The following is a 288,358-nucleotide window of genomic DNA, read 5'->3' as shown; positions in this document are numbered from 1 at the left end:
GTATAAATGTCTCAAGAAGAATGCTGTAGTCATCAACTAATAAAGTTAAGTATAAAGCAGCTACGTACTTTTCTTGCTACCATTCAATAGTTATCCTGTTCCAGAATTGACGCCAGTCGGCGTATGTGTACGCGTGCCTTTAAATCGGCTACCTCAAGTGGCGTAACAGTCTTGTTACGTCACTACACTATGGTCGTTGGAACGGCATATCCGAGGCTCAATGAAACCACGTCTTCCAGGAGAGCCTCCTCGATCCAGAATGTGTTGCTCAGACCAATGCCCAACTCCGACGACTACTGCTGAGCCCGTTATGCCATGCAGTGTCCGTGTGCATTTTCCCGCGCTCACCTGCCATCCACCTTTTACCGCTCCCCTACAGACAGGGTATTCACCCGAGGTTTTGCATTCTACATATCCTAATACATTGCCTATGTATGGACCAGACGCACAATTACAATTTTAACATCTTACAATAGTTTCAACGTTTCTTACATTTCAATTCTGTTATAATATTGCTTGAAATTTGACATAAACATTAATATTCACATCGAAAATTGTTTATAGTTTCTTTAACATAATGGCATGAAACAAAAAAGAAATGAAATCAGAACATCGATTACACTAATTTATCGAAAATCAGAAGAAAAAATTATTATATGTACAATAGCACAGCGTTGTTGTTGTTACAAACTGAGTCTTCTGGACGTCTCAGGTGTTGACAGTAATGACGTCTCAGGTGTTGACAGTAAATGTCAACAGTGATGGTTACACCTCGGAGAAGCAGTTCTTAGAACACTGCACCGTCGCTGTTCCACCAGATGCGTAACGCTCCTTTCTTGTGGATGCGCGCACGTCATTGCATGGGGAGTTGCTGCTTTGTTTGGGCTCAACTATTCCTTTCTTTTCTTTATATCAGCATAAAGACACCATTTCGCGTCACCAGTAACGATACAGGGTAGGGACGATCAATGCTGTTCACGAGCGAATTGATTACTAGCAAGCAGAGATGCACGCATGGATACCCACAGATTTTTTATGATTTTGGTTTAGAGCAGGGTTTCCCAACGTGTGGTCCGCGGACCCCTTAGGGGTCCGCCGGCTCTTTCACCAAATCGTGTAAAACAATGAGTAACATTATTGAATAAAAATGTGAAAATCAAATTCATCACTTTTTTTCGTGTGAAAAACATGTGTACTTTTACTTCAGGTCGTATTCCCAAGCAGCCTTTGCGGTTCCTAAGTACCGGAGAATGCGGCTTCTCTGATCGACTGTTTCGCAACAATACGGGAGTCGTTTGAGCGCCGGCTCACGGCGGTAGATGTGCCGATACCTTTTACGCATGCGCGGAGCGAGCTTTGTCGACCAGTCACATAGCGCTCACTGGCACGTATGCGGCCCCAGGCATCACTAAATGTTAAACTTGCTTTGTCAGTGCACTACCTATTTCATAAGTCGATTTTTGGCCTTCAAATTGTTTTCATTCATCTCTAAACCAAAGGCTATTGATACTTTGGTGGGGGGGGGGGGGGGGTGTCATTGGGAACATGGAACTTGCATTAAGAAGCTTTCAGTTACCACGGGTTTCGCTCTGAAATTTATAGTTACTGTGCTCTTGACTGACTAGGGGTCAGCCATGGATTTTCGGCTGAAGAGGGGGTCCACCAGCTGAAAAGGTTGGGATGCCCTGGTTTAGAGTATACGGTACCCATACAGCCGAATTTTGAATCTTCCCCATTGCACGCAAATATCACACGATGTTGGAATGATCACAGTTCATCACATTTGTCAGTTCTCGAGTACACTGGCGTGGATAATTGTGAATTAATGCATTTAAACGATCTTCGTCAAAGCCCGAAGGTCTTTCTGAAAGTGGAGTCACACTAATGTCAAAACGATCCTCCTTAAAACGAGAAAACCATTTTCTTACTGAGATCTGTCCAACGGCGTAACACCCGTACACGACGCCAATGTTTCTGGCTGCCTCCTTTGCTGTCACCCCTTTACATAGCTCAAGCGGAAGAACATGTCACTGAAATTACACAGACGTCAGTGGAGTTCGCGTGCTCCTGATACCACATTTTCTTACATTGAATTGTTCATTGATGTCTTGCAAGTGTAACACATATATAGACGAAGTATTCCAAGCATCGCAACACATTGCATAACAGATGGGTATATGACAAACAGTCATTTACTGCCAGGATGTCTCAGAGTAAGCAGGCCACAAGAGATAGCAACCGGGTACCTGTCCAGTATGACCATTTCAGTGCATGTGAAGCATCAGCCAGGTGCGCCGCCGAACCTCACTGTGCCCAGAAGTGGATAAAGTGGTGACGCAAGACAGGGGCTTCGAGGCTCGGGCATAGGAAAGATCTCGACGCCTTATCAAGGTCATGTGTTACTTCATATCTGTATGGAACGTCCGGCCTCAAATGCCGTCCAGCTCAAGAATGGTACCAGTTTCTATGGGTACTTGCAAACCATTCGCAATGGCTTACGGTGCGTTGGCTTTAGAGTCCATTGGGCTGCTAATAGAGAAACGTTCTCTGACGATCACAGTCTTTATAGGCTTCCCTTCGCTGAATTGGATGTAGGCCGTGACTAGCACCACGTCATATTTTCAGGTGGGTCAAAATTAGCTCAGTCAAACAGGCCATAGGGAACACGTTGCGGTCCACAATATCTGGCGCAACATTCGCTTGATGGCCGCACAACGGTCTTTTGCTGGGAGTGAATGTCATCATATGGGGCAAGGATTCCACTTCGTAGTCATGGTCATTTTAGTATGTGCACATCATGAAAAACTTCTAAGGAGCAGAGTCAGAGTGTGCCACCCCCTATGCAGTAATCCATTTCCTATAGGATCACTCAGCTGTTCACTCGAGTCCAATCGTTCAGCAATGGTTTTCGCAACAGGACGACACCGACCTGATCGGCTGGCCTGTTCGAGAGCCTGACTGGTTCACACTGAAAATTTGTGAGCCAGAATGAAGTGTCACGTGTACTTACGTTGACCGTCACCGGCCCCACGAAAACCTGACCAACTGTGCGACGTACTACTGGAAACATGAGAGAGTCTCCCCATACACTTGCGAAAAAAAATCGCAACATAAAAAAATTCATTTGTCTAGGTAATATTTTTAATCGATTAACATTGCAAGATCACAAGTTAATGTAAGGGCAAGCTATGCCATTTCAAATGTGAAATGTTGGTACATTAAATAACCGGTGTAACCGTCAGAACGTCGAATGCAAGAAGGTAAAACTGCATACATTGTGTTGTACAGGTGCGGAAGTCAGTTAATGGGATAACGTTCCATGCCTGCTGCACTTAGTCGGTGAAAACAGGGACGGCTAACATTGTTTGTGGATGACGCTGGAACTGTTGACCGATGACGTCCAGTATGTGCGCGACTGGAAACAGATCTGGTGCTGGAGCAGGGCAAGGCAACACGTCGACACTCTGTTATCGAGTTACAACAGCGTCATGTCGTCGAGTGTTATCTTGTCGGATAGCAGCCCCACGAATGCTGTTCATGAATGGCAGTACAGCAAGTCGAATTAACAGACTGACCTACAAATTTGTGGAGTAACCACAAGAGTGCTCCTGCTGTCAAACGAAATCGCACTCCAGACCATATCTTGAGGTGTAGGTTCAGTGTCTATCACGCAGATGAGCTGGTTGCAGGCCCTCAGTGGCTATCACTGACACCGAGGCAGAACCAGCTTTCATCAGGAAACACCGCCGATCCCCACCCCGCCCTCTAATGAACTCTCGCTTGACTCCTCTGAAGTCTCAAATGGCGGTAGTTTGGGGTCAGTGGATTGCACACTACAGGGCGTCTGGCTCGGAGTTGTCATTCAAGTAAACGATTTGCAACAGTTCAGTGACTCACTGTGGTGCCAACTGCTGCTCAGATTGCTGCTGCGGATGCAATATAATGCGCCAGAGCCTTTCGCTGAACACGACGGTCTTCCATCTCGGAAGTGGACGTGGCCGTCTGAAGCTCGGTCTTCTTACGACTGTACTGTCTCGTGACCACCACTGCCTGCATTCATCCTCAGTATCTCTGTTCCTGCCAAGGATTTCTGTAGTATCGCAAAGGAACATTCAGCTTCTCGCAGCCCTATTACACGACACGACTCTCAGTGAGATGCTCCTAATGGGTCTTTATCGCCTTAAAGGCATTCTTGACTGACATCAATTCACCACGTCCAATATCAAAGATAACTACCGCTCACGACAGTTACAGATGTATTTAATGCAAACCTGAATCGCATTCTCACAGTGGCGCTACAAGCGCCACTTTATGCGACTGGCGCGATATTTGAATAGATGTCATCTTTTACGTGTAGGAACACGTCGTCATTGTATTTCCAGAAACTATCCGCCTCCATGCCTCGTAAAATTTGTTAACTAATGTCAGTGGTGGGTGGACCTCCTACTAGCCTCATTCCTTATGTAAAACTTCACCCTCCTCCCCTCACATTACTTTATATTACAAAAATTGATATAACTGTTTTTTAACTGAAAATCTATGTGAACTCATTGTATTTTAAATTTTACTTACTTAATTTGTGGTACTAAACACTTAAAACACGTAAATTTGAAAAAACCAAGAACAAGTCAATTTGAATCGAAATAGAAATAGTGTCCTAATATAGGACAGTCAGAGAAAACATTTAATATCGACCAATATAAGAACAGATAAACCCTAAGATAATAATATCCTCTCATTTACTGGCTCTCCAACAATTTTTTGAGTTAATTGTAGCAAAAAAGTGCTATCGAGGAATAAAAAGGCTCTTTTTCAAGTTAACATTCTTCGAAAACCCAAGTATTCCATGGACTCTGCCCACTTCTCTATATCAGTCTTCAGACGAACGACCACTTCAGAATAAGCATTCAGTATCTTTTCCCTGAGATTGCACATCTGAAGCAATATCTTCAACTAAATTTGTATTGGACTTCGAATGACTGCAGGAGTATGTTTCCTGCGTTTTCCTCTTTTTCTTTTTCGAAAACAAAACTCTCGCGTCTGTTTCCTTAGATTTCTCTCTTTAAACTGTTTCAAACATTCCCTGAGTGCAGACGATGTTAGCTGCTTATCAGATTCACAACATGCTGAGTTTACTTGGGCTGGTGGCTCTTTATGAGGCTGGCTATTGGTGGGAACTGACTGGATGTCATACTGACTCATATTTACTTCGTTGTTTACATTTGTAAGTCAAACTCCTGGTGTATTGCAAAATCATTGTCTCTAAGCATATGCCTGTTATATGAGATGAGTCCTGTTTTGCAGAGACCGTTTATAACATTTTCTACTGTTATTGCCCTAGAGTAGGCTGCTTCAATCAAAAATGTTGTTTCTGCTTGACCTGGATTATTTGCCCGCCAAGTTCGTATTTCTTGGGAACATTGTATTTTAAACGGTCCCATGAATTCCACACAAGAGGCTTCATTTTAAACGTGGAATTAGGTGATAAACAAATGATGTGAACCCAATTTTCTCTTGCTTTGTCTATCACAAAATATAATATCTAGCTCGTCAAGTATTACCATAACTAGATGGCTTCACACGGTTCACCACTTCGCAAAAATGTGAGCCTAAATTCAGCTATTAGGGTGGCAAGCTTCAGTTATCCTGAGACAGCATATCCTAATATGCTATACTGTCACGTTTTGGATACCCGCTGTATCGCATATTAGGTAATAAGCCATATTGCAACATTTTTAAAATCAAGGATTCTAGCCAATGTCTACTTCCCTAATGGTCGTTCTGTCACTGCTCTGCACCTCAGGCACTGTGAAAAATGAGTTCTGATACTTTCCAACACAGCTGAGAAATTACCTAAGTCGGAATCTAGCTGTATCCCAGTGGTTAACTGTCTAAAAATAGGAACCATCCCTCTCTATTTAAAATCATTACAGCGATGACAGTCTCATTTGGGTAAATTAAAAACAATGTAAAATCAGAACTTAAACAGTCATTTTCTCAAATTAAATTGTAATTGCAGGGACAAAGCGCAGTGCATTCCGCCAGCTGGCGTTTGTAGTTTCTTACCCACAGTCCACAGAAATTACTGAGTCTTATATTCTTTGAAAAATTACGTTAGAAATACATATTCTTCGCTTATTCTGTCAATAGGAAGCTCGTGCATTTTCGTACCTACTTATCTCTCTCGGATTACACACGTTCTTCTGCATTTTAATAAGAATTGTCTGAAAGAATTTAGAAGTCTTATTCAGATACATTAAGCTGAATAGTTGAACTTCTTTTAAAGAGTGTATTTGTAATTTTACTCAGAGATCAAAATTTATGAGCTCATCTTAAACATTTATCTTCTGTTATTCAATTTAATCTTAATGATTCTTTGTACTGCATCTGCCTTCTAGACACGACTGGTTTCGAAACTGAGATTGTAGTGAATTTTAGTGTTCCTCAAAAATAGGGCAAAAGGATTACTGTTGGGCTTGAGGCTTACATTTGAGTGTGTAACATTAAAAAAAGTATATCATGACCAGTTTCATGCGTCCCAAAGAACTGAATAATGATTCGATTACTGTGTCCACATTTGAGATACAAGCTTTGAAATATAAAACTTTGTTAGATGCCTGATCCAAAATCACTTACTCCTCAAAAAATGTTATTATTCTCTCACTCCTCTGAAACGAATACGTTAAAATAACTTGGATTGATTTTGTTTCGAATTTAGCGGGTTTTGTGATACAGTTTTCGTTAGCTCTTACTATAATAGTCCTCTTAAAGACCACAAATAATATGCACTAGTGTAGTACTCATCAAGACAAGGAAACCTACCACAGAAGGCCATTGGCACCTATCATGATGGGGACATAAAAAATATCGCCTACATCGCGGCACGGAACTCAGATTCAATGACTGAGCACCAGGTACTTTCATCGTGATCTACTTTTATAGTGACACTAATACTTGCCTCGTGATGACTGGGTGTTGTGTGATGTCCTTAGGTTAGTTAGGTTTAAGTAGTTCTAATTTCTAGGGGACTGATGACCACAGATGTTGTCCCATAGTGCTCAGAGCCCACTAATACTTCCCTCGGACCACATCTAGCAGTGCCATATGCTAGCGTGTGATAATACAGTGTGGTATTGGACTCTTAATATTAAAATTGTTTTGTTTATTCAGCCTCAGTGCGATAAAATCGCCGCTTTTTAGCTGAGAACATTTTGAGTAGACACCCAGAGGAGCGATAAGTAGAAAGGTCGCATTATGTTATTTTAAAAATACAAGAATGCTGTTTTAAATGGAGTTTAACAATGATAAAATAATATAACATAATAATATTATGTTATAATTATATTTTAATTTAATAACAATAGTAATATTTGTTAAGACAAATAGTGCCAGCACCTTACATAAACTATTCCTTACATCAAATATTTGTTTATATGAAGAAAAACTGTAAATCAGAATTTGTGACAGGTAAGCATATAAGCACATAAGGGAAATGGATAGGTCAAAGTTAGATGTAGTGAGAATTAGTAAAGTTCGGTGGCATGAGGAACAAGACTTTTGGTTAGGTGAATACAGGCTATAAATACAAACTCAAATAACAGTAATGCAGGAGTAGGTTTCATAATGAATAAAAAAATAGGAACGCGGAGAGCATAGTGAAAGCATTACTGTAGCGCAGGCCTACCACGGTAGTACAAGTTTATATGCCATCTAGCTCCGCAGATGATGAAGATAATGAAGAAATGTATGATGCGATAAAAGAAGTTATTCAGATAGTTCAAGGAGACGAAGATTTAATAGTCGTGGAGGACTGGAATTCGATTGCAGGAAAAGAAAGAGAAGGAAAAGTATTAGGTGAATTTGGACTGGGGGTAAGGAGTGAAAGAGGAAGCCATCTGGTTGAATTTTACATAGAGCATAACTTAATCATAGTAACTTGGTTTTAGAATCATGAAAGAAGGCTGTATACGTGGAAGAGGCCTAGAGACACTGGAAGGTTTCAAATAGATTACATAATGGTAAGACAGAGATTTAGGAACCAGGTTTTAAGCTGTAAGACATTTCCGAGGGCAAATGTGGACTCTGACCGCAATTTATTGGCTAATAAATGTAGATTAAAACTGAAGAAATTGCAAAAAGGTTGGCATTTAAGGAGATGGAACCTGAATAAACTGAAACAACCAGTGGTTGTCGAGAGTTTCAGAGAGAGCATTATGGAACGATTGACAAGACCAGAGGAAAGAAATACAGCAGAAGAAGAATGGGTAACTTTGAGAGACGAAATAGTGAAGGCAGCAGACGGTCAAGTAGGTAAAACGACGAGGGCTAGTAGAAATCCTTGGGTAACAGAAGAGATAATGAATTTAATTGATGAAAGAAGAAAATATAAAAATGCAGTAAATGAAGCAGGTGAAAAGGAATGCAAACGTCTGAAATTGAGATCGACAGGAAGTGCAAAATGGCTAAATAGGGACGGCTAGAGGACAAATGTAAGTATGTAGAAGCATATATAACTTGAAGTAAGATAGATACAGGAAAGTTAAACAGACCTTTGGACAAAAAAGAACCACCTGTGTGAATACCAAGAATTCAGATGGAAAACCAGTTCTAAGCAAAGAAGGGAAAGAAGAAAGGTGGAAGGAGTATATAAAGGGTCTATACAAGGGCAATGTACTCGAGGGCAATATTATGGAAATGGAAGAGGAGGTAGATGAAGATGAAATGGGAGATGTGATACTGCGTGAAGAATTTGACAGAGTACTGAAAGATTTAAGTCGAAAAAAAAGACCATAGGAGTAGACAACATTCCATTGGTGCTACTGATAGCCTTGGGAGAGCTAGCCACGACTAAACTCTTCCATCTGATGAGCAAGATGAATGAGACAGGTGAAATACCTTCAGACTTCAGGAAGAATGTAATATTTCCAATTCCAAAAAAAGCAGGACCTGACATGTGTGAAAATTACCGAACTATCACTTTAATAATTCATAGTTGCGAAAAACTAACACGAATTCTTAACAGGCGAATGGGAAAACTGGCAGAAGCCGAGCTCGGGGAAGATCTGTTTGGATTCCGTAGATATGTTGGAACACGCGAGGCAATACTGACCCTTATCTTAGAAGACAGGTTAAGAAAAGGCCAACCCACATTTCTAGCATTTGTAGACCTAGAAAAAGCTCTTGACAATGTTGCCTGGGATACTCTCTTTCAAATTCTGAAGGTGGCAGGGGTAAAATATAGGGAGCGAAAGGCTATTTACAATTTGTAAACTAAATGGCAGTTCGAAGAGTCGAGGGGCGTGAAAGGGATGCAGTGATTGAGAAGGGAGTGAGACAGGGTTGTAGACTACCCCCGAAGTTATTCAGTCTGTATACTGAGCAGGCAGTAAAGCAAACAAATTTAATAAAATCCATGGAGAAGAAATAAAAACTTTGAGTTTTGCCAGTGACATTGTAATTCTGTCAGAGACAGCAAAGGACCTGGAAGAGCAGCTGAACGGAATGGGCAGTGTCTCGAAAGAAGGATACAAAATGGACATCAACAAATGCAAATCGACGATAATGGAATGTAGTCGAATTAAATCAGGTGATGATGAGGGAATTAGATTGGGAAATGAGACACTAAAAGTAGTAAATGAGTTTTGCTAATTTGGAAGCAAAATAACTGATGATGGTGCAACGTTGTTGCTTTAATTTTCTATGAAAGCGGTGCTGATAGACAATAAAAGCGGTTTAAAAGCTGTGAGCTGCCTGGGGAAGTTAACCTTGTATTACTGAGCAAATGTTTCACCAGGTATCCAGTCTAGCTTACCAAATTCCCAACCAGACTAACATTAATTATAATCTTTTAATAGTCATACGACAACCGGTGATATATATATATATATATATATATATAAAAGAGAATTTAAATAAAAAGAAATAAATCTGCTTATATTTGGAAATTTATTTTAACATTGATCATTGAAATTTCAGCATATTAAACTTGAGTCATAACTAAGCTGGTGCCTTATTTAGGATTGCGTAAATGTGAGTTTGTAATATTACGGAACACATCAAATAGGGAGCCAAGATTGGGAGACTACATACAACACTGCATTCATAAAATAACACACGAAGAACGTTGAAACATATGCAAGAGGAAATTAACCATAACCAACCGATTCAATTTTCACCCAAAGAAGCTACGTTCGTAGCGCAATCCTGTCTGTCATGTAATTACCACACACTGGTATACTAAATTCATACTAACTCTCTGTGAAATCTTCCTGAAAAGAATAGCTGAGGGCTACTTTGATGATTACACCACATGTTTCACGTGGTCAACTTGGTTTACACAAAGAGTGTAACTCCACAATAATTTTGGTAATTAAAATGAATTAGATCGAAAAGCAATTTACAAAAGAAAAACCTCGAACTATTAACCTGATTGGTCAAACAATTGTATAAGCACGTGGTACTGGTCTCACAAAGTACACCCCACGTGGGTTGAACATAAAGAAAAGTTGCTATATTGAAAAATATTATCAAAACGAGACGTTATAATCTCACGCACATTCGCATTTAAGATTGATGATCTTAGTTAGAGTTAGTGATCAACACGTGGTTCCACTTTACTCACAAAGTAGTGACAAAGTAACTACTGGAAGAGAATCTGAACTTCACACTTGAAATACACTGCGTTGCAATTTAAGATAACATTAGATATTTTAGAGCTAAACCTGAAATAAAGGTGATTAAATTTTCAGTTAGGCTGAACTTAAGAAATCCATTGTCCTACGGACTTAGCAGACACGAGCTTAGCCAGAGATCTTACCACTTCAGACGCTCGCCGTGGACAGACTGACCTGCGCTCCTACCGAGTGTGCTTCCCAAATACAAACGAAAGTGACCAGAGAGGCAGCTTCCTATACCAACATGACAAGGGACGGACACGACCATACTAATCATAGAAACCTCTCTGCTTTTAGAAAGCGTAGCTACCTGTTCCGACGTTGGTCCTACTGTTCTCTAGCAGACAGGCTTGTCTGCTACCCTCAAGCATGCAACTAGAAATACATTTGCTCATTCATCCTCTCACACAGAAGGGAAGGGGGATGACAGTATCTCATCATATACAGCATACAAAAGAAAGCGGATGTAGGTTCCGTATGAGACTGTGTGACATGAATTACATATAAACTGTGTTTTAAAGTGTAGTAGTGTGACAGATCGTTCTTGTTTATGTGTAAAAGTAACACGTTCCACTACTCAGTCTCCTCCCAGATAGTCAGAAACGCCACAGTAAATTTAGAAGATGAATTTATGCCATAAATGACAACAGATTTAAGAAATTAACATGAAAGGAATCCAACAGAGACCTTTCATGACCCCAACGCTCCGGGAAAAGACTGTGCAGGGAATTTTCTGGCCATGCTAGGACATTCCCAAGCAGGCTTCTCACACCCAACTTAAACCAAAAATGTAAAGAAAAGGCAAAAATTCACCAGCTGCTTGGTAAAACACAATAATTTCAACACATCTTTAGAATCTACCAATTTCAAAGAGAAAAAACAATCTGTGACACCTATTTAAAAGATAGTGTAGACCTAGTTCGGTCAGCAAGTAAAAACAATGGTTCCTGTGTCATTAATATCAAAACAATTTCTGGTTGTTACCCTTATGGAGTTCACCAGTATTTGCTCATTGCAAGAGCCAACTGATCACAGGACAATTTATGACTGTTTATTAACAAGTAAAATTTATGAAAATAGCAAAGGTGCCACAGCAATTAAAAAAAAAACATGAAAATAACATCAGTATTGTAAAGCAGAACATTACAATGCACAATCCGCAAAAGCAAAAAAAAAAAAAAGATAAGAGAAAGAAACATGTTTTACAAAGTGATTATCGCAAAAAAATTCTGTATCTTATAAAACTAATAATTTGTAGAATAAAATAACTTTGTGGCACTAATTTAATCACTCTACTATATTTCAGTTAGTTAGCAAACAATGATCACTGTGTCATTATACTGACACTACAATGAATTATGTGATTGTTACCCTTAAGGGGTTCCTCACTATAAATATGCCCCTAATCGATCACAGTCCAATGAGAATGAATAGCTATCTGACTGATAAACGAAGCAATGCCACAGGAATGAATTTATGAAACAAAATATCACAAATCTAATACATCACACAAAAACAAACATTGATCAATAAAACAGCTCTGAAAGTACAATAGTCAATGTCTAAAAAAAATCCCAATAAATAAAACACCTGCAAAATACAAGAGTCAAAGTCTAAAAAAAAAAACAATAAATCGAGCCCCTGCAAAACACACGAGTCAAAGTTTCTCTGACAGAAACACACGTATATGCATTGAACTAAGAACCGTATAATCACTGTTCACTGACACACTCAGTAGTTCCACTGTTCCGAGGCACAATATAAGGGGGGGGGGGGGGGGGGGGTTCGTCGCCGCAGCTGTCAGTAGGGATTTTTGTCCATCCGTTGCGTGCAATCCCGTTGTCTCTGCCCTCTCATGAAGTTTCTCTTGGTGGCCCGTGTCATGTACATCTCGATTTGGTTCCATGTTTGTGTTGTCAAATTCGTGCGGTATCCTCGTTCGACACGCCAGGTTGATATTCTTGGGCAAGGATGACACTTAATGGCTCTTCTTTGTGCCACCCTTAGCTACCAGAGAACATCGAACTATGATTTACTGTCGCTTGACAGTGGGCATCCGCCAGGAAATGTTGATAGGCGTCGTTGAAGTCTGCCAATTTCTCTGGACAGTACGTGTCAAAAGGCTCCACGCCCCTTTATCCCCTGTCTTCTGTCGTTTCGCCGTGGCCGTCTCGTCACGGTCGCGTGCGTGTGGTGCGTTGCCAGCAGATGGATTTCCGCGCGGTGGACCGCTCGGCCATCTCAGGTCATCGCCTCCATGAAGGGTCGCACTGGTGCGGCCGGCCATTAGCTCCGGGAGCAAGGGAAAGTGTTTGTCCCGTCCCCTTCTTTTGTTGGCGAGCGTGCTCCAGAAGTGGCCCGGCTGACAGTGTGTCCTGCTGGGAAACCCGCCTGTTAACACCTAGTCCTCCTCCTCGCTGCTCCCGCTGTCTCGTAAGAGTTTAGCCGGTTCGCTTTCACGTTCTCAACTGCATTCACAGAAATTGTTCATCATAGTTATGTGATTACAAAATGTCATACATAATACCACTTAGTATTGTCTTTCACAATTTTTAAGAAAAAAAGTGAGACTTAATTTTTTTTAAACAAAAAAGTTAGATGAATCGACAATATAAAAGTAAAAGTTAAATGACTTGACAATATAAAAAATAAAAGTGAAATGACTTGACAGTATGAAAATAAAAATTAAATGAACTGACAATATAATATCTAAATCCACATCACTAATGTGGTTCACTTGCGTTTTAAAAAATCAAATGCTTCTTATTAATTCTCTAAAATGAATAGGATTATGCCTTGTGGAAGTATAGGTCAGGACAGCATAGGGTTCACATGTTATTTACACACACACACACACACATGCACACCTGTTGTCTATACTACAAACTAACTACCCATAAACATGTATTACTCAAAAATTCTACTTCAATCCACTACTAGTTAATCCAACTAGCTACTTCAATGCTACTTCAACACAGTGTTTATACCACTACAACATTGTTCTAATTCGTCCTCTTCTTGACACTCGTGGCACATGCCTTGTCACATGATAAATATGGAGAAGCTTTCCTTAAACATACACAGTAAAAAGAACAATGGTTATTTGCACGCCAAAACATTTATACCAGTTGACACACCTGATAAGAGACTCGCAATTATACGTTTATCATACTCATATATTCACACATAAAACAGTAAGACAATTTCATCTAAAATTACGTTATCACAAGAATTAATCACACAGATGACTCTGAGAAGGGTAAATATTTTCCTCATACAGGTTATACTACATTTTCTTATCCATTTCGTTTCTTCTTTAAGTTACCTTTCGCTTCCAAATCAGTTATTTCGCCTGTGGTGGTCATTCTGGATTCATTTCTCATGAATGGCAAAATTGTGGTCACCTCTATTCTGTGAAACAGTTTCATCTTAACATATTGAACTTACAACAGACACAAAAGATCCGAATCCTCCTGCAGTTTAAATGACAAATGTTTTGCTTCATCCTTATTACATTAAACCAAGCTTTCCTTCGGTCCCATAATGAAAATTATTTAATCTTCCTCTACCTTCAAGAGGGAAATTTCCTCAGTACAAATCATATAGGCTGCAGTGCATCCCTCACCAGCGAAAACAGTAAGCTGTGATGCTCACAGCATCAGCAAAACACATAAACGTCGCTTTTCTAGGACAAGTATTAACGCAAAATAATTTCTCATGCTTTGGCTCAACATCAGTCAAGACTACAGAAAGGATCCATATTTCTGTTCCATTCTCCATTTGCTGAAAAACTGCTCGTATTTGACTACCACAGTAATATTTCAGGGCTACGTAAATTACACAAACCACAATTCTTCTTTCACCTTGAAGGGAATCAATATACTTACGAAATCCACGGACAGCACTTTACGTATTCAGCTATAAAGAACAAAAAAGACATATATCATCAATATTAACATATCATCGCATATTGGGAAGCCAATGGTTAAACAATCGTATTATCGCATCCCGTTTTCAAGATTCTAAACTTACTCATTCCTTTTTCAGAGTTCTCCTATCTTAAAATATTCATACAGCACGCATACTATAGTAAGAGATCCTCATTTATACTGACAGATATAGAATAGTAATAGATAGATAGTAGCACTGAAAGCAGAAAATCGGAAACAAGGCTACTAACAGCTGGGGACCTGGGTTTGCCAGACCCATAATACCCACAGATCGGATATTCCCCTGAGTTTTGCATTAATTCAACACAGATCTTGCTTCTCTCAGGAGCGACTCGTTTCAATGTACACAAAAAAAAAACAGAATCAGCATTTCACTGGTTCAGAAAGAAACCTTTTATCTTCACCTTTGAACCAACCTAAATCCTAATTGCACAAGGAAAGAAAAAATATTTAAAAACATCACTTCAATCAATCACATAAAAACATCTTTATCATTATTTTTACCAACATATTATTCAAAATGCATACGTCACAAATTTAAACTAATCAATTCTTTCTCCTCACCGTCCTCTCTACTTCTCACTGTCCTTTCTACTCATTTGCCATGTCGCTCATTTGTTCCGATTGGGCGCCTTCTGCGCTGATCGTTTGTCATTGCCGGTTTTGTTCATATCCATTTGCTGGATTATGTCTAGGGTTAGCTGGCCGAATTTCAACATCATGAGGTGCTCCGCCTACAGTCCTATTCCCACCGTATTCATCGTAGTATCGATTCTGGTTGCCGTACCTGTAGCGTTCACGATCTTGTCCACGTCCTCGATCATTTCCGTTGTTCCACCTCAGTTCGCGACTGTTACCCCAGTTTCTATACGGCCGGTCCCGATTATTGTTCCGTTCGCGCCGCGACGACCGGTCACGCCGTTGATTAGTACTACAGCCACGACTGCGATCGCGCTGCTGTGCCCCGTAATAACTTTGTGCCTGATTAGGCGGACATTCTCCTGTTTTGTATCCCAACTCTTGGAGAAGTGTCTTAAACGTTTCCACGTCCTCTTTGCATCGTACCCCAAGAATGATGTGGCGCAAGTTCATCGGGAATTTGGTGATGCATATCGTAATGAGTTCCGCAGGCCCATATGGGTCGTATAAAAATTGATTTGCCTGCAGCATGTGGTCGAATAGGCGTGCTGGGCTGCCGAAACCAGACTGGTTCAAATTTGGCAGCATAATTATGCCATGCTTGACCCTATCTTGTGCCGCTTCCAACCAATAGGCGGATAGAAAGGCTTGTCAAAACTCCCGAGTGGAGTTGCAGTGACGCGCTGCCGACCTCATGTGAATTGCCGGTTCGCCTTCCAAATAGCCACACATATATTCTATCTCATGTGAACTTGCCCAGTCGGGGGGAAGGCAGAATTCAAATTGCTCGAGCCATGCTCGTGGATGTATTCCTTTTTGCGAATTTCGACATATCTCACACTTTCTCACCGTAAGGAAATGTTTGAAATCAAATCCCCGCATTTCCTCCCGGTGAGGCCCTTGAATGTTTCTATTTTTCTCATGTCTGCCCCTCAGAATACATTCTTCCCTGTCCTCAAAATCTCCCTCGTGGCCGGAGTCCCTCTCTGCACTGTTCGTAAGGCTATTTTTAGTGCTATTGGCGAGTTCGGAATCACACCCAATGCGGCTTTCCAGATGCGCCACGTGTTCTTGTAATTCGCCTGTTACAGCTTTGTGCTGCCTGTTCACTTCGAACTGTCCCTTCTGAAAACTAAGAAGCGAACGCACTTCTTCAGTCTCTGCGGCCGCTACGGGTGTAGTATTGTTCTCGCTTTCCGTCACCTTGATCGTGCCTACGATGTCCGCTAATGCCGCAATCTTATCATGTATTTGTCTGTTGTCTTCCGCCCCAGTCTGCTTCAATTGTTCTACTTGCTGTTCCAGTGCGTGAATCGCTTGACTGTTGTCCGCTACTGTGTTGCTAACGGACGTGCGACAATGCGTTTCCGCCTCTTGGACCCTGGAGAGTACCTGCTGGTATTCCCTTTGGCATTCTTCTCTCAGAGCTTGGAAATTCCTAAGTAGCTGTTCCTCACTCTCTTTCGATTCCGCATCGTGACTCCGCTTACCCTGTTCTAAGGCTTGCAGACGGTCATCGATTTGTTCAAATGTACGGCCTAATTCTTTCATAATATCACTTTTTATTTCACTTGCCAGATTGTTTATTCTTTGTGAGATATCATCGGACACTCTCTGCATCGACTTGTCGACGTTATTTGTCTGCTGGATTAGTTTTTCGTCTATTTGTTGGCGTAGGTCGCAGATCGATTTTTCAGATTTCTGCGTCATTTGTTTGCCTAGCTCACGGATCGATTTTTCAGATTTCTCTGTCATTTGTTCGCCTATCTCGCGGATCGATTTTTCAGATTTCTGCGTCATTTGTTCGCCTAGCTCACGGATCGATTTTTCAGATTTCTCTGCGTTTTCTTTATTTTGTTGCAATAAGGCTTTCATGAGTGCTGCCAAATCAATTTGGTTAGTTGGAGGCAAATTAATTTCTGGCTCTGATATGAGCCCATTCGTCCTGTTTTGCATTTCCTCTGAAGTATTCCCCAATGCATTTTCGGAACCGTCCGATGCGTTAATATTCGAAATCAGATTAACCCCTTTGGTCCACGATGCTTAAGTTATTGGACCGCCTACTTTTAGCTTGGTTACGTGTCTGCATTAGTTCAATTTATACCCGGTACGCAACACACTAATCAGAACAAATGTATCCCCCAAAAATTACGACAGTCACACGAAAGGTACCCAACCTAGTACGCACTTTTTCACACGCAAAAAAAATTTATATCTTTGATCGAAGTCAGTGCAATTTACAAGCGAGAAGAAAAACACATACATATAAAACACACAAATATAGAAAACAAAACAAGACAAACAACACAACGCCGCTCAACAACGCCGTGAATCTTTTGAAAGTCTGCTCAGAAACAACGCAGAAGTTGTTTGAGCGCTGCAGGGAAAAATTTAAGATTATACAACGCTCGCAATCTAACGTTTCAGAGATTCCAGAGTCTAGCGGAATCACATAACAGGGGCGCCATGTGTAACTTTGTTGCTTTAATTTTCTATGAAAGCGGTGCTGATAGACAATAAAAGCGGTTTAAAAGCTGTGAGCTGCCTGGGGAAGTTAACCTGGTATTACTGAGCAACTGTTTCACCAGGTATCCAGTCTAGCTTACCAAATTCCCAACCAGACTAACATTAATTATAATCTTTTAATAGTCATACGACAACCGGTGATATAAGAGAATTTAAATAAAAAGAAATAAATCAGTTTATATTTGGAAATTTATTTTAACATTGATCACTGAAATTTCAGCATATTAAACTTGAGTCATAACTAAGCTGGTGCCTTATTTAGGATTGCGTAAATGTGAGTTTGTAATCTTACGGAACACATCAAATAGGGAGCCAAGATTGGGAGACTACATACAACACTGCATTCATAAAATAACACACGAAGAACGTTGAAACATGTGCAAGAGGAAATTAACCACAACCAACCGATTCAATTTTCACCCAAAGAAGTTACGTTCGTAGCGCAATCCTGTCCGTCATGTAATTACCACACACTGGTATACTAAATTCATACTAACTCTCTGTGAAATCTTCCCGAAAAGAATAGCTGAGGGCTACTTTGATGATTACACCACATGCTTCACGTGGTCAACTTGGTTTACACAAAGAGTGTAACTCCACAATAATTTTGATAATTAAAATAAATTAGATCGAAAAGCAATTTACAAAAGAAAAACCTCGAACTGGTTACTAACGTCTTACTATTAACCTGATGGGTCAAACAATTGTATAAGCACGTGGTACTGTTCTCACAAAGTACACCCCACGTGGGTTGAACATAAAGAAAAGTTGCTATATTGAAAAATATTGTCAAAACGAGACGTTATAATCTCACGCACATTCGTATTTAAGATTGATGATCTTAGTTAGAGTTACTGATCAACACGTGGTTCCACTTTACTCACAAAGTAGTGACAAAGTAACTACTGGAAGAGATTCTGAACTTCACACTCGAAATACACTGCGTTGCAATTTAAGATAACATTAGATATATTAGAGCTAAACCTGAAATAAAGGTGATTAAATTTTCAGTTAGGCTGAACTTAAGAAATCCATTGTCCTACAGACTTAGCAGACACGCGCTTAGCCAGAGATCTTACCACTTCAGACGCTCGCCGTGGACAGACTGACCTGTGCTCCTACCGAGCGTGCTTCCCAAATACAAACGGAAGTGACCAGAGAGGCAGCTTCCTATACCAACATGACAAGGGACGTACACGACCATACTAATCATAGAAACCTCTCTGCTTTTAGAAAGCGTAGCTACCTGTTCCGACGTTGGTCCTACTGTTCTCTAGGAGACAGGCTTGTCTGCTACCCTCAAGCATGCAACTAGAAATACATTTGTTCATTCATCCTCTCACACAGAAGGGAAGGGGGATGACAGTATCTCATCATATACAGCATACAAAAGAAAGCGGATGTAGGTTCCGTATGAGACTGTGTGACATGAATTACATATAAACTGTGTTTTAAAGTGTAGTAGTGTGACAGATCGTTCTTGTTTATGTGTAAAAGTAACACGTTCCACTACTCAGTCTCCTCCCAGATAGTCAGAAACGCCACAGTAAATTTAGAAGATGAATTTATGCCATAAATGACAACAGATTTAAGAAATTAACATGAAAGGAATCCAACAGAGACCTTTCAATGGTCGGAGAGGATATAAAAGGTAGCCAAGCTATGGCAAGGAAAGCGTTTTTGAAGAGGAGAAATTTGTCAACATCGAGTATAGATTTAAGTGTCAGGAAGTCTTTTCTGGAAGTATTTGTATGGAGTGCAGCCATGTATGGAAGTGAAACATGGGTGATAAACAGTGTAGAGAAGAAGAGAATAGAAGCTATCGAAATGTGGTGCGACTGACTTTGGGATTGCGTAAATACTACACTCTAAAAGGAAAAATTAAAACACATCTTACTTGTCACCAAGGTGCATACCATGTGGTTGAGATGACTTCACAGCTGCCTTCTCGTTACATCTACGATAAGTGTAATTGACCATTCAAGTCCCCTCTTCCCCCCCCCCCCACCCCTCGGATGGCTTAATCACGATTATCAGCATCTGCCCCAAAAACGGGAGGGACGAGTAAGAATGGAAAAGTGGCACAAAAAGTGACGAAGCCACTCTCACAAAGTCTGCGAAAACATCGCCTATGCACTAAGAGCAAGAGATAGGCCAACATAGAGAAGGGAGGAGGGTGATCGGAGTAATGTCACCAACGGGGATGGCCCGATGGAGGGTCGCGCTGAGTGTGCTGCAGCCACAGGGCAGTGGACGACGTGTAGGTGCGACCACTACTCGCTGGGATCATGTTCGCCTAGCAAGAAGACATCGTTATGACAAATCGCTGGTGAGAAGTGAAGCTGACTTGCTACGCCTGGCTTTAAGAAATGAGGTTCGGAGACTAGAGGCACCCCTGCACTCGATATGAGGAAATTGAACGACAGGTTAATGAATATGTAAGCTGAAACAGAGGACAGCAGTATACGAGCCAGCTGGGTAATTCAGAACAGGGAACGATTACAACGAGGGCCAACTGCAGTGCTGACAAGCTACTTTAAAAGGCGTCCAAAACTGTGCATCAGGGTTTGAGTACTGTAGAAGGAAGACCAAAGCTGTTAGACACACAGCGGAAAGTGACGAGATTTTTGCGCTCCATCAGCGGTAGTCTGAAAAACTCTCAAATAAAAGCAGCAGAATTACAGGAAGCTTTGCACCACGTAGTGCGAGGGTGAGTAACTGCAACTCTACTACCGCTTGATCAGCTTCTGGAGGGGCTACACTAGGCACAGCAAGAGCTATCAACACCGCAGGAATTGACTGGGCCCTCCAAGGAAAACAAATGGACAATGTACTGTCGTCTCGCAGCAGTCGAGGTAAGCACCAACCACAGTTCATGTACTCGAAGACTAACCGTATCAGGTCCTATAAAGGGTGATTCCGTGATAATGTTACAGAATTTCAGGGATGATGGAGAAGGGTAAATGTATAAGTTTGAAGTGAGGAACCCTGACCCGCAAAACGACTGAGTCGAATATCATACTCACAAATCGTTCTCATACGTCTGACAGTGGACATCTTCTACTGCAAGGTTTTTTCTTTCCATATTTTGGGAGGGGGTAGTTTTGACCAAAAGAAGAAAAAATTGTCCAGTAAACTTGGGTTCGAGAGTGCATACTTTAACAGCTATGAGCACTTGTGCATCTTCTCTGCTGAGAAATACATCTCTTGTACTGAATAAGTGCTCATAGCTCTTAAGGTATGCACTCTAGACCCCATGTTTACGACAGAATATTTTCTTTTTTTGCTCCTTACTACCTCCTCCAAAAATATAGAAAGCAAAGAGCTTGCAGTGCAGGAAGTCTATTGTCAGAGGTATCACAACCATTTTCGCTTATTACTTTTGTCTTGGCCGTTTCCTCAAATTGATACATTTGCCTTTCTGCATCATCCCTGAAAATTTGTAACATCAGTACAGAATACTCCGTACGTCGATGATAATAGCAATGTCACAGAGGTTTCCGCTAGCCGAATAGTAGAGGCCGGATGACAGCCAGTCGCACTTCTTCCTCGAGTGTTATGTGTTTGCCTGCTTTTTAGGTACATGCAGAGTCTAGTCAAGCACGGCTAGCTACTTCGATCTGTCAATAACCAAGTTATTTTACTCGAGGTATAACGGTAGATACGAATGCAATGTGATACATCCTTATCCGAACAAATTGGTGACTTTAGGGAGCAAAGGAGATTCTGTTAGTTACACCACATCCGCTAACTCACTCACTGATGGAGCGTAAAAGTCTCGTCACTTTCAGCTGTGTGTCTAACAGCTTTAGTCTTCCTTTTACAATACCCAAACCCTGATGCACAGTGTTGGACCCTTTTTAAAGTAGCTTGTCAGCACCGCAGTTAGCCCTCGTTGTAATCTACTGTTATTTAACACTCTCTGTTCTGAATTACCCAGCTGGCTCGTATAACTGTTGTCCTCTGTTTCAGCTTACATATGCGTTAACCTATCGTTCAGTTTCCTCATATCGATTGTAGGCAGCGAAAACCTGACAACTACATCTGCCTATGAAGACCTCGTAATTCCAGTAACTAGTAACTCCTTCATCAAAGAGAGATTTGAAAGTGCATGGAATTCGCTAGTCTGCCAATAACTAGGCTCCTGGTATATAGTTACATATGTAGCAACATTATTGTATCACTTTATATATTTTTAAGAACCATTTTTTCTTCTCCTGTGAAATATAAGAAAATGGAGTTACGAGAGGCCACCTGGCAGCCAATCGCACTTCTTCCTCGAGTGCTACATGTTTGCCTGCTTTGTAGGTACATGCAGAGTCTTTTCAAGCACGGCTAGCTACTTCAATCTGTCAATAACCAAGTTATTTTACTCGAGGTATAACGGTAGATATGAATGCAATGTGATATATCCCTATCCGAACAAATGAGTGACTTTATGGAACAAAGGAGATTATGTCAGTTACACCACATCTGCTAACTCACACTGATGGCAACAGATTAACTGTACCAATGCCAGAGGGAGTAGGTTAGGTATGCCCCTCCATGGCAGTCCAAACTATCGGAGGGACATGGGAAGTTGAACTATTCCTCTGGGAAACAGGCGTTAATGGACGCGCACGGTAGAACCTTACAACCAACGCACATTTTTAGAAAGTAGGACCTCGCTGCGTGTACTCAGCATACGACTGTCGCAGGTGTCCTCACCTGCTACGACCAGGAAAGTTCAAGGATGACAGAACAATTGGAACTACGGAGCGGTGAGATACTGTCAAATGAGACACAATGTGACACCTAGAGACCGAATTTTCAACTACCAGCGACAATAACACGGACTACGTCTCTGAACCTAACGTCTCCTCTGCCGAATCTACCTGACGATGCTCTGCGTTATAATCCTCTGCCTCAACGCTACCCGTGATGTCACCGTACATAGTTCCCTCGACAAGCTGTTAACAGTACAGGATGGGCGCATTAGCGCAGAACAGTTGTTGCAGCATTTTCAATAATACTTGAGTGGATACCAATATTGAGCCATGGTAATAAGTATTTCTGGCTAGGATACTTCTTAATCTTGGTCACTGCTTGTGTGGCCTGTGCCCACCATCAGCGGAGAATCAAAGACCCACCCAGTCTGAGCCCATTATCCCAGCGAATCGACTACAATATTTAACCGAGGAGACGGAACATTGTGGGAGTACCATTTTCATACAATGTGTGGGGGATGTGTAGGGAAGAGGATCAGATAACGCATAAAGAGTAAATTGCTGTGTCCTTCCAAGAAGGCAGCAAACTGGAAACCTGCAACACCTTCGCGTCCTGAGGTGACCTCACTCATTCCACACATTGATAAACAAGTTTAGCGCCCGCTGCTTCGCTCGCGTAGACTCTATGGTTTTTTTAATCGAATTTTCATGTAGTTAACAAATTTCTTCATCCTCTAAACTTGTCGCAGTTATTAAGTCGATAGATTTACTTCTAACCAAACAACGATTCTGGTAATTGGAGAGAAAGGTTTCTGTTAATCATGTCTTTTTCATTGTTGTGGTCACATACCTAAAGAAACTTTCATCCACTAACACATTTCTTTATACCTAAACGATATTTGAAATACCAGTTGTCGTAGATTTAGTGTTAAATCGATAAATTAATATTTTTTTAATATAACGAAAAATTTTCTTCACCCCCTTAGGTGCTGAATTTCCAAAAACGGTGAAACACGTATTCTTTAATTTCTAACAAAGAAGCTAAATATGAATTTTCAAAGATTTAGCATTCAAAATGTTTCCCAATGAAATAATTTCATAAAACCTTTCATCCCCTATTTCAGTCCCTTGGGATACTGAACATCCAAAAACAATGAAATAAGTATTTTTTATTTGCAACTAAAAGGTCAAATATCAATTTTCATTGACGTAGCTTTAAAAATAATGATTTACTTTCAGAAAAAAAAGGTTCCACCCATTATTTTACCCTTTAGTGGTTGAATTTCGAAAAATACGGATACGTGTATTTTTTTTTATTTCTCACTCAGAAACCAAAAACAAGTTTTCGTAGTTCTAGCTTCAAAATTGCCTTAATAGCGACGTATTTACAAAGAACATTTCATTCCCTGTTTTACACCCTTTGCAGTGGAATTTCGAGCAATCATTTCTTAAACGATGCTTACATTATAAGAGCCAGGCCAGCTCCAAATTTCAAATTACTATTCCTTAAACGGTTTGAGCTAGGCGATGATGAGTCAGTAAATCAGTGAATCAGCCCCATTACGGGCTGACTTTCCAAAAACAGTGGAACGTATTTTTTCATTTCTGAGAAGGCAAATAACAATTTTTATTAAAAATGATTTCACAATGTAATATTTTCATAATATTTCACCCGCTATTGCACCTCCCTAGTGGTTGAATTTCCAGAAAAAATAAAAGAAATGTTCATAGATTTAACTTCTAGCCAGCTTGCATAATTTAATATTTTCATAAAAATTTTCATCCCCTACTTCACCCTCATAGGGGCTGAACTTCCAAAAATATTAAAATCCGTATTTATTTAATTTATAATAGAGAATTCAAATTCAAATTATCATAGATTTAGCTTTAAAAATGCTGTCATAATGAAAAAAGTTCATAAAACATTGTATCTCCTACTTCGCACCCATAGGCGTTAAATTTCAAAAATTTCTGAAATAATTACTTCTTTATTTCTGATCGAAAAATCAAATACCAATTTTTGTACGTCCAGCTATAAAACTGTGACTTTTTTCATACAACTTTATCATCCGTTATTTCACCCCATGAGGAGTGGAATTTCGAGAAACCCCTTCTTAAACGACGCCTAGAATATGAGATGAACACCCTGTTCAAGTTTCAAATTTCTATCCTTAACGGTTTAGGCTGGACGATGATGAGTCAGTCAGCCAGAATATTGCCTTTCATACACTGATGACCCAAAACATTATGACCACCTGCTTAATAGCTTTCTCCGTTTCTGGAACGAAATACATCACTGATTCTGCGTATCAGGGATCCGACAGTTTGTTGGTGGGTTTGTGGATGTATGTGACATTAGACGCCTACCCACAGGTCACGTAATTAGCGTAAATAATGGGCCGCTGATTTGCGTACGTGTTGATGGCTCCCGATACCGATCCAGATGGGTCCTATAGGATTTACATTATGTGCATTTGGTCGCCGAGATATCAACGTGATTAAAATGGTCCTCAACCCACTGTAACACGGTTCTGGCCCCGAGACACCACCGTCGGGGAAGACAGCAGGCATGAAGGGATGCAGGTGGTTTGCAGCTGCCAGAGTGTCTTCGATTACTACCACATGTACTGCACAAGCGCAGGAGAATGTCTCTCATAGAATACTACTGCTCCCAGCAGCCTGCGTCCGTGGCGCGCTGCAGGTTCGAGCCGCCGTTCACCTCTATGACGGTGTCTGTGCGGACGACCGTCGACCTAGTATTTTAAAAAATGTGATTCACTCTAGGAGCCGACACGTTCCCATTGATCGACGGTCGAGTCCAGATGGTTCCGTGTCCACTGCAATCGTTATTGATGATGTCGTTGGGTCAACATGTGAACACCTAGGAGTGGTCTGCTGCGGAGCTCCATGTTCAACAATGTACAATGAACGGTGTGCTGCGAACACTTCTGCGCATACCATCATTCGGCAAAGACACCACAGATCACCATTTATCCAACTTTACAGGGCAGACAAATGTCCGAACCCATCGTTCTGTGAAGAGTCGTGGACTTCCAACCATTTATCGCCTAGTGATAGTTTCCTTCCACCTCTTTCCTCCTATATGTTCACGACAGTAGCAAGTCAACATTCTCCCAAATGGTTCAAATGGCTCTGAGCAATATGGGACTTAACATCTGAGGTCATCAGTCCCCTAGAACTTAGAACTACTTAAACCCAACTAACCTAAGGACAACACACACATCCATGCCCGATGCAGGATTCGAACCTGCGACCGTAGCGGTTGCGCGGTTCCAGAGTGAAGCGCCTAGAAACGCTCGGCCACACCTGCCGGCCAACATTCTCCCACCTTCGCCGTTTTCGACATACTTGTTCAGAGGCGCTCTGTAACAATAATCTGTCATTTGTCAAAATCACTTATCTCAATGGATTTCCCCATTTGCAGCCCATATTTTCGCTAGGGTGATCTCCCATAAGTGTCTGTTCCACTTCCATACTTTTGTTACCCCGTCAGGTGCCCGCAGTGCCACCAGGAGACATCCACGTCTACATCTACATCTACATTTATACTCCGCAAGCCACCCAACGGTGTGTGGCGGAGGGCACTTTACGTGCCACTGTCATTACCTCCCTTTCCTGTTCCAGTAGCGTATGGTTCGCGGGAAGAACGACTGTCTGAAAGCCTCCGTGCGCGCTCTAATCTCTCTAATTTTACATTCGTGATCTCCTCGGGAGGTATAAGTAGGGGGAAGCAATATATTCGATACCTCATCCAGTAGCGCACCCTCTCGAAACCTGGCGAGTAAGCCATACCGCGATGCAGAGCGCCTCTCTTGCAGAGTCTGTCACTTGAGTTTGTTAAACATCTCCGTAACGCTATCACGGTTACCAAATAACCCTGTGACGAAAAGCGCCGCTCTTCTTTGGATCTTCTGTATCTTCTCCGTCAACCCGATCTGGTACTGATCCCACACTGATGAGCAATACTCAAGTATAGGTCGAACGAGTGTTTTGTAAGCCACCTCCTTTGTTGATGGACTACATTTTCTAAGGACTCTCCCAATGAATCTCAACGTGGTACCCGCCTTACCAACAATTAATTTTATATGATCATTCCACTTCAAATCGTTCCGCACGCATACTCCCAGATATTTTACAGAAGTAACTGCTACCAGTGTTTGTTCCGCTATCATATAATCATACAATAAAGGATCCTTCTTTCTATGTATTCGCAATACATTACATTTGTCTATGTTAAGGGTCAGTTGCCACTCCCTGCAACAAGTGCCTATTCGCTGTAGAGCTTCCTGCATTTCGCTACAATTTTCTAATGCTGCAACTTCTCTGTATACTACAGCATCATCCGCGAAAAGCCGCATGGAACTTCCGACACTATCTACTAGGTCATTTATATATATTGTGAAAAGCAATGGTCCCAAACACTCCCCTGTGGCTCGCCAGAGGTTACTTTAACGTCTGTAGACGTCTCTCCATTGATAACAACATGCTGTGTTCTGTTTGCTAAAAACTCTTCAATCCAGTCACACAGCTGGTCTGATATTCCGTAGGCTCTTACTTCGTTTATCAGGTGACAGTGCGGAACTGTATCGAACGCCTTCCGGAAGTCAAGAAAAATAGCATCTACCTGGGAGCCTGTATCTAATATTTTCTGGGCCTCATGGACAAATAAAGCGAGTTGGGTCTCACACGATCGCTGTTTCCGGAATCCATGTTGATTCCTACATAGTAGATTCTGGGTTTCCAAAAACGACATGATGCTCGAGAAAAAAACATGTTCTAAAATTCTACAACAGATCGACGTCAGAGATATAGGTCTATAGTTTTGCGCATCTGCTCGACGACCCTTCTTGAAAACTGGGGCTACCTGTGCTCTTTTCCAATCATTTGGAACCTTCCGTTCCTCTAGAGACTTGCGGTACACGGCTGTTAGAAGGGGTGCAAGTTCTTTCGTGTATTCTGCGTAGAATCGAATTGGTATCCCGTCAGGTCCAGTGGACTTTCCTCTGTTGAGTGATTCCAGTTGCTTTTCTATTCCGTGGTGGGCAGTGGTCACACTGTTTTGGCTTATCAGTGTATAAATAAAACATAAGTTCCAGAGAACAACATTAAAACAACAACAATAAGACACCGGTTTGTTTTCCCCAGAGTTTCCGGCAGCCACCACAACAGGCCTCAAGTCTGCTGCCAGCACAGCACACTTCCACAACCACAGCGCTGCGAACTCGGTCACTATTTACCTACTACACTGAAGCGCCAAAGAAACTGGTATATGCATGCGCATAAAAATACAGATATATGTTAACAGGCAGTACACGGCACTGCGGTCGGCAACGCCTGTGTAAGACAAGTGTCTAGTGCAGTTGTTAGATCGGTAACTGCTGTTACAATGGCAGGTTATCAAGATTTAAGTGACTTTGAACGTGGTGTTATAGTCGGCGCACGAGCGATGGGACTCAGCATCTCCGAAGTAGCGATGAAATCGGAATTATCCCGTACAACCATTTCAGGAGCGTACTGTGAATATCGGGAATCTCGTAAAACATCAAATCTTCGACATCTCTGCGGCCAGAAAAAGGTTCTGGAAGAACGGGACGAATGACGACTGAAGAGAATCGTTCAACGTGACAGAAGTGCAACCCTTCCGCAAACTGCTGCAAATTTCAATGCTGGGCCATCAACAGTGTCAGTGTGCGAACGATTCAACGAAACGTCATCGATATGGGCTTTCGAAGCCGAAGGCCCACTCGTGTTCCCTTGATGACTGCACTACCCAAAGCTTTACGCCTCGCCTGGGCCCGTCAACACCGACAATGGGTTGTTGATGACTGGAAACACGTTGCGTGGTCAGACGAGTCTCGTTTCATATTGTATCAAGCGGATGGACGTGTACGTATATGACGACAAGCTCATGAATCCAGGGACACTGCACGTCAACAGAGGACTGTTCAAGCTGCTGGAGGCTCTGTAATGGTGTAGGGCGTGTTCATTTGGGGTGATATGGGACGGGTAATACGTCTAGATGAGACTCGGACAGGTGACGCGTACGTAAGCATCCTGTCTGATCACCTGCATCTATTCACGTCCATTGTGGGTTCAGACGGATTTGGGAAATTCTAGCAGGCCAATGCGACACTCCACACGTCCAGAATTGCTACATAGTGGCTCCAGGAACACTCATCTGAGTTTAAACACATACGAGGGCGACTGAACTCCCCATACAGGAACATTATTGAGCACATGTGGGATGCCTTACAACGCGCTGTTCAGAACACATCTCCACTTCTCGTACTCTTACGGATTTATGGACATCCCTGCACGATTTATGGTGTCAGTTCCCTCCAGCACTGCTTCAGACATTAGTTGAGAGCATGCCACGTCGTGCTGTGGTATTTGTGGGTGCTCGCGGAGGCCTTGCACGATATACCAGTTTCTTTGGCTCTTCATTGAATATGTCACATACACTTCAGCAGCTCGTGCCATTTCTGTGCGCAGCAATAGTAATTAGGCCAGTGCTTCACCACGGATCGGTATTTCGGCTCAAAAATGGCTGTGATCACTATGGGACTTAACATCTGAGATCATCAGTACCCCAGACTTAGAACTACTTAAACCTAACTAACCTAAGGACATCACGCACATCTATTCCCGAGGCAGGATTCGAACCTGCGACCGTAGCAGTGGCGCGGTTCCGGACTGAAGCGCCTAGAACCACTCGGCCACCGCGGCCGGCCTCGGTATTTCGGTCTCAGCTATTTAATCAGTCATTCCTTCTAGTTCTCTGGGCCAGGCGCCGGCTGGATCCGCGAGAGTCTTTCGAAGCAATCATCCTCAGACACTTACCGTGCAGCGTTCGCCTTCTGACCTCTACCCAGCTTAATGAAGTGACATTCCTCTCTTCGGACTTTGGCCTTACGTCAGCAAAGTATTACTAGATTTGAAACTTTGTTACTCATTGTGACCTTTGGCCACTAAATATTTCTTTGGTGTCCTTGCATGTAACTCAAAACTCAACGAAGGAGACACGTTCTTTAGCATTCACATAAAACTGTTCTATATTGTTTGCCTTGACAATGTTCTCATTGCGTATCCAGCGGCACACGTCGTAAGATAAATAGTGGTGTGCGAAAGAGTGCTCCGTGGGGGCAGGGGAAAACTGTAGACACACTACTGCCATGATGTTTTAACAGTTTACAGGCTCGTCAGCAGCCGGAAATTTGGGGGACCGAATTTTCACAAGGGGATAGGAAATACTGTGGGCCGAGCTTCAGGGTCGCCGACGCAATGTGCCATGCCGGCACTGGTGCCGCCTGTTTTCTGTCTTCTTCCTTCTGTAAGATTGGAGTTAGTGGTCTACGGCGCCCGATGGCGCGGCGAGGTCAAGTGGCGCTGGTGTAGCATGGAGTGACAGCAGGACAGAGGTAGACAGTTATGCGACAGCGATCTTCGGAGAACTCTGGGTTATTCGGTGTGCCTTTACTGCTGGTCTCAGGAATCACGTGTCCAAGCTGTCTACCAGTCCTTGTGATTTGTTGGAACACCACCGAGAACTGTGTGTGACGGTTGCACTCAGAGGCATGCACTAGTCCTGGCTGAAATGATATCGTTTAGATGGTAGGGCACTCCGTCGCCCTTCAAACTTGTAAGTGGTGTAAGAACGTCATATTGGAAAAACAAGATATGTCGAGAGCTATGTAACTTCCGTGAGACCGGACTGGTGTGGATTTGTTGTGACTGTGACCTCTCAACTTGGCCTCTTATCACCACGCAGAAAATAAGAGAAGATATGTCCTCTCGCTTAAACTTTAGGGTATATTTTTAGTGTATGCTTATTCTGAGAAGTCTAATTCATGAAGTACTCAAGGTGAGGATGTATTTGACGCAATCGTTTTAATGCAACGATACTATTTGCCTTTCACGGAATCTTGAAGGCGGTGCATTTTGAAGTGATGGTCGCAATGTACAACTATTTGGCAAAGACTAATTTGCTGAGTGCTTGACAGGATGAGTTTCGTAACAGTTTTTCTAATGCATTGATGTTAATTATTAGTTTTCCAGTTTGCTGATTTCAAAGGTTTCGTTAAATTCATTTATCATGCTTTGACATTAATGCAAAGATGAGCACTGAATAATTTTGTGGCCTGTTGGATAATTTCTTGTTGATGTCAGTTAGTGATTAATATTCTGCTGCATGTTTGTCTGTAAAGTTATCTGTGCGTTTCTGAGAAAATTTGTGCTTGATATATTGATGGATCCTTTTGATCTGCTATATCAATGGCTATTAGTTTAAATATTTTTATATCGGTTCGGATATTCATTTGGATGCATCAGTCTGTTCGAGTCTAGTCTTTATTTACAAAATTTGGTATTCTGTTACCGTGTTTTTAAGATTTTCTCTACTTGGTATATCTTAATAAATGTACTTCAAGATTGCAACCCAACCCACGCTCACTCTATCGTTCTGAGCCTTTACATCCACCTTCCTCTTTCATACCTGGTAGAAGAGGGAGCTCGACTGATTGAGCGGTAGGGGGGGGGGGGCTGATGTAAAGTTGTGGTTTCTCATTTTTTGTCCTTTCCGGAATGCCTGTCAGTGTTAAGGTTCTGACTCGACCGAGGCGCACTGAGCGACGGGGGCTTGAATCCAAGGGTACAATACAGGAATTGACTGAGCAAGTATGTCAGCACAATCATCTGCCGATGGTATGTAAAGTGACACTACCCAATGAAATAAGCCTGGCCGCTGCTGCTATTTGTGACGTGTAGCCAGAGAACGTAGAAATTACCAAGGAGTCGGAGGATTGTGGGGTAAGTACGGTTCGCAGGTTACAGGCCCGATTCGATCATTATCCCGATAGAATGAAAGACTTGATTGGTGTTGATCCGGGACAGGCCAAGGAGCTACAGAATTATAGTGAAAATATTCGGGTGCGATTGTGCGGGAGTGATACGGGCACTGATGTGCAGGATGCATACCCTGTCAGTAGTTTAGGGACCCATAGTGGGGACATGGTGGGGACGGTCCTGAATATTATGTTTACCTAGTTGCAAAATCCGTTGCAAGATATTTTAAAGCACTGCGCTAACACGTCACTTGAGTCGGTGGATTCAAATGCGATGTTTTTGTAATTGTCATTATAATTTCAGCAGAAGGCTTTGGCCATGGAAATTGAAAATGAGGCCTTACTATTAATTGCCGTAACTGAGAAAGATAGGTAATGCGAGGAGATTTCGCAAGCTATACAACACAAGGATACTTGGCAAGAGTGTATGCAACGAATCATTAATTAATTTAATTAACTGATTGATTAAAGAGCTTTGAGAGAAATTGTTAACTGACAGTATGAAAACGAGAAGAGTTCTAATGAACCATTGGTGGAATATGTTTGAAAAAATGGTTCAAATGGCTCTGAGCACTATGGGACTTAACTTCTAAGATCATCAGTGCCCTAGAACTTAGAACTACTCAAACCTAACTAACCTAAGGACACCACACGCATCCATGCCCCAGGCGGAATTCGAACCTGCGACCGTAGCGGTCGCGCGGTTCCAGACGAATATGTTTCCAGAGTTATTGAAAGCATATTGGCACTGGATCTGGATCACTTGGAAGAATAGTTCCTAACACACTTGTTAGAAGAGTTGAACCCTGAAAGTAAGCAGAGGGCTGTATTCCGTCAGGTTTCTAGGATTTTCTACAATTAGAAGATCTGATCAGACAGATGCAAGCGAGGGAGTACCTTGACTACAACAGGGAGAAACGGGTAGGGAAGCACTTTGTGAGCAAGAAAGTGAATGCGGAGGGCAATACCGTCAGGATCGAGATACAGTCAGCAGATACTGAGGAACGAAATTCCGTGAGAGGAAAAACTCGAAACTGATTTGGAACTGTAATAGCCCGGGTTATATGAAGAAGGGTTGTATGGGGAAGACGTTGCTGTTACGGCGTAAAGTCAACCGCCGGCACGCCAGTCGGGGGCGATAGAGAAGAGATGGCTGTGAGAAGACGTCAGCCGATCGCACGCTCACCGACCCCTCTCCAGGACTCAAACGTGACAGCAGCGGCCCCTACGCAAAAACGACGTAAGCACCGCGTCCTACTGGTCGCGGCCGAGTCGAAGAGTAGCTTCAAGACTAGCGAGTTGGATACAAGCGTCAACGCTCGTTATTTTGCATGTACTGTTTATGTAACATGGACTTAGTATTATTTACACTGAAGAACATTGCTTATTTTGCAGGTCGCCCTTTGATTTCGACACTTCTGCGTTATCGTCAAAGTTAAGCATTGCAATCTTTTCCTTTTGTAATAAAACTCATTAATACGATATGTTTGAATGTCGTCTAGGGATCCGAAAAAGCAGGTTTCCTAGACACCCCATATTTGACGACTAGGATGGATTTAACGTTTGCAACCTGAGTTATGGGAATTATTGTATCACGGACAGGATAAACTAATATGTGCGATTAGGGATACGTCGAATAAACTACTGCTGTTTATATGTCCTGCGTGAATAACGAACCAGTTTGTGCGTTCTTGGATGTAGGGAGTACCATCTCGGTAACTGTTAATCACTGGCTCACTCAACATCGAGGTGAATGTAAGTGAGAAGGATTGTTGTTGGAAAAGCAGCTGTTTATGATGGCGGCTAGACAAGTTTAACGGTTAAAAATAGCTTTCTGGTTAAGGTGGCGTTGGAAGATTTTTCGTGGAAAATTAATACGAAAATGTTAAAAATCTGTTCACATATTGCATACTCGGAGCTGACTTCGTTCGGAAGGTGGGCTTACTTGGAGCTGACTTTATTTGGAAGGTGGGCTACATTCTGGATTGGGCTGCAAGGAGCTTTTACTTCAAAATTAAATCGGAAACTCTGTTCAAGTTGTCCGTGTAGTCGGGAAGGAGCAATCCTAGGAAAGCAGGACGCTTGCATGGTAGTCGGGTACATGTAATAAACCATTAAACCATTTTACTGCGCTTCTTAAGAACAAAATCGAAGCTATTTGTTCCCAGTTTCCGGATGTGTGAACTGAGGAACTGGGGATCACCCACATGCTCGAGTATGGCATGAAGCTAATGGGCCAGGTGCCGGTTAAGGCGTTACTGCGTAGGTTATCTCCGCCTACGATGAAGGTATTAAGACATAAAATTATGAAAATGTTGGATCAAGGTGTCATTCGTGCATCTATGTCACCTTACGCGACACCAGTATTTCTGGTGCCTAAATCAAGTGGGGAATATCGGCCGTTAGTGGTTTATCTGTAATTAAATAAAAAAGTGGTGGTAAGGCCGTACCTTTGTCGGACCTTCACTCATGCTCTAGGTGGTTTCGAAAGGTCCGGGTTTTTACCACATTAACTCTTAACCAAGCTGACAACCAGATATCTTTAAACTAACAATCAATGCCAGGCACTACGTGTGCCACGGATTGGAATTTATTTGAATTTAATGGAGTTCCTTTTGGTTTGGCAAATTGATGGAGGTTGTATTTTCTGATGCGAAGTTCAAGTTTGTGTACAAATATTTAGACGACTTAGTGGTGTACAACAACTCGATTCGAGAGCACCTGGTACGTTTGGGGAAGTGTTTGAGGGATAACGAAAGGCTGGCCTCATGGTAATTTCTGAGAAAGTGGTTTTTGACCCTTCTTAGATGAAATTCGTGGGGAATATTGAGCGCGGAGGGTGGGTCCACATCGATCCTGACCACGTAATGTAAAACAGATTGCTCGGTTCGTGCGGATGGCGAATTTCTTCATTGAGAGGTTTGCTGAGATGAATGAATTACACCGGAAGAGGTGTGAATTTGCTTGAGGTCCTTTTCAGGAAAACTGCATCCTTGGCGCTTATACAGGCATTACAGTGTTAGCTCTACTGGATTTTAACGAAGAATTTATTTTACAAACTGATGTCTCGGGAAAAGGACTTGGTGGGGTTCTATTACAAGAAATAGAAGAGGACCGGAGGGCTATTTCTTATGTCTCAAGGGAGTTAAATGACTTGGAGAGGAAGTATTCCACATACGAGCTAGAAGTCCTTGGTGTTCCGTTTGGGATGGAGAAATTTAAATAATACCTGGAACACCAGAAAATTTTCCTGGAAACAAATATTCAAGCCCTGAGCTGGGTACTCACTAGGCCCCGTAAGACAGGATGAAATGTGATGTGGCTATCAGGATTCTTACATTAAAGTTTGATGTCCGCAGTTGTGAGGGCTCTGAGATTTTGTTGGCTGGTGGTTCAAGCCACATGTATGAACAGGTGGATGACAGACGAACGCATCATGCTCTAGAGGGTGAACAGAATGGTGTGGGCTGTGTTTATATGGAACGGGCTTGGCCCTCTGGTCAAACTGAATCAATAATTGACGTGCAATGATTACATTTACCTACTTGGAAAACTAAAAAACGATGGAAATTTTATGGATGACGGGACATATTCTAGAGCTCAGTTCGTGCACAAAACCCTGTACCGGTAACACTTCCGCAATGCTGCAGAAGCAGCATAGGTCAATATTTCTGCAGGGAACTTCCAACGACTTGTTGAGTCCGTGCCATGTCGAGTCTTGCACAAACCTGGGAAAAAGTAGGTCCGACACGACATCATGAGGTATCCGATGACTTTTGTCATCTCAACGTAAATGCTCCCAGCAATACTGGTCGCAGATTTGTTCAGCGTCATGCTTTCGACTGGTTCAGTCTCTGTGCCAGTCACCGGTCAACTGCACAGCTAAGCAGCTACACCCTCAAGCAGCAGTGTCAAGAAGTGGGCAACGCCGCTGATCCACAGCCCCTGGCGGTTTCCAGCTTCAAAGTGGATCCGCCGAGGCGAAGCAGTCTCGTGGATGCCATCTCCTAGCACTGCACTTTCCAAGGGTCCTGTGTTCGACAGGGGGCCTCCGTGCTTCCCAACGAGAACACTGCCGTTTGGCCTGCCTTACAGCACCAAAATGCGAGGAAGAACTGGCGAGGTCACTGTCCCTGCCAGCCGCGCTGCCTCTGTTTACCACTGGGAAAGTTACGAGCTGCCTACAAGCTATAGCCCTCTTCTGAACTGCTGGCACTGAAGTGAAGGTGTTATTACAAGTCAAATCACCTAATTTCGCACCATTTTCCTGCCCGATTGTCTCGAATCTAGATAACATTTTATGGGAATATTCGCACATGTACTCAATGAAGCAATACTAGATGAGATAGTCACTTGTTTTGTTTCCATTTCTGAGTCTTAGAGCTGTTACATCGGGGAAATATTTTGCTGAAGGAAACGAAGTTTGCCAGTCTTGTACAACTTCATGCTTTTTCTAAAGAATAACAATGAAAAGAGTTTTACCAGCGATATACAGTCAGAAAACGTTAGGCAAAATCGCCAGAAAAAATAGGTACCCGAAAAGCTTTCAAAGTTTGCCTTCTGATATCATAGAGACTAAAGGTATGACGAATGTGAAACTTAGCATGTAGTAACCAAACACCACGAGTTTCTCAAATATAAAGTTCGATTTACATACCCCTTTCCAATACTGAATGGATTAAGTACAAAGTTGAAGATTTTGTAAACAGGAAAGAAATCCAGTATATTAGACCTGATTTTTTTTTAAAACTGTGTATTACAAACCACTCCAAACTGGGCTCATTAGAAAGACAATGGTATGAAACGCAGAACAACTTTTATTTGATTATCTAACGCTAAATAACAATCCTAGATAATCTGAGGTGAAATTGGGTGCAAAAATTGCGGCACGATAGAAATATAAATTTCTCATTCCTACATACTGCAGAGTACATACATACTGAACATGAAACGTAATATGCAACTGCCCGCTAGTACAAGGATACGGAACACAAAATATCATTCACCTACTATTTTTCAATAACCCACAATTTCGTCGGAAAGATAATTTTTGTGACAAGGTGAAAATAGTGTATTTTCGACACTTCGTTTATAAATACCGATTTCTATTAAAGCTTCAAAACCAGTCTCATTCGAAACAAAATATTTTAAGCCCCTCAGAACTGTAGGTTTCGTTTCGAACATGGGCTAACAGTGTTGCACAAATTGACGGAAAGTAAGGATACAAAACTTAGTTTTCCAATACAGCATATCATTTACGTACTGCTTTCCAAATTTCTACAAATTCAATTCAGCCTTCACTATCGTAAAATTTACAGAGAAAGCTCACTTTCAATTTGCTTTTAGGAAGTTTGTTTCCTTAATTTATTTCGAACTAATCACAATTAGAATGAGTACGTTTTCACGCATCCAGAATTGCATTAGTCCGTGGTGACATTGCCGCTACCGGTTCAAGAACATGAACCCGAATTCCCATCACCATAGGGGTCATACAATACCAGCCACGGCGGGGTTCTTCATCCAGCCTATAATTTGGTTCCTTAACTTAGGTTCCACAGCCTTGTGGTGGTACTTGTCTTCTTACTAAGCATTTGATAAATGCCTTATCTGCGAGTCTCAAATCTGTATGAATGACTTACATAGATGGACAGGTAGCTAGCAAAGAGGAGAATTAATTTTTATTTTAAACTTCTCAATGTTGTAATTTACATGTTAAAGCTTCCTGCATTTCGAGCCAATAAAATGGTTGAACCGCGCCTTGAAGATGCATAAATTTTATCAGATCATCATTATTTTCCGTTGACATGTCACTAATGTTGACGATCCGCTACTCATTATCATACATGTAGGTAGTGTAACGGCCAGGTAATCACTCCATCATTTCAGACTTAGCTTGGGCGCACTAGATACTACGGCAGCAAAGATTATTGGCTCATTAGGAACATTGCTAATTTGAACCGAGCTCGAATCTAGTGGTACAAACAATGGTGTTGTTTCATTCCAGCAACCGTGTTTCGTTCTCGCCATTTTATTTCTTGATTTTTTTTTTTTTTTTGCTTTCTTAGATTTCTTGTTTAGCAATACTCGCATTTGATGCCGTGCATACTTTGGTCGCAGAAATCTAACAGATATTTCGGCATCAATATATGGTCTGTTAATGGTCTTTGTAGGGTTGCGCGAGTAGCTCACGCAATACCAAGAACTGGTGGGTTTCATAATCCAGGTTCCGAAGCCTGTAATTTGGTTTCTTAATTTAGGTTCTAAAGACTTTGCTGAAAATTTTTAGTTTATCGTTCAAGTTGCAGCTCAGGGGTTTCATTGGGGAAATTCGCAACTACACACATGAAAAAAAGTTTTGCATCACCACAGTTCAGAGAGTTCCGGAACCTGTACAGAAAATTGGAATAGAGATCATCATAAACATCGTTTCCGCCCTTTTTATTGCTCATGAAAACCACACATTGTATGTTGTACCACCACACAGCGAGACCTTCAGAGTTGGTGCTCCAGATTGCTGTACACCCCTAATGCCCAGTAGGACGTCCTCTTGCATTGATCTATGCCTGTGTTCGTAGTGTTATACTATCCACAAGTTCATAAAGGCAGTGTTGGTCCAGATTGTCCCACCCCTCAACGGCGATTCGGCATAGATCCCTCAGAGTGATTGGTGGGTCACTTCGTCTATAAACTGCCCTTTCCAATCTATCCCAGGCATGTTCGATAGTGTTCATGTTTGGAGAACATGCTGGCCGATCTAGTCGAGCTATGTCGTTGTCCTGAAGGAAGTCATTCACAAGATGTGCACGATTAGGGCGCGAATTGTCGTCCATGAAGACGAATGCTTCACAAATATGCTGCCGGTGTGGTTGCACTATCGGTCAGAGGGTGGCATTCACGTATCGTACAGCCGTTACGGCGCCTTCCATGACCACCAGCGGTGTACGTCGGCCCCACATAATGCCACTCCAAAACAGCAGGGAACCTCCACCTTGCTGCACTCGCCGGACCGTGCGCCTACGGCATTCAGCCGGCCAGGCTGGCCGAGCGGTTCTAGGCGCTACAGTCTGGAACCGAGCGACCGCTACGGTCGCAGTTTCGAATCCTGCCTCGGGCATGGATGTGTGTGATGTCCTTAGGTTAGTTAGGTTTAAGTAGTTCTAAGTTCTAGGGGACTGATGACCTTAGAAGCTAAGTCCCATAGTGCTGAGAGCCATTTGAACCATTTTACGGCGTTCAGCCTGACCGGGTTGCCTGCAGACACGTCTCCGACGATTGTCTGGTTGAAGGAATATGCGACTCTCATCGGTGAAGTGAACGTGATTCCAATTCTGAGCGGTCCATTCGGCATGTTGTTGGGCCCATCCGTATCGCGCTGCATGGTGTCGTTGTTGCAAAGATGGACCTTGCCATGGACGTCGGGAGTGAAGTTGCACATCATGCAGCCTATTGCACACAGTTTGAGTCGTAACACCACGTCCTGTGGCTGCACGAAAAGCATTATTCAACATGGTGGTGTTGCTGTCAGGGTTCCTCCGAGCCGTAATCCGTAGGTACCGGTCACTCACTGCAGTAGTAGTCCTTGGGCGGCCTGAGCGAGGCAAGTCATCGACAGTTCCTGTCTCACTGTCTCCTCCATGTCCGAACAACTCGCTTTGGTTCACTCCGAGATACCTGAACACTTCCCTTGTCGAGAGCCCATCCTGATACAAGTAACAATGCGGACGCGATCGATCCGAGCTATTGACCGTCTAGGCACAGTTGACTACAGACAACACGAGCCGTGTACCTCCTTCCTGGTGGAATGACTGGAACTGATCGGCTGTCGGACCCCCTTCGTCCATGCTCATGCATGGTTGTTTACATCTTTGGGCGGGTTTAGTGACATCTCTGAACAGTCAAAGGGACTGTGTCTGTGATACAATATTTACAGTCAACGTCTGTCTTCAGGAGTTCTGGGAGCCGGGGTGATGCAAAACTTTTTTTTATGTGTTTACATTATATCTTTTTATAGGCTATACTGTCAACGAGGGCATGTTGCAAACTGTTAGTGTTGCATTATTCCAGATCACTTGCACCATGATGCCGCACAAGAGTTTATTTCCAAAATTGATCGACATACCATCTCCAAAATATGTTATTTCAGTGACGTCTTAGTTGCACGATATAAAAACTATAATAATTTTATGAATCTGTGTAGCTACATAAATGATTTCAACATCGACACGGAATGAACTTCTTTGGTAACGACCGCGGAGAGTCTCCGTATGATGCGTCGGTAGCACAACCAAGCGACTGGCTGCTCGCGCAAGCTTGAAAAGGCATCAACAAATTAAATATTGACACTGAAAGATCTATTCAGTTTCTGCGACCTGAACATGCGTGGCATCAAATATGAGTGTATAATACAAAACAATAAATCTAAGAAAGCAAAAATCCCGGTTGCCGGAATGAAACATCACCAATTTGTACCATTCCACTCGAGTTAGGTTCGTCAGCAAAGTTTCTAATGACACAATAAATTTTGCTGACATAGTATCTAGAGCGACCATGCTAAGCCTGAAATGATGGAGCTGTTACTCGGTCGTTACATTGCCTGTAATTATGATAATGAATAGCGGGTCGTCAACATTACTGATATGTCCACGCAAAATAATGATACTCTGATAAAATTTATGCATCTTCAAGGCCATGTCCAGTTATTTTATTGTCCCGATAGACAGGATTCCTGATGGGTACCAGAAAATCACCTCATTACCACGCTCTCCATTCCTTCAATATCATTATCTGGCCGACAGTATCAGTTTATAGAAAATGGGCTGTAGAAAGTGGCTGAACAATTTCGATAAATTGCAATGTTGAGAAGTTGATTTCGCTTGCCACCCATGTAACATATTCAAACAGATTTGAGACTCTCAAATGCACTTCGCAAATGGCTTTGTAAGCACACAAATACCACCACTAGGCTTTGGAACCTAAATTAACAAACCAATCAAAATGGTTGAAAACCTGGATGAAGAACCCCACCGTGCCTGGTATTGCGTAACTCCTTTGGCGATGGGGATGAAGGTAGTGACAATGTCACCATACACAAGGCAATATAGTCAGTTATCATTTGTCAGTTTAAAAATAAAAACCACATGCAACGATACACGGACTACAGGTTGCTGCATAGTAGCCTGTTGCCGTGGTACACGCCCTGAGATTTGTCCGTCATTGGTAGTGCGCATTTGAAAATCAAACGTGATTTTCTTGATGTGTGGAATCATGCTATTTCCAATTGAGATAAGTTCAAAATCAAGTATGGCAAAAATTTTCTCAAAGCAAATTAGTTGTCACGCTTTGTTGAAATTTTTGCGAAAATTAGTTCTGAACGTATTCTTAGACACTCGGAAAGCAGTTGTGAATGATGTGCTATATTGGAAAACCTTGTGTTGCTAAGTAGTTGTGCCCTAAGTTTCATGTTTGTCATGCTTTTAATCACTAGATACGTGAAACAAAACTTAAAACTTTATTCACTCACGATTTTTTCTGATACCTTGCGTCAGTTTGTGCATCATTGTTAGCCCTTGTTGGAAATTAAACCCATTATTTCGTGGGCAGCTTAAAGCATGTTGCTTCGAATGAGACTGGTTTGAAGCTTTAATAGAAAACGGTATTTATAAACGAAGTGTGAACATGCCCTATTTTTGCCTTTTCACTAAAATCATCATTTTTCCTACGAATTTGTAGGTTATTAGAAAACAGTAGGTGAATAGAATTTTATGTTCCACACCATTATGCTACCGAGCTATTGGATATTAGGTTTCATGTGTTTACTCTGCAAGATCTAAGAGTGCGAAGCTTATATCTTTTTCATGCCGCGATTTTCGCCCCCAATTTCGACTCAAATTATTTAGAATTGCTAGCCCGCGTTGGGTAATCAAATACACTTTGTTTTGCCTTTAATACCGTGGTCTTTCTAATGAGCCCAGTTTGGACGATTTTATAGAACATGGTTTATTTGCAAACTCAGGTCGAAAATACCGCATTTTTTTACCTTTTTACAGACTCTTTAGCTTTGTACTTAAATAATTCAGAATTGGATAGTGGTACGGAAATGAAACTCTATATTTGAGAATCGGTTAGTATGCTCTAAGTCTCATGTTAGTCATATCTTTAGTCCCTGACATATAAGAAGTCAATCTACACTCCTGGAAATGGAAAAAAGAACACATTGACACCGGCGTGTCAGACCCACCATACTTGCTCCGGACACTGCGAGAGGGCTGTACAAGCAATGATCACACGCACGGCACAGCGGACACACCAGGAACCGCGATGTTGGCCGGCGAATGGCGCTAGCTGCGCAGCATTTGTGCACCGCCGCCGTCAGTGTCAGCCAGTTTGCCGTGGCATACGGAGCTCCATCGCAGTCTTTAACACTGGTAGCATGCCGCGACAGCGTGGACGTGAACCGTATGTGCACTTGACGGACTTTGAGCGAGGGCGTATAGTGGGCATGCGGGAGGCCGGGTGGACGTACCGCCGAATTGCTCAACACGTGGGGCGTGAGGTCTCCACAGTACATCGATGTTGTCGCCAGTGGTCGGCGGAAGGTGCACGTGCCCGTCGACCTGGGACCGGACCGCAGCGACGCACGGATGCACGCCAAGACCATAGGATCCTACGCAGTGCCGTAGGGGACCGCACCGCCACTTCCCAGCAAATTAGGGACACTGTTGCTCCTGGGGTATCGGCGAGGACCATTCGCAACCGTCTCCATGAAGCTGGGCTCCGGTCCCGCACACCGTTAGGCCGTCTTCCGCTCACGCCCCAACATCGTGCAGCCCGCCTCCAGTGGTGTCGCGACAGGCGTGAATGGAGGGACGAATGGAGACGTGTCGTCTTCAGCGATGAGAGTCGCTTCTGCCTTGGTGCCAATGATGGTCGTATGCGTCTTTGGCGCCGTGCAGGTGAGCGCCACAATCAGGACTGCATACGACCGAGACACACAGGGCCAACACCCGGCATTATGGTGTGGGGAGCGATCTCCTACACTGGCCGTACACCACTGGCGATCGTCGAGGGGACACTGAATGGTGCACGGTACATCCAAACCGTCATCGAACCCATCATTCTACCATTCCTAGACCGGCAAGGGAACTTGCTGTTCCAACAGGACGAAGCACGTCCGCATGTATCCCGTGCCACCCAACGTGCTCTAGAAGGTGTAAGTCAACTACCCTGGCCAACAAGATCTCCGGATCTGTCCCCCATTGAGCATGTTTGGGACTGGATGAAGCGTCGTCTCGCGCGGTCTGCACGTCCAGCACGAACGCTGGTCCAACTGAGGCGCCAGGTGGAAATGGCATGGCAAGCCGTTCCACAGGACTACATCCAGCATCTCTACGATCGTCTCCATGGGAGAATAGCAGCCTGCATTGCTGCGAAAGGTGGATATACACTGTACTAGTGCCGACATTGTGCATGCTCTGTTGCCTGTGTCTATGTGCCTGTGGTTCTGTCAGTGTGATCATGTGATGTATCTGACCCCAGGAATGTGTCAATAAAGTTTCCCCTTCCTGGGACAATGAATTCACGGTGTTCTTATTTCAATTTCCAGGAGTGTATTAAAGTTTTTCGGTCGCCTATTTTCTCGAGCGATTTTGTATTACGTTTTCGGCTGAATATCGCTAGTGAAACTCTTTTCATTACATTTCTTTACAGAAATTATAGAATTGTGCAAGACTGGCAAAGTTTATTTCTTTCAAAAACATAGCGTCCTACGTACAACAGTTCAAAGTCGCTAGAAATTAACGCTCGCTCTACATAAAGTCGCTCATCGACACAAGCAAGTGACTATATTTCAGCCAGTTTTGCTTCGATGAACATTAGCCTTGACCAACGTTCATTGTGGACATGTGCAAATGTTCCATGTGCAAATGACCCATAGAGCAATAACGAATAATCCTGTTAAGTATACATTGTTGCTTCCCCATGAACCATGGACTTTGCCGTTGGTGGGGAGGCTTGCGTGCCTCAGCGATACAGATGGCCGTACCGCAGGTGCAACCACAACGGAGGGGTATCTGTCGAGAGGCCAGACAAACGTGTGATTCCTGAAGAGGGGCAGCAGCCTTTTCAGTAGTTGCAGGGGCAACAGTCTGGATGATTGACTGACCTGGCCTTGCAACATTAACCAAAACGGCCTTGCTGTGCTTGTACTGCGAACGGCTGAAAGCAAGGGGAAACGACGGCCGTAATTTTTCCCGAGGGCATGTAGCTTTACTGTATGGATAAATGACGATGGCGTCCTCTTGGGTAAAATATTCTGGAGGTAAAATAGTCCCCCATTCGGATCTCCGGGCGGGGACTACTCAAGAGGATGTCGTTATCAGGAGAAAGAAAACTGGCGTTCTACAGATCGGAGCGTGGAATGTCAGATTCCTTAACCGGGCAGGTAGATTAGAACATTTAAAAAGGGAAATGGATAGGTTAAAGTTAGATATAGTGGGAATTAGTGAAATTCGGTGGCAGGAGGAACAAGACTCTTTGTCAGGTGAATACAGGGTTATAAACACAAAATCAAGTAGGGGTAATGCAGGAGTAGGTTTAATAATGAATAAAAAAATAGGAGTGCGGGTAAGCTACTACAAACAGCACAGTGAACGCATTATTGTGGCCAAGATACACACGAAGCCCACGCCTACTACAGTTGTACACGTTTATATGCCAACTAGCTCTGCAGATGACGAAGAAATTGAAGAACTGTATAATGAGATAGAAGAAATTATTCAGGTAGTGAAGGGAGACGAAAATTTAATATTCATGGGTGACTGGAATTCGAGAGTACGAAAAGGGAGAGAAGGAAACATAGTAGGTGAATATGGATTGGGGCTAAGAAATGAAAGAGGAACCGCCTGGTAGAGTTTTGCACAGAGCATAACTTAATCATAGCTAACACTTGGTTCAAGAATCATGAAAGAAGGTTGTATACATGGAAGAATCCTGGAGATACTAGAAGGTATCAGATAGATTATATAATGGTAAGACAGAGATTTAGGAACCAGGTTTTAAATTGTAAGACTTTTCCAGGGTCAGATGTGGACTCTGACCACAATCTATTGGTTATGAACTGTAGATTAAAACTGAAGAAACTGCAAAAAGGTGGGAATTTAACGAGATGGGACCTGGATAAACTGAAAGAACCAGAGGTTGTACAGAGTTTCAGGGAGAGCATAAGGGAACAATTGACAGGAATGGGGGAAAGAAGTACATTAGAAGAAGAATGGGTAGCTCTGAGGGATGAAATAGTGAAGGCAGCAGAGGATCAAGTAGGTAAAAAGACGAGGGCTAGTAGAACTCCTTGGCTAACAGAAGAAATATTGAACTTAATTGACGAAAGAAGAAAATATAAAAGTGCAGTAAATGAAGCAGGCAAAAAGGAATACAAACGTCTCAAAAATGAGATCGACAGGAAGTGCAAAATGGCTAAGCAGGGATGGCTAGAGGACAAATGTAAGGATGTAGAGGCTTATCTCACTAGGGGTAAGATAGATACTGCCTACAGGAAAATTAAAGAGACCTTTGGAGAAAAGAGAACCACTTGTATGAATATCAAGAGCTCAAATGGAAACCCAGTTCTAAGAAAAGAAGGGAAAGCAGAAAGGTGGAAGGAGTATATAGAGCGTCTATACAAGGGCGATGTACTTGAGGACAATGTTCTGGAAATAGAAGAGGATGTAGATGAAGATGAAATGGGAGATACGATACTGCGTGAAGAGTTTGACAGAGCACTGAAAGACCTGAGTCGAAAGAAGGCCCCGGGAGTAGACAACGAATGTACCGATGGCCTTGGGAGAGCCAGTCCTGACAAAACTCTACCATCTGGTGAGCAAGATGTATGAGACAGGCGAAATAACCTCAGACTTCAAGAAGAATATAATAATTCCAATCCCAAAGAAAGCAGGTGTTGACAGATGTGAAAATTACCGAACTATCAGTTTAATAAGTCACAGCTGCAAAATACTAACGCGAATTCTTTACAGACGAATGGAAAAATTAGTAGAAGCCGATCTCGGGGAAGATCAGTTTGGATTCCGTAGAAATATTGGAACACGTGAGGCAATACTGACCTTACGACTTATCTTAGAAGAAAGATTAAGGAAGGGCAAACCTACGTTTCTAGCATTTGTAGACTTGGAGAAGGCTTTTGACTATGTTGACTAGAATACTCTCTTTCAAATTCTAAAGGTGGCAGGGGTAAAATACAGGGAGCGAAAGGCTATTTACAATTTGTACGGAAACCAGATGGCAGTTATAAGAGTCGAGGGGCATGAAAGGGAAGCAGTGGTTGAGAAGGGAGTGAGACAGGGTTGTAGCCTCTCCCCGATGTTATTCAATCTGTATATTGAGCAAGCAGTAAAGGAAACAAAAGAAAAATTCGGAGTAGGTATTAAAATCCATGGAGAAGAAATAAAAACTTTCAGGTTCGCCGATGACATTGTAACTCTATCAGACACAGCAAAGGACTTGGAAGAGCAGTTGAACGGAATGGACAGTGTCTTGAAAGGAGGATATAAGATGAACATCAACAAAAGCAAAACGAGGATAATGGAATGTAGTCGAATTAAGTCGGGTGATGCTGAGGGAATTGGATTAGGAAATGAGGCACTTAAAGTAGTAAAGTGGTTTTGCTATTTGGGGAGCAAAATAACTGATGATGGTCGAAGTAGAGAAGATATAAAATGTAGACTGGCAATGGCAAGGAAGGCGTTTCTGAAGAAGAGAAATTTGTTAGCATCGGGTATAGATTTAGGTGTCAGGAAGTCGTTTCTAATAGTATTTGTATGGAGTGTAGACATGTATGGAAGTGAAACATGGACGATAAATAGTTTGAACAAGAAGAGAATAGAAGCTTTCGAAATGTGGTGCTACAGAAGAATGCTAAAGATTAGATGGGTTGACCACATAACTAATGATGAACTATTGAAGAGAATTGGGGAGAAGAGGAGTATGTGGCACAACTTGACAAAAAGAAGGGACCGGTTAGTAGGACATGTTCTGAGGCATCAAGGGATCACAAATTTAGCATTGGAGGGCAGCGTGGAGGGTAAAATTCATAGAGGGAGACCAAGGGATGAATACACTAAGCAGATTCGGAAGGATGTGGGTTGCAGTAAGTACTGGGTGATGAAGAAGCTTGCACAGGATAGGGTAGCATGGAGAGCTGCATCAAACCAGTCTCAGGACTGAAGACCACAACAACAACATACATTGTTGACAACGCTCGCTGTAGTATTGGAGAACCCATACAACAGCTTCCCACACAAGCTACTCTGTAGACAGAACAAGCCAGCACGTAACATAGGATACATAAACGGCTATGCCGCAATTATTCAACAAAATACTGTCTGAAATAAGTTTCACGGTTTTCCACCTGGAATCAAACTTTCACAAATATTAAGTTGACCTGGATGAGTAATCACTGTTGCACAAAGATATGCAATTTGCATTAAATATACTAAGTTCAAAAGATACTATGAGAGGTGGTAGTACTCATCGAAACAAGAAAAGTAAGTCCAGTAAACATGGGTCCGGAAATGCATACTTTTTGAGCTAGACAAGTGTTTACAGAAAGTGTTCAACGTGGCGTCCATTTATGACAATGCACAGCTCTGTCCTCCGGCGTAAGGAATGACGTCCCTTCGAAGTACATCTGTTTATTGTTGTACCTGCTGGCACGCACTGAAGAAGCGGCCCCGTATTGTCCGCACGTCTTTGATTGGCGTGGTGAAGACCAATTCCTTCAAGTTCCCCATAACCAAAAGTGAAGGGGATTGGGGTATGGGGAACGAGCAGGCCAAGGTGTGCCCCCCCCCCCCCCCCCAAGTAATCGAGCGGCCCTGAAATGTCAGCGTCAGATGTTCTGCGCCATTACGCATGAACCACATTTGTACTCGTTGCTGCAGGGGCACAACTTCCAGCAAGATAAGCATTACATTAATGAGAAAGTCGAGATAATGACACCCAGTTAACCCTTGTGGTAGCACGTATGGCCATATTAATCTATTGCCATGTACACCTGCCCATAAGCTGACTGAGAATCGCTGTTGATGCCCTCTTTTTGAACTGCTTGGGGATTTACATCTGCCCATACATGCTGCTTATGGGAATTCACAAGACAGTCTCTTGTGAACCTTGCCTCATCGGTAAATAAAATCTTGGATGTGGACAGTGGATCTGCGGCACACTTCCGCAAGAGCCATTGACAGAGCAGAACTGCCGTCTGCCACGATGATTGCTCTGAGCGCTATGGGACTTCACTTGTGAGGTCATCAGTCCCCTAGAACTTAGAACTACTCAAACCTAACTAACCTAAGGACATCTCACACATCCATACCCGAGGCAGGATTCGAACCTGCGACCGTAGCGGTCGCGCAGTTCCAAACTGTAGCGCCTAGAACCGCTCTGCCACTCCGGCCAGCTGCCACGACGATCCTGCGGCGTTAGGGCCTTAACGTGTAGCAGATAACATGGATATAGCAACAGTGCATGAAGTACCGCTCCCCGCCCCCGCCACCCCGCCACCCCCCCCCCCCCCCCTCGCACACCAGATAAGAGAGTGATATACGCCTTCTGCTGCTGCTAGTCGTTGCACACTGGTCGCAGGGGTTTGTTCCACCGAACGTAGCTAGCACACGCTCACGCTCCGCCACACATGTCAGGCTGTCAGGCGTGCGGACTGTTCTGGGCCTTTCACTGTCGGCCTTCCGAAGTGCAAGGGACGCTGGAAAAGTCTGCCGAGCAGTTTACCAAAGGGCACTCTGCTCTGTGGATATTTTTCAGCGCAGAGGGCACGAGCTCGCAGGCTACGTCGTATTACATCCGCCATTTCACTTGTAGCTTCCATTCCTAACAAGTGGTGGAAGAAAGAAAATGTAAATCTACTACACCATTTGTAAGTACAAACAGTGCAATAGCATTAAACACGTAACTGAATCCGCGTATGGGAGAAGATAGAACACTATGATACGTATCCATGGTTGACAGTACTAAAGGCACACAAACACGACGAAAACTAACGTAGTGTACAATATGACTCGAACCATACAACTGATTGCAGACCACCTAATGGTAGGTGGAGTACTGTGAGTAAGATATCATAATATCCTGCCGATTTAACGGAGCACCAATGCAGCTCCCGGCGGAGGTTCGAGTCCTCCCTCGGGTATGGGTGTGTGTGTTTGTCCTTAGGATGATTTAGGTTAAGTAGGGTGTAAGCTTAGGGACTGATGACCTTAGCAGTTAAGTCCCATAAGATTTCACACACATTTTTGAACAAATGCAGCGACTGTACTAATATCTGCAACCAAGCGTCGTGCAGCTCTTCCTATAAACACCTGCTTATCTTGGAAAGTATGCTTTTCCGAATCCGTGTTTATTGGGCTTATTTTTCTTGTTTAGATGAGTACTACCATCTCTCAAAGTATTCGACACCTTTTTTGAAGATCCTGTATTTATAAACGTAATAATACGCACGTCATTAAATTGTCAACCATAGTATCGTAGTACTACAACATCAATATCTAACAACTGGAATCTATCAAGTAATACTAATGCCTCAGTGGAGCAGTTTGTAGAGATACGAAATGAAACGGTCAGAAAGGCACAGTCGTAGGTAAATCACTTGGCAGAACTCAGTTCATTGGCAGGGTACTGGGAAAATTCAGTGAGTCCGCAAATGGTATTCCTTACAAAACACTCATGAATCACATTCTGCAATATTTCTCAGTAGCTGAGGAGCCGCACTAAATAGATTTAACACGGGGTAGTGAACGCATCTAATGATGGGCATCACTAATGGTCACAAGTTTGTGGAAACCATCACGCAGATGCTGAAAAACCAGAACAGAAAGACGCCTATAGATATACGCAAAGTGTCCCGCGAAACAATACTTACAGAATTTCAGGAACCAGCTTTAAGTGAGAAACTCAGGAATACACTAGAACACCTTATGTATTTCTCCCATAGGGATAGCGAGAACAAGATTAGGCTAATTACAGCGCCCACCGATACGTTTAAACAATCGTTCGGAACGAGAAGAAGCTCTAATAAGTTGTACAGTATGAAGACTCCTTTACCAATCACTTCACAATGGTTTGAAGACTAATGGTGTAGACATTTAATTGTGGCTTCACTTTCCAGGAATAAGATTAGAAGGCAATACGCTACACAACCACAACTGATTAACAGTCTATAACCGTTAAATTCTGCAGTAAGTGAGAACTACGAGAAGGCTAACATGATGTATTAAATAAATACCCAGGTCTCTATCTGCCATAAAGAGCAAAACACATGCGAAAGCAGGATTAGGTACTGTGTTTTTCCTCGTCTCCACCACACACCCCTATCATTCATGTCAGCCCTTTGTAAAGACCCATTCCCTAGTATCCCCGCACGTGCTTCCCCACAAGCACACACGACAAAGCTGTTACGGTACAATAACAAAAGCCTCAACACACGATGAAGACAGACCATAATAACAATACTAGTTAAAAAAAGCAGCGATTTATACTGCAACATTCGATAGCTAGAGCTAATAAACTAGTTTGAAGAGCATGGGAAAGACGTGTTTCAGAACTGAAGAAAACTTTTTGGAATAGTAAAACTCAAAACTCTAGTCACATAGTGAGCATAAAATACCTGAAAAGAAAGAAATATAGTGTGGGACATCCAACATGGTATCGTTAAAAGAATGGCTAGGGAAAGCAGAAGCTAAAGAAAAGATTTACTCTCACCAACGCTTAAGTGAATTATGACACTATCAGTTTTAAAGATTGGAGGAGCGGATGTGAAGATAATCGTTATATCTTTTTAGCATAAAACATAGAAATTTGGGGGGTGTAATCCACAGCTGCGTGTTTCTGAAGTCAAGCTCCCATAGTATGGTTATCTGCGTTCAACCCTTCACATAAAAGCACTTCAAATGCTCGGAGTAAACATAAAAATCAATGCACAGGAGTGAGAGGAAAAGAAAAGAGGAACTTGCTAACGTTAAAAAGAACGTTACTGTGCCGTATTTGAGAAAATATCAGAGAAACTGGCATAAATATTTTATATAATATTGCAGTCCCTGTATTGTTAGGAAGAACGAGGAAATGTTGCTTTGGACATGCATGCGCGCATTTCCGAAGGAACAGTGCATCGTTCTTTTGAACAACAAATGCAATGAAATACCGTATTTATCCACCCATACCAGGCAGCGACTTTCAATTACAAACGTTCTCCAATGTACGGAAATTTTATTATGCGGCTACGAGTTCAGACTATAACGCAGGAACGACAACATATGGAAGTTTGGATGTGGCCGTGAGTTCTGCACGGATATCCAAAGCGGTTAAGGTGATCGATCGCGTAAAATGGAAAATTCGAGCTCGAGTCCCATTCCGGCACAAATTTTCATTGTCGTTATTTCCTTTCGCAGTTGATGGCTGTTCGTATTTGCAACTGTGAATACATTTCATGTAGAACATGTTTAAGTCATATGAAGTCCGGTTGGCATTCGAGGATAATACCTTTAGCAGATACAGCTTAAGGCTTGATGTTAGGAACAGGATAAATAAACTGTAACAAGTGGTGTATGTAAGATACAATGTGGATCACGTGAAGCGAAATACGTAGAACAGACGGGAAGAGAATTTTCGACAAGGTATAAAGAGCACACAGACGGTTTTAGACTGGAAAATTACTGTGAAACTGTGGTAGCCAAACATATGAGACAGGTCAGCCGCTAAAGGTGGTAGAAGGATATTTGGAGGAGATGCACGTAGAGGTGAAAGGAAGAAAACTTAACCTACTTGAAGAATTCGAAGTAGCAGTTCACAGAGACAGAATCGATGAGATGCATAACATACTTAGAAACGGGAGAGAGTGGTAACGCTTTCTTCAGCGGGTTTATGGATCTTTTTTGAGGTTAGCAGTAGTACGATATATATGAGCAGTTAGCAAATGTAACTACTGGTGTGTTGTTTCTTCGTGTCCTCTGTAACGTCTTAGAATTAATATGGAACAGTTGATGGCTCAATGCAGTCAGTTGGAGCCGTGTACTTGTTTACAGAAACAGCCAGTCCACGTGAAGCAGATGTGGCAGATATTCGCAGTACAGGAAAGGAACGCTCCGGTGAATCGGCGATACAATGGAGAGGTGAAACAGAGACTCATTTGTTCTCGATTTTTGAAGTAAGTCGTGCAATTTGTGCCTGAATATTTTATTATGTTTTAATTTTACTGCTACTTTTTACATTTTAAGTGCATGTGTTCGAAGGGTTGAATTCAGACAGCCACAAGGCGGCAACATGATTCCGAAACGCGTATCTGTGTGTTACATTCCTCACATTTGCGTGTTCTTGATACATGACGATAGCGAGAATCGTTTAGATTTGTGTCAGGGAATCTAGTATGCCGTATGCTATCAAATTTTAATCGTTCTTGTGTTGCGTGCTTGACAGGAATATGAGGAACTCGTTCGGCACTAGCTTCAACGGATGTGGAAAACCGGCCAAAAGCCACATCCTGGCTGACCCGTGCGCCAGACCGGTGCTCACTGACGCAGAATGTGACGCCGACTCGACTGTGGCTCACCAACCTGTCTCACGAGATGCCACCGTGCTTATAGTATTACGCGCACAGGACACCGCTGAGGCGAAATAGAGCAGGTGAATTCTTCTCGAAGTATCATAAGTACGAAATTATCAAATGACGTAAGGTTGTTTTTTCTTCAACTCTGAGTGGAGGAGCGAGGTCATCCAGAAGAATACTACTGGAGACAGTGTTTGGCAAGTAGTCCTCGACACAGGATCTTTACGATAATTCTACGACAAAACAAATGTAACAGATTGTGAATTGTAATATCGCGTGATGAGTAGAGTAATCACAATCATTACTTCAAAGCCTAGGCAACACAGCTACACAGCTTATATAGAAATCATACTGTATTCTTATGTCACGCAGTGAGTGACGATTTAATCACCTAGAGTGAACTGAACTCATGAAAGTTTCTAAACTCCTGGGGAAATCATCGTATAGTTGGACACGTTATGCGAGAGCGATCAACAAGTTTCCGTTCGAAAACCGTACAGTCGAGTATCGGTATGCCATTCAGGCAAAATCGTCGTGAGCGTTGAGACAATCATCCCACCGACGCATCAGATTAAAGACACCCGTTAGGTAAAACACGGTGTGCTGCTGCGTGAAGAAGTCCGTAGCTGCCCGAAGCTGCCCACTGCACATCCTCGTCCGACGCGAATCGTCGACCTTTCAGGGCCTTTTTCAAGATATAACTGTTAAAGTGTATCAAGTTCGATAACTATGCGAAAGATATTGGAAGAATTCTATATTTGGTGATCTCTCACTGATTAGTCTACTGTTCTGGATGTATCTGATCATGGATTTGTACCACAAGAAGGGGAACTACCTGTAACGTATGTTAACAACTTACGTTTATGTTAACAGTTATCAGATTTCCTGAGTATCCACTACCTGAAATAGAACATAAGCTTTTCATAAAAAGTCAGCTAAAGACAGTGAAATATCACCCATTTCAGTAACTGTAAAAATAAACTAAAAACAGGTTAGCATTACGCAATAGGAAAGCTTAATGCAGTTCAAGAACTTAAAAGTAAGAACTAGTACATGTTAAAGGCTCATAAAGAGCCGTTACAATTTGCACTCTGTTCTAGTAACGTGGGACTATTCGCTGGGCAGGGAATTTCCGATACATGTGAGCTACGATGTAAAATCTAACTACAATTCCGTCAGGGCCTGGTGCTTTGTTCACTTTAAGTACTATTACTTGTTTTTCAATACTGGTTATATTAACGTATCTGTCTCCCATTTTTCAGTCTCTTCGGCCGTCAGACTTTTGTAAGACGGTATCCTCGTGCATTAACGCATTGTTTTATATTAATATTTATTCTTTGGCAAAAACGCAGTTACAGTGTACCTAGCTCTTATGCTGCGTTGTTAAGTTGGTAACTGCGGGATGAATGAAAGGAAATGAAGATGGCCAATCACGAGTTGGACGTCCGTAGACAATGATACTGTTCATTTGTAATGTCATATGTAACATAAATGAATGTAGTTGATTTACGAAAATGTTTGCGGCAAAAAGAGTGCAGAATATATTTACGTCTGTAACACCGCAGTAACCTACAATAAACGAGAAGATCTAAATGAGAGCAGTCGTAAGAGACAGTTGTATTGAGAACGCAATTGGAATGGCGTCATGATGTGAAATATCGCAAGCGAACTGTTTTGCACCGATATTAGCTGTTTTATTAAGTTTTTGCCTAACCGAAATTCCAATGTCGTGGCTTACAAATTTTAAGAACCAAGATTGTAAATATGACTGTTTCCTTTTTTTTTGGGTGAAAGATTTAATCGTTACGCTACTGTAATGTTCCTTCCTAACCATGTTCACCGTAACGGTGGCATAATGTATTTGTAAAATACAAGAAAATAATTTTGACAAACTGTACTGTAAATATGATTCTATAGTCGAAAATCGTGACAGTCTTCATGAACACCCAAAAATTTTAAGAAAGAGTATTTTAAATTGCTGCTTGTTTCACTCGCAATAATTTAAACTGCAACGTTAGATTTTTTGCCTAACCACATACTCAAAGCCGTTAGATTCGCAAGAAAAAATCAAGAGGAAAAGAATTTTAAGAAAGAATACTGTGAATATAATTGCTGCTCGTTTCACTCATAGTAATTGAAATTGTATTGTTAGGATGGTGCCTAGCTACATACTCAGAAATGCTATTGTTATAAACGAGACTAAACATGATTGCTTTATTCAGGATTGTAAATTTTAGAAACCACTTCACTGTATGCCATACCACTAAAACTGTATGCCATTCCGAGACTCGAACTCGAGGCCTTTGCCTTCTGCGAGGTGGTGCTCTACCAACTTAGCTACCCAAGCACAACTCACGACTTGTCCCCACAGCTTCAGTTCTGGCAGTACCTCGTCTCCTGCTTTTCAAATCTCACAGAAACTCTCCTGCTGATCGCGAAAGGTAAAGGTCCCGAGTTCGAGTCTCGGTCCGGCACACAGCTTTAGTCTGCCAGGATGATTCATATCAGTGCACACTCTGCTGCAGAGTGAATATTTCATTCTGGAAACAATCTGTGGCTAAGCCATATCTCCGCAATATCCTTTCTTCCGAGTGCTAGTTCTGCAAGGTTGGCAGGAGATCTTCTGTGAAGTTGGGAAGGTAGGAGACGAGGTGTTGGCAGAATTAAAGCTGTGAGGACGGGTCGTGAGTCGTGCTTGGGTAGGTCAGTTGGTAGAGCACCTCCCTACGAAAGGTAAAGTTCTGTAGTTCGAGTCTCGGTCCGGCACACAGTATTCGTCTGACAGGAAGATTCAAGTACGTCACTTTCAATTTCTTTCCCATGCTTACTCTACTTCCCACAAACCGACTTTTCTGTCCAATTACTAACTTGAAAAATGTGTGAAGTCTGCTTGTGTAACCACTGCAGTCCATCACTTCTATGTATTTGAGCTGCAGTCGTCATTGGCCGAGACATTTAGTGCAGAGTTTTTCTTTAGCAATGAGTCCGCATTCCGTGCACCATCTCACTATATCGCCCTATAACAGCAACATTGAAATACGAAACAATGTATCAAGTAATCTCACAGTACTCCAATAAATATATACAAACTCTAAAATTATTACGAAACTCTTCTTATAAAACCAGAAATTATCAAATTACTTCTTGTGCAAAAACAGAACAAAAATGGTGTAAGGTGGCATGGTCTCCTGACCTTCATTTCTTACATATTCCGACCTCACCATCGTATTTTGCGTATCAAGACGTTTCATTCGAGCCCAAACTTGATAGGGTAGAGTCAATTTTACATATTTCCATTTAATCGATATGCAAATGTAATAAATAGATCTCAAGTGCGCACCGAGATTCAAAAGTTGAGGCTGGCTTACACAAACATTCAAGGCACTAAGGCCACAGGAATTTTTGTTCAGCAGGGGCAACCAGCCCACTGAAAATTCCTTGGGAGGGTGGGTTAGCACACAGCTGCGCCAGCCAGCAGACTGCCCACGGACCAAAACAGTTTTTGCCAGAGAAAAGGGATAGTGACCTGTGTGTTCACCTTAAAAGCAAAACTCGCTGTATTGTTTGTGAGAGCCCCAGCATACACATTTTTTTTACGGACATAGTGTGCAGTTTCAGAGTTCTCACAAGTAGACAGTAAACACCTAACGCAGATGCTATATATTTCTGGATTGGTTGCCTTAGCCATTCTCCCGTTTGTAAGAGTAACGCTGATTGGTGAACTATTTCTGATGCGATGAGCCGGAGGAGTGAGGGAAAGACAGTGGATGATATACCCTTCGGTTTTTGCGTGGAGGGAAGTCTTACCAGTGATGCTCTTGTAGCAGGAACACGTAGTGGGAGCGAGTGCACTCGTGCATGTACGTAGAGAGTGAGGAACAAAGTCTCTACTCAGTACTGCACTGAGAGAACACCTCTGCCGCTAGCGAATCGGAATGATACTCTGTATTGAGTCGCTTATGAGTAAGCATTTGTACACTGTGTTGGCTGTGACACTTAACGTGCAGTGTGAACACAGACAGAGAATTAGTTAGTGCCTGCGAGCGAACGTTGAGTGGCATCGTGGTGGACTGGTTATCTGACTGGTGTACCACGTCAATAGTTAGACTAGGGGCAGATAGGAGTCCTTGACTTCATCAATTCGTAGTGAGAGTTCGATTGGCGAAGGTCAATCCAGATAGAAAGAGAGAGTTTTATTATTTTTCAGCTGCGAACGATGCAGGCAGCAGTCGTCGCAGCTCACGGTATCGTGCGCTACTGCGTAGGCGAGCCCTATCTCTCCTCCATTAGAAAAAACGAACTTCATTTACGTCACTCCATTACATTTCTCATGCGACAACCTCGTCCGTACCTAGAAAAATTCAACCGGATAATTATTCAAGTTGAATAGGCGTGGCTCTCAGCCATTCTTCCGAGTAAATAACATTCTTAAAGAAAAAGGATAAAAGAGATTTCCCACACTTTGTATATAAATATTATTAACAGGATTCCTATCCATAAGAGGTAACCTCCTATTCTGAAAAGAACCCGGAAATTTGTGTATCAGTTTATAAGTAAGAGTTTCATTTGATTTTTCTTAAATTTTGCAATAAATAATATTTTCCGTTCGTTTAATGTTTTTCTTACGCTAACTAGCAATACTCCAGCACCCAAGTATCCCACTAGTTACGTAAGAAAGTAGAATATTTTTGTGTCTTTTCCTTACAGCGGACGACTCCGGAAGATATTTATTGCTGAAAGTTTTTCAGGCATTTGTTTTTGGCACGTTAGGAGCGTCTGTCTGACTTCTGTAGTAGTGTGGAGTGGAAATTGCTTCCTGCAGGAGCCAAAGGGTACTTGTCAGATTAATCAGTTGTGCAACTCATCAACATAACTCCCACACTCTGACAGGAAATAGCGACCCGGCCAAGATAGGTAAGATAGGTAGGTTACCAAGATAGGACAGTGTCAGAATACGTGATAGTTAGGTACGCCAGGTCGCAATCTTAGCACACAAAAAATGTTTTTGGGGTGTTACAGAAAGTTTGTTGATTTTATGCAGTGTTAAGTTAAGCGAGAAGAAATTAATTGTAATTTTTTTTTTGAAAAAATAGTTAATTGGAGGAAAGAACCTAAATGTTAGGTTGCAATATTTTTGAAAAATTTTCTTTCATGTCTTAAAGAGTTATTTGGAAAGATAAACAGCAAGTAAACGAGCTCGTTGAGAATAGAACAGACGGTGAACCAGAGAATAGGACAGTCGATGAGCTGCAGAATCAGCAGGCTCAGGTAGATTTGGATAGAATTGAGACAGGTCAGACAGATGGGATTCGAAGGGTCGAGAACAGCGAATTTTCAGAATACGAAATTCCGTGTACGGCACATTCTGAGCCAGAAATAGACATCCCACGCAGGAAATGGCAAAAGTTAGCAGCGAAACGAGCTCAGGAAACTTGCTTGTTTGCCGCATATTCAGAGACACAATACGCGTCAATACATTCACTGAACCGGCAGTTTGAGTGGCCGTGCGGTTCTAGGCGCTACAGTCTGGAACCAAGCGACGGCTACGGTCGCAGGTTCGAATCCTGCCTCGGGCATGGAAGTGTGTGATGTCCTTAGGTTAGTTAGGTTTAATTAGTTCTACGTTCTAGGCGACTGATGACCTCAGAAGTTAAGTCGCATATTGCTCAGAGCCATTTGAACCATTTTTGAACCGGCAGTTAGTTAACGTTCAAAGAGAAGTAGACAGTGAGGAAGAGGGGAAACATGTAGAATACGTCGAACCTCTTGTACACATTCTGAATATGCCTCAGCAACAGGCACAGAATTCTGTGGAGTTACGAGCGCCGCGAAAAGGTAATCGTAACAGAAGCAACTGTACCTGCAAACATAAGACATACACAACAGAGAGGTAGTGTTACAGGCAGGACGCGATCATGGAATGTTACAAAAAATGAACGACAGAACGACACAAATAGCGAAACAGAATCAGGATATTAATACACAGATAACGAAACAGAATACACAGATGACGAAACGGTATCAAGAGTTGAAACAGGGGAGCAGGAATATACACAAGAGATTAACACACAGATTTAACAGGTTAAAATCCAGATGGAAGAAGGGATCGCCAGAACTGATAGTCGGATCACTCAGATAAATAAAGACGCGAAAGAATCTAGGGAAAGAATTCAGGTACTAACGCAAGGTCAGCTGCAATTACGCACTGACGTGGAGAAGGTCCAATTGGACATCGTAAACGTTGACAAAAAAGTGGAACGTTTTGCGAAAAAGGCCACTCGAACAGCAATACAATTTTGGGAAGAACAAGCGATTCAAAGCAAGGTCGCAAAAGTTACACTGAAAAAGTATGATCAGCGGATCAATAGAATAGTACTTAAAAACAAAGATGAGTTTGAAAAGCTTCGAACGGAGCTGATACAAACTATTGAAGAAAAGATCGAAACCGATTACACCTGTAGCGAAACAAATGATACGTCAAGTATTAATTCAGTACATGAACACGCTCCGTCTAAGATAGTTCAAGTAGAACAAAGACCAGAAGTAACACTCGTGCAGAAGTCGAAACAGAAGGCCCCGACTAAAGTGATACATGGCACGCCACAGAATCAGGCACAGTGTCTAGAAAAACGGGACACATACAGTCAGCCGATACCAATAGAAAGACAAGCGACTGAACCAGTAAACCCGATGACACAATATAACAGTAGCACAGGTACAGTACCGCGAACGACGAGAGTAGGGATAAATGTACAACACTTTTGTTCACCAATGTTACGATATGATGTGAATATGGGTCATGATATAGAGAATATGCAGATAGGCAGTGGATTGCCAGAGAATAGGCAAGACAACACAAGCAGTGGCAGATTATTTGAGTCTATGAATCAGCCACAACCCGGATTTATGAGTAGATACGATACAGATCACTTTTTGACAATCAGAAAATTCCAAAATTTCAAGGAAGAGGGTGGTAGCTTGCATGCACGCACATTCATTGATCAGTTCCAGGTAGGCTTGCCAAATCATTAGAGCGTGGCTCACAAACTTGACATTATTTGTGCACACATGTCACGGACACTAGCGGAGGTGATACAAAAGATCGCTGCTACCTGTACGTCTTACCTAAAGTTCAGAACAGCATTTCCCGAAAGATATTGGTCTAAGGAGGAGCAAAACAAAACTAAATACGAGTTACTTCAGATGACACCATATGAAAACTACGGGATGAAAAACGTTGTAAAATTCTTTGACACAATGGACAAAAAGAATCAATGCTTAGATAAACCATACAGTAACGGACAGCTGATACGTTTATGTAGAATGAAGTTACCGGTAAAGTGTCAACAGGCGACCGTAAGAAAAAATGAAAATACCGAGTAATTCAAAGGTGTCTTAACGAAGCTCGAATTCATGTTTAAAGATAACGAGGTGAAAGGAAAAAGAAAGGAAAGGGCACAGCAAAAGAAGAGGACTAGGAACGAATATTCTAATAACAATAATCGTAATCCTAATAATAATAATTTCAGGCAATTTAGCAGCTCAGGACAGTGGCATAATGGAAGTAATTGGCATAGAAATGGGAACCAGAATAATTGGTACCGAAATACCAATGGTAATGGACACTTATACAGTGGTGGCTATGGGTTTAGGGATCAAACTTACAACGGGAAAGGGTACTTTGAAAGAGGTCACGATGCCAGAAACAGCAACTGGCTAGACCAGGGCGCGAATAATTACAGAGGAAATCATGGTCCACAGAGACAAGAACAACACAGCAAAGGGAAACCAGAAGTAGAAGTTAGGCCACCGAATCCTGAAAAACGTAAAGATTGACGGGAAAATACGGAAGAGGTTAGGCAAACTAACGTCCATCCATTAACACAATCAAAACAAAACATTCGTTTCATCGAAGTAGATAAATCAAAATTAGAAAAAACTGACGGTAGCCACAATTCAGATAAACAGGGACTTACGAAAATTTCCGATAAAGAGTCACCACCAGATACACTTGAATTACACTACATAGCCTGGGAAAACAGCATAGAATGGGAAAATTCTGAAAGTGAGGATGAACTGCCAACCCTTCCGTGTGATAAAGAATTACGCGATGAAGAATTGTTTACGGGACTTAGCGATATATTTGATGAGAATCAAGTAAATGAACGTGATGGAACAGAGCAGAGTATCCCAAATGAAAACAAAACGCAGACACCACGAATACAAAAGACGCGTAATGTGTACAACATGGGTGACTATGAGGAGATAGAGAGAGAATACACCCGGGAATGTTTGGAAATTAAGGAAAAAGAGAGACGGGGGCTCGTAAACAGTTGTAAAGAGGCAAATAGGTCATGAACGGTTTTGCTTACTGAGTTAACACAAAAGCAAATACAAACACAGAAGGAAGGTACAAATATTCACAGGTTAAGCTACGAATCTATAGCAGAGTACTTGTTGCACGAAAAGGAAGTCGTAGCGCCCACGATTAAACAACCTATATTAAAGGTAAATATTGCTGAAATTACGACACAAGCAATTATAGATGGTGGGAGCCAAGTGACCGCCATTTCAGAAAGCCTATTTGAGAGGTGCAATACAGAGAAAGAATTAACGATTTTAAGGACAAAAAAGATAAGAGTTTTTGGAGCCTTAGAAAAAATGCAATGAGGTGAAGTACGAGGCACGTCTTTCATTCAATTGCCAAGGTTACGAGTTCGAAAACAATTTTGGAATCGTCCCAGAACTTACAGCTGATATGATAATCGGTGTAGATTTCATTAATGAGCGTAAGGTTCACATTTGCGTACCCCAAGGCTTTGTAACACTTTGAGTGACGAAAACAAACAGGGAAAAGTAACACAACTGCATTTAAGTCAGGAAGGGGGTGAAGTAAAAGAGGAGAGACACCCTAAATATAATTTCGAGGAAAACTCTGACCCACTCCCACCAGAAATGATGGATGAAATTGATCAAGAGATCAGTAATAAGATAGAGGAAGTAGATGATTTTTCGCTCCAGGAGAGGAAAAAATTGGAAGGTATATTGAGATCACATGTTGAGACATTTGCATCAAAGATGGGTAGCATGAAAGATTTTCAATACAAATTTGAGTTCAAAGACCATAAACCCTTTTGTTTTCCACTTTATTCCATACCATATAGTTATCGAGGGCAAGTTTTTCTTGAGATCAGAAAGAAGTTGGATGATGACATAATTGAACCAGCCAAGGCAAAATATAATTCAGCCTTACACATTGTGAGTAAGAAAGATGGGAGCATACGTTTGGTACTCGGTTTGAGACAAATAAACACATTTATAATTTCAGAAACAGATAGACCAGAGAAATTGGAGGAGCTGATTCAGAAGTTTCGTGGAGTACAGATCGTTTCATCCATAGATTTGCGTTCAAGTTTTTGGCAAATAGAATTGGAGCCCTCATATTGAAAATACACAGCCTTTATTGTCTTTGGTCGTTGCTACCAATTCAAACGCCTTTATTCGCAGTCTGAACTCTATACTGAATCTTGACTTACCTCAAAAAATTACTTCCTATGTGGACGGTGTTTTTATAGCGGAAACAACTTGGGCAGAACATAATTATGTACTGGATAATTTTCTACAAATTAAGAAAAAACATGGGGTCACTGTTAACATTATCACATGGCATTTTGGAAAGTCAAAAATTAAATTTTTAGGACATAACATATCTGGTGAAGGTATTACGCCAGACGAGAAAAAGATGGACGCTATTTGCAATATTTCTACTCCCTACAACAAGAAAAATTTAAGGGGATTTTTGGGGTTAATAAATTTTTACAAAAGGTTTATATGGATAGACACTCTTGCAGCACCTAGACTATGTGCGCTGACAGGAAAAAACACACCTTCGATATGGGATAAACAGGCAGATGAGGAATTTCATAAGTTGAAGGAGGCATCCAGGATTTTGTCACATCCAGATTTAAGTCATAAGTTCTGTCTAGTTACAGATAGTGCAAAGACCGGACTAGGTGCAGTACTATTTCAACAAATTGGAGTCTTTGCAAGCAGAGTATTATCGAAAGCAGAAAAGAAATATTCTATAACACAGTTAGAAGCCCTAGCCATAGTATGGGCATTTCAAAAATTCCGACATTTTCTATTTGGTAGAAAAACACGAGTATACACAGACCATAAAGCATTAGAGTCTTTAATCTCTTCTAAATTAATGCACAGACATTTGGCAAGATGGATGCAAGTTCTGCAGGAGTATGACTTTTCAATAACATACATACCAGGAGTATGACTTTTCAATCACATACATACCAGGACCTGAAAATATTCTGGCCCATGCATTGTCTCGTTTACCTCAGGGAAACTCAGACGACCAGAAAATCAACACTGAAGAAGAAGAACGAACTATCCATTATCTAAAAAATGTACCATTTGAAAATTATATCGCAAATGGCTTAAAAAATTTATCTGTCGAGCAAAACAAAGATCAGGCCCTCCTCAAGATTAAACACAAATTTACTGACAGAACAAACACAGAAATTAGAAAAAAATATGTAGTAAAAGATAATATTCTATTTTTAAACGTAATGGTGATACTGCACAGTGGATAGCATGCATCCCAGAAGAACTTGTTAATAAATACATTTGGTATACCCATTTCAGCAATGTACATTTTGGTACCAAGTGAAACAAACACTACACTTCCCAGACATGGGGCTACGTATTCGACACGTTCTTAAAAGTTGAAAAAAATGCATACAGTCAAAACATGTAACATATCAGACCAGATCAGCAATGTATCCAATTATTCCTGATAAATAAAGGCAGATTGCAGGAACCGATATCTATTGTCCATTTCCACATACAAGGAAAGGCTTCACCTATATATTTGTTGTAATTGAACTAGCATCAAAGTACACTACACTTACAACCTTAAAGAAAGCAACTGGATTTACAATTAGTAAAGCATTTGAAAAGTATTTCATATAACAGGTTGCGAGAGTGAAAAGAATCATTTCAGATAATGGACCTCAATATAGATCAGTGTATCAGAAAAACACATTAGACAGATTAAAAATCAAATCTACCTTTATTTCCAAATACAAACGAAGTGGGATTCCTGCTGCACGTACCATGAAAGATTTGGGAAAACTTTGTAGACTATTTTGTAGAAAGAACAATTGTACTTGGGAGACTTTCAAGATGTAATTTATGAGACACCACATAGTACCCAAACATATCCAACAATTACAGTATTAAAAAATATAGATCCATCAGAAAAAATAAAAGAAATCATTAAATTTCCAATGATTCCGCAAAAGCAAAAGCAACACTGACAAATCGTCGCTTCTGCCTTACGGAACATTCGCTCAGCAGCAATGAGATGTAAGATCACCCAAGACAAGTCTCCCTCAAAGAAACGCTTCACCTTGGGCCAGAAAGTATTCGTAAAGACGTATTACCTTTGGCACAAGAGCCAAAACAAATGCCATAATTTTTTGCAGTCTATGAAGGGCCAATGACAATTTCCAGAATCGCTCACAGAAATGCCGTAGAGCTAACGATCCCAAAAACAGGTAAGTGTATTAGCATCTATCACATGAGTCATTAAAAAGCATGTGAATGAAAAGAACAGTAAAAGAAAAGAAAAGACAACAAGGGGCAAAAGATACCTCATATCTTATACTAATCACTAAACAAAACGTAATTAAATAATCAACAAATTAACACAAAAAGAAAGAGAGATAAAAACAGACTAACAATTTTCTTATATCATTGAGTACACTGCAACATACACACAAACTATAAATGATACACAACTAATAAAAGAATGAAGGAGTGGTAGGCTATAAAAAATACACACACACACACACACACACACAGATACACACACACACACACACACACACACACACACATATATATATATATATATATATATATATATATATATATATAAGATTATCTTTTTGCAGGTGTCAAAAGATTTTTTCATTATGTAGAGTCATAATATGTTGCAAATATCAATAATAAAGGCCTGTAAGACCAAGGAAAAAAATATATGCATCAGAGGGACATTGCCACCAACATCAAGTGCCAGCTCCCTCAACACCAGATGCTTCGAGATAGCGACGGAAAGGATACAGACATGTTGAGAAAGCGCTTAGGGCAACGATAACAACATGAAGACCAACGCAATACTGGAAATGCAGGCAACCAGGTTGGACTTCAGGAGGACAATGCGCAGCCTGGACATTCCATATGACATGAAACTGATACTCAATGAACGAGCATGAGGAGAATTATGATACAACGAGACTACAATGAAGGTACAAGAAATACTAAGATAACAAACTCATCAAATAATATTTGGGAAAGGCAGACAGATCCTTCAAATCCTATATCTCTCCTGCATTAAAATTCGCATATTCCTAGCCCAAGAAGAACAGATGAATGCAAGAAAGAAGAGAAGTCCAGAAGACGCAAGACAAATAAGGGTAGAAGAGAGCAAGATACCTTTCTCTCCTATCCTAAAAATTATTACAAATGTCCTTCCATGAACTTTGAGGCATGGTAACCAATAGAGCCATCTCTCAAAATATAAATCTTGCATAGTCAAAAGAATGTGAACGAACGTCAAACAGCATATTAATCTTGTACCAACGAACATTATCAAGAAATGGATTAAGCTAAATGAATATCATTCTCCATACCACATCACCGAACTGCCATACCAAACCAGGTGTGGAGTACCAAGACGTCACTGCACATATAATGGGCGACACTCTTCGGCAATCATAAACTTACTACAATCATCGAACTTCCATACTGCACCAAGTGTGACAGTAAAGGAGTACAAGGAGATCACTGTATGTTCAGTAAACCACAGTCATCAACAACCATTGGTTAGAAGTACCACTTCATGATGACAACATAAACAAATATGACGTGGCATCGCATGCTATAGTGCTTCTCACATTATTTGTGATGCCCATATAAATGAGTCGACGCCTTCCAGTACTTCTTGGGGGATCGTCGAGCACAGAAATTTACAGAACAACACAAAACGAAAAGACTATTTTGAAAAATAAATAAAGAAATAAATAAATTCTCTCTACACTAAAACAAGCGTAGATTAATGAAAATTATATACATTTGAAATACGATATCTTTCTCCTCTTCCTTTGTAAAAGTAATTTTTTATATATCTGTATAGTCCATAATTTATAGATACCTTAAAACCTTTTGTAAAGAAACTTAGTTAGTATAGTTATATAATCTCAAGAAATCATGGAAAGTCTATTTATTTCTTTTATATGTAAGATTAGAAAAGGATTTATGCAGGATTTTTCGTCTGTAAGTAACATTCAGAACCGCCTTTTTTGTGTAATAACAACAATAACGAAGATAGAATTAAGAGGAAATGCTTCTTCAATCTTACACAAAAAAAACAATAACACATAAAAGAAAAGATAGTGCCTCAATGAATAAAACAAAGTAACACAACAGAGCTTTTGTGAACATTTACGCAAAGCCTAACTAAAGAAAAGAGATAACAACACCAAGACGTAATACACTGTACACTAACGAGTTTAGATAAAAAGAGGATTGTAAAACAACTTTTGAAAATGAAAAAGAAAATCAGAGAGACATAATGACAACAGCACAGAAAACTAATTTTTGTAAATTCCATTTCTCCCTAGCTACAAAACACAAAATGTATAATTAGAAACTAGAAACAATAGCTATAAAGAAATAATTATAAAAATTGTTAAGAATGGCTGAGAAAGTTAATTGGAAAAACCTGATTTTGTCAATGTTTTCCTCGGCATTGACAAACTCCAGATAGAACTTTTGTCACAAGCGGGCGGAGGGATATTAAGGTGGCATGATCTCCTGACCTTCATTTTTTACCTATTCCGACCTCTCCATCGTATTCTGCGTATCAAGACGTTTCGTTCGAGCCCAACCTCGATAGGGTAGAGTCAATTTTACATATTTCCATTTAACCAATATGCAAATGTAATAAATAAATCGCAAGTGTGTACCGAGATTAAAAAGTCAAGGCTGGCTTACACAAACATTCAAGACACGACAACCACAGGAGTTTTTGTTCGGCAGAGGCAGCCAGCCCACTGGAGTGTCCGTAGGAGGGTGGGTTAGCACGCAGCGGTGCCAGCCGGCCAACCGCCCGTGGACCAAAACAGTTTTTGCCAGAGAAAAGGGATAATGGCCTGCATGTTTGACTTAAAAGCAAAACCGGCTGTATTGTTTGGGAGAGCCCCAACATACGCACTTTTTTGATGGACCTAGTGCACAGTTTCAGAGTACTCACAACTGTACAGTTAATTTCTAATGCAGATGCTATATATTTCCGGATTGGTCGACTTAGCCATTTCCCCCATTACGCTGACAGGTGGACTATTTCTGACGCGGTGAGCCAGAGGACTAAGGAAAAGGCAGCGGATGATATACCCTTTCACTTTTTGCGTGGAGGGAAGGCGTTCCGGTGACGCTCTTGTAACAGGAACAAGTAACAGGAGGGAGTGCGCTTGTGCGTGTACATAGAGGAACAAAGTCTCTACACAGTACCGCACTGAGGTTAGTTGGTTGGCTGGTGGGATTAAAGGGACCAGACTGCGATGGTCATCGGTCCCTTTTTCCAAAAAATTAAAACCGCCCAAAGATAATAAAAACGAACAGCAGGAGAGACGTCAGACGACACAGAACGAGAAAGACTCCGACAGAGATCAGACAAAACACTGCACTGAGAAAGCACCTCTGTCGCTAGCAAATCGGAGTGATTCTCTATACTGAATTGCTCGTTATTAAGCGTTTGTACACTGTGTTAGCCATAACACTTAATGTGTGGTGTGAACACAGACAGAGTATTAGTTAGCTCCTTTGCGAGAACATTGAATGTCATCGCAGTGGACTGGTTATCTGACCGGTGTACCACGCCAATAGTTAGACTGGGGGCAGATAGGAGTCCTTGACTTCATTAGTGCATATTGAGAGTTCGACTGGCGAAGGTCAATCCAGATAGAAAGAGAGAGTTTTGTTATTTTTCAGCAGCGAACGACGCAGGCAGTAGTCGTCGTAGCTGATGGTATCGTGCGCTACAGCGTAGGCGAGCCCCATCTTTCCTCCATTAGAAATAACATACTTCATTTACGTCACTCCATTACATTTCTCACGCGACAGCCTCGACCGTACTTAGAAAAATTCAATCGGATAGTTATTCAAGTTGAGTAGGTGCGGCTCTCAGCCAATCTGCCGAGTAAATAACGTTTTTAAAGAAAAGGGATAAAAGAACTTTCCCACACTTTGTATATAAATGTTATTAACAGGATTCCTAACCGTAAGAGGTGACCTCCTATTCTGAAAAGAACCCAGGAATTTGTGTATCAGTTTATAAGTAAGAGTTTCATTTGATTTTTATTAAATTTTGGAATAAATAATATTTTCCGTTCGTTTACTGTTTTTCTTACACTAACTAGCAATACTACAGTACCCTAGTATCCCACTAGTTACGTAAGAAAATAGAATATTTTGTGTCTTTTCCTTACAGTGGGGCTGGCCGCGGTGGCCGTGCGGTTCTAGGCGCTGCAGTCTGGAACCGCAGGACTGCTATGGTCCCAGGTTCGAATCCTGCCTCAGGCATGGATGTGTGTGATGTCCTTAGGTTAGTTAGGTTTAAGTAGTTCTAAGTTCTAGGGCACTGATAACCTAAAATGTTAAGGCCCATAGTGCTCAGAGCCACTTGAACCATTCTGAACCTTACAGCGGACAACTCCAGAAGATATTTATTGCTGAAAGTTTTTCAGGCATTTGGTTTTGGTACGTTAGGAGCGTCTGTCTGACTTCTGTAGCAGTGTGGGGTGGAAATTGCTTCTTGCAGGAGTCAAAGGGTACTTGTCAGATCAATCCGTGGCGCAACTCGTCAACATAACATCCACACACTGACACCGGTAACCAAACTGCTTCTTGCAGAGAAACCGCGGAAATAAAAATAAGGGGAGATGGTGTTACATACTTACGCTGTACGTTATTTTGAAGCCGTCACCGCCATGACAGACGCTACAAAACATTAGTAGACTACTGTTTACATGGAGATGATCTACGGTTGCTTTTTGTTCGTAATTTCTGTCGTGTGCCTGTGACAGTTATGTTAAATAGTAAATATTACAGTGTTTCGCTGATTAGTTAGTGTCAGGAAGGAATTTCCAAATGTTTTTTTCTGGTGTTAAATGTGTATTTGATGCAATAATATAAAGCACTTTCCCTCGTAAATGTGCTAACTTGCATTTTGTTTATGTATTTCAAGATGAGAAGCATATGACGTGAAAAGGATGCTTTCGTAGTACATTTAAATTCTCTTTTACTGTATTTGCGTCCATGGATGATGCTAAAACCCCAAAAAAATGCTTGTTTGCTTATGGCACTGATTCGTTTCCGTTAAATTCTCAGTTTTCAAATCGTATGCATAAGTTTAATGCTCACGTTTGCAGAGAAACATATCTACTTTTTCCGTGTTAGCCCATAAATGCCTACAATGACGAAAGAATTGAGTAAGTTATGCCATCATGACTTGTGGATGCCATCAAAGTGATAAATTCTCGAAATATCGAAGGAATAGAACAGCAAGAAGGTATACCTCCATGCAGAACTGAGTTCTTGTGTTCTTAGACTCTCAGCGCATCAGTGTCATTGTGGTTTACACACCTTTTCGCTTTAAAATCATACTTGTGAAGTGTCATTCAATGTGCGGCCAAGTAATAGAAAAAAAGTATAAATTAATTTTTGAATGCATGTTGCAGCAATTTGCAATTCATAAAAGTCATCAGTAGACAGTTCAGATGATATTAATGAGCATTCAAACTATTACTTCCTGTAAATTAGTTAGTGAAAACGGCTACATTGTCAATGAAGGGATAGTCTCAGTAGGCTGGACCCTGTGAATGAATACTTCGCCTCAACAAATATGTAACTCATATTCTAGTAATGCTAAAACAACCTCTGTAACAAGTAAATGCTTCTTAAGTAGGTGTTTCATATATATTTTAATTAACATTTCATTCATAGCATGTAGTTTCACTCTTGGTTTTCACACTAAATTATTGCCTCGTTTTAACAGTAGCCTATCTGCGTCATTTCCCAGAATATTTCTTGTGAAGACCTCTCTTTGCCAGTTTTTCAGGAACAACCTGCCTGATTATGCTTCTGAATTTCGCCTTGATAGTTTCAAAATACATAGGCCTTAAGCCTGCATCAGGCTTTGTGATAAACCAATAATGACACTAAAATGCCATGTAACTATTGCTTTTCTTTATTAATTCATCTATCATATAGGAGCTCACATTATCTACAATGTACTTGTCAGGTACAATCATGAACATGTGTGAATAATAAGAAATAGTACGTATATATCAAGCATACATGTGAGTAACGATCAGAATCCATAAAAATTTAACATTTCGTTCAAAATGCCATCTTACAAGAGAAATGGAGGAACTATGATGCGGCAAGATTAGGTTTTTGTAAAAACAACCAAGAAGCTCGAAAATCTGTGCTAAACTCTGATGTACTAGAGACAAACGATCAAAGTCCACTCGATGCTGAGAAAGGGTGATCAAGTGTCTTTTTCTTCTTAGAGCTTTCTTCTTCTCCTTTTATGGTGTAGCTTCATTTACTGGCCTGTTACTCACACATTGTAAACAAAGTCGCAACTGTTAAATTGTTTAGTAATAAAGGAAAGACCGATATAAAAATGCGTCACATTGTGCACCCAAGCTAAGCTGTAAAAGAAGTTTTTCTCTGTAATCTGAGCAGAAAACTCTTGTGTTATTGTTAGCGAGATTGTACGGAAAGTTATTACTGAAGTGAAATGAGGGCATCACAGATGTCAGTGCAGATGAACGTTGCGGTCCTGTACAAAACAGAAGTACAAGGAACAGAAAAGTTTCGGGGCGTATTTCTGGTTCTTCAGAAAGATTACACACCATGAGTCACGTTGCAAGTGACGACTGTACTAAGTGCTTACGACTGAGATGTTTTCAGAATGTTCCATGTATAGAAAGGAATAGATTAATGAAGGAATTCAATCAGGTGGCTTCCTACGATATATAGAACTCACCTGACTGGAATTACCGGGCTAAAATCTGTGATACGAAGAAGAGCAAAGGACAACTCGAGATGAAGTGCAAATCACGATTTTTCCTATCCATATGATGTGCGTCTTAATAGAGACAAACAAATACAGCATGTTCGGATATCACATGACAACCAACACTTTTGATTTGCATGACATCACCAGCAGACGTCTTATTACTCTTAAAAAATGCATTACCTACTACAGGGAAAGCACATGTCAAGATCAGAGGAAAATATAATACCAGACCAAACGAACTTAAAGGAGAAACCATATCCAAAGTGCATCAACTTAAACGGTCGCTGAGAGGCCGTAAAACACGTTATAGCATTCATGACAGCAGACGGTTATGTTTACCAGAAGAACATAATATTTGAAAGTTGTACTTATTATAATCAGAGAAAAATCCTCCATTTCTGTATCATAAGAGCAATATCGATTGATTATTGTGATTAACTACAACATTAAGTTCTGGGTACTCCAGAACTGACACATGTTGAGTGTGTGACCAATTTAGACTGGTCTAAATTTGATATACAGACAAACTACGAGATAAATTCAACTCAGTTACAAACTCTGAACAAGCAAAAACAACATCCAAGGGCTTAAAATGGACTACATAAGAGGAAAGCAGACAAGTTTTACCCGACAAAGCATTCTGTATGGGCTACCAGAAGAATCTTCCGCTTCCTTATATTTCACCAACTAAGTACATTGCCGAGCCATCATTTAATTATCCAATATTCGTTAGCTTTCTCCTACGACATTTGTGTTTTACACATACGACGAAACACTTTAGACTACGATCAGAACGAGCACTACACCCGTGAACTACGCAAGCTGGCATTTTTAATCAAACAGCTTCGATGATTCGAAACAGTCAAAACAACTGAATGTAACGTTTTGGGGCAATTAAGATGCCACACGTTGGCTTCAAACTTTTGACGTCGTGATAACTACTCTTATATTTATGTCTGTGGTAGAAATGAAATGAAATCATTAAAATCTCGAATTCTCATTGGTTACCATATATTATCATCCGATTGGCTCCTAGCAAGGGAAATAGAAACGAAAGAAATTGTCAACTTCATAACTCATTCGTAAAATCTAAGTACACCGTAACCGCACCAAGCACTTTGTGGCCCGCATCTCGTGGTCGTGCGGTAGCGTTCTCGCTTCCCACGCCCGGGTTGCCGGGTTCGATTCCCGGCGGGGTCAGGGATTTTCTCCGCCTCGTGATGGCTGGGTGTTGTGTGCTGTCCTTAGGTTGGTTAGGTTTAAGTAGTTCTAAGTTCTAGGGGACTGATGACCATAGATGTTAAGTCCCATAGTGCTCAGAGCCATTTGAGCCATTTGAACCAGGCACTTTGCGTACCCTTATCTGCGTTCGACTTCGCACTCACATCGTGTATGGCCTCCTCTGTTCACTGTCGACTATCAAATAGCTCCCTTGCGTACCATCAGATGTTAGTACCATTCAGATTATATCTTTGGAAGCTATATAGTTCAAAGTCCATGAAATTACCAGCGTTGCCTACTTTGTAACATTTACTAAACTGCTTTCTGGGAGATTGCTATAATATCATTTCACATTATTTCAGTTAATCGGCCCTTACAAGAAAACATTAACCACATAAATTTATGACCAAGGAATAACATAGAAAAATGTAAAAACAAATACTGTGCTAAGCGTGAATTACAGGGCTGTAACTCATCTCCCACGCTATTCAGTTTATAGGCCCTAGATTGCATAATCGGCAAATAAAACTAACGAAAACAGTAGAAAGAGGTTAAAGTTCAGAGAGAAACAAACAAAAGCTTTAAAATTTGTCAATGACAATCGGTAACATGGTAATTCTGTCAGAGACGGCAGAGAAGTTTGAAACTGAATAAACTTCGGGTAGGACGTCTTGCAGGTAGTTATTTCTACATAGAAACCAGTTTATATGGGCCACGTTGATTAGCGATGTCCATTGTCTTACCTCTAGATCTGTGCATTATCTTTTTGTTAAAAGCATTTAGATGACTTTTTAAAGAATGATAGGTTTCCTCGGCGTACATCGCTGTCCACAGTGTATGCATACATCGACTGTCATAAGTACAAACCAAAAGTTAAACTTGTTTTACCACATTTCTCAACTGTGGTTTAGTTATGTACATTCCTGAGCTACTATTGAGGATAATTTTAAGTGCCAACGAAAATAAAGAAAGTGATTAACAATACTCAATGCAACAGTATTCACAGTAGTAATAATATCAGTATTTGGTTTAGGTTTCTCAGGTTATATAACAGCTCTATTCGGAATGAACTCTCATATGAAAGTCCTTGTAGGATACTCTTACCATAACCTGGAATTGGGAGTACAAGTGATTCTAGGCGTTTCTTTTTAAGCTCAAGAAAAAATACTTTGCTTGTCTTTCTTTAGTACATGGAGAGACGCTGGCGTCCTATTACAGTGTGTTTACAGTTGTGTTTCAGTGGAATCATGGTACAGCGTCATCCCAAAGATACGTGAGGAGGAGGGAATAGTTATTTCTCTACCGTTCAGGATTAGCGGTGGAAGAAACTTTCAGAACGCTCCCTTCCGTAGCATGTAACTCGTCAAAGCTGGTCCGCTATTTTTATGATTTGGCAAATTTATTTTCTTTTAGCTTTGTGCCTCGATGTCCTTTCTTTCGCCACAGTTGTCAGTAAACTTCAGCAAGCGAATTCGTGTGCACCATTTGATTGCGAATCCTGTAAATGTTCTTCTAGCGTAATGGTGTTTTTGTATCATATTTTCTGAGTCAGACGAAAATTTTGAGAAACTGAGTTAACAAAAAACAGACGAAAGTTCGTATTCGCACTATCTTAGGTTCTGGTGGACCATCATTAATCAGTTCTCCATTTTGCAGTTTTGTGATCAAATTTTCCAGAAAATAATTGTCCGCGTTTTTTATTTCAATGAAGTGGCGGCAGGGTGCTGCATGCCGTTGTTTTTGTCGGATGCCAAGGTTTGCGGGACAAATTTTGCACACAATTCCTTCTTCTTGGAAACATTATAGAGAATGTCTTGGACACCTGATCTAGAGATGTTGCTTCGTTGCTATTTGTTACACAACAACAGCCGCACGCCCACTTCTTAACACTGGCTGTTCACAGCTGATTAGTCGAATACGCATCTGTTGTTTACACATGTTAGTTGAAGCTGTCACATTAGTTACTGCAGTTATGGCACTTATACTTCCGGATTAAAAATGTTTGGGCGTCTGGTGTCGTCCGAAGAGTGGTGTGCCAACACAAGGTTTACACCTCAGGTGTTTTACCGGATTCCTGATAATCACGGTACACTCGTGAAATCGTCGTACGGGAAAATCCCTGCCTCATCACTACCTTGGAGATGCTGTGCCTCATCGCTCGTGCACCGACTACAACACCACGTTCAAACTCACATAAATCTTGATAACCTGCCATTGTAGCAACAGTAACCGATCTAGCAAATGCGCCAAACACTTGTTGTCTTATATAGGCGTTGCCGACGACAGCGCCGTATTCGGCCAGTTTACATATCTCTGTATTTGAATACGCATGCCTGTACCAGTGTCTTTGGCGCTTCAGTGTAGATATGAAGATTTAATTGGAAGGACTGTGTATGACTAAACGACCGTGGAAAACCGACTACAAAGCACGCTCAGGTTACCAACGGTCGTTGATGCACCGCTCGGATTCCACCCGGTTCTGGTTCTGCTAACTGTCGTGGATGGTTGCGCAGTGCGCGTTAAGACACACGTCCCTTCAACGATTTTAATCGTACTTAACACAAATAAAAACACGTTTCGACAGACTGCTCTCATCACCAGGTTGTGAACCTTCAACACAAATGTTACCGTATTTAGTGCTTTAACCACATATGTTGACCGCTCATAGCCTTACGGTGTGAGCATTGTCTCTCGAAACACGTTGTGGAACTGTATTAAGTATTATTCAAGTCATCGGAAGCTACCAGGATAAAATATAAGACCTGGTGCTTCACAATGACATTCTAAGAGTGGATAACACTCATAGATAGCCTGAGAGGTAATAAATCATATGTGGACGCTTAAAATTACTTGCATTTTAGACTGATTAAGTTCCATGCTACGTATATTTCGTGACCGTTACTATGGGGCAAGTAAATCAGTGATTACATACTGGATGGATAATTCATCAGTTTTTTGGAACTGCACTTAATGATAATTGAAGGTCGTCACTTTATCGAGGCGCAGTCATAAAATTATATTTATAACTCTCGAAAAAAAGTTACGTAATTAATTTTTTGTTTGAAACTTCCTGGCACATTAAAACTGTGTGCCGGACCGAGACTCGAACTCGGGTCCTTTGCCTTCCGCGGGTAAGTGCTCTACCAACTGAGCTACTCAAGCACGTCTCACGCCCCGTCCTCACAGCCTTACTTCTGCCAGTACCACGTCTCCTACCTTCCAAACTTAACAGAAGCTCTCCTGCGAACCTTGCAGAACTAGCACTTCTGAAAGAAAGGATATTGCGGAGACATGGGTTAGCCACAGCCTAGGGGATGTTTCCAGAATGAGATTTTCACTCTGCATCGGAGTGTGCGCTGATATAGGCAAAGGACCCGAGTTCGAGTTTCGCCCCGGCACACACAGTTTTAATCTGCCAGGAAGTTTCATATCAGCGCACACTCCGCTCCAGAGTGAAAATCTCATTCTGGAATTTTTTGTTTGTTTACAAATACATTTTGCAGTCTTGTACACATCGAAAGACCCTAGCACACCGCTACCGGAGCCACAGTAAAATGGCCCATTGGTCGACTGTAGGCAGGCTACTCTACTGTTTTGACTTCTCCAACCGTGTGTGACAGTTAATTCCTTGTGACTACCCCTCGTAACTGATAACTGCTACGAGAGAGCACAGTTGGCACGTATATTAACATGTAATATTGTACCCCTGTACGTTATGGGATTTCTTTTGGTTTGGAAACGGCGTATTCCGCCTGTCACTAGCTGGTTAGATCGCTGACGAACACCTGTTGCGTCCGCGTTCCGGCAGCACGGCGGCGGGAGGAGCGAGTAGCGGCAGCTGCGGCTGCGGTACCGGCCGGGCAGCAGCAGCTCGCAGCCGCGGGACTTCCCCCACCACGGCGGCGGGGAGGCGGTCCGCATCTCCGCGAGGAATGCGCTATCAAAAGGCGGCGATGATGTTTTGGCGTATCTTATCGGCCAGCCGGCCGGTCTGCGCCGCGGCGGGGAAACGCCGCACCACGCCACGCCGCGTCCTCATCTCGCAGTGCGACGATGGCGGGCGGCGTGTGCAGCGGCCCGCGGGCCAAGGCCTCCTTCCTCATCGACGACATCCTGCAGACGCGCTCGCCCGCCGCCGACTCCTGCGGCGACGACGACTCCGCGGACGCCGACGGCGAGCGCCTCGACGTCGTCTCCGTCGACTCGGCGGCGTCCGCGTCGGCGTCGGCGTCGCCGTCCCCGTCGCCGTGCGACCTGCGTCAGGCGCCGCCCCCTCCCGTCCCCGCCTCCGCCCTGCAGAGGTACGGCAGCTGCTGGCCGGAAAGGCCGCTGCCGCTCTACCACCATCCCCAGCCGCCGCCGGCCGCCGGGGCGCCGCCCCCGCACGTGTACGCCCCCGCGCACGGCTACTGCCTCCCGTACGCCGCCGCCGCCACCGCCCACCTGTTGGACCCAACGGCTGCCGCTGCCGCAGCTGCTGCAGCGGCCGCTGCTGTCTATAAAGGTATGTTCAACTGCTGTGCGGCCACTCTTCACCAGTACCGCATCGACAAGTATTTCACACCCGTATCTCGAAAACACGATCTACACTCAAAGGTGAAGATTGCCCTTACCAGCATCTCTAGTCTGTACGGGGAGGAAGAGACGCGACAGCTAAAATGGACTTGAGCGTCTGCTTCGGGCGTCTAACGTAGTAGTTAGGGATCCCAATTTAGTATACTTCTCTATGGCAACACTTCACTGTTTCCAGCTCTGTCTACAACTAAAGAGTGGAAATGTCAAATGTTCTAACGAGGAGACCGTACAACCCCCCCCCCCCCCCCCCTCCCCCTCGGATTTGATTCATATTGACTGGATTTGCAGGGCACGACTGCAACTTCTACTGGAAGACACAGCTCTCGAGCGTTTCCGGGGAAATACTGTTCGAAATATATACAGGGTGAGTCACCTAACATTACCGCTGGATGTATTTCGTAAACCACATCAAATACTGACGAATCGATTCCACAGACCGAATGTGAGGAGAGGGGCTAGTGTAATTGGTTAATACAAACCATAAAAAAATTCACGGAAGTATGTTTTTTAACACAAACCTACGTTTTTTTAAATGGAACCCCGTTAGTTTTGTTAGCACATCTGAACATATATACAAATACGTAATCAGTGCCGTTTGTTGCTTTGTAAAATGTTAATTACATCCGGAGATATTGTAACCTAAAGTTGACGCTTGAATACCACTCCTCCGCTGTTCGATCGTGTGTATCGGAGAGCACCGAATTATGTAGGGATCCAAAGGGAACGGTGATGGACCTTAGGTACAGAAGAGAATGGAACAGCACATTACGTCCACATGCTAACACCTTTTTATTGGTCTTTTTCTCTCACGCACATGTACATTACCATTAGGGGTGAGGTACACGTACACACGTGGTTTCCGTTTTCAATTACGTAGTGGAATAGAGTGTGTCCCGACATGTCAGGCCAATAGTTGTTCAATGTGGTGGCCATCATTTGCTGCACACAACTGCAATCTCTGGCGTAATGAATGTCGTACACGCCCCAGTAAATCTGGTATAATGTCGCCGCAGGCTGCCACAATACGTTGTTTCATATCCTCTGGGGTTGTAGGCACATCACGGTACACATTCCCCTTTAATGTACCCCACAGAAAGAAGTCCAGAGGTGTAAGATCAGGAGAACGGGCTAGCCAATTTATGCGTCCTCCACGTCCTATGGTGATGTACATGTGCGTCAGTGAAAAAGACCAATAAAAAGGTGTTAGCATGTGGACGTAATGTGCTGTTCCAGTCTCTTCTGTACCTAAGGTCCATCACCGTTCCCTTTGGATCCCTACGTAATTCGGAGCTCTCCGATACACACGATCGAACAGGAGGAGTGGTACTCAAGTGTCAGCTTTAGGTTACAATATCTCCGGATGTAATTAACATTTTACAAAGCAACAAACGGCACTGATTACGTATTTGTATATATGTTCAGATGTGCTAACAAAACTAACGGGGTTCCATTAAAGAAAACGTAGGTTTGTGTTAAAAAACATACTTCCGTGCATTTTTGTATGGTTGTATTGAACAATTACACTAGCCCCTCTCCTCACGTTCGGTCTGTGGAATCGGTTCGTCAGTATTTGATGTGGTTTACGAAATATATCCAGCGGTAACGTTAGGTGACTCACCCTGTATATATGGATCACGGGGCCCCACGTTCGATTCCCGGCCGGGGTGGGGATTTTCTCTGCCCAGGGACTCGGTGTTGGTGTTGTCCTCATCATTTCATCATCATTCGTTACAGTGGATGGACTAGACTGAGTACAAATTGGACTGTGTAAAAATTGGGACTTTGTACGGGCGCTGATGGCCGCGCAGTTGAGCGCGCCACAAACCAGACATCATCACAGTCCAGCTTGTTAACGGTTGGCTAAGGGAGCGCAACTTTTACGGATCTAATATCCTTGCCTTAAAAGCTGTCATTACAGAATGATTTATTTATTATTTTCATAGGCTTTATCCTGAAAAAAGAGAAAACAGTTTTCGTAATGAGACTGCAAAAAAATTATTACACACGTACCTTCAATCAAATCAGAATAGTTATTTTATTTATATCATTTTGTCTACGTATGTGGCAAGTATAATGCGTAACCTATGTAAAATTGTACGATGAACGATGATATTGATCATAGAAATATGGGAAGCAATAATTACTGCGACACACAACACTTGTAATAAACGCCGAACCTATGCAGGTGCATGAATTTTTCAGTGTGTCTATTACACAACAAACTTGGATTACATTCATAAGTGACACTCGGTTATCACAAGATTTCGCAGCGTACCACGCACATCTGTTGTTAGAAATACGTGGGAATGAAGTTAAAAAAAAATGGTATTGGAAGCGTGTTTCGAGCCACAGACCTTGCGCTTCTGAAACTAAGCACTTACTCGGTTGGCTGCGGAATCCTTGATTAAAGCGAAATACGAAGTATACTAAACACGTGTAAAATGTTCAAATTTTATTTTCCCGAAAACGTTTGAGAGTTGTGTCTTCCTACTTACAAACCTGTCGAAGTCCTAGTAGTGCCCAACGCAGCCTGCCAATACGAATCCGATCGGTGGCGGGAATCTCGTACGGTCCCCTTGTAAGTGCCAAATCTTACCTGTGTTAGGAGAATCAACCTCTCTTTGCACGTAACTTATTTCTATCCACATATTTAGAAGGTGTTCTGATACCACAGTATTGTGTTACTCATACCATTGCTGCAGAAATGTAACACAAATTAGAAAATAAATAATTTACTAAGAACGTTCCAGTGCCACTCCAGGAAACTGACTGTTTCTAAGCACCAATTAGCAAGTTTGTCTTTCAAGAGTCATTAACACTGAGGCACTACGTTTTATTTTTGGTAATGCAATTATCCTAATACAGCAGTAACATTTTAAGCACCAGAACTCCAGTCAACAAAAACCATTACTCATATATTTTTAAACTTTTAAGAGAAAATAACAGAATTAAATTCAAGGGGAAAATCTTTCAATATTGACTTCTGTTCCTCCCACAACTCCATACTTGAGATAAGAAGTAGCAAAATTGTAGAATTCGCTGTAACGTTGAGGCAAAAATGACAGCATCATCAAGGAGTCTTTCTGTCTTGAAACTGATAAACATGACAGCTCTTCAGATTAAGTTAGCCGTTGCATATGTCAGCTATGATTTTTCTTCTTTTTACAATATTTATCTTTTTCCATTGTCCTGAATCCTTAATAGCTATTTGAGATAAATGAGTATGAGACATTTTGATCATATCGTTTTTTACTTTTTTCTGCTTTTGATACCCAAATTATGTCCTTCCATTACAAAGATGTTTTATTTACACAAACAAAAGTTTACATACACTCTGCTTACTACATAAACTGCTCACCATTTAAATGGAGGGGACCTTGACGCATGGCGCTTGGAACTCCAATGGGAAACGTTGCTTAGCACAAACACCACGCGCCATTTACCAATGACGGCGTGAAACATTTTTTGCGTGATACAGCACCTGTAACAGGTGCAAGGAGTTACAACAGACTGCTGAATACACAATAGCACTGAAAACTCGTTTTGTCAAAAAATGGCATTTAATACGTTTGGCGTTATCACTTTTCAGTTGTTTTAAATCAAGCTGTTTCGGTACCGCCAGTAACGTTTTGCTCTGCCACCTGTTGGGCCCCGTTTTCACCGTACGGAGTGTAGAGCCTGATATGTGATTTGTGATGAAAGTGGACTTATCGCCCTAAATAACTGGTAATAGCAAAGTGTTTATATCAGGGTAGACTCACAAATCGCATTTTGTTTTTCTGCTGTTTTATCCCCAAGATAGTTTCAGTGATAATTTCGCCATCATCAGTGGATTTCTCTTGATTCCAGAGAAAAGACGAGACGTAGTTTATTACACAGCGCAATTCCGTAAATTTTAAATGTTATTACGATTAGTTGTATCCTTATGTTCCAGTTAGATACCTTTTCTGTTTCCCTTCCTTAAGTTTCGGATCGTTATTAGCCTGCTTTTTCTCCTCGTGCAGTATGTCGTGTGCAACACGAGCTCTTATTGTAGGCGTTATTTTATTTTTAACCTAAAATAAAATTTGTGTTATGAAACAGCGAGTTCAAGAGGTAGTCGTAGCATAACGTCGTAAATTCACTCAGTATTATGACATGTAAGATGAAGGAACAGCGAAAGGTATACTACTGAAACATCAGCATACAATTAATCACAACAGCGCATACCCATATTTTACGTACTTACAAGATTAAGAAAAAAAGTCGCTGATGAAAACGGACTTACCACCATAAGTACCTGTAAAACGAAGTGTTTACATCAGAGTAGACTCACGAATGCATTTTGTTTTTGTGCTGAGGTATGCTAAAATGGGAAAGAGCTTAAGAAATATACAATGTTATCCAGTGCCCATACAACACGTTTTAGAACAGTACATTCCATCTGATGTTGATGAAACAAATTATGTCTAATCTCGACAGATGCTTTGGCAGTAGCTGTAACTAACATGATTAAAAGATTTAACGCAGATACTTTTGAGTTCGAAGACGTGCATCACGTATCTCGCAGTGCAAGCAGGAAAGCAATCCCCGGCGAACCGTCTTAGTGAACACGACTGATGGCCCCCTTTTAAAGTCACTGAATTTAGCGACGGAGAAAAGGAAAGCAGAGCGTCAGTACCGACGGAGGAAGAAATGGGACTCGCTCACTTAAGTCCGTGATTGTACATGCTTGTAGACTGTCGGCGCAGGTGCGAGTCCCCCCTTGGACATGAGTGTGTGTGTTTGTCCTTAGGATAATTTAGGTTAAGTAGTGTGTAAGCTTAGGGACTGATGACCTTAGCAGTTAAATCCCATAAGATTTCACACACATTTGCACATTTGAAAAAGCTTGTAGATTGTCACGTTCACCAATATAAGCTACTCATTGAACAACAACTAATACTGCTACCAGTTTCATCTGCCACAAACTGTGAATGAGTTCCAGCGTGCATAACACGTGACTTGGGCCATTGACTTTTTTGTTACCACTGTAATAAAATCGTACACACAATATTTTAAAATTTGAACTCGGTATTTTTGTTGTTATAATCTTTAGTTCTAAGACTGGTTTGATGTAGCTCTCCACTTTAGTCTCTTCTGTGGCAGTATGGGGATGGTTTTCTATCGACTGACATCTTACACCTTACGATTTTCTGTGTGATCGACACTGTTAATACTTTTTTGCACTCAATTGGCAGCTTATCTTGGTCAATATGGCGACCTAACTTACAAGACTTGATAATTATGAAATAAACAGGATTGGAATATTTAGCACTAATTATGTAGAAGTAAAGTGTCCTAAATCAGTTTTTCGTTGACGATATGTACAAATCTGGTACTAGTTGACAATTACTACTTTACTATGAAGGAAAAAAAAGGTTCTGCCAAAACTTAATAGCTTTCGTGTTCCCAAGATTCAGACTTCTAGACGGACAAAGCAATTCTCACGAAATTTATTGTGTCTAGGGAACTTCGTCTGGATTATGATGAAAATGACGATGATGAAGGTGATGACGACGATAATGATGTTGATGATGATGACGAAGATGAGTGCTGGTGATGGGTTTTAGACGTTCAACAGTGCGGTTGTCAGTGCTCCCGCTTAATTAATCTAAGAAGGGTGCTGTAAAAATGCTGACATGGAGTTGTGTCGCTGAGGCGCAAGGTGGGGTCTGCACCGCGAGCAGTGAACCACAGCTGCGGTGTAAGCAGAGAGCGGTAAGCCCACCCGCTATCCACGTTTTACGGCGAACGCCCAATGAAGCGTGCGTCATCCCAGCGAGCAGTCGCTCTGACTCACAGCACAGCACAGCTTTCTGCTTCCACGAACATACGAGGAGCCGATTAATCGCATTAAATTCTGAACGCAGTGACGCCTTTTTCTGCAGCGAGCGAATTTGTTTCTGCTGGATATCCATTACACAACGGTTGTCAGAAAGTCTGTAGCACACCGCATATAAGATTAGTTCTCATTGAGAATAAACGTTGTTATCAAAAACACTTTGGTTATTTTTTATCACAATTACTTCTCATTTGTAAGCAGTCCTCACTTTCTGTTTTACTTACAGTGACAAGCAATAAAATTAGACACGAGTATTGACCATCGTGAACCACACCCTGTCGTCCAGATAACAACGATGACGACGCGTCACATGGATTCCAGGAGACACCTGAAACATCGTAGAGCCACTTAACAGGCACAATTCACAGAGACTCTCCTGAGTCCAAGACGCGCAGGCGTCACTCGATGGCGTACCAGGTAAATTTAGTGAAGTGGTAATCCTATCCACTTCCCCGAATAAAATGAGGAAAGTCATAATCTCTCTCAAAAATACACTCCTGGAAATTGAAATAAGAACACCGTGAATTCATTGTCCCAGGAAGGGGAAACTTTATTGACACATTCCTGGGGTCAGATACATCACATGATCACACTGACAGAACCACAGGCACATAGACACAGGCAACAGAGCATGCACAATGTCGGCACTAGTACAGTGTATATCCACCTTTCGCAGCAATGCAGGCTGCTATTCTCCCATGGAGACGATCGTAGAGATGTTGGATGTAGTCCTGTGGAACGGCTTGCCATGCCATTTCCACCTGGCGCCTCAGTTGGACCAGCGTTCGTGCTGGACGTGCAGACCGCGTGAGACGACGCTTCATCCAGTCCCAAACATGCTCAATGGGGGACAGATCCGGAGATCTTGCTGGCCAGGGTAGTTGACTTACACCTTCTAGAGCACGTTGGGTGGCACGGGATACATGCGGACGTGCATTGTCCTGTTGGAACAGCAAGTTCCCTTGCCGGTCTAGGAATGGTAGAACGATGGGTTCGATGACGGTTTGGATGTACCGTACACTATTCAGTGTCCCCTCGACGATCACCAGTGGTGTACGGCCAGTGTAGGAGATCGCTCCCCACACCATGATGCCGGGTGTTGGCCCTGTGTGCCTCGGTCGTATGCAGTCCTGATTGTGGAGCTCACCTGCACGGCGCCAAACACGCATACGACCATCATTGGCACCAAGGCAGAATCGACTCTCATCGCTGAAGACGACACGTCTCCATTCGTCCCTCCATTCACGCCTGTCGCGACACCACTGGAGGCGGGCTGCACGATGTTGGGGCGTGAGCGGAAGACGGCCTAACGGTGTGCGGGACCGTAGCCCAGCTTCATGGAGACGGTTGCGAATGGTCCTCGCCGATACCCCAGGAGCAACAGTGTCCCTAATTTGCTGGGAAGTGGCGGTGCGGTCCCCTACGGCACTGCGTAGGATCCTACGGTCTTGGCGTGCATCCGTGCGTCGCTGCGGTCCGGTCCCAGGTCGACGGGCACGTGCACCTTCCGCCGACCACTGGCGACAACATCGATGTACTGTGGAGACCTCACGCCCCACGTGTTGAGCAATTCGGCGGTACGTCCACCCGGCCTCCCGCATGCCCACTATATGCCTTCGCTCAAAGTCCGTCAATTGCACATACGGTTCACGTCCACGCTGTCGCGGCATGCTACCAGTGTTAAAGACTGCGATGGAGCTCCGTATGCCACGGCAAACTGGCTGACACTGACGGCGGCGGTGCACAAATGCTGCGCAGTTAGCGCCATTCGACGGCCAACACCGCGGTTCCTGGTGTGTCCGCTGTGCCGTGCGTGTGATCATTGCTTGTACAGCCCTCTCGCAGTGTCCGGAGCAAGTATGGTGGGTCTGACCCACCGGTGTCAATGTGTTCTTTTTTCCATTTCCAGGAGTGTATAAGCTGATACGGACTCAGTAGTACTTTGAGCACAATTCTAAAGAGCTGTTGTCACGTAGGAAGTATATTCCTATCTGAAAAATGTAGTGTATCACGAGACTTTCTCCTGAGAGATTAAATGAAAACACTGTATAACGAAGGTGATAAGAGTGATATCAATAATTAATGACGTGTTTCACTGCTGACGTCGTGTTCAAAAACTGGGTGCTGGGGTTTTAATGGCCAAATGAGTACAATTTGCAAACAATTCATCTGAACAGCATAAAACTGCATCAAAAAGCAAACACGGTACAATCATCAAAAGCAGCTCCTCCTTATGTGTAAGTGCAACGTCATATCTCACAACGGTAGTGATAGCACGAAAGGCATAGGTGTAAACCAGAGTAGTTGTGACACGGCTCCACCTTGTCATCTTGTTTGAGGTTATCCCTACCAGATACGTGAATGCCGTATCCGGTGTTACCGGTGAGACCAAGATCCGCCAAGCTGTAACATTTTCCCCTACTGCGGTTCCGCAAACGGCGTTTCCTCAGACCGGAACATTGTGCTGTTTTCCTCTCTAGCGCACTCTATCACCAAATCAGCAGTATGCAGATCATCTAGCGAAAAAAAAGAATAATAATATTTCTCACAATCAATAACAATGCTCACATACTACTAGCGATGGAAACCTAGCTGAAGCCAGATGTTAATCTCAGTGAAATCACCTTGCTATCCAGGGTGTGCTAACGGGTACCGTAGACGCGGAATGAAGGAAGATTTGTGAGTTGTGTTCAGTGAACGATGACGTCATTGGAGATCTTGCACAACCTCAGAGACAACAATGATAGGAGTGGTATCAGCCGTGTTCTTTTAAGGAAACTGTACCTATACTTGCATTAATAGATCTACTGAGAAAGGTAACCCAAAAACTGAACAGCCGGATGGAGATTTGTATCACGCTCCTCCCAAAAGCGAACCCATTGACTTAATCAGTTCGACAGCCCGCTCGGCTGTACAAACGGCCAATCTTGTTGAATGTATAGGGTCGCCATCAGGGTGAAAAATAGATGTTCAAATGTGTGTGATATCTTATGGGACTTAACTGCTAAGGTCATAAGACCCTGAGCTTACACACTACTTAACCTAAATTATCCTAAGGACAAACACACACACCCATGCCCGAGAGAGGATTCGAACCTCCGCTGGGACCAGCCGCAAAGTCCATGACTGCAGCGCCCAGACCGCTCGGCTAATCCCGCGAGGCGTGAAAAATAGAGCAATGACGATGAAGCCGCTACTAGTCCATGGGTGTTGGGCATACCTACCTCGTATTTTCTTTTCTTTGCTGCCACATAAAGTGACAAACCTTATTTAACAAAGTCGGGATCCATTAGATGCCTGTGCACGCAGTGGACGTTAAACATCAAAACTGAAGGAAGGACAGCGGTGATACACAAAATGCATAATTTATTGCAATCTAGATTTCGACATGAACATGATCATGATCGGAGCTAAAATACAAAACAGATAGAATCAAAATGAGGTACAAAATATATATGTTCCACAGTTAAAGAAATCCATAAGAATGGGAACATACCAATAACGTACCATTACCAAAGAGTCAAATAGGTCCCAATGTGTCAGAGCGTAACACATAATAAAATGACACTAGAATGATTAGGACATTGTCACACTAGCATATTCTTCTTCAAATATTCTTAAGGAAACAAAAAAGTTGTTAAAACGTTTATAATGGTGTCTTTTGTGACAGACAGGGATGTGAGTGGCTATAATGTATATTTGTCACAATATTTTGGGTTCTCTAGTATGAAGCTCTTCAGATTATCTCCACGCTTAAGTGCTAACCCAGAGAAGTCGCTTCATGACCTCTATGACCCGATTTTAATGCTGTTTTACTTCACCCTACGTTTTTTATGTCTTACAATGTTTTGTTCCTTTCGACATACATTAAGTCAAACATGTTGTATGAAGCCTTTGTAAACGGGTTTTAATCCAAAGGTCTTATTGTTAAATTTTCTGTGCTTTTGTCGCAATATAACCCTGTATGTCCTTTACGACCTTGTATTGTATTGAACTGGGGACCTAGAAACGACGGAGTGGCTTCGTCCGCGCCGTAGCCCCACAACAGGCTACAGCAGTCCACTCACACCACCGCCGCCCCACACCGAACCCAGGGTTATTGTGAGGTTCGGCCCCCAGTGGACCCCCCTCCCCACCCACCTCCGTCGGGAACGTCTCACACCAGACGATGGTACCCCAAATGTTGGCGTTGTAGAGTAATTATGGTGTACGCTAGCGTGGAGACAGTGTTTGCGCAGCAATCACCGACATAATGTAACTGAGCCGGAATAAGGGGCAGCCGCCCGCATTCGCCGAGGCAGATGGAAAACCGCCTTAAAAACCATCCACAGACTGGTCGGCACACCGGACCTCGACACTAATCCGCCGGGCGGATTCGTGCCGGGGACCGGGACGCCTTCCAGCCGGGAAAGCAGTGCGTTAGATCGCACGGCTAACCGGGCGCGCTCCACTTTACGAACTTACATACATATAAATTCTGCTACTAGTTTTTATGAAACTACATAGTCTCTGCGTAATTTCCATATCCCAGACACACCGTATTATAACTTCCATTTACCGATTAACGTACTACTAAAAAATATTTTTTGATTGTATACTCCAACAGAGGACACTATAGGACTTAGATAACGTATATTCATGCCGTCTGCGCTGTAATTAAGGAACGGCATCGGCTTTGTGTCTGCCATCCAAAGGCTATGCATATGTTATGCTCTCACACGTTGGGACCTATATGACTCTTTCGTAATCATATGTTATTGCTGTGTTCCCACTTACATAGATTCCAGCTACTGTGTTATATACATGTTTTGTACCCTGTTCTTGTTTCTACCTGTTTTGTATTTTAGCACCGATGATGACTATGCTACAGCCTAAATATAGATCTGCAGCAAATTCTGGATTTTGCAATTAATTGCTGTTCCTCCTTCAGTTTAAATCTTATTTAGTTCACTTGTCAACTCAGAATACATACGGTTCACGATGTTAGAGATTGACCATATAGACTTCTTGTTACACATGACCACCAATGTACGTGTGCGTGAGATGGCTGTTGATACCAGAATGAAAACCTGGTCATGCAGAAATGTTGTTGAGGCACATCTATATTCTCCTACCACATGACAATAGCTTAAAAGCCGATAAAGGTCTGTACTCGATGTTAATAATTTTTTTAAGTTTGGCAAACAGTTAATTGTCACTCTGGGACGCCTTCGACAAATTCGTAGAGCCTGTGAAATCCAACGTAGAGAAAACTATTCATAATGTCGCAAATGCCATACTAAATGGTAAAGCTCGAAATCTGTCCTTTAAAAAGCAGAAGGAAGTTACTAGAACAACACTAATTATCTAATCGAAGTAAAAGGTACGAATTAATACAAACTCCACATATTTTTGCATATAATAAGAAATGAAACAGAGTCAGTCGTGATACCATGAGATGGTCTATAATGGTTTTGAATTAAAATTATTTCTTCTTCTGGAAAAAAATGTGAGTTATTTAGAGTCATATGATACGACACTATTTTCATATTTCATTTGGAATATTTTTATTTTACGTCCTTCGCCATTTTTCTCGTTCAGAGCTCTGTGTTTCGGATACGATTGTCAGTGATTGCCTGTCCTCTACAGCTCTCTGGACAGATTGTTCCCATGTTCTCCATGTCTTCTTTTTAGCCTTTCCTTGGGCCACCAGTTCCATGTATTAACGATAGTATTTCGTCATTCAAAATTTTAAGATTGTCAGAATGGTCACCCTGTCTATTTCTGTGACACTTTCAAAAATCCCCATCTTTTTCCTCTTCTAAACATGTTGAGTATGTGTTCTAATTTCGCTACTCTGCCAAGTCTTCTTACCACCCCAGTCTGTAAAACTATTTTTTTCCAGTTATCCATGCAAATTTTAGTGTCATACAGCACAACTCCCTTAATTATCATGTGATCTATGCTTATCGTTATCTCTGCGTAATTTGCTCTATCAAACACTTTTTAATAGTTGTGCTGCACTTCGTCCTTGATTAACTCGACGTCTTACATTTTTCTCATACACCTTTCATGTAGTAAATATACATCCTAGACTCTTTAATTTCGCAAAGATATTCACTTAAGAAACCATAGTTTTTCCTTCATCTTCTGCAAATAAATGTACTTTGATCTCAAGGCCGAACTTCAGTTTCTTTTCTATTCTTCCACTTTCCTCGCCCCCCAGGGGGCTCATGGTTCTTTCATGAGTTTGTGCGTGGCGCACACGTGGCCCCGATCTATTTCAGCCCCTTCTTTCTTATCTGGCAGCCTTTCCTTCAGCCTGCCTTGCCCTCTCCTTTCCCTCGCTTGGTGTTCTGATTTATATTGCTTACAGTGTTGTTCCATCTTCCTATTCTTTTTCATCCTTTTTGGCGTTTAAGTCCCTGTTTGAGGTTTGACCTCCACTTCCAAATTTTCTATTTTTAGTGTGAGCCATTTGCGGAAGAATTCCGTCACTAGCGTCTAAGGCGTGGATTCCTATCCCCCCTTCCCCCCTCCCTTCCTGTCTTCCTTCCCCACTGTAGTCCCACTCCACCCTACTAGGTCACCAGCACGTGTAGCCATCCCTGTGGTGGGGCTGTTACGTGTCCATCTGGCTGAGCCCCTGACAACACAGGGATCACACTACTGATATCTGAACTGTTAACTCCCTATGTATGCCGAGGATTTGGTTTGTCGTCTTGGTTGGTTGTCTTCCTGGAGAAATGGAACTCCCAGCAACGGCCGCTGTGCCAGGTGGCCCTCACTGTGCCTAGTGGCACCATGGGTGGCACTGGGTGGTATCAGGACGAATGCTTGGAGCATGAAGCGTATCAAACAGCAGAAATCTGGCTTTCTCAGCGATGGGAGGAGGGCCAGGCTCGCCAACTTGGGATGAAACACTTTTTCCACTAGCTCGTCTGTAATAGGACGGAAGAGGACACATTGACCGCCACAAATCCGTTTTTGTGGAGAATATCAAGGACAAGTTTGGTGAAGTGAAGTATCTCAGTAAGATGCGGCCAAGCTCCCTGTTGAGCAAAGTTTCTCCTGCCGCCCAATGTGCAGCTCTTTGTTCTTTTGATCGCCTTGGCAATGTCCAAGTGTCTGTTACCCCTCACCAATGAACATGGTCCGGGCAGTAATCTTTCATAGGGGCCTCATGTTGCAAACTGATGAGAAACTCCAGGCTAATCTGGAGCGACGCAGCATTCATTTTTTCGACATGTGCAGAAGGGTCGCAAAGACAACCGCACCAATACCGGCGCCTACATTCTGGCTTTTGAGGAGGATACCATCACAGAGGTCAAGGTTGTGTGCTACAGATGTGACATGAAGCCATACGTCCCACCACCCATGAGGTGCTTTCGATGCTTGCGTTTCGATCATATGTCTTCTCGTTGTATGGCAGACCCTCTGTGTGGTGACTGTGGACCCCACTTCATGAGGGAAGCCCCTGTGTTCTGCCACCTGTTTGTGTCAGTTGTCATGACTGTCACTCCCCTCACTCGTCGGATTGCCCAGCTCACAAGAGAGAAGATCCAAGAGTACAAGTCTCTGGATCGCCTGTCTTATGCTTAGGCTCCCCAAAAATATGAGAGACTCCATCTAGTGTTATTTTCTTCAACTTTGGCCTCTGTTACATCTTTCCCCCTCGTACCTCTCTTCCTTACTCCAGCCCCATCCCCCCTCCCCTCCCCCTCCCCTTCAACTCCCATGACCTCCTCTCCAAGAGCCGCCCCCTTCTTTGGCAGTTGTCACCCTGATGGTTCTCCCCTCCCCTCCGACTGGGACCCCTTTCCCTGGCGTCCCCAGACCGGAAGCCTGCTACCACAACTCGGCCACGAGATGCATCATCTGTGCACCTGAGGTCGCCCTCTCTCTTTCGGTTCGAGATCTTGCAGGTGCCTGTACTACAACTGTGTCCTGCCCTCATCCACCTTCAAAAGAGAAGAAGAAGAAACTCAAGTCCCAAGAAAAGGCGACCCTGCAGTGCCCTCAGTGGTGTCATCCCCCCCCTCACAATCCTGAGCCTGACATCTTATTTATGGATGTCACCCCATCTTTGTCGGTGACAAGCACTGACTGAGTGACATGACCTCCTCTCAACTCCTTTATGTTTAATCTGGACTCTCGCCACAGGATCATCCAGTGGACTTGCAACGGATACTATCGTCACCTACCGGAAATACGTCCTGTTTCTTTCTATTCCGCGTTCTGCCTTACTCTTCAAGAAACGCACTTGTGTGACGACCACTCTCCAAACGTTCCGTGGTTATCCGGCGTTCTGTCAGAACCGTGCCAGCAATGGTGTAGCATCCGGTGGGGTCTGCACTTTGGTGCGCTCCAGTGTCTCGTTAGTAGCTGGATCTCCCTGCGTTCCAACCTGGAAGCAATAGTGGTTAGAGTGCCAAACGAATCTGGCAATGTCTACATCCCTCCAGGTAGGCCACTTCCTTATGTTGAACTGTCTACCTTGATACAGCAACTCCCGCCTCCGTTTCCCCTCCTCGGAGCCTTCAACGCCCACCACCAACTGTGAGGGGAATGCCATTTCAGCAGGTGGTGCTCTCCAAATTGACCAACTTCTTACAGACTTGTATCTGTGTCTCATGAATGACAGTTCCCCTACCCATTTCATTCCCGCTCATGGCACCTTTACTGATATCTTTCTCACTGTCCCCTCTCCTGATCTCGTGGCTTCCCTACATTGGTCATCCCATGACGATCTTTGCACTTTCCGGTGATTATATCGCTTCCCTGCTGCTTCCAGGCAGACAGGCCCCCACGTTGAGCATTCTGCAGGACAATTGGTCTTTATATACATCTCCTGTGTACTTCGACACCCATCTCCAATTGCACTAATGCGGCCATGCAACTCTACCACTATTCTTCACGCTACTGGCATTGCTGTCCCCCTATCCACAGATTCCCTTCGCCGTCGACTGGTACTGTGGTGAAGCAAGGATGTAGCATTTGATTTTATCCATACTGGATAAAATGTCGTGTTTGGCTATGTGGTGTGTCGTATCAACGAAGACGCACGGGTGGTTTACGACGATAGAGGAGAGAGCCATGTGGTTCGATGTTGAACACCATAGGTGACACCATTTTAGAGTTTTTTATATTTTGACGACTATGTGGAGATGCACCTTGGAAGACACGGCCGCAACAAGGGAAGTAGCCACAATGTTTTAATTTTATTATCAATTTTATTGTGCCTGGTGCATGTTCCTTTTTAGCGAGTTTTAACAGGTTCTTTTACTTTTTATTATTCTGATGATGGAAGCTTGACTTCTGAAACGCGTCAATCTTATTGTTTTACATTATAAACAAGTGGTTGAGCCGATATATTTTTTAACATTAACGATGATGTATCAGTCGCTATCCAGGACCACCAACAGGCACTGCAGTGATTTAAACGACACCCTTCACAGACCAACCTCCTAACTTTATAAGCTTCTCCTTGTTAAGGCTCGTTAACATATTAGGTAGAGTAAAAAGGAATGCTGGGAGCGCTATATTTCCTCCCTGGGGACGTATGCCTCTCCATCACAGGTTTCTCCCTGCCTCTGTAGCCTTTTGGGCCGCCAGCGACAGTTAACTGTTCAGGGTCTTAACCTCCAAAATGCTCTGTGCACTGATCCATTGGTCCTAACAGAACACCTCGTGACACACTTTTCGATGGCATCATAGTCCTCTTCCTGTCCCGTAACCTTTCCCCAGCAGAAAAGCTGAGTTGAACAGACCTCCCTTCTGTTTCAACCCACACCACGCTGAATCCTATAATGAATGGGTATTCTTGCAGGCTCTTACCTCTTCATGTGACACATCCCCAGGGCCAGATTCTATCCATAAGCCTATGATCCAACACTTGGACATTACCCAGAGGCAACATCTCCTCAGGGTCTTTACCATATCTGGCTCACAGGTGCTTTCCCGATGCATTGGCGGGACAGTATACTTATCCCTGTCCTTGATCCTGGGAAGACCCCAACGTCTCTCCACAGCTACCACCCGATTAGCCTGACGAATGTAATTTGTAAACAGCTCGAGTGGATGGTTTGCTCCAGAGTTACGTTGGGTACTCGAATCGCGGGGCCTTTTGTCCCCCCATCGGTGTGGCTTCTGGGAAGGACGACCTCCAATTGACCCTTAACTCAGATTGGAGACAGCAATATGACAAGGTTTTACTACCTGCCAGCAGCTTATCGTGGTCGTCTTTGACCAATATAAAGCATATATCACGGCTTGGCGCCATCGAAGTTTAGTTACCCTCCATGACCGTGACTTCAGTGGCCCCCTTATGACTTTTATCTGCGAGTTTTTATCTCACCGGCTCTTTTGGGTTGTATTTGCCACTTCACTCAGTGCCCTCAGATCAGGAGAACGGTATCCCACAGTATTCTGCGTTAAGCGTCACACTCTTTCTCATAGCCATCAATGGGCTTGTAAACTCTGTTGGACCTGTGCTTACCCTGGCGTTGAACGTCGACGATTTTTGCATTCAGTGCAGCTCCCACTCGATAGCATCTGCTGAGCGCCAACTCGAAGGCGCCATCCATTAGGCCTCTGCGTGGGTCATCTCCCATGGCTTCTAGTTTTCTCCCTCCAAAACGCGGGTTGTTCACCTTTGTCATCGACTCACAGTACAGTGCGATCCAGAAGTTTATTTAGGCGACCAGCTCCTCGATGTTGTAGAACAATCCCATTCCTTGGGACTTATTTTTTATAAAAAGCTGATGTGGCTACCCCATATCCACCACATAAATACTACATGCATACAGAAGCTTAATACTGTCCGCCTCATGGCCCACACATCTTGGGGTGAACACCGTGCCAATCTTCTCCATCTTTGCCATGCTCTGGTCTTGTCCAGTCTAGATCATGGTAGTCAGGCTTATGGCTCAGTGGCTCCCTGTTCACCGTTCTGGGGTGAATATGGCTATTGGTGCCTGTCCCATTGACCATCTCCTCGTGGGGATTCGCCCTCTACAAATACGGCGGAGCAAACTCCTGGTTTCTTACGCAATCGCCATTCGCCAATTCCCTGATCGTCCCTTGTACCCCGTCCTGTGTGAAATGAGGGATGTTTTCATCCTAATAACCGCCCACGGGTGGGATTGCCAGTTGGAATGCATCTCACTTCCTCCTGTCAGGATTTCCATTTCCACTCACACTCACTGGAATGCGCCCCGTGTATTCCCCCCCCCCCCCCCCCCCCCCCACCCCACCCATTGGATTGAGCCTAGGCAACTGATTAGAACCGACCTATTCCATAGTCTTACGGTCTCTGTCGGTCGCTCCTATGGTTTTTCGGTGTCTTGTACGTGCCATCCTCGCACAGTTCCAGGGTACCGCCATCTTCTACACTGATGGTTCTAAGACGACAGATAAGCCGCGATATGCTTTCATGTCTCCTACTGGCTCAGAAAACCATTTATTCCCAGGTTCATGTAGTGTGTTCACAGCAGAGCTCCTGGCCATTCACAGAGTTCTCTATTTTGTTTCAGAGGCCTCCTTCCACAGTGTTTTAATTTGTACCGACTCAATGAGCAGCCTGCAGGCTATAGACCAATGCTACTCACGTCACCATTTGGTCTTTGCTACACACGATCTCTACTCTGCCCTTGAAAGTGCCGCCTGCTCAGTTATTTTTCTGTAGATCCCAATAATGTGGGCATCCCAGGGAATGTACTGGCTGACCATGTGACCATGTGGCTACAGAAACAGATATTTACTCCCGTTCCCTTTCATGATTCCAGCTGCAGATATGCGGATATACGCAAAATCTCTCTTTGTCCAAATATAGAATGACATATGGTGCACTGCTGCTTGCAGTAATAAACTCCGCACAATCAAGGAGTCTACTCACGTCTTATGCTGTCTCTGCATTAGTCATACCAGGCTCACTCATTGTTTCCTCTTGAGTAACAAACAATCCCCAGAATGTGGTTGTGGAACCACGCCGATGGTATTCTCTTGTTTTGGTCCTTCGTCCTAAGTATCGTCTTCCAGATCCCTTAAATTTAATATTGACAGATGATGCATGGATGGTTGAACTGGTCCTCAGTTTCCTCCGTGAAAGTGGTTTTATTTTCAGACATAAAGTTTTGCTTTACTCCTGTAGCCGCGGCAGGGTGGTTGTGGTTGTGGCCTGTCTTCATGTTTTCTCGGTCTGGGACCGGTGACCACTCCCCCTTTCAAAGACCATTCTATTATGCCTCTGTTTACACAATTTTTAGATTTGGACTACCCTTCTATACCTTTTACGGTGTGTGTTTTAAATTCCTCGTTTTATAATTTGACTGCTCTCCACTTTTAGCAGACCCTCTCTCTACCGTGTGTAACTCTGCAATCGCGAGACTGATGACCTCGCCGTTTAGTCCCACACTCCCTCGATCAATCAATCGATCAATCATGATGGTGTCATTTGCGATTGTGACTACTCAGCTATGCTTTATTTGTTTTTTTCCTTAAAGAAAAGGAAAATGTTAGAAGTACGAATACAATCGATCAAATTCCATTTAATTGTCAAAACCAGTTTCTAATGGTGGCAAAGATTTTATTTGAAACTTCTTTTCATTCGGCAATCTTTCTCAACATTCCTCGTCTATATTTCAGAGGAGACTGTAAGTTGATATAAAACACAAAAAAAGCGACGTACCACGAAGGAATTATCCGACTGGGACGGAAATCAGTAGATGTGATGAAAATGTACAGACCAGCAAACGATTACAATGTCAGAAAAATTGGAAGATTTATTCAAGAGAAAGAGCTTCACAAGGTGAGTAAGTCAATAACGAGTTGGTCCGCCTCTGGCCCTTATGCAAGCCGTTATTAGCTTAGCAGTGATAGACAGAGTTGATGGATGTCCTTCCGAGGGAAACGAACTTAGGCCCCCTGCGTGGTAGTCAGCCCCGCTGACCACTCAACTACAGAGACGGGCCTGTCTTACAACAGTTTGAATAATCCACACAAGACGAGCCGACTCCATTCGTCAGGTACTGGATGTGCACTCTGCCCGACTCCCTGGCTAAGTCCCCACAGAAGATGGACGTACTGTGACATCAGAATAATAAAAAACCTTAAAACCTAGACTTAATACACTCCTGGAAATTGAAATAAGAACACCGTGAATTCATTGTCCCAGGAAGGGGAAACTTTATTGACACATTCCTGGGGTCAGATACATCACATGATCACACTGACAGAACCACAGGCACATAGACACAGGCAACAGAGCATGCACAATGTCGGCACTAGTACAGTGTATATCCACCTTTCGCAGCAATGCAGGCTGCTATTCTCCCATGGAGACGATCGTAGAGATGCTGGATGTAGTCCTGTGGAACGGCTTGCCATGCCATTTCCACCTGGCACCTCAGTTGGACCAGTGTTCGTGCTGTACGTGCAAACCGCGTGAGACGACGCTTCATCCAGTCCCAAACATGCTCAATGGGGGACAGATCCGGAGATCTTGCTGGCCAGGGTAGTTGACTTACACCTTCTAGAGCACGTTGGGTGGCACGGGATACATGCGGACGTGCATTGTCCTGTTGGAACAGCAAGTTCCCTTGCCGGTCTAGGAATGGTAGAACGATGGGTTCGATGACAGTTTGGATGTACCGTGCACTATTCTGTGTCCCCTCGACGATCAGCAGTGGTGTACGGCCAGTGTAGGAGATCGCTCCCCACACCATGATGCCGGGTGTTGGCCCTGTGTGCCTCGGTCGTATGCAGTCCTGATTGTGGCGGTCACCTGCACGGCGCCAAACACGCATACGACCATCATTGGCACCAAGGCAGAAGCGACTCTCATCACTGAAGACGACACGTCTCCATTCGTCCCTCCATTCACGCCTGTTGCGACACCACTGGAGGCGGGCTGCACGATGTTGGGGCGTGAGCGGAAGACGGCCTAACGGTGTGCGGGACCTTAGCCCAGCTTCATGGAAATGGTTGCGAATGGTCCTCGCCGATACCCCAGGAGCAACAGTGTCCCTAATTTGCTGGGAAGTGGCGGTGCGGTCCCCTACGGCACTGCGTAGGATCCTACGGTCTTGGCGTGCATCCGTGCGTCGCTGCAGTCCGGTCCCAGGTCGACGGGCACGTGCACCTTCCGCCGACCACTGGCGACAACATCGATGTACTGTGGAGACCTCACGCCCCACGTGTTGAGCAATTCGGCGGTACGTCCACCCGGCCTCCCGCATGCCCACTATACGCCCTCGCTCAAAGTCCGTCAACTGCACATACGGTTCACGTCCACGCTGTCGCGGCATGCTACCAGTGTTAAAGACTGCGATGGAGCTCCGTACGCCATGGCAAACTGGCTGACACTGACGGCGGCGGTGCACAAATGCTGCGCAGCTAGCGCCATTCGACGGCCAACACCGCGGTTCCTGGTGTGTCCGCTGTGCCGTGCGTGTGATCATTGCTTGTACAGCCCTCTCGCAGTGTCCGGAGCAAGTATGGTGGGTCTGACACACCGGTGTCAATGTGTTCTTTTTTCCATTTCCAGGAGTGTAGTTTAACAAAAAACAAATAGTGCGACCTCCTTCATGAACTCTAAAGACAATGAAGTATTTAAAAATTAATTAAACATCAATAACCATGAATGAAAGTGCTTTATCTTAATTAATGTAATCTATAGAGTGATTAACCCACAGGAAATACCCGGCAAAACAAATGAGATTACAGTTTCTGTTTTAGGAAAACACAAATTATGATCGATCGGTTTGAGAAGCTGAAAAACACGCAGCACAATTAATGAAGTAATAATTTTATACCCTAGGAAAACACAAGATAAAGTTAATTCGTTTCTCAAGCTTCAAATCATAGAATAGATCTCAATTAACCCAAATTCACAGGCTTGTGCTATAACCACAAGCACGACAGTGCCAGGCACCTAATACAATATCATAAACAGTCATCGCGGCTATTGACGAAGCTTGACATCGTAAACCAGACTGGCGAGGATGTAAACAGCCACAGTTTGAAAAAAGCAGCAACGTCGGAAGTAAATGTTCAGAAACGTGCTCACCAATTTTACCTGCCCTGGTGTCGGCGGTCGACGCTTGAGTTGGAGTAGGCAGCAGAAGGTTCCTCATTCCCTTCAGGCTCTGCAGGTTACTAATCGGTGCCCTCGGAGTACCACATATTTTCGTAGAATACAGTCCAACCGGCACGTCCATTTCCTCGGAAATCTGCACAGCGCTGGCGCTCTCTTGCCCGTCCACTCCAGTCCGAACGCCAAAAGAAAATGAATCCTAGCCTGCGCGATGAGGTCTGAAGGACACTTGCAGGCGCACAGTTGGCTCCCTCTCAGGGGAAGCGACCGATCCCGTTGCTGGGTAATTACCACAGATGGTATTCGACTACTACTATCAATACGGCTCAAGCCGAAAGAAAGAGCTTTCTAACAAGGTGTCGGGAGAGAAGATAAAGCTGAATATGGGTGTAATCTGGAAGTGAGCGCACCATTTGGCACAAAAGTGGAAACATCGCTCACAGACATGCAGACAGGTGTAGAAGAGCTACATTTGGATTTACGTAAATAATGAGACGATGGAGGAAGAGAACTCTGGAATTATGGCTTGTTCCTTGTGCGTTTCAAAATGTATACAACAGACATAGGTTTTTCTTTTTCATCTGAGTCCTCACTCTTCTGACTGATTTGATGCGGCCTGCCACGAATTCCACACCCGTGCCAACCTCTTCATCTCAGAGCAGCACTTGCAACCCACGTCCTCAGTTGTTTGCTGGATGTATTCCAGTCTCTGTCTTCCTCTATAGGTTGTACCCGCTACAGCTCCCTTGGGTACCATGGAAGTCATTCCCTCATGTCTTAACAGATGTCTTATCGTCTTGTCAGTGTTTTCCATATATTATTTTCCTCGCCGATTCTCTGAAGAACCTGCTCATTCCTTATCTTACCATTCCACCTAATTTTCGACGTTCTTCTCCAGCGCCACATCTCAAATGCTTCGATTCTCTTCTGTCCCACTTTGCTCACAGTCCATGTACCACTACCATAGAATGCTGTACTCCAAACGAATATTCACAGAAATTACTTCATCTAACTAAGTTTATATTTGATACCAGTAGACTTCTGTTGGTCAGGAATTCCCTCTGTGCCAGTGCTAGTCTGCTTTTCATGTCCTCCTTACACCGTCCGTCATTGGTTATTTTGCTCCGTAGCTAGCAGAATCCCCCAACTACATCTACTTCGTGATCACCAATCCTAATGTTAAATTTCTCATTTTTCTCATTTCTGCTATTTCTCATTACTTTGCTCTTTCTTCAGTTTACTCTCAATCCATACCATGTACTCAATAGACAGTTCATTCCATTCAGCAGATCCTGTAATTCTTCTTCACCTTCATTGAGGATAGCAATGTCATCACTGAAAATTATCACTGATATCCTTTCCCCCTGAATTTTAATTCCACTAATGATCCCTTCCTTTTATATCCGCTGTTGGTTTTCTCGATGTACAAACTGAACTAAGGGGCAAAGGATAACATTCTTGTCTTACACCCTGTTAATCCAAACATTTCGTTTTTAGTATTCCTCTGTTATTGTTCCTTCTTGGCTCTTGTACATATTGTCTTTTTACGTTAGGTTAGGTTAGCTTTGGTTATGTTTGCTTGCGTCCACTTTTCTCAGAATTTCGAACATCTTGCACCATATGACATGGTCGAACGCATTTTCCAGATCGAAAAATCCTATGAAGGTGCCTTAATTTTTCTTTAGTCTTGCTTCCATTATCAACCGCAATGTCAGAACTGTCTCTCTGGTGCTTTAGCCTTTCCTAAAGCCAAACTGAACGTCATCCGACACACTCTCAATTTTCTTTTCGGTTCATCTGCATATTATTCTTGTCAAAACTTAGAATACGGATCTGTTAAGCTGATCGTGCACTTCTAGCACTTGTCGGCTCATGCAGTCTTCGGAACTGCGTCGGTAACGTTTTTCCGGTAGGAAAATGGTACATCGCCGGACTCATATATTCTACAGACAAACCTAAATAGTCTTGGTTTTTTTTTCTTTTTTTTCTTTTCCACTTCCCCTAATGATTTTAGGAAATATGGAGTGTTATTTATACCTTCTGCCTTATGTGATCTTAAACCCCCCAAAGCTTTCTTGAGTTCTGATTCTAATACTGGATCTCCAATCTCTTCTTAATCGAGTCCTCTTTCTTCTTCTATGACATCAGACAAATCTTCCCCCTCATAGAGGCCTTCAATGTACTCTTTCCAGCTATCGGCTCTTTCCTCTGCATTTAACTGTAGAATTCCTGTTGCACTCTTAATGTTACCTTCTTTTAATTTTCCCGAAGGCTGTTTTGACTTTTCTATATGCTGAGTCAGTCCTTCCGACAATCATTTCTTTTTCGATTCCTTCACATTGTTAATGCAACCATTTCGCCTTAGCTTCCCAGTACTTCCTACTTATTTCATGCTTAAGTGACTTGTATTTCTGTATTCCGTGAATTTCCCTGAATATTTTTGTACTTCCTTCTTTCATCGATCAACTGAAGTATTTCTTCTCTTACCCGCAGTTTCTCCGCAGTTACCTTCTTTGTAACTATGTTTTTCTTTCCAACTTCTGCGACTGCCCTTTTCAGAAATGTCCATAACTCTTCAATTGAACTGCTATTCCTTATCGTAGTACCTATAGCTTCAGAGAACTTCAAGCACATCTCTTCATTCCTTAACTCTTCCATATCTCATTTCTTTGGACATTGATTCTTTCTGACTAGTCTGTTAAACTTCAACCTACTCCTTATCATTGTTAAATTGCGACCTGAGTTTATATCTGCTGCTGGGTACGCCTTACAATCCAGAATCTGATTCCGGAATCTCTGCCTGACCACGATGTAACATAACTCAATCTTCCCATATCTCTGGGCCGTCTCCAATATACCTTCACCTCCTGTGATTCATGAACAGCGTATTCGCTATTACTTGCTTAAATTTACTGTAAAACTCAATTAGTCTTTCTCCCTTTTCATTTATATTACCCAGCCCTTATTGTCCCGTTACCATTTCTTCTACTGCTTCCCATAGAGCCGCAGTTCCAGTCTGCCATGATTATTAGATTTTCATCTTCCCTCATGTACTGAGTTACCCATTCAATATCTTCATATATTTTCTCTATGTCTTCATCTTGCTGTCGCTTCTGACAAGAACAACCTTATCACTGAACTGTTCACTGTAACACATTCTCTGCCTTACCTTCCCATTCATAATAAATCCTACACTCGTTATAACATTTTCTGCTGCTGTTGATGTTACCCTATACTCATCTGACCACAAATCCTTGTCTTTCAAAATGGTTCAAATGGCTCTGAGCACTATGGGACTTAACTTCTGAGGTCATCAGTCCCCTAGAACTTAGAACTACTTAAACGTAACTAACCTAAAGACATCACACACATCCATGTCAGAGACAGGATTCGAACCTGGGACCGTAGCGATCGCGCGCTTCCAGACTGCAGCGCCTAGAACCGCTCGGTCACTTCGGCCGGCCCTTGTCTTTCCATTTAACATCACTGACACCTACTGTTTCTAGACTGAGTCTTTGTATTTCCCTTTTCAGAGTTTCTAGCTTCCTACCACATTCAAGCTTCTGAATTTCCACGCCCCGACTCGTAGAACATTATGCTCTTGGTGATTATTCAATCTTTTTCTCACGTTCACCTCCCCCTTGGGAGTTCCTTCCCGCAGATCCGAATGGGGGACTATTCCGGAATCTTTTGCCAATGGAGAAATCATCATGACACTTTTTCAGTTACAGGCCACATGTCTTGTAAATACATGTTCTGTGTCCTTAATGCAGTGGTTTCCATTGCCTTCTGCATCCTCGTCCTGTTGATCATTGCTGATTATTCCGTCCCTAGGGGGCAGTTTCCCACCCCAAGGACAAGAGAGAATCATGAACTTCTGTCTGTTCCTGTCCTCTTTGACAATGGCGTTGACAAAATGATGGTGACTTCTTATGCCGGATGTCTTCGGTCGGCTTTACTGATGATTTTTATTGAAAATTTAAGGGGTGGCGCTGTTCGAACCCGGAACCGAGGACGTTTTTATTACTAATCAAAGGTACTACCCCTACACCACGTGTGCACGAGAGTCCGTTACGAAAGGACTATGTGGAAAACACTGCAAGAAGAAGGGCTGGGGTGAGAGACGTATTAAGAAATCATGAAATAGCTTCCATGGTACTGGAGGGAGCTGTAGAAGCTACAAACCGTAGGGGAACACAGAGTTCGAATGTCTCCAAGAAACCATTAAGGACGTTGGCCTAACTATTATTCTGAGCTGAAGGGAGGGGAAATCAAGGTGGGCCGCGTAAACCAGTCAGAAAACTGTTCTTCCCAACAAAATAAGTTCTCAGTTACACAAAAAAGCGAATATGTACATTGTCCCATAGACAGACCTTGACTAATAAAAGCACTATCAATAAAGGATGTCATTCTCCTCCTTCACAATCCTGTCAATCAATCCAAATTCGACTTCTATAACGTTCATGATAACTAATGTAGGGACTGTATGAAATATCACCGCTGAAGTGTCACTGCTAACCTGATAAATGTCACGTCACTTGTAAATAGATAACCGTTGGCCTGTACAGGAAACCGAGCGAGGTGGCGCAGTGGCTAGCACACTGGACTCGCATTCGGGAGGACGAAGGTTCAATCCCGCGTCCGGCCATCCTGATTTAGATTTTCCGTGATTTCCCTAAATCGCTCCAGGCACATGCCGGGATGGCTCCTTTGAAAGGGCACGGCCGACTTGCTTCCCCGTCCTTCCCTAATCCGATGAGACCGATGACCTCGCTGTATGGTCTTCCCCAAACAACCACCCTGTACAGGATGAGTCACTTAAGACAGGCCACCTCGTGTGTATCGATAATGTGAAAATACTGTGATGCGATTCTCGCGAAATTCAGCGGACAATATAAAGAATATTCTGACGTTCTCAAGTAATTTTTATCGTTTCTAGTCTCTGAATGACGTCACCGACTTTGTTTTTTCCTGCAAGAACTATATACTCTTTCCTATGGCATCTGAAATAAATTTTTAAGAGAACTTTAACGATGTAATATGTGTAAATAGTGTCAAGATAACAGCGCCGCAAAACACAAGCCCACCGTTAGCCACATATAAGCAAACACGTTACTCGGGTGTGGAACCTGTGTTTACCTGAGCACTTATCGCCTATCAGTCAGTGTTCTGCGTAGAGAATAAAATACGCCAAGGACAAACGAGAAAAACTGATGAAAGAAGTGAAACTAACATCTTAGGAGCAGTAGCATACAATGTAGGTGTCATTAACTGTAAGATTCATCTCGGAAGTATTACAGCGATCAACCAAACAAGTGTTCTGCGAACACTACAATCTATCGCATTTCAACCTCTTCACGTTTCGCTGCATCTATAGCTTCACGGCAATGACTTCCAAATTGGTTACAGTTCTCCGAATGTTGTCTACGAAAAGTGCAAAGTGACTCGGCGTACCTCTGCAAAAAATTTTTAAGGAAGAAGCATCGTTTATATAAACTATGGGGAAGTCAACCTTCGCAATACGCACTAATCGCCAACTTAAAATCCGCGCTGACTCAAAGAAGTGCATAAAAACAACGCTCTTGGACTATCAACGTTTGGTGCGTGTTTTTGAAGACCCGGATCATTGGTCTCTGTTTTATTGATGAGAACCTGAATACACTCAAATATCTCGAATTCCCAAGACGCTGCCGCAGTTATTGGAAGACCTCACTGGATATAAGGCAGTCAGTGTGGTACCAACAAGAAGGATATTCCTGCCACTCCGCATAAATAATGCCAGATCTTCTTAAGAGAATATTTGGAGAGCATCGGAACGGTCGTATAGAAAATGCAAAACGGTCTGCCGATTCGCTAAACTTGAGACTTCTGTCCTTTCACCTGTGTCGAAAATTAAAACAAGAAGGCTGATAGGAAACACTGGCGACTCCCGAAGGCATTAAATGTCTTTTAAGACGAGTCTGTGTTGCCGTTAGCTCAATATGAAATTCGACATGAGGTATTGCATCTCCAGAATCACTTTATAGCGTGTAGCAATGCTCAAGGTCAACATTTTGGGCGCGTTGTATGACAGCCGTGATAATAAACACGCAAACCGCACCTGAGTTTCATGTCTTCTAGCGTTTGGTATAATAGGACGGACGTTTGTGTATCCTCTTCTCCTGACGGCGGGACAGTGGTTTGCAGGGCTGTTATTTTCATACTATTTGATCAAGTCCCGTGCCTGTTATGTCACTGAAGTTCCCTTAGAAGCTTTTATCAAATCCCACAGAAAAAATATCTAATTCCTCTACAAAAAAAATGAAGTCGGTGTCGTAACTCGCCGACTATAAAGGATAAAAGTTACCTGGGAAAGACAGGAAATACGCCACATTGTCCTCTGTAACTAGGCGAAAACCGCACCTCGATATGCTTATTCATGCTGGATATATTTGGGGTGGTCTTTCTTGGGCGCCTCAACCTGTATAAAAACATGACGACGCGATCACGTATACTGAAAGTTTTAATGGTTCTGAGCACGCCAGCAGAAGCTTGCACTTGCAAAAGATTACCTCTTTTACGGTCGCTTGTTTGCAAGACATTTAGTAGTCTGGATGTATATGAAATAATGAAATACTTCCTCTTGTCATATTTTTAGTCAACTTTCAGGACACGAAGCACATAAGTTGATGGGGCCTGGACTACAATGGCCCATCACTGAAAACACGGGTTTCGTGAAATTATCAGTTTTTATCAAAACTTTGTATTGATCTGAAATGTCAGTCTTTTAATTGATTGATTTATCATTGTTCGCAAATAAAAGTAGTTGGTCGCTCATGACTTATTTCATCACGCAGCCCGGAAAATAAAGTTAATGCTGTACACAAATCGATAAAGGTACGAAGCCACTGACAGCCACTCTCTTTGTTTAAAAATCATTTTTTTTCTGCAGCAGTGACAAAGATTCTGTGAAAAACTCTGTGGATCACACAGCGCAGTATCGCAAGGAGCTCTAAATCTGACTTACGAGATAGTTGTGTTCTATGACTATTGAATCACACTGGCTGTTAGTAACTAGTGATGAGATAGAACTGGTCTTGTTAAATCAAACGAACATATGCCAGAGAAAAACCTGGCAAAGTAATTTATTGCGCACTTCAACAAGAGGTTAAACATAAATGGACGTGCTCCGGTCTTTGTATATTCAATCCAGTACTCAAAAGAGGTTAAATGAATTAGTAAACTTAGTTAAATATCCACAGATAATTTGCAATATTTTTTTAGGTGAGGTTCGCTGTCGAATAGACGTCGTAGCCGCACCTGAAGTAAGAAATTACATATTTTTAAAATTCAATACCGCAATTTCGGGCTTTAGCCACTTCCAAGAAGAACACAACGAAAATATCATGCTTTAGGAAATGTTAAAGTTTGAAGATATCAGGTACGCACATGTGTCAACATCAGATGGCTATCTCTGTTGGCTGAGTGTGTATCTTTTCGGCATAATTTTTTATATAAAAAGAAATTAAACTCTTGCTCGCGTGCCGCTCTTCTTTGCAACTGATGTATTTAATCTATTGTTAGTTTCCTGTAAGGGTCCCAGACTGACAAGCAATACTCAAGAATCGGTCAAACGAGGGCTTTCTAAGCTGCTCCTACTTCCAATGAATTCCAGTTTGGCATTTACTCCACATGTAACTAGTTTTAATTGATAATCCCATTTTTAGGTACCTTCATATGCACATTCCTAGAAAGCCTGCGGTTGCTTATGTTTCCAGTAACTGATTGGAATTGTGTAGTTGAACAGTAATGGGTATCTCCGCAAATTTATTCGTAAAATGATACTCTTCTTTATATTGAGAGTCAACTGCAACCGAGTGAAGAAGCGTCCATCGTGTACAGCTCTTTCTGCATTCGTCTCTAACTTACTGCCGTTGCAAGTTGTCTACATACACCAATGAATCTGTATGAAGACCTAATAACATTTTTATCCATTACTGCATATATCCTACAACTTCCTTATTAAAAATTCGTTTGCACAGTAAGACGAGTTTGCAAGGGACAAATACATTCATTATAGATTAAACGACAGTTCTACAACTTTTTAAATAATTTTCATCGCGCTGAAAGGTTTCTAAATCTTATCAAACTTGCTTTTTCATCCAGTCGATACTACGTTGAACATTAATCACCCGATCCTTGCCGACCTATTACAATACCGCACAGATCAACAGCTCAGCGATAGCCAACCGAGGATTAGGAAAGCTACCTCCGACGTGGAAAGGTACTGTATAATCGTAGAAGACACAACTCTTGAATGCCATTCCCTGTTATCGCGAGTATTAATTGGAAGCACGTAGAATTAATGGGACAGTGATAAAACTACAGATTACTTCTATCTTTTCCTGCAAACAGCTCGGGAAACGGCTTCTATAAAACTACCATTTCATCCTCCAATCTTTCGATGTTTTTTGAATATGTAATGCAAGCACAATGCATAAATTTCTTTTAAATTCTTCTCTTCTAGCCAGACAATAACATTAACATTTTCCTGATTGTGAAATAACCAAATTAAAAGGAGCGAGAGAGAAACCATCAAAAATGACATCGACGCCAGCGACGTATTTTCTGTAGTTCTGTTCAATCACTTCTTGTTAACTGCAATGAACTGCTTCTCTTCACAGTTACATGGTATCCTCCCATACTACAGAGAGCTTTTGTACTACGCTAACTTGTAAGACAGTTTAATGAATATAAGAGCTGATAGATGCACCGTGAGGATTGTTGGATTTGCCGTTGTCGAATGACTTGAAAGGAATTTAAACTCTTCATACACTATCCACCCTGTTTATTATTATCGTTTCTGTAACAAAATTAACAGTTGTGAATTCTCCTATATTCAGCGATAGAATTCAGAATTTCACCCCACATCTGCTTTCTTTGCTTCTGTACGGTTTACAAATTGTTGCACAGATTATTTCAAATAAAGTAAATGATTTTATGTAAGATTTAGACTTGATTGTCCTTTTTGAAGATTCAGTACATAAAACGTTGCCCATCATCCACTTTCCGTTTCGTTTCTCAAAGACAAAACGCATCACACCTACAGTCACTGTCACTGTCAAAAGCCTGCATATCCTTTTGAAGCGGTGGACGCTCAGGAAGAGAATCAGTGATGTTCTCGAAGGTATCGACAGGGATTTCGAGCCATGCTGACTCAGCGTCATGGCCAGGTGCGCTAGGTTTCTCGGTTGGGGATCCATGACGCGGGATACCTCGATCGAAGTGGTCCCACAGATTCTCGATTGCTTTTAGTTTCAGAGGGACTGGTGGCCAGGGGAGTACGCTAAACGCATCCTCCTGCTCTTCGAACCACGCAAGGAAACTGCGTTGCATTTTCCTGCTGGTAGATGCCACAGCGCCCAGGAAAACAAACTGCATACAGGGGGGACAGACTGCGCGAAAATAGATGCATGCTTGTCTTGATCAATTGTGTCACTGAGGATGAGATCACCCAGGAGATGCCAAGGAAACATTTCCCACACCATTACGCTCCCTATTTCGGTATGGACTCTTCAGACGGTTGTTGCAGGACTGAACACGCCAAAGGCATCTCTCTGTTGGAGCATAAAACATGATTCATCTGGAAAGGTTACCTTAGCCACTGTGGACGTCCAGTTACGGTAACGGCGTGGTGTAGCACAGTTGCATCGGCGTTGGTTATCGATAGCGCCATTTTACCATACACCTTGTACTTTAAACTCTGCGGCACGCGAGCAGTTTACAAACTTAGCCGTTTCGAAAATGCTTCCAGCCACGGCCCGAAAGCTGATGACGATGTCCTTTTCGACGTCAGATAAATCGTCGTACATTCATATTTAAATTGGATGATGGTTGGACATCAGCTGGTATAATTTTTATTAAAACTAGTAGCCAAATAAATATGAAATCTTAAATACAGCTGGTGGAGTTTCATTTTTAATAAAAATCAGATAAATCGCTCCGTTTCCATATTACGACAGCTACTGAACTGTTTTCCGCATCCCCCGACGCTGTGTACGTACCTTCTGCCAGTACTGCTGCCACCTGCCGTCTCTGAGTGGTTACTGCTCGTCGACGTAGAACATAGGCGGTGGTGACGTTAACGAGACTGGACCATGTAGGTGTTCTTCGTACAATGTGAAATACAAACCTCAGCTGCGTAGAACTTCCTGTACCGAACAACCCTCATTATTTTTCATTAAAATGGCGACAAAGTGTCCTGGGAGATAAAAAATGACAATCTGCTCTCCAATAGATGAGTTTTGGTGGAGGATTCTAAATTTTCGTGTTTTGCAGTCCCTTCGGAAATCTCATTGGTGAGGTGACGCTCCTATCATGATGCCATTCCTGCCTGAGGAATTTCGCCAGATATTAACTACAGAAGCTGTTTGCGACAACAGCCAACTTTTCTGTAGATTAACCTAATGGATTTACCCATACATCCACTCAAAGTACCTATCAGTCGTATAGGTGTTTAATTTTCTCCCGAGGAGGTGCTCGCAGATGGACGAGTTTTCGCGACAGTGCAGCGTTCTATTCTCGTCGATACCGCCAGTGATCATCGGACAGTTGACATCAGCAGATGAATACGTACGAACTTCTGTCAGTTTGTCGTTGTTAGTTAAAATCACAAATTAATAAGGAGGGAAGAACAAGGTATACCGTCATCGACGATTGGAGCAGAAAAGTATGGGAGAAGAACGGGAAAATAAATCAGACGTAATGCTCCGAAGGAATCATCCTAGCATTCCGCATAATCGATTGAGGCTAAAGATATAAAACTTAAATCTGGATTTCCGGACGAGGGTTTGAACCACATTCCTCCCAAAAATGTGCCAGACATCGCATACCGTACTGTGATGACAGTGTTACGTAATGTTCAAGTATGGAAATATTGACTGGACTGGCAGCCACTTCCGACGAAAAGGGGGAGAAATTTTAAAAAGGAAAAAGAAATAGTAAAGCGAAGATAATATCATCGTCTCGGTTTCAACGGTTTGTTCCACAACGATTATAGTAGTACGCGAATTACCGCTGCCAAACAATGCAGAGAGATGGTTGTGGTCCGTTTCTCGAAACATTCACATGCAGAACCCACTGCAGCGCAGAAATTAATCAAAACATCGCATCAAAACAAAGCTGCCGTTAACTTTGTTTACCGAAAGCTCCACTAGACTCATTGTCTGTCTGAAATTCAATTCCGCGACCGTCCCTCTGGCACTTGCGCAATATTAACTAGCCTATTCCAGTATTGCTGCGAGCAGACAGGAAAAAGGAAAGAAAAACAGGAAACAGTCATCTGATATCCAACAAAATAAACACTGTGTAAAGGAGCTTAGAGAGGAATGAATAAACTATCGGCTGGCGGATGCCGGCCAAACGACGAGCACAATGCAATTTTAAGCATCCGTAGTTTATTACCGCACCTCATAGTGTTTCTGTTTTCGTAGCTCGCCTGCTGAATCAATTTACGAAGAATACTGTACTTGTAAAATACACTATATGATAAGAAATGTGAATCACCCAGAAGGTGCAGAGAGAACCAAATGAAATTTTAATGGCTGAGAGGGTATGTAATGTTATTTCAGTCATTACAAAATCGAGTAAAATTTACAAACATCTTGGCAGTATGCACCTCTGGCCTGGATGGATACACTGATTTGGTTGGGGAGGGTGTTATAAAGACCTTTGATCCCTGTTCCAGAGCTCATCAGACTGGTCCTTGATATCCTAGACACTGACACTAGGACGAAGTTCACGTCTGAGCTGGCCGCAGACTTGTTCTGCCTGCGTCATCTACGTGGATCCCTTTGGCCACGAGAATACCTCAACATCACACAGCCAGTTCGTAGAGACATAATCATTGTCCTGTTATAAAACTGCACCATGATGCTGTCGCAAGAGAGGTAATGCACGAGGAGGCGAAACATCTGTGACGTACCAGTGTGGCTTTAGATTTCTTTGAGTCAGTACAAAGTCTGACCTGAAGTCATACCCATTGGTTCCCCACACCATGATACTAGAAGTAACAGCGCCAAGCCTCTGTAAAACATCGGAAGAGTGGGACCTCTCCCCAGGTCGCGGCCCTACTCGCCGACGATGGTAATCCAGGATAGTGTAGAGCCGTGATACATCACTGAACTCAGTGTGACGTCATTCGTCAACAGTCCGTGCATCCTGGTCACGGCACCACTTCAAATGCAGCCGTTTGTGTTGCGGTGTTGACGGCAGCCTACTCATGGGGCCCCCTAGTCCGTCTTCTGTTAGTCTGCGACCAATGGTGTGGGACAGCACAGAATGTTCCAGGGAGTCAGTTACCTGTTCCCGGATGGCAGCTGCCGATACGAAGGGACTACAGTGGTCTTGGTGCGTACTGCGGCGATCATCACGTATGGTGGCAAGACGTGTTCACCCAGAACCTTCGTGGTTCAAGTTCCTCTGCAGTCTAGAATCGGACCACAGTCATATCCAAATGCCCCACAAATCTGGATATTGCACCAGTCAATCAGCTGGGCAAATGGGGACTCACAATGAGGTCCTTTTAAAATACTGTCGCGTGCAGATAACGCTGTCCGACACGAGTACATGGCATGTCTTTCACTCAACATCCCACGCTTTTCACGTCCCTTATATACCCTACCAGGCCTGGTCACAACATTAAACGCGAACAACACTAATGAACTCTGGTGGCCATTCTACCATTCACAGATAATTGCATCTCTAATCGTATACGTATCTATTGATGGTGTGTACATAATCGAACTCACATTGATATCCATCCATGTCGTCTGAGTGTTTCACATTTTTGTAAGACAGTGTATGTATTTGAGAAATAAATCATCTGTACCTACGTGGATCAAGCGAACCAACCAACGAACACTGATAGTAATGCTTACAACCTTCCCTTTTCAGCCTCATTGGAAGCTTTGTTTGTAAAGCGCTATTTAGTTAGAAAGTACACCGTTACTTGCAAAGGAAGCCTGTCGACATCCACGTCTCTGGGGACAAACCATTAATTCTACGGCACATGTCATCATAACATTAGTAGCAGGTGCCATATGACATTCTTTGTTCTATAAAGGCCTCATCGAGACTCTTCTTTGAATTTGTTTCTCAGCTATCCGATTCTTAATTCCCCTGAAGGTTTTCCAATGACGTCTACATTCCATTAGGTCATCTTCTGAATTTTATCTCTCTGAATCCAGCAAAGAACTTCCGAGGCTCATCTATCATCGATTCGCCTGGCTACACGACTCAGCCACTTCCATTTTTCCATTAAATTCGCAAGTAAGTCTTTCAACCCAGTCTGGTACTTTATTCATTTGTATGTTTCCCTGTCTCTCGCCGTACTTCCCAACTTGTATCTCTCCATTACACGCTGGCAAAACCTCATTTATGAACAATTTTCGCGTTTCAAATTTGTGTCTGCTGTAAATCAAACTTGATCATAACCGAGCGAGGTGGCGCAGTGGTTGCCACACTGGACTCCCATTGGGGGATTAGACGGTTCAAACTCGCGTTCGGTTGTCCTGATTTAGGTCTCCGTGATTTTCGTAAATCCCTTCAGGTAAATACCGGAATGGTTCCTTTGAAAGGGCTCGGCCGACTTCCTTCTTCTTCCTTCCCTAATTCGATGGGACCGATGATCTCGCTGGTTGGTCCCCTGCCCCAAATCAACCAACCAACACTGATTATAATGGTTACAACCTTCCCTTTTCAGCCTCATTGGAAGCTTTGTTTGCAAAACGCTATTTAGTGTACCGGAAGCACTGTAGCTCATTAGGACTCTTGTTAATCTCTTCTTCTGTTAACCCAATCGTTGTCTTCAACTGCAATAAATACAGAAACTCATCAAGAAGCTCTGTCACTCCGTTTTTAATTTAATACTATTTTCTTGTCGCTGTCTTCCCTGTACAGAGTGAAACCGAACTCCACTGATACAGTTTGCTAAGAATTTTTGTATAAGCTCCTCAGTCCCTATATACAGTACGTCATTCCATAAGTCATCGCAGCTAACGTATGGCATAACCGTAATAGCAGTAAATACATTCGAAAGCCCGTACCAAACATTACCAAAATCAACCGACAGATTGCGACCGCATGCATTGATGGCTCGTTAACAGCGCCTGGAACATTCAGTATGAGGTTGGCTGTGCCACAAGATGGATCCTTCCCCGTCCATGTACTCGTAAGACCCACTCTATGTGACTTCGACCTCATTCCACAACTGAGGAAATCGCTGCGTGTGTGGCGCTTTGCAAACAGGGCGAAGGTCCTTACAGCGTTTCGATGACAGGTGGCACACGTTGATGGCAGTGCCTTCCCAAACGTTGGCAACGCTATGTGTGTGCACTGGGGGACTATTCTGAAGCATAGTAGTTGAGTCTGACTCATTTCTGTTCCATATTTACTCGTGCACAATAACTTTACACGGAGCTGCAACGCTAGTGATTCATTTCAACCTTTCCCGTAACATCCTATTATGGACCTCTACTTTATGTTGGCAGTCAGATATAAACTGCCGTGCTGTTCAATGCGGATCGTGGTATTCTCATGTTGTCGCATTATAGCAAGATATACCATAGTTTCCATGACTTATGGAATGACCCTCGTAGTATGCAAGGTGCAATGGCTATACGAGCAGATATTTTTATATGTGGTACCTTAATACGTACACAGATCAGTGTGTTGGCCGTTTTCTCCGTGCCTCTAACAGTCTTCCCACAAACACGTTACAAATTTTTAGACCTAATGTTTTCTCTACGGTCGTAACTGTACCTCTGAGGGGACTACGCCTGTCAATATAGACTAACCGTTTGCGTTAATGTGTCCTTACTTCAACGTCTGACCTGGTGCCCACGAGAAAATGAAGTAATAACGGCTTACTCTTGCGACGTACTTGGAGGTACTCTCCAACCTAAAAACTAACGACTGGTAATAGCTAAAAATGACGTAAATGCTGATGTAATATTGTTCAGTACACTGCCCTCAGTCACAAATAAAAATATCAGTTCTTATACCCCAAACATCCAGTGTGTGGCCGGTGAACTTCAAATACACTCCGCTATCGGATGAGTGATTGTTCATTTCATCGAAACAATAAGCAACGTATTTGTTTCGATTTAGCACTTGGTCTGCTGTCCCGCAATTTTCACATTCCAGTGGCATTGTTTTCATAATTTTTAAGTGTTCGACGTAGAGTTTTCTGAGCATTGCACGTTGGAGAACTGAGAGTGACAGGCAACTGTTGGCATCCGGTGGCTCGTTACAGAGAAATTGCGTTTCCAGAATGAGATTTTCACTCTGCAGCGGAGTGTGCGCTGATATGAAACTTCCTGGCAGATTAAAACTGTGTGCCCGACCGAGACTCGAACTCGGGACCTTTGCCAAGGTCCCGAGTTCGAGTCTCGGTCGGGCACACAGTTTTAATCTGCCAGGAAGTTTCAAATTGCGTTTCGTTTGATATCTTACCCCCATTCATTTTTGTGTCTGTATTGCACCGAAAATATTTAAACATCAGTGCAAATGTTGCCGGTATGTTGTGTGTTTTGTTTGTAAGAAACATCTTGCATTATATTACAGAACCTGCGCTCAGTACTGCTCAGTTCTCTCAAGGGCCTGTTTTTCCGACAGTGTCGATTGTTCGTTGACAATGACTGATTAAGAATTTGGCCGATATGAACATCGTGTCTCGCTTTACTGAAAACACCAAAAATGCGCTACAACGACGCAATGTGGTGCTGCTGCCACAGCGACACCAACTACATCATATCACATTGTTCTTGCATACTAGGGCTGCTACATTATTATATGTTTTATGTCGTAGGCTCTCTCACTCCTTCCACGGTATTTTCGCAGAATCAAAAGTGACCGGGATAACAAACCGAATAAATCGTAATTATATTATTACTAATGAAGGAGCCGCCGTAGACCACAGGTCCCTTATTCCAAAACACTCAGAAACGACCCGTGAAGAACATCCAAAATTTGCTGTTAGGTTTCTGGGTCATCCTGTGCGTTATTTTAGTCTTACTGTAATTGATTTTCAAGCATACTTTAGGTTTATCCCTGAAGTCCTCCACTGGTTGTTGAAATGTCTCTGCAGTAGAGGCAAACAGTACAGTTCTACCAGAAAACGGGATGCGTCTTAGTTATGTGTCACTAATATGTATTCTTCTGAGATTTTCCAGTTCAAAGGTCCTCTAGAAATGCTGAGCATAGATTTCTCACATTAAATCTCCCTGATTCCTCTTTTAATTCTAAGTTTCTAACTTACTGATGAGCAATGGAAGCTGCAGCTTTAACTCATATACTCCTCTGCACATTAACGTAATTCGCTGTAATGTTACTTTCATCACACTGGAAGGCACAGTGGTCAAAACTCGCTTTGGTTGCAGCCTCGTTCTTTTCAGTCTTTACTATCATCATCTGGTAATAAATAAAACATAAAAAATACAGAAAAGATAGGCGCCCTCAGCAGATGTAACGATATAATACAATTATAATAAATTAACATAATCGACCATCAGCGTACTGTCAAGGTGATCTTACACTACGGATCGATTATATTTGCTATAGTTACATTACGTCTTTACACCTATTGAGTGAGCCTATCTTCGTTATAAGATTTTTCTGTTTCATATACTGGTTTAGAACGACAGACATATCTGATATATATCTAAAATGTTAATGCAAAATGGTTTCAACCTAGTGATAATTCATACTCATTGCTCCGTTCTGAGCGTTCCTTCGAGACTTCCAAGGATCCGTTGAATTATATCCGCTTCTAAAGGCAGGCCCTTCCATCTACGAAAATACAGTGTTCCTTTCCTGTATACCTGCAAGTAGGGAGACCGGACTGTGAATTCACTGAAGAAACCATCCATGTCATTGCCTCAAGTATTTTCGAGTGACAATGAAAATCCATGCGTACTTCTTTGTGGAACGTTTACACAACAACTTACACTACATACAATTCATTGTTTCTCCCGTGGCTCGGTGTGGACTTTTATTATTCGTGTACACAATATTCGTAGTGAAATTCGGGAGAATTCTCTGATCTTCATTATTATAAGCTGTAATCCACTCAACATCGAATGTCAAATATGCATGACAAATCTGAAGCAAAGTTAAGTGAAAAAAAATTTATTGGACCGAATACAGAAAACACAATGTAAATAGGGATAATTCTCTACGTTAATACCCGGATTGAATATAAGATCACAAAGTTTGTAATAATACGGTGACGAGTGTATATGCTACCCTTTGAAATCTATAAATTCGTGAAGAGGATTACATGGTAAGAGAAAGCTAGACACACTCCGATACTCGCAGAGCTGCGTCGCACGTTCCGCTACACCCCATTTGTGCTCGAGGACCAAAGAGTGACTTCGTCACAAGCGGACGACCGTATTGTGCATCAAAAGCTCCGCCGATCCTTTGTTTCCGTGGCTCGCCTCTCAAAACGTGTTGATGCAACGGCAGCTCTAATGAATAGGAGAATGGTGACAGAGATCGATTCAAAGCCTGACTTAAGCCCACAACTGGCATTTCCTTGTACAGGAGAATTATTCAGATTATGACAAGTGACACCATCCGAGGCTTCGAGAAATATAGATGAAGTGGAAACGTGTACCGTCTTATCATCACCTGATCTCATCGATGTCGTCGGACCAAAGAAGCGTTAGTCATGAGAGAATAACAATTGGCCAAGTGTTTCTTAGAAGTATGTCACACTGGCGACATCTACAGTAGTGGACGGAGATAAATGGCACGTCTCTCTCGCCTTTATAAAACACACATTATCCCTCAACACCCACCACCTATGAAAAATATTTACGAGCCGCACATTAGTTATTTCCAATGATACGTTGGAATCACCCAGTTCTGAATGATGTAAAAAAGATTACCGTTTAACATTCCGTCGACAAAGAGATCATCATGGACAAAGCCAAACTCGGACTAGGGAACAATAGCGAAGGAAATCGGGCGTGTCTTTGTCAAAGCAATCATCCCAGATCATCTCAGCATTTACCTTAAGCGATTTAGGGAAGCCACGGAAACCCTAACGCTGGATGACCAGATGGAGATACGATCTGCTGTCTTCGCGAATCAGTGTCCAGACTCGTCCAAATGCATTGTCTTGTACTGTAAGGACAGTCCGTCCGCATGTTACCTAAAATGATAATAAAGCAGCTTTGATCTCTTAAGCACGCATCAGCAGGGAGTTGTAAATCCATATCATAGCCTAACTGCTATACAAATAAAATAACTATACAGTTAGTACATAATCCCTTCACACCACTTTAAAAAAATCCATTTGGCTATGGCCAGCTTCATATTATACGACTATCCCGACTTCTATGCGCAGTAGCTCCATATGTAATTATTTGTTTCGGCGTAGTTCACATCACAATTATTAGTTTTAAACATTGCGCTATGATGTTCCGTGCAGCTTTGATTAAATGGTGATCTGTCTCGGCCAGAAACTGTCCTACAATCAAGAAAAAGAAATACTCCAAAGCCAGAATATAACATAACTCGAAACTTCTGTTATGGATAATTTTGACAGGAAAGGCTACCTACAAGTCCTCTGTTGTTCATACTCACACGAAATCGCACCAAACGGTAGTTAATACGAGAAAAGCTAAAGTTTCCCAAGCACTGTGACTGATTTGGAGCAGCCTTTTGTATATTTTTCCATTTCATTTAACATTAAGACGTTTAATACTCAGATTGTTTACAGCGAGTATTCCACTAAAGTTATGAAGTACCTTTATGAGCCACTGTAATTGCGTAGAAATCCCATAGAGATCACATATTACTCGCCTATAATCTAGAAGATATCGTACGCAGAGCAAAACCGCCTACACAGTATCCTAAACTAGAGAGTAAGATAGGCATTGCAAATAGGGCCATTGTTTCATTGTACGGTTAAGTTGCAAGTCCCTGGACTGCCAAAAATCGAAAATAAGGACGGTGAGAGACTGTAGGCTAAGCTGTACAACAATCGTAACAGAAAACGTCTACGGCATATAAATCGGATAACAGGCGAAGACCGTACTTGTCCGGATCAAAGTTAATGTAGATGGTGGGGGGGGGGGGGGGGGGAGGTGGGAAGAGGCGGCTGAAGCTAGTTTCGTGAAAGGAAAAGAAATGGAGGAAACATCCGGAAAACTGTGCTAAACCGCCATTTTATAACAGGTATGTAAAATACTGTATATTTAACACAGAGAGTATAATTTGTATGAGATTTATATATTTTCATGTCAGTCATGGGAATACTACACTCGCACATAGTTTTTGGCATCGATATATACTACCAAGAAAAAAAAGAACCATTACGAGTTGAAGATACAACTTTACTTGAAGCTTTTAGGTCCTAGAATCACCTGGGATTTTCAGTTGAAAATTCGCAACAAATGGCTCTAAAAAACGCCAGAACATATAACCGATATCGACTAGTAGTGTTTCCAAACAGATAGTGAACTGTGCTGTCTGCCGGTTTGTGAAGATCCTAATTTATCTCCTGGGGTGGGAGGGAGAGGGGGAGGGGCAGAAGGAAAGATCGCCTCCTCTACCATTTCTTGGGTACACCCTTGAAATAAACTAATTCGTGCATGAAGAAGGAAGAAGGCTGCAAGGAATTCTCAGCCGCTACTGAAAGCAAAGCAAAAACTTACAGTTTACAAGATCAGAAAAACAGAAATGGCAAGTCCCAGAAAGTAAGGACGAATCAGGGTGCCTTATCTCAGGTAATGAGTTTTATACATTTTACCCGCCTGCCGTTCCTCGCCGAGTTGTGGCTTTAGATCACTCAAAGAGAAGAGTTAATTCTACAGATAAAGGTCCTATGACCCGAACATTTTCAACAAAAAGGAAATATATAAGAAAATCTAACAGCAGAAAATTTCACTCGTGCTCAATCTCAGAACAGTTAATAGAGTATTTACAACCAAGTTCTGAGAGATGACGAATACAACAGGGATATCCTCATAACTAGTATTCTGAAGGCTCTGTTACATCAGTCAGTCATGTAATGAAAAGAAAATACGAACAGAAACTATTTTGGAATGCATTAACGTGGGCATAGGGTAAATATGTCCTACATTATCAGTTTTCCTATGTTGTTCGTTTTACAGTCATAACAACGACAGCAGTTTTCGGCTGGACCATTCCGGTAACGAGGTTTTTCTCAAATAGACAAGAAAATCGACTAATAAAATTTCCAGATTTCGCTGAAGGAAATGCAATCCATGGAATACAGCTGCTGGTCTCCAATTAGATCAAAGTTGCTCGTGATCAGTTAATGCATTAAACAGCTTAAAATATTTGGCCCCTTGATTGCTCACCTAGCACTCAGAAAATTACTATTAAACATCTAAACAAAGAAAGAAATTATAAAAACATACAGTATAGTAAGTAGAGTTCAAAGAAATATGTAAGGAACATAAAGTATTCTGAACTTTTGCAAACCTGTAGCACTGAGATAACGAAGTACTGAGAAATGATTCTGTGCGTTTAACTCACCTGTGGCTGTGGAGACTGCAATAGTGAATGTAACAGCAAATTCTTCAGTTTAAGAGCCGAGTGGACATCTCTAAAAAAATCCGTTCATACAAGTTGGACAGACCAATATAGGTACAAAGAAGATAGCGGGGAAAAAAATTGGGTAAAAATATTTCAGATAATCGGGAAACGAAGAAAACACAAAACTTTTCAGGAAAAGAAAGCAATACAGCAATACAAGTCAAAGTAATGACATCAGTGGGAAGCGCAAGCAAGCCAAAACGAAATGGCTGCAGGAAGAGTGTGAACGGTCGTCAGAAGAACAGATTCAGCACACAGGAAACGAAAATTACTCTCTATGAAATTAAAAGCGAAAGCAATTCCTTTGTTAAATGCAAATGAGAGAATGGGTAGGTGGAAAAAGTACTTGAAGGCCTCTACGAGGGGGAGGAACTGTCTAATAACGTGACAGAAGAAAAATGAAGAGTTTTTATGGAAGACGTAGAGCATCCACTACTAAGAGTTTAACAGAGCTTTGGAAGACTTGCAGTCAAATGTGGCAGAATGGAAAGATAACATTTCTTCGGAAGTTCTAACATCACTGAGGAAAATATCAAACTAAAGATGATACAGGTAAATGTTTAAGATCTATGACGCTGCATACAATACTGTCGGAACCGGAAGAACACCATTCACAAAATCCCAATTACAGAAAAGGCATAAAGGACTACCCAACAATTAGCTCATGCATCCAAGCTGGTGACAAGAAAAATGCGACAGAAGAATGGAAAAGAATAACTGAGGATCTACTAGATGACAATTTTATTTTAGGAAACGTATTTCTGAAGTTGTGCTTGATAATAGAGGCAAATCTCAAGAAAAGTCAATACAGCTTCATAGGATTGGGTAATCTAGATTTGATAAAGTAATACTGTGCAAGACATTCTAAATTATCGTAAAAATTAGTATCAGCTGTAGGGAAAGATGGATATTATATAACATGCATAGTAGTCAAGTGAGATCACTAAGAATGGATAGCAGTAGATAGGTGCTTGGATCGAACAGAATGTAAGACAGTCTTCCTCCACTACCGAGCGACCTGTATATCGAAAGCGACATGTGGCAAATATAAGAAACGCTCAGAAGTCTCCTATAGGGAGCCGTCCACGACAGAAACGGGAATACTTCCTACATGTAACTGAGGACGTTGTGTGTGCTACTCCGAAATGAAGAGGCTGGCACCGCAGAGGAAGTTGCGGCGGGCTGCGTAAGTGGAAAAGGTACTGTGGCATTAGAATGAGGCATAAGTGGGTTTGAATCATCGATACTTTTGAGTAAGGAATAAAGTAGGATGTATCTGTAGTTCTCGGAAACACTGTTTCGTCGGTCAGCTTTAAATACGACTAAGGGGGACGTAAGTGGAAACGAAGATCCTTGTGTAGAGGCCTGTGCATGGCTGCCGGATCAAACAGAAGTTGGACATCCCATCAGTGGGAAGGAAAGTTAAGGCAAAATGCACCGTCGACGACAAGGTCATTACAGACGGAAATCGAAGTTAGACAATACAAGTAGGGGGGGGGGGGAAATTTCTATTCCCAGTTTCAGCGGAAATGAGGCAGCTGTTTCCTTAAGCGCTTCAGCAAAATCGTGGAAAAATTAAATAAGAATGACTGCAGGAACGTTTGAACACTTATTCTTCTTAATGCTACCAGCAGCAGGTTAGCTGTAGGTAAGTTCGTAAAGGGTTGAACATTGAACGATATAGATGGTGACGATAATGGTGGTGACGATAATTTCATAGCTGTGATCATCGCAGCTCCAGAGCTCCACGGTAGTAGGTGATGACACTTTTATTATTCGGAGTGCCATTTTTGTTAATTCGGTTATTTACCGTAAGCGCGTTATAGTTTTCAAATGGTTCAAATGTCTCTGAGCACTATGAGACTTAACTTCTGAGGTCATCAGTCACCTAGAACTTAGAACTACTTATACCTAACTTACCTAAGGACATCACACACATCCATGCCCGAGGCAGGATTCGAACCTGCGACCGTAGCGGTAGCGCGGTTCCAGACTGTAGCGCCTAGAACCCCTCGGTCACCCCGGCCGGCTATAGTTTTCAACTTCTATGCTATATCCAACTGCACTATTTGTACATGCCGTACATGGTCTACACTTTCTTAAAAACTAGTGATGCTCTACAGGCAGTGCGTGTTTTTGGATAACAACTGTGTAAAATGTATTTTGCTGTACGCCGAGATGTACAGGCCTTGCACATGTAAATGATTTTTTTCCACTTAAGGAGTTCTTGTATATTTCATTACTTAATTTTCATAATCTGCAGTGGCATTCTTGAGGAAACGATGCCAAAGTTATTCAAGAAGTGTCTGAATTGAATGGAACGCTTCTACATGTACATAAGCACTCGGTAATTAACACGTAAGCGCCTGGCAGAAGCTTCATCCGCCTACTTTCACTCTATTTTTCTACCGTTCCACTCTCGAACAGCGTGCAGGAAAAATGGACACTTAAATCTTCCGATGGGAGCTCTGATTTCTTTTGTATTATTACAATGGTCTGTTCTCCCTATGTAGGTGGTCCCCAAAAAAATATTTTCACTTTCTCTGGAGAAATTTGTACAACGAAATTTAGTGAATGTATCTCGCCACGGCCAAAAATGCCTTTGTTTTAACGATCGCACACCAGTTCACTTATCCGTAACGCTGTCTGCCCTACTTCGCGATAACACGAAACGAGCCGAACTACTTTGAACTTATCAATTTATTTACCAGGTGATGGACAAGCACAATGTAGGCAGTCTCTTTAGTGGATTTGTTGCATTTTCAACGTGTCCTGCCATAAAACTCAGTTTTTGGTTCGCCTTCCCTCACAACATTTTCTGTGTAATAGTTCCAATTCAAGTTGTTCATAATCGTTATCCCTAGGTACTTAGTTGTATTGAAAGCATTTATATTTGTGTGATTCATTGTGTAACCCAAATTTGGCGCACTCCTTGTAGTACTGACGTGGATTACCTCAAACTTTTCATAATTTATGTTCAATCACCACTTTTCATACCCTACAGATATTTTGTCTAAATCATTTTGCAATTTCCTCTGATCTTGTGATGACTTTACTAGATTGTAAATGACAGCATCTTCATCATCTAAAATGGCTGATCAGCTTGTCTCCAAATCGTTTACATACATTAGAAACAGCAGAGAGCTTATAACATTTTTGTCGGGGAACGTCTCCGGCCGGGGTGGCCGAGCGGTTCTAGGCGCTACAGCCTGGAACGGTCGCAGGTTCGAATCCTGCCTCGGGCATGGATTTGTGTGATGTCCTTCGGTTAGTTAGGTTTAAGTGGTTCTAAGTTCTAGGGGACTGATGACCTCAGCAGTTAAGTCCCATAGTGCTCAGAGCCATTTTACTGTGGGAACGTCAGATAAGACATCTCTTTTACTCAATGACTTCCTGTCAGTTATTATGAACTGTAATATTTCTGACAGGACATCTCGAATCCAGTTGCATAACTGAGACGATACTCCACAGGCACGGAATTTTATTAGATGCCGCTTGTGATGAGTGGTATCAAAATCCATCTCGAAATCTAGAAATATGGAATCAGTTTGAGATCTCCTGTCGATAGCATTCGTTACTTCATGAGAGTGAAGATTCAGTTGTGCTGCACAAGAATGACATTTTCTGAATCCGAGCTATGTTCAGTAGATCGAGTTCACCCAAGTACCTCATAATGGACAATACGTGTTCCAAACTACTTCTGCCAGTCTGCTTCAGTTACATGAGTAATTCAGCGGATTACTCCGATTTCTTTTCTTGAGTATTAGTGTAACCTGTGCAGCTTTCCAATCTTCAGGTACGGATCTTTCGTCTAGCGAACGGGATTGTATAAGATCTGTGGAGCTATTATTTCAGCATAGTCCGTAAGGAATCTAATTGGTATAATTATTTATATGAATTCCATGTATATGAATATGTAGCTGAGTTAAAGTCTAATTTGATGCCTGCTGCATCTCATACTGTTGTTTTTCGTGATGTAAGAACGTATGAATATACACTACTCGCCATTAAAATTGCTACGCCGAGAAGAAATGCAGATAATAAACGGGTATTCATTGGACAAATATATTATACTAGAACTGACATGTGATTACATTTTCACGCAATTTAGGTGCATAAATCCTGAGAAGTCAGTACCGAGAACAACCGCCTCTGGCCGTAATAACGGCCTTGATATGCCTGGGCATTGAGTCAAACAGGGCTTGGATGACGTGTACAGGTACAGCTGCCTATGCAGCTTCAACACGATACCACAGTTCATCAAGAGTAGTGACTGGCGTATTGTGACGAGGCAGTTGCTCGGCCACCATTCACCAGACGTTTTCAATTGATGAGAGATCTGGAGAATGTGCTGGCCGGGGCAGCAGTCGAACATTTTCTGTATCCAGAAAGGCCCGTACAGGACGTGCAACATGTGGTCGTGCATTATCCTGCTGAAATGTAGGGTTTCACAGGGATCGAATGAAGTTTAGAGCCACTGGTCGTAACACATCTGAAATGTAACGTCCACAGTTCAAAGTGCCGTCAATGCGAACAAGAGGTGACCGAGACGTGTAACCAGTGGCACCCCATACCATCACGCCAGGTGATACGCCAATATGGGGATGACGAAGACACGCTTCCAATGTGCGTTCACCGCGATGTCGCCAAACACGGATGCGACCATCATGATGCTGTAAACAGAACCTGGATTAACCCGAAAAAATGAAGTTTTGCCATTCGTGCACCCAGGTTCGTCGTTGCGTACACCAGTGCAGCCGTGGTCTCCGAGCTGATAGTCCATGCTGCTGCAAACGTCGTCGAACTGTTCGTGCAGATGGTTGGTGTCTTGCAAACGTCCCCATCTGTTGACTCAGGGAGCGAGACGTGGCTGCACGATCCGTTACAGCCATGCGGATAAGATGCCTGTCATCTCGACTGCTAGTGATACGAGGCCGTCGGGATCCAGCACGGAGTTCCGTGTTACCCTCTTGAACCCACCGATTCCATATTCTGCTAACAGTCATTGGATCTCGACCAATGCGAGCAGCAATGTCGCGATACGATAAATCGCAATCGCATTAGGCTACAATCTGACATTTATCAAAGTCGGAAACGTGATGGTACGCATTTCTCCTCCTTACACGAGGCATCAAAACAATGTTTCACCAGGCAACGCCGGTCAACTGCTGTTTGTGTATGAGAAATCGGTTGGAAACTTTCCTCATGTCAGCGCGTTGTAGGTGTCGCCACCGGCGCCAACCTTGTGTGAATGCTCTGAAAAGCTAATCATTTGCATATCATAGCATCTTCTTCCTGTCGGTTAAATTTCGCGTCTGTAGCACGTCATCTTCATGGTGTAGCAAATTTAATGGCCAGTAGTGTAATTAAATGCACTAAGTGTCAACATATCAGTATAAATTTCCCGATTGAACTGTCAGTGTTCTAATCATGTGGTACAGTAGAACTGTCATATTTCTTTCCACTAAATGCGCTGTAGTAGAGTCGTGTGGATGGAGGCGCGGAAGTATTTACTCCAGCATTTTATTTTCTTGCGTAACTGCAGTTGGCTGCAGCTAAGTACGACAGTTTTTGGCGGCACACTCTGGCACGTGCAGCTCGACATCGAGTTTAGGTGTAGACGACAGGTTCGTGTGTAACAGGAGGTGACGCATTAACCTTTCGGCATGCTGAAACTGAGTTTTCGAACCAGGTTGTTGTCTACGTAAGCCTTGATCGCAACAGACACATTCATACTCGTCCCGGCCATAGAGAGCTTTGTGTTCACCCACATAAACCTTCTCAACGTCGGACGAGAGAATGGCGAGCGAGCTCTTTTCAGCGGAGGCCGTGAAATAACAGACAAGTAACAAGGGTCGCCTGTGCTCTGTTGCTCCTACTTCACTTTCTTAAGCAAAGCGGAGAGCGCCCTCTGCCAGCCACGGAGATCGCTCTTTATAACGGTCATTAAGTTGAGAACAAGCACGCCAATCGGCTGTTGGGCCGGCTTTACGGCGGCAGTAAAGCGGTGCTCGGGACAGAGCAGCATGGCCAATTCCTGCCGCAACTGCGGCGCGCGATCTGCGCTCTTCATGTCCCCACGTATCTAAGGAGAGCAGTTCTCTGGCCGCACGGCGACAGCACCTGCGCTTCCAAGTGCTCTTCACGACATACTTGGCGGTATAGTGCCACGGGTGTGACATCAACAGACAGAGCGGTAACCCAGGGCTGTATGATACCACCACAGTCTTCGCTCCGCATTCACCTGAAACTCCTCTGTGTGTGTGTGTGTGTGTGTGTGTGTATGTGTGTCTGTGTGTGTGTGTGTCGGCTCGTGGTCTCGCGGCAGCGTTCTCCCCTCCAGAGCACGGGGTCCCGGGTTCGATTCCCGGCGGGGTCAGGGATTTTCACTTGCCTCGAGATGACTGGGTGTTGTTGTGTCGTCTTCATCATCATCGTTCATCCCCATTGCGGTCGGTGGAAGGCAATGGCAAACTATCTCCGCTGGGACCTTGCCTAGTACAGTGGTGCATGTCTCCCGCATCGTTCAAAAAATGGTTCAAATGGCTCTGAGCACTATGGGACTTAACTGCTGAGGTCATCAGTCCCCTAGAACTTAGAACTACTTAATCCTAACTATGGACATCACACACATCCATGCCCGAGGCAGGATTCGAACCTGCGACCGTAGCAGTCGCGCGGTTCCAGACTGTAGTGCCTAGAACTGCACGGCCACTCCGGCCGGCTCCCGCATCGTTGCCCTACGCTCTGTCAAGGAGTATGGGACTTCATCATCACCCTGCGTGTGTGTGTGTGTGTGTGTGTGATCTGGTAAGACGAGTGAGTGCAATTCTCGCTATAAAACAAATATCTTTGATCACACAAGATAAGCGAGTGGAATGCTCGTTCTTTTCCATGAGTTTTTAATATCACTGACCGTTGAGTTCGGCCAGTACACTCAACGAAAAAACTACCACAATGAGAAAAATAACTTGGGTGTACAACAGGTTATATTTGTTATTTGTATGTCGCCTAACCACGGAAAATCTGTTGGGTAGCGAGTGCTCTAGAAATCTAAGTCAAGACTGATACTAACAGATATTTTTGCACTTAAAGATTGACAAAATTGACGATGTTTTCGAAAGCTTCAAATGAAATTACGAAATGACGCTAAAACTGTGAAGAGGTACCAAACTGTACGTAAGACTACATGGAGAAAACACAACAAGATCTCACCTGGGCAGCTCGCGAATTCACAGTAAACGTCTCAAGAAGAGACCACCAATCGTAACCGATTAAGCAACACAAGTTGTGTGGTAAAGCAAGGGGAACTAACGAGCTGCTCAAGGTACGGATCGCGCTACAGCAATTTGCGACGCTTACGTTTCCCCAAATCATCTAGTGTGCGCCAATCAGCACCAGACAGCTGCTCGGAGATGAATCACCCTGAACCTGTGTCCACAGCCCTCAACCATCCACTATACATGGATAGGACGAATCAATGTCCTCGCTGTTCTGCTGAGTGATAATATCGCTTATTTCACGAAAAAAAATAGGGGAACACAGCAGAAACACCGCACTCTTGGGTACAAAACACGCATTAACAAACCCAAGGTTCAAATGGCTCTGAGCAGTATGGGACTTAACTTCTGAGGTCATCATTCCCCTAGAACTTAGAACTACTTAAACCTATCTAACCTAAGGACATCACACACACCCATGCCCGAGGCAGGATTCGAACCGGCGACCGTAGCGGTTGTGCGGTTCCAGACTGTAGCTCCTAGAACCGCTCGGGCACCCCGGCCGGCCAAACGCAAGGTTGGCACTGTCCTGGAGCAGTGTCTCTTCCTTTGATTGGGATCTCTGAGTCAAGCGTAGTGGTGGGTTCGCTTATTTAGATGGAATAACCGAAGTCTTCCAACAAACGAAACCGTTTCCAGAATTAGATTTTCACTCTGTAGCGGAGTGTGCGCTGATATGAAACTTCCTGGCGGATTAAAACTGTGTGCCGGGCCGAGACTCGAACTCGGGGCTTTTGCCTTTCGCGGGCAAGTGCTTGGGTAGCTCAGTTGGCAGAGAGCTTGCCCGCCTAAGGCAAAGGTCCCGAGTTCGAGTCTCGGCCCGGCACACAGTTTTAATCTGCCAAGAAGTTTCAAACGCAACCGTCTTTCTTATGCTGGCCGGATAGTGCCCTGGCACCTCGGGCTTTGATATTTATTCAGAAATGACAAGTACTCAGTTATTCTGTAAGGGTGGCAGTGGTGGCTAGTCGCCCCCTACCCTCAGCTAGCCAGGCGCCTGTGCCGTCATAACAAGCACGAAAGAAGCAGCAGTTTCACTTCCACGAAAACTGCCTGCGCCCATGGGAAGACTTGCTTTTCCTGATGAGATTTACTGACTGCCTGACCCTGAGAACACACTGGAAGTGCACATTCCAGGTCGAAAACTACTTTTCTCCCGAGCAAAATGGCTCTGAGCACTATGGGACTTAACATCTGTGGTCATCAGTCCCCTAGAACTTAGAATCTCCCGAGCACAGATCAAGTTCTCACAGTAGGTATAATAACTACGCAGTAGTGGGAGAAAATGAAATCGCTCACTGACTGTGATCCGTTTGGAGCAGAGAATTGGTAATTGGTGTAAATCTATGTAAAACAGATAATTTACACCTACATCTATACTGTGCAAACCATTTTATTTTACGTCCCACTATCAAATGTCTCCTTTAATTTTTCATTCATGACTGGTGAGGGGGGAGAACAGACGTCCATATGAATTTAAATTTCTCTGATTTTGTAACCACACTCATTTCGCGAGATGTGTGTGGGGAAAAATATATGGTCCTTGAGTATTCTTGGAATTTTAGAAGTAAACCACTCCGTGATATCCAGCGCCTCTCTCGAAACACCAGGCAGAAGAGTTCGATGATCAACTCCATGATCATCTTCTCTAGTCCCTCTCTTAATTACTGTAAACTAGCTAAAGTTTAACAGTAGTATCAATTCACTTCTTTTGTCTCCATATTACACTGATGTCCATTATAATTACAAATCCAGGAAGGATAGTAAATAACGTAATCTTACTTATTGTGCAGCTGTAGTATAATGGGAAGAGAACATGGTTAAACTTGTGGGTGTTTTGGGTGTGTACAGTATGCGAAACTTACTACACAAAGCTACCACTTCCTGCAAAAAACTTGGCTCTAACTCGGGTGAATATCGAGCCGAATGAACCTTCAGTAACAGGTGCGCGTACATCATTCTATGGTGCTTCAATTCTGTGAGAGAGTTAATGACTCGTAGCAGCTGGCAAGTCGTAGCGTGCTATTCTCTCAGTAAGCCATAACCAGCTGCTTTCACTGTGTGTGACATCTGGAGGACACTCCAGCCAGAGCCATAGCTGGACACGCTCTTTGTAGAGGAAGGTCAGGACGCTACGGGCAACAAGCGGTCTTGCGTTATTTTGTTGAAATATGCTGACACAGAAACGTCAAAGATACGACACAGCCACTGAAATTTACACGTTAGCAACGTAACGCATGCTGTAAAAATTGCCGGCTATGAGCTCCAGAGAGTAAAGAGTTGTGTACCCAATGACACTCCATACGATAACGCCCGTTGCTAAGTCCGTATGACGATGACGAGTGCAGTACGACAACATTCGTCCGCCTCGACGTCTACACAGGCGAATCTTCCATTGTGATGGTGTTCGCAGAACCGGAAATCTTCTTAAAATACGACGCGCCCATGTTTACAGCGTCGTGGAGAGCACCACAGTCGGTGCGCCTGACTCTACTGCATAGTCGCGAATTGGCGCTCCAGACACAGTCGCAATGTCCGCGTGGATACTTATCTCTCTACAAACAAGCTCGTTTACTGATTAGAGGCCATGCGATCCTGCGTGGCAGAAGGAATAAAATGTCTGTCCTCTAGGTCGCTAATTGTAGGGAGCCAATCAGATCCTGCAAGTCAGTGTATACGGCCCTCCTGAACCCATCGATTCCATATTCACATGGCGGCCGTGGAATCCCGACCAATGCTAACAGCAGTACTGCGGGGCAATAGATTGCATTATTTACGTATTTCCAATACGAAGTCAGTACTGGACCACCAACTTGGGTAACATAAGTTATAGTAATTCCGTTATAGTTGCGTTTCATTATGCTGGCGACTAGTTTCGAGCTACAGAATTCATTTCCAAGCAAGGTCTATTAAAGCTGCACTAATACTGCTTGATAAGGTGACAATCAATACACAAATAGTTAATATACACTTGATAGACGGTCGCATGGAAAGTCAGACCAATTTCGCATTGTACATGTATTCATGTAGTGCAGTTAAAGTAGGTGTATTTCAACGTCTGTGGGGTCACTCTTCTTATTTGTCTAGGGAGCTTCTGTCATGCATTACGTAAGTGACTAAGGGTATTGCATGTTACAGGCTCAAAAGTTTTTAGTATTTTGTTGGAGCTATCATCCATTTCATTTGCTCTTTTACTTTTTAGAGTCACGGTAACGTTTGTTATTTCACATAGATATGTGAGATTAGTTATTACCTCACTAAATACCTTCTGCAATGCTTCTTTGGTATAACGTTTCGCTCTCTCTTCTGAACTAATTGCACCAATTTTCCTCCCTTTTTTTAAACCGCAAATATTAAAAATATCTGCTACAAATGAACCGTCTTTTTATGCCTTCGTTCTCTATAACAAAATGGCTTCTTTCCCTGTCTCTGTTTTAACGATGTCCCATTTTGATTTTATTTTATTGTCTGAGGTGTAAATTTCAGAGAAGATGTGCATATTCTTGCATTTTATTAAATATGTTTTAGTAAGTTTGTAATATGCAATATGTGTGGATTATTACTTGCTGTAGTTTTTACATGCCATTTTCCTTTCTGAAGAATGTCTGAGACCAGTAGTTAGATTTCTTTAATTCCTTTCCATTTAATTATCTTTTTTGGAGAATTATTTTCGAAAATGGATACAAATTCATAAATCATTAGGCTCATTTTAAATTTCACACCACTCATCACTTTTCAGCTTCCTTTAAAATCTTCAATAGTATTGTCATTAACAAGCCTCACTGTTTCTTAGAATGTTTCTGAACGGTAAGTGGAGCTATATTAATTAATGTGATGAACTGTTCATGCTTCTCTCCATCTTCCGCTATTTGTATGAATACATAATCTATAACGAAAATTTATGACATACTAGATTATACGTGGCTAACAGTACCTATTGATCACTTTTTCTGTCAAATTCCTCTAAGAAATTTGCACTGAAATCGCCACAAATTAATAATGTCTCCCATTTCTCTGTCTGATAACACAACAAGCAAACAAAATTTTTCATGAAAATTTCGCAATTACATTGTTGAGACCTGTGCACTGTAACAATCATAAATATTAATTTCCCAATACTAACTTACAAGCACATCATTTGTATTTTGATCTATACAGAATTTATTTACCTCTATATTTTTGTACGCTAAGGAAAAGAACGCAATACTAAAAAATAATGTAGAGTAATGAAATTTCGGGAATACATTTGTCTAAGTAACAAACTGACCAACATTACAAGATCACAGGTTATTCCAAGCGCGAGATAAACCATTTTAAATGTGGTTCAAAAATGGCTCTGAGCACTATGGGACTTAACTGCTGAGGTCATCTGTCCCATAGAACTTAGAACTACTTAAACATAACTAACCTAAGGACATCACACACATCCATGCCCGAGGCAGGATTCGAACCTGCGACCGTAGCGGTCGCGCGGTTCCAGGCAGAAGCGCCTAGAACCGCTCGGCCACACCGGCCGGCTTTAAATGTGGAATGTGGGTACATTAAAAACCAGTGTGACCGTCGAAATGTTCAACGCAAGCATGTAAACGTGCATGCATTGTGTTGCACAGGTGCCAGGTATCAGTTTGCGGGGTGGAGTTTCATGCCTGTTGCACTTGGTCGGTCAATACAGGGACTGTTAATGTCGTATGTGTAAGAAACTGGAGTTGTCGTCCGATTATGTCCCATATGAGCTCGACTGAAGACAGATCTGGTGATACAGCAGGCCAAGGCAAAATGCCGACACTCTGCAGAGCATGTTGGCTTACAACAGCGGTATGTAGGCGAAAGTTGCGCAGTTGGAAAACACCCCTGGAATGCCGTTCATGAATATCAGCTCAACAGCTCGAATCACCTGACTGCCTTATTACTTCGTTGTCATGGTGCGTGGAATAACCACGAGTTGTTGTTGTTGTGGTCTTCAGTCATAAGACTGGTTTGATGCAGCTCTCCATGCTACTCTATCCTGTGTAAGCTTCGTCATTTCCCAGTACGTGCTGCAATCTACATCCTTCTGAATCTGTTTAGTGTATTCATCTCTTGGTCTCCCTCTACAATTTTTACACTCCACGCTGCCCTCCAACACTAAATTGGTGATCCCTTGATGTCTCAGAACTTGTGCCACCAACCGATCCCTTCTTCTAGTCAAGTTGTGCCTCAAATTTCTCTTCTCACCAATTCTATTCAGTACCTCCTCATTAGTTATGTGATCTACCCATCCAAACATCAGCATTCTTCTGTAGCACCACATTTCGAAAGCTTCTATTCTCTTCTTGTCCAAACTATTTATCGTCCATGTTTCACTTCCATACACGGCTACACTCCATACAAATACTTTCAGAAACGACTTCCTGACACTTATATCTATACTCGAAGTTAACAAATTTCTCTTCTTCAGTAATGCTTTCCTTGCCATTGCCAGTCTACATTTTATATCCTCTCTACTTCGACCATCATCTGTTATTTTGCTCCCCAAATAGCAAACCACCTTTACTACTTTAAGTGTCTCATTTCCTAATCTAATTCCCTCAGCATCACCCGACTTAATTCGACTACATTCCATTATCCTCGTTTTGCTTTTGTTGATGTTCATCTTATATCCTCCGTTCAAGACACTGGCCATTCTGTTCAACTGCTCTTCTAAGTCCTTGGATTTCTCTGACAGAATAACAATGTCGTCTGTGAAACTCAAAGTTTTTATTTCTTCTCCATGGATTTTAATACCTACTCTGAATTATGCTTCTGTTTCCTTTACTGCTTGCTCAATATACAGATTGAATAACATCGGAGAGAGGCTACGACCCTGTCTCACTCCCTTCCCAAACACTGCTTCCTTTTCATGTCCCTCTACTCTTATAACTGCCATCTAGTTTCTGTACAAATTGTAAATAGCCTTTAGCTCCGTGTATTTTACCCCTGCCACCTTTAGAATTTGAAAGAGGGTATTGCAGTCAACGTTGTCAAAAGCTTTCTCTAAGTCTACAAATGCTAGAAAAGTAGGTTTGCCTTTCCTTAATCTTTCTTCTAAGATAAGTCGTAGGGTCAGTATTGGCTGACGTGTTCCAGTATTTCTACGGAATCTAAACTGATCTTCCTCGAGGTGGGCTTCTACCAGTTTTTCCATTCGTCTGTATAGAATTCGCGTTAGTATTTTGCAGCTATGGCTTATTAAACTGATAGCTCGATAATTTTCACATCTGTCAGCACCTGCTTTCTTTGTGATTGGAATTATTATATTGTTCTTGAACGAGAGTGCTCCTTAACTCCAGGCGTACGTCCAGTGCGTCTAGCACACAAACTGATCGAGTCTGCAATCAACTGGCCTACTTCTAACCAATACACGCCCATCACTGGCACGAAGCACAACCAGCTTTCATCAGAAAACGCAACAGACCACCACTTAACTTCCAGTGAGCTCTCGCTTCACCACTGAATTGGCTCATGACGATGCTTTGAGATCAGCGGAATGCACGTTATATGATGTCTGCCTCGGAACTGTCCTCAGAGTAACAGATTTGTCACAGTTCGTTGAGTCACTGTGGTCCCAAATGCTGCTCTAGCTACTGTTGCAGGAGCAGTACGATGCGCCTGAGCCATTCCCCGAACACGACGGTCTTCCCTCTCGGGGCCGCCGCATGGCTGTTCGGAGCCCGGTCTTCTTGCGACCGTACATTCCCGTGCGCTACGCTGCCTCATGTATAGGGACTATATTCCTGCCAAGTCTTTTCCGAAATATCGTACATGGAACATTCAGCTTATTGTACTCCTGTTACACGACCTTGTTCAAATCAAATGACTCTGAGCACTATGGGACTTAACTTCTGAGGTCATCAGTCCCCTAGACTTAGAACTACTTAAGGGAACCCGGAACCTAAAAATGATGGAATTTTGGGTTTTCAGTTTATTGTGAAATAAAATACTACAGATCTTCCTCTTTAAAATGACATATTAATCTTACCTGTAGCTCAACTCCAAGTATTGAAAACATTATTCTCAATAATGTGCTGTAGAGGGCATGTCGCGACATTGAATTTCCATGGATACATGTTCATTGAAAACATCGTTTTTCAAAACTTCCGGCCTTTCCAAAGACTTTATATTATGTTGGCAACACGATTTGATAGGCAATTGTTTTGTCTGCGTATTGTAGTCTTTGGATACTGTAATTTACATTGAGCATTTGGTGGTTATTGCACGATTTGTGTTGTATTTCTATTGCGTAACTGGAACTTATCAGTTATGCCTCGCTTTAGTAACAGAGTTTACAAGAGGAAGAAGCCTCCTCCGAGGTACAATAATGGAACTGTGACAATTTCTCCGACCTTGGAAAATGATTCTGAAAATAGTGAGGTTATTCATGAAGTGAAATCTACTCCTGTCTCTAGGACAAGCAAGAAGTTGCATGGATCAACTGAAAAATACTGCAGTTTATTGGAGAAGTGTAGTGAGGATAATGTGAACGAAATAATTAACATTTCATTGCTCTCAAAGGTGAGTGAGAGTTCAGTACTGCGAAAGGAATGTTGCAAATTGAGTATGTCAGTAAATATCATGTGACACATAGGACTTGCTTCAGGAATCTGTCTTCATTGTACTAGTTGACATTACAGTGTTTCATTTTGGAACGCAGAATATGTAGAAATAGGCCAAGGTGAAACTGATAGTGAGAAAAGCAAGTACTATGGTGTAAATATTAGATGTGTTTATGCTCTAAGGTCAATCGGTAAGGAATACTCTTCTGGTCAAATGTTTTGTGGTGTAATGAATCTACAACCACCACCAACGAAATCCTCAAAATATAACTCGGTTGTTGGATCCTGTGTTGAAGATATTGCCAAGAATCCATGAAAGAAGCAGTGGAGGAGGCTGTGGCGGTGAATGAAGAAATTCCAGATGTTCAGAATCCTCGGGACCTGACTGTCGCATTAGATGGTACGTGGCAGAAGAGCGGGCACACTTCACATAATGGGGTATTAACGGCAACAAGTGCTGATACTACAAAAGTTATAGATGTTGTAATTAAATCCAAGCACTGTAGGTGTCCTAAAAGAGTGAAGGATGAGCATGCAGAAAACTGTCGAAGGAATTACAGTGGGTCTAGTAGGGCCATGGAAGTTTCCGGTGTGAAAGACATTTTCAGTAACTCTCTTCTGTGGTACAAGGTCAGATACCTACAGTTCCTGGGTGATGGTGATTCGAAGTCTTTTGCTGCTGTATCTGAGCTTAAACCTTATGGAGATGATGTTACCATTACGAAACAGGAGTGCATAGGTCACGTTCAGAAACGGATGGGAACAAGGCTGAGTCGACTGAAGACCACAATGAAAGGCCAAGTACTCAGTGATGGAAAACCTTTGGGTGGAGCTAAAAGATTGACAGACGAGGTAATCAACAGATTGCAGAGGGACTATGGACTGGCAATAAGACAAAATACTCACGGTGTTGATGCAATGGAAAAGGCTGTAATGGCACTTTACTACCACACCTTATCGACTGACGAAGAACCACTACATGGACTATGCCCACAGGGACCCAATTCCTGGTGCAAGTACAACAAATATCAGGGATCTCAACCTGTATACAAGCATCATCACAGTCTACACGAAACTGTCATGAAGGCTATAAAACCAATTTTCAGAGATCTTTCTGCAACTGAACGTTTGGAGAAATGTCTCCATGGACGTACACAAAATCAAAATGAGAGTGTGAATAATGTAATTTGGACCAGAATCCCAAAAAATGTGTTTGTGGAAATTCATACTCTTCATTTTGGAGTATATGATGCCATTGCTTTATACAACAAAGGTAACATTATAAAGTGCATAAAGTGCAATGTGCTGCAGAAGTTGGATGTGATGTCCGGAAAGTACATGGTCAGTGCAATGATGTCGATAGACAATGAGAGGAAACGGGATGCTGAAAGAAAAGAAAAGGAGTGTGAGAGGCAAGCCAGACAAAGAATGAAAGGTGTAAAAAGAAGGCTAGATGGGGAGATGTCTAGTGACAGTGAAAACCCCTCTTATGGTGCTGGACTCCACTAAAATGTTAGTGAAACTTTGAAACTCGTTTTCCACAAGTTCACTTTTTTGCCATATAAGGAACATTTTCTGCTAAAATATTAGAGATAAAGACTTAAAAGTTTCAAGGAATGTAAAAAGTGCCAATATACACCTTGTATCATAGCCTTTTTGTGATACATAATTGATAACAGATTTTATTTCAAAGAGACTATGCCAAAAAATGTGTCAATTATTTTCAGTAACAAAAAATTAATATCTTCCAAAAAAACACCAATAAATTAAAATCAATATGGTACATGGTATAAAATATATGTAATATTATACTGTGAAAATTTCATCGTTCTGGTGTTAATAGTTCATAAGAAAATGTTCCTTACATTTAACATTGGAGGTATAGGACGTTCCGGGTCCCCTTGAACCTAACTAACCTAAGGACATCACACACATCCATGCCCGAGGCAGGATTCGAACCTGCGACCGTAGCAGCAGCGCGGTTCCGGACTGATGCGCCTAGAACCGCTCTGCCACAGCGCCCAGACGACCTCGTCCAAACTGAGTTATTGATAATGGTGTCCTTGCCGCTTCAAAGGCATTATTGACTAACATCAAGTCACCACGTCCAACAAAAGGTAACGAACGCTCACGACCGTTACAGGATGTATTTAAAGCAAACCTGATTTCCTCCTTCACAGTGGCGCTACTAGTGCCACTCATAAGCGACTGGCGCGAAATTTGAATATACATCATCTTTTAGACGCGTGAACACGCCTACGAACTTTCGTTTACGTCGCACAACTCCTCCTTGGTGCTGCGATTTTTTTTGTTACTGTATTTATATATCTTTCTTATGAATGTGACAACTCCTTATTTGTCCCTATTGGATCTACAGGAATATGCATGTAATTTATTATCAATTACTTTAAAATTTTCTATCCCTTGATTACATCAACAACACGAATTTCTTTCTATCTCCTAAGATCTGAGAGACTACAACTCACGTAATTTATTTATATCACCTCAACTATTCTGAGTTTAGCATCCGTTGTTCCTACATTTAGTTTCATGTGGTTAGTCCACCGTTCTGGACGCCTTTCCTGAAACAGGCTGACGTTAGGGATATAGACTTATCGTTATACGCCTCTGTCCGACAGTTCTGTTTGAGACTTATCATGTTAACGCAGAACGAGATACAGAATTCTGGCTGAAACCAGAAGCGAATGTTGACGAGATCTTAGATATCGATTGTAATACGTATGTCGAAAGACTAGGAAAGTCGATAATACCTAGCGAGCATGTTACATGATGATGTTTTAGTTTTTCACAATCCAATCTACCCTCTGTCACGATTGACGATGATCAAATGATGAGAACATCACAAACATCCAGTCCCCAGGCAGAGAAAGTCCCCAACCTGGCCGGGAATTGAACCCGGGAGCATGTTACAGATTCTGAATGTAAAAATAGTCCGGATGAAATGGAAAGTCGAAGGTGTGTCGGTAATCGAACGCTTATATAGACTACGTGCGTCCGGGGTTGAGGTGACAGAATGCATCAGAAAATTTGGAAATTTGTGGTAAGTTCCTATGGTACCAAACTGCTGAGGTCATCGGTGCCTAGGCTTACAAACTACTTAATCTAACTTTAACTAACTTACGCTAAGGACAACACACCTACCCATGCCCGAGGGAGGACTCGAACCTCCAACGGGGAGAGCCGCACGAACCGTGGCAAGACAAAACCGCGCGGCTATCCCGCGCGGCAATGCTTCAGAAAAATTGTACATTTCTGTTAAATTTCCTTGTTGTGCTCCAAATTTCACTTCGACGACTACAAACTAAAATTGTATTTAGTAACAAGTGCAGAGGACAGGGCCTTCTGTAGAGGTGAGCGTTTTTTCTTGAAATTACCTCGAACAGTTGGACAATGGACTAGAGTACCACTGCTTTTGCGAGAACTCTAGTTTCTCTTATGCTGTCCTTTATCCAGTACATATGTTTGCCATTCTTCTGGCCGCTTTGGTCTGAGTTTTTGTTTCATGTGTACCACAAAGCCAAATTTCTTCTCTACCTTCAGACAAAAAAAAAAAAAAAAAATGGATCTAACCACTATGGGACTTAACATCTGAGGTCATAAGTTCCCTAGACTTAGAACTAATTAAACCTAACCAACCTAAAGACATCACACACATACATGCCCGAGGCAGGATTCGAACCTGCGAACGTAGCAACAGCAAGGTTCCGGACTGAAGCGCCTAGAACCGCTCGGGCACAGCGGCCGGGTGCCTTCAGAAAGAACCTGTATTTATGCTACGGTCACAGATTTGATGTCTTTCCCCTTTAGAACTATACTTAAGTTACACTCCAAAGAAGCTCTCTGCTTGATTTTTCGATGCAAAAATCAAACAGCAGTGGCTATAAACTACAAATATATCATTTTGACAATTTAACTCGACCTTGTCTTCCTTGTCTTTTTTACCTTCAGTAATTCTTCTGAATTGTGCTACATACTGAGGGCTATTAGTCTACATGTCTGAAAAAATTTTCAGATGTGTGTGACATCTTATGGGACTTAGCTGCTAAGGTCTTCAGTCCATAAGCTTACACACTACTTAACCTAAATTATCCTAAGGACAAACACACACACCCATGCCCGAGGGAGGACTCGAACCTCCGCCGGGACCAGTCCATGACTGCAGCGCCTTAGACCGCTCGCCTAATCCCACGCGGCTGTCTGTCTGATTCCTGCTCATTTCAAGGATTCGTACATGTTACATCAAATTTCGTTATTGACGGTTAGTTTCGGACCTTCCATTTATTAGTAAACACATGCTTCGAAATGTTTCTCCTGTTTCTTTATCTTCTTTGAAGCTGAAATTATCTTCGTCCGGTAGTCCTCCAAATTTTCCTTATACGATATGCACCATGACTCCTGAGACTGGGTCGAATAAATAATGGGTTAATAGTTTTTGGTGAAAATATTGCTGATGACGATGATGACAAATAATTTCTGTTTACAAAGGGAATAGCTCTGATTGTCATACTTGTGAACGTTCCAGTTAATTGAAAAGAGAACAAAATACATTTCGGGCGTATGGCTAAGCATCCTCTTTGAATGAAAATTATAAGGCAGGCGGACGAGTGTGCAGCGGCGACTAACTGCGCCCGTGTTGTGCCATCAAACCGTCACTCACGCACAATCGTAAATGTTTATCTCGTTTATATCTAGCTATTACTGTAGCGCGCGGGTTGAACGAACTGCAGGTACAAACCTCGTATCGTGGCGAGTATCAGACACGGCTGTAGGCGCAGGCTAAACACAATTACCGCCGCGCACTACGAAAGTTAAACATTCCGGTTCTCTTCTGGCGCCACAAGATGCGCTGAAATTAAGGACGCAATCAACGGAGCTTTGCATAGAGGCACTGCGGCCATCCAGCTCGTACGCTCACTGCGCACTCCCCAGACAGAAATGAACATACTTTATTGTACCGATAATTTTAATGACATCGATAGCGAGACGTAGGACTGGTTTAAGATTCTGAAGTGATATAACGCTTTCTCTGTGTCCAAACTCGCTTAGTCACATGGTGACCCAGAGGCCATCGATGCGGAAGATTCTTATGGTGATCTTTGAATGATGACTGAAAGAAGAAATGCCTACATAGAATTTCTGATCCCCACTCTACACACAAATAACCTGGGTTAAACACGAACCTCTCAGCAATGGACAAAATCCCAGCTTACCCAGAATCGGACCCTATTATGACAGGATTCAGGACGTCACTTGGGGCAGAACTCAACACGTTGTTCTCTACGGGACGAAATCGACACATATAAAGGTAATACAAAGTGAATCAGAATACCGAAAAACTTTCGGAATCGGTAGCGTGGACCAAAACAAGAAAAAAACATCGAGTAAACATGGGCTCTAGAGTGCATACCTTAAGAGGTAGGAGCACTTGTTCATTTTCGCTACTGTGAAACGTATCTCCTACTGTATAAGTGTTCGTGATTCTCAAGGTATGCATTTCGTAGTCCATGTTTGCTGCACATTTTTTTCTTGTTTAGCTCCATGTTACCTCTTACGAAAGCACCGAAAGTGAAGAGCTTGCAGATAAACAAGTACTCATAGTTCTTAAGGTATGCGTTTTAGAGCCCATAGTTTTTAGATTTTTTCCTTGTAATTTATTCATCAAAGCTTGCATCACAGTTGCATTAAATTTTGAACATGTTCACTCATATTCGAACCAGTACGTACATTAGAAGGTACAATGTTATAACAAAACGGGAAATAGAAAATTTTCAAATATATTGTGTGCACAAATTACGGCAGTGCAATGAATCTTTTACAATACACCTGCATTTGTAATGTATGAAAGAACATAACAGATTTGTTTTTACTTCATTTTTTTTCTTGCCTTGGTCAGCACTACACTCTCTAAAAGCTATCCGGTGAATTTCTGGCACACCCTGTTTATACAAATGGTCTAGTACGTAATGTCGGTATCTCAGTGACGCGTTCGTTGAAGATGCTGTTACGTATAGGAAGGTTGCCAGGCCATAGAGCTTTAAAGAAACGTTCGAAAACCTACAGGTGATCGACATATGATAGAGACGCTTGAAATTGACCCTGATCTTAAATAAATGTAAGGTACTGCGTGTTAACAGGATAAGGGATCCATTACTGTTCAATTATGCCAGTGGCAAAAAATTGTTGGAAATAGTCGTAAAATACTTAACAGTAATTTCCGGATCGGTCTGTAATTGAATGACCACACAAAACTAACTACAGGAAAAGCACCTGCAAGGCTGAAAGTCTTTCGAAGAATGTTAAGAAAATTTAATTCATCCACGAAAGAAGTGCTTAAAAAAACCCTCGTTCGTCCGATTCTTGAATAATGCTGTGAATCGGAACATCGATCCATAGTCATCATCATCAACCACTCGACGTCCACTACTGGATGAAGATGTCTTCTAGACAGTCCCAGTCGTTACAGTTTTCCGCTACGCGTATTCTTATTGCTCCTGTATGTTTACTAATGTCACCTACCGACATTTCATTAGGTCATCGTGTCGGTGTTTTCTTATCTTTTGAAAACCATCAGGGAGCTAACTTCGTCCATGTAGCATCCATTTACCTTGTTATATGGCCGTTTCATTTTCATTATAGTCGTAACTACGTCTTCCACTCGCGTCTGCTGCCTGGACCACTTACTTGTTTTCCCGTCTCCCCTAGCAATTGCTTGAATACATTTTTCCATTGATTGATGAGCATTCCTCAGTTTTTGATTGGGATATCCATTAAAATTTCTTATTGCACTGCCACAGGTCGAAACTGGCACTTTTCATTTCAGTCACGTCAAACACGTTTTGGAAACAATGCAGATTTGACTAACGAATAGACCTGCTGTTTAATATTTGAACGTTATGTTAAAGCCAAAGAAATAGTGATCATAGAATCTTCCCGTTATTTTGGACCGTTAGGCAATTGCTCTTGCATCCTCTAAATAGCAGATTTCTGCAGTGTTATGATAACGACTGGTTCAGTCCGGAACCGCGCGACCGCTACGGTCGCAGGTTCGAATCCTGCCTGGGGCATGGATGTGTGTGATGTACTCAGGTTAGTTAGGTTTAAGTAGTTCTAAGTTCTAGGGAACTGATGACCTCAGATGTTAAGTCCCATAGTGCTCAGAGCCATTTGAACGATTTTTGATACTGACTGGTGCGAAAATACATATTATTCAGCTGTCACTTTCATGTGATTTGGGTGCCTCTAGTAGAAAATCTTTGTAACTGTTAAGACTTCAGGTACCGGGCAACTGCAGTCTGGCGGGTAAAAGCTGCCATGATATCCTTGGACCATATCTTTATAACAAAATATTTTATGACGAAATATTCTCTTGGTGTGAACAAAAGGAAATCGTCAGACGATGCAACGCTCGAAAAATTGCTTTCTTCTCAGATTGATCCGTATATTACAACCACTTGGAACCTGTACCATACAAAAGGAATATGGTAACTGGAAATTGGTTTGTCTATTAAGCAGGTCATGTGATAACTTCAGAGCCTAGGTTACAGACAGCTGCGTATTCTTTTTGCAGGCATGTTCTCAAATCTTTCTACAGATGAAAATCAGCAAGAAAGTCGCTAATAACTATCTTTCTGATCGCGTGCCTCAGAAAACTCAGATCTTTCTATACTAAATACCAAAAGATATGTTAAGGAAAGCTTCCCTTCAGGTTACGCAATCTTGTAAACTTATTGCCCATCAACATAAAACTGTTGGCGGACGTTAACGAAATTTTGCTATTTCTTGGTCATTTACGCTCTTTTTCGGACTTTTCACAGTGGTAGAGCTGAATTATCAAACTTTTCATTTTTTATGTTCAAATAAGCACATATTAAATGTACGGTTTTGAACATAATGGTAGGATAACTCTTCAGATGATAGGTTTTCAAAGATAATTCACTTATTATTGCACTATTAGCTGCCAATTAATCGTCTTAAAAAGTAGTATAGAGCTTAAACTGGCAACTTTAACCTTCGCGTTTCCTGCGGATGGTCTCTGACAGATAGGCAAACCTAAAGCTAGACGACTGCATTTTACGCTCACTGAGTGCTACTTACAAGATGACTTTTTATATGTACTACTATTTACACACATTTCACGATACTAGCGCTGGTTTTGTGTTTACCATTTGACGATGCCACTGTGACTCCAGTACATTAGGACGTGCTTTTACAAAGCAGATCTGAAGATAGTCATTATAGACCGAAACCGGTAGTCTCATGACAAAAAATTTGTGACCATAGAAGTGAAGTAAAGGAAATTTATTCTGCATTCGGACCACTGTTCAATTCGCGACCATGTCGCAGATTGTGTTTCTTTTGGCATTATGCTCTTAGGTCAGTTTGGGTATGACTTGTGTTATAAAATAGAGCAGAACATTAAGCGTAATTTGACGCGATTTCACCTATGTGTCAAAGTGTAATGGCAGAATACCGAACGTAGATGTACCTGCTTTCGAACATACGTCTCATGATCGATTTTGCGTTCTGAAATAGATCATGCATGTACTATGAATAATCAGCATCAATGAAGTTCAGGTTAAGGAAGTGTGTAATCGTTTACATAACAAAATACTTTCTTCCGCATTACTCCGAGAACCCATCATAAACTGCTATGGAGCTACTGAAGTGAATAAAGTGCCTTTTGATTGGTGGTAAACTTCTCTTACGTGGCTGGGAAACCTGGATTCCGCCTTTTCCATGAGGAAACGTTTGCCATTCCTGGATGTCTTCCTCAACAGTTAACTGCTTGTATTAAGACACCTGGAAATATTTGAGTCGAAAACGGTTGTGTTAATAAAACTGCATCATAACTGGTGACTGGTGCGTCAATTTCAGTAAACACGTAAATTTCGTTCCTCTTTGCATGACACCATCATGTAATTTAGCCGGATGTTACTTACAAAACACCAGCATGGCGTCAGCGACGCCAATCCTCTCCTGAATACGACGTCGGAAGGAGCTCTCTAACACTTGAGACACCATTTAAACCTATCGCGCCAAGAAAACGGCGAGAATTTTGTTGAGGAATTTCGCCGCGAAAAGTTACAATCCTGCATTCCTCTACGCTAGGAGAGGCGTTGAGATTCGAGACGAATGCGTTGGAAAATGAAGTATGTCGTGACTCACTTGGCAAATTAAACTCGTCGGAAACACTTCATGAACCTTGTATCTTTATTCCTGAAATAGCTCGCTTGCATCAGTCGCACCGTTAGATATCGGCTGCTGCTCCACGTACAAATGATATCGAACTTTAACGGTTGTCAAACCACTTCAAAAGACACAGAGTGAAGTCATTATGATTTGATTGAAACATTGATATCCCTTATCGAAATATTGTTTTAATTTCTTGATTGCAACGTACATATTAGTCTCCTTTTAAATACCGTATTAATCTGTACAAAACTGTATACAAATCTTGCTTCCCACTTAGTAAGTCGTGAAGTATCTCTTAAGATGCACGTGCATACCCAGCTCAAACAAGCAAGAAAAGAAACAAGGTAAAAATGATATACAATAAACCCCTTCTGTCGCAATCTTGAGCCGAAATGATGTAACATGTAGCTGTAACAGTTTTAGAGAAAGCTACTAAGCAGACGGGAAATCTCTTTATAAGTGTGTTATTTAGGAGTGTTAGCATAAAAAAAATAAAAAGTAAAAAAATTACTTTACTGATGCCAGAGATCGACCATCAGGCAGAAACTAAATGAAACTCCGCGTGCGATATAGGAGGCATCAAATGCACAAAGTGAGTTAGTACCAACACGTAACTGAGTTAACCAAACAGCCTCGTTCTACTTACTTTGCGCTTAGAAATCTATATCATTATGTTGGCCCGCAAGTGGCATTCGTGACAAATTACTTATGCTTGTGCCCAATACTGTCCCAGAAGCCAGGACATACGATTCGGGGACAATGCAGTTTAGAACAGATAGGTAAGCTCAACGAACGAAATATTATTCAGGCCATTTAAAACAGCACAGTTGTTGCCCTGCGGCGCTGTACGTCTACATCATACTCCACAAGCCACCTAACAGTGTGTGGCGCACGATTTTATGGTACCATTACTGATTCTCTCCCCCCGCCCCTCCTGTCGGTTAGAATAACTGTCGGTTAGCCTCTGTGTTAGCTCTAATTTCTCTGATTCTCTCGTCTTGGTCATTTCGCGAGATGTATGTGAAAGGAAGTAATATGTTCTTTGACTCTCTCCAGGAAGAGTTCTCCCGAAATTTCAGCAGTAAAGCCCTCCGTGATGCACAACGACCCTCTTGGAACTCCTGCCACTAGAGGGTGTGTGTTTTGTTTGTGTGTGTTTGTGTGTGTGTGTGTGTGTGTGCGTGTGTGTGGGCGTGTGTGTGTGTGTGACCGCCCTTCGTTAGATGTTCTCTATCTCTTCTATCAGTCCTGACTGATCAGGATCAAAGCTGATGAATAGCACTCATGAAGTGTCTAACAGGCCCCTTGTAAGCCACTTCCTTCGTGAATGACTTCCATTTCGTTAGATTTTACCTACGAATCTTTCTCTCATCTGCTTTTCCTACATTTATGTGGTCAGTCCACTTAAGGTCGCTCTGGATATACACTCCTAGAAATTTAAAGTTAGTTACGTGAGCCGTGCTGGCTTCGGCTTATGCGTTGGTTTAAAACTTGACTGTTACTCTGCGTTTGGTTTCCCGCGGCTATTGCGGTAATGCCGTCGTTCTTCCTCTTTCTACGTGTGGCAGCAGCGTTGTGTATCGATATTCGCACCTTGTGCTATCATTGGTGTGGTGCTTATTGTTCCCGGCTAGTCGGTGTGCGACAGTCGGTCGGTTGGTGTCGATCAGCCAGGAAATCTCCGCGCGGCGCAGTGGGCTGGGCCCGCTGGCGCTCTCTACGCATTGTCGGAGTTTGTAGGAGCTGTTCCGATTTCGACGAGGTCAGTGGCTCACCGACCCAGAACATCAAAGTTGTGTGGTGATTTAATTACCGAAGCCAGTCTGTTCACATTGTGCTGTTGGCTTCCATGGTTGGCTGTTGGGGGTATTACCGTAAGCAACAGCGAGTGTTCGAGTTGGCGAAAGTTTGGCTACCATACGGTGAAGTTTAACTGTGTTTTGGTTATTTGAAGTCCAAGTGCACCAGCGGAATTTTCTGCCTTCTGGCCGTTAGCGTTCCGGTTACCTGCCCTGGCCGCTGACGTAAAATTCAGGCAGTGTCCTTTCCTCACCATGTTGTCTCTGTCCAACACACGTGTGTAGTTTTGACAGCTTATGCATACTTGGTTGTGGGCAGCTACGACTTTTACGTTTTGGCTTTAGAGTCCCTTGTGTACTGGTCGGGTGGAAAGCAAGTCGTCTTATCGGTGGTTCTGTTGACTGTCTCTTGGTTGGGTTGCCGACGGATCGGACATAGTGGGGCCGGCTACGTGTCTCCCCTAAGCGAACGTTAATATTTCAAGTGCAGACCGACCCCCGGGAACTTCTGAGCGCCGCTGGCTGTACTGCCTTTTCTTATTGGTGTTTGATTGTGTATTTTAATGACACATAGCCGATGGTTTGAATTTGTATGCCTTTAGTTGGGTTTTAAATAATGGGCCTTCAGCAGCTTTAAAACTGAAAGTTCCGTACTTGTCAAGTCTTGCACTGTTTGGGCCTTCAGCCTCATCTTTTTTATATAAAGCTTTCGGCCTTCTGCCTTTTTGAAAATTGATTGTAGTTGTGTTTTTCAATCATGGACCTTTAGCCGTCTAAAAATTTAAATTCCTTACTTGTTAAATCTTAGATTGTTGGGCTTTCAGCCTCATTTAATAAATATATTTAAGGATAAAGCCTTGAGCATTCTGTCTTGTAAAAACTTACTGTAGTTGAGTTTTGAATCATGGACCTTCAGCTGTTTTAAAGTAAAATTTCTTATTGTTAAGTCTTAGACTGCTTGGACCTTCAGCCTCCTTTTTAAAATTATTTAAGGATAAAGCTTTGGGCCTTCTACCTTTGAAAAGTTCTTGTAGTTGCGTTTTTTTAAGTTATGGGCCTTCAACCGTTTAGAAATTAAAATTCCTTACTTGTCAAGTCTTAGATTGTTTGGGCGTTCAGCCTCATTTGACATATTATTTAAGGATAAAACCTCGCGCTTTCTGCCTTTTGAAAATTTATTGTAGTTGTGTTTTAAATCATGGACCTTCAGCTGTTTTAAAAATTAAAGAGGTTGTGCCATTAAGCCATAAGATTGTGTGACATATTCAGTCGATAATTAAGCTCGGAAATTTGCGCTGTAATGTTTGAGCAACTAAATAAAGTTATATGTGTTCGAAGGTAACTGACAGCCGCTCATTTTTGGCCCCTTCCCACAATTCCAACTACCTGTTCTGTCCTGCGGATTTAACCAGGCGTTTCATTACGTTTTCCAGCAATTTGTCACCAATAGCGTGAGTCAAATGCCCGAGCCTGCACCATTCATCAGTTCTCTGTAGGTCATTATGCAAAACGATACTGTCTTCTGGCATTGCTATTTTCTTATTGACAACCGCATCATTTGCAAACAGCCTTACACTGCTTCTGACACTTTCTACCAGATCATTATTTATAGGCACTGTAAACAGTAACGGTCCTACCACACTTCCTTGGGGTGTTTCCCATTTTACATTTACATCTGTCGATTTTGTTCCGTTAAGAGCGACAGAAGCTGTGGAACTGCTGTCGGGCGGTTACATGACATAAGTCACGGTTGTGTATGTGCCAGTTGGTTATACTAAATCTGAATCAGAAGATGGGTCCATGTGGAGAAAATGGTTCAAATGGCTGTAAGCACTAATGGACTTAACATCTGAGGTCATCAGTCCCCTAGCTTTAGAACTACTTAAACCTAATGCAGGAGTAGGTTTAATAATGAATAAAAAAATAGGAATGCGGGTAAGCTACTACAAACAGCATAGTGAACGCATTATTGTGGCCAAGATAGACACGAAGCCCACGCCTACCACAGTAGTACAAGTTTATATTCCAACTAGCTCCGCAGACGACGAAGAGATTGAAGAAATGTATGATGAGATAAAAGAAATTATTCAGACAGTGAAGAGAGACGAAAATTTCATAGTCATAGGGGACTGGAATAGGAAGCGAAGGAAAAGTTGTAGGTGAATACTGAATGGGGGCAAGGAATGATAGAGGAAGGCGCCTGGTGGAAGTTTGCACAGAACGTAACTTAATCATAGCTAACACTTGGTTTAAAAATCATGAAAGAAGGTTGTATACGTGGAAGAGGCCTGGAGATACTGACAGGTTTCAGATAGATTATGTAATGGTAAGACAGAGATTTAGGAACCAGGTTTTAAATTGTAAGACATTTCCAGGGGCAGACGTGGACTCTGACCACAATCTATTGGTTATGAAAATGTGGTGCTACAGAAGAATGCTGAAGATTAGATGGGTAGATCACATAACTAATGAGGAGGTATTGAATAGAACTGGGATAAGAGAAATTTGTGGCACAACTTGACTGGAAGAATAGATCGGTTGGTAGGACATATTCTGAGGCATCGAGGGATCACCAATTTAGTATTGGAGGGCAGCGCGGGGAGTAAAAATCGAAGAGGGAGACCAAGAGATGAATACACTAAACACATTCAGAAGGATGTAGGTTGCAGTAGGTACTGGGAGATGAAGAGGCTTGCACAGGATATAGTAGCATGGAGAGCTGCATCAAACCAGTCTTCGGACTGAAGCCCATAACAACAACAAACCTGACTAGCCTAAGGACATCACATACATCCATGCCCGAGGCAGGATTCGAATCTGCGACCGCAGCAGCAGCGCGGTTCCGGACTGAAGCACCTGGAACCGTTCGGCCACAGCGGCCAGCCATGTGGAGACTTATCAGAAAGGGAGAAAGGAGATACCGCTTCTGGGTGTTCCAATGACCACAACATGAATGAAGATGCAAAATTTTTGGTGTATCTACACGACTGTCCAATTTCTGTAGAGTGCGCTCAGAATAACGTGGCCGGTAGATGCGCAATCAACAGGACACGAGTGGGGAGAGCAGTAATGGTAGGGGTTGCAGGCAGGTGCTGTAGGGTAAATGCCGAGCACTGGAGCGGAAGTACCGTTCTGAAGCCTTCATTCACATTTTCTGCAAATATTAAGTGGAGCCCCTCCAAGGCCAAGTGCCATGGTGACCATTCAAAATGATCTGCTGTCAGCTCTGCTTTGGTTAGTAACTAGAAAGAATTCCAATGAAAATGCAAGAAAATATGTGATTTATTTTTGCCTGGCTTTTTAATCATTTGTAAGTTTCAAAGAAGTGTCATAATTGGCGAATTTTGAGTAAAGCCTACGTTTCCCTTGTTTCTATGTTAAAATTTGCTTCTTTTGGCAAAACACAACGTTGTTTACACAACGTCACTTCACCAACATTTTGTGCAGACGCAGTTGTGAGAGGATTCTGAAACGGTGTTTTATTAAGTTTATTAAGTGAGGAACTGAGGAAAGGCAAGGTCAACAGTTTAAAGAAAACACGTCCTCGGTACAAAAATAAACGTGTAATGTTTTAAGTTATGCTGTTCCAAAACCCAAGCATTTCTCGTTTCATCACCTATCGATGGCCCTTAAAAATTACATTCTTTCATCGAAAAAGTCTGTAGTTACTAGAATAAACGGTAAATAATAAAGTTTTGCATACCATACTGCAAAATACTCGGTCTGCCATTTGCCAAAATCTCATTTCAGTATTTCAAACCGTTTATGAAACATGAGGAATGTTGTGGGTATTTAATTCTGGCTTTATAGCTGACGAGCGCGATCGCAAATGAGTCTGCTACATCAGAGCAAGTTTGTCGAGGTGGGCAACAGATCGACAACTCCCCCGAAATCTAAAGAAAAATTCACTACCCTAGCCAAATTCTAAACGTAGTAAAATATTATGTAATATCCACTAAAGGCAAAATCACAGCGAACCCTATTTTTCGAATTTCGCTCAGTGCCTTATGTAAATGCCACTATCGCAATAACTACGACTATTGTCGAAATAATAGGCTTGTCATCAGGACGCTGCAACATAAACCTATGAGTAATGCAAAATGAAAAGTTTTACCCAGTAATTTCTGTAAAACCCTTTGAGAAATACTGCAAGCCATGCACCTCGTTTCTGTCATCGCAGCGAGTCGCCGACCGGTCGAAAGGGAGCAGACAATGTCGGCCACCTCTTCTCTACAAACGAATGAACTCGCCCAGCACTTTGCACGAAAATTGATCACTGCGTATCGGCCAACGTATCCTACGTGGCCTCTACAGGACGTTGCGTACCACTCAGCGATACAGCACGGCGTAAGAACAACGGTCTGAAAAATACCATAACCGACAGACACGGAAGACGAGTCTGACGCCTTGCTGGCGACAGTCTGTTTAAATCCGACAAGAATTGTTTCTCGGCGTAAGATAATAATACTGTCCCTCGTTTCAATCATCGCACAAACTTGAAAACGGGACATACTGAGATAACCGACCGCCGGACAGAAAAGCAACTACAAGTAGCTTAGTAGTGGAAAGGCATCAGGATCGGATGAAATACCCACAGCATTCTACGACGATTATACGAAAGAACGTTCTTCCCTCATAGCAACAGTTTATAGCAGACCGCTGGAGCGAAGAAGTGTACCTAGCGAGTGGGAAAAGCACAGGTCCTTTCTGTTTTCAAGAAGGGTCGTTGAACAGATGCAGATAATTATATAGCCCTTTATCACTGACATCACTCTGTTGTATAATCATGAAAGATGTTTTATGCTCAAGAATTATACGTCTTTAAGTAACGAAAACCTCTTCTATGTGAATCAATGTGGATTCACAAACAGAGAGCTTGCAAAACTGAGCCCTTTCTGTTCCTCCATGAGATCTACAGCGCTGCAGACAACGTCGCTCAAGTTGATCCTTGACGTCAGGAAAGAGTCTGACACCTTCCCGCTCTGCCGTTTAGTGAGAAAAATGAGAGCTTATCGAGCATCGCAATCAGATTCGCGGCTGGATTCAAGACTTCTTTGCAGATAGAGCTCAACAATTCGTTTTTAACGGAATTAAATCGACAGATGTAAAGGTAATTTCGGGAGTATCCCAAGGGACTGTGATAGACCGTCACTGTTGACAATAATACACATGATCAGTAGGAAGTGTCGGAAACTCTTTAACACTGTTCGCAGACGATGCGGTTGTCTAAAAGAAAGTAGTATCGATGTACGGAACGACGTGCAGAGGACTCATGAATGGTGCAGTCTGTGGCAGTTGAACCTGAGCGTAAATAAATGTAACACTGCGCATACGTAGCAAAACAAATCCACTACTATACAACTGCGCTACTGATGACAAATTGCTGGAAACAGCATCTATCGTAAAATATGTAGACGTAACTATCCCGGGTGACCATAGGTGGAATGACCAAGTAAACCAAACAGAAGTCGGCCGCGGTGGCCGTGCGGTTCTGGGGCTGCATTCCGGAACCGCGGGACTGCTACGGTCGCAGGTTCGAATCCTGCCTCGGGCATGGGTTTGTGTGATGTCCTTAGGTTAGTTAGGTTTAAGTAGTTCTAAGTTCTAGGGGACTTATTACCTAAGATGTTGAGTCCCATAGTCCTCAGAGCCAAACCAAACAGAAGGAAAAGCAGATGCCAGACAGATTCATAGAAAGAATCTTAAGAAAATGTGTCTCATCCACGAGGGAAGTGGCTTAGAATGCGCTTGTTTGATCGCTTCTTGAGTATTGTCCGTCAATCTGGGGCCCTTACCACGTGGGACTGATAGAACAGATAGAAAAGATCCAACGAAGAGCGACGCGACTAGTCACAGGACCATTTAGTCGGTGAGAGAGCATTACAAACTCCAGCGGCAAACGTTATAAGAGAAGCGTTGTGCATCACGGAGAGGTTTACTATAGAACTTTCGAGAAAGCACTTTCCGGGAAGCCTCTACAACGTATTACTTCCTGCCACATAGACCTCGCGAAAGGACCACGGTGAGAAAAATTCGAGAAATTAGAGTTTATACCGAGCTATACCGACAGTAATTCAATGAAAGTTCCCACGCGCCACCCACGGGTGAGGCAGGAAAGGGGAAACAGTTAGTCCCAGCAGATGTACCGTTCGCTATATACCGTTAAGTGGCTTGGGGAGTACGATGTATATATAGAATTAATGCTGTCAACGAAGGTAGGCTAAGCTCAAACAGTTTCCAAGCGAACAATGCAAAGGGTACACCATGCGTGGGAACATTTATAGCCATGTACCTCGAAAAACGCCATTACTCCCAGCGGAACACAAAGCAGCTCGTCTTAAAGGGCAAAATAGCACAGGAATCGGACAGCAGTCGACTAGATGACTAGAGCAATGTAGTTGTGGCGAGAGAGTCGCGATTTTGCCACTTTTCAAGTGATTCAAGGCGTCGGGTGCAGCGATGGTCCAATGACGCATTTAAGCGAGGACTTCACGAAATTGACCGAAACTTTCAATTTTTAGTTTATTTTGTTAGTTGAATTCATGGACAATAAGTTTCCAAAGTTTCAATGATTAAATCGCATCGCAAGTGCTTGAAAAATAATCAAATGTATGACGCCACCTCCCTGCCACGCCCACTTCTTGAAGAAGCAATTCAGTACTATCTCGCTGAAGGGCGGTTCATTGGAATACTTTCAAGCAAGCTTGAACGTGATACGTCTAGAAGGTTGTTACATAAGCTTCTTGGTTTTGTAAATCATGTTCCGTATCTTAGAAACAGTAACAAAGGAGCTATTTTGATTATGTGTCAGCCGTTCTTGTTTTGCATTGAGCTAGTACTGTAACTGTGCGCTTAGTGGAGAAAGTGAAGAAGAGGTAAGAAAACCATAACTGCAGTAAAACATTTTCTGGTTCTAGTGGCGGAATGGAGTGAGCTGATATGCAAATTATTTTTAAGATGTCTGTCAAGAAAAGCGAGTCCCAGGGATTGAAACTGTCAATGAGAGCAAACCTCATGGAGAACTTCAGTTGAGAAACTTGAATGCATTGGACACATCCAGAAGAGAATGTGCTCTAGGCTGAGGAAACTTGTCAGTGACATAAAGGGCAAAATGTTGGAGGATGGAAAGGGCATTGGCTAACAAGACAGACTCCAAAAAGATGGTAACACATACTCTTCAAGTGTATTATGGCAAGACTGTCAGATAGAAACCACCCAGTGTAAGTGAAACGAAAAGTGCAGCATGAGCTACATATTTTTGCGTAGTATCAACAAATTAATATCCATTTTATCATCTGTACCGTCTGTAGCTGGTGTAAATATCTACAGGTTCTGAGGGATAACAACCCCTAAATTCACAAGAAGTAGTTTTCAAATTGTATCCTGGATGTCGTCAAGCCCACTTACAGGTTTGTGGTCGATCCTGATCGTCTAAAATGATGTGTTCGTGGCAAAACATTACAATTCAAATGCGTCTGAATTCACTCATATGGAAACGATGTCATAAAACATTTCCACCTGCTACAGTTGTCAGAATTGCAACTGATAATGCAGTTCTTGCTTTTAATGATGGAAACGTAGGGAGAATGAAGGTATTACAGAGGACTTTAAGATAGGAAATTTCACTTCGGACATCTTAAGAAAAATAGATTTATAGCGTCTCTCTGCAGTTGAAAAATCAACTGAAGACCTGGTAAAGGCAAGAAGGCAAAAAGAAAGAACTAGAAGAGAATCTTTGAAGTGGAAGAGGTCCCTGAATATAAATCTGGGGACTTCTGAAAAGGTGGTTTAAGAAAAAACGTTAGGTTGAAGTTTAAATTGCATTTACTGATAATTACATTTTTTCCTTTTTTATGTTTATCTAACTTTTTCTTAGAATCTATGAAGGCTAGAATTATAAAGTTGTGTACTCTTATTTCTATAATCCCAATAGATATTGTCTCAAAATAAATTTTGAAATTCTAATTGCAGGCTGACATATGGGGCAAAGTGCTTGGAACTTTTCATTACTGTTGTATACTCGTATTTGATATATTCAAAGAACTTCATGAGAGGAGCTTACTACCTGCAAAGGGAATGAACAGAAATTTTTGTAAAAGTCTCTTGAATAGTTTCTGAGAAAAAGATACATATATATTTTTTTTTAATAAAATTTTTCAATTGCATAAAGAAGTTATATATATATAATACAGGAATCTTAATAGTAAGTGTGTTAACTCCATGTAAAGCATGGTACAAACTTTCTTTGCCATGTCTTCAAAATTGTGGATTTGCGCATATTTTAAATAGTGTGCGTCTTTCATAAACGTCCCCCCTTAACACGCGTGGCGTTGACTGTATTGTTTTGAGGTTGTTTTGTACAAGAATCTGGGACCACTTACTCAGGTTAACGTGAACGTGAACCAGGATGTTTATTTCAACATTCTCAGCAAGCAGGTTTCGCCCTTTCTTGTACACTTCTATGATGAGTATGCTGTGGACGCTCCCGTCTTCCAAGATGACAGCGCTGTGCGCAGCGCCGTACGCATACGGTCCAGGTTTGACAAAAACAATTCCACACCCTACCGCCGCTCGATTGATCCGCTGAATTACCGGATGTTAATCCTACGTAAAACGTCCAGGACTGGTTGGAGTGGCGGATGAAACTTAGCAATCAACATTCCTGTGATCTGGTAGCTCCACTGAAGTGGCTTCAGATGGATATGACGTATCTGAAGATGCTTGTGGACCAGACTTTGCCGAATTTGGGCGATTATCAAGAATAGAGGCGGTATTAGAAGCTTTTGGTGTGACATCTCCTGGAGATGAATATTGTCCGCTGTGCGTAGTTTCCCATCCGTAACACAGCGCACGCAGTTTTGCTTACCAAAAGTTTGAGGTTTACTAAGGGCCGTCCCATCTGATGCGCAAATATCACAAAATTCCGTTTGAGTAAGAGAAGATAACTGTGCAGAATGACACACGGTAAATAAAAAAGCTGTAATCGTGACTGATGGCGGTATCTTATTGTGTTTTATGGCCGTGTTATATTGCAACAGCCATACTCTGTTATCACAACTCTGTCACTTAACAGATGTCTGAACAACGAAGCTATCTTTTCCCGAGTACTACGAAGGATAATGCAATCTTGTTGGAGCTGCTTATTTTTTCTGCCCTTTTAGCGCTGTCTACTTGTCTTGTGTCTTACATCTCGAAATTCACGTGAAAAAGAAAAGGGAGAAAGACATCGCCGTTGTTACAGAGAGCACAAAAGCCTGGACAGTAAGAGAGGGGCAAAATGAAGTAATCCGGGGATGGTCTTTACAAAGCCTCATTCCCCCTCGCCCCTTCTCCCCCCCCCCCCCCCTTCTCCCATCCTCCAGCATCCCGGAATTTGGAAGATACTATTTTAGAGATTCGCAGTATAACTAAATGTAGACGGCAACACTGAAATTTGAGCGTTTTCTTAGAGAAAGTCTTCTAATGTCCTAACCACAGTGCCACCTTGATCGTTTCATATGAAAAGATTTATTGTCGGGAGGATAAAATAAAACTGCAAGAAAAAGGCTCCCTGTGACGAGAATGTACGAGTGGCGTCGTAATTTTCTTATAGTTGTTATTTCGTCATTTGAATTTAATAAGGCTGCTGGAAGGGAGGAGCAGGAGGAGCAGGGGTGATACATGTGGTATTTCTGATACCATAATTGATTCGTGACATGATATCGCCAAATGATCAGTGAATTTATTTGTGTCTACAGGTGAAGCCTGGCAAGTCTGCTGATAAGATCGGCGTATCGAGTAGCGACACTTGTCATTCTAAAACTGAGGCAGATCACCGTTATCGACGTCGTACTGCTATCGCTGACTGTTTACGCATCGTCGATTTCCACAGTGTCACTGACGACAATCGAGGCAGGATAACCTCCGATTACTTCCTTGAGACTCTCGTTTCGACCATCGCGTGATGTGACGTCGATTTCGGCCGTCGGGTGAAGTGATGCCGCCCGTCTCTCTCGTCACATTGCATGGACGAATTACTGTCATGACACATTCTCAAAAAGTAAACAGTTCGTTCAGGATTAAATGCTTGGTGCAGAAAAAGAGCTGAAACGAGATCTCTTCACCTCGTATGATCATTAAGTCATGTATGTCACTGACACGAGTAAAAAAAAAAAAAAAAAAAAAAAAAAAAAAAACTCTCTCTCTCTCTCTCACACACACACACACACACACACACACACACACACACAAAGATGTTCACGCACATTTGTTTTTATCTGGGATGATAATATCGTTCCGGAAACAAATGAAAATTAGTTCCATTACCAGTCCTAACGAAGGTTTTCGAGAGGATTTTCTTGCTATTAGTCAAGTTCCAAAACTGTTTCTCCCTTCCCCAGCGGGAAGCTCTCTTCTTCACTACCAGTTCGCCTAATAATTGACTGAAAACAACCGAGCAAGTACTGGGTACGGGAAGTCAAATCGAGCAAAAGTTTCCGAACAGCCACAGGTCGTAGGCTCACCGTTATGGAGATACTATCATAAATCGACAACCAAGCCGATAAGATCGAGCGGAAGTTTCTCTGCTAAGCGAACGTGTTTGAGTGAGACCAGTAATGTCGGTTTGTCTGACTAAGCTGCTGTTGTGTTACGCTGTGATTGTTGTCCTCTGCTGCATTACGTTACTTTTACCGTACTTTTTATTTTGCGTACTGTGATTTGCCGAAATCTTTGTTTTGATTTAGTGTACCATAAATGAAATAAGGACGATGTTATAGTGAAGTGCCGCAGTCTCTGTGTTTAAAAATAAAGACAGTGAGGATCATTTAAGACTCAGTCTCATGTCGACGATAAGCTTATTAGCGATAGATCTTGAACTGTGATTGGGTGGAAATGGGGAAGACTGGGTGGTGTCCTTTTCAAAGGAAGAATCCTGGAGTTCATTTAGAGCGACTTCGGACGGCCACGAAAAAACTGAATTTGAATGGCCTGGCAGGGTCTTGCACTACGCTCCTACCGAATGTATGTCAACGTCGCAAACTTTGCATCACTTGGCACAACTTCGTATTTTAGTTTTGAAAATATCAGATGATTCTATAAAATAATAAATTCAAGGTCAAGTTTTTATGCAATTAAAGCGTAATTTTATCAACACCACAAAACTCACATAAAAGCCGGCATGAGTAAGCGCGTCCTAGTAATAGTTGTTTTACATTGTTTGTGCAATGAGGAAGTTGACTATGCTTTCAGGTATGTATAAGTTCTAGATCAGCCAAAATTTCAACCAGTTATTTTCATATTTATTTGTCAAAGAGGAGTTTCAAGCTACTGGTGCCTTTACACAGGCGTCAGAATGGTGGAAAAAAATCCTGTCGACTAAAGCAACAAGAATTTGTTTCCCTTTTGTTGGTAGGAAGATCTTGTTTGGAATCGTGAGAAATACGTCTTCCTGAAACATTTACGTTTCTTTGCAGTTGTCGCGGATTTAGTGGTCCGAATCTCTTGAATACCAAGAACTACAAAATAGGAATAGTATAACCGACTTCACTTTAATTTAGCCAATGGTTTTCTTGCTAGTATAAATAGCAAGATAGTGTTTTCCGTGCTTCTCTAGGTGTGTGTGTTTGTGTGTGTGTGTGTGTGTGTGTGTGTGTGTGTGTGTACATAATTCTTCAAACTTCTTGATTTGCGATCCGTTTCTAACTACTTCTGATCTTCTTCAGAACTAGAGAAGTACGGAAAACACATCCTACCATTTATGTATCGTGTTCGCAGAATAAAAGGTACACACTGATGTTTGGATTGAAGAGTTCCTAGATAACAGAACACAGCATGTCATTCTCAATGGAGAGAAGTCTTCCGAAGTAAGAGTGATTTCAGGTGTGCCGCAGGGGAGTGTCGTAGGACCGTTGCTATTCACAATATACATAAATGACCTTGTGGATGACATCGGAAGTTCACTGAGGCGTTTTGCGGATGATGCTGTGGTATATCGAGATGTTGTAACAATGGAAAATTGTACTGAAATGCAGGAGGATCTGCAGCGAATTGACGCATGGTGCAGGGAATGGCAATTGAATCTCAATGTAGACAAGTGTAATGTGCTGCGAATACACAGAAAGAAAGATCCCTTATCATTTAGCTACAATGTAGCAGGTCAGCAACTGGAAGCAGTTAATTCCATAATTCATCTGGGAGTACGCATTAGGAGTGATTTAAAATGGAATAATCATATAAAGTTGATCGTCGGTAAAGCAGATGCCAGACTGAGATTCATTTGAAGAATCCTAAGGAAATGCGATCCGAAAACAAAGGAAGTAGGATACAGTACGCTTGTTCGCCCACTGCTTGAATACTGCTCAGCAGTGTGGGATCCGTACCAGATAGGGTTGATAGAAGAGATAGAGAAGATCCAACGGAGAGCAGCGCGCTCCGTTAAAGGATCGTTTAGTAATCGTGAAAGCGTTACGGAGATGATAGATAAACTCCAGTGGAAGACTCTGCAGGAGAGACGCTCAGTAGCTCGGTACAGCCTTTTGTTGAAGTTTCGAGAACATACCTTCACCGAGGAGTCAAGCAGTATATTGCTCCCTCCTGCGTATATCTCGCGAAGAGACCACGAGGATGAAATCAGAGAGATTAGAGCCCACACAGAGGCATACCGACAATCCTTCTTTCCACGAACAATACGAGACTGGAATAGAAGGGAGAACCGGTAGAGGTACTCAGGGTACCCTCCACCACACACCGTCAGGTGGCTTGCGGAGTATGGATGTAGATGTAGAAGATGCCTAGATAAGGCGAAACGCGTCGTTGAAAAATAAAAAAACTAAAACTGCAACCAAGACATTTTTTAACCAATACTATATTCATAGGAATTGTCGACCTGGAAAAAGCGTTCCCCATCTGTAAAATCTTGGAAGATGTTCTAAATTCTGAGAAAAATAGGGGTAAGCTGTAGGGAGAGACGGGTAGTATATAACATGTACAAGAGCCAAGAGGGAATAATAAGAGTTGACGACCAAGAACGAAGTGCTCGGATTAAAAAGAGTGTAAGACAAGGATGTAGTCTTTCGCCCCTACTGTTCAATTTGTACGTCGCAGAAGCAGTGATGGAAATAAAAGAAAGGTTCTGAGGCGGAATTATAATTCAAAGTGAAAGGATATCAATGATAAGATTCGCAGATGACATTGCTGTCCTTAGAGAAAGTGAAGAAGAAGGGAGAACCGATAGAGGTACTCAAGGTACCCTCCGCCACACACCGTCAGGTGGCTTGCGGAGTATGGATGTAGATGTAGATGTTTAAGAGAAACAGCTAGAACGTGGGTCACCTCTAATACTCCTAAACATTTCTTTGTAGCTTCTGTTTTACCTCACACAGTGTGTCTCATCCATTACTCAAGTGTTGTTTGATAACAACCTGCAGATATTCTTTCTAAATTCTTTCTTTCGTAAGTGCCTCAACGACACAGGTGCGGCATGTACAACGTGGACAAAATAAAACTGGACAGGAAAATGTTTACAGTAAGACTGAACTCATTTTTCTGGTGTGCTGTAAGAATGCCGCGGATGACAACCAGAAGGGTCCTGCTGTGAAAAGAAATTAGACGCCATAACATCACTCCCAATTGTCAGGGCGTATGGCGGACGACAGTCAGAGTGGTATCCCACCGCTGGGCAGAGCTTTTCCAGACACATCTTCGCTGGTCATCAGTACTCAGTTCGAAGCGAGACTCATCAGTGAAGACAGTTCTACTATAGTAAGTGGGATTCCAGGCCGAAGACGAGCCTGGAGGTGCCCCGTGCAGGAGTGGAATACCAACTTGACCGTTGTCCGCTACACGGCCCAACGGCCAGGAGTGATGGTCTGAGGTACGATTTCTTTTCATAGCAAGACAGCTTTGGCTATGATCCGTGGCACCCTTACACTACAGCGATACGTCGGCGATATTCTGCGTCCCATTTTGTTGATCGTGGTGACAATCCATCCTGGGCTTACATTTCAGCAAGATAATTCCCTCACGCACGTTGCGAGAGTTTCTACTGCTTGTCTTCGTGCTTGACAAACCCCACCTTCTCCAGAAAGGTCCCCAAATCTCTTCCCAACTGAGAACGTTTGGAGCTTATGGGCATGGCCTTTCAACCAGCTCGGAATTTCGACGATGTAATTAGCCAGTTGAAGATAATTCGGCACGCCATCCCTCAGGAGGATATCAACTATCCTTGTAAGTAGGATGTTTAGGTTTTTATGTTGGTAACGCCACGTAGCACTCTGTATGACAATCACTGACTGCTGTGTGCAATATGTGGCTGGTTTGCATTGTTGGAATATTTGCTATTGTAGTGTTGGACAGTTGGCTGTTAACAGCGCGTAGCGTTGCGCAGTTGGAGGTGAGCCGCCAGCAGTGGTGGATGTGGGGAGTGAGATGGCGGAGTTTTGAGAGCGGATGATCTAGACGTGTGTCCATCAGGGAGAGTAAATTTGTAAGACTGGATGTCATGAACTGATATATATATATATATATATATATATATATATATATATATATATATATATATATAACTTTTGAACATTGTTAAGCTGGCAGTATCGGCGCTCGCTGTATTGCAGTAGTTCGAGTAACGAAGATTTATGTGAGGTAGGTGGTTCATGAAAGTTATAGGTTATTGTCAGTCAGGGCCATTCTTTTGTAGGGATTTTTGAAAGTCAGATTGCGTTGCGCTAAAAATATTGTGTGTCAGCTTAGTGTTGATCAGAACAAGTAAAGAGTACTGAGTACGTTCAGTTTTGCTCAGCTGTTTGAAAAGCAAATAACGTAAGAGGTTTTCCAGCACAGTAATTCATAAATTTTTTAAGGGGATGTTTCATACCCTATCAATCAATGCCAAGTCGAATAATTGTTTGCCTAAGGGCCAGAGGAGGACCAACGCGTTATTGACTTGCTCAATTTGTGCAGTCCTTTCCCTTGAATAAATCATCCAATTTTTATGAAATTATAATAATTTGTTTGCTTGTGCAATACATATACCGATTTGTGTCCCATTGGGATAATTTTTTCATGGTGAGTCCCCCCCCCCCCCCTCCCCTTAAGTTTATTTGTGCTTCATCACGCCGGAGGAAACGTTTCACTACTGGCTGTTGGGCACCACGAGCAGCAGGGGAGCTGCGAGGGTTGCCTAAGCGGCGGGCGCCGTGCGTAGGTGTGTCTCCAGTCCCACGTCTCAGCGCGCGACCTCAAAGGAATCTCACGTATCAAACGCCTGAGCCCGCGTTATTAACTCGCCAACGATCAATCAAGTCTCGCATCGGCTCTTTGAGAGGTAAATAGATTACGGGCGGTTTAATTGCGGCCGATAGCGTGTGTTGTATAGATAAGATCTGTGTGCGGGAAGCCGTGTTCTAATCCGGGATCTACTGGCGGCGACGGCACAGCACAGTGCGGTGTACTTGAGTTGCAGCGCGGCCCGGCTGGCAGAAGGCGCCTCTCTAAAGACTTACAAGGAGAGGTCCCCAGCAGTGGGAACAATCTATACGGTGACATACGATAAGGTTCAGGTATCACGCCCTGCAGCCGTTCACCCTGGTGGGCCCTCTTTCGCGATAATCGACGAAAAAAAAATTACGATTTTCACTTGACCCTTAATCGTCTTAAATGAAAACTACAGTGTAGGTTGCTTGCTTAGCGTAATAGCTAGGGTAATGACCATAGATTCAGAAGGTTGTGGGTTCGAATCTCACCGTATACATTACATTTCAATTCAATTAATTGAATTAAATGTAATTATTTATTTCTGTTCCTTTGTCACATCATTTCAATTATTGTGTCAACTTCTTTATTTTCTCTCATGTTTCTTCCTGTGTTTCTTTTTCCAAGTGGAATTTCTCTGAATGTGAATATAATCATATTTATTTATCTATAATAAAATTAAAACATTTGAAAATGCCGAGATAAAGGTTAAAAAACAAAAGACGAAATAATCTACTTATATTGACTGTTCAATGGCGTCAAAAATGTATTTTTCGTTATAGGATGTGCATTTTTTTGAATGGTAATCCTCATATAAACATTTAAATCATAATTTGCTGTTCCACCATGGACAAAATAATGCTGATGAAAATTTAAACGAAAGAAAGGATTATAACTAAAACGCAATTCGCGTAGAACGAGGAATAAAAATAATGAATTCAACAACATGGACGAAAATGTATGATGAAAAACGAAAGAAATTAAATCGAAAGTAATACATAAAAGCAATTAAAATCACTTGAACTAAGCTTCCAAGTGGAAAAAGAACGATACGAAAAAATGATAAATAAAATCTTACATTTTGACCAATTAATTGGGCAACAATAATCAGCAAAGTACTTTCGACAAAGACTAAAAATTTTAAAAAATTCAAAGCACCCGTCGACGATCGTACCCACAATTTTCTGTATGTAATGCTTTTCCTTTTACGCCATCCATTACGCTATGCAACCGACCAATTCTATACTCTTTCTCCAAGCTATTAATCGACACGCAAAATTTCAAACTTTTTTTTTCGAGTACTTGCAATCGAGGGTCAACCAAGCTGAATGACTGCGGGGTGACATAAATGGAACTTGGTCACCGTATAGATGGTTTCAAAATGTCGATCCCAAAAAATGGTTCAAATGGCTCTGAGCACTATGGGACTTAACTGCTGAGGTCATCTGTCCCCTAGAACTTAGAACTACTTAAACATAACTCACCTAAGGACATCACACACATCCATGCCCGAGGCAGGATTCGAACCTGCGACCGTAGCGGTCGCGCGGTTCTAGACTGTAGCGCCTAGAACCGCTCGGCCACTCTGGCCGGCTGTCGATCCCACCGCTGGTTACATCTCTTTGTTAGTTGATGGGAACGACTGCTTCGCTTCTGTAATTGAGGCGCACGTAGGCTACGTATAGTAGCTGTCACATATACATCCACCTCAGACAGCATTATGCAGTGTCAAACGCTGTTTCTAGTATAAGAGTTAAATGAGTCAGTTACGAAACGAAGTGTTCTGTCAGACTGTTGTGAGACTGGGTTAGTACGAATCGAAGTCACTCTGGTTTCACTGAACTGTACTACCAAATTTTACTACATCCCAGGGAACATGTGAAAGTTTCAGTTCCCCAGTAGCTCTTGGGCTATATTAGCAGAGAACCGTGCCATCCCCTGCAGTCAGTGATCTTACTCCTGATGGCGGAAATAGCCATCGAAAGCTCGAGCTTCAAAACCGAAAAAAAATTATTCAGACACGCCGCCGCGAAAGACTGCGAGGGCACAATACAATACTAATACTTCTTTACTTATTCGTACACTCTGTTTGGTGCTTGAAACCGAGCCATAATACTTCGTCTTACAGGGACCGCACTACGGAAATGTACAACACAACAGAGAAGCTCAAACTACTTCCCTGGTTTACCGATTCTTCGATTGTCCCAGCAGAAAATAAGCTTGTCATGTACAAGGTGACAGTTATTTAACTATATGAAATAAAATCGTCATAACTTCTGGACGGTTTCAGTTAGAACTTTCAAACTGCATGGTTGGCCGCGAGGCGTGAGAAATTCGTATGCGCATGCATCGTTTGATTTACCGATGAAGCCCATTTTCGTTTACGTGGGTTCATCAATAAGCAAAATTGGCGCATTTGGGGGACAGGGAATCGCATTTCGCGTTCGAGAAATCTCTTCATCTTCAACGGGTTACTGTGTGGTGTGCAATGTCCAGTCACGAAATAATCGGTGCGATATTCCTTGACGGTTTGGTGACTACCGAACGGTACGTGAAGATTTTTGAAGATGATTTGATTCCCATTACCCAAAGTGACCCTGATTTCGATAAGATGTGGCTCAAGCAAGACAAAGTTCGACGCCATCGAAGCAGGAGTGTGTTTGATGTCCTGGAGGAGCACATTGGGGACCGTATTCTGGCTCTGGGGTACCCGGAGGTCACTGGCATGGACCTCGATTGGCCGCCATATTCTGAGAATCTGAACACATGCGACTCCTTTTTGTGGAGCTAAATTAAAGACAGGGTGTACCGAAATAACCTCAAAACCATTGCTGAGCTGAAAACAGCCATCCAGGAGGTCGTTGACAGCATCGATGTTCCGATGTTCTGACACTTCGCTATTCGTCTGCGCCACATCATCGCCAATGGTGGCAGGCATATCGAACATAACATAACCTAAACCTGAATATCTGTAGTGGCGTTTAAATGTTGAATAAAGTGTGAGCACGACGTAGCTTGTAACTAATTTACGTGTTTTTCCTTCTAGTTCAATAATTGTCGTCCTGTATCTGCTTTCATATAAGTTGAATCGTAGCAGGGAAATTTCTCGTAAGGGAGGGTGCCTTGAATATTTTCTATTTACCTTAAATATATAAGAATTAATGCAGGAACAGAAGTAAAAGTTTAGAATATGTCTAAAGATGAAAGACAATTACATACCAACCAACGGCAAAGAAGATCTGTTAACTGCTGATTAGTACGGAATTGTGTTTGAGGTTAAAAAGAACACAAGATTAAGTGAACTAACATAAAGCAGAATAACACGCATCATAATTGAAAAAGTAAAAGTAGAAAGAGTGAAAGATTTTTTTTTACTTTATTGTATGAAACATTGTCTTTCAGCTGTACAACTTATCATATTTTTCACTGTAGAGCTGCAAATGTATCTAACTGGAGATAAATGACCCAATCATCAGATATCTGTCACAGACGACTACTTCATCAATCTATGCAAAATCTCGACTTCCACCTCCGAAAGCATATACCAATAAGCCAGTAGTCTAACCTTAAAACTTCGGCTCACCTGGTAGTCTCGAATGGATGGAACAGTGATAGTTTGATGGGGCTTCGTCGAGGACAATTTCGCAGTAGGGTGACTATGAATGAGGTCATATAACTCGTATATCGATTGAATTACCAAATGAACAGCAGAAAAGAAAAATCTTATATATACAGTGAAGTAACTGGCAGATGACGCTGCTCCATCCACCAAGTAATGTACCAAGTTGAAAGCTTTCTTAGCTTAGGGAACCATCACACAAGATCAGTGAACTGAGAAAAATGTCACCAGCATTTTGAAGGAAGCATTCTTCAACCGATATTGTTGTGTTAAATATTGCCGTAGCGTTATGGACGGAGTTTCTAAACCGATAATGGCTTCCGTTTCTTGGCAGCTGAATACATCCTCGCCACATGGACCACGAAACAAATTGATATAATCTTTAATGCAATATGCCGCATAATGATAGTGACTGGCTGCATGGAAGAAATACATTTGGACAAGCTATCTACTGCTCCAATAATATGACGAGCAGCGCATGGACACAGAGAGAATATTTCTTTGGCAAAAGGAGTGTCTTGTATAGCGTTTTTCTTTTTTTTCGGGTCGTGCATATTCAGTCATCTCAGTAATGGAAAAACGATGCCATAACGCACTGGAGACGAGTTTCTTATCAATTACGATGTCACGAATGCAAGGACAGCAAAACGCCCAGTCCTCGAGCGGAGAAAATCTCCGACTAGGCGGGAATCATACTCGGACCCCTCCGATTAGTAAACCGTCGCGCCGATCGTGCAGCTACAGGGGTGGACGTGGAGTGCATTCGGTGTACCATGACTACTAAAATCAAAGGGTACACTCATGAGTCAGCTTCGGGTGGACCCTCGAAGCTCATACGCACTTCTAGAGGGTCAGCCTATTAGCACTGAACTTCTGTGTATCACGTGAAGAATTATCAGTCGGCTATGAACAGGTGTTATGCCGGTAATGGGCACAGAGCAGCAAAGCAAGATGGTCTGTGACGGATGACGACACAAAAAGGAAAGAAAAGAAAGGAAATAGTTTGTAACCTAGGAATATGTACAAATGAAACTGGGATAAAGACAAAGCAGAGGAAACAAAGTGCAGTATTTGAAGTACAATGTTACATGGGTATTAAGATTACGGACACAAATTAAGAATGAGATGAACACGTGTACGGGAAAAAGAGAAGAAGTGAAAGACTGGTGAGATGAGTTCTAAGACAATGGAAACAAAGATAATTTGTAAATAGGGGAACAATTTCTGGGTAGAGCAAATAATTAGTTCGTCGGTTTCAGTAAAGGTGTAGAGATGAAAGGGTCAGTACGCTAGGGAACAGACTAAACAGAAGGACAGGATCAGACGAATCAGGAGGTGTTCTCTTTGTTCTTGGTCTGAAAGCGTCGCGATTAAGAACAATTTTACTGTCTGTTACAGCTACTGATACTCAGTTTACAGTTTACCGCGATTTCTTGTTCAGGAGGACAGTTGAAATTTTAATGTTTCAGTTAACGAGAGTCTTAAACATTTCGGTAGCACAGAAACGTGTGTACGCGCTATTTCCACTTCCCTCAAAGTACCGCAGAACGGCGAACCTCATCCGCCAGTGTTGGCCGCATCCTGCAGGAAGTAGTCCGCGAAAATAGCCCATCACGACTTCCCGCGTCCGAGCTGTGTACTTAGCACATCTACTAGATTCCGACCACGGGTTCCGTTAAGCCATTACTCAATATTTCTCTCAGAGTTAACAACTGTTGGATAATTTTCCTGTCGTTTGGTGAATTAGGAATGGCTGGGGTTAGTAACGACCATACAAGACGTCCTGGACGACGATGACTACAGTCCTAGCAGTAAAGTGTCATCGAGACGTAATTTTGGTCTTATGGTTATTACGCAGAACCTGCATAATTTTAAACCTCTGTTCCTTTTCCACACGTTTCATCTTTTATCGTGACTTCAAATTACGTACGTGTCAATTCAGGCTTACCTTTTACACCGCTGTCCATTAAATTAGCAACAACGTGAAGACAGGATTCGGCAAACGCCAAATTGACATGAAGAGTATTTCATGTAATTCTTGAATAAGTAATACCATCTCTCCGGCGGGGGTGGCCGAGCGGTTCTAGGCGCTACACTCTGGAGCCGCGCGACCGCTACGGTCGCAAGTTCGAATCCTGCCTCGGGCATGGATGTGTGTGATGTCCTTAGGTTAGTTAGGTTTAAGTAGTTCTAAGTTCTAGAGGACTGATGACCTCAGATGTTAAGTCCCATAGTGCTCAGAGCCATTAGAACCATTTAATACCATCTCGAATGCACACCTGAAAGATGATGGAATAGGTGTACTACATACTTGGATATGCGGATGCTTAGCGTTCAACTCAACGACACAAAATCGAGCAAAGCCATCCCACGCATGCTTGTACACATATCAGCCATAGACTATGAACACTTACCTAATGCACTTGGCACAGGATAACAGCAGCAATGAGTCGTGGCATGGAAGCAATGAGGCCTTGGTAGGTCGCTGGAGGCAGTTGGCACCACATCTGTACACACAAGCCACCCAATTCCCGCAAATTCCGTAGAGGGTGGCGATGACCTTTGACGCAACGTTTAATCACATCTCAGATGTGTACGATGGGGTTCAGATGTGGCCAGCTGTAAATCGCCACTGTGTTCCTCGAACAACTCCATCAAACTCTTGGCTTTGTGACATGGCGCACTGTCTCGTTGAAAAATGACACTGCCGTCGGAAAACATGATCGTCTCAGGCGTGTACGATACTCCTTGGCCGCCATGCTGCATTGTAAGAGCTCCACTGGGTCCCGAATGCACACGTGAATGTTACCCAGAGCATAATGAAGCCGCCACTGATTGTCTCCGTCCAACAGTACAGGTGCCAGGGAGCTGTTTCCCTGGAAGAAAACGGATTCGCGACCTCCAGTCGGAATGATTAAGGTATCGGATTTCATCAGACCGTGCAACGTTCTGCCACTACACCAACATCCAGTGCCGATGGTCACGTGCCCATTTCAGTCTTAGTTGCCGGTGTCGTGGTGTTAACATTGGCGAGTGCTTGGTTCGTCGGCTGCGGAGGTCCATCTTTAGGAGTGTTCGGTGCACCGTGTGTTCAGATATACTTGTACTCCGCCCAGCATTAAAGTCTGATGTTAGTTAGGCACAGCTCGCCACCCGTCCTGGCTTAATAATCTACCCAGGCTACGATGTCCGAATTTTGTAATGGACGTGGTTTCATCTTGGTTTGGCCACGTGTTGCAGACGCTCACCACAACACTCCTCGAGCACCCGACATTCCGTGCAGTTTTCAAAATGCTCGTGCCGAGCCTCTGGGGCATAACAATCTACTCTCAGTCAAACTCAGAGAGACCGCGGCTTTCCTCATTCTACACACGGACAGCACCTTCACTGATCCTACACGTATCGTGCGTGTGTCTGACTAGCAGTCAGTCCACAGCAGTCAGGTGACGGTGCTATCGCCTGGACGGGCTCAGATCAATCGTAGGTCGATGGTTATAATGTTCTGGCTGATCAGTACCTGTATGTCTATATGTATGCATCTATTTTTCAATCCCCTCCAAACCCACAGGACCAATTTCAACCAAACTTGGTATACATATATCCTACCGTCTGGTAAGAATCACTGTATATGAGAATGAGAGCACTTAGTGACTTGCAATAAACTTTACTCGTAATTTCAAGCTTTTGCGAAAAATCTCGCTGACAACGCCCACAAAATGATAAAAGGAAAACGTTTATCGCTTTCTACATTTTCGCTGATCATGCATTAAAACAACTGCATAAAGCATGACGCTTTAATTTATTACTTCTTTACTTCTGAGTTCGTAACACTTTTTAAGACGGTTTAGTCAAGTGCCATTAAACGTACCAGCAAAATTATATCACAATACGACACAAAGTTCAGGAGATATGACTTCATACACACTGAGCTGCGTAAAAAACTGACGCTTAATTTTTGGCGTTTAAACTTGTCAGGTCTTTGCTTCTCGCTGTATTGGCGTCATATTTCGTAGACATTATCATATATGCCGCTGAAAGTACCCACAAAAATATATCATTGTATGAGAAAAATTCAGAGATATGACGTCATAAACAGTAAGATGAGTGAGAAACTACCGCATCATGCATGTCGAATCTAGATGCAGGAATGGCGCCATGTCGTCTTCTCAGACGAGCCTCCATACTGGTAGAGCATCACGGTGGATATACTCGAATACGCGTGTGGAGGCTCTGAGAAGAACGAACGTTACGCCACGTCAGCCCGATCAGCACCTAGTATGATGATATGGGTTGCCTTTGGGAACACAACGAAACGTTCACCTCCGATTCGCATAGCCAGTATTTTGAGCATCACTTGCTACATCTCTGGCACGCTACGGTCGGTGGCTTTGTTCTGTCTTTGAGGTCTCAGTGACGTTACCTTTCAACAACACAGTGCAAACCCGCACGTTGCCCTTGCCGTCCTGACCTACTTCAATACAGAGGATGTTCGACAGCTGCCGATGCCCAAAACATTATCTAGATCTACTACTGAAAACATCTGGTTATGAATTTCCGAGGGAATGGCACGCCAACATTTTCCAGCCACTACGACTCATGAACTTAGCCACAGAGTTGAAGCTGGAAAAAATGACATAACCGAATCTGTCGTCGAATCCCAGCAATGCTACAGCTATTGTTGATGTCAGAGGTGGCAGCGCCATGTACGAAATTTCGTATCTTGTGTACTCAAGACTCACGTAAAATTTAACCCTGCGCTCTTCGTCCTAATCTTTTGTACACAACAAAATTCATTATTTGATTACCTACCTGATGTCGTAGTTTTAATAGTGAACAGTATAATTTAGGTTTTACGGATAATACAGAACCTTTTTACAGTCACTGAGTAGGAAAATCATAGAAAACAGGTCAATACTGATTACGTAGCAAAGCACAAGGCGACTTAGTTATGATAAGTGTTTAATAGTGGTTATTGCTCTTTGAGAGTACGACTTGGGTGTAACTAATGGTTCTAACTATTATAACTACTATCTTACGTACTCTCTCTGAAAGGGATCGGACAAAGGTGGATTGCTGCCAAGCTCTAACAATGTCTCGTAGTAAACGTCACTTCTTTAGCTATGTACAGGTTACGCTTGGAAGCTGTTTACAAGTTTACGGACGAAAGGAATAACACACATTGTGCAGGAATGGCACTCTCTGTGACTAACGGATCGCAGCTGTCGTACTGTATGTTAAAGATAATCTGAAAATTTTCCCAAACAAGGCTGGCTTCAAAGTGCAAGATCGTTCCACGAGCCCACTTTCCACTGATTTCTTCGATCCACAAACCGCCGACAATACGACTGAACACAGAATCATAGAGAATACTATGTCTAAATTACATTTTAACGTATTTGAGTTTTATCCTCATAGATCGGAAACACTTTACTGTACTCTGAGTAAAACATCAATACTCAATCTTATCCAAACCTCACACAAGAGCTTCACAATTAGAATATTGTTCTAATGACGTCTCTTAACAATACAAGTCATTTATCCAGGCCCCTCTCCAAACAGAATCTCCAAGAAGAGCCTTTTTGGCATTGCTCGTCACAGTCCATGGAACATCTATAACATTGTTTCTCACCGCCGACGGCCGCTAAATACAAAGCATGACTCGCAACTTGGGGTCACTCGCAAATTATTCAAACTGTGCATAATCTTTGCAATATTAGATATTAGACGTTATTTCCGCTTCTTCAAGCTCCAGTTTCTTATCGTGACGTTCACACTAGACAGATGTCAACTCAGTCCTACCTTCTATTTTGACTCACAGTCACGTAGATACACTTCGACAAAATGAACGTTGATGCTGACTCTTTACTATGGCACTATTTTGCCATCGTATTAGTGTTTACTGCAACGGTAATTTCGCTGTCGTGAGAGAGGTATGCCGCAGTGGGAAAGTAATCGACGCTACAAATCTGTGTCCTTAACAAAGACATTCAATTAGTGCGATGGCCTTCACAGTAAGACTCGTTTGTCTCCACAAACATCTGCATCCATCCCTGTAGCAGGCAGAAGACTGATTCATGTCGCTTTCCTTTGAACTGCACTGTGGCTGCAAATTGTCTATCAGCAGTTCCAAAACGGTGTTTCAAAATGAATATACAGATTTTAAGGTTTTGTAGCGTTTGCTACATTCAACTTACAATTACAAATAATACATAAAATGAACAGCTCAAACAGTTTTTGTTTACATATCTGTGCGGTAAGGGAAGAGTATGGAATTACCAAGAGTGACTGAAGGACGTATAGCCCCAAGAAATTATTCTCGAAGGCTGGTTTTGAATTGACAATTCCTGTGACGTCTGTGTGGAGACTTTTAAGAAGACGCTTACAGCTAAGTCGTAAAGCCTTTGATTAGGTGTCAGATATGCAAACTAAATGTTGCTTCATGGCAATGAAGATTTTTCTGGATCGTATCGTTTTCAGTGGTGAATCGACATTTCACATAAATGTAAATCCGAACACACACAATTTCCGCATCTGGGGGTCAGCAAATCCCCTCAGCATGGAGCAGCTGCAGTGAGACTCCCCTAAATTGAATGTTTTTGTGCCATATCCCACCGGAAAGTTTACGGGCCTTTTTTGGCGAGGCAACTGTAACTGGTGTTTCTTATCTCGATGCGCTAGAACTGTGGCTCTGTTCTCAATCGGAAGAAGCTGAACCACAGAATTTTTTTTGGCAGTAAACGGATGCGCCACCTCACTGGCATAATTCAGGATTCTATAGGTTAAACTACGATGTTTCCGACCGGTGTACTGGCCCAAGGGGCCAAATAACAAAGCTTGTTTTGGATAATCTCCATGTTAACTTTGGATATTTATAAAGGACCATGTACATGCGCCTCCGTTACCAGCTGATCTACCCGACTTTAGAAACAATATTGTTGCAACAATTACTTCACAAATACTGATCAACGTTTGGGAAGACCTCATAGTGGGCAAGCCTCCGACCACCACATTTTGTGAGGCAGCGTGGACGTGCATCACATTGTCGCCCACTTGTGGTTTCACCGCCCATCCGTCACTTTTCAAAGATGGTGAGGAGAGCACAGGTGGACAGCAGACCAAGTCTCAGCATTTCGGGGACGTTCGTTCGCAGGCACCAAACCATAGTAATCTACCCTTTGTCAACGTCACATATGTCACTGGATTTTCCCATTAGTATCCCGTATCGTCGCTAGAATGATTCTCCATTCGTCTACGTTAAAAAGAAAAGAAAAAGAGAGAGGGATCCAATTCAAGGTCGTAAAACAGCCACACTATCAGTATTCTCGACAAATTGTTTCCGAGTAATGGGAGCAGCATCTTTTGTTTTGTATCGAGAGATTAAATTCATCTTACTGACTTCCTTCCTTCTCTGCTTGTATCCTTAACCATAATACCGACACCCACATGTTTCCTTTACCAGTAAAATCACAATATCGTCTTCCTATGCCCTTCCTTTTTAACTTCGGTAAACACGGCACTGTATTTAATATATCTTCCATGATCATCTTATTCTTTGCACACTCTCGCCAACGCCAAGACAAGAATATTCCAATTTTATCCACATTTGCCATCCAGCAGCATCAGAAATGACGTACTTTTGTACCTCTTCGCCAAGTCCAACTGCAGCAGCACCATCGTCACTTGCGGCGCAACGAGAAACCACATGTCAACTAGATTTATTACTTACAAAACCAAAGCCAGTGAATATCTAAATTTGCGTCACACATCAACAACTTTCCTTCGTTTACAGCATACAACTAAATCTCTTTCGTTTGCGGGTAATGGATATATAACGTTTACAGACGAAATGTAAATGTTGTGCGATTAGGGTCTCCCGTAGGCTAGACCGTTTGCCGGGTGCAAGTCTTTCGATTTGATTCCACTTGGGCAACTTGCGCTTCGATGGGGGTGAAATGATGACGATTATAACAGCACAACACCCAGTCTCTGAGCGGAGAAAATCTCCGACCCAGCCGGGAATCGAACCCGCGCACTTAGGATTGACATTCTGTCGTGATGACCACTCGGCTACCGCGGGCGGACGTTCACAGACGGAGATCAAGAAATAATAATGTAGCAGAATGTGTCCTGCAGAGAAGCAACTCTTGATTGACATCTAATAAAGTCATTCTTGATTGCAGTGAATGACAGCACATCCATTTTCTGACTCTCGATCATTCCGATCTCATTGACATTCAACATTGGCACAATGGCCACGCGGTTACACAAGACAGAACGCATCACATTTGTGGGTGAGTATAGATAGTGACCTCTCGTAGATGGCACATATTCACAAACTCCTTGAGATGTACAGTAGAACAGTGCCTGTATTTTCTAGTGTCTGGATTCAACACTGTCTCTACCTTATACAGTGTCTGTACTGTTCGATTCAATGTTGCTTCGGACACGCATGCGATTTTTCATATGTTACTAGCAAATTGTATAGCCGCTGTACACTCGCATTCGCAATTCGTGAATACATTTCATAACCCTTCAGAAAAGCTAAGGAATTGCCTTGATGATTAGGAAATTGTTCATAGTATATAACAATGATACCCTGAAACTTGTTCACTTCTTATGGTATACTTTATTTCCTTTATGTCACATGGGACACTATTTTGTGCGGCTCGATTTAGGAGGAAAAGGAGGAGGAAGGGAGGGAGGAAGGGAGGGAGGGAGGGAGGAAGGGAGGGAGGGAGGGAGGGAGGGAGGGCGGGAGGGAGGAGGGGGAAGAGATTAATGTTAATATTCCATCGACAACGACGTCCTTAGAGACGGAGAACAAGCTTGGATTAGGGAAGGATGGTGAAGGAAATCAGCCATGCCCTTTCAAAGGGACCATCGTGTCATTTGCCGTAAGCGATTTAGGGAAATCACGGAGGGCCGGAAACGTGTTTCAATCGTCGTCTTCCCGAGTGCCAGCCCAGTGTGCTAACCATTCCGCCGCCTCGCTTGGTCGGCTCAGTTCAGTCACAAAGAATGCTTTTAGCTCAGTAGCGATGTAACCGAAATATACGTGGCTGTATTCAATAAAGTTGAGTTTTCTACATCGGCACCACAGTACAGTCACTCTCTTACGAGATCGTCCTCCGGAACATGAGTCCATTTTCTCCCAACTGCGACATCTCGATTAGTCAGATTGCTGAAAAGAACCACAGAAAGATTGTACTTTTTACTGCACTTGCCAGATCGTTATACAGGGTGTTCCAGAAATGTTGTTATAAACTTTGAGGAGTTGTAGAGGGTGTCCTGAGAAACAAACCGAGAATAAGAATCCGTATCCGGAAACGCCATCCAACAGAGCATCACATTCACAGGGGACAGACCCTTTCTTTGTAACAACTAGCTCCATCACCTCCACTAGCGATCGTGACACTCAGTCGCAATCACTGAATAACAGTCAACATAGCCAGACATTCCACCTACGGTCCATCAGCGGGCGTAGTCTTTTCTACTGCCGAAGGGGTGACGTAGTGGCAGGCACCGACGCCAATAACTTCGGCGTTCTGTAGCGTCATTGGATGGCGTTTTCGGATAGGGGTTCCTTTCCTCGATTTGTTCCTCAAGACACCCTCTACCACCCCTCGAACTTCGTCGAAACAGTTCTAGAACGCCTGCAACCAGCTCCGCATACTGGCGCTAACAGCCCAATTAGCACTGGCCGCCTGCATTGTCGTCCTCTGCCAACGGCGTCGTTGGAATTTGTCAAGGTGCCTCTCTCGTGGCAATGTCAGTTTCCCCGACCTTGCAGCCTCAACGTCTCACTCGCGTAGCTCCTCAGCTGACGTTGAGGCCGCGTGCACTCCGTTCTAGTCTTCCCACGAAGTTAAAATCCCTGGCAGTACTAATAATCGAACTCACTCTTCCACACAGCTGTCAGACACGCCGGAGGAGGACTACATATCTATCAACAGCTCTAAATTTGTAATTTATAGTGATCACGTCAGATGCGATTGCCAGAAATTACGCTAACATAGGGAAAGACATGTTTGCGAGCAGTTACATCGAAATGTGGAAATACCACACTGTCCTGTCTATTACCCAGAAGATATGAGATGCTGAGGGTATTAGATTAGGAAATCAGACGCTTAAAGTAGTAAATTAGTTTTGATATTTGGGGAGCAAAATAACTAATGATGGTCGAAGCAGAGAGGATATAAAATGTAGACTCGCAACGGCAAGGAAAACGTTTCTGAAGAAGAGAAATTTGTTAACATCGAATATAGATTTAAGTGTCGGGAAGTCTTTTCCGAAAGTATTTGTATGGAGTGCAGCCATGTATGGAAGTGAAACGTGGACGATAAATAGTTTAGACAAAAAGAGAATAGAAGCTTTTGAAATGTGGTGCTACAGAAGGATGCTGAAGATTATATGGGTAGATTACATAACTAATGAGGAGGTGCTGAATAGAATTGGGGAGAAAAGAAATGTGTGGCACAACTTGACTAGAAGAAAGGATCGATTGGTAGGACATATTCTGAGGCATCAAGGGATGACCAATTTAGTATTGGAGGGCAGTGCGGAGGGTAAAAATCGTAGAGGGAGACCAAGAGATGAATACACTAAACAGATTCAGAAAGATGTAGGTTGCAGTAGGTATTGGGAGATGAAGAAGCTTGCACAGGATAGAGTAGCATGGAGAGTTGCATCAACCCAGTCTCTGGGCTGAAGACCACAACAACAACAGTGAGATAATTGGACCACAGACAGTGTACAATTGAGACTCTGAGTGCGGTGTAACGCATGAGAGTCACTTCGCCATCTCAAATTATGGAAACTTCCAAATTCGTACCCAAAGCGAAACGATTTCTACACTCCAGGAAATTGAAATAAGAACACCGTGAATTCATTGTCCCAGGAAGGGGAAACTTTATTGACACATTCCTGGGGTCAGATACATCACATGATCACACTGACAGAACCACAGGCACATAGACACAGGCAACAGAGCATGCACAATGTCGGCACTAGTACAGTGTATATCCACCTTTCGCAGCAATGCAGGCTGCTATTCTCCCATGGAGACGATCGTAGAGATGCTGGGTGTAGTCCTGTGGAACGGCTTGCCATGCCATTTCCACCTGACGCCTCAGTTGGACCAGCGTTCATGCTGGACGTGCAAACCGCGTGAGACGACGCTTCATCCAGTCCCAAACATGCTCAATGGGGGACAGATCCGGAGATCTTGCTGGCCAGGGTAGTTGACTTACACCTTCTAGAGCACGTTGGGTGGCACGGGATACATGCGGACGTGCATTGTCCTGTTGGAACAGCAAGTTCCCTTGCCGGTCTAGGAATGGTAGAACGATGGGTTCGATGACGGTTTGGATGTACCGTGCACTATTCAGTGTCCTCTCGACGATCACCAGTGGTGTACGGCCAGTGTAGGAGATCGCTCCCCACACCATGATGCCGGGTGTTGGCCCTGTGTGCCTCGGTCGTATGCAGTCCTGATTGTGGCGCTCACCTGCACGGCGCCAAACACGCATACGACCATCATTGGCACCAAGGCAGAAGCGACTCTCATCTCTGAAGACGACACGTCTCCATTCGTCCCTCCATTCACGCCTGTCGCGACACCTCTGGAGGCGGGCTGCACGATGTTGGGGCGTGAGCGGAAGACGGCCTAACGGTGTGCGGGACCGTAGCCCAGCTTCATGGAGACGGTTGCGAATGGTCCTCGCCGATACCCCAGGAGCAACAGTGTCCCTAATTTGCTGGGAAGTGGCGGTGCGGTCCCCTACGGCACTGCGTAGGATCCTACGGTCTTGGCGTGCATCCGTGCGTCGCTGCGGTCCGGTCCCAGGTCGACGGGCACGTACACCTTCCGCCGACCACTGGCAACAACATCGATGTACTGTGGAGACCTCACGCCCTACGTGTTGAGCAATTCGGCGGTACGTCCACCCGGCCTCCCGCATGCCCACTATACGCCCTCGCTCAAAGTCCGTCAACTGCACATACGGTTCACGTCCACGCTGTCGCGGCATGCTACCAGTGTTAAAGACTGCGATGGAGCTCCGTATGCCACGGCAAACTGGCTGACACTGACGGCGGCGGTGCACAAATGCTGCGCAGCTAGCGCCATTCGACGGCCAACACCGCGGTTCCTGGTGTGTCCGCTGTGCCGTGCGTGTGATCATTGCTTGTACAGCCCTCTCGCAGTGTCCGGAGCAAGTATGGTGGGACTGACACACCGGTGTCAATGTGTTCTTTTTTCCATTTCCAGGAGTGTATTTATCTTTTACAAATATTAAGTTATCAATACATGTCACTTTTAATATGTCCCTCTTTGTTAATCACACACTATAAACAAATACTGTAGGAATAAAAATACAGCTCAATTATCAACTGCGAAATAGAGACAACGCAATATTCTAGGTGTGTCTCATAAGAGTCATCAGCAACATTTTGTCTCGTGTTTCGGCAGGAATCTGAAATTTTTATGAAAAAATGCAGTCAGAGTTGCGAATAAAATAGATGTCTATTCAGTAGCTGACCGGTTTTGGGTTAACAGCCATTTTCAAATCAACCAAGGCTTGTAAAATTAAAAGTACGTCCAAAACAACATTAGGTTACGCCGTTGCCTGTATTTCCGGTTCCAAGATTATTTAATTTTATCTCGGACGTACATTTAACTTTCCTAGCCTTGGTTGGTTCGAAAATAGGTATTAACAAGAACCCGGTCACCTACTGAATAAACATCTGTTTTATTACCAACACTGAATGTGTCTACATATAAAGCTACGACAAGCGCTGGAGGACAAATTATTAAATCGAATATCGACTACACCTCCTATCGGAAGGGCACATAGAATTCGACTGTGAAAAGGAAACATTTTGTTTTTAACGAGAAACAAACCGACGTCTTTTGTTGACACTATAGGACGCATGCAATTCATGATGACCAGCAGGAGGCAGTGTTGTATCTTGGTACACTTTTGAAACTTACACCCGCAGACAGCCTTGTAATAGAAGTTTGATTTATTTTCATATTCGATTTTTAAATGATGGCATTCACTTTTTGTGTGGTGCAGGCTTTTTCAGGAATTATAAAAATTACATCGGGAAACAGATTTTTTGCAAACATGAAAACATGTTCCAAGGTACAAAACGGTCACGAACCTAGGAAGTAATATTCGACTGAAATCTAAAGACGCTGCAATCGATAAAATCTTGGCATTATTTTATTCAACACTCCATTTGATACATTATACCTCTGCTCCACAACAATAATCAGGAAGTGAAATCAAATTAAACGGAAATACTATAATAAACCAATTATATGTTAAGTACTTTTTGAAGTAAACATTTCTGGAAGCTAACACAATTTTCTATTTTCGACACTGGTAAAATTGTTAAGCCATTAAAAAAACTCAGTTCATTTGAAAGTATTAGATGTTCCATGGTCAAAGACGTTCTTCTGTTGCAAGGCGCAAGGTGGCGCAAGACCGACGATGTATGGCTTAACTGTTCGCACCTTACATAAATAGTTTAAAAAAGTACAGCATTTTACTCACTATAAAGTACTGTACCCCAAGAGTTAAAACATATTACAAATAGCTTGATTATATTATACATCACCTAAATGTGTAGAAAGCCAAAGATTTACACATTCTGTGTAAGAAACAACCTCATGCCTAACAACAATAAAACTATAGATTATGGCATTAGACATTATGCCGGTCTCTAGTGTGCATTTCTTCCTGTGATCTTAAGAGCAGTCACTAAACTGAACTACCGACCAGAGGATATCGTGTATTCCTAGCTACACTGTCCTCTAGGTGTAATACTCTCACCTAATTATAGGGGCTGACTACATCTACATACCCTAAAAAGTAAACTGCAAATACCTGCCGAAACGCCACTTTCCTCTTGACCTCTATACTCAGTCACCTGAGGCACAGTTTCTTCAATAAAGGCGAGAATGGATTCTTACTTCTATTGGGACCCGATATTATAAGTACTTACATTCGTAATAAAAATTCTTCCTTCTACCTCTCCCACTCCTCACCGATGCACACGAGAGCACTTAAGGGTCGAAAACTCACCTTCACAGAACACCAATAATTCCTCCAGAATCCTGTTGTGAGTCTGCTACAGTCAAAATGTCCCCCCACCCCAATACCTCTCGTGCCAAGTGTTAAAAAAACTCAACAGTCCAGTCTATTGTAAGTCCCATTAACACCTCCGAAGGCAACTGAATGTACTAAAATCTCAGTTTCCTAGCTACTGATAAATATCAACTGCAGAAACCGTAAACACCAATGACTGTGATACATTTGCTGTATTATCTACAATGCGCTTGTATATACAGGGTGTTCCGAAACTATTCTGTCAAATTAATACAGGCGGTAGAGAACTTCAAAATAAATACATTTATTTAAGGGACATATGGTCTCTGACGGCAGTTTCTGCTGCTAGGGACGATTTACACAGAAAGTAGTTTTACATGCTAATTACAGCAATAGCATTCACAGGAACTGCTCGAATGCGCAACCTTTGGCCTGTAACTTATGCATGCATTACATCGTCGATTGATTGTTGTGTCCGTTCGAAGATTTCTGGATGTCCGCAATGGTACAACCAACAGAGATGGCAGTTATAACGAAGAATCTTCTTCTGTTTCCACAACGGCTTCAGACACCAGTTTCATATGGGCCCAGAGGAAGAAAACCAGACACGAGAGGTTAGGTGACCGGGGTGGCCACGTCATAGGGCCACCTCGGCCTATCCATCGATTCCAGAAGGCGGCTCTCAGATGATTCCTCACATAAATTCTGGAATGGACTGGGGCCCCATCGATCTGGAAGTACATGTTCTGTCCGGCATTTCGAGGTATCTCCACCCAGTACAGCCAGTAATCCATTCACAGAGTAGTTTTGAATGTCCCAGTCAGCGACACCGACGCATCAGCTTACGTCAGCACCACCAACAAAATGTTCCCTAACATTATAAACTGACTTCAGAGACCGTACGTTCCTTGTCTAAATATATTTATTTTGATGTTCTATACCTCCTGTATTAACTTGAACGAATAGTTTCGGAACACCTTGTATACGTACACTGGGTGTATACGAGACTATTGCTTTGACACAGAAAATCTGTGGACTTTTGCAGAAGATACTAGTGGCATAATAAATCCCACTAGAGATAAGGTACTAGATGAGACGGTAGGTGATATTTTCCAACGAATTATAAAATGATTCTCAGGAAATAGACACTCCCTAAATTTTGAAGAAAAAAAAAACACACTACATTCAGTTCTGTACAATAAACAGTCATACTAACTATTGATGTAGCACATGAGCACGTTTCAGTAAATGGGAATGCTCTAAAATTTTAGGTGTACATGTTGATGAAAAGTTGAATAGGAAGTAGCACATCACTGAGCTTCTCAAGCCAATGCGTTCACATAATTTTGCTCTTCGTATAATTGCTGATCTTCGAACTCAACTTCGTGGCATATTTCCATTCAATAAAATCTTCTGGAATAATTTTCTGGATAACTCATCACTTAAAAAGGAAGTACTGGCTGCACAAAAGCAAATAGTACGAGTAATATGTGGTGTTCGCCCACGGGAGTTATATCTCTTCGAGGCAGTATATACGGTAAGTAAACAAATTTTGTGGTAACGAATGGTAGGTGATGCTAAGGAACATTCCTGATTGCATTTCTTATTTCAGCTGTCATTATTATTCCCCCGCCCCATTCCATACCGTTGAGAGGAAAACCGCAGACAACCAGATAGCGGTTGTAGAAGGTCTTAAAAGATAAAATTTGACACATAATTATACGTTAGCAAAGATTCGTTTTCTCGTTACAAGGAAAACCGTATCGAGACACGTCTTTATCTCTCGCGCTAATGCTCATGAACCTCACCTAGTTTTCCTGTATGACGGGCTGTCTACACTGAAAGCTAGCTTGATACGATCACCTGATGCCACGTAATGTCCCCTCGCTTTGCACACGACGGCGTGCCTCATCGCTTTGCAATTTCCCTCCGGAAACGCCTTGACGTCACTTTCGGGGCAATTGGATAGGTCGAGACAGACCGCATGTTTGGCTGCCAGGGATTCTGTAGTTCACTCCTTAAGATTTCACGATGGAAATACATTTGATGCATGTGAGACGATAGTCAAATAACAACCAAAGGTATGCTCATCGAGACTATTTTCTCAAATATGCGGTTGGCTTGATGGATTTTTGATATATGATTCACTTCGTAATTCTTTTGTGTGAAATTGTCTCGCTCAGTTTCAGTCGGAACCCAGTGCGTTATACTGGACGGCGCTTGTTCAACAGGAACAAAGTAGCATCAGGTTTGCCACAAAGAAGCGAACAGGATTTTCAGTATGGTCAATATACATGAACTATTTATTATACATATTGTCAGAAGCATCATGAGATAGCTCATTGGCGATGCGGTTGCCTACAAGATTGTATCATCTTCGGACAATAGTAGAGAAATGCAGAAACGTTGTGCAATGAGTGGCAGCTCTCTTTAAATGTGGATAAGACAAAAAAAGTACATAACAAATAGAAAGAATACAGAAGCATTCGATTACCAGATACTTCAAATCCTTACTTGTGGTTAATACTAAGAGACCATATGGAAGTGGACAGTAATAACAAATCAGTGTTGAGTAAGGCGAATTGAAGACAAATTTCTTGGAAGGCTTCTGCGAAGGTGAAGTGCTACTTTTAGCAAACTGCACGAAAGGCAGTAGTGCGACCAACTATTCAGCATTGTTCCTGCGTTTGGAGTCCAAATGAAGTAGGCAGGCCGGCCGGACTGGCCGAGCGGTTCTAGGCGCTACAGTCTGGAACCGCGCGACCGCTACGGTCGCAGGTCCGAATCCTGCCTCGCGCATGGATGTGTGTGATGTCCTTAGGTTAGTTAGGTTTAAGTAGGTCTAAGTTCTAGGGGACTGATGACCTCAGATGTTAAGTCCCATAGTGCTCAGAGCCATTTGAAGCATTTTTTTTAAGTAGGCAACAGAGACAGCATTCAGAGACGTGCCGCTAGTGAAACGTCCCCTTAGAAAAATTGTACATGACTGTGCTTAAACTGACACACAATATTTTTAGCACAACGGAATCTGACTTTCAATAATCCCTACAAAAGACTGGCGATGACTAACATTAAACTATACCTTTCACAAATCACTTACCTCACAAAAATCTTCGTTACTCAAGCTACTGCAATACAGCGAGCGCCACTACTGCCAGCTAAATAAAAGATTCAAGCTACTGAAGGCACTAACTACTGATAGGCATAGTTAGCAAATGAAAGATTTTGATAGAGAAAAAACAATGTATTTACCTTAATATTGTTCAAAAGTCATATTATATATATCAGTTCATGACATCCAGTCTTACAAAGTTACTGTCTCTGTCCAGATCATCCGCTCTCACAACTCCGCCATCTCTCCCCACATACACCACTGCTGGCGGCTCACTTCCAACTGGGCAACGCTACGCGCTGTTAACAGCCAACTGCCCAATACTACAATGGCAGACAACAATGCAAACTAGCCACAGACTGCACACAGCACAGCCAGTGATTTTCATACAGAGCGCTACGTGGCGTTACCAATAAGAAAACCTAAACAGCCTACTTACACTAGGATTACTGTAGCAACACGGTGGAGCCTTCTGAAACTATAACAGTAATGCCTCGCTAACTTGAATGGGAATCTTTGGAGGAAAGAGACGTTGTTCTCGTCGGATAATTCTGTTAGATAGATGAACTGGTATTCGGGGAATGTGAGATTGTTTCCCTGCCGTCGTCGTATGCCTCGCTTAGTGAGTTTGGAGACGTTAGTGGACGAACTGAGATCGTCATTTTTCTTCTGTCGCCCAGTATGCAAACACAGTGAGACAAAAATGGGTACATCGAGTCCCTCCGCAATTCCCTGATTAGTAACTGGTGAGCCAAAACATTAAGAACAGTCTCCACCACTGCACTTAAAGTCTCCTGCTGGCGTTGTGAGAACGTGTCACGATAAAGAAAGAATACTGGCTGCAACGGATGTAAGTGCAGATATTTTTATATGTGGTATCTCAATATGTACACACCTCAGTTTTTTTTTTTTTTTTTTTTTTTCTTGCGTCTAACAGTCTTCCTACGAGCAAGTCATGTAATTTACTCCTGAATTCTGCACGGTCGTAATTGCACCACTAGGTGGACTACCTCTGTCAGTGTAGACTAATCGTTTTGCGTCCACATTTTACCACCTGATTTGCTGCCCAGGGGAAAATAAGCGTTAATGACTTGCTCTGGCTACATGTTCTTGGAGGCAGTTACGAACCTAAAAACGCACTACTCCTAAAAGATGTAGTTATTAGTCTGAAATAATGTTGTTTAGTACACCGTCCTCCGTTAACAACAGAAATATCCTCACCTATACCTGTTACACCATGTATAAGTGGAGGAGAGACCAATGAGGAAGTTCTAGCGATAATAAGGGTCGAAATGGAGGAATACATACACTATCGCAACCAATTTTGACAAAGGGCAAATTGTTACGGTAGGCGTCTGCGAACGACCATCTCCGAAACAGCGAAGGTCGACTGTTGTTATCGTGCTACTATCGAGAGCATCTATGGAAAGTGGCTGAATGTCGGTCAAACCACGAGTACGTGACAAGGTGTGTTTACGTCTCATCACAATATTTCAAGTTCGGAGGCTTGTAAGGGAGGAAAGGCGACATGTCCTCGGAGTCTTTCGTGCTGGCATGCTTCAATAAAATTTTCTCTGTTTACAAGTTGCTTCATTTCGATAGCTGTCTCCGTCATCGTCCTCAGCAGTTGAAATCACTCATTCAACTCCTGATGACGACGGTGGAGACACCCATCGAAAGCTGGAGTGTTCGATATGACGCGATTTGCATATCGAAAATATTTCGTTGAAGGCTAGGCGACGGTGCCAGCCAGAGTAGCCGAGCGGTTCTAGGCGCTACAGTCTGGAACCGCGCGACCGCTACAGTCGCAGGTTCTAATCCTGGCTCGGGCATGGATGTGTGTGATGTCCTTAGGTTAGTTAGGTTTAAGTAGTTCTAAGTTCTAGGGGACTCATGGCCTCAGAAGTTAAGTCCCATAGTGCTCAGAGCCATTTTAACCATTTTTAGGCGACGGTCTGTGGCAAATCTGACGACAGCGTGCAATATTGGTGCAGACGCAAGTGTGTGGAGCACAGCCTTCACAGAATATTGTTGAAATAACGCTTCAGCTGCAGAAGGAGGAGATAAGTGTTTAATGACCGTTCGATATCGAGGTCATTAAAGACGAGAAGGAAATCGGTCATACCCTTTGAAAGGAAACGTCCCTGCATTTGCCTTAAGCGACTTAGGGAAATCATGGAAAACCTCAATCAGGATGGCTGGACGCGGGTTTGAACCGACGTCTTTCCGAATGCGAATCCAATGTGCTAACCACTGCGCCATCTCGATCGGTTGCTTCGCAGCTGACGATCCGTATGTGTTCTCCTTTTGACCCAACAGCATCGTCAGTTACGATTGCAGTGGCCGCGGCCTCATCGAAATTGGACCGTGGACCAATGGAAACGCATCGCCGAGTCCGATGAATTATATTTCTTGTTAGACCGTGTTGATGGTCGTGGTCGTATACGCCGTCATCCAAGAGAACGTCTGCTCGAAACATTCAACACGCCACGGACACAGGCCTGTGGGGAACGTATTATACTAGGAGGGACATTCACGTGAGCTTCCATTGGACCTGTTGTAATATCGAAAGGACTATGACATCTGGTGGTGCAAGTCAATATTACTGCAAACTACCTGCATCCCTTAGTGCTCGATGTCTTCCCCGACGACGATGGCATCTTCGAGAAGGATAGCTGTCCGTATTAGAAGGTTAGAATCGTGCTGAACCCGATGCATCACATCTGAGACGCTATCGGGAGCCAGCTACGCGCCTACAAGCTACTGGTCCGTGATTTACCGAACTGCTTGGCTTGACCATAAACGTCTGGTGCCACATACATCCAGAAACCTATCAACAACTTATCGAATCCACGCCACGCAGAATCGCTGGTGCCTTTCATTCCAAAGAAGGATCAATAAGATATAAAGCGGGTCGTCATAAAGTTTCGACTTGTTCGTGTTGTTACGTATCTGTAAATTTCAGTCCAGCAGATTTTTTTGACGCATTGCGTTGCACCTTACTGAGCAGGTTCCATTTGTGCCACAGACATGTTTCCGTAGTTCAGTACTTAAGAAATGTGAATATTAGTTCAAGAGTAGGGAATACTCAATTTCGTTTCAGTGAAGCATTGCGACGAATCGCTTCCAGAGAAGGTAAAATTTTATCTACCGTGTCCTGTCTGCAGCTTCTAGAAGTGACTAATTGTTACAGAGGCCCTATATGGCAATAAACAAACGTCTTATACCTTAAGACATTTTAACATTATCCCTTGCCACATTCAATGGCTGCGAATCTATTGCAATATTTCTGTAATTCTGAAATAATACTATCTGCAGGGAATGGAAACACCGGAAGTATGAAATACAGGAGCACTCAGTAAGGAGGTTTCTAAGTTGCGAGGGATCTTTCGAGATCGATATGGTCTTCATTCACTGAGAAGTGGCTGTTCGCTGACCAGAAAGAGAAACTTTTTTGTAGGGAGCACATTGTGCTCATGTGGGAGCGATCTAGATGCTTGTAAAACAATAAACTGGTAGCCAAGATCGTAGAAATTCTTTTTATTCCATGATTACCGATTTCGGCGAAACTAAAGCCGCCATCACCGGATATTAGGACACATGCAGGTTACAACATCAAGGCAAAAAATGGTGATATTAATAGTGCCTACAGCACGCAGGCCTTACAAAATTGTCGTAAGTAGCATATAGGCGTCCAAGAGAGATGACATTATAAATGTTAAGTGTCTCCATCACATGCAAGCGCAAGCTACGTACTTACGACCATTTCGTAAGGCTTGCGTGTTATAGGCAACTATTAATATCATCATTGTTTGCCTTGATGTTGTAACCTGTATGTGTCCTAATATCCGATGATGACGGCTTTAGTTTCGCCGAAACCGATAATCATGGAATAAAAAGAATTTCTGCGCTCTTGGCTACCAGTTTATTGTTTTACAAGAAAAAGAAACACGAGTGTCTTTGTGGCCAATGGACAAAGTTAAAGGTTTTTCATAAATATTACGTTATTCATTATCTATCAGAGTCACAGAGGGAATGAACTTAAACAGTTGTATCTACAAAAAGACAGAACCCTCACCTCAAATATTTTTTTCTCTTTCTTTTCCTTGCGTTAATCTTAATTATTCAGCGATTTCTCCATTTCAGAGTTGCTGTTCACTCCCTAAACAACCGCAGATCAGACTGATAGACGGTGTATGGCTTTATGATTTTTACACTTGCAGTTGTCGTTTCTAAAACGTAATTTCAACTACGAACACCCTTAGTGATCGTGTACGCCATACGTTAGCGGTAATTAAAATGTGCTTATGAACAGATGAGTAGTTGTCGAAATAAGAAAGGCTAGAAAGAAGTATATGGTTGTCGGAATAAAACAATCAGCAAGCATACGGGCCAAAGTACTGCAGTTTTATTGCATTGCTTGTGTAATTTTTTCTGCACTTACAATTTAGTAGTTCACCAGAATACCGCAGCCTCCGTTCTCGCCAAGATTTGGGGTGGAAAAGTGTCCCAGAGTCTTAATAATCATCTATTGTCTTCTGTAATAATCATCTGTTGCCTTCAGTATGAAAATATAAAACATAACCCAGCACATTTCAGGTAAATGTCAATTTAATAATCTTGTTCCTCGGAATACGTTACAGGGTTAAGCTGGTCCTACATCCACGTGTTTTCTACTAGTGACGTTAAATTTTGTAAATACAAATTACCGTACTTACTTACAGACATTAAACGACCTGGAGGGAGTGAAAAATTGGTTAAAATCAGGGTCAAATTAAATGAGGGGAAAAGATGTCTTTCGCTACACCACCGCAGTAATATTATGAAAGCAACTTTCATGTACAGAATGAAGTGATATGATCAGTACAGTAATCGTAAAATTCGCCTGAAAATAAGAGACAAATCAACGCCAAGCAAAAATGAGCAGATGTGTATGTCAAAACATGCGGATGTAGACCAAATAACTGTAGTGATAAATTTCAGTATATTGGTAACTAGTCACTACCGTTGCATTAGTCGTAACCACACTAAAATACGATGTAGAATAGCACCAAATGGGGAGGTTGGTGTGAGGTGAACTAAGGCATCCCGCCCTAGGTCATGTGGTTAAACAGAGAGGCAAATTGTTTGAGAACTGTTAACGACAGAAATATGAAAGTCCCGAAGGAAACTGTTGTGAAATTAACAAAAGACGTATGCATATAAAATGACACTTTCAAAATTAATTTGTAAAATCAGAAATACCCGGAGGAAAAGAGTAAGGATAAACGAGAGTCCAGAAGTCCTGTGTCAGCCTTCATTATCCGCAAATAGGCTGAATACAACGTGCTAAATATAGATCGAGTGCTTGCTCTGTGTGTACGTGACTTCTGCGCGCACGAAGCTCGTCCATCATGCGGATTTTGACGGAATGCAAGCAGATGCTTCATTTTATCGGGATTACACCGCTCCATCAATCTTGCACCGAGAGGGTAGGAATGCGCCTTATCACCACAGTATGTTTGACGCATACTTTCCGAAGAAAAGGTTATCCAGTTTTAAACCCTGCACTTGATGCCAGACTGATTTGTTTGTCGTTTCGATAGTGTATCTGCGTCGAATCAAGTCCATGGCGGAAGCACCTGTGTTGACGCAGCAGACGTTAGCTACGGAACTACGCCACTTACAAGCTCTCTCGAGAGAATAAACCTACTTCTAATAACCAGACCAGAGACATAATCCATTTCATAGCTGATCCTGGTGCGTGATAAGAGAGAAACACGTTCGTAGGTCGAGCAGTCGATCTGCATTTTTAAATATTTCTCATTTTTCTCAACCACATTATCATGTTTTATATATTACTGTCCACCGAATAACCGTTAATTTTCAAATGTAAACAATGGGTTCACGAAATAGCTAAAATGAAAAGCTCAGTCAAATAACACCAGTGCAGAATAGGATATACAGGGTGAGTCACTAACTATTGCCACCTAGAATAACTCCGAAAGTATGATAGAAGCTGAAAAGCTTGTGTGACAAAAGTTGCATGGGACAACGGGGGCCATAATATGTCGTTGGTTTTCCGTTGCTAGGTGGGGTAGCGTCAGAGTTACAAAGGTCAGTTTTTTTTTTTTTTTTTTTAGTGGGATGCTATAGTTTGGTACTTATTTTCTGATAGCGGCTATCGAGACGAATCTCATGATGGCCCTTAAGGCCCTTTGATGGTCAACGAAGGTCAAAAAGGTGGCATAAACGTGCATTTACAGAGGATGTTCTAAGTGATGATCACTGGTATCAATGTAGTGCTGCAATCTTCTTATCGTGTTGCGGCCCCCGTTGTCCCATGGAATATTTGTCCCACAAACTTTTCACCTACTATCACACTTTCGGAGTTATTCTAGGTGGCAATAGTTAGCGACCCACACTGTAGAGGTAATAATGAATACATCAGCAACAGAACTTGTGAGTCAGCGGAAAGAAAGGTATTACTGCCGTATGTGCGCAACAGTGTTACAAACATATCTTGTAAATCTGTAATCTACCACTGATTAACCGTTCTTTCAACTAAGATAGACATCATTATGTAAAGTCATCATCATATCTAATTTTGGTTTAAGCATCCTTGCCTGTTCCAATTTTAGGTAGACTGCAGCTCATCTTTACACCTCTTCTTAGAAGCTCAACATTTCTTTGCCTGTCTTGTATATCCTCATGGTAATTTAGGTATTCTTGCATCTGACCTCCTTTGAATGTGTACATGCCATTTCTTTCTGTAGTCATCTAGTTTCTGAAGTATGTTATTGACGTCCAGTTCATTTATAATTTCACTGTTCTTTATCTGATCTAAGACACTGTAATCAGCGAATGGTCTTGTGAGTCTCCTCTCTACTGTTTCAATCCTTCTTCGTCGACTAGTGGTTAGAGTCTAAGCATCTGACCCATACGTTAGAACTGCTACTGCCATTACATAAAATCTTACTACTGTCTCTTTCCTAACTTTGAAGATAAAGTAATATACGCTGCCTACAAAATGTTAATTTTTTGCAATTTTTATTCTTAATCATTCAGTCTAGTATTACATCCCAGGTCTTTAGAAGTATTCAATTCTTCCAACGATTTATCGTCAGTTATGATCTTTGCTCTTAAAGCCTTCTTCCCATGCAATGCCATTCGTAGGTCTATCGTTAGATAGTGTCACATTATAATTATATGCTACCTTTGCAAGGACGAAATTGCACTCTGTAATTTATCTTCAGCGTTCGCTAAGATTATTTGATCATCTGCAGACAAGAGTGTATTTATAACTTTATTCTTATGCTATGATGGACTTCTTTTTCTGCCAAGTATTTGCGACGTCGTTTTTGCACATAGTACATAATGTAGGTGATTAAAAATACCTGTACCTCACCCCTTGAGGGGTGGTTCTCGCATACTGGCTTCCTTGTTGTAGTAGGATTTTGTTGTTCCTGTATATTTTGAAATACACTTCATGGATACTGAGGTATACCATACTTTTCTAAAATTTCCCATAATTCAATTCTGTTAACTTTGCCAAAAGCTTTCTTATAGCAAATAAAGACTGTGTATGTGGGAGGATTGTATTCTCTGTGTTTTTAAATTATTTTATGAACTGAAAAAACACTAAACTAAGCAAGATCTTCCCATCCAAAAGCCATTCTGTTCTTGTGTAAGAAATATTTCTGAAAGTATCTTTAGTCTGTTTGTTATTACAAAGGATTAATATTTTGATAATTGTCACACATTCTGTGGTTCCTTTTAACAATTAATGGGATAAGAACTGTAGTTTGCCAATCTTCTGGCGTGATACTGTATTTCTAAGGAGTATTCACAAAATTTAATAGGTTTAAAAGTAATGAGCCCAAAGCATATTTAAATAATTCCACTGTGAGACTGTCTTTCCCTGTGCATATTCTATTTCAAATGTCTTCAACACAACTTTTAAATCTTCCATTAATATAAGACCAACATTCTCATCACTAACTGCAGTTTTCAGATTTCAATCATCATCTTCAAATAAACATCGGAAATAATCTAACCAATCATTTTCATCTTTATTAAGTTGTTTCAACAACTTGTAGGCTTTAGTTTGTTGCCCTTGTACATCATGCTCCATTATACTCAGAAGTTTCTCAGCTTGGTCTCTCCTCTGAGCGCTGCTGCGTGCCGCTTATACTCGCTGTAGCCTTATTGTTAGCTTGACTGCAGATGTTTCAGATATGTTTTTTTTCTTATATTTTACTTTTATATTTCATTATTTTCCTTAAAGGTACATCAGCGGCTTTTTGTATTCTTCATTTATTACATTCCACTCTCCATTAATGTTCTGTTTCAGTTGCACGTCTTTCAGTATTTCATCTAAAAGTTTCCTGTATAATCACCTAACGCTTGTATCTTGTAGCAGGTTTGTTCTATAAACTTCTACTTATGTTTGCTTTTTATTGTTTTTATTGATATACAGTGGGATTCTTGTTTTTCATGTAGACTCTGGTTTCCTCTGTAGACTCTGGTTTCTTCTATTAATGGAATGGCTTTCCCATTTGTAATAAAGTAATCGGCTATAGATCTAGTATCCCTAGTACTCCATGTAAATTTATGATTATCTTTATGGGAAAAAAACGAATTTTTATTCGTAACAACTATTTCCCAGCACAGTCTACCTTGCAACACCCTTGCAAGATTTTCAGACTGTTTCTGACCACCCTGTAGACCCACTGCTGTTCGCATTCTACACAAATGATCCAGTGAACAACGTCCCAAGCTCTATTGGGCAATTCATGGATGATTCTGTTGTCATTTCTAAAATATCGTTGGACTCTGAAAGCAAATAAACAGAAAATAAGCGATTGTAGATAAGCTGCAAGACTAGAAAATTGTAATGAAAAGTAGAGTTTTACGTAAATATTAGGAATGTTAGTAATGCTGTGTCTTTTTTCTAATAGTCGGCATGCCCGTTTTATAGCTCAGAATTTATCTGCTTGTGGTGTCGTACATGAAATATCAAGCAGTAACAGTTGGAAGGGCGTTAGCTTGTATCTCATTGGCCGTCTTCAGTAGAAATCTCGTCTTTTGCAGCTGATATTACCGTAATATTGAGTGGTCCTGAGTTTGATTTTAACACTAACATACTACGTGATTTACTTCAAGAAACTGATAGAGACACAGGCAATGGAGAATTTAATGAAGAGGGAAATTTTCATGTTGCGTCCAGAGATAGCAGTAATATCAACGAGTACGTTGAAGCAGCAAATGAAAAAAATTGTTCAAATGGCTCTGAGCACTATGGAACTTAACATCTGCGGTCATCAGTCCCCTAGAACTTAGAACTACTTAAACATAACTAACCTAAGGACATCACAACATCCATGCCCCATGCAGGATTCGAACCTGAGACCGTAACGGTCGCGCGGTTCCAGACTAAAGAGCGTAGAACCACTCGGCCACACTGGCCGGCCTGCAGCAAATGAATCTGATCAAGAATCTGAGGGTGATCGTGAAGAGAAGCAGAAAACTCTCCACTGATTTTTTGCGTGAAGTACTCTCGGAGTCACAATAATTATAATAATTTGTAACTATTGCATAGCATAAATTATGAGTTGTTTTCCCACAAAATTTTAAGCTGTAAAATTGTCATTACAGGGAATAAAACGGGACATTTTATACTTATTTTATATGTAACGTACCGCTCAAATTCTAATAATAATTGTAATTTACTCGTGCGCAATCTATAAATTATGACTTCCTTTGATTAAACTTTTGAGTAGTGAAATTTACAATGGTTTAGATGTCACATAACTCCCCCCCCCCCCCCCCCCTTTAGTGTTCTAGGGTCAATTTCAGTGAATCCATACTTGAGGTGAATGTCAGCCAACTCATCACCAATAAACTAAAAAAAAATGTTCAAATGTGTGTAAATTCCTAAGGGACCAAGCTGCTGAGGTCGTCGGTCCCTAGACTTACACAATACTTCAACTAACTTACTCTAAGAACAACACAGACACTCATGCCCGAGGGAGGACTCGACTCTCCGGCTGGAGGGACAGCGCTATCCGTGACATGGCGTCTTAAACCATGCGGCCACTCCGCGCGGCCATATCCTTACTTCCGTGTATCATTGTTTATCATTGTTAATGTATAACTAACACTGCCGGAAAAACAAATCCAAGACAGAACCGTGGAGAACTGAATACCTGAACAAGGGTCAAGAATAAATTCGCCATTACTGTTTTCAGCAGCAAGCAGCATCCGTTGAAAGGAACCAGCCTGTTTCCAAATAAGACGCACGGCGCATACCGTCGACATTTGCAATGTTGCACTACTTCCGTCAGTGCAGTACAGATACAGTGAGAAAAGTAGAGTAAGAAATCAAACGGAATGCAGTTCCATTGTAACGAAGCACCGAAGACCACGGGTTCCTTTAATCATACTATTAGGAAAGTATCCCTGAACAATGTCCGAAATTTTATGGGTGGACTTTGGATTCGCACTGCTCACATGTAGATGCAAACTGTGCCATTCGCAGTCCTGTCACCGCTCACTCGCCTCCCATCCCCAGTCCGACAGCAGACTTGCGCAAACGGTGGCCGGCGGCCAGGAGCGGCGGACGCAGGAAGCAATTGCGGCGGCGCGAGCCTGCCGCTCTCGCTCACAAGCCGTGGACGCGTTTCCTGCCGGGCAGCTCTGCGCGCGCCCATGTTTAAGCAGACACTCTCTCGAGACGCGCTCGCCTGTACGCTGCTACCAGCGTAGGGACCACCGCGCGCACTGCCTTTGGGAGCCATTTACATGTGACATCGCACCTAGTGACTAAGACAGGTTTCACTTTCACAATAATAAATTGCACTGTAAGGTGTCAGGCAAGTCCAACACCTTCCATGAAAACCCTGACATGATAGCAAATCCGACAGTATGTCACATAGCTCCGAATAAATCCTGACATTAAATTAACCAAAGTAATACGATCAACGAGTGAGCAAATGGAATACCACAGACTAACACAAGAACGCCTAAATGCATGTCATACCTTCCCACCGTGAAACAGACGCAGTTCCGAGGGGAGAAACGAGAACAGAAGCCGAGAGCAGAATTGTGTAGGCTAGGAAGCCCTACGATAAGGGACGGACACCCACGTCGCCAGCTGACCGCCAGAAAGATAGAGCCCTCTAGAAGAACAGTATAGATCTTACGACAACACTAAAAGGGCCACACCAGCTGCAAGTTTTAGCGTGAGACTTTTTCGCGTCTCTGTTACGTTGCAAACGTTAAAAACATTGCCCCACCACGAAAAGTATAACGTTTCTCATTGGATAGACAGAATTTTTTAGGCGGAGCTTAAGGTTAACATTGAGACCCTGATTGGTCAATTGAAATCACAGCCAGATAGCTTTCTTTAAACCAACTTCGGTAAATTGTAGAAAGGAGAAATTAGGGGAGAGTGGCTTCTGAGACAGCGAGGTGTGGAGCAGCGCCGCCTGCCATCCCCTGACGCTGCCTAACCAACGACAAGGTAATGAACGCACGCGATGCAGCACAACAGCGCATAAAGCTTCACTCAGAACTGCAGAAGTCTCATCTGTTACACCGCCGTTTTGCGTAATGCTAGTGTCGATCGTCAATTAAAGCTCATGGTATTCACATTTGCTACGTGAAGTTAAAATCTGAAACGCAACGATTTTTCTGTTATATAATTATTGAGAAGCCACTGTAATTTACGACAAGTTAAATAAGTAATTAAAGATAATTGAGGGTCACTGTAGACCATTTTAATAGTTTTCTCTTTTTATGAAACTTAACTTAAACCTAGATTATAGATGTGATATGGCATAGGTCATCCTCCGATCCATTGTACAACTTGGAAACCCATTCAGGGAATATTCGTTCACATTTTTGTTGAACGCTGTTGGTTTTTATCATCCTGTATTAAAATATTTCCTTTCATCAATAGTGCAATTTATAAACAATGTTTTGTGAGTAGAACAAAAATTCCAATGGTAAACTTAACTGCTTTTTCGACTTTATTTTACCAGCTAACTAAAAGTAGGAAAGCCTTGAACCCCTTTCACTAAATTTAGTTAGTATTAAGATTCTTTTACACGGAGTGCAGTGGAGCTGACGCTGAAATCATTAAGTATTTGATTATATCATCGCTAGTCTCACTGAACTCTTCTGAACTCTACATGTCATGTGTGGTCTGGCGTCTCCTTACCAGCAACAGGTCCCAGGTTCAAACTAGTCAATTCCCTAAAAACACACTCAGAGCGTCGTTGCGCGAAAGTGGTAGGGAGACACGACTTAGAACAAACAGACACCACGCAGAATGTTAGAGCCCATAAAATTAAGCTTACTTGATTTCACAATATTGTAACGACGTTTTAACCAAGTTGACAGCTTTAAATACAAAGAAACTCAAAAATAGTTAACTAACGGCTAAAATTAAAAATTTATGTGTTAATAAGATCAGAAAATAGGGAGGTATAGCTTGCGCATGACGCGGTGGTCGAAAAGCGACGACCAGTTTTCGTCCAAAGCGTTGGGCGAGTTCATTCGTTTGTTCGGAAGGGGAGGCCAAAATGCGTTTTCCACCTTGCGGCCGGACAGCGAGGACAGAATTGAGGCGCGCACTCTGCAATCTTTTTCAAACGGTTATACAATAACTATTCGGCAAAAAATTTCATTTTTGCTTTACTTATAGCTATATATGTCAGGTTCATGATGATGTGCCCATCATTTCATTAATTGTCATAGTTATTTACGTCAAAGTAAGACAATGAAAAATAGAGGTCGCTATGATTTTGCGTTTGGTGCATATTACATAATACACTACTGGCCATCAAAATTGCTACCCCAAGAAGAAATGCAGAAGATAAACGGGTATTCATTGGACAAATATATTACACTACAACTGACATGTTATTACATTTTCACGCAATTTGGATGCATATATCCTGAGAAATCAGGACCCAGAACAATCACCTCTGGCCATAATAACGGCCTTGATACGCCTGGGCATTGAGTCAAACAGAGCTTGGATGCGTGTACAGGTACAGCTGTTCATGCAGCGTCAACACGATACCACAATTCGTCAAGAGTAGTGACTGGCGTATTGTGACGAGCCAGTTGCTCAGCCACCATTGACCAGACGTTTTCAGTTGGTGAGAAATCTGGAGAATGGGCTGGCCAGGGCAGCAGTCGAACATTTTCTGTATCCAGAAAGGCCCGTATAGGACCTGCAACTTGAAGTCGTGCATTATCCTGCTGAAATGTAGAGTTTCGCAGGGATAGAATGAAGGGTGGAGCCACGGGTCATAACACATCTGAAATGTAACATCCAATGTTCAAAGTGCCGTCAATGCGAACAAGAGGTGACCGAGACGTGTAACCAATGGCACCCCATACCATCAAGCCGGGTGATGACGAATACATGCATCCAATGTGCGTTCAGCACGGTGTCGCCAAACACGGATGCGACCATCATGATGCTGTAAACAGAACGTGGAGTCATCCGAAAAAATGACGTTTTGCCATTTGTGCACCCAGCTTCGTCGTTGAGTACACCATCGCTGGCGCTCCTGTCTGTTATGCAGCGTCAAGGGTAACCGCAGCCATGGTCTCCGAGCTGATAGTCCATGCTGCTGCAAACGTCGTCGAACTGTTCGTGCAGATGGTTGTTGTCTTGCAAACGTCCCCATCTGTTGACTCGTGGATCTAAACGTGGCTGCACGACCCGTTACAGTCATGCGGATAAGATGCCTGTCATCTCGACTGCTAGTGATACGAGGCCATTGGGATCCAGCACGGCGTTCCGTATTACCCTCCTGAACCCACCGATTCCATATTCTGCTAACAGTCATTGGATCTCGACCAAAACGAGCAGCAATGTCGCGATACGACAAACCACAATCGCGATAGGCTAAAATCCGACCTTTATCAAAGTCGGAAACGTGATTGTACGCATTTCTCCTCCATACACGAGCCATCACAACAACGTTTCACCAGGAAATGCGGGTCAACTGCTGTTTGTATATGAGAAATCGGTTGGAAACTTTCCTCATGTCAGCACGTTGTAGGTGTCGCCACCGGCGCCAACCTTGTGTGAATGCTCTGTAAAGCTAATCATTTGCGCATCACAGCAATTTCTTCCTGTCTGTCAAATTTCGCGTCTGTAGCACGTCATCTTCGTGGTGTAGCAATTTTAATGGCCAGTAGTGTATGTTGCTGTGTATGAAATGTAGCTAACATATTGAATTTTTCTTTAGACTTGGGTAGAGTTATCTACCTTTCACCAATCTCGAGAAAATTGATCTGATATAGTACACTCATTTGCGATCACGTCGCTCCATCGATAAAGCCAGAGTAAAATTCGTACGACATTCTTCATATTTCATAAACAGTTTCTGATATCGAAATGAGATTTTGGCAAATGATAGCACGCAAAGAGGAGAGTGTATTACCATATCGTTATTATGTAAAACTTCTTTATCTACCGTGTTATTCCAATAACTACAAACTTTTTCGGCGAAAGAATTTAGTTTTTAAGGACTATCAATAGCTGGGGAAAGGAGAAATTCTATGGGTTTTGGAACAACAAACAAGTTTTTTGGTACCAAGTATGTGCTGTTTCATAAGCTACTGACTTCACATTTCCTCGATTTCTCACTTAATAAACTTAATGAACCACTGTTTCAGAATTCTCCCGCAGCTGTGTCTGCACAACAATTAGTGAAGCGCAACAGTGTAAACTCCGCTGTATTTTGACAAAAGAAGCAAATTTTGACATGGTAAACAGAGAAATGAGTAGGTTTTACTCAAAATTCGCCACTCATGATGCTTCTCTGAAAGTTACAAATGGTTAACAGACCAGGCGAAAATAGAAAACTGCATTTCTTGTTCGAATTCTTTTTTGGATACTAACGAAAGTAGATGTGACAGTAGGTCTTTTTGAATGGTCATCATGCAAGTATGGGCGTGGAGGGGTCCCATTTAATCTTTACAAAAAATATGAGCGTAGGCTTCAATTTAGAACGGCACTTTCCACTTCAGCGCCCGACGTTTCCCCTACAGCGCTCTGAGCGATCCCCCAACCACTGCCGCTCTGCCCACACTTCCTCAACCGACTGCGCACCCAGCAGCCACGGCATTCTGCGCGCACTGTGGGAACGGTTTCAGGCCCCCACCGATGTTTCCCAGGAGGGAGTACCTCGAAAGACATCAAATCCTCTTACTACTGGGCACCCATCGCCCCATCTTCTATACATATATACACTGCTCTGCAAAACTTAGAGGACGGGCCAGATAAAATAACATAACACGTTAACTACTTAGTGGAAATAATGAAAGTGCCGGAGCACGTTGCCAGAGGTCTCCCAGTCCTGCATAGAGAGTTGGACGTCACGCCGCGTGACATCAGCGTGACAAGTGACAAATGGGACTGGCAACACGACTCGATGCGGTTGAAGGAACGGAAAAAAGACAGTGTGTGTCAGTCAGCGAGCAGTTACAGTGATCTGTGGAGGTGTTCATCGCAACAAGATCCGCAGGCAACATGTGGATGACTTCACCTAAATCTGGATGGCGCAACGGGGTCTTGAGATCTGCTCCCTCCAATTGCATGTCCAGTGGCTGAAACACTGCGTCATCTTCCCCTCTAAAACTGTTACAAGAGCGAAGAGCAGAAAATCACAATTTCTCTAAGAAATTGGTTAACATAGAATATGATATACATCTATCCATCCTCTGGGTGGGAGCGATACATTTTTGCCCCAGTTGATGTTGAAGTTAAGGTGACTAGCCAAACCAGTCCCACTCTTCAAAACATCATTGGGATGTTCATTTTTTTCATGGTTTGCAAAAAAAAAATCATTTTGTAAAATCTTCACTTATTACCATACTTGCCGATATCATTAGCTTAATGATAGGTCGTCTACTCAGCATTGCCCCCAACCTGCACCTCCGGTAACCAGTGCCCCAGTGCTGTGCACCACTTGCATCTCCGGGTAGTGATAACTAATTACACATTGTTGCTACGCAGTGAGGATTTGTTTCCTTGCTGCTAATAGAAACTCACGAGGCAATGAGTTGGTTAACAGCCCTCGTCAGTTGTAGGAAGCTGGTCTTCTCGCATCTCGGGTGGAGACGGTGTCTCCAAGTGTGCTTTAGAAGTCGGTATTCAGTCATAGTTATTGATCAACCAAATCGGAATTCTGATCGAGGCTGTTCCGATTTTCTGGGCGAGTGGGGCGCTTTAGTGAGTGTGCACGACGGCCTTAGGCAGATAGAGGCCTTTTATCAGGTCATGCATCCAACAGTTAGCTGGAGATAGGTTCAACCTACCAAGTGAACTTAGTGACGGACTAGAATTGCTTCAGTGGGAATTTGAGTGTGGTGTTTTTGTGTGTGACTATTTTCCTGTTTACGATGAACTGTTATCCTGCTTTTCTTTTCCGAAGGTTATTGGCAACTATCACTTTCTAATTTGATGTAAATTTCTTCCGAGCAGGCCAAAGTTTCAAACTAGGGAACAGGAAGAAGTCACTTGGGGCTATGTCTGGTGAGTAGGGTGAACCAGGAACCAATTCAAAGCTTAATTCATGCAGTTCCGCCATTGTTGTCGCTGATGTGCGGCATGGTGCATTATCCTGGAGAAAGAGCACTTTTTTTCATGCCAACTTTGGCGTTTTTTCAGCCATCGCAAGTTTCAAATGATCCAACAATGAAGCATAGTAGGGTCTAGTTATGGTTCCGCGTTTTTCCAGATAATCTATGAGAAATTTCTGGGGCAATTCGAAGAAACAGTGGCCACCACCTTGTCAGCTGACAAAATGATCTTTGCCTTCTCGGTGTATCTCACCAGCCTTTACCCATAGTTCTGAGTGCTCTTTGGACGTTGACGTGTAATGGTGGATACAGTTTTCATCAACAGTCACAAATCGCCGCAGAAAGTCATGGGCTGCGATTAAACACGGCAGACATTGTATTGAAATGTTGTGCTGAGTGTGCTTTTGATCGACTGTAAGCAGTCTCGGCACCCACCTCGCACACAGCTTATTCATGGGCTACTCTGCATGCAGGATGTTATGCACTCATTCAGCTGAGATGCCTACAGTCTCATCAGTCCACGAATTTTTATTCGTCGATCTTGCATTACCGTATCATGGATATAGTCAGTAGTTTTCTTTGTGGTGACTTCACTGGCACAGCCGGAGAGCGCTTCGTCATCAGTACTTGCCCGACCATCTAAATCTACATCTACACGGATAATCTGTAAATCACATTTAAGAGCCTGGCAGAGGGTTCATCGCACCTCCTTCACAATTATCTATTATTCCAATCTCGTATAGCACGCGGAAAGAATGAACACCTATATCTTTCTGTACGAGCTCTGATTTCCCTTATTTTATCGTGGTGATCGTTCCGCCCTACGTAGGTCGGTGTCAACAAAATATTTTCGCATTCGGAGGAGAAAGTTGGTGATTGGAATTTCGTGAGAACATGCCGCCGCAACGAAAAACGCCTTTCTTTTAATGATTTCCAGCCCAAATCCTGTATCATTTCTGTGACACTCTCTCCCATACTTTGCGATAATACAAAACGTGCTGCCTTTCTTTGAACTTTCTCGATGTACTCCATCATTCCCATCTGGTAAGGATCGCACACCGCGCAGCAGTATTCTAAAAGAGGACGGACAAGCGTAGTGTAGGCAGTCTCCTTTGTAGGTCTGTTACATTTTCTAAGTGCCCTGGCAATAAAACGCAGCCTTTGGTTAGCCTTCCCCACAACATTTTCTGTGTGTTCTTTCCAATTTAAGTTGTTCGTAACTGTAATACCTAAGCATTTAGTTGAATTTACGGATTTTAGATTAGACTGATTTATCGTGTAACCGAAGTTTAACGAGTTCCTTTTCGCACTCATTTGGATGACCTCGCACTTTTTGTTATATAGGGTGAACTGCCACTTTTCGCACCATTCATATAGTTTTTTCTAAATCATTTAGCAGTTTGTTTTCATCCTCTGATGACTTTATTAGTCGATAAACTACAGCGTCATCTGCAAACAACCGAAGACGCCTGCTTAGATTGTCTCCCAATTCGTTTATATAGATAAGGAACGGCAAAGGCCCTATAACACTACCTCGGGAAACGCCTGAAATCACTTCTGTTTTACTCGATGACTTTCCGTCAATTACTACGAACTGTGACCTCTCTGACAGGAAGTCGCAAATCCAGTAACATTGCTGAGACGATATTCCATAAGCACGGTATTTCAATACAAGCTGCTTGTGAGGTACACTGTCAAAAGCCTTCCGGAAATCCAGGAACACGGAGTCGATCTGAAATCCCTTGTCAGTAGCACTCAGCAGTCCATGTGAATAAAGAGCTAGTTGTGTTTCACAGGAACGATGTTTTCTAAACCCATGTTGACTGTGTGTCAATAGACCGTTTCCTTCGAGGTAATTCATAATGTTCGAAAACAATATATGTTCTAAAATCCTGCTACTTGTCGACGTTAACGATATGGGCCTGTAATTTAGTGGATTACTCCTACTACCTTTCTTGAATATTGGTGAGACCTGTCCAACTTTCCAGTGTTTGGGTACGGGTCTTTCGTCGAGCGAACGGTTTTATATGATTGTTAAGTATGGAGCTAATGCATCAGAATACTCGGAAAGGAACCTAATTGGTATACAGTCTGGAGCAGAAGAGTTACTTTTATTAAGTAATTTAAGTTGCTTCACTACTCCGAGGATATTTACTTCTACGTTACTCCTGTTGGCAGCTGTTCTCGATTCGAATTCTGGAATATTTATTTCGTCTTCTTCTGTGAAGGCATTTCGGAAGGCTGTGTTTAGTAAATCTGCCTTGGCATCACAGTCTTCGATAGTATCTCCATTGTTATTGCGCAGAGAAGGCATTGATTGTTTCTTGCCGCTAACATACTTCACATTCGACTTGAATCTCTTTGGATTTTCTGCCAGGTTTCGAGACAAAGTTTCGTTGTGGAAACTTTTATAGACGTCCCGCATTGAACTCCGCGCTAAATTTCGAGCTTCTGTAAAGGAAATTTCTTAATCCGGAAGTAAATGGTCTTCAGTGATAGTGCAGAGTCTGTGTGAACTTCATACAGTTGTGTTTGGATTTGGGTGGCAGGCCACCTCTACAAATAAAAATGTTTCACAACAGTAGGAAACTCTGTTTTCTTAATTTGCAGTCGCAGTTGACACACAAATTCAGACGGCTGTCAACAACGAACTGCAAACAGTACATTGTTGAAATTCTTTATAGTAACAAGGCTACCAGCCATGAAGGTGGAATAAAAATTTTGCACTCTTTGGTGGAAATTATCAGACTTACCAAACCACCTTCGTAACTGTAGACGTAGTGATGCAGTGTAGTGCCTGAGTGTGGACGCCTGTTGCAGACGCCGGCGGCCGCTTCTGGAGCCCAGTGGGTGCCAGCTGCCACCTGGGCGGGCTGCTGTCCAGGCACCACCACCACCACCACCACCAGCACGTGCACGCCAAGCGCAAGGGCGGCCAGGTGCGCTTCACCACGGAGCAGACAGCGGCGCTGGAGCGCAGGTTCTGCGGACACAAGTACCTCAGCCCCGAGGAGCGGCGGGTGCTCGCGGCGCAGCTCAGCCTCTCCGACAGGCAGGTCAGCTCACCTGCACAGCTAGCAGCACCAGCAAGCAAGGGTGGCAGAAAAATTTTATTTATTGTGCGGATACGTTAAAGCGGGAAACACTCAGTTAAATTTGTAAGTTATCTGGGGATATATAAGGGCAGAGTCGAACTGAGCTTGGATGATAGACACCGCTAAGCCATTCCATGCTACTGGGTGGTTATAATTAAAGTGCAGATACTCGCAGATGTCCAATGCGGGATGTAGTTATATGGCGTCAAAAACAGGTAGTTACTCTAATGCGTTAATGCGGAACCGATTTCCTCTGGAAAAACCACAACTACGTCTACAGGCCACAAGTGGCCCATCGGGACCAACCGACCGCCGTGTCATCCTCCGAGGAGGATGCGGATAGGAGGGGTATGGGGTCAGCACACCGCTCTCCCGGTCGTTAAGATGGTATTCTGGACCCAAGCCGCTACTATTCGGTCGAGTAGCTCCTCGATTGGCATCGCGAGGCTGAGTGCACCCCGAAAAATGGCAACAGCTCATGGCGGCCTGGATGGTCACCCATCCAAGTGCCGACCACGCCCGACAGCGCTTAACTTCGGTGATCTCACGGGAACCGGTGTAGCCACTGCGGCAAGGCCGTTGCCTACTCTTGAAAATAATTAGTTCCAATTTTGGTCACCACGAACAAATCTGACGCTGTGAATGCAAGAAAGACGTATAGAAATATTTCCATATGTAATGGAAGAGGAACAGGACGTAAGCAGAAAAGCTCAAACAAGTGCGAAAGGCATATTGTTGATTTTATTATAAACCGCCGCTTACACAGTTCGTTCTGTATGAACACCGGAGGCCTCGACTAGATGCTGCATCCGTGAAAAGACGTGATCAACAGTTGCTCGCAGCAGCTCTGGTGGAGTCTGAGCGACATACTCCTGTGTACTGGCCATCAGATCTGGTAGAGAGAGACAGACTGTGTTCTTGGTAAACGCGTTCTTCTAGATATCCCCAGAACCAAAACTAACGGATTCAAATAAATTGATCCGACGAGGGTTGCCCACAAATTAATGCACCGCATTTTTTTCGGTCGAAAACAATGCTACGAATGCGAAACGTTGCGTATGTGTGATTTGAAGTCTCCTGAGTGAACGTGCCAAGTTTCCGCCACTTTCGACAGATAGCGTAGCTGCAGGACAGTTTCAAAATGGCGTCTGTAGGTGATGTACGTTACAAGCAACGTGCCGTCATTGAATTTCTCACTGCAGAGAAAGAAACTATGGAGAATATTCACAATCGCTTATGTAAAGTCTAAGGAGGAGCTCCACGGTTTGCAGCGGCCAGGGAAACTATCCACGGCTGTCACACTTTACATGTTGCAGCGAACTGAGGACAGACGCATTACGACTTGGCAATGGGTGCTGCATCTATCAATCAGCAAAAAAAATTCACACGGTGAATCACTGGCCACCAGGAAAGGGTTGGTACAGACAGTGCACACAGCCTGGCTTCACTCTGTAGGAAGGCCATAGAACGGGATGGAGATTAAGTGGAAAAAAATGGTTCAAATGGCTCTGAGCACTATGGGACTGAACTACAGTGGTCATCAGTCCCCTAGAACTTAGAACTACTTAAACCTAACTAACCTAAGGACATCACACACATTCATGCCCGAGGCAGGATTCGAACCTGCGACCGTAGTGGTCGCGCGGTTCCGGACTGCGCGCCTAAAACCGCTAGACCACCGCGGCCGGCCCGATTAAGTGGAAAAATAGAGGGTGTAAATAAAATACCATTCTTTCGTGTGTGTAATTATCATTACGTTCAGTAAACAATTGTTAAAGAAAAAATTGTTTTCGGGGCAACTCTCGCACAAGCCATGCAACTAGAAAACCTCTGGAGGTAATGCGTCAGTGGAAGGTTGCATTGAGCAGATCTATCATTGGGCGAGAGACGTCAGGTATTTCCCCATTTTTGATGAAAACAGTGGTTTCCACACAGTTACGTTCTAATAGCAGGAATCCCATGCTGTACAGCGAGGTCTCGATAACGTGCAGACGTCACGGGTCACCTGTCAGGCCCTCTCGGTGTATTCTCTTCAAAGACAAACGAACAGAGAATAAAGGTGCTTGTGAATCCACGCCACACAATCACATACAGCGAGTGCATTGGCTCTTCGTGCACAGCACGCGATTTAGCACAACCCCAAATTCGGCACTTCTGTGTATTCAGTGAACCCTGTAGCGTAAAATGTGCCTCATCACTCTATAGAATATTGACCAGACACATGTCGTCAAGATCGATCCACCGCAGACACCAAAGACCAAATACAGAACGTTGTTGCAGATTATGAGGTTTCAGTTGCTGCAGCTTTGGATCTTATAGAGGTACCAGTGTAAAATAGTCCGCAAAACTTCCCTTAGTGTTGACACTGAATGAGCACTAGCACTCCCCGGGGTACATGCTGTGTGGTCACTTACAACAACAGCAACCTCGTCAATAACTTTCATTGGGACAGGACGCCTTCCTCTTCCTGGTGCCACAACACGCTTACCTGTGTTTTCCAATTTCATAACCATCTTCTTTAAGCCATTTAATGATATCAGGTCTCGCCACAGACTTTCCAGTTAGCAATACTCTCTCAATGCAGAGCTGTAATTGCTGCTGTTCGCATGAAACAGTTTCACTATAAGCACATGGTCTGTCTTCTGGATAGCCATAGCGTTCACTCACGCTACGGTTTGCCAGATGACACCGTGGATGTCACACCGTCATACAAAGGGTGCTCAGCGCCAGATTTGGACCTGGTGACCATAATTGGTACTAATTCTTCTTTCAGTGTAAACCAGTTCAACGTTAACGCATTACAATATCTACCAAGTTTCGCTGTCATACGATAATTACGGCCCATCCTGGACCTCTATGAATAACTGCACTTTCATTATAACCACCCGACACTTCACTTCTATGCCAGAGTTAATTAATTCTGGTGGCTGGCGAATGGTGGCAGCTAAAGTCTCGGAAAGCCATGACCAGATGTTTTCAAAACGTGAAACATCTAGAGAATGCTCTCGGCAGTCTAACACTCTCAGTATCGAGGTTCATAAGGGCAACAAGGGCAACACGTGTCCTTCCATTACTTATTGTTAGTTGAAACATAACATTGAAGAGACGTTGAAGGTAGCGTGCAACCACCGACCTTAATCCATCATAAATGACGGGTGTACGAATCGTTGATGATTGTGTTGTGTGTCCGATGCCATTCCTTATTATTACACCTGATGCTATGCCCATTGTGACGATGGAGACTGTAGTCTGGCAGCGTTCGTTCTCTTCGAAGCCTCTGCGCACTGCGATGATCGACTCGTCTCAAAAGACGACGTATTGCCACTCTTGTATCCAGTGTTGTTGTTTGGGCTCTCCATTGTAACGACGTATCTCTTTGCTGCCACGGTACTGGAATCCACACCAGTAATCGCCGATCCTAAAGCTCGTAGTAATCCAGACGCATTAGCCGTGTGCGGCCGCTGGAATCCTGCCTTCAGTTCAGTGTGGCCGACCTGAACTTGCCGATTCCATATGTGCATGGCAACCCAACCAACGCGAGCAACAACAAATCACAGTCTCTACACCCGACGATGTCGAATTCAGACATATGGGGGTAGGCGTTTCTCCTTCTTACTCTCAGCGTATTGTGATCTCCTCAAAAAACAATTTAGATGGAGTTCCTCCAAGTCCTAAAGGTAACGGATGGCCAAATGAAAACCGAAAACCCGCTTCAACGGGACAATGGAATAAGTGAGCTGTGACACACAAAAGTTAAAACACCCAGGAATGCCGTCCGACAGAATCATCCTCTTACACGATGATACCCGCCTGCACAAGGCCAACTGGATGAAGGGTACGCTTCAGCGATTTGGCTGGGAAATATTGGAACACCCTCCGTACAGCCCGGGTCCTCCTCTGTGTGATTTTCACATTTTTGGTGACCTTTTCAATCGGACTAGGAAGTGCAAGCACGGATGCGGTTGTGAATCTCAGCAACCGATAGCGTTCTACGAACCAAGGAACTGATTGTCTCGTCTCCTAGTGGGATAAATACCGTAATGAGCGCGGTGATTGCATTTATTAGAACCGTTCCATGGTCCCGTTGTGGCGGGTGTTCAGCTTTCATTTGGCTGCCCCTCATATTTTGTGCTGTTGCGTTGAACTGCTAATAATTTGCATGTCCAAACAGGTAGTACGCTTCATACGAATGTGACGCCTACTTCATGCAGTTCTAAAGGCTAGCAATGAATTATGTCCACATGGTTCTAACATCTGGCAGCAAACTGAAGAAAAATATAAAGCCACGAACAAGCATTACAGAAAACATACTTCTAACATGCACAGGACTGCATAGGTTAGTTGTTTATGAGATTCGTTTTCGAGAATACAACACTTGACAGTTAGCAGATGTACAGACACGTAAATGCAAATTGCCCTAGTTTGCAGGAACGCGACTGGTGCCTTAACTCTGCGAATTTTGTTCAACAAAAATTTTTTTACGTTACGGGAAGAATATAAACTGTTTCTGGAAGATAATTCCCTCTCGAATAAAGGTATAATTTCAGAATTTCTGTACCTGATGTAGGTTTCATTGAATGACGATTTTCGTAAATGCTTACGGCAGCCTACGAATTACATGTATCTGGCAAAATGACATGCTCTTGGAACAACCGGCAAAAAAAAAAAAAAAAAAAAAAAAAAAAAATGCTATCAGGGTATACAAGAATCAAAGAAGTGAGTAACATAAGAGTAAATAAACATTTCCTTTGCAATTTCCTGCGATATTTTGTCTCAGGAATGTCACTTTGTGAGGACCAACTACAGTAGGAAAAGACTGCGGTACACCCTTTCGTTTCATAACTCTCTTCAATTTCACAAATAACCAGAGGGAGCGATTGTCTTTGTTCGTCACTAACGGTGCCAGGGTTATGATGGAACAAGTCGAAGTGATCGTTCAAGAAATGTAGTTTAAGTGATATTTTGTCTCGCGTAAGGCGGTATGACGTCAGTAATTCTTGTCCTATAGTGTGATAGTTGCTTAAAATGCTCTTGAAGACAGTAATGAAAGTTAGTCATACAGTTCTTGCGACGTCGCTCAGCAAATCATTTCCATCACACATTAATTCCGTAATTTGCGGAGCTAAAACTACCCCTCGGTTTTTAGTTCACTGATCGTTGGAAATTTCTGTCGCAAGTGCATGAATTATGACTTTCACAAAGTTTTTGACGAGAACCCAGTTTGATGTGCAGCGGAGATCGATACACATTTGTGTGCTCAGTAGAAGTGGCGTTCCCCACAATATTCTGTCCAGGCTGTGGCGTTTTCTTCCGTCCCCACTGTTTTACTCTCACAGAAAGTAGGAGTGTTTCGTGTACCCGAGCTGCGTACCAGAAAAGCTGCAAGTACTCTGAGATTTCAACATCTACGCCATTTGTATTTCTCGTATTGTGTAAGTGTGAATAGCAATTTGAAATTCTTGTTGGCTTCCTTCAGATTAACTACGTTATCAAACAGAACAGAAGGAAATTTCTTCCAATTGCAGAGAAGTACTGCCCTCAGACTACTTTTGCTCGAACCTGTGAATACTGAAATAAAGGTCAAGAGCCTACATAATAGACTCGATTTCAGGACAAAAATACATGTCGCCCGCGTTGGAGAAATATTCAGAAAAAAATACCATGGTTGTCACGATGAACGGTCACTTTCGTGTCTCGTAGAAGAACTTTTTCATTCATTTCACTGCGAAGGCTAAAGTTCAGGCTGATGTTTCGAGAAATTCGAATCACGAACCGAGTTGGTTGAGATCCACTAGAGACCAAAAGTCTGGCTCATTTGATTCAGAGTGTCAACGAAATGTTAGGACGGCATGAGTACCTGCTTCACTTGCTTTTCTGTGTTCGTCACTCCATTCGTTTTCACACATTGTCACAATCTCAAGAGGCACTGCCATGCGTAATTCTTCACTGTGACACGCAGGGCTTATAGGAGATGGTAAGGTTTACTCGTTTTCGACGTGATTTCAGTTATGTTTCTCAGACGAAAATAACTGTCTATTGACTGGTCCGGGATCACGGGAACGGGGAAAGTCATGAGACTTGATCCTTTTAATCGGTCCTTTTAGGAGTGTAGCACGGGACTTACAACATCTCTTGGGAGATAATTCTTGTCCTGTTCGACAACTTACATCCAAAACAGTCCGTAGAGCTTCTTTACAACTATTTTTTCTTTTTTTTAACGCTGGTATGCAAGTGATACAACCACAACATTATTCTACGCATTCAAACAATGAGACGAGGTAGAGCAGTCAAACAACCTTCATTTCCTCGAGGTAGGTTTCTAAACTGCACACGATTCGATTATTTTCAACAATTAAATTTGCAGAATATTTAAGTTAAACCACATGAGAATCCATACAAATAGTGAAAATGGATTTATGTAGGTGTGTATGTTCCACATCTCCTCCTAAATCACTGGAAAGATTTCTACCAAGCGCAGCACACATCTCACTCTCAGAACCACCTGTCTATCATAGTTCAGAAGATATGGGGTCAAAACCAACGAGATGCGTGAAGAACTAGGGCATTATGGATGACATCAAAATTTATTACTTTTCTGCTACTATCTCTATTTGAAATAAATTTCTCAGACAATATCCACATATAATTCAGGAGATATGACGCTATCCGTGAAAAACTTTCGCCTTGTGCATGACGTTTAAATTTATTACTTCTTTGTTACTAATTCCGTTCGCAACATATTTTGCACCCAGTATCCACATACGCCGCTGAATGTATCTACGAATTTATACCATTTTATGACATATATCGGAATATGACGTCATAAATACTGAGATGCATGTAAATCTGTCACATCATGTATGGCTTTGAATTTATTACCGTCTTCAAAATATGTTGCGAATAGAGTTAGTAGCAAACAAGTAATAAATATAAATGCTATGCATGATGTGACAGATTTTCATGCATCTGAATGTGCTTATATCATTGTACGACATTCATTTCAAAAGATATGACGTCATAAACAGTGAGGCGCGTGAAAAAATTCCTCATCGTGCATGAAGTTTTAACACATTTATTCTTTACTACTAAGACACTCCTACAGTCTCTACAGAGATGCTTACAAAATCGTGTTGTAGACACGTGAAGCAGCTACGCCCTGCATACAGAAATAATCATTACAGAGAATTTGTATTTTTCATGCTGTGTTTCTTAATTTGGATACTGCACATTACGCCTATTTCTTGGTACGACTGTTTCATAAGTTCAGAGGTATTTTCACGAAGACGTGGAAATGAATTTTTTTCGATATTAAACTATATTCAAACGCAGTTCAGTTTTTGTTTTCGTTTCTAATAGAAAAATGGCAAAATGGATACCGGGGCTATGTCGTGTTTGTCGGCTAGTAAGCTGCGTGCAGCGTTCTCAAGGATTCTAGTAGAGGCTAACGTGTTACAAAAACTGGTTTCACTTCAGAAATAAGCACCCATGACCTAGTAAAGAACAGCATTACATTCTTTGTAACAAAGATGTTCTAGGTCAGTATAATAAGAAATCAGGCTAGTAAGTGCCAAGTGTTCGGAGAATCAAGAAAAACATTAATCGGGCATGGTCCATCCGTCATCGTTAGAGATATAATTTTTTACTTTCTTCCTCTAATCACCAGCTGTTCCATCTACACCCACACCATCAACTCAGCAGTGTATGGTGCAGCATTGACTATTGCTTGAAGTATCGAATACGTGCAACAACCCAGTCATATTGCATCATACCTCCTCATACTTTGACATACAGTGTTTCCTGGTGAAGTATTTCAATATCACGTACACGTCAGATCACAAAAGTTGCGTATCGTGAGTATTGTCCGTACAATCGTTGACACTGCCATCCTTCCCGTTACTACGCGTTCTGAGAATCAGCTGTGTAGTCCGAATCACGCGACCGCAACACTCGCTGCGGCGGCGCCGCTGCTGAGACACCCTTCAGACCAGGGATTATGTTGACAAGCGCAATTAAGGCGATCTCTCTGGCTCTTTCGTCGTTGTGTTATTGCGGCGATGGCCGAGCAGATAACGTTGATCGGCAGCCTTTGTGAAGCCCCGGCCGTAAATCTTGGCGTCATTGTCAGAGATGTTATTCCCTCGTTCCGACCGTACCACGGATTAAGATAAACAGCCAGCGTGAAGCAATCAGGTTTTTTGGGCACGGCTTCCAAGCAGCGCCCGTCGATAAGACGCTTAGAAGGGGCACAGGGGCCTAAACAACCTTCACATACTCAGCTGATTCACAGGAATTAAACAACTGCCACCTTATGTAATCCCGTTTAATGCGGTAGCTTAACAGCCGAACAAGTCATCTTCAGGCTCACTTGTGAAATACTTAAAAATTTGACTCGACAATATTCTCTTTGTACTGATAAGTAGGTAACCCAGCACTGCCTTTTTTAACATTCTGGACTTCCCTGAGGGTCATGACGCATCTGGGAGAGCCAGTTAATGAAGAGGACAGGTCACACATCCAGTACAATTATGGCAATTTCAAAACATTCCTCATACCATGTAATTTATTCAAGTAATTGTGGCCTATGTCCCGAGGTAACCATTTGTTCCTCGAATTGCTGACAAAGAACCTATCGATCAAGTATTAGGTAAGCATAGCCCTTAGGAGAAGTAGGGGAGGAGTCTCGAGCGGCTTGCTTGTATGACGATGATGATATTTGGTTTTTGGGGCGCTCAACTGCGATGTTATCGGCGCCCCTACAGATTCCCAATCTTTTCACTGTCCCCTATTACCATCGTCCCAGATTATGATAAAAAAATGATGAGGACAACACAAGCACCCAGTCACCGAGCAGAGAAAATCCCCGACCCGACTGGGAATCGAACACAGGACCACGTGATCCAGAGGCAGCAACGCTAGCCACTAGACCCCTAGCTGCGGGCGACTTGCTTGGAGATCCATACTTTTAGTTTACGTTCTTAAAAGTTGTGCTATGGATTATTTCTATTTGTCGGTTATGTAACAGATCTACCACGTTACCTGTATTGACGAAATCGTAGAATTTCTGTGCTTAATACACTACACATAAAGTACAGCTACTCACGGAGGTCCAATATGGGTTGTTACTATCGTATGACATCGATAATTGCTAGTTACCCTAATAGATTAATGTGGGAACAATTTACACTGGAAAAAAATTGTTCCAATTTTGGTCACCTCGTGTAAATCTGGCATTGAGAATGCAGGAGGAACGTTTAGAAATGTTTCCATGTACAATGGATTAGGAGCGGGACGTGGGCAGAAAAGGTCAGACAAATGAGAAAGGCTTAATGTTGATTTTATTATTAACTGCCGCTCACACAAGTTGTTCAGCATCACCACCGGTGGCGCCGACGAGATGCTGCATCCATGTAAGGACGTAGCAGCTCTGGTGGAATCCGTGCAAGGCGTTCCTGTATACTGGCCTTCAGATCAGATAGAGACCGAACGTGTCCGTGGTGGATACGTTATTTAAGATATCCCAGAGCCAAAAGTCACGTGGATTCTTATTAGGTGATCTTGCAGTCCACGCATTTAGAAAAATTACGGAGATAATACATTCTTGGAAGGTAGCATTAAGCAGATCTTTCACTGGGCAGGTGACAAGACGTGTTGCCCATCTTACATTTAAAAAATGGTTTCTACACTATTGCGCTCATCCAAAGCAGGAATCACATGGTGTACAAGGAGGTCGTGTCGATAGCACGCAGACGCCATGGTACATCTGACAGCACCCCTGTGCGTACTCTCTTCAAAGAGGAATGGACCGACAGTAAAGGTGCTTGTGAACCCACATCACACAATCAGACTTGGCGAATACCCTCTTCGTGCACAACACACAGTTTAACAGTACCCTAGCCGGCCGCGGTGGTCTAGCGGTTCAGGCGCTCAGTCCGGAACCGCGCGACTGCTACGGTCGCAGGTTCGAATCCTGCGTCGGGCATGGATGTGTGTGATGTCGTTAGGTTTAAGTAGTTCTAAGTTCTAGGGGACTGATGACCACAGATGTTAAGTCCCATAGTGCTCAGAACCATTTGAACCATTTGAACAGTACCCTAAATTCGGTAGTTACGTGTATTCAGTGCACCCTGTAGCGAAAACTAACCTCGTCACTCCCCCATAAAGTACTGCCCGGCCACATATCACCAATTTCGATACGAAGAGCAAATTTAGAACGCTTCTGGGGATCATAATATTTCTGTTGCTGCACCGCCTTTATCTTGTACAGACTGCAAAACTTTCCGTACTATTGACATGGGATGGACCATTCTCGTGACACTGCGCGAGCACCAGCACTGCCTGGAGTAGATGCATCATGGTCAGTTACAGCAACAGCAATCTCGTCAATAACATCCACCGGGCTAGGACGCCTTCCAAGTGCCACACCAAGCTCTCCCGTGTTTTCTAATTCCGTTATCATGTTTTTGAAACCATTTAATGACACTGGCCTTCTCATCCGACCTTCCAGTCGGCGATGTTCTCTCAATTCAGTACTGTAACTGTAGCCGTTCACATAAAACAGTTTCACTAACAGCACATAGTCTCCCTTCTCGACAGCCATACTGCTTATTGACCTTATGGGTTGCCCCATGACCACGTGTATGTCATGATTTCATACGTATAGTGTACAACGCCAGATTTGCACCTCGTAGCCGAAATTGAAACTAATTTTTTTCCAACGTAAATCGGTTTCGCATTAACGCATTAGAATATCTACCATGTTTCGCTGTCATACGATGCTTACAGCCCACATTTGACCTCCGTGAATTACTGAACTTTAATTGTAACCAACCGTTACTTAGGTGTCCTTAATCCTGAGGAGGCGTTGCTGTGGCCTCGGGAACGTATGTACCACTTCGTTTGTTATCTCTCGCAGATGTAGTGCTTATTGGGTGAAAACAGCTTTATTTGCTTGTGGGGAACGAGATGAATATTATGGTGTAGTGCAGTACTTTTAAACAATAAGAAGGGATCTCTTAACTCATATATGTATATCGAGGCAGTCAAACGTGTTGTCATCTGGAATGCAATTCGTACAAATATTCTTGACTTCGCCTACTTCTAGATCTACACCTACATGGATACTCTGCAAATCACACTTAAGTGCTTGACAGAGGGTTCATCGAACCACATTCATAATAATTCTGTTATTTCAAACCCGCATGGGAGCTTTTATTTCCCTCATGTTATTATGATGTTCGTGTCTGCTTATCCCTGGGTGTTGCGTGATGTCCTTAGGTTAGTTAGGTTTAAGTAGTTCTAAGTTCTGGGGAACTGATGACCATAGATGTTAAGTCCCATAGTGCTCAGAGCCAAGCCAATCTGCTTATCCAGATCGACGACAGAAAAATATTTTCATATTCGGAGGAGAAAGTTGGTGATTGAAATTTCGTGAGGAGATCCCGCCGCAACGAAAAACGCCTTTGTTTTATTGATTTCCACCCCGTTTCCTGTACCATGTATGTGAAAATCTCTCCCCTATTTCTCGATAGTACAAAACGTGCTGCAATTCTTTGAACTTTGTCGATGTACTCCGCTAACCCTATCTGGTAAGGATCCCATGCGGCGCAGCAGTACTCCAAAAGGAGAAGGACCAGCGTAGTGAAGAAAGTCTCCTTAGTAGACTTGTTGTATCTTATAAGTGTTCTGCCAATAAAAAGCAGTCTTTGGTTCACCTTCCCCACAACATTTGTCACTGGTTCAATGTGGAAAGCTCTTCATTTCAGAGCAGCAATTATACCCAATGTTCTCAGTTACATCTTGGATGAATAGGGTGAAAAAAAAGTATAAAAATTTAACTCTATTCAGAGGAGGAGTAAAGACATTGTTATGTGACAGATATGTGACAGGTGCACGGTTTCCCCGCTCCATGAAGGTCTCGACGCGATATTCAGAGACGGTGTTTAAACTACGATGTGACGGATATTGTATTAGAGATGCTGCTAAACTCCAATGGATTTCTTATGAAGGTGAACGTTTGTATACGAGATACTGAAGAACAGGTTGCCCGTGTGGCTGAACTTGCAGTCATTGTTGGTGAAACAGCTGGTTGTTCTGTGCGTCTTAGACAATCGTTAGCACGCAGATACTAGTTGTGCATTAATCCAGACAGACAGTTCCCACAGAATCTCTAAAGTATTATTCGTCAGAGGACTGTTTGAACACCGCCTCTGAACATCATTAGCGCCACAATTTTCTTGAAACCTTAGCGGAGAAAGGGTGACCTCTGACATTTTTGTTGGATAAAAATTGTTTCGTCTCATGTCCTATACGACGGCCGAAGTGGCCGTGCGGTTAAAGGCGCTGCAGTCTGGAACCGCAAGACTGCTACGGTCGCAGGTTCGAATCCTGCCTCGGGCATGGGTGTTTGTGATTTCCTTAGGTTAGTTAGGTTTAACTAGTTCTAAGTTCTAGGGGACTAATGACCTCAGAAGTTGAGTCCCATAGTGCTCAGAGCCATTTGAGCCCTCATGTCCTATAAACATTCTACGATTTTAATTATACTTCGAATATCATGCAAAATATTCCTTGATAACACACACAGTACTAGCCTGTACAGTTTTGTTATCAATGTTATGCAAATGAGCCTCTCCTCACCAGTTCTGCGGAGAACCTCTTCATTTCTTACCACATCAGTTTACCTCATATTCTGCATCTCTCTGTAGCACCATATCCCAAACGCTTCGATTCCCTTCTTTCAATGTTTGCTACAGTCCATGGTACACTTCCGTATATTGATGTGCTGCAAACGTACATTTTCAAAAATTCGTGCCTCAGATTAAGGCCAATGTTTGATAGCAGTAGAATCCTTTTGGTCAGAAATTCTCTTTTCGCCTATACTAGGCTTCTTTTTATGTCGTTCTTGCTTCGTCCACCAAGTGTTATATTGTTTCCAAGATATTAGAGTACTTATTCAGTTTGTCTAATTTTCGTCTACTATTTCGCCGTCTCCGTGGTTTAATATCGTTATCCAATTTTCTGCTTTGGCAGTCAAACAGAGAACACGTTCCACCAACCCGTTACTGGCTCCCAGCGATCATCTCATGCGGGATCACCGTACCCCATACCGCGTTACTCCGCTACGATAGCATCTGTCTTTATGTGTGAACGGCCACTTGCTGCGCCTCTCGGCTGCTCGTATCCCCCACACTTAAAGATTTTGTAACTTGCGTCTAAATTTAATATTTCTTATAATAAAAGCACTGACGCGTAGTGACGAGAACTGTCACACTAACAATCACGTCTTTCATCTTTTATTTCCTGGTTCTGTGTTCAATTTGCTGTTTTCAACCGCTGTGTTTAAATCTAGATCAATGAAGCAGCAACGACTGCGGCTTCTTTATCCACAACTTTCCACGACACGGAAAAGAACTTAACTATTGATCATAATCGAAGAAAAAAGCAAAGAATGGAGACTAAAATGTTTCACAAGTCATAAGGAGCCATATTTCTGTTTCACACAGGAAAAGGATACAATTCATTTCTACATTGAGCGTAGCAAAATCGTATTGATATGCTTGGGAAATCATAAGTTACTTCTGTCCGACAAGATCAATTTCATAGATTAACTGTGGTTATTTCGTTTCAGGTGAAGACCTGGTTCCAGAATAGGAGGGCGAAATGGAGGAGAGCAAGCCAAGTAAGTAAAGTCATTAGTCCAACATTTGCAACTACACAAATTGAGAAGTAAGGTACCCTAGTAGTATTAACATTTAAAATTCCATTTTACTGCAACGTAAAATTAGAAATCACTGGAACGGATATACTAGCCTAATTTCTTGATTTTCGTTGAGTTATTGCTGATTTATAAAGGGACCCGCCAGGATAGCCGAGAGCGCCAGCGCGCTGCTTCCTGGACTCGGGTAGGCGCGCCGGCCCCAGATCGAATCCGCCCGGCGGATTAACGACGACGTACGGTGTGCCGGCCAGCCTGGATGTGGTTTTTGGGCGGTTTTACACATCCTACTAGGTGAATACCGGGCTGGTCCCAACGTCCCGACTCAGTTACACGACTCGCAGACATTTGAACCGCATTCACACTATTTCACGATTTACACTAGACGCAGACAGCTAGGATACACTGCTTCTGTTCAAAAATGTTCAAATGTGTGTGAAATCTTATGGGACTTAACTGCTAAGGTCATCAGTCCCTAAGCTTACACACTACTTAACCTAAAATATCCTAAGGACAAACACACACAGCCACGACCGAGGGAGGACTCGAACCTCCACCGGGACCAGCCGCACAGTCTATGACTGCAGCACCTTTGACCGCTCGGCTAACGCCACGCGGCCCCTCCTGCCGTCCAGGGGGTATGGAGTGGCAGCAGAAAGGGCATCTGGCCACCCCTTAAAATTCACCATGCCAAATCCGCACTTAACCCTGCCGACCCTGCGCAAAATGCGGGATAACGGCAGTAGCAAAATAAGAAGAAGAAAGATTGCTGATTTATAAAGGGCACTCACAACAAGACCATGAAACGGTTCCGGTTATAATCCCCACAGGTTGTACGACATACAGCCCACTGCGAGACGAGACGATCAATACCTGTTGAGACCCACTTTTGCATTTCCTCGTCCTACTGAAACCAACGTCTGCGATGTCTTTCTTCAGGTCGTCAGAGGTGTGAAAATCACATGATGAAATATCGGGGCTCTAAGGAGGATGTTACAGTGTTTCGCAACCAAATGACTGAAGCAGTGATGGCACTGTGGAGGTGGATGTTACCGTGCAACAGGATGATTCTGTCCGACAGCACTCCTGAATCTTTTGACTTTATGGTGCGATGGAGTTTCTGCAACGTGTCTTTATAGCACTGCACAATGATTGTTGTTCCACCCTCTAGGAACTTGACGAGAGAGGGTCCCTGCACTTGAAGGTGCTCATGACCTTGTCGGAACTTGTGTGAACAGTCTAACATTGCATCATCCGTAGTAATGCCTGGATCTTTCACCGTGCGATTATCGCCGGCCGGAGTGGCCGAGCGGTTAAAGGCGCTACAGTCTGGAACCGCACGACCGATACGGTCGCAGGTTCGAATCCTGCCTCGGGCATGGAAGTGTGTGATGTCCTTAGGTTAGTTAGGTTTAAGTAGTTCTAAGTTCTAGGGGACTTATGACCACAGCAGTTGAGTCCCATAGTGCTCAGAGCCATTTGAACCATTTTTTTCGTGTGATTATCACATCTTTGGCGACCTGCATAAGAACATGCATAGACATCGTATTCTGCTGGGCGAGGAAATGCAAGAATGAATTCGTCAGCGACCGAGCGCTTTCTGCGAAACAGGAATTGATCTGTCGTCTTCCAGTGGGATAAATATCCTAACCAATTTGATGATTACTTCTGAATGAACCATTCCATGGCTCCGTTGTGGCGGCTGTTCGATTTTCATGTGAATGCCCCTCACAGCTGACACATACCGTGCTGAAACTTCCTGGCAGATGCGAACGGTGTGCCCGATCGTGATACGAACCTGGAACCTTGCCGTTCGGCTCGAGGTTGATCTCCCGGTTTGGCAAGAAGTTTTAATCCGACAGGAAGTCGCAAACCTGCGTGCACTCCGCTGCAGAGAGAAAAATTTGTTCGGGGAACAGCGGATTACTCCACAGCAACCCCGTGAATTGGTGGAACATGTACTAAGTTATTCTTCTAGGCTCTCTCTCATTTCTAAATATCAAGGCCACGAATCACACATATAGACAATAGCTTCCACCTTTCACACTGTGCTTTAGTATTAATACAGTCAGAGCAGTCATGTCAGAAAATCTTTCGACGGCCAGGTATTCATACAACTCCCATGTGTTGAAGAAGCGCCTAAGAAATTTTCTCAGGGAATTTTTCAGTCCCTCTCTGTCTTCCCTAGTGTTTTCCCGTCGAACGGGGCCCAATGTTAAGGTAATCTGGCGAATTTATTATTTTTATTTTGACTGTTGCCAGATGTATATCCTGTCATCACAGTAGCCATTCAAGTATGGCATATCGTGTGCTCCATCTGCCTGTGAATCGTATACATTTTGTTGTGTTTGCTATAATATTGTAGCTGCATAGAGGTTTAGGATCAGCTTAAACGGACATGGATAACCCCCTAAACATCGCACTCAGGCTGGCCTTTGTATGAGGCAAATGGTAGTGAATTTGCCGCACTGATTCTATCTAGATCTAGTTCACCTTCCTGTCTAGCATGCTAGCACGCTGCAAGTTATCCAGTTACGCAGTTACGCAGATTGTTAGAACTAAACAAATTTCGATCCCGGATTGGTTTTAAGTATTTTTCTAACTAGTAATACGACGCTCGTCTGTGACAGTACTTACACACTTGACAAAGCATAGATACTCAATGATCTATATTATATACTACACCGTCAATACATTGCAAGGGTTGAAAGAGTCACATACACCGTCAAACGATTATTACTTTATGCTGGGTAGGTTGGCTTGTTTAGTGTTGTGCATTCCTGGGAGTATCTTCGGTGGGTTACGTGTTCTTCTTAAACAGGGAACTGTAGAATGCTTTCTGCAACGCGTAATAACGCTTCGGCCGTACGTGGTGTTACTTGCCATAGGCTGTCGTGGAACGTGGTTTATCGTGTATGTGGGAGCAACGAAATGCATCGACCGACATATTTGTGAAATATTGTATTGAGTCATACTTTGGAATGAAGATTAATGCCTGAGTGTCCAGAGATGTAAATGATAGGAGCTATGAATGAAGGAAAGTAGTATGCCTGTGAGCAGAACTAGCACATTTAATTCTTGACCTAGGTTACAGACGATAAATAGTTATGTGTTAAGAATCATGAGAGGGGGACTAGAACCTGACTTATAATTTGGAAATTACTATATAGTGACGTGGCTTATAGCGGAATGAAAGGAGAACTGTGATAAAAATTAAACAGAGTGTTATAAACAACTGCTGTTGCAGAAAGGAAAAATGATTAAGGTTTAATGTCCCATCAACGTTCAGGTCATTAGAGACTGTATTGCTATTGACTTTAACTGTGAATCCAATAAATGCAGTATTCGTACAGACTGTTTTCACTTCGAGAAACATTTGTTAATCTGATCTGTCATCAGAAATAGGCAGGATCCCGAGTATGACAATGATAATTATCTGATATACAATCAGTTAAGAACCGTCATCTAATAGTCCAATGCCAATATTGCGATACTACAGGATGTGTCAAATAAAGGTGGTCCGGACAGGTGGATACGATTGGACGTGAATGTATGCATATAACCACACCCCGTGACCCGCACACCATGTGTACGCCTGCCTTGTGACCCACATCCGTTCATTGCAGCACATTTGCAAAGTCTTCACGTCTGACAGAATTGTTAGTAGTCAGTCTGATCACGGCCCTGCTGGCCACCCAGGTCACTTGATCTGTCTGTTACTTTCTGTGAGCAGTCCTCAAGTCTAAAGTGTATCGCAAAAACCCTCACAGTCTGCAAGACCTGCAGCAGAACATTTCGGATGAGACTGCAGTAATTCCAGCAGTTATCCCCTCTCCACCTTCAATTTACATATAATTCCATCAGTCCAGCTTCGATCCACCTTCAGCAACTCACTGAACTGGACCCAAAAATGCCAAGAGATGAATGGTAGTCACTTTCAACATTTGCTACAGTCTGGTTAGAGCTACATTTCCTTCCCTCTTCTGTTTCTTTGTATCCCAGAACTCTGTTTTCAGGGTTACTTTTACACTACTGGCCATTAAAATTGCTACACCACGAAGAAGACGTGCTACAGACGCGAAATTTAACCGACAGGAAGACGACGCTGTGATATGCAAATGATTAGCTTTTCAGAGCATTCACACAAGGTTGGCACCGGTGGCGACACCTACAACGTGCTGACATGAGGAAAGTTTCCAACCGATTTCGCATACACAAACAGGAGTTGACCGGCGTTGCCTGGTGAAACGTTGTTGTGATGGCTCGTGTAAGGAGGAGAAATGCGTACAATCACGTTTCCGACTTTGATAAAGGTCGGATTGTAGCCTGTCGCGATTGCGATTTATCGTATTACGACATTGCTGCTCGCGTTGGTCGATATCCAATGACTGTTAGCAGAATATGGAATCGGTGGGTTCATGAGGGTTATACGGAACGCCGTGGTGGATCCCAACGGCCTCGTATCACTAGCAGTCGAGATGACAGCCATCTTATCCGCATGGCTTAACGGATCGTGCAGCCACGTCTCGATCCCTGAGTCAACAGATGGGGACGTTTGCAAGACAACAACCATCTGCACGAACAGTTCGACGACGTTTGCAGCAGCATGGACTATCAGCTAGGAGACCATGGCTGCGGTTACCCTTGACACAGCATCACAGACACGAGCACCTACGATGGTGTACTCAACGACGAAGCTGGGTGCACAAATGGCAAAACATTATATTTTCGGATGAATCCAGGTTCCCTTTACAGCATCATGATGGCCGCATCCGTGTTTGGCGACATCGCGGTGAACGCACATTGGAAGCGTGTATTCGTCATCGCCATACTGGCGTATCACCCTGCGTGATGGTATGGGGTGCCATTGGTTACACGTCTCGGTCACCTCTTGTTCGCATTGGCGGCACTTTGAACAGTGGACGTTACATTTCAGATGTGTTACGACCCGTGGCTCTACCCTTCATTGGATCCCTGCGAAACCCTACATTTCAGCAGGATAATACACGACCGCATGTTGCAGGTCCTGTACGGGCCTTTCTGGATACAGAAAATGTTCGACTGCTGCCCTGGACAGCACATTCTCCAGATCTCTCACCAATTGAAAACGTCTGGTCAATGGTGGCCGAGCAAGTGGCTCGTCACAATACGCCAATCACTACTCTTGATGAACTGTGGTATCGTGTTGAAGCTGCATGGGCAGCTGTACCTGTACACGCCATCCAAGCTCTGTTTGACTCAATGCCCAGGCGTATCAAGGCCGTTATTAAGGCCAGAGGTGGTTGTTCTGGGTACTGATTTCTCAGGATCTATGCACCCAAACTGCGTGAAATTGTAATCACATGTCGGTTGTAGTATAATACATTTGTCCAATGAATACCCATTTATGATCTGCATTTCTTCTCGGTGTAGCAATTTTAATGGCCAGTAGTGTATTTACCCCACCTTGTACAATAAGTAAACCTTGTAGTAGGCTTATAGTCTCCAGTATCAGCGCGTTCAAAATAACTTCAGGTTGGTCGATGATTTACATTTAAAGTGAAATAAGCTCGATAACGAATATTGTTAGGTTTGACAATACATCTGATTGGCATTCGGTGCACTTCACATGTCTGAATCTGTTAATTTGCTCGATCTGTTCTTCCGAGACGACATTTCGCTACTACATGCTAAGACTGTTTTTCTTATATTCAACTCCACAGCCGCCAAACACAGGTTAAAAGAAAATTTCGTTCCGCAGACGCTGTGTTACGTGAAGGCGTGCTGAAAAGTAATTCCTGTGATTCTTTAAAGTGAAAAGTATTAAAATAAAACAAACCTTATTAACATTCTGCATCCTTATTCTTCATTTCTATGTATTCCTATGTATTTCTCGCTGGAAGGGTCCGAATAGCAGTGTGTAACATGACAGTGTGTAAGGGAACTAATCGCTGCGTGAGAAACAGTGTGCATATATCGAGTTTCGAATTCAAAGAGTTCACTGTCATCGATCAACCTCCATACATCCGATTTTCATTCCCGATTTGGCCACATCTGATTTTCACCTACTTCGAAAACTTAAATGATACCTTCGAGAACTTCCCTTGGATAACGATGAAGCGATGCAAGCAGGTATGTTGCAGCTCCGTCAACAACGCGAAACATTATGCAGTGACGGTATGAACAAACTGATCTCTCGTTAGGAGAAATGCGTTCATCACCAGAGTGAGCAAGTTGAGAAAAAATGTGCAGACATTGAGATTAAAAATGTAGAATGTTAATAACGTATGTTTTATTTAAAAAGCTAAAGGATACCTTACATAAAAATTCGGAGGCATTACTTTCCAGCAGGCCTTCGTATTTTAATGAAATATTTTATTCATCACTATTACTCAATTTCAACCACTTGGTAAAGGTGATGAGATTAAAATTGGCAATTTGTAACGAATAAAGTGTTTCACTCAAATGGAGCACAACGTCTGAGGATCCATGTCTTCTTTTTTATGCGTTAAGAGTTTAATTTATGCTCTCTAAAAACAAATACGCTCGCACTATTAACAATAACTTCCTAAGCTTAGCCACACCTATATTTACGACAACTTAATCATAAACGAATACTACTGCATATTATTTGTAACTAAGAAACTACCTGCTAGAAGAGAATTAGATTACAGTAATTTAGTTTTCTTTCGCCTATCTTTACGGAGGGTACTCATGAAGTTTTAATTATCAACTCGAAAAAAATCGTATTGGCACCCGGTAATGTTGTAATGTAGTGATGGTGTTAGCTCTCCCCTCATTTTCATTCTTCAGTACGACACATTTTCCCAATGGTGGATGATTTTTCGACTACCTCAGCTGCAGAAGTCGTCTGCTCAGGAAATTTTCAACCGCAAAAACCACCTCATCGTCAGTCCAAAAATGTCTGCCACGTAATGATATTTTCACCAGATAAAAAGGAAGACCAAACACCCTGTATTTAGGGCTCCAAGCGCTGGAGTATTCCATGTTGAATAAAAAGGATCGCTGAGACTTAGAAATCTTTAGTCAAAGACACGACCGGTTTTTTAAACTATATTTGCACATATATTTGCCGTTTATCTGTATACAAATGTATAAATTGTTGTGGCGTAGCAAGACAGCCACGCCGCGGAAGTAGCCGGAAGGCACGCGTTTACTTTCACGCAGAATAGAGATAGGTCTGCAACAGGATACGTAATGAATGCTATAAAGAAAAGTACGTAGCTTCTGGAATACTTAACTTTAATCCATCCTTGGTACATCGCTATTGACAATATAAGTGAGACTCCATAGATACATGCAATGTTACTAATGGCGCCTTGCTAGGTCGTAGCCATTGACTTAGCTGAAGGCTATTCTAACTATCTGCTCGCCAAATGAGCAATGCTTCGTCCGTGTATTCGCTAGCAAAGTCGTCCGTACAACTGGGGCGAGTGCTAGTCAGTCTCTCGAGACCTGCCTTGTGGTGGCGCTCGGTCTACGATCCCTAACAGTGGCGACACGCGTGTCCGACATGTACTAATGGACCGCCGCCGATTTAAAGCTACCACCTAGCAAGTGTGGTGTCTGGCGGTGACACCACATAAACAAGCTTTTCAGAATTCTGGCAATGGTAGATAATGGAATGTAAAGGCGATTAGGTTTGTGTCTTCTTACATTCATTTCATAGACGCCCGGGGCCCTCCAGGGAGAAGTTGAGGCATTTCTTTCGTGATGCCGGCACCTGATAGCTTCCGGAACCACTTTGCCCACCATCACCACTATACCCGGCCCTCGGCTACCAGAACTGCAGACGTGTACCTACAAACAAAAAGAAAATATTTACGTAACTGAAATTTCTTGTTGTGACGATTTAATCCTTGTGACTGTCGCTCGTATGTTAGACTTTTTTAAGGTTTTATTGTTATATACGTCGTTTATAGTTAGTTAAGTCTTAGGAATTCCTTTCCACATTTCTCACCAATTTCCTGTAATGCGATGTTTCACTAAAAAGAGAGAGGGAGAAACGAGAAGATGGGAGGCTTCAGGTCGCGCTTCGGAAATAGTTGGCGATTTTTAATGTGCCGTTATTGTGTGCGTCTCGTAAAAGTTTTAGAATGTACTAATATGCCAAATTCGTAATCTTTATTGTAGTACACGCTACGATAAACATTTGTGAATAGTTTAAACCTCGCAATGGACCAAAATTCACATCCCGTTCCATGATACGACGGATACTGCGCTATCAGCCACCCTGTCGAAGTACGCCTCACTGGCTGACTCAGAAATTCAGCTAGTCACTTTCTTCTTCCATGTGACTTTTTATTGCTATCAAAATTAGGTTAACCTTCGACAGGATGCACTAACGACACTACTGATGACTTTATGGACAATTAGACACAGTCAATGAAGGGCTTTACTGTATGGTTAAATGATGAGGGCGTCCTCTTGGGTAAAATATTCCGGAGGTAAAATAGTACCCCATTAGGATTTCCGAGCGGGGACTACTCAAGAGGACGCCGTTATCAGGAGAAAGAAAACTGGCATTCTACGGATCGGAGCGTGGAAGGTCAGATCCCTTAATCGGGCAGGTAGGTTAGAAAATTTAAAAAGGGAAATGGATAGGTTAAAGTTAGATATAGTGGGAATTAGTGAAGTTCGGTGGCAGGAGGAACAAGACTCTTTGTCAGGTGAATACAGGGTTATAAATACAAAATCAAATAGGGGTAATGCAGGAGTAGGTTTAATAATGAATAAAAAAGTAGGAGTGCGGGTAAGCTACTACAAACAGCATAGTGAACGCATCATAGTGGCCAAGATAGACACGAAGCCCATGCCTACTACAGTAGTACAAGTTTATATGCCAAATAGCTCTGCAGATGACGAAGATATTGAAGAAATGTGTGATGAGACAAAAGAAATTATCCAGGTGGTGAAGGGAGACGAAAATTTAATAGTCATGGGTGACTGGAATTCGACAGTAGGAAAAGGGAAAGAAGGAAACATAGTAGGTGAATATGGCTTGGGGCTAAGAAATGAAAGAGGAAGCCGTCTGGTAGAATTTTGCACAGAGCATAACTTAATCATAGCTAACACTTGGTTCAAGAATCATAAAAGAAGGTTGTATACATGAAAGAATCCTGGAGACATTAAAAGGTATCAGATAGATTATATAATGGTAAGACAGAGATTTAGGAACGAGGTTTTAAATTGTAGGACATTTCCAGGGGCAGATGTGGACTCTGACCACAATCTATTGGTTATGAACTGTAGATTAAAACTGAAGAAATTGCAAAAAGGTGGGAATTTAAGGAGATGGGACCTGGATAAACTGACTAAACCAAAGGTTGTACAGAGTTTCAGGGACAGCATAAGGGAACAACTGACAGCAATTGGAGAAAGAAATACAGTAGAAGACGAATGGGTAGCTCTGAGGGATGAAGTAGTGAAGGAAGCAGAGGATCAAGTAGGTAAAAAGACGAGGGCTAGTAGAAATCCTTGGGTAACAGAAGAAATATTGAATTTAATTGATGAAAGGAAAAAATATAAAAATGCAGTAAATGATGCAGGCAAAAAGGAATACAAACGTCTCAAAAATGAGATCGACAGGAAGTGCAACATGGCTAAGCAGGAATGGCTAGAGGACAAATGTAAGGATGTAGAGGCTTATCTCACTAGGGGTAAGATAGATACAGCTTACCTTTGGAGAAAAGAGAGCCACTTGTATGAATATCAAGAGCTTAGATGGAAACCCAGATCTAAGCAAAGAGGGGAAAGCGGAAAGGTGGAAGGAGTATATAGAGGGTCTATACAAGGGCGATGTACTTGAGGACAATATTATGGAAATGGAAGAGGATGTAGATGAAGATGAATTGGGAGGTACGATACTGCGTGAAGAGTTTGACACAGCACTAAAAGACCTGAGTCGAAACAAGGCCCCGGGAGTAGACAACATTCCATTGGAACTACTGACGGCCTTGGGAGAGCCAGTTCTGACAAAACTCTACCATCTGGTGAGCAAGATGTATGAGACAGGTGAAATACCCTCAGACTTCAAGAAGAATATAATAATTCCAATCCCAAAGAAAGCAGGTGTTGACAGATGTGAAAATTACCGAACTGTCAGTTTAATAAGCCATAGCTGCAAAATACTAACGCGAATTATTTACAGACGAATGGAAAAACGGGTAGAAGCCGACCTCGGGGAAGATCAGTTTGGATTCCGTAGAAATGTTGGAACACGTGAGGCAATACTGACCTTACGACTTATCTTAGAAGAAAGATTAAGGAAAGGCAAACCTACGTTTCTAGCATTTGTAGACTTAGAGAAAGCTTTTGACAATGTTGACTGGAATACTCTCTTTCAAATTCTAAAGGCAGCAGGGGTAAAATACAGCGAGCGAAAGGCTATTAACAATTTGTACAGAAAGCAGATGGCAGTTATAAGAGTGGAGAGGCATGAAAGGCAAGCAGTGGTTGGGAAGGGAGTGAGACAGGGTTGTAGCCTCTCTCCGATGTTATTCAAACTGTATACTGAGCAAGCAGTGAAGGAAACAAAAGAAAAATTAGGAGTAGGTATCAAAATCCAGGGAGAAGAAATAAAAACTTTGAGGTTCGCCGATGACATTGTAATTCTGTCAGAGACCGCAAAGGACATGGAAGAGCAGTTAAACGGAATGGACAGTGTCTTGAAAGGAGGATATAAGATGAACATCAACAAAAGTAAAACGAGGATAATGGAATGTAGTCGAATTAAGTCGGGTGATGCTGCGGGAATCAGATTAGGAAGTGAGACGCTTAAAGTAGTAAAGGAGTTTTGCTATTTGGGGAGCAAAATAACTGATGATGGTCGAAGTAGAGAGGATATAAAATGTAGACTGGCAATGGCAAGGAAATTGTTTCTGAAGAAGAGAAATTTGTTAACATCGAGTATAGATTTAAGTGTCAGGAAGTCGTTTCTGAAAGTATTTGTATGGAGTGTAGCCATGTATGGAAGTGAAACATGGACGATAACTAGTATGGACAAGAAGAGAATAGAAGCTTTCGAAATGTGGTGCTACAGAAGAATGTTGAAGATTAGGTGGGTAGATCACGTAACTAATGAGGAGGTGTTGAATAGGATTGGGGAGAAGAGAAGTTTGTGGCACAACTTGACTAGAAGAAGGGATCGGTTGGTAGGACATGTCCTGAGGCATCAAGGGATCACAAATTTAGCATTGAATGGCAGCGTGGAGGGTAAAAATCGTAGAGGGAGACCAAGAGATGAATACACTAAACAGATTCAGAAGGATATAGGTTGCAGTAGGTACTGGGAGATGAAAGAGCTTGCACAGGATAGATCAGCATGGAGAGCTGCATCAAACCAGTCTCAGGACTGAAGACCACAACAACAAACAGTGAAGGGTGTTCAAAATTAAGCTTTCCGTGGCGGCATGACGGGGTGCAAATACAGCTAGGACAAAAGGACAGATAGACTGTCGAAGTACTTTGAAAGAGACCAGATCCAAACACCTGAAAATTTACTAAAAATGATTTTAAATTTTTTGGGTGGAGCTAGAATTTCAGAGTCTAGGACAGTGCTTCGTATTCACTACCCAAATTGTTCGTCGTCTTGCAAAAGGCAGAGGAAGTAATAGGAGGAACTGCGCAGGAAGGCCGGTGCTTGCGACACGGCCGCAATTGACGGCTAAAGATCTTAGCGGGCAGTTATCGCAGCGAGCTCGGCTTCGTTTTCCGATGCCCCGTTTCGTAACCTCGAGGCCAGGAAGCCGCTGTATCCTCCGCCTGCTTGCCTGCCCACATCCTTGCACACCCATTGGCTAACGCGCCCGATCTCATTCACACTGCCATACCTATGCAATCTCAAGCTTCCGAGAATATGAACCAGGCAGCATGATAACAGCGTGCTCGCTAAGTATGTATGGCCAAGAATGTGTAGTTTCCCCATACTAAAATTTGTTGTTCGTATGAATTCCTGTGCTACTGGGCCTGTCTTAAGTTAATTCGTAAGTAAATTTGTAACTAAGTTCAAAAATGGTTCAAATGTCTCTGAGCACAATGGAACTTAACATCTGAGGTCATCAGTCCCCTAGAACTTAGAACTACTTAAACCTAACTAACCTAAGGACATCACACATCCATGACCGAGGCAAGATTCGAACCTACGACAGTAGCGGTCGCGCGGTTCCAGACTGAAGCGCCTAGAACCGCTCGGTCACACAGCCGGCTGTAACACTCTGTCATGTGACGCTTCAGTGGTGCGACAACCCCTGTCGGCTGTTACTCACCTGTGGGAGCCACTTTTGTATTCCCCGGAGCAATGTTTGATCCATCCGCCGTGAGGTGTGACGGGAAAGCAACATACTGCTTTGGTAGGTGGTTTTAAGTTTTTTTTTAAGTTTCTGTATTTACATGAATGAGTAGCAAACAAACAACGCGTTCCGTAGCACTTAAAAATACAGACACTGCACACAGTGAAGTCAACTGTGGCGCATGACATCACGATACTCAGGGCAAATTCTCAAATTCTTCTTCTTGGCAGTATAAACGCAATTACTCCTCACTGGTACTACGCGTCGCAAATGTCCTGTCTATTTACGTATGAAATTTACATATCGCCGCGAAAGATCTACCGATATCAAACTTCTTAAAAATGTTATTTCTGTACAACTGATGTTATGTTTTCACTTCATTTACCTGACGAACTGATTGATGAGACCATGTGACGACACAGAATTGACGTGAGAGCTTATTTTTATCTCAGATTTTACACTGTTTATTTAACCAGTCGCGGCGATGGAATGGAAGAAATTTAATCTTATTTTTATATATTTCACCAGATGTTTAGTGACCATTCAAGCAATAAAGCAGTTTCACGTAACCGCATTTGGACGCTGCTAATTACATTTGATCGAAACACATGTCTCTCTGTGCTTAATGGGGGATGGGGTGGAACTGGAGATGTCATAAGGCGACAAAAGTTTTCAGCAATTGCTTCCTTTATCCATCACTATAAATACTAGATCAATCTACGTACAAAAATAGGAAACAAGTTTAATCATTGCTACGCTTCACTTAATAGGTAAAATTGCGTTAACAGTTCCCAGACAAGAATTTTCTGGAAAGAATGTCATTGTAGAATCTGTAACATAACCTGCAACACATTTTCTTTTTGTATTTACATTTTTGTTACATTGCAACACATAACTATTTACAAAACATGCGAAACACTGGTAAATTTAATGAGCTTGTGTGACTGATCTTATATTATAAATGATTGACAAAACTGAACAAACTTAGTGCCCTGTCGCCTTTCAGTAATGGTTTATCTACTCCTGGTAGAGTCCTTTGCAAAATGATGGATACAAATGACATTACATTTCACCAGCGCCAGATGTTCACTGCGGACAGTCTATTCATTTCTTGAGAAATTCTGGCGCCGCGACCTAGGAAATCTATAAATATTTTTCATTTATTTGTGTTTTCCATCAATAACACAGCATGTACAAGTAAATTGTGCAACCGAACGCCGCTTCCTTCATCTATTCATTACTGCATCCGTTTGATACACCACCCTTGACCATTCGGTTTCAAGTACATGAGAAAGTGTCACTAGAAAGTCAGAAGCACTGCTGAAATCTCTGAAATACCCCTAACCGTCACAGTTTTCCCGGCAGAGATACGTGTGAGCAATCCTTCCAGCTTAATATCGATCTTTTCATAAAATGCATTTTAACCGTCAGCTGTCTATTTGTACCATTACTCATGTACAGGTTTCGGTTATTAACCATTATCCAGGATGTAGGGTACAACAAACGATACGAGGAATCCGCTGTCAGCAATCTGCAAAATCTACTGCAGAACTGTTATTCACGGTCACTATGAGGACTGAAATTAAGTTACGAGTGACCTCGTGTGTCCCGTGCTGATTATAGGCCCGCAATATGCTTAATAGAGGTAATCCAAATTATGTCCTCGAAATTATCGTCTTTCACTCCTAATAAAAAGAACTAAATCGTTACCGCTATGCGGCTATGTCTGCTCGCTCCACCAGCAACTTTATCGCCTGAAAGATATTTGAAACAGATTCTTCAGAACGGGTCGCAATGGACATACACTGCCCTAAAATAGTTTGGGTTCACACATAGTTGGTAGCGAAACAGATATGTAGTATGTTGTGTTGGCTACTGTGGGAGTCAGCACCGACACAAACAAGGAAGAAGGGAAGTTGCGATGGCCGGTGGCAGGAACTCAAAATGATCTCTACATTAAACTTTCTAATTAACAGGCCACTTTATTTCTGAAAAGAAAATGAATATAGCTTTACTTGCTTCCTGTGCCTCCCACATGCAAGTACATTTATCCACTGTTACTACTCGCAGTGTGGTCTTCCTATTAATCAGTACTGATGCTCTCGAAGTGGACCGACCAGCGATGGGCGGCTGGTTAATCAGCGTTAACAGGGGACGCTGAACTCTGTCTTCCTGGAAGTGTGTCGCCGCCATCTCTTTCCTTTGGCGAACGTGTCGGCGCCTTCTTGATGTCGTTTCGCTGCGCTGCGCGAGGCGGTGCACAGTCGATGCTTTAGGACTGCACGTAATGCATAACCTCTCCCTCTCTTGGCTCGCCCCCCCCCCCCCATCACCACCCCGCGCACCAGGGAAAAGAAAAGAAAATAACCTTGGCAATTCAAACTCAAATTACGCCAAACACGTAGACGGTATCAATTCATTATCAGTTTGAAGAAAGCCAGAACACGTAATGAGGGCTAACTAGAGGAAATACACTGAGAATCACTTGTGATGTAATCTGAAAGCTCAGCATCGCATAATTATGTCAGCTGCTCCCCTCCTCATCCCCAGATCACACGTTGCGAACTGACCCTTTCTACATCTACATACATACTCCGCAATCCACCATACGGTGTGTGGTGGAGGGTACCTCGTACCACAACTAGCATCTTCTCTCCCTGTTCCACTCCCAAACAGAACGAGGGAAAAATGACTACCTATATACCTCTGTACGAGCCCTAATCTCTCTTGTCTTATCTTTGTGGTCTTTCCGCGAAATGTTAATTGGCGGCAGTAAAATTGTACTGCAGTCAGCCTCAAATGCTGGTTCTCTAAATTTCCTCAGTAGCGATTCACGAAAAGAACACCTCCTTTCCTCCAGACTCTAGAGACTCCCACCCGAGTTCCCGAAGCATTCCCATCTAGCAGCCCGGCTCTGAATTGCTTCTATGTCCTCCTTCAATCCGACCCGATAGGGATCCCAAACGCTCGAGCAGTACTCAAGAATAGGTCGTATTAGTGTTTTATAAATGGTCTCCTTTACAGATGAACCACATCTTCCCAAAATTCTACCAATGAACCGAAGACGACTATCCGCCTTCCCCACAACTGCCATTACATGCTTGTCCCACTTCATATCGCTCTGCAATGTTACGCCCAAATATTTAATCGACGTGACTGTGTCAAGCGCTACACTACTAATGGAGTATTCAAACATTACGGGATTCTTTTTCCTATTCATCTGCATTAATTTAAATTTACCTATATTTAGAGTTAGCTGCCATTCTTTACACCAATTAAAAAGCCTGTCCAAGTAATGTTGTATCCTCCTACAGCCACTCAACGACGACACCTTCCCGTACACCACAGCATCATCAGAAAACAGTGGCACATTGCTATCCACCCTATCCAAAAGATCATTTATGTAGATAAAAAACAACAGCTGACCTACCACACTTCCCTAGGGCACTCCAGATGATACCCTCACCTCCGATGAACGCTCTCCAGTCCGCAGCTCGTGGTCGTGCGGTAGCGTTCTCGCTTCCCACGCCCGGGTTCCCGGGTTCGATTCCCGGCGGGGTCAGGGATTTTCTCTGCCTCGTGATGACTGGGTGTTGTGTACTGTCCTTAGATTAGTTAGGTTTCAGTAGTTCTAAGTTCTAGGGGACTGATGACCGTAGATGTTAAGTCCCATAGTGCTCAGAGCCATTTGAACCATTTTGAACGCTCTCCACCGAGGACAACGTACTGGGTTCTATTACTTAAGAAGTCTTCGAGCCACTCACATACTTGGGAACCAATCCCGTATGCTCGTACCTTAGTTAGGAGTCTGCAGTGGGGCACTGAGTCAAGGAATATGGCATCCGTCTGATACCCTTCATCCATGGTTTGCAAGATATCATGTGAAAAAAGGTCGAGTTGCGTTTCGCAGGAGCGATGCTTTCTAAAGCCGTGCTGATGCATGGACAGCAACTTCTCTGTCTCAAGGAAATTCATTATATTCGAACTGAGAATATGTTCAAGATTCCTGCAACAAACCGATGTTAAGGATATTGGTCTGTAATTTTGAGGATCCGTCCTTCTACCCTTCTTATACACAGGCGTCACCTGCGCTTTTTTCCAGTAGCTCGGGACTTTACGTATGGCAAGAGATTCGCGATAAATGCAAGCTAAGTAAGGAGCCAATGCAGTAGAGTACTCTCTGTAAAACCGAATTGGAATCCCATCAGGATCTGGCGATTTATTTATTTTCAACCCATTCAGCTGCTTCACAACCACAGGGATGTCTATCACTATGTCCTCCATACGGGAATCCGTACGAGACTCAAACGGCGGTATGTTTGTACGATTCTCCTGCGTGAAGGATTTCTCAAATGCTAAATTTAAAATTTCAGCTTTCGTTTTGCTGTCTTCCGTTGCCAGGCCTTTGTTGTACCGTTGAGTGCTCAGACTGAAGGAAATCAGTTGCACGGCGCGAATCAAGCAACAGTGCTTGCTGCTGTACAAGAAAGAAAAAAACAGCACATCTGTTGGGTTTCGGCTCTAAGTTTTGTTTTAGTTTATTGGACAATCATCATCAATGATCCCACAGCAACATAATTTTACATTTCACATTTTCATTCATCTATTTTGGGCCAAGACGCTTTGTATCCTACCCATACAGTAGTAATTAATTCATATCTCCCTAACACCTTCCCTTCCTTCATTGGTGTTTGTTCCAATACAAGCTTCAAGAGAGATTTGTTCGATCAGTTGTTTTGTGCCGAAATCCAGATGTTCCTCGTCCTGCTTGGCACAAAGTTTTACCTTATATGTCATGTGAAAAGTGCCGTCTAAAAAAGATACTGTAAGCCATTACTCATACTGATATTGCTGTGTGCGTACGTGTGGGCGGGGAGTGGGGGCGGGGAATTGGGAGGGGCGGGGGTGGGGGTGGGGGGGGGGGGGCTGGAAGCTCAGCATTGCATAATACATGCCCTCTCTTAGTGTCTGAGAAAGAAAGTTGCCAACGTTAGGCAACATATTGTCGAAAACAATCAAATGGTAGTCTATACTTCATAACAGATAGAGCACGCAACTCACGGGTCAACATTTGTTATATGTCGACAGAAATCAAGTCACATGACTGCCTTCCCTGTCAACCATTGTAAATAGACTGATGCATTTTTCAACACGCTAAAAAAATTCTTACAGTAGCATCACAATGCATTTTGTTTTACAACCGATATACAGTCGTATCCTCTTTAAATAAAATGAATGGATGTATTTATGTGCTGCACAGACAACTCACATGCGACTACTGATTTAAAATATTATGTTCAATTTTAGTCCACATATAATTCTGACACTATTTGCCTTAGCCCTACAAGTGCATATATAAAGCACCCAACAGATTGAAAAAGCTGTGAAAAACGTCGGTGAGTATATTTGACAGCTAAAAAAAAGGTAGTGGATGGAACTGAGGAGAAACGAAAGCGATGGGTCCCGCTGATTAATAAAGGTGATTTGATGACAGGACACACCCTGAGGCATCGGAAAATCGATAATTTGGCAATTACTTGTAACTAACACCGAATCTGTCTATATAAGTTGGTAAACAAGAAGAACAAGAGGAAGAAATAATTCAAAACAAATTCACGAATGTATACCCTAGGACAACGAAGATTGCTCTTTACAACCGTTTAAACAAAATTTAGTTCCCTCGAGGACTTTCAGTTACAGTGTTACTCTGAGGTAACCAATAGTGCTCTTTACAGTTGTCGTAAATAAGTAGTTCTCTGGATTACTTCCAGTTTCAGCGATGGCAACTATAGTGTAAATCCCCAACATAGACATCCCTCACGATAATTCAGAATTTATCGAAATTAATACGTCTTGAACTGAGGACAAGGAAAATCTGCTCATAATATTCTGGTTTGTGTTAGTGATTGTGCATTTCAGTTGCCTCAACTATTCGTGGAATGTTTACTGTTTCCTCTGGTCAAACGCGTAGCTCTGCGAACATGTTCTTATCGTCTCCAAGCAAAAACATATTTTCCACGACATGTGAGGTAGGAAACAAGTTATTCGACTCTCTGCAGGAAAGATAAAACGTCCTTTTGCCACAAGAGGTAAGATAGTTGCCCTGTCTGCTGCCTTGCAGTTGTCGAAAGCTATTACCTCCTATTAGAGAATACCACGCCCTTTCTATCAGTGGGCAGTCTCTTCCTTCCTCGCAGATGGCGCTGTGCACTTCACCTCGAATGAAATTTCCAAGTTAAAACCCCGAAATGTACAGACGACTTCTATTGCCTACAATACACTTTCGAAGTTATGTAACACAAATGCTATCGGTATACCTTCTAAAACAGAACACAATGCCACATGTAACAATGAATAGGAAAGGTTTCTAGCTGTTTTGAGCACTTCAGTACCTTAAAAAATACATTTCACTGAGAAGGACGATAAAGTTGACCTAAGACAACGATGATAATACGTCTGAACTAGTATCTTTATTTTTGCTTCCGTTTTAGGTTTATTGATTGTTACTGCGAAAATTTGGTAGAAATATAGAAACTCTGAGTTCAGTGTACAGTACGTGACGCAGATAGGCTCGCAAAGGAGCCTGCGACTATTGGTAGGTGCCACAGATTTTCCAAACCTCATACGTACACGACATCCATGCCTTATTAATTCACATTAATGTACCTGATGATGGAGGTATAATCCTCCGAAATTTGTGTTGGAGAGAGTAATGCAATAAACGTGATTCGTTACAGTACTTTCAGATGATACTCTAACGGAAGTGTTGGCATTTCAAGTGAAGAGCTGCACCAAACCAGTCTTCGGGCTGAAGACCACAACAGCAATCTCATTTTCTAATTTCCTCAACTCTACCAACAAGTCGTTATATTGTATTGTAGATTTTGTTCTCTAGAGGCTACTACCATGAATTCGTCTCAGGAAGTCAGTGTGTCAACTGTATGGGTTTCATGTGTTAATATCTTTACCGCTACCTGTCTTTGTCGGATAAGTAGGGGACTGAAATTACAGTGGAGTCAAACACATTGCCTTGTAACGAATATACCAGTGCTTCGATGTTCTGTTTTCATGTAGTACCTGCACATATACAGGGTGTTACAAAAAGGTACGCCGGCCGCGGTGGTCTAGCGGTTCTAGGCGCTCAGTCCGGAGCCGCGCAGCCGCTACGGTCGCAGGTTCGAATCCTGCCTCGGGCATGGATGTGTGTGATGTCCTTAGGTTGGTTAGGTTTAAGTAGTTCTAAGTTCTAGGGGACTGATGACCACAGATGTTGAGTCCCATAGTGCTCAGAGCCATTTGAGCCAAAAAGGTACGGCCAAACTTTCAGGAAACATTCCTCACACACAAATATGATGTTATGTGGACATGTGTCCGGAAACGCTTAATTTCCATGTTACAGGTCATTTTAGTCTTGTCAGTATGTACTGTAATTCCTCGATTCACCGCCAGTTGGCCCAATTGAAGGAAGGTAATGTTGACTTCGGTGCTTGTGTTGACATGCGACTCATTGCTCTACAGTACTAGCATCAAGCACATCAGTACGTAGCATCAACAGGTTAGTGTTCATCACGAACGTGGTTTTGCAGTCAGTGCAATGTTTACAAATGCGGAGTTGGCAGATGCCCATTTGATGTATGGATTAGCACGGGGCAATAGCCGTGGCGCGGTACGTTTGTATCGAGACAGATTTCCAGAACGAAAGTGTCCCAACAGGAAGACGTTCGAAGCAATTGATCGGGGTCTTAGGGAGCACGGATCATTCCAGCCTATGACTCGCGACTGGGGAAGACATAGAACGACGAGGTTACCTGCTATGGACGAGGCAATTCTTCGTGCATTTGACGATAACCCTAATGTCAGCGTCAGAGAAGTTGCTGCTCTACAAGGTAACGTTGACCACGTCACTGTATGGAGAGTGCTACGGGAGAACCAGTTGTTTCCGTACCATGTACAGCGTGTGCAGGCACTATCAGCAGCTGATTGGCCTCCACGGATACACTTCTGCGAATGGTCCATCCAACAATGTGTCAATCCTCATTTCAGTGCAAATGTTCTCTTTACGGATGAGGCTTCATTCCAACGTGATCAAATGAAGTGAAGTGTTCGTATGCTAGAATGAGATTTTCACTCTGCAGCGGAGTGTGCGCTGATATGAAACTTCCTGGCAGATTAAAACTGTGTGCCCGACCGAGACTCGAACTCGGGACCCTTGCCTTTCGCGGGCAAGTGCTCTACCATCTGAGCTACCGAAGCACGACTCACGCCCGGCACTCACAGCTTTACTTCTACCAGTACCTCGTCTCCTACCTTCCAAACTTTACAGAAGCTCTCCTGCGAACCTTGCAGAACTAGCACTCCTGAAAGAAAGGATATTGCGGAGACATGGCTTAGCCACAGCCTGGGGGATGTTTCCAGAATGAGATTTTCACTCTGCAGCGGAGTGTGCGCTGATATGAAACTTCCTGGCAGATTAAAACTGTGTGCCCGACCGAGACTCGAACTCGGGACCCTTGCCTTTCGCGGGCAAGTGCTCTACCATCTGAGCTACCGAAGCACGACTCACTCCCGGCACTCTGCAACATTGTGCACTGCTTTTCATGCTAAAGACACCCTTAATGTGAAGTAGTGAATCTCTTTTTTTCTTCCAGTATTGTAATCATGTACATCATTGTTCCCTTTGAATTTCAATAAATTATTCACTTCAAACTTCATGAGCGGATAAATATGTGAAGCAGTAATCAAAATGCCCAACTCCATAAACAGATGTTTACAGGGTAACTGTTACTGAGCACCACATATTTTGCTTATAGCATGTTTTTGAGAAATGAAGATTTTCATTTTTAAAGATGATTTATGCCAGAAAATTATTCCATATGACATTAATGAACATATTCAAAGCATTTCAACTTACTAATTACTATTCCCCAAGATCTGAAGGGATTCTAACTGCAAAAGTGGCTAAAGTAAAATGTTTGGAAGTTCCAAAACATGATTTTCCCAGTTTAGATTCTCATTAACATGGTCACCTAAAATTTTTGAAGTTTCCACCCAATTCGTTATTCCCCCACCATGTGTTGCACCTGTCACTGGTCATGCAGATGTACAGAAGTGGATATGTTGTATCTTTTTGAAACTGAAAGTGAGGCCATTCACAGAAAACCTTTCAATGATACAAGAACATTGTTATCATTTCTTCTGTAGCTGTATGTATGCTTAGACTAATTACTGTACTAGTGTTTCCAACAAAAGGAACTAATTCTGCATGTTGTACGTTAGACAGAAAATAGTTACATTTATGAAAATACAAAACATGCCTAAGATTGAGCCTCAGTGAACCCATATGTCATTTCTCCCCAGTCAGAAGAATCTCCAGTGATTACATTGGTTGAGTCACTAAGTACAACTATCTGCATTCTTTTGGTTAGATATGACACTATACATTATTGTCTATAACATCAATTCCATAAAAACAGCATTTTGTCGAGAAGAATCTTGTGATGTGGTTACTGAATACTTGTAAAATTTGTTGAGTGAACATGTAACTGGCATTCCGAATAGAGCAGCTGGTCAGAAATCGAAACTGTGATTTCTTAGGATACTGAGGGCCCCTATTCTAGGGGACTGATGACCTCAGATGTTAAGTCCCATAGTGCTCAGAGCCATTCGATACTATTCTAGAATACACCACCTTATCAAAAATTTTCGAAAGTAATGTCAGTAGTGAAATAGGCTGGATTATTATAGAGATCTTTCCTATCACTTTTATTGTAGTGGGATATCAGTCTCTCTGGAGAAATCCCATGACTTAGAGATACATTACATCTTTCAGATAAGACAAGACTTGTTACATGAGAAGAAATCTGTAATATTATGTGGCAAATACCATGAAATCCAGATAAGCTTCTATTTTTGAGAGAATAGATCATTTTCTTAATCTCAGAGTGAGTGGTTGGTGATACATTCATAAGCTACAATTTTACTAGAGTTTCTTTTTGAACATATTGTTGTGTTTTTATCTTAAAATGTTTTCCCTATATTTCCCTTCAATATTTAAATAATGATTGCCAAACACCTTTGCTACCTATGGCTTATCATTTACATCCCTTCCATTGAATTCAATTGTGATGTTATCTTGTTCTTTGGCCAGCTGTCCTGTCATTTATTTCACTAAATTCCTTATAACCTTAAATATTCCATTAGGATTACCGATTTCTGATATAATGAGCATTTCCCTTGATATTTTAATAGCTAATCATAGTAATTTTGAGTAGTTTTTGAGGTGTGCAGCTACTGCAGGATCTCTATTTCTTCTTGCCAACAGATACATTTCCCTTTTCCTTTCACAAAATACTTGAATCAGTCTAGACATCTGTGGGTTTTTTTTTACATGGCTAATTGATGACTTTTCTGATTAGTTTATTCAGAAAGATATTTTCAAGCAATGAAAAGATTTTGGCATGGAATAGATTAAATTTTATGTCAGCATTTGGTTCATTATAAATATTAGCCTAGATAATACACTATTCTTGAAAACATTTGTTCTGGCATCATGAATTATTCTAAATGATTTCCACTGAGGGGTATCAGTACTATAAGGCACTATCTTATTTATCCTAGCTAGCTGTGCATCATTATCAGAGAGCTCATTTATTATTGAGTATGTAGTCATTTCCTTTCTTTAAGCTTCATCAAAGAAAACAATTAGGGTACACTGTCTTTATCCATTCATGTTGGAAAGTTAATTACTGAGATTAAATTGAAGGGTCCAAATAAGGTTTCCAGATCATTTTTCCTATCAGAATTATTTAGAAAATCTGCAATGAAATCACCACAGATTGTTTAACTGTTTGCTGCTGTTTGGCATTGTAAGGAACTGAAATTCCTCATAAACACACCAAAATTTCTCATTGGGAATTTATATTAAAAGTGAAATATTTTTTCCATATTAATTCACAAGCATGCACTTCTGTTTACTGATCACTACTTTAGTATTGTCTCAATGTTTTTGAACTTGTTTTCTCTCTTAGCGTATGTAACAACTCCTTTTTTCATACTACTTCTAGAGAGTAAGATGGTACAGTTTTATCTTTTATATTTAACTTATCTAACCCTATAGTAATATGGTGCTCAGAATGGAACAAAATGTCCTTTTCAGAGCTTATAAATTTTCCAAACAGACAAGAGGATCTTCTACCTTACTACTGAATCCTCTAATGTTCTGATGAAATAAGTTAACACTACTTTTCATGCATATTGTGGGGCTCTTAATTTAACAAAAGGATTTATTGTCAATTTAACAATAGGATTTCCACCTCCTATAGAAAAATTTAAGCCTACTGATTCAAAAGTAAAACTCTAGAATTTATTAATGGATAGCTGATTTGTCATTAAGTCATTCATTCCAGTCCATATTTAGTAGACTAATGATTATGATATCTTTTTGCATGCAAATTATTGTGACTCTTTAAAAGTCAGGGAACAGGCAGACCTCATAAATTATGAAGAGGACATAGTTTTGACAAACAAGTGGAAATCAGATTTGCCTAATTCCTTGTAATGATTCAAAACAGGTTAATAAACTAAATTAATTCTGCAGGACATACACAATATCGTGGTTTTCATTTATAAGTACATGTAAAAGTAGATGTAAAAGATAGAATAATAAACAAAATTGTAACAAAGTATTTTATTTGTGTACAGATACTGATATGCTATTCTTAATATAAAATTATAAAGACTTTAGCAACCAGTCACAGAAACATAATTTATTTATCTTGTTGCAAATCGATTTCGACTGATATCAGTCATCAATGGTGCACATTTCTGACCAATACATGCCATAAGTAGAAGTACTGTCCTTGGAAGATTACTATCATCTGACTTCATGATAGAAATCTGCCAAGCTGAATTTTGACATCACAGCTTTTCAGCTGCCAGGAACAACAGTTCACTTATTGTTAACACTTAATCTATTTACTCATTCCAGGACTGATGTTAGAACTGAAACTACTGGATACTGTACTCTGTATCAAGTTCATTCATGTGATATTCTAATGATGCTCTATGCCCAAAACACACAAACAAATAAAGTTTCAATAACAAGTGCACTGTTGTTATAGTGGCCATAGAGTGGTGATGAAGATGAGCTCAGTATTGTTAGTCGTTACGGTTTCCTAGACGACTTTGTGGCACAAAGTAAACTACTTTTCGCCACTGAGCCTGAACTTTCCGGAAGTTCATTTTGCATTATACTAAAGTCAGTTTTCTCTGGTTGCAGGCCTCTGACTGCAATGGAGCAGCGACAAGCGGAGCAAAGAGCAATACGTCACCTCGACTTCCAGAAGACTCAAAGCCGGCAACTGTGCCTGCTGGCAGCACCATGTCCAGCATCAGGACGTGAGTTCTCCTTCCAGCCTTGGTGATGAATGACTCCTCAATTTGGGTGTTCAGCTGGGGGCACAGCCATCTGCTTGTGGATGTGTTTGCAGCCACATGCTGTGTCTGTTATCCCACCCTGACTGAAGACTTCTAGGAGACCACACCAACTCCTCAGCTGAAATAAAGAAATTGCACGTGGACAGTGGATAATCTGTGCACAGACTTCCTCTGAATCGTTTGATGGAATACCATGACATTATTAAGTTCTTTTCCGTCCATGGAGTTAACTCTCCTAAATGTACATATGCATACATCATACTACATTGAATTTTTGAGGATCCTCATGTGCCTTTGTGTGTGTTTGCTTTTTGTGTTTTGTATACCATGGAGACTACTGTTGCTGTCTTTCAGAAACTACTGTATTCTCCTAAACATAGATATTTCACTAAGTGAGAACTTGTCTTATATGATCGGGGACAGAGTAGTAGCATGCAAATTGTGTGCTGTTAAAGCCCCATGATCTGTTGATTATGTGCATTGTGGGAATACACTCATCAAAGAAAATAAGATTGTTGTTTTCAAAGTGACATTAGAAAGACTGAAACTACTCGCACAATGTAAGTGAAAAATAAAATACAGTAATAAATGTTGTGTTATATGTTATTAATATTTTTGGTACTTTAATACAGTTTGTTGGTTTAGAACAGTTTATGTGTTATCACTAAGTTCCATGTAAGCCTCACATTTATATCTTCACCATTAGCAGTATGTTATCACCACATTGCTCTTATAGCTACAGCATCTATAGGTTCACTACTAATTAAGACCAACTGAGCATGCAATATGTATACATATGAGAGCTTAAATTTCAGTGTCTCATTCATTTGTAAATATAAAAAGTTTTAAGATAGTGTTTGAGAGTCGTTTATTTATTCTTCATTGGTTGCATGATTAAAGCCATGTGATACCTCATCAGTGTCACTGGTGAGAACTAAACGGATATAGGTCAGATACTGAAAAAATGTGAGTACTAATCACTTCAACTTCTCTCTGTTTTAGTAAATTTTTAAAAAAAGAATAAATGAACTAGATATTGAATTTCAAACAATGTTGTACTATCACAAAGTAGCCAGAAAGTAACTGGCCTCCAATGAAAATTAATTGCTACTTTTTTACTTACACTTATCACCTCAACCTTGTGAAACAAGAAAAAATTATTTATTGAAAACATAAGAATTTATGCGAGACTATTCTAGGTATGAGTGACAGACTATGATTTAGTTGTAGCCTTGTACGCCCTTCCTGAGCTAAGTAGTAGATTTATATGCCAGAGGAGTTGGGTACAGTACCTGTAACTTAACTATCTGAGCCATAAATGGAACACATGAAGCAAGTAATTTTGTGCAGTGAGTAATTTGTCTTCATATTACAGCTACATATTTCTATTAAACTGAAACCTACATGGATGCACTATGATAATTTAAGAATAAGGATATGACTCCCTATTCTTGCTCAGGAATGGAGCTCCCTACGAAAAACAATTTTAATTTGCACCCATATTCAGTTACATTGTGTTCTTGAGACGTTTTTCACTGAAACTTACATTCACTAGCTGACAGTGTAGATCATATTTCATATTAGTGGCATTACTGTTTCTTACATGACCTCTAACAACCAAGATATTCAACCATCTACATAATTATTTGATGTGTTTACAAACTACACAATTACTTTATATATTTACAATGCATTTTAAATACTTTGATCAACATAGAAGCTGAAGCAATGAATTAAAATTTATGCAAAGGCTTGGACTTGAACCCAGGTCTCCTGGTAACTAGGCAGATGTGCTGTCATCTACAACACCCTGGCACTGTGACTAACATAGCTGCATGGAACACTCTACTTCAATGTCCTCCCTAACATAAAATTTAGTTCACATCTCAACACATCTTTATTTTCTCCATCTTAGTCAGTATTAGTGTCGCTCCCTGATGTTGGAATAGCACCCTAGCTTCATACACAGGGGGTAAATCTTGTCTGTACCATAGGCATAGTAAGCAGGAGACCTGGGTTCAAGTCCTGGCCTCTCTAAGTTTTAATTCATTGGTTCAGCTTCTCTATCTTCACTTAAGGCAAAATTGAGACTCAGTATGTCTCCAGAAAAATATAATTATATGAGATGATTTTCAATAGTTCACTCTCAGCGATCTTACTGGTATATAATCTTTTTGTTATTTTTACAAGTGGAAACAACTGTCTTAAGCTGAGAATATATCTTCACTGACAATAAAATAGAACTCATGGCAAGTTATGTGTCATTCGGTAAAGGAGCTCTTGGTTTGAGGGTTAACAACTTGAGTCTTCTGACTTGCATATTGTATAATATGAGCAACTGATGATTTGGATCAGTCAATTTTGAAGGATAATTTTCTCAACATAGTGAGCATTTCGAATATTATTAATAATATTGTCATTATACAAAGTCTATTAAATTTGAATTTTGATCTAGTACTATATTCGTAGAATTGACTACTATTCACAAACTGGAATGGACTGATGACAATTTTCATCAAATAATAAATTTATTCTGAGACTGATAACGTTGGCAACCATTGAAAGACTGACAAAACCTATGTATGCAAGCTCAAAAATAAAATTTCTGTATTCTTTTTCAATAATGTTTCCTTATGTGAAGAATTTAACCCATACATGAGATTCAAAATCACTTAATGGAAATGAAGACTAGAGCGTTGCTTTTATGTATCTACATAGCTGTCAGTAATTCATCTGACAACAATAGCCAATCCGAAACGTTTAGGCAGAACAAGAGCTATGCTCTGAACGTCAATAGTAATACTGTGCGACATGTTTGCGCAAGTAGGAACATTAACGGGTTACAGGAATGTTCAACAATGGTTCTCTTCACTTATGGAAAGTAGGAAACAGAGGGTTGTCCTCCAGTGTCAACAAATATGAAAACATTGGAATTTTGAGGGGGTCATATGAAGTAGGGTTTGCAACAGGGTTCTGTTTCGGATCTATTGGTTTTGCTGATGTCTATCAATGGTATGCCAGTAAACGTTACAGATGAGTACAAAAATTTTCTCCTAACAGACCGTACAAGTGTTATTGTGTACATGCGTTATTTTGGTACTGTGAACTAGCTAATAGCATCAGCAAGTGGATAATGGATAACGTATTAGTGGACCTCCAGTAGTCTACTACCAAATGGAGGTTTGAGTATGTAAAGGTAGACGATAAGCTAATAACAATGAGGGATTCAAAACTAATAGCGAGGGAAGGAAAAGAGGAAAGAGTTACGGGAGAATATGGGCATGGTTGTAGGAATGAGAGAGGAAAAAGACTCATTGAGTTCTGCAATAAATTTCAACTATTAATAGCGAATATATTGTTCTAAAATCAGTAGATGAGGAGGTACACTTGGAGAAGGAGTTCACAATTTAGTAATGACGAAGAGCTGACTGAAGTTTAAGAAAATGATACCGAAGAATCAAATTGCAAAGAATGGAGGGTACTGAAGTACTGAGGAATAATGAGAAGCGTTTGAAGCTATAAATATTGCAATAGTGAATACCGCAGTAAGCAGTTTAGTTGAAGAGAAATGGACATCTCTAAAAAGGGCTGTCACAGAAGCTGGACAGTCAAACATAGGTACAGGGAACTGCGAACAAACCTTGTGTAACAAAAGAAATGCTTCACGTGATCGACGAAAGAAAGAAGTAAAAAATTCCGGTATATTGATAATTTTTACTATTGAACCATGTAACTACGACTGAATGAAACACAATAAACAACCATGACAAATACCTTACACAAATGCAAGAAAACTTCCACATCCAGAAAACCATCTCTGAAAACAAGCATGTGAAAAATGAGCTAACACACATTAGTACATATTCCCCACAACACATAATAAAAGACATGATAAAATAATCATCTCTCTCTCAGATGCAACCACAAAACAAAAATAAATAAGTACATACACACATTTCTCTCTCTATCTCCCCCCCCCCCCCCCCCTCTCTCTCTCTCTTTGCCTTCTGGTCAAAAACACACACACACACACACACACACACACATACATAAACAGATCAAAGATATCTCAAAAAACGATCTTTGGCGATAACATCTGACAGTCGGCAACACAAACCAAAACATTGCATCAGAACAAGTGTTCAGTTCCTAGTGCTGTGATATGTGGAAAACAAAACCCCAAGTAGCAAGTATAAAAGAGGAACAGAACCAAAAATGGAACAGAAACATAACATGGGAGAATATCGTCCATGCAATCTATAAGCAGAATTTAAAATATTACTACGTCATAGGAAAAAACGAACCACCAGAACTATTTATAACCTATAGGTAAATTGCCACAAAATGTAAAATAAATAGTAAAATTATACATATTCCGGGCCACTGAACATTCCTTGCAGCGAATAAAGGCGAAACGCATATCGCACGAAACTTTTGTTCCATTCATTGTAATTAGATGGCCCAAAAGTAAAAATTATCAAATTACTGTAACATTACAAGCAACTGACAAAGAAAAGACTACAAAAGTTGAATAAATGAAAGAGTTCAAGAAAATTCAGGACTACAGAACTGTCACTTAGGAACGATACCCGTCTTGTTGACTCGAAACAACTTGTTAGAGTACTGTCGCAGAACTCTGATATGTTGTTCTGAGTAGAAAAAAAGACGGGTTGCTGATGCAGTTACTCAGAACGGAAAATGATCCGGAGTGATCAAAACATTTAATCGAATTAAAAAAGTGTGCAACTGAGGTGGAACAATAAATGAGAATTATCTTACATATCTATTCGTATACAAGACGCTTATTTCGACTATAGTGAGAATTCATTTAGTTTAAGAATACGAAAAGACCTATAACCGCAGAGCCTAGATCTTATTACCTGAAATACCTGGAGAATTGCCACTAAAATAACTTGAAAATACCGATAGAAAATTGTATGAAACATATATAAACTGAGTTAGAAATGAAGTAGTCTAGTGAAATATTTTATAGGAAGTTGGTACTGAGATTACCTAAACGATAGTTAGCTGAAAAGAATTGTTTTTCTTTAAGTAATCTCATTCTTTGAAGACGTACGAAAATTATCTTATAAGCATCTGTGAGCTATTGCAGTGTATCGGTCAGCATGCAGATGTTCTCGAAAATGAAAGTACGTCTGTTGTCAGGCAAATCGTGTTTATAATTACAAAATCTTTCTACATTCCCTGAAAGACTGGGGAGTGGACTTTGATATTTTCCTTTAGTTTCAAAAACTAATCTAAGAAATCAACGCAAGTATATCGATATTTCACAAATGGACATAATGTTTGATAAAACATCGATACAAAATATCGATACTTTTGGTTCAGTACAATTATTGGTAGAACACTGCAAGCTGAATGCACTGTGGATAATGCGAGCGACCTTAAAGCATCTCCCATTTACGATCACTCCCACCAACCAACACGCCGCATGTCAGCTTGGAATGCGCGAACAATGTCAGGTAAGCGTTAGGAGTAGTAAATGACATGACAATTGCAATAAGCAGATGAACTATCAAGTTATTTTTAGCATGGATGAACGCATTATTGAGCAACATTGTTGCGTCTATTGTTCGTTCTTACCAACACTTACAAAAACGACTTGTTACCATGAGAGGTTTGAAGGTATGTTTCAGAAACACGGCCAGAGAATTTTGCATACCGTATCCACAAAATTAATTCCAATACACATGACCTCACTGATTATTATAATGCTACAAGGCCGAATTACAAGAAACTGAACAGAAACTGCGCTTGATGTGTTTGTACGGCGTTTGCCGCCAGAAGTGTCACAAGGGTTTCGTGTGGCTTTACTAAAGGCTCTGAATGAAGCAGTTGACATAGAGGCAGCACTAGCTGTAATTGGTGTGGTCTCCGAGCCATGGAAAAAGAAATCGTTGTTTAATACAGATATTAATTGTGTTAGAGAGGACTGTATAGGTCGGATGAAGCGTGATTGTAGGGAAGAACAGTATCAGGCATGTGAACGCTTAGAACGTTCTGAGCGGAGCTGTATGAACAAAAATTCGCAGACAGGGAAGGTGGTCACTGAATGGATCTCGAAAGCCGCCGGTGTACCTGTGATAGTGGAAGTGGAAGTTTCAGGGAAAATATACCATGACTGGTGATAGTGCACCTTCACTGGCCCATTTAGTGATAGTGGGTTGCCGATTCCAGTTCTGTCAAACAATACACATTGACTAAGGATAGTAAACATCACTAGTGAATGTATACGTTCATGGCCAAGAGGCAAGGAATGTGAACCATGGCTGAAATAACGAAACAGTCGTACATCAAAAGATGCATTCATCACCTGTAGTTTGGAAACATAGTCATATTATATGAAAGTCATTTACTGCAGCAAGCACTTGCGCCATGCCCCTTCGAGCTACACAACACATTTTTGTTTTTGCAAAAGCGCCTCAGAGTCTGACATTTTTGCTGGCAGTTGCGTTTGAAGAATCCCTGGCCGCTTTCCTTCGACTGTAACTTCCTCCTCTGAGATTATTTCTTAGAGGGCAAGTACCGAACTGGGACCTGAAACAAAGTGTTGCAGTTGTAGCCGCAGTGGCATATCGTATCGTCCCTTCCATAATTATTTAAAAACAAACAATTTATTACCGTGGATATAATTGGCTCAGCACACCATCTCTCGTCCTGATTCGGTAGAAGCCACCGGCCGTTGCCTCGTGGACGACACCCACGATCGACCTAGCATCTCCTCTTTCTCTATCGAAGTGGGGAACTGGAACTCTCACAGTACAGCCCTTTTCCACTGTTGGAAAGCAGCGATCTGAACTCTGACGAATTCTTTGCGCTTGTTCTTCTAAGCACTTGTACGCTTCAGTTCTGTGATTTTTAAAAGCACGAGTTGACTCGTCTAGATCAGTCAGGCAGTAGTCATTATTGTCAGGAATACTTTCTTTCTCTCTGGTCTTAACCTCTATTCCTGTTGGTATGTTATCCACTAGCAACGGATATTTACCGCAATCATTATATGCAACGTTTCAGTCCCTGTCTCACTGCTAACACTCACTTGATTAATTATATTTTCAAGGTCATCCTCAGAGTGAACGTTCATCAATGCTTCAGGAGGTAAACTTGTTAAAGACAAATCATGTTTAGGAGGGCAGCCAAACATCGCTTCGTACGGAGATCATTTAATCCCAAAATGTACAGTGCTATTCTTCATTAACTGAACAAATCTTAATGCACGGCTCCACTCTGCGGTGTTGTGCTCCTGCATCCATGCAGTTAGCGTATATTCTGTGTCTGGATTTGCTCGCTCTACGCTGACTGGCTCTGACTGTGTCTAGCTTTACCGTGGACTATCTTAAAATTAGACCATAGTTCAGTTGAGCTTCTCATTGTTTTGCTAAAGAACTCTCTACCATTGTCAGACTGCAATACTTATGGAGCGCCTAACAACGTACAAACGTCAATAATGCCATCACATACCTCTTCAGCGGTTTTGAACTTCAGAGGCCTGAGAACAACGAATTTACTGAGGTGGTCCTGATAAACTATTACGAATTTGCGATCTCCATCTGATTGTGATTGGAAGTCGATGAGATCAGCTTGACATCTGGAATTTACCTCCTTGAACAGCATTGGCTTAATTACTATTCCTTTTTTCTGACGTTTTTCTTTTGTAAACAAGGCTCGCACAAGCTAACATAAAACTGGACATCCCTGTATGTTATATTACAGAGCTATGGCTTCAAGCATTTCATCATTCGGTGGCGTCCACCGTGGCCAGTCGTTACATGAACATCATGCAGAATATCATACATTTCTTCATCATAAACATAGTATTTAATCTCTCACTGCTCATTTTAATGATGGTGTACATCAACTAGGGAAGGTTTACCTTCCATAATCTTTCACTTCCATTGTAACATATCTAATGTACAATGCTCACAGCGAAGGCTGAAATCTGACAGCTCTAAGTGAAATCAATGGTAGACTCAAGTATCTATAGCAAACAGAAATAAACTGTGTAAACTAGAAATGGATCTGCCATGCTGTAGATTAAGCGGCGTAGGTGGGGCTCATGTTGATTCATTCGGTTCAGCAGTGATAGGATTCTGAGTGGGGGAAGTAGTTTATGTGTTAGTGCGGAAGATCTCTCTATGCTTGGCAGTGGCTATAAAGTCATACTCGGCTTAGATATCCCAGTTGCGCAACATACCAAAGTTGGCTAGGAACAGAATACAATAGAACTTTATGGAACACCACCGTCTCATCTCAATTTTATGGCCAGTAAACCATTACTGTCGCAAGGATTGCCCTAGGCCTGAGGTGGCCACCTAAACTGCGTCCCAAGTCCCTTAAAGTCAACTCATGGAACATCATATCAAAAGGTCCTGGAAAATTAATATGGGTTGACATAGGAGCTGATCTGCCAGTTAAGCCTTCGTGTACCGTTGACCCTTTGTCTGAGACAGAAGAATTAGATAAAGCAAAATGCCTTACACAATGCAGGTTGTCCTACATACAGAAAGCTGATGGAAGCAGATTTATGCCTGTCAGCACTAATAACTTCAGATCCAAAGAGGTAAAGGTACCACGTGATATTCTGGTAGACAGCTTGCAAGTACTGGACAAGGATGGCATAGATAAGAATGTCACATTGGTCTGTGCAACGCTGTATAATCAGTCAGTTTACCTGCATTGAAGAAGAAAGTAAATCATCTAGAGAGACAGAATAAGGAGGACATCGAAAGATTGTTGGAAGAATATACCACCTTATTTGACCCTCCTGGACAACTGCCTGCCATTCAATGGCCAAACATCATATTCCCACTGGGAATTAGCCGCCTTTCCATAAGAAATTGTAATGATTCTTGCAGACTTTGCAAACTGTCATTGAACAGTTCATAAATCAGAGTAACAGCACCTGGTCGGCAGTCATCATCAGTTTTCCAAATAAATCCTCAGATGGCTGTAAAGCACATAAGTTTTGTTGTGACTACCGTTATTTAACCCAGAAAACAGTTACAGACGCCTATCCTATGCCTAATATAACAGAGAGACCTTAGATAATCTAGGTCGTTGTTTTTATTTTACAAGTTTAGACTTATGAAGTTGGTTCCACCAATTAGAGTGTCTTAAGGTCATAAAAAAAGATTTTCAATTCTGTATGGTCATTAAAAGTATCATTACATACCTTTTGAGTTAGAAACGTGCCAGAAACTTTCTAATGCCTGTTAGATGGTGCACTGCGATGATTAAAACGGGAGAAATGCATGATGTATCTAGGCAGTATCAGTCTGTTCTCCAAGACTATCCAGAACCATATAATGCATTTACGCACAGCACGGAGAATTTCATTGTCGCAAGAAGTAGATTACTTCGATCATACTCTCTACTTGAATGGTATATGCACCAATTTGCGACCTTCTGATGCTACAAAAAATTTTCTGGCAACCACTACAGAAAAGCAATTGTAACCATATCTAGGCACAGCTAATTTTTACGGAAAATTTATTCCCAATTCGGTAAAAATGCAATATCCTCACACAGTTATTGAAAAAAGGAGTCAAGTGTCAATAATTGCCAGACTGTGAAACTTGCAAAACTCGAAAACTTGTTGACCTCTAGTCAAGTTCTCACTTTCCTGGATTACTGAAAGCAATATATACTATCATGTGATGCTAGTAATTTTATCTTGTGGTGCACCTGAAGCCAAGGAGTAAACAGGCAAGAACATCTGACAGCATATCCACTCAGGCAGCTCACTCAATCAGGTAGAAAAAAATATTCAGCTACGGAGAAATGCTATCATCAATATATGGAGCAATTTATTTCCACTGTTCAGTTTATATTCGTAACGCATCTGTCATTAATTAAAACTTGTATTTTCTGTGAAATTTTAATCATGCAACAGGATATTTTAGTTTCCAGTCCTAAAGCGTACATTTTATTTCTGAAAACAAACGGTTATTATCAAACTTTAGTTCACGTAACGATCACTAACAGATGTAAGGATAACTTTGGTCATTACTTGCATGGAAGTAAATTCTCAAATTCAGGATATCAAAAAATATATAAATAAGTTCAAAATATACAGGTAACTCAAAATTCATGCTTAGAAATTACAAATTATTTAAAGTAATGATAGGTAAAATGAAAACTGGTCCACATCCAGCAAAATGTTTGCAAATAAATGTTCAGATGGCAGTAAAACATACATGTTTTGCTATGGCTACCGTTATTTAAACCAGAAAACAGCTGTAGACACCTTCCCATGGATTACAGAAGTAAGCAATGTGATAACAATGATGAGGTGTATCCTTACTTTACGAATTCTGGTAGACAAATTTTTAGACATACTTAAAATTCACTCAACATTATTTCATTTGAACGTTAGTTATTTCAAAGCAGTAGTAAAATACGAAGTTAATGTCAGAATACGACATCCAAGAAATGGATACATAACATTACCAAAAGCATATGAAATTAATTATTATAGCTAGGTAAGAATTGAAATTTATAGTTGGCTTCCGGATTCAATGGTTTCAACATTACTTTAAAATGGTCTATTAACTTCAAAAGTCAGTCGTTATTGTTGGAAATGTTACATAACGAATTTCATTAATTAACAACGATATGAACTTTCAACTCAAGAAAAATTTAGTTTTACATATTAGTAAGTTATTGTCCCCAACATTAAACAAATTATCATTCATAATGTGACGCTTAGAACATAGAATAAGAGGACGTAGATCCAGTTCCAGATAACAATCAACTGGAATATTGACGACCATTGGACTACAATTAAATTCACACAAAAATATAGTGTCTAAATCACTGACAATACTAGAAAGACTTTTACAAAGCTGAAAGTCTAAACTGATTCGGTCAGGGGAAAAGTAGAAGCTCGGCGGCAACGATTATGTCTAATCTCCAGACACAAAATAATATTCCATATACTTGCAGTGGCTAAACAGTACTCTTCCTATTTTTACTGTTGAAATATCATTTTCAGTCACTAATACACTGTAGGCCTTGGAGATTACAAGGCCTCTCGCAACCCCAAGAGACTGCTGCACACAAATTCGCTGCGCCAGGATCCTCTCACACTTGTGTCCTTCCTCACTCTAAGCTACAGGGAGCCCTAAAACGGTCTGCTGATGGTGTGTCAGAGACAGTTCGTACGCCAAAGACATTCGCAGGATAAAGAAACTTTGTGAAAAGATTTGTATGGACACGCAGAAAAATAACGCATAATCTATTAAAATAAACACGTTTCAATTTCTACATTATAGAGTAACATTTGTTAATGGCATACCATGTTTACGTTCCCGGTTACAATCGTTGCACGTATGCATCCACGATAATCCCGAAGCGCACTGGAGATTGCTTTACTGCTGTCCAAAGCACCTCATGTGGGATATTGGCTATCTCCTTTGCTATGCTCATATTCAACTTCCGACATGTGTTACGTGTCCCGTTGATAAACCCTCTCATACAGGTAACAACACGGCCAGAAATCACAAGGCTTCAAATCTGGGGATCTTGATACCTACGCAGTTTGGGACGATCTGGTCGTGACTCAGTTTTCTTCAAATGTTTTACAGAATAACCACGTGATCTCACGAGCAGCGTGTGGTGGAGCTCCATCGTGCATTAAAACAGCTGAGTCCAAAGCACCTCTCTCCTGTAGAGCAAGAATCACATGTTGGCGAAGCAGATTACAGAAACGTGTGTCGTTCACACTGCGTGTCCTTGCTCTTTGAGGTCATCGTTCCTCGTGCGACGCCGTACCAGTACCGTTGCCTAACGGCAAGTCATGATACTCATATTACTGACAACGCAAATCCAGCAGCACACAGTCGGATTTTTTCTATGAAGTTGGGTACTCATACGGTAAATAGTTTTCCATCTTCACCAGCTCATGTAGCGAAATGCTAATTATAATCGCCCTGTATTTTACGTAGAATTATTATAAATGAATATTCACTGCTCCGTATGGACCATTTTCCTACAGCAAATAATTCGATGACAAGTGCGGGAATTGATCAAAGCCTCCGCTTTCCATCTTCTGAAGCAGATAGCAGTCACTGCAACGCGCAGTCATTGCAACACGCTACACTAATTTCCGACTGCATCGTCCTGTGGTAAGCAACACGACTCCCAAGCGCATTGTGACATCAGGAGGGACTGGTTCAAGGAGCTGAAGGCAGTGGTGTGCATTTGACAGCTGGTAGAGTCGCAGCCCAGAAAGGTAAGAAAGCTAGGCAGGGCCGGCCAGAGCGAGGCGCGAAGATGAGGGAGGTCAGTGGTCATAAGCGGCGGATTCGTAGAAATTTCCCAGACGGCAGGAAAGAGTCTCTTCTCTCCTCCAGGACACAAGTGAGTAACATACCATGCAAACATGCCAAGAAAAAAACTAAATACAGCAGAGAAATCGCTGCGATGAGAGATAAAATGTTTTGAAAATTATAATTGTTTGAATTATAGTAGTTATTAAAATTTAAAACAAATGATACAATGAAGCATGCGCGTATGATGCATCGTGTGAAAGCTGACGACGTCAGTAATCAAAACAACGCCACACTCTTAGAATCAGACATTTATTAATAATTTTGCTAAATTAATATGCAAATTATACAGGTACTACAAGTTCTTCACTTATATACGTAACATGAAAGCAGCATGAGTGTCTCAGATCATCATCTAATATTCAGTGCGGCTGAGCAGTACTAATCTTTTTATTCGTGACGTAGTTGTATTTTTAAGTTGACTTTGCAGAAGACGTTTCAGTGCATGATGTAGTCATGTATTAATGAACTTTATTCATAATGTATTGAATACTAACAAGGGGACCACAGGCAATAGAATTTTTGTGATTGTTTGTATTTATGGTACGTGACGTTCAGAACTCAAATATATCTCTCATAAAGAGGTTGATGCAATTCTCAAAAAATTCTTGAGAAAATCGACTTTTAAGCTCAACATGTTTAGTATGCTAAAGTAAGGTTCATATTTCTCGACGAGCAGTGTGGCTCTGTGGTACAGTGCTCGCTTGCAGTGTGGAGCGCGTTGGTCCCATTGCATTAGGAATCAAATTTTTAAACTAAGATGCATGTTCCACAAGCATTTCCGTCTGGCGTAGAACAGATAAAGTGCTAATTGCTGGATTGAGTCTAATTCGATTATTTTTTCGTTTTCCGTCTATTTCGAATATTTAGGTCATTTAAATATAAAATACATCAAATATATGGAGTTAACACATCTAATAATCATTTTTATGAAAAATGTGCGTCTTCTAATTTATAATTATGCATTACATAAAAAGTCCGTTTTTCATTGTGTAATGAAATTGTTAACAATCGATCTTTCATATAATATTGTTAATCAAGATTGCCTAATTCTAAAAATTTACTGAATAATTTTTTTCTATCTTTCGCGTTTTGCGCTTCACGTAAATGCTTGTAAGACATGCCTCTTGTTTAAAACTTTGATTCCTCCAGAATTCGAACCCAGGCTCCCCGACTGTACACTCTATCACATGGTCACGCTACGTGTCGTAAAACAACGCCTTAGTTTAGCATATTAAAAATGGTCGGAAAACTTTAAAGTCAGTTTTCTCGAGTATTTTTGGAAGCTGCATCTAAGTGCTTTGGGAGAGGTGTATTTGAGTTATGAACTTCTCATACTACAAACATAAAAAGTTACAGAAGTCGGATCGTCGGGTTGTCCCCTTGTGAGTTAACATTTTAATAAGAGGCCCATAAAATTTTTCTTTACGTTCCAGTGTATTGTGAGTATGTGTACTTAACTGTAATAGTCAATGGTGAAGATTGTTTAAACACTGAACTTTGATAGGTGGGTGGACTGTGCGGCCAAGTTGCGTCTTGGCTTAGATTAACGTTCGTTGGAGTTTCACGAGTGTGCAAGCTGAAAATTTTAAAATTTCACGGAACTTGGAATAATTTAGTGAGCGGTGGTTCCAGACATTCTTATGGAACTTATAATTTTTTGTGTGTGTTTCAGAGATTTTTTTGCATGGCGACTTGAGCTGTAAGTTGGTTTACGGGATTTGAGGCAGCTGTAAACCGTGATACTTCCCTGCAGTTTCGTTTAAATTCGTGTGTGAAGAACCTGTTGGATATTTTTGCTGTAGCTACTGAGATTAACGCACTTTAGATAGCGACTGTAAGATGGTAACAGTATTATTTCGAGATCTAATTTGCTATTATATGAACTTTATTTGCGCCTGTTACAGTGTTCAACACTCTGGTCGCACTGCATAACTACATAATTTACACTGCATAATTTATTATTGTTTAAATGTTTTATTTTCATTTGAAATAGCAAATCAACCGTAGGACACCAACCCATATTTGTTCAAACTCTATTCAATAAACATTCCTTGTTTTGAGCTACAGTTGTCTAGTTTACTCTAAGGGATTTTACCCCCGGAAAAAAAAACGTAACACCAAGAAGGAGCTGTGCGATATAAACGAAAATTGGTACGTGTGTTTCTACATCTCAAAGATGATCTCTGGTCAAGCCACTCTAAGGATGAAAATCAGGTTTGCTTTGAATACACGCTGTAACGGACGTCAGATCGGACGTGGTGAGATGATGTTGATCAAGAATACTTTTAAGGCGACAAAGCCGCCATTATCAACACATCCCTGAGTTTGAACGAGGTCGTGTAATAGGGCTACGAGAAGCTGGATGTTCCTTCTGCGATACCGCAGAAATACTTGGGAGGAATGTAGCTACTGTACGTGATTGCTGGCAGCGGTGATCACGAGAACGTACGCTCGCGAGAAGAGCGGGCTCTGGACAGCCACTTTGGCATTACCGAGAAGAAAGACCATAGCGTTTGGCGTAAGACTGCATCTGGAACAGCAATCTGAGCAGCAGTTGGCACCGTAGTGGCACAACAAACTGTTAAAAATGGATTACTTTGAAGCGGTACAGTAGTTTCCGCTCTATAAGCAGCAGGTTTCGCTGCTCGCTCGCACTGGGAAATACAAACAGAGGAGGCTCCGCCGCCAATTTTATTGCACGACACGGCCGGCACCGGGTGCAACAGAACCCATGTGGACAGGTTGGAAGAAATGTGTCAGGCTTCATGATACATATTTATATGTGTCGTGTATTACGCATTTCTTGTACGTGAATGTGAATCTGCACATGAACTTTCCATAAAGCGTGGCCAAATCTTAGTTGGGAAGTAGTTCTGTAGTATAGTAGTGCCAACCTCACACCTGGGTAGGGGACCAGAGAGACAGCACAGGCAGGTAAAAGTCAAAGACGTTCCAGTGTCACAAGATTTGGGGTGGAGAGGTTGGTCACGGCAAAGTGGTTCGACCATCCCCTCCACCGGGGCCCAGGAAGATCTCTGGGTGCCCACCATATTTTGAATATTTGTACTAATTCTTTTATTTCCAGCTTTGGAATGTGTAAGGAAATGAATGGTCTCGTTGAATTTCGGAAATTTTACCCCCTGTGTTAATGTATCTGGTCCCCAGTTTGCCTGTTATCCTCCTCACATAGTGGATGTCCCATGTAAAATATTGGGAGACTTTGGTGGTATACATTTGGCCAACGTAATTCCGTCTTGCCCGTAGAAATGTGCATGCAGATTCTGTAAAGTCGAGTGATAATGTTTAAAATAATTAGGTAATCAATTGTCACTACTCTTTAACATACCTTAAAAATCACAAAGAAGTCAAGTTAAAGGAATTCATTTGAAATAAAAGATATAGAATGCAGGGACCCACACATCAGCGTGTGAGCCCTCCAGCCCCTTGCCTAGTATCATACAGAAAGGGCACGCTCTCTAGGTAGCGCTCTCAAGCTCCCCTCCCCAGGTATCCGTTGCGCAATTTTCATTCAGAGCTTGACGATATCAACTTTCATCTGGCGTCCCTAGGCAAGGAGGTTTGACGGTAATATTTCAACCTCGAGCCAGACGCACTATAGCGTGCATTCCACTGACCCCAGACCACCGCCATTTGCGACTTCAGTGGTGTCAAAGGGGAGCTCATTGGAGAGCAGGGTGGAGATGTGTTGTGTTTTCTGATGAACGTTGGATCTACGTCGGCGCCATTGATGGCGGTGTGTTGGTTAGAAGGAAGCCAGTTGAGGGCCTGCAACCAGCCCACCAGTGTGCTAGACGCACTGGACCTATACGTGGAGTTATGGTCTGGGGTGTGATTTCATATGACAGCAGGAGCACCCTCGTGGTTCTCCCACACACCCTGTTTGCAAATTTATACGTCAATCTAGTGATTCGACCAGTTGTACTGTCATTTTTGAACAGCGTTCCAGGGTGTGTTTTCCAACAGGATAACGCTCGCCCACGTACCAGTACTATAAGCCAACATGTTCTACAGAGTGTCGATATGCTGCCTTGGCCTGCTCGATCACCAGATCAGTCTTCAGTCGACCACATACGGGATATCATTGGACGACAACTCCAGCGTCATCCACGAACAGAACTAACCGTCCCTGTATTGACGGACCAAGTGCAACAGGCACGGAACTCCATCCCACGAACTGACATCCGGCACCTATACAACACAGTGCATCCACGTCTCCATACTTGCATCTAACATTCTGGCGTTTACACCGATTATTAGCCGGCCGCGGTGGTCTCGCGGTTCCAGGCGCGCAGTCCGGAACCGCGCGACTGCTACGGTCGCAGGTTCGAATCCTGCCTCGGGCATGGATGTGTGTGATGTCCTTAGGTTAGTTAGGTTTAAGTAGTTCTAAGTTCTAGGGGACTGATGACCGCAGCTGTTAAGTCCCATAGTGCTCAGAGCCATTTGAACCGATTATTAATGTACCAGCATTTCACATTTGCAATGGCTTATCTCGCACGTACATTAACCTGTGATCTTGCAATGTTAATCACTTAAATATGTTACCTATGCAAATGTATTTCCGAAATTTCATTTCTCTGTACTAATTATTTTTTAGTGTTGTGACTTTTTCTCCGTCAGGCACCATATATATATATTCAGTTTTCATTAATTTTTGTATCTACTATTTAAGTTGTTGAGAAATATTTCTGTAATATTCTTGGGCTCAAAAGTGACAATACAGGACCGACCCCTCTGACAAAAAAGTGAGCCAAGCTAACAAAATTTAGATGGTGCATTGCGACACCGCCTGCGCATCTATGAAGCTGCTTGTGCGCTCGAAGCATCCCTCACAGATATGACACTCTGAGAGATTATTCTGCGGCCGACCCCGATTCGTAAAGTTATCGAGAAACACTCACCGCTATTCCACTTAATCTAGTCTCGTAAAACGAACCTTGACGGCAGACTAATAAAAAGCTTCCGCAAGCGTTGAGGAACGAGCGCGTACCTAGCCGCAGTATCTAGGAGATAGGAGGAGAGCGCGCAAGTATTGCAGCGGGGCAACACAAAGGGTGCAGGGAGAGGCCGCCCTCTGCAGAGGTCGCTAAACTCATATCAGCAGAGACACTCGCCGGAGCCATCATGCGCGAGCTCCTCCGAGTACCGTGCTTCCCAGAAGTCAACAGCCGCCGCGGCGAGCGCTGAATGGCTTGCAGAACTGGCCGACAGGAAGCTCCTAAGACAATTGCCTCTCTTTGTGCACCCGATTAATTGTTTTCAGGGACGCAGGCCTCTTATGGAGCCGCTTTCAGACAGACGAGCGCGGTATTAAAGCTATTGTGTCTGCCCGACTATTCGGCAGGTGCCTCTGCTTATTAAAAAGCGGCGTCCTTTTTAAAGTCTGCTAAATCGGCGAATGGTCGCCTGTAGGGTCGAATCTACAAAACCTGTTTCGGCTACCCAGAAGTTCTCGAAATGTATTAATTAAAACTATTGCGTCTTACACAGGTCTTGTTCTGCACCATAACCATCAAAGTAGTCCCGTTGGGAGCGAATACATCGGTCCTGACCATTCTACCGCTTTTGAAATGCATCCACGAAGTCCTTCTTTGTTAGGATGCATAATCTCCTCTTCTTATAACGCGACCGTCAGGATTAACTATTTAATTATTCTATTTTCTTAAGAAAAGTGACCGTGAATGCATAGGACTACCTAACGCAGCGTTATAACAAAAATTTAAGTAGGCACGGTAATAAAATATGACCTTTACGTCAAACTTACTGACAACTTGAAATTAGAAAGAAAGAAAACATTGACTATAGTTGGGAGCTTGACGTAGGTCTAATGATGTAATACACTGCAGCACTAAATCGTATAATATTATGACATAATGATAATAATAGTAGTAGTAACAATGAAAAAAATCACTCATACCCATCATGTAACTACACTACTAATCCTACACTAAACAGCACTGAAATTAATCCAAGTGATACTGTGGATGTTTCTGAAGCGATTTTACATTTTCATAAAAAGTTTCAAAAATGGTTGAAATGGCTCTGAGCACTATGGGACTTAACATCTATGGTCATCAGTCCCCTAGAACTTAGAACTACTTAAACCTAACTAACCTAAGGACAGCACACAACACCCAGTCATCACGAGGCAGAGAAAATCCCTGACCCCGCCGGGAATCGAACCCGGGAACCCGGACGTGGGAAGCGAGAATAAAAAGTTTCAACTGACGACCAGTGATGATGTGTTGTAACGTAGTCAATAACAGATGCAGGTCCTTTTCACTGAATTTAGTTTACAAGTTCCAAAACACGAAGAAAAAAAGTCATCGTGAAGCTGCATTTTACAAAATAATGTCGCACTTAGCTAATGTGTTGCCGTGTCGATGCGGACGTTGCGTATTTTAATGGCATTTCCGTGACCTATTTACATATCGTCATGTAGGACAACAAATTTCTTCCTGCCTCTTTAATAAATCTCCTCTGTAATCCTAACAATCCATACTTTTCTTCCAGATAAAACGTTTTCATTCCACTGCACTTCAAGCAATGTACAGGATGCCCCAAAATGGACGCTACAACTTCAGTGTCACAAAATCAACTTGTAATTAACTTAGAGAAAAATGCAAAGTTTGTCCGATACATCAACTCAATTTTTTTGTATAAGATAGTGAGTAAATGTTTTGCGTTTCCAGGTGACAAAAGCAATGTAACTGAAATTTTTTTTTCTTCGTTGTTGCACGTTGCCCTGAGTACTATAAATGAATCGTAAAATGTAGTCTGCCCAGGAAAAGCCACAGTGTATGGCTTGGTTTATTAAAACCAAGTCATACAGTCAAGTTCAGAGAAACAGATGAAGACTCTCAGTACCCGCTGCTGTTGTACGAGGGATTCGTAGTGCTTTTGTCGACTTACGATCAGACTTTTGTGGTGAACGCTGGCAAACCTGGAGAATACTCTGCGTATTGTTGTTGCATGCCAACCTTGTATAGGTCAGTAAAACGGGTAAACTTTTCAAAGTGCCAGAGTGAAGCTAACTCTCTACCCTATGACAATGTCGACGCAAGGCGGCCGCAATGCAAACATTTCGCCACCGAGACTGGGTCAGGGCAAAAAACAACTTTGGCGCTTCTGGCGAACCAGGCAGCAGACTTCAGCAGAATGTAGTAGGTCAGATTAGCTAAACAGGGTCACGTCACCTCCGTTATGTGACGAAAAAAAGGCTAAGGCGAATGCAATAAACTGTACCAAGAGCTCTTACGAACCAGTTCTATGCTTCGTTAAGCAAGCGAAACAGGCGAGAAACCACTGACACCTTCGTAGTAGCAAGCCCTATGCATTCATGATGAATGACGTAAACATTAACCACTACTTCGCTCCATCAAAACCCTAGCAGTTTTGCTAGTAAGGCAGTCGGTCAGACGGATCGATGCTGTACATGAAGTTCGCACTCTATTCTCTGATTGCAGCGAAGTAACGTGTCGCTCTTGTAGATCACCTGCCCGCAACGGACAACAACGGCCGCTACTGGGAGGGATGGCTACCTCGCCATACTTGCCAGTAGCAGAGTTCAACACCAGTCTATCTGTCGCTGATGGGAGGATATGGAGGTCATTCCTTCCCACCATGATCAGGACACCAGCGTTCCTGGCATTCCGGCGGACCGAATAGGGGCTACCTGGACGGCAGGCCAATATCGTCGCACTGCACGGCTACACGGCAACCGTCATCGCAGTACGACGGATGACGAAGAACGGTGGTGAGCGGGAGGGAAGAGGGGGCAGAGAACCTGACAAGTCGATGTGTGTTAAGTTCATCACGTGCACCGTCGTCACTCACTGCCGCAGTGTCGCGGTACAACCAGAGCCGGGCCACCGCAAGCGGCGAACGGCCAGTGCAGCGGGAGGCCCGAACGACCTGTGCGGTGTCACCTTCCTCGAGCGGGCTGAAGGTCACTTACGACGCGATTCCTTAGCATTGACAGACGATGCCATCCACGAGTCAAGACGCTACCTTTTTTTTATGGAAATAAAGAACTAATTCTGAATCGTGTTTCACTGGGCGTACCGGTGAGCACAGGTCACTGCCATCCTCCCGAAGAAAAATGGCAAGGAGCAAACGTGGAGAGTGCCTCCTGACACAGAACCAACTCTACCTACATCTTCCCAATAGTCGTCTTCCCAATAGTGGCCTCACTAAACCCAAATAAACTTTCATCAGATGTTACGAATGAAAAAAAGCACAAATTCTTATCTACGTTTTGACGTATGCTTCTACAAAGGACGATGCAGAAGTTCTAAACCAACTCAATACACGCATCACTACGTGAAGCAGATATCAGTGTTTACATCGTCTCTCTCTCTCTCTCTCTCTCTCTCTCTCTCTCTCTCTTCTTTGATATTTAAGTGTTTTGATTTTAATCTAAGATGTAGTCGGGATTGTTTGGAAAAAGTTAAGGCTATTTGGTATACTCTTTGCGTCGCGTATATCCGCCAGCTCATAAATACGGCCTCCATATAAGTTGCTACGCAGGCAAAAATATTAGTAAAAATGGGTACAGTTTTGTTTGCAATGGATTAATGGCGTTATCCAAACTCGCGGCTAGCTCAAAGATAATCAGAATGCCATGGAACTATTATTGTTATTGCCCAGTAAATTAATTGTTGCGTTGCGAAGAGAGAGGCGAGATAATTACCGACGCAGGGTAAGGATTTTTACTCACGATAAATAATTTCATTTATATTACTGACTTCAGTTTTGTTAAGGTTTACGTAACAGAAATAAATTTAATTGCAAACTCAAAGATATCGCGAAGCAAGCCTCATTGCCTTGTTGCCTACTGCCTACTGCAATTCCGTAAAAATTCTGATAAAATGAACTCAGCAGATGTTAATGCTTGAAAATTATTATCAGTATTCAAAGTATTTATTACGTTAACTTGAGGGTGAGGTCCAGTAATTAATATTTTAATTAAATTCCACGTATTGGCCACCTGTGCGATATTACGACAAAAGAAAGCCAGATGGTCAATGTTCTAGTTCACTGGGCATATCCTACCGTCGTTGTAGCGTAACATGTTTACAGAGTTTGTAGAGGCGCCTTCACGTTTCTCCTTGACCATTGCCGGAAGGCATAGAGTGTTCGACTTTACTTCCAAGGCTTGGACGATCCTGGTGGGCTTTCGTCCACAACCTCTCCTGTCATAACTCGATGCTGCTGCATCATACTGCTGTTTTGTTCCTGCACATTACTGTGTTCGGAATTACTTCTGTACTGAATGATTCCGTCAAGTGGCCCTCAATTCTGCGTCGGTTGAGCCGCCGATTTGTCAGTCCACCTGTCGGAATTAGATCGACTAGTTTTAGGCTGTTGGGACTAATGTGTCCCATAACCACTCTTACTATTATTTCCTTGCGGATTATTGACGTACCCGCTCCAATTTAAGTTCGCGTCCGCCGCTTTCTGTTATAGCTCCTTTTTCTGTTTCCGTTACCATTGCCATTTTTAGTACTGTTATTTCCGCCGTTCTGCGGAGAGGAGGTATCGTTACTCGAGCTAACCTTTCTTCTATCTTCGTGGGTCAAATGAAGTGAATCCACGATGGCTAGAAATATTTCCAAGTTATCTTCAGAGTCGTTAACTAACTGCTCTCTGACTGGAATAGTTATTTCGGTTTTAATATTGTTAACAGCTCTCTCGTTGTCATGGGTTCGTACCAGTAATGACTATGTATTTTCTCATTCTGCCTAACTTCAGGAGGTAAGTGGTAGAATTGTACACCTCTTGTCTCTGACGTTCTTGGATACAAGTGCTCTAGTATTTTGCTAAGAAAGTTGTCTCGAATTCTTCGAGCGTTTGACAGCTATCCGCTGGCTCTATTGCTCATAGTGTGGTGTCACCTGTAATATGTGAAGTCACAAACTAAATTTTTTGTTGCTACGTCCTAACCTTGGGCAGAACTTTTAATGAAAATGACGAGATGCATGGTCTTCTTCTCTGCAGAAAATTTTTGGAAGTGCCTGTGTTTTATAAGGCTTTCTTGCAGTTTAATCTCAGCGTAGCTCGGCTTTAGTACGTCAGCCGCCGCTGCTATCCTCTCTGGAGCAAGACTGTAAACATTTCCTTCAGGGAAAGTTGTTGAATGATAACGACTTTCATTTCCGTGACGCCTACGATCTCGAATCAGATTCGACTCGGTATCTTGCACACTAGACTCACTAAGTTCTAGCAGTGCAATTATATCGTGCATTACTCTTTGCCACTGCGGAAGTTCCCCCGCCAAGGTTTGTTGAATCTGGCTTAGTTCGTTTCGCAATTCATTTGCGGGATTGCCACTACCGAATGCGGCTTCGTTTGTGACTTTTTGAACCAGATTTTGTAGCTCAGTGGTCACATATTTCTTAATCTCTACATCCTTTTGCTCCACCCACTGATTTATTTCGGTTTCAGTATGTTCCGATTGCGTCTTCAAGTGCTCTTCGACCTTCTCATTTAATTCTAATGAAAGCAGGTCTGTTATTTTTGTCATTTCTGTTACTTTGGTGTCCAGGGCGTTTTATGTATTCTGGCACTTCTTAAAACATTTATAATCTTAGATACTGCTTCAGGTAAGCCACTACACACTTCCTTCATAACAGGGATTCCGGCATTAACAGAAAGCACTGAACCTCAAATAGTCATAGGTACAGAACGCTGGCTAAGCCGGAAATAAGTTCATCCGAAATGTTTTCAAACGATCTAACAGTGTTCAGAAAGGATGGATCAAATACAGTTGGTGGTGGAGTATTTAGTGCTTTCATAAGTAGTTTACCTTGTAGTGAAATCGAAGTAGATAGTTCCTTCGAAATAGTATGGGGGAGGTTATACTTGACAATCAGACTAAACTATTAACTGGATCGTTTTACCGACCCCCCACTCAGAAGATATAGTTGCCGAACAGTTCAAAGAAAACTTACGTCTCATTTCAGATAGGTACCTCATTCATACAATTACAGTTGGTGGTGACTTCAATCTGTCCTCGATATGCTGGAAAAATTATACGTTTAAAACCGGCGGCAGGCTAAAACGTCATCCGAAATTGTACTGAATGATTTCTCAGAAAATTATCTTGAACAATTAGTTTATGAGACCACTCGAAGCGTAAATGGTTGCGAAAGCGTACTTGACCTCTTAGCAACAAATTATGCAGGACAAATAGCGAGTATCGTGACCAAAACAGGGATTAGCGACCACAAGGCAGTTGCTGCTGGGCTGAATACCGTAACACCTACAACCATCAAAAAGAAACGCAAAGTAAATCTATTTAAAAAAAGCCGATAAAAACGTTCTTAACGCCTTCTTAAGAGACAGTGTTCACTTCTTCCGAACCGATCATGTAAGCGTAGAAAAGATGTGGAATGATTTCAAAGAGATAGTATCGACGACAGTTGAGACATATATACCACATATATTAATATCTGATCGTACTGATCCCCCATGGTACACAGCATGGGTCAAATCGTTGTTGCAGAAGCAACGAAAAAAGCATGCCAAATTTAAAAGAACCCAAAATCCCAAAGACTGGCAAAATTTTGCAGAAGTTCGAAATATAACGCATACTTCAGTGCGAGATGCTTTTAATAATTTCGACAACGAAACTCTGTCTCGGAATCTGGCAGAAAGCCCAAAGAAATTCTGGTCATACATCAAGCAGACCAGTGGCAGGACGCAATCAGTATCTTCACTGTGCGATAACAACGGTGAAGTCACTGATGACAGTGCCACTAAAGAAGAGTTATTAAACACGGTTTTCCGAAACTCCTTCACCAAAGAAGACGAGGTAAATATTCCTGAATTCCAATCAAGAACAACTGCCAAGATGAGAAACATAGAAGTAGATATCCTCGGTGTAACTAAGCAGCTTAAATGACTTAATAAAGGCAAGGCTTCCGGTCCAGATTATATACCAGTCAGGTTCTTTTCAGAGTATATTGATACAATAGCCCCATATTTTGCAATTATATGCAATCGCTCGCTCACAGAAAGATTCGTACCTAAAGACTGGAAAATTGCTCAAGTCACACCAATACCCAAAAAGGGAAGTAGATGTAATCCGCTGAATTATAGGCTCATATCACTAACGTCGATTTTCCGCGGGGTTTTGGAACATGTACTGTGTTTGAACATTATGAATTACCTCGCAGAAAACGATTTATTGACACACAGTCAGCATGGATTCAGAAAATATCGTTCTTGTGAAACACAACTAGCTCTTTATACTCATGAAGTAATGAGTGCCATCGGTAGGGGATGTCAAATTGATTCCATATATTTAGGTTTCCAGAAGGCTTTCGACACCGTTGCTCACAAGCGTCTTCTAACCAAACTGCGTGCCTATGGAATATCGCCTCAGTTGTGCGACTGGATTCGTGATTTCCTGTCAGAAAGGTCACAGTTCGTAGTAATAGACGGAAAATCATCGCGTAAAACAGAAGTAATATCCGCCGTTCCCCAAGTAAATGTTATAGGTCCTCTATTGTTACTGATCTGTTTGAACGACGTAGGAGACAATCTGAGTAGCCGTCTTAAACTTTTTACAGATGATGCTGTCATTTACCGTCTTGTAAAGTCATCAGATGAACAAAACGAATTGCAAAACGATTTGGATAAGATATCTGTATGGTACGAAAAGTGGTAATTGACCCTGAATAAAGAAAAGTGTGAAGTTAATCACATAAGTACAAAAAGAAATCAACTAAATTTCGATTACGCAAATCTGAAGGCTGCAAATTCAATTACACGCTTAGGGATTACAATTACAAATAACCTAAATTGGAACGATCACATAGATAATGTTGGGGGTACAGCAAACCAAAGATTATGATTCGTTGGCAGAACACCTAGAAGGTGCAACATGTCTACTAAAGAGACTGCTTACACCATGCTTGTCCGCCCTGTTCTGGAGTATTTCTGTGCGGTGTGGGATCCGCGTCAGGTGGGACTGATGATGACACCGAAAAAGTTCAAAGAAGGGCAGCTCGTTTTGTATTATCGCTAAATAGGGGAGATAGCGCCACAGACATGATACGTGAATTGTAGTGGCAATCATTAAAACAAAGGCTTTTTTTCGTTGCCATGGGATCTTCTCATGAAATTTCAATCACCAGTTTTCTCCTCCGGTCGCGAAAACATTCTGTTGGCAACCACATCACGATAAAATAAGACAAATCAGGGCTCGCACAGTAAAATTTAAGTGCTCGTTTTTCCCGAGCGCCGTTCGAGAGTGGAACGGTAGAGAGACAGCTTGAAGGTGGTTCATTGAACCCTCTGCCAGACGCTTTATTGAGAATAGCAGAGTAATCACATAGATGTAGATGTAGATAGTTTCTAGCTGCTCGTCTAGGTTTGTTAACAGAACTTCGTCACGCTTTGTTAGAATTTCATTTAATTGACGGGTGATGTTCTCATCCTGTTCTTTCTCTCAGGCCTCTTAATTCTCTTCATGTTCTTTTTCTTTGGAGGTAGTCACTCCACCCATTGTTTTCTCTTTGAGACCTAACTGTTCGCGTTCTTTTTCTTTACGGGCTAACTGTTTTTCGTGCTCTTTTTCTTAGATCTCAAGTAGTTCATTAAACTGTTCGAACATAGCTTTATCTCATTCTCTCTCTTTTTCTTATAACTGCTGAAAGAACATTAAAAAGAAATGATTACCGGAATTTCCTGTCGGTGATGGTTTCATTGCTGTTAAGTTTGACCTTGCCTCTGCAGAGGTCGATACTGCTCATTTATTATCATCAGCCAAAATATTCATATCGGATTCACTTGGTATCAGTTGGTCCGATTCTGATCCTGTCATAGTTTCTTGTGACAGGGGTTCAGTTAACTGATTACTTGCAAAATGTGGTTCTTTATATTAATCAAGAGAATTGGAATGTGATTCCTTTCTCGATTGATGTCTACCTAGTTGTGGCACGATGCATAGTATAAATAACTGCAGTCCTTTTCGTAGCCGGCAGTGGTGGCCGAGCGGTTGTAGGCGTTTCAGTCCAGAACCGCGCGATTGCTACGGCCACAGGTTCGAATCCTGTCTCGTGCATGGATGTCTGTGATGCCCTTAGGTTAGTTAGGTTTAAGTAGTTCTAAGTTCTAGAGGACTGATGACCGCAGATGTTAAGTCCCATAGTGCTCAGAGCCATTTGAACCGTTTGCACACACATTAAGAAAATGTACCAAATGTACCATGGAGTATCAAATTGCTTTCCTGACCTATCAGCACAGGAAAAAAAAGAAAACATACATTAGCGTGCTTACATTAGTTACATTCAGCGATAGATCCAGGTTGTATGTTATGTATCCTAGTTCAGGTGTATATTTCCTTGTCGTTATAATTTCCTCTCAGTGCAAGGAAGGTTTTGTGGTTTTAATTATTCAATGAAGCACAAGTGGTGAACATGCGGAAAGAAACATTCATCAGGTAATTACACATACAAGAAAAATACAATACAATTCAATAAAATAAAGGTTTCTATTAAACTTTGTATTTTGCTTAGAGTCGAGCCCACACTGGGCGCCACTTACATCATCTCTTTCTCTCTCTCTCTCTCTCTCCCTCTCTCTCATTATCTCTATCTATCTATTCTTTGATATTACAGTGTTTTGATTTTCGTGTAAAATGTAGTCGTGATTGTTTGGAAAAAAGTTAAGGTTTTTTAGTATACTGTTGGCGTCGCGTATATCCTGCATGCTCGTAAATGCGGCTTACATTTAAGCTGGCAATAATTAAAGTTGCTACGCATGCAAAAATATTAGTAAAAATGGGTACAGGTTTGCTTGCAATGTGTTAATGACGTTATCCGAACTCGCGGCTAGCTCAAAGATAATCAGAAGTAGCACGAAACTATTATTGTTATTGCCTGGTAAATTAATTGAAAAAATGGCTCTGAGTACTATGGGACTTAACTTCTGAGGTCATCAGTCCCCTAGAACTTTGAACTACTTGAACGTAACCAACCTAAGGACATCACACACACCCATGCCCGAGGCAGGATTCGAACCTGCGACCGTAGCGGTCGCGCGGTTCCAGACTGGAGCGCCTACAACCGCTCGGCCACCCCGGCCGGCGGTAAATTAATTGTTACGTTGCGAAGAGCGAGGCGATATAACCAACTAAAGGTTTTGTATTCACGATAAATAATTTCATTTATATCATTGGCTTCAGTTTGATTAAGATTTACTTGACAGAAATAAATTTAATTGCAAACTCAAAGATATCGCAAAGCAAACCTAAGCCTCATTGCCTACTGCCTACTTCAATTCCGTAAAAATTCTGATAAAATTAATTTTGCAAATATCAATGCTTGAAAATTATTATCAACATTCAATATATATTTATTACGTTAACTTGACGGTGAAGCACAGTATTTAACATTATAATTAACCTCCACGTAATTGCCACCTGTGCGCCATAACGACAAAAGAAACCCAGGTAGGCAGTCCTCTATAAAACTCACTTTCAATATTTATTTTCACCTAAATATATTCACAGGGAAGCAGAGATTTTGAATAAGAGGAGGAGAAATTCACTTTTTACCATATATTGTAAAATAAAATACATACATCAAATACTTAGTGCTTAAGAACAGCTAAGCGACATAATTATTAAAATGCAGAGACAAAAGTAGTATTAGATCTTTGAATCAAGTGTTTTTACGTTAATGAGATTGGATTTCCATGGTTACAAGGAATGTTTTTACATTGTATAGTTATTCTTTGATACTAAAATACATATTTTATTAACACTTTTAACACAAAAATTTCTTATTAACTAGTTGTAGGGTTTGTAATTATCTGTCGTATTAGCTATGGTTTTCATCGACAGAAATAAACTCAGTTCTGTACTTTCTTTACACGTCACACTTACACGTGTGGTATAGGTTTTGTTTCATTTTCATAATGGTTTGCTAGAAACGTCACATGTTGTATTGACAAACACAATCGCACTGCTGTGCAGTTGACCTGTTTATTTTCACCTATAAGTATGCAGCTCTTCTTGACAGTTTGTAATACCCCGTGATGCTATCTTCCTACTTACACTTGACTGACGTATTTTTGTCAATGAATATGTCAATAGCTCCATTCCTATGTTTCCATTTTCGTAAAATGGTTCAAATTGCTCTGAGCACTTTGGGACTTAACTTCTGAGGCCATCAGTCCCCTAGAAATTAGAACTACTTAAACCTAACTAACCTAAGGACATCACACACATCCATGCCCGAGGCAGGATTCGAACCTGTGACCGTAGCCGTCGCGCGGTTCCAGACTGTAGAGCCTAGATCTGCTCGGCCACCCCGGCCGGCCATTTTCGTAATACGTAGGGGTTTTTGTCCGAGTTTCGTAACAGATGATGGTTTGCAACCGAACACGGTAGTACAATAAAAGAAATATACCTTTCTGTTATGAATTTTGGGCTGTTAACAACTCCCTCAAAAAAAATTCGAGATTCAATCACGTCAGATGTTACACAGATTTTGCATCTGATTTCGCCCCCCCCCCCCCCCCCTTTGGAACCACAATATACATCAAATCACTGAGACAAAGACTGTTACAAGTGATAATGGAAGCACATTACACATCCATTTACAAGAAGGATACCTAATAGAACTGATCCACAAAATATCACTGCCGTATGATTAGATTATTATGTGAATCTTTACAGCAAACGTCTTTGGCATGTGCTAAGAAATCATTATATTTGTCGCTGATGACGGGCTTGTGCTCCCTATACAAATCAACAACAAATAAATAAAATGCGCACGGTAATAAACATCTTTGTGTCCCTCCGAAGACAATTCAGCCACATTTCCACTTGTGTATCTGGCAGATATTTACAATTTCGTTTTCGCAGTGTGTAGATGGAGTCATCAGAAACAAATATCGCTCCTCACATGTTTCATGCGACACACATTGTCAACGGAAAGCTTCGGTTTGTTTTCCATTGCAAACGAAGCGGAATTTTACGTTCGCATTCGACAGAGCGGTCCCAGTTTAGTCTAGTGCGGTATTCCTTTCACAGATTGTACTACCACGGACAGCAAGTTGTACTAGACTATCCCGGAACCACTCTATAGAATGGACACAGATTTCGCTTAGGAAATCTAACGGGGGACAAACCGACGCTTTCCGTTGGTACTGGGGGTCGTATGAAAGACCTGATAAGCTTTTGGCTGACTCCAGCCAAACATCACGAAAACGAAACTGATAATAACCACAGATAAAGTAATACACATGACGACTCTTAGGAGGGACACCCGCTATGTATATTTGGTGTTAAAAAAGTATTCCATATTTTGAAAGCTACTGTGAAATACATCTCTTTTACTGCAAGCTCTTTGCTGTAACGAACTACTTACAGATTGCAGTAAATAAATGACTGAACAAATAAGAAGATATTGTTCTGTTATTATGAACAGCATAGCGTCTAATATAATCCGCTTGTTATTACATACGACCTGCACTTGTGAGCTACTGCTAAAGAAGATGCACAATATGATGTCCATTCACAACGAGAGAAGTTTCTCTCCGACGTGTTAGTGTATCATGCGCACTCTGATGAACTCCATGTTGGTCACAGATGACTCGGCAAGGACAGAAGATGCGTTGCTCTAGAGGGTGAACGAGTTGACCAAACCATTACCCATTACATGTCTGTGTGAGGTGTTCTCGGACATTCAGAGAATGTGAGCTGCTGCACCACGCTGCACGAACCACATCTCCAGCCGTTGTCGGGACGGTACCTCCTCTAGCCGGACAGGCAAGCCGTTGGGCAGAAACTATCGGTACCTTGCACCAGTCAACCTGTTTGGTAGTATGCAGGGTCCTGTTAGTCAATCGTCAATAATCCTTGCTCATACGTTAACTGAAAATCATCGGTTATGCCTTGCTAGTTCCACAAGCTGCGACATTGTTCGCGAATAAAACAGTGACCCGTGTATAGAATAAATTTCCTTTACTTTAGTGTCTATGGTCACAAATTTTTTTGTCATCAGACTACCGGTTTCGGTCTATAATGAACAACTTCAGATCTGTTTTATAAAAACACGTCGTAATGTACTGCAGCCATAGTGCCACTATGGCTCCAGCATATCAGGCCATATTTTTATAAAATAGATCTGAAGATGGTCATTATAGACCGAAACCGGTTGTCTGATGACAAAAAATTTGCGACCACAGAGGTAAAGTAAAGGAAATTTACCTTTGCTAGTCCAACTGGTGGATTTTCATAAGCCCATCTCGAGTGCAACCAACCTCACCCCGTTGTCAAAAGCGGATCTTCACCCCACCTTTGCAACAGGCATTGGCAGAATTGCATTCTGGCAGGATGATCTTGCGACCAAAGGGCTTTAACGCGCTGTATATGGTAGGGTATTGCAACTCTCCATGCAGGATTGCTCATATTCGACGTTGGCTATCCTCAATAGATGCTGAAATTCTATGTACACTTCTTCCAGGGCCGTCTTCCATTCGTTGGAAAACCCACTCCTCCACAACAAGAGAATGAATGGTGCAATGCTTGCTGCGATCTGCCTTTGATGGAACTAAAGAGCAACATTCTGTTAGTCCCGGAAAAGGCGGCTAAATAATTGTGCATTTGCTACCCTGCGTTCTGGTTGCAACCATTTCCCAGATCACAGCAAAAGATTTTGTTCGTCATTTCCCATTTGGACTAATAGGCTTCCATTTCTGCTGATAAGTGCGAAGATAAAACTGCGATGTAAAATCACTTCAAAAAACTAATGAAAACGCACACTAATTCTATTAGAACAAATAATTGCGCTGTCCTTGGGCAGAATTGTGAAAACAGTTTAAAAAACTAGCACATTTTAACTGCATGCTGTGTCTGAGCAGTGCAGGCTCTCATATGAATACCTGTGCTTTCGGAATCTCTTTGGTTTCGTTGCTTAGCTGCGGTTTCTATGTCACATCGTCAGGTGACGCCTTGTGGCGCCTCGAGCAGGATTTAAGCGCGCGTGCATCTCACACTGGTCTGCCTGCTAGGGGCTGAGCAACTCGGGAGGAGCCTTGTTGGATCACAGGCGCTCCATGTTAGCCGTAGAGGTTCACTTGTTGGATTTGCTTCGCGCTTTGTTTACCTTCGATAGCTTGTCTGCGTCTACGGGAGAGTTGCCGCATCCCTTAGTCTGCGCGGAACTGAAGTTCGATTAGCCCTGTTTCCTACTGCCTTGGTTGGTGAACGTGGCCACATTCATCGTCCTTTATTCTCCTGGTCCCGACTCAGGAACAACAGTGAGCACCACGCAGTTAAATATCTACCACGGTTCGTGAAACATCCTTTGCTTTGCTACTGAATTTCGTTTGATATTCTTGCCGTCTGCTGATTTGACTTGCACTGCCGGCCTTGTTTGGTCGGCCCTTCAAGGCTTTTTTTTTTTTAAGGGACCGAAGGCGTGATCATCGCATGGGGAGATATCAGGACTATAGGGCGGGTGGTCGAGTGGCTCCCACTTCAGCTGGCGTAAATTCTGCATTACGAAATTCGCGATATGGGGGTGTGCGTTATCACGAAGCAGCAGTACTCCTTGTCGTAGTTTTCTCGGACTTTCCCCTTAACTGCACACATTCAGCATTCTCCGATTGATGTCCACCGTTGTTTGTGCCTCGGCAGCCAAGAAAAGAATAACAACACGCTGGCCGTGTTTGGACGCATTTCGTAGTAACACCCCCGTATTTCACGTTTCCGCCTTTACCGCAAGCAGGTCTGAATGACAAATGCCTCGCTAATCCATTGCCTATACGTCAATGCTTATATTCCTGCATCGGTGTTGCGCTACTCTGCATATACGTTTCTGCTCTGTTAACGACATGTACATGTGGGTAAAAGGACACAGCTGTCTGCCCTCATTTCCTCGGTGATGTTTGGGGCCCGTGTGATATTTACCATGCATGTAATGTAAATTTAATGTATTTTTCTGCGCGTATGTTTTAGAACCTGTACTGAATCGAGCATCTATCTGGGGCGCCGGCACAGCTCGAGCCAGTTACCGTGTTTTGCCTAACTCATGTGCTTCAGTCCCTTTACTTGCCTTGAATCTTGTTGCTGCTATATGTAATTGGTAATTCCCGATGAATTGTCAATGTTCCGTTTCGTAATTTTAGAAATTATAAATTCTATTATTTTCAGTCTCTTGTAAAACAGGTGCTTGATTCGGTAAATGTGTCTGGGGCAGTTTCACAATGTTCATAAGTTTAAAGAATTTGTTTGGGTTTGATTTAAAAAAGGAATTCTGCTCTGTTATACAAACTGTTATGTAAACTTTTGCTAACTTATTTGGGGCGTTCTCCTGAGTTTAGTGGTTCGTACTTGCGGTAGCGTTCTCGCTTCCGGTGCACGGGGTCCCGGGTTCGATTCCACACGGGGTCAGAGATTTTCCTTGTCTCGAGATGACTGGGTGTTATTGTGTCGTCTTCATCATCATCATTATTCATCCCCATTACGGAAGAAGACAATAACAAACCACCTCCGCTAGGACCTTGCCTAGTACGGCGGTGCGGCTTTCCCGGATCGTCCCCTACGCTCCTCGAAGTATAGGACCTCATCATCATCACCTATTTCCTTTAACTTGACCTGTCTGGCGAGTAAGTATTGCTTTTCGTTGTAATTTAAAGTTCGGCATCTGGTCAATAAATAAATAAATATGTTTAAAGATTCTATACTTTATGCTCTGCACCTTACCACTCCCATATCTTAGCTGCCTACCGTTTCAGTGTCCATGATCAGTATAAGAGGAAAGTTTCCTAATTTGTTTACTGCATTCTGTAGGTCGTTCGTAGTAGCAAAGAGCTTCCAGTAGAAGAGATGTCTTTCATTAAAACAGATATGAAGAAGTGATCGTAGCTCTTAAGGTATGTATTTTAGAACCCATATATAATGGACATTTTTGTCTTTTTTGGTCCTCTTTACTACCTCTTAAAAATGGTATACATTTTTTTTAACATCCTATGTTATAAGAGGGTTGCTTTTTAAAAACAGGAAAGGTTCGACTGGCCGCGTAATTAAAATCAGAATGAAAATTGGATCAGGGTTTGTGCAGATGTGCTGTGCACCGCCTTGTTAGTGCGCAAGTCGATCGCGTCACGTCGCACTTTCCAGTTTGAGAGCTCATAGTTACTACGTTGAGATGACAAGAACAAAGTCTCACACCAAATACGAAGTCCTGCTGAAGGGTTCCACCTGATTTCGTGCTGCGCACATACCGTAATTGTCATGCGTTTCCTTCTTGATGACAATTCTCGGCTGCTCGGCTGAGCACTACAGGGGCAACGACGACGATTTTGCATCGTTTCCGACGGGAAGCGTTTGACCACCCACCATACAGCTCGGATTTGGCTCCCTCTGTTTCTCATCTCTTTGGTCACATGAGGACAGCGTTTTGGCACAGATACTGAGCTGCAGACCAGCATAGAGAATTGGCGAAAAAGCACAGGCGGCCGTCTTCTGTGAGGAGACTATCGTAAAGTTGGCACAACGCTACGACAAATGCCAAAGTGGAGCTGTGACTGAATAGAGAAGTAGCTGACATCTAGGTAAATGTTGCAAATATAACATTTTTGATTTTCACAGTGGTTTACGTCTGGACTTCGAAATTAATAGCCGTCTTATACACAGGGCGTAAAAGATGACTGTCTACAACGTACCACAGTGGTTTAGGAGTAATCGAGACAAACAGTTAAATTTAAGATACCTGTGATCATTCAAGCAAGGAAACAGCTTCAAACTTGTCTAAAAAGCCACGTAATATAAAACGCAAGCACGCCGCGCGATATTTTTGATGTTCTATCTCCTCCTTACGCAACCCGCTTGTTCGTTGACACAGAAATGCTAAAACTGATTTCTGTGAAATTTTACCTCACAGTTTTTTGATATTTAATAGCTTAAAATTAACTAATAAATCGTTTTATTTCTCTGGCCTTCTTACTACGAAACAAGTGTGCTTGTTAGGATTAAGTTTAGATCGAATTGAAAACGTAACAGGGTTTTGCGTAAGTTGTCCAATGTCTTTACACTCACAGGAAAGGTTAAATATAATGTTAATGAAAGTTGATGGTATAAGCTGATCCTTTACCTGTGATGTATCTTTCCTTAAAGTTTGTCATGGAGGTCATGAGACGCTCCTTACCGAGTGAGGTGGCACAGTTGTTGGCACACTGGCCTCGTATTCGGAAGGAAGACTGTTCAGTTCGAATCACCATCGAGCCATTCAGATATAGGTTATTTGTGATTTCCGTAAATCACTTTAGGTAAATTCCGGGATGGTTCCTGTGACTCTGTTTTTCTCTAATTCCAGCTTAGGCTCCGTCTTTGATGACCTCACGATCGACGGGACGATAAACACTGCTCTTCCTTCTTTCCTTTTCTTTCAAAAACACTCTATAAAGGCAGACTACTGAAAGAATGATTGAAATATAATTTTAAAACTAATAAATCAGTGTGTCGAATTATTGTCTGTTTTGTGTTGCCCCTGTATGGCATGAGGAAGCAATTAACATTTTTCTGACACACACTAAGCTAAAATGGGAACAATAAAATGTCCATTGCATTAATAATTACCTTAGGGTCATTTTCCTGGGCATTAGTTATTACTCTAAACAGCCGGAACATTTGCAAGTAGTTTTCCATTGACCATGTTAAGTTGATGGCGCATTTGTGAAAGTAAGCCACTGACCAGTAAAAAGGAGAAAACAGAACGGATTGAAAACAAAAATTTTCTTAAACGGTACAACAATAAAAACACATTATTACTGTTCTAGGATGTCTGTGGGTATGAAATTTGGTAGATAAAGCTGAGACTTCTTACAGCACTAGTGACCTCAACTGGGCTTTAATGACATATACATAAATGCCATTATATGCGCCTTCAGTTCTGCCAGATTTCATCAGTCGTAGTGGATGGTGCCAATCTCTCAGTAACCTACGATCAGGTCTTTTCAATTAGTGAGAGAGGAGAACATTCTGGTGAGGATACCAGTTGAATACCAGCTGTATTGAAGTAGATCGTGACAAGAAAGGACACACGCAGTCTTATCTTGTAAAATAACGTCACTGAAATCTCAAAGATAGGTCACAGCCACTGACCTTAATCAGTCAGAAGTGCAATGCCTGCGTCCAAATTACCGGCTTCGCAAACCAGAGATGAGAGTGTCGTGTACCGAATGGTATCCTGTACCATTACGCCAGATCGGGACTCTTTACGACAAAGTCAAGTGCAACCTGTCAACGTTTGTTCTCCCCGGAGCCCCCAACGCACAGCAAACGACCATCGTAAGGGTGTGCAGAGGGCTCGGACTCTTCTGAAAAGTCACCGTGGTGACACTTCCATGTCCAGTGTTGGTTGGGCGCACCACTGTGGCTGCCTCTCTATGGTGCCGCTTCACCGCATCAGGGTGGCTGCGACAGTGGTTGCCACGCTGACAGTCTGTCTCTGTGGTGCTCCAGACCTCATTGCACTGTCCGAGGGGCTCTCACCCCTGTGTGGCACACCTCATGACTGTAAGATACTAGCCTCTAGAGAAACCAGGGGGCGCACACTGTGTCACCGAGCAGATCCCTAGAAGGCTGATAGGGAAGGCCTTCCATAACAGGAACTGGTTACCGAATAAAACTGAACAGACTCTTCCAGCCAATGAGGCCCCTTGTTATAAAGAGCTGCTAGTTAATGTCCTGAGTAAGCGGGTTCGCCGTCCTTTTCAGGAGGCCCTCCGTAATAGTGTCGTCAAACCGACTGATTCCGTGCTAAGTGCCCCCATAATAGGGGGGCTGAGAAAATATATAGAATAAACATCGTGGACTGGTACTTGGGTCCCCTTCTGATAGCGGGATGCTACTGAATGAGCAGACGCTACGTAAATATGTTCAAAAATCAGCTGATCGATGAAAGAATGGAAAGGAGGAAAAACAGCAATATAAATCACTTAGGAATGAAATAAATAGCATGTACAGAGCAGCCAAGGTGACAGTGTTGCAGGAAAGAAGTGGAGAAATCAAAAAGAAATGAAAGAAATGATCATTAGGAAAACTGACTCAGCATTTAAAAAAGTCAAAACAACGTCGATGAACCTGAAAGCAGGGGTGGTACCATTAAGAGTGCGCTGGGAATGCCACTGTTAAACGCAGAAGGGAGAGCGGGTACTTGGAAACAGTACTTTGAAGGCCTCTATGAGGGAGGGGACTTGTTTGGGATCTGATTGAGGAAGAAATTAAAGTCAGTAGGAATGATATAGGGGATCCAGCATTAGTCATAATTTGGAGAAGGTCTTGAAGATTTGAGATCAAACAGGGCAGAAGGGATAGACACCATTCCATTGGAATTTCTAAAATCTTTGGGGGAAGTTGCAACCAAGCGAGTTTTCAAGTTGATGTGTCAAAACTAAGAGACTGGTGATGTGCCATCAGACTTTTGCAAAAATATCGTGCAAACATTTACGAAGATAGCAAAGCAGATAAGTGCCAAAATTGTCGTACAATCAGCAGAATAGCATTCAACCTGCGGACAAGACTACTATATAGAAGAATGGAAAAGAAAACGGGGGGTCTGCTCGATGATGATCAAATGGCTCTGAGCACTATGGGACTCAACTGCTGAGGTCATTAGTCCCCTAGAACTTAGAACTAGTTAAACCTAACTAACCCAAGGACATCACAAACATCCATGCCCGAGGCAGGATTCGAACCTGCGACCGTAGCGGTCTTGCGGTTCCAGACTGCAGCGCCTTTAACCGCACGGCCACTTCGGCCGGCTCGATGATGATCAGTTTAGTAATTTTGGAGAACATTTCTAGTGGAGAAACAGCGGCATGGTTAAAAGTGCTTTAAAAGTGAATAACAAACAGTCTCGATCGCAAAAACACTTATTTCGACGGTAACCGGTTTCGGTTGATATTTTACCATCTTTAGACCCTCGTACCATGGTGACAGGCGGTGGCGGAAAATGGAGAGTCTGCTGTGACTCCACTTAAGCAGGTGACATTCGTCGAGACACAACACTCGCTCCATTCACATCCACCGTCTACTATCATCGTATGAGGGTCTGAGAATGGTTGCGAAAGAATCATTGGTGTTTAAAAGCACTGCTAAAAATCTAGCAAACACGAGTTGTATTACGACGCGACACAATACGAAAAGGAGGTGATATTGGGACAGTCTTTTGAGGCTCTAGATCTTACGATGGCTTAGAATCATTAATATCTATGACCGTTTTGGTCATCATGACGAATCCCTCGGTAGGTTTCATGTTGTTTACCCAGAAAACTGTCGAAAACTACCCGATCTCAGAGGTTTGGAGGAAAGGCATTCCCCGATACATAGCAAGAGGTGTGGTAAAGGCATGTGGAAGTATCCCTGACAGTGACCAGTAAAGGTGAAGAAACGAATCTTGCCAACGCGAAACCCTCCTCCTTGGAAGGGAAATATGGTACAGCTGCTGCCAAAGTCGTCCGAGGTGTTGCACCAAGCTTGGAAATAACTATTATTTGAGTTCTCTTTGAGGGATGAGATGCAGCAGCTCGGCAGACTACATGGTGATTACCCATAAAAGAGCCTGAAACTTCCCCATCACTAGTGTTTAGGGTAGCACGTGTTCTCAGAGAGTGTGAGATGTGTGTCAGAGGTTGCGGCTAAGCATCCTAGATGGTCAGTCTTCAAACATGGTGACTCCAAACACACTGACACAAGTGGTACGCATTTGAAATATAGACCATCTAGGACTTAGTAAATGGCTAAGAACCACGTGGTTAACTCAGGTGTAGATTGGCAAACTCTGGTCCGCCTGAAAGTACCTGGGTTCGACAGCAGAGGCGCACCGTGCCACTGTGCGGACTCCACCCTGCACAGATAGGGGAGGCCCTTCCGTAATAGAAGTGGCTGCCTAATACATTGCAGCTGTCTATGGGATCGCAGTATCGTTGCCCATTGCACAGACGGTGGAGCTAAATGATTCGGCTGAGGAGCGCAACCGCTACGAGGGACCCCATGGACACTGGGCACAACTTCAACCAGTGACAGTGTGTGCTTTTCCTTAGAAGGTCTCCTCCCCCATCCCTCCCAGCCCTCTGTAGGGGGGAGTTTACCGGAGCCCTGACCTATAACCGATGGTGGAGCTGGATAGTTGAAGCTTGCCCCTCGCAGTGCTCTAATGAGTCAAACCAAAATGATAACCACTAAAGATTTGTAAGTTCACAGCTGAGTAGCAGCCATGATGTAACTTTGGCAGACTGCTCCGCCAGTAACTACATGATTGTCATCTACTACCCAGTCCCTAGTAACATATGGTAACGGGTGTCTTTGGTAGCACAAATACGGTCATTCCCCAGGCAGTAGGCAGTAGGCACTCAGCAGTAGTGATTCCTATGTTAAAAAATATGACCCGCTCTTCTGAAGATGGTCCTCACCAATTTAATCCAGCTAAATTGTTCCATAATTCCACTAATTTGTATGTTATGTGTACTTATTTAGCAACATCCCCACCCCTCCTAAGGGAGGGGGGGGGGACACATATCGTAGAGTACCGTGCTTATTTAGTTTATCCATGCAGCTGTCCTATTAGGAGTCTTTGGCAAAGAACCAGTTTAGAACTACCTATTCAATATATCCTGCGTCTTCGCACCTTCCGTGTAGGTCTTGCCCTGTGTGGCTTGCTTTGTGACTAGAACCCTAGACTCCGAAGCAACCTATGAGTTGGGGCCAGGGGAGGCTCACCTAGTGGATTCCCAGGTTGCGCAGCCCGTCCGTAACAGGGATGGCTGTCTAATATATTCAACTGGCTGCCCATTAGACCCCCGTAGTAGGGGGCTGCCGCTGAAAATCCTGAACCGGCAAGGATTCTTACGTGACCTTCCACTGCATTACGTTCCACAAGAAAGGAATGATCTATGAAAAATGATCTACGAAAGGTCTCTGTGTGTAAACGAAGTTGTGAGGTCAATGTCGCAGCTTCGTTGTCTGCGTACCACTGAACAATTAACTGGCAAAGTGGCTACTTCTCTTGCAATAAAAAACCTGTTTCCTGATTCAAAGTATGGTACATGACGTGGCAGCAAGGTGCTGCGTGACCAAGCTAACGATATGACTGTCCTCTCGGTCACACAGTGTCATTGAAATCCTGCACAGCGTTGAGTATGACATTCCTAAATACGTCGCTTTCATATGTGCATGATTGTCGTACGATCCCGAGCAACACGATCAATAATATCACGGAACAATAACCCACAATCTCGATAAACCACAATTCTGCCTTTGTCCAATTCCAACGCTTATGAGTGGACGTTTCTGCCTCTTACACGAAGCATAGCATAGTATTCTCAGAGTCGACGAACCATAAAATGCAATATCTGAACGAGAAACCTGCTGCTTAACGTGTTTTTACATACAGATCGAAGATGGTGATGTTCCCACTTTCAGTGTGTGGTTGCGCTGCTATGCTAATTATTTACCTGTAAAAGCACGCAGGACACTTCATGCGGGTTAGACGTTTCTTGCATGTCGTATTCGCAGTCCTGCAGTATCAATAGCCAGCAGTATACGCACGTGGAGCCCTGGGCTAGTGCAGCCCTCTCTCTGGGAATCCCCGGGCGGGCTGTCGCGCTGCGGTCTAGGCCAGAGCGGAGGCGGGCCACCCTAGGGAGGAATTAGCGTTATCGCGGCCGGCCGCCCTATTAGGCGTCCCGGCTGATTGATCGCCGCATATCGGCCGCCATCTGCAGCTGCCCTCCGACCGCCCCAGCTGCACCGGTCTGCACACTCAGACACCGCGCACTGACCGCGTAGCAACCTGATCTCATGGCGCGTCTTCCCCACTTCTTTCAGTTTCCCCACAAAAGTAACAAACAGCGTCTACAGTACTGCCGGCCACTAAAATTCGAGGGCCATGCAGACAGCATGTAAAAACGTCTAATTGGTCTCGAGTCTGCCACATGCTTGGATATGCAAATGATTGGCTTTCAGCACACCCCTACAAAGTAGGCAGCAGTAACGCCATCTACATTCTGTGTATAAGGAAAGATAAGCCGTGGGTTTCCCATTCAGAAAACGCATTTGAGTATTGATCGTTTGAGGAAAGATTGTATTATGTCTCACGTAAGATGGAGAAACGACCTGCAGCACGTGTCCGAGTTTGACAGCAGCAAGATCTTAACTTATCGACACAAGTTTATCATTCAGCGATATAGCTGTTTGGACTGGTAGGGGGTTTCCACAACTGTAATGCAAGTATGGAATCGATCTGTTCAAGAGGGCTATACTCAAAAACATACAGGATCTCAGTCACCCCGCACGAATAGCACGTGAGAGGACACGTGTTGTTCCCTTGGTTGAGAAGAATTGCATATCCACGTCCCCTACCTTTTGTCTGGAAATGGGTTTGTTAGAAGCAAGACTACATTGTAATAAACATATTTTATTTTGTTCCAGCACCCCTTGAAGCCACAGAGAACCTTTCTCCCTGAGAAGCTCTGGTTGATTTAATTTGGACCTTCTCAACAAAGGTGAATTTAATTTTTCGTCACAGAGACTGTAGTAGCACTCGGTGTTTATAACCAGATAGTTGAGTTTGTTGCACAGACTCGTGAAATTCCTGAAATTTTGTTGCTGGGCTGCAGACTCTCAACGGATGTAAATAAGTTTCTGCAGATTTATTGATAACATTTTGATTTACTAAAAAAGTCAAAAAGACATGAAGGGCAATGCTATATTGACTTAGGCCAGGGCTTAACAACTGGCCAGTTTTGAGCGCGAGTACTCGCGTCTGCTCAGGCACGTGCCCGCGAGCAGGTGCAAGGTCGCGGAGTAGGGAGGGAGGGGAGGGAGGGGAAATGCGCGCGCACGTTTGAATAGGGCCGCAGCTTGCCTATTGAAATCGTGACGACTGTGTAACGTTTAAAGTACTACGATCAGCTCTAACAGTCACTTCGCTGGTTAAGAATCATGTCAAGTCGTCGTTGTGTAACCCCAACCATGCTTTCGCAGTTGGGAGGAATTGTATCTGTTTACAGAAAAAGATGGTGTTGCAAAATGTTTAGTATGTCTCAAAACGCTGAGTTATTTTAGGAAATTTAATTTACAGCGACATTATATGTCGTACCACGCGAAAGACTACGGAAGTGGAAAATGTGATGGACCAGATCGTGCACAGGAAGTTATTAAACTTAAAAGAAAGCTATCCGAAGAAGATCTGGACGACGAAGAAAAATAAACTGCGGCAGCTCTCAGAGTGAGTTACAAAATTGCTTTGCTTTTAGCAAAATCCCTGCGCCCCTTCACTGATGGCGATTTAATAAAAGAATGTTTGGTAGTTGCAGCGGAACATTTGTGTCCATCTCAAGTTGAACAGTTTCGGATTGTGCCATTATCTAACATGACCATTATGCGTCGCGTACAGAACATGGCAGACGACGTCCAGAGCAAGCTTGCAAATATCTGTAAAGATTTTATGGCTTATTCTATAGCTCTGGACGAAAGTGTTGATATCACTGGAACAGCGCAGCTTGCCATATTTATTAGAGGTGTTAAAAGAGCTCTTCAGGTGAGGGAGGAGCTCCTCGATATAGTAGCCATGAAGATCACTACAACCGGAGGTGATATTTTAAGTAGTATCGAAGAAAGTGTTGAAAAAATAGGATTGTCGTGGAATTCTTTAGTTTCGGTGTCTACAGACGGTGCATCAGCGATGACAGGGAAATAATCCGGTTTCGTTGCGCTGTTGAAGGAGAAAATGCAAAAAATTGACCGTGCCGAATGAAATATGGGGCCTTTACTGTGTGATCCACCAGGAAAACTTATGTGCAAAGAGTATCACTCTAAAAAATGTAATGAGTGTTGTTGTTCGTACAGCCAATTATATAAGGAAGCATGGGCTACAACACAGGCAATTTAAAAGCTTTCTTGAGGATGTAGAAAGCCAGTGTGGCAGCCTGCCTTATTACAGCGAGGTCCGCTGGCTTAGTCGTGGCGAATTATTAAATCGATTTTTTTGCCTTTTAGATGATATAAATATGTTCATGGAAATAAATAACATGTGTGTTTCTGAACTGAAAGAGCCTTCATGGAAATGTGATCTCGCATTCTTAGCAGATTTAACTAGCCATCTGAATGCTTTGAACATTCCACTACAAGGTAAAGATCTGCTAATTACTCATTTCATAGATCGAATACGAACTTTTAAAATGAAATTGACACTTTGGGTGAGTCAGCTGGAAACAGGAAATCTAGTTAATTTTCCTAAATTATCATCCATGCAAGATGTTCGCGAAGACTGTGAACGTTATTCCCATAGTTTAGTTGCCCTTAAGGAAGAATTTCCAGAATTAGATTTCCACTCTGCAGCGGAGTGTGCGCTGATATGAAACTTCCGGGCAGATTAAAATTGTGTGCCCGACCGAGACTCGAACTTGGGACCTTCGCCTTTCGCGGGCAAGTGCTCTACCAACTGAGCTACCGAAGCACGCCTCACGCCCGGTACTCACAGCTTTACTTCTGCCAGTACCTCGTCTCCTACCTTCCAAACTTTACAGAAGCTCTCCTGCGAACCTTGCAGAACTAGCGCTCCTGAAAGAAAGGATATAGCGGAGACATGGCTTAGCCACAGCCTGGGGGATGTTTCCAGAATGAAATTTCCACTCTGCAGCGGAGTGTGCGCTGATATGAAACTTCCTGGCAGATTAAAACTGTGTGCCCGACCGAGCTTCTGTAAAGTTTGGAAGGTAGGAGACGAGGTACTGGCAGAAGTAAAGCTGTGAGTAGCGGGCGTGTGTCGTGCTTCGGTTAGCTCAGTTGGTAGAGCACTTGCCCGCGAAAGGCAAAGGTCCCGAGTTCGAGTCTCGGTCGGGCACACAGTTTTAACCTGCCAGGAAGTTTCAAGGAAGAATTTGATCAACGCTTGCAAGATCTGACACCACTAGACAGTGATTTTGATCTGTTCTCCTCTCCATATTCAGCGAATATTGAAGAGATTCGTCCTGAGCTGCAACTAGAAATTATTGAACTGCAGTGTGACAGAATACAGAGACAAATTTCAGAACAAGAAAAACATTTTGGAATTCTACAGACACTTTCCTCAGGATAGATTTCCTCGTTTGCACAAACTGTCGGCTACAATAATATCAATGTTCGGTTCCACGTATGTTTGTGAACAACTGTTCTCTGCAATGAAATGTAACAAGACGCGCCTGAGAAACGCATTGTCTGATCAAAATTTAAACTGCACGCTGCGCCTACGATGCACAAGAACAATTACTCCGAACATTGACGCAATTGTAAAGGGCAAAAAGTACAAGATAACCGAGAATCTCACACTTCAGTGACACCTTTTATTGTGTAATAGTTCACAAATTAATACGAATGTAGAGGCATACACTAAGCTAATAAAATTATGTGGCATGTTTACATTCTCCTTTATTTGTTTCAATTGTCGCAGTAAACAGTAATACTTCGTGAGTGATATCCCTGCAGGTGGCCGCGGATTTACATTGACTGGCGGCAGCTGTTGTGTGCCCCACGTGACTCTCCCCACTCTCAGCTCTGGTCCGGTAGTGGGGGTAGCGTGCTCGCGCCTTGCTGCTCACAGCTTGCTCCGCGAGCACGTATGTTGTGAAGCCCTGACTTAGGCTATGCGAAAATCTTTCGAATTATATTTGCCCACTTTAAACGAAATAAACAACGACGTTATGCACAATAGCTTGACAGTTTTCCCAATGAAATCCTTTTCAACAAAGAAGTAATTCCCTTGAAAACGAAGCAGAGCAGTCACTTTATCAGGCTTCAAAGTTGCTCCACTGTTTGAAGATATTACAAGTGATTTTTTAAACCAAATGCTGACCAATCATATATATTTTTGATGCCCCCTCCGTAACAAAAACATTTACTCGCTGGTGTTTCGTTTCAAGTGATGCACGATGTGTTTGCACCCATTGTTTGAGCTGCACAGTTCCTTCAAGATAAATGTAATATGTTAGTCTAGAGCAATTCTTCCAGGGCAACTCTCACACTGATGCACTACTGCAAACAATCAAGCCTGTCAAAAGTTTATAGACCTAGTCAGTCATGCTTCTGGCAAGCATCAGCTTGACATTCTGGTGAATGGTGCACACACTCACTGAGTATGATCCTGAGGAACCAACAGTGACACACCATTTCGGCTTGAGTTCACAGAATTTAGAAAAGCTAATTTCTTGGTCATGCTTGTTTAGATAACAAGTGAATATTTCTTTCAAGTTTCTTGGGAATAGATATTTTTTCTGAACTTTTGTTCCATTTATTCCGAAGGGAAAACAATCTGTCACGCCAAGGCAGTGCCTACTGAACTCATCGCTCTTAAAAAATTCAAGAACTGGAGTTCATGCTATTTCAGAACGAACTTTGCCCTGCATTCCCTGGTACTGCCATTAGACCATCTTTACTTTTCAGCTTTATAGCTATTATAACTACTCTCTCAGCGAGACAAAATTTTGCTGAGAGTTTTAATGGACCAAGTCCTTGGTGCGAATGCCAGAATATGAATTTTCTCAACATAAATAGAAATGTTAATTTTTTTCTCTACAGCCTGACAACAGCTGAGTATGATCATGCACTCCTGTTTACCTGGACCTGCTGGCTCCTGGAACTCACTTGCTTCAATCTGCACATCTTCACAAAATGAAGTCAAAGCTGTAACAGAAGCCAGTTTCTTAAAAAGATCAGTATAACAGTTTAAACACAACTTTTGCCCAATAGAACGATACTTGAAAATGTTCAGCTGATTTTCCAGGGTTCCATCAACTCATCTCAGCTTTTTTCCTTATTGTGTTAATTCTTTGAAAATGATTAAGCATGAACTGATTCAAAATTCCAATAAATGGTTTTATGATGAAAAATTGCGCATTCAGCATCGAAACTCAGGACAAAACGACTCAACAACGTTTCCTTTTGTTTCGGAGAAACATCCTCATATTTATCAGCCTTTTTCTGGAATTATACATCAGCAGACAACTTTAAACAAACAATTTAGCAAAATACCACTGTTGTAGATCTTTTTCGCTTGCTGAATCCATCAAATATTCGAATCAACAGTACTGAAACCAACAAAATCAAAGTTGGACAAAATTTTTGTAATATCGTTCCAAGAATTTCAAAACTTATAAAATAAGCCTAATGTTTCATAAATTTAGTAATTTTTATTTTACACGAGGGACATCGTCACTGGGAAACAGAATGATCCAAAAATAAATATAATTATACACCTGAGAAAACAAGTAACGCGTAGATATTATGCAACAACTTGTAGTTAATGAGGCGCTTCTGTCTGGAACCGCGTGACCGATACGGTCGCAGGTTCGAATCCTGCCTCGGGCATGGATGTGTGTGATGTCCTTAGGTTAGTTAGGTTTAAGTAGTTCTAAGTTCTAGGGCACTGATGACCATAGATGTTAAGTCCCATAGTGCTCAGAGCCATTTGAACCATTTTGTAGTTAATGATTATTGCACCAGCTTCCTCCTCAAGAGCATGGCATGTTGGAGATAATTCTATGATATTTGGTGAATTCTGTAGAGTATGTTTACAACATATTTTCCCAAAAATTCCTGTTTCTGTGTGAACTGATAGCAAAATAACAAAATGTAGAACGTGAGCGGCTGTTTGATGTGAGAGAGGACCGAATTTGGTAAAAAATAATTTTTAATCTTTATGTTTATGTTTATGTTTCTCTGAAATGACTCAATATTAGTCCTTTGCATGAGAAACTTAACTGGTTTACTATACACCGTCAATGCAAAAAGCGTTAGTGGAAATTAGGTATTATGTAGAGCAAAAGTTTCTTTTTTTAAGGGCAGTTAACGCAGTTGTGGATCAGGTGTCCCTTATGATGAATTGGTGCTTTGTGTTGTTCTCTTAATCATTTATTTCCATCTTCATCGACGCAAGGGTCGCCGAAGTGGCGTCAAATACAATGACCTGCACCAGGCGGCCGGTCGATAATGCCATACAACCATTTCATTTTTTTGTGAGATACAAGCATTCAAAAATCATGTCCTTTGGTGCAAATTTCTTTTCGCACAACTTCACTCCAGTCTGCCTCAGAAACAGTGGACCCAAAAATGATAATCTTACAAGATTTACAAATAAGTTACTCCGTAATAAGGTCACATAATGAAAGCGTTTCTTTTTATCCAGCTGCGTGTGAAGATCAAGCTATTTCAATTTAGGAAAACTTTTGTCGCGAGAACATTTGCAGAGAGCTTTGAGTGCACTAGGAGCAAAATTAGCAAGCCAAATGACAAAACTACAAAAAAATGGCTCTGAGCACTATGGGACTTAACTTCTGAGGTCATCAGTCCCCTAGAACTTAGAACTACTTAAACCTAGCTAACCTAAGGACATCACACACATCCATGCCCGAGGCAGGATTCGAACCTGCGACCGTAGCGGTCACGCGGTTCCAAACTGACGCGCTTAGAACCGCACGGCCACACTGGCCGGCCACAAAACTACAGAACGTGCGCAGTGAAAAATGTTCAACTATCTTATCGAGTGTTAGAACTTTATTGCAATTATGCACTGAATTACACCACTTCTAACAGAGCTAAGACTATTTAAAGGTCGTCGTGACATTTCCATGCCCTTCACTTAAGAGGTCCCAGCTCACATTGTGTTAAAATCTTGGAATTACAAATCTGTAAATTTCCCTGTGGTCGTGTAGCAGATCTGAATATCAAATTTGAACAAAACCTCAGATGAGCGATTAGAAACCCCCGATCACCTAGCGTAGAATGACCCAGCTAAATAAACATGAATTAAAATATACTGATCGATGCATAACTGTATCAGTACTTCGTTATTTTTCCAAGTCCTTACTAATGTTCTCCCGCCACTCGTCTTTACTTCGCTGGCAAAATGGCAATTGCACACATAAAGCTCATGCGTACACACAATTTTGTCACCTTTATACTTTCCAAAATTTCATATGTTCTACTAACAAACTGTAATAGTGCTTACTTTTAATTAGTTTAGTAGTGGCTCTAAAAGTTTTTACATACCGCTAGCTACTAAGTTTCACACATGCTACGAAACATATTTGTTAGTTTTTAAATACCAATGCTCCAGCATGGCCCAATAAATATATCTATTGAGTGTTTGCTTCTAAATAAATAATTTTATTTTCCTACACAAGAGAAGAAGGAAGCTTTTAATCTGCGTTTTAGCCCCTGTTACGTAGGCTACACGTGACTTCACTCTTCTCATTTACGTTGTCAATGTTTTTCGATGCCAGAAGACGCAAGCCAAAAAGTTTCTGTTACATCGTCACGGATGAAGACGACTAGCGACGCTCCAATATCTGCGTTCGCTGATTTCATTGAGATGACATGGCAATTTTCTTAATTTAACACGAATGTATACCAAAATAATTACTGACACTATTGGGTGACAAACTGGCTTGAATCGAACGGATTTTCCTAAGAGTACGAATAAACTCGGCGCAGTGTACGAAGGAATGTCCAGGTGGGACTAATATTTTCAGTCTACTCACAGTCGCCGAATTTCACTCATGTTTCATCGTAAGACCGATATATAAGCGTAAAGGCGCTAACTTTTATGAAACAGAAAAGGTCCGCAGCTCGTGGTCGTGCGGTAGCGTTCTCGCTTCCCACGCCCGGGTTCCCGGGTTCGACTCCCGGCGGGGTCAGGGATTTTCTCTGCCTCGTGATGACTGGGTGTTGTGTGATGTCCTTAGGTCACTTAGGTTTAAGTAGTTCTAAGTTCTAGGGGACTAATGACCATAGATGTTAAGTCCCATAGAGCTCAGAGTCATTTGATCCATTTGAAACAGAAAAAACACATGAAGCAATTAGCCTTCACGAAAGCGTTCTTAAGTAATCAATCATATTTCACTGTAATTCAGTAAATGGCCACAATATTCTTCCGTCATTTATAGCTCACACGTCAGTTCATAAATCGCTTGCAGATCTCAACAACTATAATCACTTGAAATTACACGTTCTTTAATCCACCTTTATATACCTCTTCCGCTAACTGTTAGTACTTAAATCCTTCAAATCCTCATTTTTTCGCATAAGTTTCGAAAAGAACCTCAAGCAATTACTCTCTCTTTCTCTCTGTCTCTCTCTCCTCCCTCTCTAAGCACTTCTCTATCCTCTGATGACAGATATTAATCTGTCTAGGCACAGCACTCATAAAACAGAAAATATTCATATACAAGTACAACACCTACACACACAAATGTACGTATTTTATGTAACATAGATGATATCAGTTAAATAAAAAGAAAGAAAATATATAAATAATCACGACAGGAAATGTTAGTTTAGTCTCATCCAAACAACAACTCTCCAGCTCTCAAAATTTATTTTCGCTCCTCAATGCCCGTACCTTTGACAGCTCTCAGCCTACCTCTGTCAATTTTGACTGCTTTTGTTTTCATGAGACGCTTGTCTTCGTACGCTTACTGCGTTGCTCGCAGCCAAACAGCCATGCCCCTTCGGCGGCTCTATCAACAAGCACTACTTCACGCTCCTTCGTGCTCTCCCCGCAGTTATTATCGATGTATTCCTCCAGCATCTCTATTAAAGGCTGACATCCGACATGAATCGGTACTTCCCTCTCGTCTTCTCTCTGTAAGCTGTCTTCCACCTCCCGACAGCTGACACTGCCCACCTGCTGTTTTCACCTTAGTTATAAAAGTGGCTCTGAGCACTATGCGACTTAACTTCTGAGGTCATCAGTTCCCTAGAACTTGGCACTACTTAAACCTAACTAACCTAAGGACATCACACACATCCATGCCCGAGGCAGGATTCGAACCTGCGACAGTAGCGGCCGCGCGGTTCCAGACTGTAGCGCCCAGAACAGCACGGCCACTCCGGCCGGCCCTTAGTTATACGTTGGCTTCTTGAGTCTTTGTATTGGCAGGGATTATAGATGTTTGCTTTGATGGAGGGTACCTTCTGCGGAGGTCATGTATCATTTTCAAGGAAACCACGGTAATTTCAAAGAGGGCAGTGGAGACACTGCATTATTCAGGAATATGTGACAACATTAACGGCGTTAATTTAAAAGCTATAGATGTAGGAATTTTTCATGTCAGCAGAAACAGATCAGAAAAGTATGAGTCATGATCTAAAAAACTGAGTCTTCTGTGTAGACGTTCTTTTTAAATTACCGCTACCAGTCACAAACTTTGTCAACTATTGTATTACTTATTTATTTAGCGACTTGTTTCGAGGGTTAAACCTCATCTTCAGGCTAAATAGCATTACAAAAACAACTTTACAATAAAGTCATACTGATGTTACAGAGTCTTTGTTTTTGTAATGCCATTTAGCCTGAAGATGAGGTTTAACCCTCGAAACAAGTCACTAAATAAATAAGGAATACAATAGTTGACAAAGCTTGTGACTGGTAGCAGTAATTTTAAAAAAGTCTACATATTTCTTGAGACAGTCACGGTCGAAAAATAGCCAAAATCGCTTCAAATTGAGTCTTCTGTGACTTCATATTTGAAGGCATGGAATTTCGACTGTTGACAGATACCTTTAATATCTGTCTACATAAAAAATATTACGGGTTGCTACATTCCTAAAAGTGGAAGCCATTAATTGTTTCCTTCAGGAAGCTGATAACATTTAAATATTGCCGAACAGAAATCGTTCACGTCGGGAAAGTGGACAGGCCTGTGAATGGCCTACTTAACTAGTCAGTTCTGTACAGTAAATAGGAGTCAGAAGAGCTTTCTTGGCGCGCATCAGAAAACAATTTGTGGGTAGAGTTTGACGTGAACAGTTTGATGGTGGAATTGGAAGAGAATTTTGTTTCAGCATGATGAGGGTTAAATTATGTGTGGTTAAGAAGCGCCTAGCCATAGGTGACTGACTTTTCGTTTGTCGATGATTTAGCTTCTCTGACATGTCAGCAGCCTGTTTTAGAGCAGAAAAGTACAGCTGAACTTTTCAGCCATTCTGGAACTGTACTTAACGTGTTAGCGGAGTGGACAGATCAGTGAGGAGCTTACGTTGCAATCTTAACTTAAACTTTCGCTTGTAAAGAAAGTTATTCTGCTTGCTGAGTGAAAATTCCTCTTGTCACAAAATTAATATTGTTGTGTACGGCTTCTTTTTCTAATGATGTGAGGACATCGAAGTTTGTCGCCATAACTTATAATGAAATCTGACAAGATTTCATAAACATAATAAAGAGCAGAGAATGCTTACGTTGCTGAAAGGAAAGAAATGGTGCACAAATTAAAATTTGAGTGAAATTTAAGATCACTATTACTTCTAGAAATTGCAGGATCTGTTTGTCATCGTGCGACTGATTTTCCTTGTAGATAGATAAAGTGCGTGAGCATGCGTAGCTCAGCCTGATAGCCTAACACATGTAAACAAAAAACATGAAATACAAATGTATGTAACGACCGCGTCA

At 42.3% G+C, this 288,358-nt stretch overlaps 1 protein-coding gene and 1 pseudogene across 1 annotated transcript; one reads left to right on the top strand and one right to left on the bottom strand.

The window, feature by feature from the left end:
* Positions 1-75,415: 75,415 nt before the first annotated feature.
* LOC124613678 (hematopoietically-expressed homeobox protein HHEX) lies at positions 75,416-238,091 on the top strand. The gene is made up of 4 exons (XM_047142395.1): positions 75,416-75,866; positions 198,830-199,065; positions 212,729-212,779; positions 237,383-238,091. Exons 1-4 carry the CDS (start codon positions 75,416-75,418, stop codon positions 237,503-237,505), a joined length of 861 nt encoding a protein of 286 aa, XP_046998351.1. The 3' UTR covers positions 237,506-238,091.
* LOC124614355 lies at positions 199,571-199,688 on the bottom strand (annotated as a pseudogene).
* Positions 238,092-288,358: the final 50,267 nt, after the last annotated feature.

The sequence above is a fragment of the Schistocerca americana genome, chromosome 4 (assembly GCF_021461395.2).
Source record: "Schistocerca americana isolate TAMUIC-IGC-003095 chromosome 4, iqSchAmer2.1, whole genome shotgun sequence".
Taxonomy (NCBI): Eukaryota; Metazoa; Arthropoda; class Insecta; order Orthoptera; family Acrididae; genus Schistocerca; species Schistocerca americana.
Note: the sequence above shows the minus strand (reverse complement) of the source record. Positions and strands in the feature narration are given on the sequence as shown.

Coding starts and splice junctions, on each gene's coding strand:
- LOC124613678 (XM_047142395.1), top strand. CDS start 75,416: ATGGCGGGCGGCGTGTGCAGCGGCCCGCGGGCCAAGGCCTCCTTCCTC. Junction 75,867..198,829: donor GGCCGCTGCTGTCTATAAAG/GTATGTTCAACT, acceptor CGCCTGTTGCAG/ACGCCGGCGGCCGCTTCTGG. Junction 199,066..212,728: donor TCAGCCTCTCCGACAGGCAG/GTCAGCTCACCT, acceptor ATTTCGTTTCAG/GTGAAGACCTGGTTCCAGAA.